General features: G+C 36.2%; 2 protein-coding genes and 5 non-coding genes across 12 annotated transcripts; 4 read left to right on the top strand and 3 right to left on the bottom strand.

Moving 5' to 3' along the window:
- Positions 1-12,365: 12,365 nt before the first annotated feature.
- Positions 12,366-67,686, top strand: rho-7 (rhomboid family intramembrane serine protease rho-7). Its single transcript, XM_081769673.1, has 9 exons — positions 12,366-12,522; positions 24,033-24,270; positions 32,334-32,465; positions 34,900-35,062; positions 41,658-41,753; positions 52,985-53,109; positions 56,764-56,865; positions 62,139-62,236; positions 66,892-67,686. The coding sequence occupies exons 1-9, from the start codon at positions 12,452-12,454 to the stop codon at positions 66,980-66,982; spliced, it is 1,116 nt and encodes a 371-aa protein (XP_081625799.1). The 5' UTR covers positions 12,366-12,451; the 3' UTR covers positions 66,983-67,686.
- Positions 67,687-103,448: 35,762 nt separating this feature from the next.
- Positions 103,449-103,520, top strand: TRNAC-GCA (transfer RNA cysteine (anticodon GCA)). The gene has a single exon. It is a non-coding gene; the product is annotated as a tRNA-Cys (tRNA).
- Positions 103,521-112,284: 8,764 nt separating this feature from the next.
- Positions 112,285-213,759, bottom strand: Mmp1 (Matrix metalloproteinase 1). Of its 6 annotated transcripts, none has more exons than XM_081769667.1 (11): positions 213,063-213,759; positions 158,353-158,482; positions 148,096-148,203; positions 140,812-141,117; positions 139,065-139,213; positions 124,127-124,289; positions 122,774-122,910; positions 121,848-121,989; positions 120,476-120,657; positions 119,138-119,303; positions 112,285-114,923 (listed from the first exon to the last, which is right to left on the bottom strand). In XM_081769667.1, the coding sequence occupies exons 1-11, from the start codon at positions 213,177-213,179 to the stop codon at positions 114,775-114,777; spliced, it is 1,749 nt and encodes a 582-aa protein (XP_081625793.1). In that variant the 5' UTR covers positions 213,180-213,759; the 3' UTR covers positions 112,285-114,774. The 6 variants fall into 6 exon arrangements, with proteins under 6 accessions (XP_081625793.1, XP_081625794.1, XP_081625795.1 ...); XM_081769668.1 differs by having other exon boundaries at positions 119,222-119,303; XM_081769669.1 differs by having other exon boundaries at positions 114,784-115,161.
- On the bottom strand, positions 204,602-204,673 carry TRNAQ-UUG (transfer RNA glutamine (anticodon UUG)). Its single transcript has one exon. It is a non-coding gene; the product is annotated as a tRNA-Gln (tRNA).
- On the top strand, positions 209,582-209,653 carry TRNAQ-CUG (transfer RNA glutamine (anticodon CUG)). Its single transcript has one exon. It is a non-coding gene; the product is annotated as a tRNA-Gln (tRNA).
- Positions 210,642-210,713, top strand: TRNAQ-CUG (transfer RNA glutamine (anticodon CUG)). Its single transcript has one exon. It is a non-coding gene; the product is annotated as a tRNA-Gln (tRNA).
- A 4,584-nt stretch (positions 213,760-218,343) lies between the features above and the next one.
- Positions 218,344-218,415, bottom strand: TRNAQ-UUG (transfer RNA glutamine (anticodon UUG)). Its single transcript has one exon. It is a non-coding gene; the product is annotated as a tRNA-Gln (tRNA).
- Between the last annotated feature and the right edge of the window lie 69,943 nt (positions 218,416-288,358).

Here is a 288,358-nt window from a genome sequence, read left to right as displayed (position 1 = left end):
CCCACGCGGAACCACCAGCTTCGCCCTACTGACTTTAAGGACGCACAGGTTGGTGAGTTTTTTGCACTAGTTTGAATGCCCCAAACCTAACGTAATATAACCTAATGAAATGTAATCTAATCTAACCAAATATAACAGAATGCAGTACATTTTGATATTTTTTTTTTTCGATTTTCGATCCGGCAATACAGCATTAATGCCAATTAGTAGGTTACACATACGTATTTAATATGCACTTATTCATTTTAACCATAGTACAGATCCTGTAATCGTCCCATACTTACAGTATCACACTTGTATACATGAAATATGATTTTCTGCTTGTGTAAAATTCGTCCAACTGTGCAATTTAATATTCTATAACTACATTCCTATTTACATGCATATACTCTCTTTAATCTATAATTACAATTTCTATGACGGACTATTCTTAATCAGTAGCTATATTGTCCGTAACGTATGATAGTAACCTTATTCTTAGTTAACACAAACTAGACAGGTTTCGAAGATACCACAAGTCGATGCCACGAAATATAAACAAATTGCTTCCAGTGAAAGTTAAAAAAATAAGGCCTACGGTTAGCAGAAGGGGTCCAGGTCTTTTTCCTTTAAAAGAAAAAAAAACTTACGATTTTGGTGATTTCTGTTCAAATTAGGTTAGTTTAAGTTATATTATGTTAGCTTAGGGATCCGGCATAACTTTCCAAAAAGTGATAGAATTTCGCTTATCTCTGCTAGTAGATTAGGGTAATTGTTTAGTAATACGGGGCCAATACTAAAGAAGACAGAAGAGAATGTGCCCTGCTCGGGTCTAACCCACCTTCACTCACTGACGCTCGCTCGGCAATACTGTCTGAATTCAATGCTGTTAATCTAAGCCAAACCAATGTGAATAGAATATCGCAAAAAAGTCTGTAAGAAACCTAGCCTAGAGCCCAAAGCTAAACACTAGCCCAGATTAGTTTAGGTTAGCTTACAACAGATTTGTTTACGTAAAAGGTAATAGTATACATGAGAACCCCCTGATCTGCGTGTCTTCTGTGTTCTATTACCACTTCTACATGAAATACCATAAAGTTCCTACGTAATGCAATAGTAAGAAGTATCCATGTGCACAAGTCATGCGATATGCGTTAAATCCCCCCCTACACACACACACATAGTCATAGATAAAATACAAGGGCACTACACATGCATATATAAAGTACAGGTACATTCTTTTTTACTTTCGTATCAGTTGATAAGTAAACAAAAGTCGCTTTGTTACCTCCTTTGTAAGTTCGTACATACTCAATGAATAATCCCTAAAAGTATGAGCGTCCTGCTCCTTCGGGAACTGACGCAGCTTCATGTATACTATATCCAAAAAAAAAAAAAAAAAAAAAAAAAAATCGGTAATAGTATACATGAGAACCTTCTGTCTTCCGTGCGCGAGGATACTTCATATTATATATTTATACGTTACCAAATTGAATCACTGCGTTGTCTTCATTATATGTGCTTAACATTCTATTTTTCTTTCTAGAATAAATTTTGTTGATTTTGATTCGAAAAATGTTAAATATTTTTAAATTTATATCATGATGCAGACCAAAATCCTTGTTGCATATAATGTAATGCGCTATAGCATATAAAGTACAAGGGCAAATAGGTACGTTCTTTTTTATTTTCGTATCAGTGGATAAGTAAATGAAAGTGGGTTTGTTACCCCCTTTCTAAGTTCGTAGATACTCAATGAATAATCCCTAAAAGTATGAGCGTCCAGCTTCTTCTGGAACTCAGACGGTCTTACGTATACTATATCCAAAAAATCTACTACTAAGCGGAACTTCGAATTTTATTTGCTTACCATGAAATTCAACCGACTCATACTCACGCATTTCTTTCCTGCGCTTTCTTTCTACCTTACATTTCAACACATAGCAGACGGTCACTACTTAATCTCCTTACCCAATAAGAAAGCATGTTACAACTTGTTTATGACGTTTTCCCTTTTGACGTCACTAAAACTGATGTACGAGTAGCTATTGGCTAGAAATGCAACAATCTCAACCTAGTTTTCACACTAATATAGTACCTGGGTGTGGATGCAGTCGCTACCTAAAAAATATCCCTTCTTGGAGGAAAAGAAATTAAAAAGCGAACTTCAAGTGTGCTATTCGAGACGCGAACTGAGAACGGTGTCTGGCGCGGTGTCATTCTTAATGTTCATTATAGACGATGAATTGTGCGATACGTTTCAAGAAACAGTTAAACTCTTAAAGTTATTGATAACTATGCCAATGTCAACAGCAGAAGCAGAGAGATGTTTCTCGATGTTGAACAGAATAAAAACTTTCCTAAGAAATACCATGAAAGAGAAAAGATTAACTGCGTCAGGCATGTTGTTATGTGAAAAGACATTCGTTAATGAGATAGATAATTTTAACCAAAAAAAATATCGACGTCTTTTCCAGCAAGAAAAATCGTCGCATGGAGTTTCAGTATCGTGCATCTTAACTAGTCAACCAAACGTGTTCAGTTGAAAGTTCGAAGAGAATAAACAGTGCAAGTGAAGTGTTTGTTTTTAAACAGTGTACTCGTGTTTTATTCGATATCAGTGTGCGTTTTTTATCAACAAGATAAATAATAAACTTAGTTAAATAAGAGCATCTCAAGATTTATTCCCCAAATTTGATTTCTGAATTCACTTCAATATATAACTGACTGGCATGAAGAAGAATAGAACTTCAGTGAAAGGAGCAAGAGAACCAGTACCTACCTGATTACTGATAATGTAAGCACAATCGATTATAATTAAATTGAAATTCTATATATGTTATAATAATAATAATAATAATAATAATAATAATAATAATAATAATAATAATAATAATAATAATAATAATAATAATAATAATAATAATAATAATATAGTTCTGTCACTACCTAATAAATTGTCACCAGCCGCCACTGCTCTGTATGATGAAGATTGCACACACTGTTATTCGGACTCTCGCCAGTGATGGGTTGTAACTTCTCCATCCAATGTTGGTATCAAATGTTTTATGGAAGAAGATAGTACTTGATTGAGATTCGAACCGAGATTTTCCGTTTGCAAGTTTAGACGGTACGAATACCCCCGGTTACCTTACCCGAAACATATTTAACCAAAGGTATAGTGTTTCTTTCTAAGAACAATAACATGAAAAGTGGACACTACAGAGCAATGTAGTGTTTCGAATTGTCCTAGTAGCCCCATAGTTATTATTTGCGCTTTTCTACTCACATATGTAAATGGTCTTTATCATGATACAGGTGTTTGCTTCCAGATTCTTAAAGATTGCTCGCTTAGTATCAGAAGTCACTCTTCGATTCTTCACGATTACTTTGTGAAAAAGACCTTTGTCTTGACCGAGATTCAAACCTATGTTTTGAACGTATACCACTTGATGAGTCCAGGACGTTACCCCTACCCTACTCTGCCACCTGAAATTATAACTCAAATCTTACTAAGTTCAGTTCTGTTCTTTAGAACGAACGGCTACTTTCTGTACGGTTATTTACACCAAAGTCCACGCCTAAATTCATTTATTCGACGACCTGGAAACAAACTAGTGCCCCCTACTAAATGAAGTAACACAATCCAGGAAAAATTAGAGAAATAGTAACATACTATGTAGTAATTACGCCTTGCAAGTTCAAAAGTACGCTTATAATAATAATAATAATAATAATAATAATAATAATAATAATAATAATAATAATAATAATAATAATAATAATAATAAATGTTCAACTTCATTGTTGGGTCAATCCATGCCAAGTGATCGAGAAAAATGAAAAATTGCCACTCGACCTTCTTAAAAAAATTAATTTCTTTATGCATGTTTATAGCATATGACGGTACTTCAAAACCACAATTAATTACTTTTTAAACATCTCGTAGCGACGCAGCTTCTGCCGCCATTTTGCGTTTCCTCGATTTGAGGCGTTTATGTTGTTTCGAATATGTCAGCAGGTATTTGTCCTAGCAAATTGAAAATTGCTGGGCGTGTCCTACTTGTGCAGAGCTAAAACTTTTCCTCTGTACATTTTGGCTAAATCCACTTGAAATGGATGAAACCAGGGTCTACAGTAGCATCATTGTTAGGCATTGAGGACATATTTCGGAATAGGAAGTAACTGACGTAGAGGTCTGACTTTGTGTATGCATGTAGTACATAAAAGTATGAACCAATACTACACATGTTATTGTCGAATAACTCAAACTTGTGTGCAGCGTTATAAAAACGTTTACTTACGTCTTGTTTGGTTCAAGTCCATTGGGAACTGTAGACCACAGTGGACCTTAACATACTTTAACCAAAATGTGTGTTTCATCGTTAAAAGCTCAGCTGTTCGTTTTAGTCTTTCATAGTAACTATTATTGATAATGTTTAGTACCGGTAATTTTTGTCCTTGCATGTTGTTTTTATTCTTCACTTTATTTTAAAATTATATCCAAACAAATGGCACCATCATTGCTGTTATTTTGAATGTAAACGCTTTTTACAATTGATAAAGAACAAACATTTAACGTTCCGACGCAGCTGTAGAAATTCAAGAAACAAAAAGTAAAGTTTTGGGGTTCGAACGCATACTTCAAAATAGGGGCAATACAAAACTTGAATACATTGCGTGTAACTAAGCGTAATCATCATAGTCAAGTGGTTTTCGGCAGCTGGTTGTAATACTTTTGATGTCCATGAGTATGGATTCGAAACTCAATGCTTCCACCTTTGCTATGTCGGAACGTTAAATTTTTGTTCTTTGTCAATTGTAAATGGCGTTTACATTCATAATAACAGTATTTATGGTCGCATTTATTCGGATATATTTTTAAAATAAAGAAAAGAATAACAATACGCAAAGACAAAAGCAATTACCGGTATTAAACATTATCGATAATCATTACAAAGAAAGACTAAAACGAAAAGCTGAGCTTCTAACGACGAGAATTACACTTTTGGCTAATGTATGTTAAGAACTACTGTGTTCTATAATCCCAAACAGATTTGAATTATGTCCACGCGCACAAGATGTAAGAAAATATTTTTATAACGCAGCACACAAGCTTGAGTTATTCGACGATAACATGTGTATTACGAGTACCGATTTCTTATGTATACGTAAAATCGATCCTATCTAATGTCATATGGACTTTACGGTGGATAAACACCACGTGCGTGGATTTTCTGAAAACGGAAGAGTAAATGGAACAACTGCCTAATATCCAAAGAACGTTCATTAGATTGACTCCGCATATTGATATTATTATTTGTTGAAACGACAACTACACACTGAAGCTGAACATTTATTATTATTATTATTATTATTATTATTATTATTATTATTATTATTATTATTATTATTATTATTATTATTATTAATAATAATAATAATAATAATAATAATAATAATAATAATAATAATAATAATAATAATAATAATAATATAAGTGTATTTTTGAACTTGCATGGCGTAATTACTGCATAGTATGTTATTATTTCTCTAATTTTTCCTGGATTGAATGTTATTTCGTTTAGTAGTGGGCACTAATTTGTCTCCAGGTCGTCGAATAAATGAATTTAGCGTGCACTTTGGTGTAAATAACGTTACAAAAAGAAGCCGGTTCGTTCTAAAGAACAGAACTGAACTTAGTAAGATTTGAGTTATAGTTTCAGGTGGCAGGGTAGGGTAGGGGTAACATCCTGGACTCACAGGTAGTATACGTTCAAAACGTAGGTTCGAATCCCGGTCAAGACAAAGGTCTTTTTCACAAAGTAATCGTGAAGAATCGAAGAGTGACTTCCGATACTAAACGAGCAATCCGTAAGAAAGTGGAAGCAAACACCTGTATCTTGATAAAGACCATTTACAGATGTTGAGTAGAAAAGCGCAAATAATAACTATGGGGCTACTAGGACAATTCGAAACACTACATTGCTCTGTAGTGTCCAATTTTCATGTTATTGTTCTTAGAAAGAAACACTATACCTTTGGTTAAATATGTTTCGGGTAAAGTAACCGTGGGGTATTCGTACCGTCTAAACTTGCAAACGGAAAATCTCGGTTCGAATCTTCATCAGGTACTATCTTTTTTCATAAAACATTTGTTACCAACATTGGATGGAGAAGTTGCAACGCATCACTGGCGAGAGTTCCAATAAACAGTGTGTGCAATCTTCATCATACAGAGTAATGATAAGTAATTTTCATATTTATATTCGTCTCTCTTTCTCCCTCTCTATCTATCTTTCTTGACGTTTCTTTATCATGTCTTGCATCCTTCTCTTCTCTCACACACACATACACAAACACACTCCCTATGTCAAGGAAATAAGTGAAGTATTTTTCTTTTCCTGTGGGTTACCGAGTCTCAATCGAATCACCGTGTCACTGCGATGACCCGTTTCAGCTCTAGCGTGTTCATTTCATCATTGCGAATCCAACGTTATATCTGTAATATGTGGAATCGAGAGTGGATGTTCGGAACTGACAACTGTTCACAAATAACTAGAAAATAGTCTCCTTTTGGGTTATTTCAAGATAGATTTTATTTATTTTAGATTTTATTTATTTATTTATAATACAGTATGTTTAATAAAAACTACCGGATTTGCAACCTAACCACGCGGAAAGATAGGATATATGTTAAACTTTTAGCATGATCGTAGATGTGTCTCGGAACTTTTCAGTTTCACTGGAAATCGAGTACTTAATTTGATCACCAAGTTTGGTATTCATTTTGAAACTGACAATAAATTTTTCAAGCATCCACTACGTATTTATTTGAATAGTTCAGACAAAAATTTAAAAAAAATGTTATTTCTATAGTACTGTTCGATTTCTGGAAACGGAACTTTATAATGTTAGGTTCTCTTCCAACTATGTTTAAATCCAATATTTTTATCTATGCTCCCATTTCTCTTTTTTCTTCTATCTCCTTTTCTCTCTGTCTCACTTTCGTACGTCTAACAAATATATGTTAGTTTCAATTTTTCATTGAAATATATTCAAGTTTCTCTCTATATCAACTTACGAATCTCGTTTCGTCCCATTTGTACTCTTTTACTTTATTGACACTAATATATGTATATTTTAAAATTAGAATTGTGTTCATTTTGCTGCTGATTTTAATATGGGAGAGAGGAAAGGAGGGGAGAGAGGGAGGTCTGTCTTCCTGACACGATTGTTGATAAAAAGGTATATATTGGATGGCTATCTGCAATGTGTTAGCTGTCCTTTTTTATGCGGAGTGTATAAGTACAGTAATTCGTCACGAATCTAGTCAATAAGAACCTTTTTTGTAACAAAGAAATAACAACATGAATTGTGAAATCTCTTTTAACAAATTGTCGACATCTGAGAGTCTACAAACTTTACATTCCCAGTACTGTTTAGCTCGAAACCCCGGTATCCAGAATTAGGCCAGGATAGGTTACTTATATATTTTTTAAAAAATGGCAGACGTCTTTTAGTGTGGGAGAAAAAAGGAATTAAATCTCTCATTTCTAGTTCTACTAGCAGCGTTCACCCCGCTTCGCTGCGGTCACCCCGGAACGCAATAAACTTTGTTACTTAGATAATTTTTACTTTTTCGCTTTCAAGTGATATGATAAAAACCATAGAAGATTGCAGTAAATGTTAACATTATATCGCCTGTCATTTATGTTAACCCGCCCCGCTTCGCTGCGGTCACCCCCGAACGCAATAAACTTTGGTAGATAATTTTTACTTTTTCGCTTTCAAGTGATATGATAAAAACCATTATAACGCCTGTCATTTATGTTAACCCGCCGAGTGACACGGTCATGCGGGTTGCATATACATACGTTTATTTTTACCTATGATGAACTAATAACAAAGGATTTGTACGTATGGACACTTGAATGGTCAATTATCTCAAGACACTGGTAATTAAAAATTAAAGTGATATGATAAAAACCATCTAGGGTCCAAATCCTAATAACCCCCCAAAAATGAAAGAAATTGGTTCAGCCGTATTAGCGTGATGAGCGGACAAAGGATTTTGTACGTTCTCTTTTATATATATAGATTAATCTTGCAGTTCTGAGTGAGTGTCAAAATTACTAACAGATATAAGGACAATGAATTATAATTATTTTGTAGAACATTAAACTTTATTATCACAAGAATTTCATATTCCGATTTGCTTAGTTGTAAAAAATTATAGAGTATATTGTTATAAGTATGTGTACTGTCGCTGATTTCTGATGACAATCAGAAACAGAATTAAAAGATAAATCGTAACAGTTTTTTTATTAAGGGGGAAGTATAACTACTTTCATTTTAGCAATTTTTTCTTAAAAATGCTTGTTTGAATTCACCGCTTTCCCCTCAACTTTGGATACGGAATGCAAGAACATATTTACGTAGCTTTTGATTATTGATCGCAGTATCTTTCAAGCATCATTTCTCGGATCAAGGCCTATGTGATATGTCGATATATCGATATCGATATTGACATATATCAACATTCAATATCGCAAAAATGTCAACACCGTTATATTCATCGTCAGGATTGTTATTACAGAACATATTATGAAAGGGAGGGATATATTTTCCTCCCTTTCACAATATTTGTATCAGATGTATTATGAAACACAGTGACACTGCTCACAATCACTTCACACATTCAGCAGAAACAATTAGTCAATAAATTCTTTTTCCTATTTCAATTACACGGTGTATCCACTTTCACATATCTGTGACAGCAATCCTGAAACAATGGAATGAAAATAACATGAATCAATGTAGCCAATATTAATTTAGGAACATGCATACTGACTAACAAGAATAATGACTTGTATTGAGTGCTGTTCGGAAACGTAATACCTCTCTAAATAACTCTAAAGGTGGATAATTGTGTAAATTCAAATGAATACATCAAGAAAAAAATGAAATTGAATGTAAATTCCTTTGATGCTGCAGGTAAATAACTCCAGGCAAATGGTTATCGATCTGAACCCAGATATTCACATGGTCAATATCGTGCAATGCTTGGTTTATGTTGAATTTTGAATCGGATTCCATTGAGTGTCCAAAATGCAACTTTGTGGTGTTTTAGTACACATATGAGTCTACAATCTGAACAATTTTGAACAAATCAGATTGACATTTCTATGCGAAATTCAAAATTCAAATCTTAATTTGAATTTTTGTAGTGTTATTTTTTATTTTACGGGTTTCTAATATAGTACAACTTGTAGAGAATTCTTTAAGCTTTCCAATGGTGTTTGTTTCACGTCTCTAGTGCACATATTAACCATTTTATAACAATTTTTAATAATCACTGTAACGGAAGAAATGTAATTTTTTGACATGTTTGAACACCCTGTATAGAGACACTTTAAGGGGAGAGGTAATATTTGGGATTTTTTCATCTCCCACTGTAGTAAAGATGTACATCAATTTTTACACAAATCTGAGATGATCAATTCTGATGACTTGTTGATTTGACATGGAATGTCCTACGTATATTTGCGTATATAGGCCTACGTATAGTAGTGTATGTTAGATAAGTATGTATACGACAATATAACTGTGCATTAAGCCTGATGTGTTGTACTTATGAAATAAATAAATAAATAAAGTTTACTTAGCCGTGGCCTGGTCTTATTAAAATATCTGAATTAACAGCATTTTTGCAAAACAAAATAATTCATTTATAAACACAACCTGAATTCCTTGAAAGTTGTTGATTTGTCGTCCGGACGTCTTAATCATGCATTGTAGACACATTTCACCTCCGCCATTCCGCAATGTCTCTGTTATTGATCGGTTTGTATTCGTTTTCATGTTTGTATTTGTATGTTTTTTCCATTCTTCACTTCTAGTATTTGAGTGTTTTGTTAAAAGAACAACTTTTTTCTTTTCTTAAATTCAACTTAATATATACCTGTATTTTTTATTGTATATCACTGTATTTTTTGTACTCAATTGTATTTTTTTTTTTTTTTTTTTTTTTTTTTGTAGGCTATAACTGAATGTATTTCCTTGGCAAGGATTAGGTGGTAGAGTAGCAATATGCTGAACCTCACCCGCTTGAATAAAGCCTTTTTCAATTTCAATTACCGCTTCTTCCTTTAGTCATAATCGAAAAGAGGCTTCTCAAAAATTGGAATTTGTTTACATTTAACGAGCACGACAGTACGAATCTGCCAGTCATTCCAAACCAGATGGAATAGGGATGACCTCTTTTTTTCTTTTTCTTTCTTTTCTTTTCTTCTTCTTTTTTTTTTACAAAAAACAAATGTTTTATTTATCAGTATTCGACTTGAAAAGTCGGATTTTACGTAATACACAATCTACTTGGTCTTTTGCATCCAGGATACTTGCTATATCTAGAAAGATAAACAGACACTGTTTATCTAATTTTACTTCTACATATTGCTGGCATATGGTCCTAGGCCGCGCTGTAGTTCTAAAGTTTTCAGAGTATACGCTGCTTTGTGATCATCTATGACTGTCATAAAAGACATAGAACGCATTTTTTAATGAACAATGTAAAACTATGTATTCAATTGAAATATAAAGGATACTTTACTGCTTTATTATCTTAAAGCATTTCTTGATGACACTTCCTAAATCACAACTTCTCAAGACTCCCACCAACTATTCACGGCACCATTCCATCCATACCTGCTGCATGCGCATGCCCTTCACTCCACTGTTCAATGGATCCGGTTCAATGCGTCTTAAAACCACAAATCAATTTTCCGTAAATAGATCATAGCATAGTTGGCATTAAAAAAAGAAAAACAGTCCACATACGAGGCTTATCTTTCTACTGTGCTCGATCGTAAGTTTAAATACCGGATGATCGGACCGGCATAACTCCCAGTTTAGAGGACCAGTGGTTGCCTGCAGTTCTGAATAACTGGGCAATGGAGACGCCACATCCCGACACCGGGTTATCAAGGGAGTCATGGACACAAATAAATAAATATAAACAAAACAAAAGTAGAAAGTACTATACGCTTTGAAACAGAAGGTACACTGTAATGACTAAGATTAAACAGAGGGTATACGGCGTGTACCGCCGTGTACCCTCCACTACAGCCCTGCTCCTAGGTATGTGGCATAATTGATTTTTGAATGTTTTGAGTTAGTTTATGTTCCCCATTTTCTCGATTTTTAGTACGGAATGAGACCCTAGTTAAAGGGGAATTACGAGAGGAATAGTGGCGAATCCAGGGATGGGCTAATCTATAGTTTGCCGCTTTATCCAGTGTAAATCAGGATTGATGCTCATTTTATCCACTGTATTCCTGACAGTCAAGGGGTTATAGCCCCCTTTCATCCGCGCATATATATATATAGTATACAGATTGGACATATCAACACAATCAAAGTTTTCATTTTAGCTTGCAATAATCGACGTATCTGAAATGATTGGTTAGTAGTTATTTTCTTTGAGTTGCGCACAGTTAAATTTGCGAATGCGTTACGTAATAAATTACTCATTTTACCTATCTGTTTGGGTAAACGAAACTCAATATCTGTATTTCAGTTTGCTATAGCATTTTCTTCGTTACTTACAATCCACAAAGAGTTCAATGTGTTGTGTTTACGCAACTCAATTGGGTTGAACCTCGAAGATCATTTCTGTAGACATTACTTTACTCTTTCGTGAAGAGCAAGGCAAATAATAATCCTTAATCCCTTTCAGGTCCGTATCCATGGGGGGCAAGGGGGCCGGGCCCCCCTAAACTTTGGCTGGCTCCCACAAAATTTCACGGTAAGTTTGCAAATGAACTATAAGATGGTGATGAAGTATAATATGATTGGGTCGGGCCCACAATAACTTCTACCGGGCCCCCCTTAATTTTTGGGCTGGCTACGGGCCTGATCCCTTTACCGTAAGATAAGTGATCTGTGATATGTAATGTCGGAGTTCGACAGTGGCCGTTACGGCTAGTGCCTCGTGTTGTGGTGCTCTGTGAGGAAGAGAGTTAAGTGGGAATTCTTATATACCCACACTACACTTACACTTTCAGTTACATTTACACGTACATACATCCCCTTTTTTTAAAATTCTTCCTTTTTTCATTTTACACTTCCCACTTCCTCTAGCTTTCTTGCCCTGTTCAACTTGGCTTTCAGCCCTCTTTTACTGTTTGAACTTCTTTTCCGATTTTGAACTTTTCCCGACTTTGATGTTTTTCGCGATTGTGTCCTTTCTTCCCAATTGTGTTCTGTATTTTATCAAATTTTGTTTTTGAATTTAAATCCTCCGTGTGAAGTACACATTTGACAATTTTGCATTTTTAGCTCACATGGCTAGTGAGCTGGTGCATTTGCCTATTTGACCGGTAATGTTCTACGACTAGACAAGATATGTGATCTGTGATGTGATGTCGTCTGATTCAGGTTATGTGATCTGTGTGTTATCCGTATGTAAGCAATGGCCACAGTATTAGTTAGTGGAACTTCGATTATGAATCTTCCATTGAGAAAGGGGCTTCCAAATTTTTGGTAAGAACGTATTATAAAACATATTATTTTAATTTTCAGTTTGTACAGTAATTTCAATGTTTTGAGAAATGCATGTTATTTTCGGTATCTCTAATTCTATAGTTTACGCCACTCTTTGTAGAGTAAGAAGATATAAAGTTAATGTTTACATAGAATAAATTAGTTTTGCAGTGCGCAAGAGTTGATGTACATTACCATTGCCTGTATTGCATAAGGAGTTTACCATATTGTGCAATAAGCCAATAGAAAATAAAGACACCTACCGTGTATAAGAAAATTAATTCCTTTCATAATGCAGAAATGAACCTACTAATTGGTGCAAATTAAGAAAAGTTAATCAAATTAAAAAAAAAAAAAAAAAACATCTTTCACTAGGTTAAATGATTTCCTAAGTCGGGCTGGACAATTATTAGGCAAGATTTTCCTATAGGAATTTTATTCAATTGAATTGTTCAGTGAACCGATTCACCGGTTCCTGTCCTTGTCTATGAAATGTAATGATTCTACTATTATTTCTAGCATTTCATAGTTCAAAGACATGAACCGATTCTTTATGAATCGCTTCATTGAACGATTCAATTGAATGAAATACCTATAGGAAACTCTTATTCAATTATTATTTTGGCGTATCCCCAAATAATTCGTAATGTGCATGCACACAGATCTGCCCTGAAAAGAATTTTGTGCTATCATATTGCCCGCTATCCTATTGTATGCAATTCAACAAATTCGATGTTTGTGCTGCAGAGTAGGCCCAGTATTTTCAAGCCGAGAAACATAAACTTTTTTTTTGTCATTTGTGAGGAAGTTCATCGTCGTTATCGTAGAAAGTGATTCTTAAGAATTCCTCGGTGCGCATTCAGTTTAAGAGGACTTCACAGTTTTATGTGTAAAGTTGCGTCCGGAAATATACCATAAAACTAGTGTAAAGACGACAAACCACCTTGTGTTAGTTAGTTTGGTTATTAAAGATCACGAATGCTATTCGACCGAATGAGGGCAGTGGCGCAAAACGGGATCCCAAGCGGTAGCGACGGTGTACGTCCATAGGGAGCAAGTGTTTCACCGACGTTTGGTATGAGCGTCAGCCAGAATGTCACAAAAATAAATAAATAAATGTGTACCAGAAAGAGTCCAGAAGTACGTAAAAAGTACAAAATTTACGGAAGGAATGGAAGATGCAAGTACTTAGACCTAACCTAAACTATCCAGAACTAACATAAACTAATCTAACATTAATAGAAATAAGCGAAATTCTATTACTTTTTCAAAAATTATGCTGCACCCCTTCACTAATATAATCTAACCTAACGTAACTGAAACTAACCTGAACTACCCTAAACTAACCTAATGTGAACAGAAACTACTGAAATTGTAACTTTAAAAATAAGGATAGCTGGTCCCTTCTGCTAAACATTGTCCAAAAAAAGATTTATCTTTTCTAATGTTGCACCTGTATACTGTAAATAACAGTGAGGATTTATTTTTGTGCACCACATTTTGGAAGATTTACAGGTAAAATTCAATACTGTTCATGAAACAACATATTTATAAAGCGAAAATTTCTGAAAGGAATACAAGTAAATAGAAGATAATATACCTGTGTCTTATGTTTACAAGTGCTTTGTTGCGGATAAAATAAGAGTACATAGAAAAGATGACTGTATTAGAAACTATTTTCGGCCGCGATATATTTTGCACAGTGTACAGAAGATTTTATGTTTACAAAGGGAGCGATACTATTATGAAACCATAAAAGTGCTGTTGAAACTCATATCATTGCCATTAAAACCCACTCATTTTCATACCCTCACGCGTATACCCATCTTTGCTGACGCTCCTGATCCATTCGGATGCGCTTCCTCGCTAACGTCCGGGCCCCTAGCTTCGCCCGGCTGTGACTCGGTTAGATAGCGTTCGTTCTTTTTAGAGGACACCTAGCACAGGTTGTTTTATGTTTTTTGCATTGTAGTTTTTATGCATACATCCGGACGCCGTATTTGTAGGCAAATCGTAAAAGAATTTTCATTTTTCAACAATTGCTTATGATGGCTCCCTTGAAATTTATCTATGCCTTGTGATATATTTTCATGTCGCCCAGCGCAAATCATTTAGAAAAAGTAAGAAGGAAATTAGTGAAAGGATTGTAATTTTTTAACAATTCAAGTGGTGCGCCAAAAGTACATCTGCACGAACATAACAACAGTATCGAAAGCTTTGTACCCTTGAAAAGAAGTGCCTTTCACTGGCTAGTTTTGCCAATGAAGTTTCACACCATCAGTTCGTTTTTTTAATTTTCAGTGCCGTCCTACATCTGCCATATTTTCTGTTCAGTTTCAATAATCCATGCCTCTCCGTAAAAGGTAGAAACTTTTTCTTCACCTACGTACGTTGTTATTAAACTCAGAAGCGAAATGTCACATGCAACTACCATCTTAGAATACTGAGAATTAATTTCCTCATTACACTCTAATGTCTGACGTCAGCATGCCTACACTCACAATAATACAAGACGCAACTTCTGACACTTGAAAATATCACAATATTACACTTCTTCTGTTGCATGAATTTCTTGAAAAATAACAAATTCGCCTTTTCTGTCCTGTAAGTTTTACGTATTTTTTTTCCATTTCACGTAATTTCTTAAGGTAGGAGCTGCATTGATGGGTGCAGATTCACTTAACGAGACATCCTGTTACGGGTATAAATGTGTGTCCGGACGTATGCCATAAGAACGACTGTGCAAATAACACAATTCAACTAGCGCCTGGTGGCTACATAAATTAAAAATGCCATCTAACCATGTGCCAAATGTTGTCATTAGCATTAGCGAACGAGGGCCCGCAGGGAGCAAGTGCGTCAGTGATGTAGATATGCGCATAGACTAGGATAATGCAGAAAACACTTGATACAGCATAAATTCACATAGGTTAGAACACTTGTAACCCTGTACTTGTAAACATAAAATACAGATTTCCTACATAATGCAGAAATACTCCGCGGCGGAAATTAGTATGTTACAGAGTCGTCTTTCATAAAATAGAAGACAGATGGTATGGTATTCCGACTTAACTCTCACCCAGTTCTGTTGTTACGTATCATAAGCTAACACAATGACTTCATTTGCAATCCATGTATAATGGTTTCATTATGAAGGATTAGTGGCTGACGCCTTCCATGTCCTATCTTTGTTTCTCCACAACTACAGCCATTTTCAAATGATAAGTTACATGGCTTTGAGCGGGCTTTCCGGAGCTTCCATGTAAATTTACGTGGCGTTGTCAATAACAGACGAGCTACCTTGAAACAGAGTATTAGCACATTAATTGCTCATTTTGACAATTACAAAAATAAATAAATAAAATAAAAAGATAATTATGAATAGATATGTGCAGTGTTGGCAAAAACCATGTTTTTTATTGAAAAAAAAAACTTTTTTTTGTTTAAATAATTTGTTCTATGTATTTATATTACACATGGACAGAAATAAGTTTCTTTCACTTTGGTGTTATTATGCAACAACAGGGTTATGCTGGAAGGGTCACAGCTGGAAGGGATTAAGCTTAAAGTGGAATCCAAACCGCTTGTTGGCTTACATCCGAGAGAAATTGTCCTCCATTTGGACTCGAAACCGGGACTAATTGGCCACAAATACGATGAGTCCGTCGACTCACTCACGAATGACTTTTGATAAAAATACGTTGTACTGATCTTTACATACTTGTTAACATAATTGTCAAAAGTCTTTCAGAAGGGCAAAGAAATAAAGTTACACAAGTGAAAACACTACAGAATTATAAATAAATCGGGAAACTCCCGCCTTAGCCATTGGGAAAATTCCATTGTTGCTTTGCATGTAAAATTTTAAAGTCAACGTATCATAATCAGTACGCTAAAACTGAGGTATTAAATTACAAATTTAGTATGTAGATATCATTCAAAAAAATTAAAACAAAGTCTAATCCAAGCTAATGTTGGAAGCTATGTAGGCAGTCGATAAATTTTGCTAATTTCTATCAATATATTTAAGCAACCCTGGCTTCTTTTTGAAACAAAATGCATTCAGGCGAGCAGAAATATAAAATTTGGTCTCATTTCGTATGTTTAGGCTTAAAATCCTTACGTAATATAGAAGTTATCAAGGAGAAGAATTTCACTTAAAGTGATATCCGAACCTCTACTTGGTTTACACTTGAAAGAAGGGCTGTGGTTCGACCGAGAATTGAACGTGGTACACCCTGATTAAAAGGTGAAAAGGAGATAGGACTAATGAAGATGGTTTGATATGTGGAAACGTCACCAAGAAGGTCACATTTTTAAAGCATTTTTCTTTCTTTTTTTTTTTTTTTTGTTTTGTTTGTTTAAAGCAGTTGGTTTCTTTGAAAAAAAAAAAGCTGGTTTGAACCAGCCAACTATGGATATGTGCAAACGGTACTTTTTATGTCAACTGGTTGTCATGATTATTATTAAGTAAAATGCCTTTTGGCAGGTCCTGGGACTATTTTTTTTTAATTTCTTCTTAATTGTCAGTGTTTCTTCCATGTTTCTCAATTTTGAGCTTCCTCTTTTAACTCTCAATATTTTTTTCATCGATCAGTTGTGTTCTTCCTATTCTTCGCTTTCCTTCCATCTTCACTTCTATGCGTTATGAATAAGACAATTTCTTCACAAGATGTGTCCAATCCAATTAGCCTTTCTACGAAGGATGGTTGCCACAAGCGTCATCTTCTTTTGTATCCGTTTTAAAACGTCTTCGTTTGTTATTCTCTCTGTCTATTTGATCTTTTCCATCTTCCTCCAATACCACATTTCGAAGCTCTCTAAATATTCTTCTCTAAGTTCCGTAATGTCCAAGTCTTTGAACTACAAAGTCCAATGCTCCATATATAGCACGTGACCATTTTTTTCCTTAGTTCAATATTAAGGTCGCTAGTTAAGAGTTATCTTTTCTTGTTGAATGTTTCTTTGGCTATGGCAATTTTTGACCTGATCTCTTTTGTGCAGTAAGTGTCTTTCGTCAAAATACTTCCCAGATACTTGAAATGATCGACTTCTTCAAGTACCGTAGAAGCGGGCTACTTGGACCCAATTTTGCAACAAATTCGTTCTTTCGGCCTATTTTCATCCACGAAAACTCAAAAGTTATTGTCATAACCCATATTAAGTGGAACTACAGGCTTTATTGCACATATCGAGGACAGTTTTAGTTACATATATTAAAAACAAAGCACAGGCGATTATTGTAAAAAATGGGTCCAAGTAATACTCGCGTTCGGGCTACTTGAACCCACTCCCATATTTTCCTACAGAAAACCATTAAAATCTGTTCTGAGACTAAGTAGGACGTAGGTGTTCCAAGAACAACACTTTTTATTTACTGCAAACCACAAAGAGAACATGTTAAGAGGTACTATCAAATATAATGATTGTAATAGCTGATTACGTTTTCTTCTGCAGCTGCACGAGCCCTATCTATATTAGCAGCGAATCTAGTCGTTGACTGGGGGTGCATTTTCTAAAATAACTTCACTCAATCTCGACTGGGAAGATTGTCTTAGAAAGCAATGACAGTTCTCCCATGCATGGCTAAATAGGAATTCACAATAAATCTGAAATCAAGTTAATTAATGAGGAATCCGAAATCACAAACTTTATCAAGATGACTAGCGAAGGCTAATTCTTCTTCTTCAGTGAACACTTTCAGATGGCCCGGATTCTGCCTTGACCTATTCTTTAATCTTCTTTCTATGGTGGAACGACTTATCTTGAAGTGAGCTTCTGTTTCTTTTCGCGACATTTTCCCAACTGAATTGCTGGTAAACATTCTTCAAACTGTTATGAAAAATCAGCATATTTTCGACCTGCAGGCAATCTTTTATATTGATGTACCATTTTGTACCGGTATCCTTAAGGAAACAATGAAAAGTTTTTACTTGTGTGACACGTGACAACAGACCTTTAGTTTTCATTGATAAATATAACAAAGGATGGGGTAGGATAAAGATAACAAAAGATGTGGGACAAAATATCCATGTTTTCCAGGTTATATGTACACACTTCATATACTGTATAATGCAATTACGCACACATCTTATTGTATATGAGAAAGTTTACCATGTCAGTTTCATTAACCTACATGTAACTACTTATGTGTTTACTTAGCATTGGTTCCACTTCCTTGCAAATAGTGTCCACACATAAAAGTTTGGCGGTCACTAAATATACTGTTTTCGTCAACGACCTTTCTCACCAATGCTGCTCAATCGTAGCCTACCACAGAATTAGTTTCAATGTGTGTACGCCTGCATTATGATCCCATCTAACGGATCTAACTCTGAACTCACTCATTATTGCATTGGATATGGGACTTTAAACGAGTTTTTGGTATGGGTCCAAGTAGCCCCTTAAGGGTCCAAGTAGCCCGCAATTACGGTACTCTTTGTTTCGTATCTGACCCGTAAGGGCGCATCTCCACGGAATATTCTCATGACTTTCGCTTTTTCGATGTTGATTTCCATACCATATAGTTTCCCAATATCAGCTATTTTGTCAATCATCTCCTGCAGTCCTTCGGTTCTAGCTATAATAGCCATATCATCTGCATACCTGATCTTGTTAATTATCAACCCTCCAATCTTGAAGTCTCCAATTCCCTTAATGCTTCCCTCATTAAGCATTCACTGTAAATGTTAAATAATTGGGGCCACATACTACATCCTGTCTGACGCCTCTTTCAATCTCCACACTATTGGTTTTTCCTTCATTCAAGCGCGACTTGACTTGTTGTCCTATGTATAGGTTGCGAATGAGTCGTCAGTCTTTCCAGTTGACCCCAATTTCTTTGAGCTTGCAGAAGTTTCGTCCAATTGACCCCGTCGAAAGCTTTTTGCCAGTCGATGAAACACAAACATAGCTCTTCCTTCACATCAGGAACTCGTTCTGAGATAATTATCATCAATCCAGTGGCATATCTGGTGGCTTTTCCTTTCCGCAATCCAAATTGATCTTCTTCTAACCTCTTATGTATCTTACTTTCCAGCCGCCTGTTGAATATGCGTGTAATTCTCTTTCCAGTGTGGGAAATAAGAGTAATGGTGCTGTGATCGCTGCACTTCTTTGCTTCCTTTTTCTTGGGCAATGTAATTATTGTAACATCAAGAAAATCCTTTGGCCATTTTCCACTTAGGTGGCCCTTGTTAATAAGTAAATTCAGTAATTTCATTGCATTGTCTTCTAATCCCTTGAGCAAATCTGTTGACCTGTCGTCGTCTCCAATGGAAGTTAGGTCTCGCGTTAAACTTAAAATAGATTTTGATTATATAAATGAAATCGAATTCCGCTTGTTTTCACATCCCCAAAAGTAATTTTCGGTTCGTAATAATCTTTTTCAATTATTGCTGCCTTTCACTTCCAGTTGTATTTTGTATGAAGCTTTTCGTCAGTTTCATTGCTTTTTTATTCCGACTGTTTTTTTTTTAAACTATTCTTAATTTGTTTACAACTTTGTTTAACTACCACTTTGGGATTTTAAAGGTAAATTTTAGACTTTCAGTCAAGCAGGTGCTGTATCATTATTATCCTAGGATTTTGGTTCGTACCTCATTCTCTTCAAAATAAAGCAACTTTCCAAATAGTACCATTCGCATGTCCATATTATTTACTTGAAAAGTGTAACTCGATGAAAATGGGGAATATTTTCTGAAAGAAAAAAAAATCACTTGAAAAATATTAAGGAGGAAAGAAACCATAACATGTGTATTCTGATGGACATGTTGAAGACATATATATGTGTTCTTTCATCCCATAAAACCATTTAAGTAGTATTTGCTGGTGAACAAAATAAGTCTTTTGCATTGTAGTCTTCAAGGGCAAATAGATGACGTCATGACCCTCACCCACTTGATGAGCTTCTCAAAATACACGTGACCTGTTTCGCAATGCATGTACGAGTGAACAAAAAAATCCAGCGATAATAGATGTTACATGAGCGGTTTAAAACAGTACACGCGTATGATATATATATATGGACGATCAACTGAAACCCGTTCAGTGGTCATAATTCATTAAATAAATTTTATTTCGAGCGGAAACTTGTACACTATCTAGAGGCGTCTATGGTTAGCGTGCAGTAAAAATATTGTTTAGAAGAAGTCACCATGAGCGTTGAGACACTTGTCCCATTGTGTCACTAACTTACAAATGCTGTCCATGTAAAATTTGGACGGCTGACTATCAAACCAATCACAAACAGCGTCCTGAACCTCAGCGTCAGATTGAAATATCTGACTTTTCAATGCCTTCTTTAGAGGCCCAAAGATGTGAAAGTCACAAACTATGGATTGAATACTAATGCGTTCATTCGCAGCTATAGCCGCATTCACCTTTTCACGCCTGTTTTCTGTGGCAACAACATGGACTTGACGAGGACGGGAATAATCAGTGGTTTGTTCACGTCCCTTCCGAAACACTCTAGTCGAGTCCGCCACTGTTGTTTTGGAGACGCATGCATCACTATACACGTCTTTCATAGGCCGGAACACTTCAGCTGGTTGACACCTTCGGCACTCAGAAACTGGATGACGGCACGCTGGTCCTGTTTGGATGGATTGGGAATCTTGAACGCCATCTTTCACTCGTTATACCTGCAAAACGGAAACACGTATCAACAACATTCCTACACCCAACGCACAGGGACATTAGCCATTACACACAAAAGAAAACAATATCCTCCTACACACTACACCAATAATGCATGGAACGAATGGTTTCAGTTGATCGCCCCATATATCCCTAAATCTCTAAAGGGATAATCTTTGCTGTATTTGACAGTAAGAAGGGTGGAAATAAAAATATGTCTATCAAAATAAGAAATTCAGAAAAATATGTAAACAACTATTCTCGGTACTATGTTTATTCTTTTCACCCCATAGTGAGCCCGACCTACAGATTCGGAAACTCGAAAGTAACCAAATATAAAGTCTGTATGCAGTCAAATGTACACGTAATATATGTGTATATTTTAGTGAAATGATTATATATCCTACTACAGTAAGAATAAAGACCATGGGAATTTGTAAGATTGTATTGCAATTCATTTTAAAACAGATTCTTTGTTATTTGATATAAGAAACGCTTTTATTTATTTTTTTACGTTTCACTAGCTTCCTTTTGTTTCTCCTGTACCTACGTCTAGAAATATCCAGACATGTGTGAATGGTCAGTGGTATCTCTCGTAAATTCTACCGTAAACAAATGATGGTTTGTAATACGTAGGAGAGAGAAGGGATGTTTTTGAGACCTGAGTGGGAGTGTTACATTTTATTAAAACTGATACGGAAAGAAAGAAGCTAACAATGCAAGAACGTTCCCTCTTTGTTTCTGTAAACAATATTCATCAGTTTTGGCTTGATTTGATGCCAGATCGTGTGGTCTTTCGAAATTGTATTTGAGAAATGCTAAAAATTCTAAAAAGAAGTTCTACGAAGCTAAACTAGAAGAATATTTTTTAAGATAACTTTTTTAACTTCGAAAGTGTCAAAGCCTCACAGTAGAGACTTGCAGGATTAATCATGCCACAGTGCGTTGAGTTGAAAAGGTTTCCCCCAGTAGTAATCCAGTGTTTCTGCCCTCTAGCAAACACAAAGGACCTCCCAGATGACTCAAAAACCTTAACAACTTTGAGAAGGATGTGGAACGCAAGACTGTTTTTGACTTTGACAAAACTATTTTCCGACTTTGAAAAAGATTCCACTACCTTGAAAAGCAAAATTTCCTTTGCAGGTTCTAATTCATCCATTCACAGATTTCTCCACACTAGATTTCACGTAGCCTATAACTAAACATCTGATGGAACAAGTTTTTTATGGAGAGGACTGATACCGCGGCGGCAAGAGTAAAATTCCTTGGAAAAATGTATCAGATTCGGACTTCTGACGACATAAGACCAATATTTTACTTGGACGAGGGTTGGGTAAACCTAAACCATTTCCCTAAGTCAGATTGGCAAAACTCCTCTAAAGACGGTGAATTAAAAGTACTTCTGCCAAAAGGAAGCAGATTTATTGTCTGTCACGTGGGATCTGCAAAAACTGGATATAATAGAAAAAGAAAAGGAGGTGTATGTGGTATTTATTGACGTAGAAAGGGCTTTTGACAGTGTGAATTGGAAATTGTTGGAAATTCTGCAGAAAGCTGGATTGGATTGGAAAGATCGAAGACTCACAAGAGACCAACAAGTAAGTGTTAGAGTGGGGGAGTAGGTGACAGATGAAAGTGCAATTGGAAGGGGAGTTCGATAGAAATGCTGTCTCTCGCAAACATTTTTTAATATTTACCTAGAAGAGATAGTGGAAAAGAGCCTATAAAATGAAGACGGCATCTCAGTAGGAGGTAGAATGATTAGGTGTATACTGTTTGCAGATGATATGGCGCTTGTTGCAGAATCGGGAAAGAAAATCAATAAGATGTTAGAAAACTTGAAAACTTGGAGGGCTGCGAAGGAAATGAGATGAAAATAAATGTTAGGAAGACAAAAACCATGTTGATTTGAAAGAAGCGGTTTATGTCAACTAGAAGTAGGAGTGGAGAAAATAGATCAAGTGACTAGTTTTCGGTTTTTGGGTAGTATTATTAGTGATATGAAGTGCGAAGGTGAAATAAAAAGGATAGAAATGGCGAAAGAAGCCTTTAGAAGGAAGAAAAGAATATTTAGTGGGACCGTGGAGAAAGAGTTGTGGAAAAGAGTCATAAAATGCTTTGTGTGGAGTATTGTACTGTATAGGGCAAAAACGTGGACATTACGCAAAACTGATGAAAAACTATTGGAAGCTTTCGAAATGCGAGTGTAAAGAAGAAAGGAGAGAATTAGCTGGGTCGGGCTAAAAAAACGAATGAGAGGGTGTTAGAAGTGGTGGGAGAGAAAGTAACGATTTTAGATATTATTAAGAAGAGGAAGAGAGAGTGGTTGGAATACTGACTAAAAAGAACTGTATCAGGGACGTGCTAGTGGATATTGTGGCAGGAAAGAGGGAGAGGGCGAAGAAGACTACAATTAATGGACGACATCAAAACAGAAAAATCGTACGTGAAGACGAAGAAGTTAGCGGAACATGGAAGCTTCTCAGTTGCGGCAAGTGCCCTGCCAATAATGGCAGAATACCTGTGATGAAGATGATCTCAACCTCTTGTATTTTGTTGTTTCGTTTTTTTCCTAAACCATTACGTATTTCCTTTGTAAGTATCGTCATTAACATGGAGAAGCGTGAGCAGGTATGTAGTGATGCTTCTGGTGATCATTTTTAACAGTTGTCATAAAATAATCGAGCTTGTTAAATATCATCATATAGCTGTGTCAAATGTCACTGCATTATTTGTATTGGTGGGAAGGTTACAATATAAGGGATAATCAGGAACCAAGTAAGTGGTAGTACCCTGTGTCTCTTAAACTTAAATAATAAGTAAGGAAGAAAAATATATAAGTAACTTTGTTAATCTTTCTTTTCTTTTTGCAGTAACCATTCGAAATTGAAGCAAAATTGTTACATAAATGTGATATCTCCTTCTTATAAGTTACCACTGAAACCAAATCACCATGTCAGATGGTACAAAACGTCAGAGATTAAGTATTCACGTGTTGCGAGAAAAAGTAAATCTCCGGAAGGAAGTCACAGCTTAGCTCCATTTGAAGGCATCGACAGTGGCCCTATTGGGGTATCAAGACTTTGGAAACCGTTAGGATTTACGATTGCCGTAAGTATACGTATTATCATCGATACTGTTCCAAAGCCATAGAAAATTAGTGACATTACAGAATGTTCATCGTTCCAAACAAATAAATATACAAAATTTTAATTCATTGTACTTCGAATACAAATGTGTGTATTTTTTTTCATTAGAATAAAGAAAGTTATTAACATGTAGGATGGAATATTTTTTTTTTTTAAAAAAAGATAGAAATCCACATATTATTGAAATTGTCAATGGATAATACTAGGATAAAGAGTTGTTAGTTACAAAATGTCCAAACTGAAATAAGTCAAATATTTAGTGTGTGTTTTGCATTCCCATTCATCCATAACGAGTTGAGTTGATTTTGAGTTTAACGTCCCTTTCAGCAGCGAGGCTATGTGAGACAGGACCTACTGATTAACGGAATCCGAACCACATGAGCTCCCACCCGGAATCGAACCCGGATCTGCCACGCCAAAGGCGTGTACGCTAACTGTTTAGCCACGAAGGATCTCTCATGCATAACGAATTGCATTACCGAGTAACGGATTGTATAAAGTAAATTGGGAGTACGTACGGGGATACCAGGCAGTGTCCGAAGTGGAAAAAAAGCAGAGGCGGTATGTTTTATTATAATTTTGACTTAACATTCCGGCTATTTAAATATTGTCGATCACTGAAAAACCAGAGACGGTATGTCCTCATTACTGAAAAATCAGAGGCGGTATGGCATACCACCGCATACCATCTCATTTCGACCAGTCATACGAAGTTTTCCAATGCTTCTATATTTTCTATATATTTGCGTCTCTTTCTATATTTTAACGAAACCTATATTTTTGTGGCATTGCTACTTCCACTTGTGAAAATAACATAAGGAAATAGTGTGGGTGGTTGGAGGGCCATTTGTTTGCACAGTATGGTGGTTAAATGGAGACTCCTCTGTGTTTCGTCCTTTCTTGTTTATTGTCTAAAGATACAGTTAGCGCAAAAAATATTCATACACCTACAAAATGAAACACAAGATTAATTAGTATCGTCATATTCATTAAAAAGTTCTATGGAGTGATTTACAAATAATGGTGTATCAATACTGCAAATTTTCTGATGCAGATCCTTTTTACACTTTCCTTATAGTCGTTGCTTAATAGTGGTGAGCTACGTACGAAAACACTAAGAAACTCGTATAAAATTTTGCAGCGAGATATTACCTATTTAGTTACATTTAGAGTAGAATGTATGTTTATGTAACAATTGCTGTAATTTGTACGTGATTTTTTTTCTACTATTGGATAATTGAAATGTTCCTTCCAATAGGTAGTAATATTGTTATATGAGTTTCTTTGTTCTTTCAAAATATTCCAAATGCCCAAATGTTCCAGGAAGCAATTGAAATGATCCTTTTCCACAGCTTCACTAAGTCTCCTATATTTTATCGTCGTGATTTCATATATATATATATATATATAGGAAATATATACATAATTTATTTATTTATTTCATAGTATTGGAAAGCCTGGGATACAATTTTAGTACGCGCTTTGTGGGTACCAGAGGATTGTGAAGCATAGTTGTATAGATAGAGGACATACTACTTCGTGTGTAAATCCTTGAAGCGCTGGCGAGAGATACCATAATTTTCAAGCCAGAGCATTTTAAAACGAACGTGATGTTTGGTATTTTCTGCGGTTTTTAGTTCTGAAAGGAGGCGCTTTCCGACCTGTGTTTCTTAGAACTTTTTTTTTTTTTTTTTTCATTTGATAAAAGGAACTACCTCTTAAATTTATGACACAGAGTTCATTAACAATTTATGACACAGAGTTCAGAACAGAGTATTTGATTGATTGATTTATATGGAATAAGTGTAATAATTTAAGAACAAGGCATCGTATATCTCAATTAATATTCCTTCAGTATAAAGTATTCCAACTTTCCCTAGTGTCAAAGACCCGGAACTTCACAGAGAGTAATAAAATCAAAACAATGCACAGCCATTTTGTAAACTAGTGCTTAGGAAAGTAAAAGCAGTATTTTTTTACATTTCTCTTTCATCTACATGTGAAACCATAAAAATCTACCAATCTTTTTGAATTCCTAGTAGCACAAATAATTTCCGATATCTAGGACACTTTAGCTAGTATCCATTTTCAAGGATCAATGAGGTTTAGACTATATTGTGGTATAACTTTGATTTATTTCCAAAATTATTAAATTGCACTTTGACTGTAGAATGCAAAGAAAGGACATTCAACTGAGAATCACTAAAAGTAGGTAACAAAGAAACAGTGAAAGTTGTTAAAATATGCAAGAAGAAAGAAAATGCAAACTAATACGCAGATGCAACACGCAGAAATGTTTTAAGAGTGTAAACTTTGTAAGTCTGTGTTCATGGAATCCCGACTAGAATTCACGAGTTGTGTCGAAATTTAACTGAGTAATGCATATTGAGCAAAGAAGAAGGTGAAAAACCTCAGCTTCAGAAACAAGCTGAATGAAAAGAAACTACGAGTGAGGTAGGACAATGAAACACAAGACTGGGAGCGTCAGATTGAGGAGTAAGATCGAGACGACCTATGGAGCAGTCTTCGCTTCACCTCCACGACTTACGCCAAGGCGACTCCGGTTGGAGACAAGTCTGGAAACAGAGTCTACAGGTCCGATCCGAGACAGCATCACTACTAGTCCAGGATTCCAAGTGGATCTAGACCAGAAGACAGAGAATTGAACTCATTGGTAGAAAAGGATCATCGCCACCGAAACATCATAAAGCATTTTGAAAGAAGACAACTAATTGAAGGTGAGTCTTGACTCATTATGTGTTAATTCAGTAAAGGCATTCTATGGATTCTCTCGGACATAATTTGATACACTTACACATGAATCAACAAGACATAATTAAACATCTTTCAGACACACAACACGCTCAGAAGACTTAATTTAAGAATCTCGGTTTTTGCCGCTGTCGCAGCTCCAGTACGCGAGCGGAACGTACTTTAAAATTTCAGCTTCAGGATTAACAGTATGCGAGCGGTCACACGTGAATAAACAACAACATGTTAAGTTTCTCTTGATCTTTAGCTGCAGACAGATCCGGGGGTGCAAGTACACTTTAATTAATAGAGACGAATTTAATATCTCAGTTTATTTGTAGAAGGTAAAGTTACAGTTGAAGTCCGTCGGTTAATTTGGAGTTACAAATACCGAAAAAGAGATTGACCGACGGACTCCCGAGTTACACAGTATGACGTGCGTCTACGAAGTTACAACAGTTTTTTGGAGACACATTACATTTATAATAAATGCTAAAAACGTGACAAGTTTCTGCAACTTACGTCAGATCTTATGACTATTTTGTACTTTGGTCACCAATGTTAACTTTCCATATACACCCTTTTGTGCACCCAACACTATAGCTGCGTGCGCACATAGACTCTAATAAGTATTTTCCCTTTTCGTACACATTTTTTGTTGTATTAAAAAAAATTGACACATTGATATTCAGTGCTTAAGTCCTCATCACGTGTAAGGCCTGGTGACCATTTTCTAACAAACATCTCCAAAAATCTTCCATATCCTCTTCTGAATTACCCCTTTGACTTTGCCTCACCCTTGAAGTCTCTCCTACGATATCCAATGTTAATAGGAATTTTCTATTGAGAACATTCTATCATTGGGATTTAAGAATACACAAAACACACATATTGAACAGATGAAATAAACGAAACATACATATATACAATATAAACAATTGGTAACTTCTCAGTTAAGAAGGGGTGATCGGCCGTCCTTTTAACATCCCATAGCATAATTAAATATGATTAACCAACAACAACAATCACATAATATTCAATTAAAGAAGAAAAAATACAATAATAAGATGTACGGCTGTGACACCGCTCACAGCGGAGTGTGAGGGGAAGTCACTTTCCCTTATTGGTTCCAATTTCGAATTCTTATTGTTTCCTACGCCACCCATGTGTGCGTACTAGTAAAGGGAAGTGAAAATATGCAGTAAGATCTTCACATACTTTTAGCTTTAACATCAATAGAAATTTTTAATTTATGTATGAAGTATATATATATATATATATATATAAGTAACGTATTTTGAAGTATGTTCTAAGACTCGGTGGTCCTTGAAAATGGATATTCACTAAAGTATCGGAAATTATTTCTGCTACTAGGAATACAGAAAGGCTAGTACGAGAGCTGCTGGAAGAGTTTCTGCAAACTAGTACGTAATAGTAGCGCTAGTGTTGCACTATTATAACATTCGGGAGGATAGATCTTTGTATGTTTAAATTATCTTTGATTGCAGGTTCGTTTATTTTGCACAGCAGCTTGAAGTAGTAGTTTGTGTGAAAAAATGGAATTTTGTCGTGAACATTTTCGGACAATGATTTCAAATGTAGTTTAACACTGAAGCATTGCATCAAGCGACCTAATTTGGGGTTTAAGGATGGAACACCATCCAATAGAACTGTTTACTATTGGTTTCCAGAAGAGTTTCATGAAGGTTATCAGTCTACGTCTGTTGTTGCCAGTAATATTCATGCTATACATCAAATGATTGAATGAAATGGGCATGTGACATATCGTGAGATTCAAGTTTTCCTGCACATTGGCATGAAAGCAGTATATATTATTTTGGTTGATCACGCCATACGGAAACTTTCAAAGCGTTGGATTCACATAGCTTGACCGAAGCTCATTTCAATTGATGTAAAGAAATGCTCAAGGAATTTAACCGAGGTCAGTTAAATTTGGCGTGCCACATCGTTACAGATGTAACTTCTGTGTATTTATACGAACTCGAAAATTAAATAGCAATTCAGTGTTTGGGTTTTCCAAAGGAATCCGAAACAAACAAATTTGTTCGTTCGAGGAGTGCTGTCAAAGAAATAATTGTTTCTTCGGTTACACCGGACATGTAGCAATCATAGGTTAGAAAATCGAAGAACTGTAAATGCTTGAGAGCCGTCCCCGCTAGTCTAGTGACTAGCGCGTGTAGCTTTGATGCACATGGTCCCAGGTTCGATCCCCTCTGGGAGAGGAAAAAAATTAACTCCACAATCATTTACTTTCATTAATTGTCCGTCTCCTCTAGCCTAGAGGGATAACTGTGGGACATGAAACTTTAAAAAAAAAAAAAAAAATGTAAATGCTGAGTGATAGATAACAATTTGTTTGGCAGAGGTCATCAATGTATTGCGTAAAACAAACTCAAAGTTGCGATGGGCATTAATCATTCTTCACCACCTCAATGGCAGTTCCCACTCAGCACAACAAACTGTTGGTTTTTTGTTCAGTAAAAATATCGAACTAATTACTTATTGTCGATACTCACCTGATTTAACACTTTTGTCCCGACGGATGAGAAATAAGATTTGTGTCGCTTGAAACAGCTGTTGACGCATTCCAAACAGCGATTTCTGAGACACTTCAAACTATTGTGAAAAATAAACGAATAGGCTTGAACAATCTATTTATTAAAATGCTACAATAGCAATTAAAAGCGCCCGAGCTCCAACGTATAACTATGGCTTTCAAATCTTTCATTTACGGTTATGTCAGATTTCACGTTTAACAGAGACAAACATTTTAAGTACGAGTACTTTAAATAAATCAGTTAACTAGATCTTTTTCATAAAGTTTATGATATAAAATTGTTGTTCAAAGCCTTTGTATTTTAATAAGCCTTCTCCAAAATCAATGCACATGAATTGTGCTTCCATCTTCCGAGTTCTTTTAAACTATATGTTGTGGAAATTTATATGTTTGTGGCCAATCCTTTCGACAATGAGATCTCGGAAACTACAGGCTTTAGAAAGATGACGTTTTCACTGATCGATTGGAAATTTTGCGTAGATTGTCCAGTTCTAATTGAATATTTTAAAAACATGGCCGTTATTTCTTTATTACATTTTTTAGGGTACGCATGGAAGCGTTGAAATTAAAAAAAAAAAGTAAAGCATCATATCCTATGCGTTATACATTCCAACACCACGCTGTTGTATATAGGGGTTGCATATGTCTCAGGCGTTTATTTTATGGCCAAATAATAATGAAAAAGGAACGATTTTAACCAGTAAGATGAATCTTTATTTTTGGAGTGATTTGCCCAATGAACACCATATATAACTGCGATTATAATTAATTGCGTATGTAATGTATTTGCTTATTACATACTGCATGCAAGAAGAAAGAAAACACTGGTCATGCATGAATTAGAAACTCCAACCGGAAGTAGGCTCAAATCTTGCAAACGGTGCTTAATATTGAGGTCCCCTTTATGATACGCCTTCCCGATTTTTTTTTAAGTCAAGACTTTTTCACTTGTGTCTGTAAAGGGACATGTACAGATGTGAGGAATGAGAAGGAGATTTATGCTTATATGCGAATGATGCGCTGTGTAGAGAGCGCAGGTTCAGCTAGTCAAAAATAATTTAAACATAGTAAGATCTATTTTTAGGTGTAGAAAGCTCTTGCTACGCCTGTTAGTGACCACGTGTTCGTCGCTAGACTGTGTAATGATAATTGTGCAGTTTATTGAAGAGGAAAAAAAAAACGAATTTTTAAAATCTAGGTACAACTTTCAAAATGTAGGATATGTTTACCTGTTGAGATGTGTCTAAAATGTTTATTTAAGAATAACAGGACAATTTGCAATTCCAAAATAGTTTTACGTTAAGGAAAGAAAGCAAAACTAAAAACAGAAAGAGAAACAGGTACTGTCTTACAAATGAAAAGGATGTAAAAGTGAAAAGAAGGGCCTATATATGTTTTCAAGAGAGGTATTGAAGGGGTCTTTTTGGAAGGGAGTGTTAGGCAGATTCACATTGACTATACGCTAGGCTGCTCTTGGTGATAGTCTAATCACTGGATTCAGAAGGGACAGGATGGCGAAGATATTCCTTTTGTAAGTTTACCTTTTTAACAGCAATATCTATTCTATCAAAAAAGAAGTTCACATAGGAACAGAATGGCAGTTCTCGTGCTAACCAAGATTTTAAAATGATAAAATAGCTTTTATTGTAAATAATTTTGTGGTAAAGGTCATGTAAAAGTTGATATTCAATAGCCTAATAAAATTTCATTTTTGGTGATGGAAGTCATACTTTTCACAAACGGCTCCTCTGAATTTGTAAGAATTGAAAAAAGAAAAACTAGTTAAATTAAAAATACAGTTTGACATTTTGGGACACTATGCTACCTTGGAACTCGTCTCCTCTTTACTGTAACTTTATTCTTTCCAACTAAAGAAATAGTTACCATATAAAAATTAAAAAAAAAAACGAAAAACAAGATTAAGGAGGGACGAAACAGCTGGACGTAGTTCAGCCGGTCAGTAACAGATGGTGTTGGAGCAGCTCAGGCCCATAAAGGGCTGTTACGCCATTTTTTTCTTTTTTAAAGATATATTCTTTCGAATTCTATAATATCGGAATATTAGCTACCGTTAGTAATAGTTTACAAAACTTTTCCAGAAGCTCTCGTAAATTTTTATCTTGTAAAATGTATTCCGTATGTGCCATTAATCAATACGTGAAGTCGTAGTTTATTTAAACACTTTTTCTTAGGTGAGGAACATCTTGAAGAATAGATTATTTTAATGACTAGCTCCTAGGTGGCTAAGTGGTTGGCGTCCGTTTGGCATGGGAGACCCGGGTTTGATTCCCGGCGGAAGCTCGTGTAGTTCGGATTCCACGTTAATCAGTAGGTCCCGTCTCATATAGCCTCGCTGCTGAAAGGGATGTTAAACTCTAAATCGTTTCAATTATTTTAATGAGATTATTTTGTTAAAATCACTGGTAAATTACATTGCAAAAATTTCATTCATTTTTGAAATAATAATAATAAGACACGTAAAATTTGATGATACATTAATAAATCCTAATGGCTTTGTACGTGTAATTAAATCCTTAACTATGAAGAGTACATTTTTGCTCTAGATATTTCCGGTGTAGTAGCTTTTAAGTGTCCAAAAATGTATGTATATATATATATATATAAGGAGCAGTTTTATAAGAGTGATAGTTGCTGTAAAAGTGTTTAAATATTATCGTCTTGTTTTGTGATTACAGTTCAGTGCGTGTAGCTTGGCGGGATGTGCTATTTGGCAGTATGAAAACATGCGAGTGAAGGCAGTATCATTAATGAAACAACCAATAGGGTGGATTCAGAGTGAATTCCGTCGAAGCAATGGAAGGAAGGTGGTATGTCTTTTTTTTTTTTTTTCTTTCTTTTATTTTATGTATGTATGTATGTATGTACAGAGCGTTCCGCTTTGTAGGATCATGTTCGGGGCACGATTTTGGTCTCATTGTTCTCTTCTAGTAACCAGTTATCTCATCAAACTGAATCTACTGTATTTCAGATATGTTAGTAATCAATACTGGTTTTCCCCTGACGAAATTTTTTAATGAGAAACTAAGTAGTTTATTTCTATCCAAACATACTGAACATAAGATTCATTTCTAATAGGGCTTCAGCTTAGTGTGTAAATCTTAGTAAAAGTATGCTTACTGTACATGGAGCTTAGCGTCTCTTTTTAGCGCTGGAGTTATAGTATAACGCTGACTTACAGTTAAACGAGCAATCCGAAGTACATAGAGAGAAGCACCTGGACCTAGTGCACAAAAGGCACGAAGACAGATTTGAGTGCTCGACCCGAAGGCAGATTCTTAGTCCATTTAGTACCATAACTAGGAAGTGGATTACAGTATAAATCTGAAATGCCCGGACAGTACCAGAGGACGTCTCTTGTTTAATAAGGTAACTTCGAATGTGATAATATAGTAGTGCTGCGAGAGGTCAGATGGTCGTCCACAGAATTGTCGTTCGCGTTTATTGTGACATGTCAATATTCTAGAAGCAAGGTTCCCACAGCAAATGTGCCTTCATGACACACCGAAGAGCAGCTGGATTGAAAAATTATCCCAAACCACCCTATCAGGACGGCAGCCGTTAGTATAATCACAGTTATCGTGGCCTTGCACGAACACTAAACACTCTGTTTTAGAAGAGAGATCTGTGTTCTGCGCTTCTCGCAGATTACCCCTGACATCTGTTTATTACATCTTTGAAGGTATCGTGAAAGAGTGCAGTGGCAAGATAAATAAAAACGGGATGGCGTTCAGAGATGAGAGTCGTTTCTGTCTCGAAGACAATGAATGCCATATGTGCTTCCGAAGTCGTGCTGTTGAGCGGAAAACCGCAGTGAGAGTTCGCACTGCCATACAGGTCTCGCATCTGGCATTCTGGTACAGGCAACAATAAGCTGCACATCTCGCTCGCCTGTAGTCTGTATTCAGGAAAGTATTATTAGCCTATAGTCTATTCTGTCCTCTGATCTTATTAGGACTCCATCTTCCAGGAGGATGATGCTCGTCCCCATACTGCCAGGACATACCATGTACTCTATTCTGTATCGCCTTTTTCCCTGGTCTGCTAGGTCTCCGAATCTAATATCTGTTGAGCGCATGTGGGATGACTGGTGCCTGACCGCCATGGCAATGACCATCATTCACGTATGCCAAGTTTATAGTGGTCGTGATAAGCCATATCCGAGACATTTAGCATTTATGCGAGCGGTTACTTGCCTGAAGAGGTGGTTGTGTGGCTGTTCGAGCTGATTACTCGTGCTATTATGGTGAGGTACTATATGTTTTTGAACACCCTCATGTGTGTCATGTTGAGATCAGTACCACCTGCTATCACCTTCTTCATGGGTTCCAATTTTAGTCCAGAGCCGTGAATTCTTACTGGGTGGTCTTAAATGCTTTCCCACCGGTGTATAAACTTGTCACCACTCATGCTTATCTCTATTTTTGCGTCATCTTGGTTGTATTCCTACAATTCCTTTTTGATTGCTGCACGGTTTGTAGGTAATTCTTATCCCGCTGAAAATTCATAAGTTCTTCATTACCCTTTACACCGAGATATTTATCGGGTAGTTACCTGCGATGTTTCCGGATGACCTTACTTTATTATATTATATAGGTAATTAATACATCCAGCTATTTGATTTAATAGAATGCATATTCAATATTCACTGAAGAAGACTTACCCGAAAAGCACCCAAAATTAACTAATTGTGAACGTTTCGGCATAAAGTTTTATCTTCCTCAGCACACATCTTTTCAGAAAACTAATGTTCTTGTTAATGGAGCGAAATAAAAACACTGGTGGAACAAGTGAGACTGAGAAGCAGTGTGTGTTTAATTTGAACATGTCCTCACGAAGGGGAGTGCTTAGGTACAAGATTACTGGAAGTATCAAAAGTAGTGCTATTTGCAAGAAGATAATCAAGGAGAGAGAGTTCCACAAACGGGGTTAGCTTTCCAAAAGGATATCTGCTGAAGAAGGCAACAACTTGCTGCCGAAACATTCACAATTAGATAAATTTGGATGCTTCTTTTTGCGATAAATACTTTTTGAATTAATAAATGGTTATTTTTCAAATATTCTTTTTTCGATATTGTGGGAGTGTATAAAGAAAATTTAAAAAAAAATAAATAAAATAAACAGTTATTTGAACCGGAACCTATCTTTTTACCCTTACAAGATTTCTAAACATATCAGTAAGAGAGAATACACGTCATAAACATAATAAGTTATAGGAAAATGTATTTTTCTATTTCTTTTAAGGGTAGCTGGAGACAGGATCTGAATCACTGGTGGAATAGCTTAACAGAAGGCCAAAAGTTATTCTATCCAATATGTTTCGCTAATTCCCTTGTATTCCTGGCGTGGAGAGTACCAGCATTTCAAGGCACGATGATTCGATACTTCTGTTCAAATCCAGCATCAAGTAAGTAAAGATTAGAATGTGCAATTCTATCCATCACGACTCTGGATTTCACTAAAGAAATAATAAACACTTCTGACCAGAGTGTACACTTATTTATTAAAACTAAAATCAATGTAACAGTTTCGACAACTTAACGTTATCTTCATCAAACACTAACTGAAAGCTATATCTTCAGAGCATAGAAATTTATACTAAAATGAAAGTACTAAAATTCATTGTTTGCATGGAAAGACACATAAAAATAAAATATGTGGTTTATATATAGCTTTATATATTTTTACATTTTATTTTTGTCTATATATTTTTATTTTGTTATATTTATAATCAGTTGTATTTAGTTGATGACTTTTAAATTATAGCTGATAGTCATCAAAGGAAGATTAAGAGAAAGTTTCTAAGGCAATTGGTCAAGTATAAACAACAGGTGTGTTACAACTGTTTGGGAAAGATAAACACAGGTGGAAGGATAATTAAGTCAGTGCAAGTGGCCGACAGATGACGCCCGGGGAAGTACGACTCAGGTAGCTTCCCGTGCAAACAATGAATTTTAGTACTTTCACTTTTAATGTAAACTTCTATGATCTCAAGATATCTCTATGCTCTGAAGATATCTCTTTCAGTTAGTGTCTGATGAAGATAACGTTAAGTTGTCGAAACCGTTACACTGTGTTTTACTTTTTAATAAATAAGTGTATACTCTAGTCAGAAGTGTTTATTATTTCTTTAGATAAGAATGATAGAAAACTAAGTGTATAAACACAATCAAATCAGTGTGGACACGAGAAAAACAACAAAGTATATTTTTTACTGATGGATGCTACAAGATGCATATTTAATGTTTAAGAAACAAAAAGCGTCTTACCTTGTATTCTTGTGATAAGGTATAGCATACTGTTTCATTGCATCTCCGATCTCCTCCATAGTGTGAGTACTTCAGCTACGCTGCTAAATTTTTGACATGTTGATGTTTTTCGCCTGGATTTAAAAGATATATTATTCGAGTAATGTAAGGAAGGAGGGTTTCCGGAAGGGAAAATACCATCAATATCTGAATTTAAAAGACGTTTTATTCTAATAATGAGATTTTCCAGAAGAAAAAATTCAATCAACATGTCATACATTTAGCAGCATAGCCAAAGACGTTATACTGAGGACAAGATCAGAGATGGAGGGGGAAAAAAAGTATGTTATAATTTATAATAATTTATCATAAGCAAAATTTCAGTATATTGCTATAATTCGACCCTCTATTTTGAAGATGCTTTTTGAGAATTTTGTTATTTTTAATGAATTTTGAATAATCAAAATTATATATATTTTTTTTACTGATATATCTAAAGATACACGAAAAAAGTTAACCTTACCTAGTGTAAACTTATGCCAATTATTAGTTGCCTAAATTATGGTAATAAAGGAACAAATACCGGTAAAATACAGTACCATAAATAAAAAGAAATACGGTAATTTACCCTACATGTATTTTTACTTTTACATCCATTTTTACACTATTTAAAATCAACGATGAAGGTGTATTTCAACGTTCTGTTTAAACTATTACACAACGTAAAAACTTTGACTTCAACTACCAAAGCTTAATCTGCGAATGCAAGATGATCCGTCCACTACAAATTTATTTTTCAAATGACGAATTTGAAAAAAAAAAATAAATAAAATAAATAAATAAATAAAAAACGTATTATAGTCGAGTAAATACGGTAATATCGGTATATATGTCGGTATTACTGTCAAGTAGTTCCTTCAGAGATTATAATTCCCTAACCATAAAACTGGGATATCAAACGAGCATAGGTAGATATTAAGTAGAACCTCAAACTTTGTCATCCATTAAAATAATAGGACACAAAATTTCATTAAAGTCTACAAAAGAATTAAGGAAAGAATCACTGTCAAGATAATTGCAATTCTCATGTTGAAAACACTATAATTGTTTTGTTAATTATAATTGCAAAATGATAAGACGCTTCTTTCTTTGTTTTTTAGAATGAAATTAGACTAAGCATTTTGCTATTACTAATCTTTGTTACACTTTCGGTAATATGTCATTACCTTCATCAGACACGTTATGAAAATACAATCTAAGGCTGCAGCTTATATAGTTCAGGAAATGAGAGGTGACTTCTAACAATCAATAAAATCTGTTTTTTTACAGTTCTAAATTTTAATTAGGTACTGACCTTAACTTTTAATTAGGCACACATGCGTTACCTAGTCCTTACGTCTTATATTACATTGGGTGATATCAATAAAAATAAGTAACTACTCCTGAGAAGTCCTGCTCGAGAATCGGAGTAACTACAGCTGGAGTAATCTCCTCCCTCAATTTCGTATCAATAAAACAAGCCACTACTCAGGTCTAGTCTGCTCCAGATTTATGAACGTTTACTCGCGCTTCCTCTGCACGTAGCACTGAGTCGTATCAATAAAAGAAGTGATTACTCATTTCTCCCATTCATCGCGCAGTCATTTCGTTGTTTTTAATCTATGGCGTAGTATCTTAAAAGCCATGGAAGGGGCAAGTAGCAACGATAGCTTCAATCAAAGTGCATTTGTGGATATTGTAAAAGAGTTTCCAGTGGTACTTTCAAAGTCACAGCTACCAGAAAGTAAACGAAGGAAAGCCGAAACTTTGAAGGTAATTAGTTACAGTGAAATGCACCGAAATATCAAATACATCTACGACTGAGACACAAATTCAAAAGAGAATCTTTAATATTCGAGCGAGAATAAAACAAAAATAAAAAAGAAGAAAAAAATTTAAAAAAAAAAAACGGGAAAGAAGAAAGTAATACTGAAACCATGGGAATGAACCTATTTGAGCTGATGGATGTTGATTGGAATCCAGCAATATCAACGACAAGCGCATATCACGTGTTGTCTTTGTAGATTGTTTGGCTTTAAGAACGAAATCAGACACTTGGCTCCTTTGTTTTCTTTTTTAAAAAGTCCAGCCACCCACGTCATAAATCACGTCCATCTGATTGCGTTTTCCACACCATACGTGTCCCCTTTCGCCTTGACATAAACAAAATACATTCTCATGTATACACCCTTTCTATCAACGTTGAGTTGAGTTGATTATTAGTTTAACGTCCTTTTCAGTAGCGTGCCTATATGAGACAGAACCCACTGATTAACGTAGAATCCAAACCACATGAGCTCCTGCCGGGAATCGAACGCGGGTCTCCTATGCCAAAGGCATGTACGCTAACCGCTTAGCCACGAAATAGCTCTTCCTATTAACGTATTACTCTCCAAAATACTAGGTTTCTTTAATGCCACTTGTGTATAGTCAAGTGCTCCGATAGCACCCGGAAATGTATATTGTTCTTGCCACTCTGCCTTTGCTGTTTGTATATTACGCACACTTCCGGAAACAATCCATTTTCAGGTAGTCATAGACAGTACTTTGAGCCACACCAGAATCCCCTGACATTCCGACCTGGAATCCCGGATCACTCACGTAACACAAGAAAACCAAGGGCACCGATTTCTCTGTAAATTTGGGGGGGGGGGGGAGCATTCAGATGCAGAAGGTATATGTATCAGGATTTTAAGACAAATTGCACTCTAATTATGTCAAATATTGTATATTCATAAATACAATAGGGAGCCCACATGAGTTTTGGGGAGCCCGGGCCCCCACAGGATCGGCGCCCTTGAAGAAAACCCGCATCTTTTCATCATTACGTAGTCCATCACCCCGAATTTCGGTTGATTCTCCTTTAAAAATGTTGTGCTAATCACTACATTTTCTTTCATAAACTTATAATGCTTTTTGTAATCTCCATTTCCAACATTTCTATGCAGTTTATAAGTTTTTCTACGTAGTAAAACAATCATATACTCTGCCATATTTCGCACGGAGTCACCTATTTAGCTTGCTCCACAAATTTGGAGAAGTTACTAGCATCACAGAGGAGTCTTTGATTTTTATTGATATCAAACGCGGAGTAGTTACTCGGCTCGAGAATAGAGGTGTGGTTACTTCAAAAGGGCGGGGCTTCTCCGAGGTCAGCCGAGGCGACTAGTGCTCAGTTCTCTTTTTATTGATACCAATGCGAGTAACTACTTCAAAATTGGGCGTAATGAGTAACTTCTCCGTTTTATTGATATCACCCATTGTATATTGTGTTTTCTCATTCTTTCCAATCTTACCATCAAACCATGTATACTTAGTTCACTTAGGTAAACAAGTCTAGTTCATTAATCTTCCTCTTCTATTATCCACTATGCTTCTTTCCACCTTTTTATAATACAAGGTAACCAAAGAAATTCTGGCCGTTTGTTATCGTCAGAAACAGATTGACATATAGCACATGGTACTTAGCTTTAGATTTCGAATTAACTCCATCAACATCGAACACCCTTTGCCAACGTTACTGCAGCAGACTCTCAATGCCCTGACGACAAAACCTGGGGTGTCTTGGACGCAAAAATGTCACATCATCCAAATCGCTGATGGTATCTCTGGTTGTCCGTGCCATGTATGGTCTCACATTGTTGTGGAGACCTCACAGCTTACCCTTGGAATTAACCAAAGCTGGCTCCTTCTGCTGCAGTGCATGTTGCACCCGTCCGAAGATCCGCAGTCATAGTGTGGTCTGGTGGTAGGAGCTCGTAATGCACTACTTGGCGTCTAGTCCACCAGACACAGAGCATGATAGTGCGTAAGTGCAGAGGTGTGAGACACAGGGTCATGTGCTGACAACCAATGTTTGGTACGCGTAGGAATGCCATACTGGACGCATTTTATGTCACTCGTGAGCGCTTGACCAAATATGGGTGTGTTGCGGTGCGAAACAGCAACGACAAATAGTCATTCGCTGTTCGTTGTTAACTGCTGACAATGTGTGCGATATCCACTTGCTCAACTTGTACATATTTATCATTCAGTGCAGGGAAAGTTTGACTGTTTCCTCGACAACTTGGAAGCGTTCAGTAAATTTACCACACATCTATGGTCACCCACTATGAGGTTCATCGCAAAGGCTCAGATCTCCCGACCTGAACTTCTGGAATCAATGGCTGGAAGTGCGTTTGTTTGCGGCATCCTCTCCAAGTGCCTGACATTTTCTGAGACTTGACGCGGCTGCTGACAGGCCCACCCTAAAGTTATACAGCAGTAATAATGTTCAAGGAATACAAGTACTCGTTTCTCGTATAATGCGTACATTTTATTTCTTAGTACATGAGGGAGAGAGAAATCACAATTCCTCAATAATTCCAGCAATCTTTATAAAAGCTCGCGGCGTGAAAACCCTGTTCATGGTCTCTAATACTGTGCATTATTCGGTAAACAATAGTCAGCAGACCCAGGTGTTGTGATTAAAACAAAACGAAACAAAATAAATAAATAAATAAATAAAAAATAAAATAAAATAAAAATAAAAAACAAAAACACAAGTGAATCAATTATGGATTTTTTTTACGTTTAATGATAAACCATAACATATATTCAGAAAACTTTGGCCACTCACCTGTCTGTAGAAAGCCCTTTAATGTTATATATAAACAAAACTATATTTGCAGGCACGGATCTTGCAATACTCTTTCTGTGCACTTTTCAACACGACTTATTTTCGGGGCTGCGGTGGCTCAGTAGAGCGTTCACCTTTGATGCATGGGGTCCTTGGTTCGATTCCAGCTCGCGCCAAGTGAGATTTGTGGCAGACAAACAGTGTGCGTGGGTTTACTCGGGGTTCTTCCGTTTCCTCCCTTTCGTCATTCCACCATTTCATTCATTTCTCATCATCACCGTCTCCTTTACCCTAACCGGCTAACCGTGGGACATAAAAGATTTTATGTCATTTCATGATTTGTTTTCAAGTTTCTGTTATATATATTCATTACAAACTGCACAGCAACCAAAAGAGCTATTGTAGGAAATCAAAAACAAGGCACCACAAAGATAGAGACAGGTACGAAATAAGGGTGTGTATTTTTTTATTATTATTATTTATTTAACAATATTTCTTCCTTATTCTAATAGACTAGGAATAATTCTTAGTTTTCCACGATTCAGAAAAAATATAGCTTAGATTTTTTCATTACTACTTCTGTGCATTTAGATTTTATGTTTTATGTTATTTAATTTCAGCTGAAGTTCAAGATACTTAAAATGCTCATTCTTGTAATTTAGTTTACTCAGTTTTAAAAACATTATTTATCACCTTTTTTTTAGTGCATTTCGATTTTGATTTCTATTGGAAGTAAATTTATCACATTCTTTAGAGTAGTGGCTTTTAACCGCCATTTTTCGGAACGGCAGCGGTCCACGATTTTTTTTTTCTATTGTCTGCTAGAGTGTAGTGCTATCTATTTTGCCGGTCTCCAACATATCATCTTCTTTTACCGTCCGCGAGTATCGAAAGGCTGGAAACTACTGCTTAAGAGTACAATTCTAAACTAGTGACTTACTAACATTTGCAGGTTGTTTCCCAGCATATGAGATTCCAAATAATGATTAAATGTATCAGTATACATGGAAGAATGTCATTAATACTAATTAGATTTCAGTCCAAAAATTTTAGAAATAGCCTTTCTATGTAGTAATGAATATGCATGTGTTTTTCAGAAGCGTTATGTTGGCCGATGGTACTGTCAACGTTCAGTCATTATTCTGCTCTTCATCTAATGGCCAATATGTATGTCCTGCATAGTTTCTCTTCAGGTAAGTGTTTTTAAATAGGTTTTATTCTGTACTTGCTATTTGTTTGACACAAACTTTGCAATCAATTTCGCTTGATTCTTTTACCCAATGATCAGAACCCTTCTCTTGGCTATATGGTTAATATACTTGCTTTCGGTTCTGCAAACCTGCGTTTAATTCTCAGTTCGGTCTCATATGGTTCAGATGCTGCAGGAATTTGTTGGTCCATTTCTCATGTGTGCTCAGTGCAGAAGGGGACATTGAACATCAGACAAACAACCGAATTTTCTTCAGTTGATAAATGTTAATACAGTCCGTACACCCGTACAATAGCAGGCCAGAATTTAAGAACTTCCCTAAGTAGAAACTTAGCTCTGCATGCTAATATTTAAATGTACTTTTACTTTATTTACAACGTTATATCTTAAATATATGAACAATGATGTAGAAACAAAATTTTAAGACGACATCTTTAAGTTTTATTGGTTACAGCATATTTACTTTGTTTTAATTTATCTATTTAAGGAAATAAAATTTTAAGTTAATATAACATGTTTAGTGCAGGAAATAACTGCAGATGCTCCGTTGTTAAAAAATAAACGGATTATAAAGTTGAAAAGGGTGTATAGAGGAATAGTACAGTGCCTACCTTATGAAGTACGTAATACGTTATTTCGAAATAGCTAATTTTCGACAGTCAACTGCTTCCTTTCACTAACTAGATTCTTCGGAGGGAGATTGATTTAGGAATAAATTAGACATTGAAAATATAAGAGACTCTAACATTATTTTACTTCCTATATAGTTTTAAAAAGTTATATATATATATATATATATATATATATATATATATAGGGGTTGGACAAAAAAAAAAATCTAAAACGTTTGCAGAAGTGTGAAAATGATACCTAGTATGGTGTAGGGCCTCCTTTTGCATCCAAAACAGCTTGGATCTGACGTGGAATGGAGGTATACAACTCTTGAATCATGGTGTGTGGAATTTGTACCATTATTCCTCCAAAACATGCTCCAGTTCCTTAAGGGATGCTGTGAAGGATAATGAGACCGAACACGCCTTTCTAACTCAGACCACAATGGCTCAATGATGTTCAGACCTGGTGATTGTGGGACCCATGGGAGGTGTGATAGCTCCTGGTCATGCTCCTCAAACCATGATTTCACCGTTTTTGCAGCGTGACAGAGTGCCAAATCATCTTGGTAGATGCCATCACCATCAGGGAGCAATATTTGGGCCATGGGTAGAACCTGGTCCCCCAAAATGTCCTCGTACGCCTTAGCATTCATCATTCCATGCAGGGCTATGAAGGGACCTGCGGAAAACCACAATATCACTGCCCATACTGAAACAGAACCACCCCATGCTTTACAGTTGGGAGCAGACAGTCTGTATCGTAGGCCTGCGACGGTGTTCTCCATACGTAAACACGACCGGTTGTTGGAAACAAGGTGAAGGTCGATTCATCAGACCACATTACGTGTTTCCACTGCTCATGAGCCTGGTGGTCCTTGCACCACTGGATACGCCTCTTCGCATTTACTGCTATGACCAGGGGTTTGGTGATAGCGGCCCTGCTATGAATTTTCATTTTATGAAGTTCCCGTCGCACTGTTTTCGATGAAACCGGGTTCTGTAGGCCGGAATTGAGTTCAGACATAATTTTCATTGCAGTGTTCTTCTTTTTAGCAGCTACATTCCGTAGCAATGCCCTCCGGTCCCTATCTGACAGGATTGTCTTTCGACCACTGTTGTGCTTTGCAGACGTCGTTTGCCCATGAATTCTGTATGCCCTCATGACTTTGGACACTGCCTTTCGATACACCCACAATGTTCGCCACTGTTACCACTGAAGCTCCAACCAGACGGGCACCAACGATCATGCCTCTTTGGAAGTTTGTCAGGTCGCCCGTTTTACCGCACCACTTTCACACCACGACACTCACCGGTGAACTGGTTACTGCTGACGGAAGAGGAAGGTTTACATGACACATTGAAAACAAAAAAGCGACCGGCAACCGCAACACGCGTTGTACAGTGGAGGGCCAAACTTACGTGTCCTGTATGAAGTGTTTTTAATTTTTTTTTTTTTTTTTTTTTTTTGTCTATCCTCTGTATATATATATATTTTAGAGGGGATGCTGAGAAATCTTTTTGAACTTTGCCTCCTTCCCATTGTCCGATTTTAGTAAATTTTGTTTTATTTGAAAGCTAAATGTTTCTATATGTCTGTGACCCAGAATTAAAGCATTGGAACTAGAGATACTATTTTTGTGACAGAGAGGAGTGAAGATGTCGGATCAGCAAATGGAGTTCAATGATATTGAAATTAGAGCAGTTATCAAGTTCCTCTTCCTCCAGGGGAAGTCTGCAAAGACCATTCGTGATCAGATGGTGCAAACAATGGGGGTCCATGCCCCGCTTTGCTATTTAAGAACTTGGATGTCAAATTTTGGGACAGGATATTTGGAACAGATTTGAGACTGAAGATGAATCCATAGTAATTATGTCCGAAACAGTTGAAAAGGTCCATGAAATGATTTTCTCAGACCGACGCATTTCTGGTAAAAAGATAGCATAGGATCTAGGCATCTCTCACGTCACTATTCGTGATAATTTTTGACATGAGAAGACAGCATCAGGTGGGTGTCCAAATGTTTGAATGCAGACCATAAGTATTTCTCTCAGAAGAGCAATGTTACAATGAACAAGTTGGGTTCATTAGAGTTTGAAAACTTGAAACCAACACCCTATTCACCTGACTAGCCCATCTGACAACCACCTATTACCAAATAAATAAATATAAAAAAGACCTTAAAGGACAAAAATTCAGCAACATTTCTGAAGCGATTGCAGCTGCAAATGAATTGTTTGACATCCAACCGATTTTTTTAATGGGTTAAACTTGAGGACCAAAGAAAATAAAAATGCATTGAATCCAAGGAGGAGAATACGTTGATTAAATCCATCATAACACTTTGACTTACTTTTCTTAGGAAAACTAAAGACTTCTCAGCATTCTCTCGTAATAAAGTAGTCATTTGAAAATTTAAATTTCTTTTCTACTGCATTACAATAATAATAATAATAATAATAATAATAATAATAATAATAATAATAATAATAATAATAATAATAAACTACTTTCTGAAGATGAAAATCGCCATTTTGCACCACTTAATTCCACTAATATATTGTGATGTCTGGTTTGATAGCATGGAATCTATGTTGCATGTAACCTTTTGATCTTTATATAGTTACATTCTGTACCTTTTCTCTCGAGTCTGCAAGTAGTTATTTTTTAGTTTTGCTAATGACGAAAGAAGTTTATAGCGCGCGATTGGTTGAGCGTGCCCCACTCATGTTAAATTACATACAAATCTAGAGATCTTCATGACCATGAAAGCAGAGGTGCATATTGTGAGAAAATGACTGAAGGCTCTTTTGATTCGTGACGCGGCTCATTGCCTTGTGGTTATATAAGACTTATACCGCCCCAGCAGTTCCTCCCTTTTGGTATCTGCTGCAGACAATGTGGGGATTTCGTTGTAAATATCCGTGAGAATTTGTTCCTGATATTACACGGCATTAATTTTTCACATTGTGGCAACGCGATGTAACTTTAATTTTCCCCAGTAACCAAATCCAGCCACAACCATAAAATCTGTGGATAACTCATGGTGCATTGGCAAACGAACTTTTGTATCGACACTTCTGTACGTCATTGGTCGAACCTTTCCATAATCGGTAAGATATGTTCATGCCTCGTATGTGGTGACTACGAATTTATATTGATTTCCTGGTAGGTGGTACGCGTACAGCTGTCTGCTGTTGGTTTTCTGTTTCACGACAGGGCATCTTATGGACTACTTTGAGATGTACCTTTTCGTGAATGGCGTGGAAGATGATCCAATTTCAGCGCCGATGTTACATGAAAAATGGACCTATAGTTCAAGGTGGAATCCAAACCACTAATGCGTTCAGTGCATCGGGAATCGAACTATTGTCCTCGTGCACCAAGGGCATACGCACGAGACCAGCGAGGAGAGCTATATAAATGGATTTGGAGTAGGTGTTGAATGTAAAAGTATTTAAGAAAGAATGAGGGAAAATGTTAAAAGTGGGAAGTACTGCGAAGATACAGAAGAGAATGTAAATAAAACTGGTAATGTTCGTGAAGAATCTCCATGGGTATAACAAATAAATAGATCAGTGGTGCTATTCTAAACTTTTAACAACCGGTTCTCTCTCTCTCTATTATATATATATATACGAGGGCTATCCAGAAAGTAGATTACGTTTTCGTCTGTGTCCGCTAGGGGCGGGGCTAGCGCGGCCATCTTGGGGTCAGAGCGTTGCGCAGCTCAGTCGGCATCTAGCCGTGCTAGTGAGAGGTTCGTGCTGTGCTCCGTTAAGATACTGTGACAGTTTGAAATGTCTGCGTTAATTGAAAATCCCGCGAGGTGCGTGCAGTAATAAGGTTTCTGACAGCAAAAAACTGTAAACCGATAGAAATCTATCGGCAGCTGTGTGAAGTGTATGGGGACAACATTATCACTGAAGGTGGAGTGCGACAGTGGGTCATAAGATTTAAAAATGGCCGAACCAATGTTCACGACGAAGATCGAAGTGGGAGACCCAGCAAAGTGACTGCCGAACTTGTCGAAAAAGTCGATGTTAAAGTCCGTGAAAATCGAAAGTTCACAATAACGGAACTTTCTTTGAGTTTTCCACAAATTTCGCGAAGTTTGTTGCACGAAATCATCAGCGAAAAGCTTGGTTACCACAAGTTTTGTGCAAGATGGATTCCAAAAATCTTGACGGAGGACCACAAAAATCAGCGAATGGCTGCAGCGTTGCACTTTTTGGACGCCTACAATAAGGATGGTGACTCTTTACTCGATCGCATCGTTACTGGTGACGAAACATGGGTGAAACACGTGAACTGTGAAACGAAATTGCAATCAATGCAGTGGGGGCACACAGGTTCTCCCCAAAAACCCAAGAAATGCATGCAAACAATGTCGGCAAGGAAGATGATGGCGACTGTTTTTTGGGACAGAAAAGGTGTGATTTTGGTGGACTTCCTGGAAAGAGGCACTACAATAAACGCTCAAAGGTATTGCCAAACTCTGCAAAACCTCAGAAGAGCAATTCAAAACAAGCGCAGAGGAATGTTGAGCTCTAAGATCTTGTTGATTCACGACAACGCCCGGCCCCACACGGCAAATGTCACGCGTGAAGTTCTTGAATCTTTTCAGTGGGAGTTGTTTCCTCATCCGCCGTACAGTCCCGACCTGGCACCGAGCGACTTCCACCTATTCCCAGCAATGAAGAAGTGGCTGGCTATGCAGCGTTTTGATGACGACGAACAGCTGCAAGAAGAGGTAACGAAGTGGTTGAAGTCGCAGGCGGCCGAATTTTTCGACGAAGGAATTTCCAAGCTCGTACATCGCTACGATAAATGCCTTAATTTGAATGGTGACTATGTCGAAAAGTAGTATTTGTGTGTGGCTTTCATCTGTATATAATAAAATTTGTTTCCTATACTTTGTTGATTTTTTATTCCAAAACGTAATCTACTTTCTGGATAGCCCTCGTATATATATATATATATATATATATAGGGTGTCCCACCAGGATAGTGAGGAATGATAGTATTGCTTATGATAAGCTATCGATCGACATATCGACGAAAATAAACTTTATTTTGTGCACATTGATTCGAAGGTATACCCATGTCCAGAATGATTGTCGCATATCTATAACTGTCTTCTTGTAAGAATATAATTTGATAATGACTTTGCTGGGTACTTTTAATAGTGATACTATGTGTATAATCGGGAAATGTACACTACCCCCGAAAAGTTTCCGTACAAAGTAGGTTTATGTATACTTTACGTGTATTCGAGAAAAAACAAAGACATATCAATGGAATTTATTTTTATCTCGAACCTACAATATGTACTTGAGAGGAAAATACAGAAATTTAACAGAAATGGACCATTGTTTTGTCAAAAATTTAAATCTTTGATTCATCAAAGAGGGCCTCCACGTGCTGTGATAACAGTTTTACAGACTCTGGGCATTCGCCGTATTAGTTTCTGTAGAGTTTCGGGCTTGATTCCTATCCACGCTTTGCGAAGACACTCAAATAAGTGTTTCTCGCTAGAGGGATGCATCTTTCGAACTGCCCTATCAAGCTTATCCCACAGTAACTCAATTGGATTACAATCCAGTGATTGTGGGGGCCACACCATATTCTTGAGATCTCCCTGTTGCTCTTTTGCTGACAAATACCTTCTACAAAGTGGGGATGTGTGTTTTGGGTCATTGTCTTGCTGCATGATGAAACTATGACCAATGAGCCTCTTCCCAGATGGCACTGCGTGTCTGATCAAAATCTGATGGTACTGTTCTTTATGCATTGCACCATGTATTAGCACTAAATCCCCCACTTGATTGTTGCCAAAGCAACCCCACACCATCTCAGAACCACCCCCGTGCTTTACCGTTGGCAAAATACACGACGGAAGCAGTCTTTCGCCCTTGAAGCGACGCACGAAAACCCTGCGTCTATGACTGAAGAGCTCAAACTTTGATTCGTCAGTAAATAAGCACTTGTTCCACTGCTCTGGCCCCCACCTTGCAAATTTTCTTGCCCACAGCAATCTCTTCTTTTTGTTTTGAGGGCGCAAGAGCGGTTTCCTAGTTGCCACACGACCGTTTAGTCCCGCATTAACTAACCGCGTCCGGACAGTTTCATAGCTGATCGGCTTTTCACGAGTTTCGTTCACTTCAGCTTGTATTTGGGGCACTGTTTTCAACCTGTCGCGTTTGCTTGTCACTATAATGTACTTGTCCTTCCTTGCAGTAGTAGCTCTAGGCCTTCCAGATCTTGCTCGAGAGCGATTTTCCCCTGTTTCAGCAAATCGTTTTAAGGTATCATACACTGTAGTATGGGGTATTTTCACTTTTGCGGCTATTTCCCGTATTGTATAGCCTTCTCCTCGTAAAGTAACTATTTTTGCTCTCGTTTCAATGCCCAATTCCCTTTTCGTACGGGGCATCATGCTGACTAATAGGGAACACTTTACACCTCACTTCAACACACTCACACACAACTAGCGTGCAGTAGACAACTCCCAACAGTGAGATCTGCGAGAGAAGTAGACAGAGCAGCTTGAGAGACACCTATGAGGCATTTATTGTGTGTTCGACCTTCAATTTGCAATGTAATGGCCGTTTTGTATCGCACGCGTACGTAATGCACGATCATAACGGCGCCATATTTAAGTTTTTTTCTTAATTCATCCACAATAGGCCAAAACCTTTTCTCCCGACGGATTCTAAAATGTTTCACCTTTCATTTGTGAGCAAATTGTAAGGCATTTTTTTGTTACATTTTGAAAATTTCTTTATTTCGTGTTTATCCGGAAACTTTTCGGGGGTAGTGTATATTTGTGGTAAATTTCATAGAAAAAGGATTATAAATACGAAAATCAGAATGAGTAAAACAAAATGTTGCTGAATAGACAAGAAAGTTTTATTTTCGTTTTATTGTTCTTATTTACTGCTCTTCTGACATGAAATTTGCCACATACATGTCTGCTGATTATACACATTCTAACATTATAAGAAATACTGGGTTTACCAAATTATATTCCTACAACAACATATTTATAGACATGGGACAATAATTTTGGACATGAGTGTACATATCTCAGAACTAATGAAGACATTGAGTCATTCAAAAACGTGTTGCAGATAGGTAGCACACTTAATAGGCATTAGGGACAGTTCACATATTACGTAACGCTATTTTTGATCAATTTTACCCCTCCCTCTCCCGTCACACTTCGTAATGCAAAGCTAAATCCCTCCCCCTTTACGTAACGCTTTTTGATTTTTTTTTCACCAATTTTACCAAATTACCAAAATAAAAAAAAATAAAAAATAATAATTTTAATGGCAGAACTTTTCATTACAAAATGCTTGTATTTTGAATAGGCGTATATTTATAGCGTTTTTTTCGCCAACAAATCAAAGTATTAAAAATGATAATACCGTAATAATATTTTAACCCCATAAGATTGTTTAATTAACCAGTCTTAATTATTCGAAATTTCATACTGTCGTTTTCCCAAGAAGATCGCACCCAACCTCTTAGGTCACCGATGATGGGCAAGGAGAAAGTGCTGCATGAAGATACAGGTAAAACAGAATCTAGAGAATTGACATTGACCTTTTTTTATGGGAATCCAGGATGAGTCCTGTATTTGAAGTTTCCCAGTGAGATACAAAGAAGTTCTCTTCCCTGTAGATCACAGATTCGATGTGACTGCACACGTGAAGGAGCAGGGACATCTCGTTTGTGAACAAGCTTTCGGTCATCTTGTTTGGACTTCAGTTTACTCCCTTTCAAATTATTCTTGTCCTAAATCAGTGCCAGAATGCGAATAAACTCGATTTCTCTTGGGAAATTCAAATCTAAAGATAAAAAATTCAGTATGAGATGAATATCGGACGAATTCGGGTTTTAAGATCTTATTTTGCTTGGATCGTTCTGTTGCGAAAAATATTATTTCACGAGAAAAGAGTTTCTTCTGCCTCACATGTGAAACCCCTTGGAAGAATAGAGTGGGTAACGGTTCAAATCGAAAGTTTTAAATCTATTCTCAGAAATAGCGATACGAGTGAGAACGTAAGGGCATTTTCAAGCGGTAGTTACGATCGTTAACAACTAACTCCAGAAAAGTGTGTATCGTAAATTCATTGTGGCGATAGCCACAAAACAGAGCTTTATTGTGTTGTAATACACGCAGGGTTCGTCACCAGTCATGCTGGTGTCTAGTAGCGTCTTCAGATCCCTTCAATTTATACAGGCTGTATGTTCTCAATTTTCCAGAACAATATAAATATTTATTTATAAAAATGAAAAGAACTGAATAAAATTATTTGTTTAAAACATTGCATATAAACCTGAGATTAAAAATAAAGATTACAGAAAAAACACGTTATGTAACGAAGACGTTAACCCCCTCCTCCGTCATACTTCGTAACGCAAGGCCGAACCACCTCACCCCCTTTGCCGCATTATGTAATATGTGGACGACCCCTTAGATACGTATCACACCCGGACAAAATCCCGGAATTCATATTCAAATTCAAATTTCTGTCTACCCATTGAATTGAAACAATTGAAAGTTGTTTTCCACAACAATACAAGCGAGCGGGAAAAGTGCAGAGGTGTTTTCACTAATTTGTTTGGCTTCTTTCTTTCACTCTTGGTTAGATCATGCGTGTGTTTATGTCTGATTATAACAAACGTCAGGACCAAATATCAAGGACATATCATCACACTTATCAGCGATGCCAGAATCAATATTCAATTTTTGCTTGTTTGTTTTGATTAAGGTCATCTCAGATACTATTATTCCAGTTTTATTTTAAATTTGATAATTTTAACGCGTTCACTACCAGCAGTTACACAAGATATTTCAACCTATGCAAGTCATCGCTAAATGCTAATTAAAAGCACCTTCAACTGAAAACGGTTTTACAAATCAGGAAATTGTGTTGTACACTCATGTCCAAAATGATTGTCGCATATCTATAACTATCTTCTTGTAAAAATATAATTTGATAATGATTTTGCAGGGTATATTTGTGGTCAATTTCATAGAGAAAAAATTATAAATACGAAAATTAGAAGAAGTAAAACGAAATGTTGCTAAATGGACCACAAAGTTTTATTTTCGTTTTATTGTTCTTATTTACTGCTCTTTTGACATGAAATTTGCCACATACATGTCTGCCGATTATACACATACTAACATTATAAGAAATACCGGGCGAATTCGTTATCAAATTATATTCCTAGAACAACATATTTATAGACATGCGACAATAATTTTGGACATGAGTGTACATACTGTCAGATGATGATCTAGAAGATTTGAGTTTAGTCGGGTATGGCAGGCTGTACATTTCAATTCAAATCCGACCAAGATCGGATATGGGAGCTAACGTGTGAAACACACTTATCGTCTGCTGTATTTATTTGTTTGTGTAAGTTTAGCGTCCCTTTTCAGCACCGACGTTGTATGAGACATGGACCTAAGAATTTAAGGTGAAATCCGAACCACAATAATGTATTTAATTTTTGAATGCTCTTCCACCGGGAATCGAATCTGGAACTATATTCACCAAAGGCGCACGCACTAGCTACTAGACCAGCGGGAAGGGTTCTCATCAGCCATGTACGAGGGGTGATTCTAGTAAGGTTACAAAGCCTACCGTAAAATGTGTATATATTATTTAATACAATCAACAGATAGCACATATATTAGGTTATTTTTCGACATAATCTCCATATTGATTGAGGCATTTGTCACATCGTGGGATGAGTTTGAGTTGAGTTGATTTTGAGTTTAGCGTCCCGTTCAGCAGCGAGGCTATATGAGACGTGGACCTACTGATTAACGTGGACTCCGAACCACTTGAGCTCCCGCCGGGAAGGGTTGAGTTTGAAGATTCCCTCCTGGTAAAAATCCTGTCCTTGCGTGTTCAGCCACGTTGTCACGAAGTGTTTCACCTCCTTGACCTCCTAGGTGCTCCTTTGAAGTGCAGGAACAGGTGAACTTCGCTTGGAGCAAGATTCGGGTTGTAGGAAGGGTGGTCCCAGCGAAACGGCTTCAACAGCATGGTGGTTTTCTGAGCTGTATGCTGGCGTGCGCTGTCGTGAAGGAAAGTGACGCCTTCGATGAGAAGTCATGGCCGTTTCCTCCTGATTGCTTTCTACCAGCTGCCGGTGGATTTCAGCCGCGGTTACATGTTTCGCCCACAGAAATCGAATAACTGAGCGGATTTCTTGGCGAAACTAGTTTTCCAAACGACTCGCTTTGTATTTACCTATAACTAGCGCTGTAGGTGGCAGGTGGATGAAACTCTGCACAATTGCCAACTCCATGTATTAAAATTACCACACATCCCTCATTCCTCTATCACAGACGAAACTCCAGAAATATCGGCCTTGTAATCTTAGTTTCTGATCCTTCCTTGTATTTTATCAAATTCATGTAATTGTTTTATTTGACGTGAATATGATTCCTACATGGAATCAAAACTAACTGACTGGAAAAGAATATTGGAAGGTCAGAGTATTGTGAATGTGGGTCTAATATATTGATGCCGATAGAATAGATAGATGCTGATGTTGGTTTCCTCTTCTTAGGTGCTGTTGCGTCATTGGGGAAAGAGCAATTTTTAGGAATGTACCTCAGCGCGGGAGTAATTTCCTCTATGGCCAGCTACTTGCACAAAGCAGTCATTTCTCAGGGTGGATTGTCCCTAGGGGCGGTAAGTATAATGATATCTCCATTGTAAATTTAATATATTTTTTTGGAGAGAAGAAACTTAAATATGCTCCTGCGTAATTATTAAATAAACTGATAGAATATATACTATATTTAATAATGAAATGTTAATCTTGAATCCCACTTAAGCACCCGTTTAAGGTAAGGTAAAGGTTCGACTATCAGCAACAGATTGCACCATATATCGGCTGTCTTTCGAATGTATTTCGCTAGGAACGGCAATTTTCAGAATATTTGAATCAGGCTTCAAAAGGTGAATATTTAAATTTTATTCAAGAACAAATTGAGTTAGAGAATAATCCATTCATTTTTTAAATGTATTTTGTTTTAAATACTTTTACATACTTAAATACTTTTAAATACTTAAATATTCTGTTTGAAGAGTAAAATTAAGTCCTATGTTAAAAGTCTGTGTTATAAGTCTCTCAACAATTAAAGTAACAAAAATATCCCAAAATTAAACGGTTTATTCTCTAACTATTGATTCAGTTTGTCTGTAAACAAAGTTTGAATATTTATCTCTTGAATTCCTTGAATTATTTTGAATATTCTCGCTCCCTATAAAATACATTGAAAAGATAGAGAAACGTGCTACAGTCTATTAATGGTCCTTTAAACTAACTTTAAGAGACATGGAAGAAAGGGGGATCCAGCTTATGGACGCCTACATCAAGACAGTTAATGTGCGGCATACGACATGTTAAAAAATAGGTTTCTAACTTTGAGGGATTTTTTTCTTCCGCCGACCAGTCTCACACTGGCTGTTTTTACGTTACCACTGCAGTGGAATCCGTAATTCAGAGAAAGGAAAAAGCAAGTAGCTTTGAACAATATGATCTAGTTCACTGTTCTTAGATCCACTACATTCACAACCATGATGTCTCCACTAGCTTGGTTTCTCCTTGTAAATAGTTAGCGTTTTTTGGAAAACCCGAATTCAGTTTACATTGAAATTATATGAAGGGTAAGCGGAAAAAACAAGGAATGTCCATTTATGTGCTTTTTCGGATGCTTTGTCCTATCTGTTGGTGACTATTGGTAGTATTTGACTGTATATGCCATGCATGCGTAGATGTAGAAATGTCCATGTAAAAGGGGCAAAAATATTTAATAACCCTATTCTTTTTACGCGGTTTTCAATATTAAAACGCCGTTTTCTCGAAAATGCAGTTTTGTGACATTCCTTCTTTTTTCCCCTTACCCTTCATATATGATTCTGATTCCATGTTAAACTATGGATCTACAAATGCTAAATGAGACATTGACTTACAACTTCACGTAGGACATAAACCACATACACTAACTTTCAATCCTGTTTTTTCATATTCTGTTACTACTACTACTACTACTACTACTACTACTACTACTACTACTACTACTACTACTACTACTACTACTACTACTACTACTACTACTACTACTACTACTACTACTACTACTACTACTACTACTACTACTACTACTACTACTACTACTACTACTACTACTACTACTACTACTACTACTACTACTACTACTACTACTACTACTACTACTACTACTACTACTACTACTACTACTACTACTACTACTACTACTACTACTACTACTACTACTACTACTACTACTACTACTACTACTACTACTACTACTACTACTACTACTACTAATAATAATAATAATAATAATAAATTAATTAGAAGTGCTTTGTGTAGAACACAAAATACAGTGAAAACACTGAGCACAAGAGTTATTTTGAAGCTTCTCGATGTAGTGTAGAGCCGAGAGGAAGAAAGAAAAGTGTCAAAAAGAAAAATCCCAATCGTTACGAAAAGACAGGAACACTATCAGTCAGTTTGAATATTTTGATTATAAACATAGACGCGATTATCGTTTAATTTTCCTTGTACTAACACTAATAGTGGTTAAATGTCGAAAGCTGGAAGCATGTACCGCTAGATGCTTCTCTCAGTGGGTACTATTTAGTGTTTCAGCAGAAATAACTATGTTGAAATTAAATGGAAATCTAAAAATAAGTCACAAAGAATCTTTATTTCGAAGAAAAGTAGTCCATTATTTCTGTTCAATAACATTATTTGAGAATTTTAGTGATACCTGAAATCCGTTATTATTTATTTATTTATTTATTTATTTTATAAGAGTATAAGGAAAAAAATAGCTTTCACTTTTTCGAGAGATTGTATCACATGCAAAGCACATCTCTTTAGAGAGTATAAAAACTGAGCATAATACGAGAATGGATTGGAAAGTTCGTGGCCTGACTAGGAAGGAAGCAAATTATTTCATGTTTGTATACATCAGCTGCGTAGCTATATCCGTTGGTAGTCACTGTGTAAAATTTCATTTCTATGTTGTTTCAGGTAAGAGATGTATAAGGCCTAAATCAGTGAAAGTGACGGAAATTTGTAACATAGAGAAAATCGCGATCGAGCTGTCATTAAGTACCTGCATAAAAAAGGCTTAACACCACAGGAAATCCATATGGACATGATAGAGACAGTAGGAGACTCCACGCTTTCGTATTCATGGTGAAAAAGTGGGTAGCTAAATTTAAGCGTGGCAGAAACAGCATTGAAGATGAACCCCGCAGTGACAGGCCTTCTACAGTATAGAAAATGTCAATAAAATATGGGTCGATTTTGAATGACCGTAGAACCAAAATCCGAGAGAGAGCTGAGACTGTTGGCATTTCTTATGAGCGAGTACGAAACATTATCATGAACGAATTAGGTTTTTCTAATGTGTCCGCGAGATGAGTACCCAAGTTACTTTCAGTCGAACACAAACGCAATCGACTCTTCCTTTCCCATGATTGTTTGGAAGTGTTTGAAAGTGATCTGGAGAAGTTTATTGGTATATTTGTGACTATGGACACACACCGGAATCAAAACAACAATCGAAGCAATGGAAACGACCTGGATCTCTTGTCCCAAAGAAAGCCAAACAAGTTATGTTGGCAAACAAGGTTATAGCATCATTTTTTTGGGATGCTAGGGGCATTATCCTGATCGATTTCTTGAAAAAAGGAAATATTGTCAATTCTGAATACTACTGCACCCTTCTGTGACGTTTGCGTATCCGTAAATCCGGGTAAAATGACCAGGAGTGCTGCGAAGAAAAGTGTTTCACCAGGACAGTGCGCGCGTTCCCAGTCTCTTGCATCCATGTCAGTAATTCATTCCTGTGAGTTCGAATTGTTGCCGCACCCGCCCTATTCGCCTGATCTGGCCCCTCGGTCTTTCACTTGTTTAGAAACCTGAAAACTATTTTGGGGCGTCAACGATTTTCTTCGGATGCAGGGGTGAGAAGTGATGTGATGGAATATTTTGCAGGGCTCGAGGAATCATTTTTTAAAAGTGGTAACAGAAGCGTTATCGGCGATATGGCGTAAATGTATTTCGGTCGAGGGGGATTACGTGGAAAAATAAAACATAACTTATCCGGATAGTTTCTAATTTTGAAGGTCAAGCCACGAGCTTTCCAATCCACTTTCGTATAATTTACACATTTTCTAGATCTTAAATTGAATAGTTGGCAAGGAAGAGCACTAGCAGGAAAGTATATTCAATTAATCGTAAGACATTCAAAACAGTATAATAATAAATGATTTGTATTAATACATATATTTTATTTACAGTCCGGTGCTATAATGGCCGTCCTAGGTTATGTTTGTACACAGTATCCAGACACAACGCTGAGTATTATATTCCTGCCGTTCTTCACGTTCAGTGCTGGTGTGGTAAGTTAACAGCTTTCTTATTTTCGTGTATGAAGGTTGACATTTATTATATGCACTACGCGAACTTTTTTTTTTATCAGTATTATTGATTTTCTTAAAAGTGTACAAGCAGAAATATTGTTGTCCATTTCTATTTAAATTTCTTTCTTTAAAAGAACATCAACTTATGTATTTTAAGTAATCACCGTTCATAGCAACTTATTCAGATTCAATTTAATACCAGTTTCTTTAGAGAGGAAGTATTACAGAAGATAGTCCAAAGAAAGGTTGATACTAGAGAATATTATACTATAATATTATTGGTAACATAGCGGATGGGTGAAGGTGGTACATTTACAGCTGTTGCACCTGGTCTTGAAGAAACGGAGTTGGCGCAGATTCAAATAGGACGCCTCCGAAATAACGTATGTAACTAATTGGTATCGAAATCCGGACGCTGACATGCATGCATTCACCTATACGTAGCTCATAAAATAATAAACTTATGTAGTATGAGGGGCTAATATCTATACGTATAACAACCTCAATCATTAAGTTTAGATTAATGTAGACAAATGACTTAGTTGGAAATGACTTAATTTATTAAAATAAAACTTGAGACATCAGATTTTGTTAATTATCCAAAATTGGTGCTGTGGCCTTTTTCTACTTAATGGATGACTAATCAGATTGAAATTAAGAAATGAGTTTTGACGGAAGAAAGGATTCGCAATTTTGAGTCGAATATAAGCAATGTGTTATTTGGTCATAATCCAGCTCTGTACTCACCACAATTTCTCTCGGTTAGGATGATGGGGTAGATTTTGCCTCCTCTATGGACACATGTACCAAAACAGTCCACCTACCTTCTCTTCCTAGTTTTGGTGGTGTCATCTTTTTCTTCCACTTACTTTAACATTGCAAGAATTTCCTGATTGATCGAAGTAGGAAGTGTTTACGATTTAAACCAACATATTACTACATAAGTTTTGTTTCTTATAGAAGAAATGATCTGCCTGCACATCATTTTAAAGTTGCTACATGACTTCCTTAATTGTTCTGAAGATGTAAACGACCGACAGCACCATCTGGGAATTGAATTTTATTTCCATTGAAACAGTATTGAAACAATAGTTAAATATATTTTCCCTTTTACCAATTGATTTCTGTCATGTTACAGGGTTCCTACTGGTCAGGGAAGTTAGGGAAAAAGACTGGAAATCAGGGAAAGTCAGGGAAATTTTATAAAATATATTTTTTTCTAATATTAATTGTACCCAATATCAGCTTAGCCAACCATTAATGATCACAATATGGAACGTTGCTCAGATTTTTATGGGTGCTAAGTGGAATGTACGTTTGAGTAATTGATTGTTATTTGTCCCTATAGAATAAATGTTCTCATATATAAATATTCTATTCACCGTTATTTATTCCTTAATTATATGTCAACATCATCCAACACCTATTATAAAAGTCAGGAAATTTCTTGCCAAAGGTCGGGGAAGGTCAGGGAGAAGTCTGGGAAATAGATTTCTCCAGATCAGTAGGAACCCTGTATTACAGTATGGCTCTTATTGCGGACTTTAAATCCGAAATTAACGGAAGATTGAAGAATATGGGATGTTGATAAATACTAGAAAGAGGAAAGCAGTGGTGATTGGAGGGCAAAACAACTTTAAAAAATTATAAAAGTTATAGGAACGAAAGTGAAATAGTAACTGATTGTTGATATCAATTACGCATGAAATGTTCACCCTAGGTGTTTGATTTACGAAGACCAAAGATATTAGAACCACAGTACGTCGTTAATCAAACTAACCGCTGTCTGCCATCGTTCAGCCAACGATTGGATTCCGTAACGAAAGAAGTCTGGAGCCAGCCATGTGAAGAAGTCTTCAACCGTATGTTGTATATCCTAATTATCAGGGAAAGTCTTCCCTCCCAAGAAGTGCTGGGAATACCAAAAAAGATGGTAGTTTGTGGGATAGACACTAGGAGAATGCGGTATATGAAGAAGAGTTTCATACTGCAATTAATGAAGTGTCTGCAACGTTTTTTAAGCGATATTTGTCTATGCGTTGTTGTGCAACATAAGGACATCACGTCTTTTAAACGTTTCTGAATGCTTGCGGGCAAAGTTGCCATGTACGAGAGAGAAACAGAAACAGATTACAAGGCCGATATTTCTGGATTTTCGTCTGTTATAGAGAAATGAGAAGTGTGCGGTAGTTTTAATACATGGAGTTGGCAACTCTGCAGAGTTTCAGCCACCCGACACGTATGGCGCTAGTTGTAGGTAAACACAAATGGCGACTCGTTTGGAAAACTGGTGTCGCGAAGAAGTCTGCTCACTTATTCGATATCTATGGGCGAAACATGTAACCGCGGCTGAAATTCATCGGCAGCTGGTAGAGGTTTACGGAGAGAATGTAATGTCTGGTCAGCGTGTTGCAGAATGGTATTGAAAGTTTGCGTCTGGTAAAGAGAACGTCATCGACAAGGAGCGCAGTTTGTGAGTGTTGAAGCAGTTACGCTGGGATATTATCGACCACCCTCCCTACAGGCGACTTCTACCTGTTCCCGCACTTGAAGGGAAACCTAGGAGGCCGTCGCTTCGTTTCAGACGAGGTGAAACACTTCGTGACAACGTGGCTGAATACGCATTGTCAGGACGGATTTTTACCAGGAGGGAATCTTCAAACTCATCCCACGATGCACGTGCCTCAACCGATGTGGAAACCATGTCGAAAAATAGCGTAATGAATGTACTATCTGTTGGCTGTATTGGTTGTATGAAATTGCAGTATTGTAGCCTTACTTTCGGATCACCCTCGTATTTCTTGGAGTTCAGCACTGTAACGATCCGCAGTAATGGTTTCACTTCGATGGAGGAAAACATGAAGATCAGTCCCACCGTAGAGATAACCATACCAGCAACAAGAAACAACTTGTAGGGCTTTCGAAAGCGGTCCTCTACTTTGATTAAGATCTAACCACTGTCCTGATTGTATACGATTGTCATAGCAGTTCCATTTTTCATTAAAAGTGACAATCCAACGTAGGAAACTTGCCCAGTTATTTCTTACACTAAAAGAATTGCATACCGCCAGACGCCAAATATTGTTAGCCGGCGTTAACTCATGTTGCACCTATGGATTCAACTTTTGCACACTATCGATTGCTTGAAGCCGTCAAATGCCAGTGGTGTGGTGTTGTTTCCCTAATTCGTCTGCAATGGTTCGAACACTTAACCGACAGTCTGCTTCCACGGTATTCCTGAGTTCATCTGAATATCATGTTGGTCGGTGCCCATAGGACTGACTCATTTTGCAATACTGTCACCGAAACTAAATTTTACACAACAACTATGAATGGTTCTTATATTCACCATTTCTGGCCCAAATGTATTGTTCAAGTTCTTTTTGCGGCTTGGTGTTCAGAATGTTCTAATTTGAATTCGTAAAGAAAAACCATTTGAATTGTATGCCCTCCATTGTGTACTTTCGTAGGACTCTGATCAACAACGCACTACCTCTTGACTGTCTGGGTCATAGTTTGTGACGTTATATACGTGGTATTAGTCCATTCCAGTGTTGTGTTCGTGAGGTGTACCAAGCATCAAAACTGATATTTCATTCGCATCAACGTAATAGTAGTATTTTTAGTAAAGATATGAAATGTGAACAGGAAATACGGGGGAAAAATCTTTAGGAGCAAGAAAATTAGATTTCGTAGCAGGGTTGGCTGGCTTAAACCAAAAAGCGAAAAATGTTCGTAAAATCTTGATCGACACACATTTTTGGGTTATCACGTTTCACTCCCGTATATTATTCGTATTATATTCAGACCTAAATCCCCCATTCATTACTCAAAAAGATTATACTACAAAAGCAGCTTTATGTATATATAAAGTTTATGAATGTTTGTTTTGTGATTTTTTTATAGTTTGTTAGTATTGTTATGTAACTGCAAAGAAAAATTCTAAATATTTTTTCGTTCTAATAATGTTTACTATTGATAAAATACATCGAAATGCCGTACTTTAGGGGGAAGGGGGTGTCATACAAACCACACGAGAGGCATTTATTGAAATCAGAAGTATCTTTGGTATTTATTTATGTATAAATGGGTCAAAGTGGACTCAAATAATTCGTATCTTTATTCACTTTTCGTACTGATACGCCAATTAAGTCGTTGGTATTTCTTTAACTTGGACTAATAAAAGTCGTAGTGAACTAACTTGGACTAAATTAGTTCTTCTGTACTCTGCAGTATTTTAAAATTGTCCGTATGTAAATCTGTATAATGGTTTCACTTGTTTAACTATTTATCTTTTTGTCCTTCTGAAATGACTCTTGACAATTACATTAACCAGTATGTAAAGATCAGTACCACGTATTTTTTATCAGGAGTCCTTCGTGAGTGAGTCGGCAGACGTATCGCAGTTGTGGCCAATTAGTCCCGGTTTCGAGTCTAAATGAAGGACAATTTCCCTCGAATGTAAGCTGAGAAGCGGTTGGATTCCGCTTTAAGCGTTATGTAACCCCTTCCAACATAACCCTGTTGTTGCATAATACCAAGGCGAAACAAACTTATTTCTGTCCATATGTGATATAAATACATAGAGCAAATTATTAAAAAAAAAAAAAAAAAAAAAAAAACTGGTTTAAACCAAATACACCGGGTTTAAACCAAAAAAACTGTTTTTTTTTTCAATAAAAAACATAGTTTTTGCCAACCCTGTTTCGTAGTCGCTGAATGAAAATAGATTCATTATTTGTTTTCGTATATGATATTGTGTCAGAGACCTAGCCGCACTGGAATATCACTTCTTGTGAAATAAGCGAAATCAGGCAGTGTCGGGTTTGGTCTGGGGAAAGATGGGTGAACGTTTGTACTACCCAAATGGTGTTGGCATTGCAGCGTCCACCCATGGACACTGGATTGTCCAAGCACAGGAGCCAGGCTGTCGTACAAACAATATGGTCTGAGTGGAGGGCACCGACTTGAGGAGTGAGAGAGTGTGTGGCTGTTCTGGAAAACAAAGTGGCGTAGTAGTTAACGCATCGGCATGGTATGCCCGAGATTCCGGTTTGAGTCCTGGTCCAGTCATTCATTTTTTCATTCATTGTGTTATTGAATTCTCACCGACAGAGGATCTGCCGTGTAATAATAAGTTTAATTCGGTTGTATTCTCCTTTCATTAATATATATTTAATATTGTTTATTTATGATGAGAATATTACTTGTTTTTAAGTGTATGTTCGCTGACTCATTTGAATTCGTTTCAGGCAATTAAAGTAATCATGGCTATTGACGCCGCAGGAGTTGTTTTTGGTTGGAAGCTCTTTGACCACGCGGCTCACTTGGGAGGAGCAGCATTTGGAATGTACGTATCTTCTTTTTTATTTTGTCAAACGTAAATTTCTAAATTCCACATTAATTTCAGTATGCTTTCGGTTTCAAACTTTTCTTTCGTTCTTTTAGTGGAAAAGTAGTAGTTTCATTATTTCTTCCCAGACTGAATATTAATTGCCTTGATATTTTATTATTTTCTTAGATTACATCTTTCTTTGGATTAAATGATAATATTAAAGAAATAAGTATGTTTCCTGATCATACTTTTTGCAGTATTTCTGTTGCATTTTATGCTCATAAGGGATGGTTGGGAAGAGGCAAACTGTTTCGTGTAAAGACTTCCAACATTTTATACATTTTTGGACTCTGAATTCCGTTTTCATCGACCTTGAAGGTGATTTTGGTGTTATCCATTTATCGATACAGTAAGTCTTCAGTGTAAACTATATTGTAAGGATCCACCTTTTAGTGCGAGCACGTGTGATATCCATACAGCACGTATTATTGTTTACAATCATCAATACAAGCAGAGGATACATATAAGGTAAACTGGAAGACACGAAACCAGCATGACGAAACCCGAGGAAGAGCGAACCACCTAGAAATCACTATAAAAATGGACCTGAAGAGAAACAAAGTGTCAATTGACCACTGATCGGTTAACCTACATCTGCTCCTGAGGTCGTCCTGGGCGAAAGAGTATTACTTTCCCCAAATCCCTGGATGCTGTCATGAGCTAAGGTAGTCACTAAAACTCCGTATCCTGAAGTCATTACAGACGCTCAGGAGGCTTTTGCGGGTTCCCGTGCAAAAGCATTTCTGTCCTTCACCTTACTTGTGATAAGGAAAACTCTGATATATTCTCTTTGTACATACAAAGAAAGTTTTGTAATATTTTATAAAATAAATTTGGTGAAGGGATAAATCCAGGAGTATTATTGCCTCTGCCGAATAGATATTACATTATAAAAAGAGAAGGAAAAAGAAATGAAGTTTTTAATTTATCGTCCTATGGTTATGACCTGTAGGCTACAGGAGATGAATAATTAGTAAAAGTGATGATCATCAAAGAATTGGAGAATTGATAATATGAAAGGAAACAGAAGGACCTCGAAATAATCCATGAACACGATATTGTGTACCACAAACTCACATGGCCTGGAATCGAAGTAGGGATACCTTGCACTACAAGTGAGCGCTGAACCACTGTCTTAACTGAAGTATCTACCATTGGGTTGGTGAAGGAATGGTAAGTAGATTTACTTAGGTTGGTGGATAGTGCTATGGAAAATACTGCTGAATCCTGTTGTAAATCAATATTGTTTTGGTAATATGTTGTTAGGTTCGGTTGGTTAATGAAGGCTATATAATGTGTAGTTAGTTTCACATTTATAATTAGTGGGTTATCTGCCTTTTATAAGATTCGATATTTATTATATATAGCAACCGATGTGCACTGCATAATTTATCATTGTTTATTTGAATATATGTCTGTATATTAAAATGCTACGAATATATGTTTGTAGCCAACTCCTTTTGATGGTGAGATCTCTGAAATGTGTCGTTTTCGCTAATCGAGTCCAAATTTCGGGTAAAATGGCAGTTCTTGTCAAATTTATATATATATGTATAGCATGGCGCTAAATTCGTTGTACAAAAGCAGAGGGGTGATTCCTGAGAGCAAAACAAACAAAAATGTTCTAATAAGCATAGGGCGAAAATCGCGTCGTTTACGTGTTATAAGCTGCCGAAAGTATGAAAAACAAACTTTAGAGTTAAATATTGCACACAATACTGATCGTAGACGTAATGTGGCACGATATCGTCAAAGGATCCTAACCTGCTCTATCCAAATTTGCAGTTTTCAGACTTGTGCAATGGCGGCGCAAGGGATTCCCGGACATTTTATGAAGTAAATTAAGTTGACAAAAGTATGTAGATATCTCACTACCTGAAAATAATACCGCGTGGCAGGTCAATACACATACACACAAATAAAAGATGGTGGATATGGTAATGGTCACTGTGTGTGGTTGCAGACCTCCTCAAAAAGTACTAGTAAAGACCAGAGGTGACCACTTTGACCTAACCTCACTTTACCACCTCACGCTCACAAACTCATTTCGATCTCACGCTCACCTCACCAGTCTGACCTCACGCTCACTTCGTGAGGTTGAGGTCGAGTGAGCGTAATTCCGAACTCGTGAGCGCTGACCTCATAAGTTTGGACACTTTTGGTAAAGACTTTGTACAAGATTTGACTGGAAACGTCACGTCGCTACAATGTAAAAATACGTTTCTTTTCTCGGCCGTACTTATGATGAAGTCTAGATGTTTTAAATGAAACTTACGTTAATAATTAAAACCCTTCAGGGAAGTAATATTGTGAGGACATGATATCGTATACAATAAACTTCTTCAAACATCACCCAAAATTTCAACTAAAATTAGTGTTGTAAAGGACAGTTACGCATTCTGTCAGTCTTTTTTTCCAGAAAAAAATTATATTACAAGTTCTGTAATGGAAATATGTTGTGATAGAACGGATGCAGAGAAGATTGTGCCATTCAGGTGTTGATCATGAAAAATGCCCGCGAGTTATGCTCTTAACTTTGAGTCAAATGTTTGTGTGTCTATTTCACTATTTAAGAGACTTTTTAGGGAGGCAAAGAACTAATCAGGTTATACGTGCAAATAACGTGTTGTTGTTTAAAACTATCAACATAACTCTGTCACTGCGTGTTGGTGTTCTTCCCCTTACGTCCGACTAGCTTTATAACTAGAGCAGACCTGAAATCAAGAAAGGAACGTAAGTCCTTTAACGTATACCCATACAAAGAATCCACCGATTATTTGTTTTAGTACAGCAGTCGGTATGTCTTTAAGAATTCCTGCAGTTTCATGTTTGCGTGAGGGTGCACTTAGGAACCAAAGAACTTATAATTATGGTCATCTTGAGATACTCCTAGGTGTACCAGAAGCTATTTAAGAAAGAATAAAGAAAAGAGTGATGGAATCGAAGGATTTTTCACACTCCTGTTCAGTGATAAAAATATGTTACAAAGTTACCTGCTTCGTAAGACAGGCGCGCATCAGAGAACAGTCGATTTCTGGTTCTAATCAATTACAATTTTATTTGTATTCATTCATATTCACTGATTTCCTTTTCCCGTATCTATCTACAACTATGATAATACTTCGTCAATAATACCTATGTATTTAAAACGTTTGTTTAATCTAACTGTTGCGTCAACGAGTACAACAAATTTTGATTATCATTTATCTTTCGGTATTCACAACCACGTGCTCCGGTCAACTCAGCTAGTATTATGGACTTCCTCACAACCTTGGTATATAAGTCAAAAGATATATTGGATATATATTGGAAATGGGTCATAGAATGAGTTAAATTAAAGCTCACTGTATTAGCAATGTACTGATTACAATGAAACTATCAATACTCAGACTGGACTGTCTGTTCTGGATCATACCCATTGACGGTAAACAATTGCGCTTCTACGTGTGACGCTTCGAGTGTCTCACCTGCCAAAACATAGCAACTTGATCAAAAGGTTTTGTGGTGTGCAAACATAATAAATCACTAACCTGAACTTAACAGAGCTCTTCTAGTTTTCAGCGGTGGCTCCGTGGTAGAGTGCACATCTGTGGTGCGTGGGGTTGTTGGTTCGATTCCAACTCGCGCGAAATGAGTTTTATGATGGACAAATACCATGTATGTAATTTTTCTCGGGTCTCTCCCGTTTTCTTCCGCTTTTTTTTTTCTTTATGCAACCATTTCGGTCATCATCATTACAGTCTTTCTTAGCCTCGGTGCAAAATCGAGGGGTTAAAAAAATAAGATATTCTGTGTGTATTATCTAACGTTATGCCCGATACTGATCGGGAAGTGCCTCTATATCATCTAATGCATTTCTTTTGCAGGAACACAAATTCCGTTCTAGTACATATTAGTCGAGATGAGGTGTCATGCAAAGTTTTTTAACGTAACAGTCAGTAGTGCTGTATATCTGATGATCTAAAAATGGCGCCCACGGACCACAAAGCACTATTCTACAGGTCAAAATAAAGTGAAAATGTTATATGGTGGAATGCCCTCCTGGGCCTCCTTCAGCCGCTATGGGGTATTAAAATTTCACTATGTGGCAACACCGCATATTAACTTGGAGCCATTAGCATTGCTCTGCAAATCCATCGAATAGTTACATCGATTCTTAAGGTTATAAGTGGTGCTAGTGTCAACGTCTATTGACTTTAACTGTCATCTGGCAAGAATCGATGTAATTATTTGATGGATTGATAGATCTAATCTATGATTCTTTATCTGCGACGTTGCCACATAGTACAATTTGCGTCTCCAGACGAGGACCCGAAAGGTATACAAATATATATATTTTTTTGGTTTGACTTGTAGAATAGTGCTCTGTGGTCCGTGGGCGCCATTTTTAGACCACTCGATATATATTGTACTACTTACTGATTGTTGTATAAAGTAGTTTTAAAATTGAAGAGTGAAAATAAGTATTCGTAAAGAAGTCTTCTGAATTATCTTCTTGTTCAAGAGTGAAGACCTTTATATTGCGTTATAGATCTTGATTAAGGATGTTTTAACATTTGGTAGTAATATTTGTATATAACAAAAGTCTTTTTTTATTTCTTTCTTTCCAGAGCATGGTGTTATTGGGGAAATAAGTATATTTGGCAAAACCGTGAACCTGTGTTGCATGCGTGGCATAAATTGCGAGGCCCACCATCATAGTGAAGACTGTTGAACTCTTTTATTTTATTATTATTATTATTTTATATATTTAATAATCATGTGCTGACAAGAAGTGGAGAAAGGAAAGCGTTTGTATGAATGTATTCGCAGTACGAGGTGAATCACAGTGGTAACTGGTGACGCAACAATTATCATAATGGTTGTTTCTAGTCGGGAACACACAGATTTGTAAAGTGATGAAAGCACAATAAGTAAACATAAGATAATGTTTTCCATTGTTAAAACGAATAAAGCGATGGAAACATTACGAGTTTTGAGACGAATAAATATAATGAATTATTCAAGCGGAAATTAATTTAATTAACGGCTTTTTGTATAAGCATTATTTTGGTTTATACGTAAAAAACATATAATTACCTGTGTTATTATTTGGTAGAATATTTTGCTGTCATTTAAGAAAACAGAGTGAAAAAAATTTGAAGGCATCTGCGGAAGTGGCGCAAATTATTTGAAACATTTTCATAATTACGTTTCTTGTGAATTGTAGGCTTTTAAAAATCTGTATTGTAAACATTTTTTTTTCGGAAATAACTTTAGCAAGGACAATATATGTGGTTAGTTTTGTTATTGTGTTGTTTGTTCTCTTCTACTTGAATATTTTGTACGCCAGCACAAATATTACTAGTTGATTCATTCTGTAAATAGATACTGTTTTAAGTAAATTATTTTTATAACAAAGCTCAGGATTTCTGTTATTTTTTTAAACTCAAAATGAGGTACACTCATGTCCAAAATGATTGCCGCATATCTATAACTGTCTTCTTGTAAGAATATAATTTGCTAATGATTTTGCAGGGTACTTTTAATACTGATACTATGTATATAATCGGGAAATGTATATTTGTGATAAATTTCATTATAAATACTAAAGTTAGAATGAGTAAAACAAAATATTGCTAAATGGGCAAAGAAGTTTTGACATGAAATTTGCCACATACATGTCTTTGCCGATTATACACACACTAACATTATTATAAGAAATGCCGGGAGAATTCGTTATCAAATTATATTCCTACAACAACATATTTATAGACATGCGACAATAATTTTGGACATGAGTGTACATGGCCGGCCATAGATTTCATGGTTTTCCAACTGTTTCCAGCTCCTACTTCCTATAATAGACCAAACTTTATTCTTGTTATCAAAGGTGTTTAAAAATTAGCTAAATCCACTTTTTTAAATCTAATTTTATTTCTAGAAAAGTTATTATTTTGTCGCTGTTGGGAATTTTAAACTTTGAAAGATCGCCATTAAATGAAAACTTAAAAACATTTTTGACGTCCTTCTCCAGATTCACATCTCCCCTCATTATTTTGGGGATTTGTCCCTCTTATTTGCTGCCCTGAAGAAAAATGATGGCTCAAAGTACGTCATTGAAATTTTAGGGAATTTCAGGATAAAAATTGTTGAGTAATGAACAACTAACTCACTCTATGGCCTACGAAACCTTGAAGTTCAGTGCTACGTTAGCAAAAGCTCTGCGTTGTCCGTAACAACCTGGGTCCAGTTTCTGTTTCGTATTCCTATTGCTGCAAGATCCATCTTAATATTGTCCTTCCATTTGCGCCTAGGTCTTCCTAATGGTTTCTTCTGGTGACTTTCCAGTTAAAATTATAAAAGCGTTCTTACTTTCTTCCATTCTGGTCATATGACCTGACCACCTAAGCCGCCTATACTTTATAATCCCAACAATATTAGATAAGCGGTATAAATTGTGCAGTTCCTCATTATCAAGTTTTCACCTTCCCCATTCTCGTCCCTCTTGGTTTGAACATTAGCCTCAGGATTTTATTTAATCCCAGAAATGGTAAAATACCTAGTTCTGCCATAAATTCCGGCACAGAAGGAAAATGTCCCCGGAACCGCTACACAGGAAAATACAGGTGCCGTGATTATGTGTATGACGTAAGGAGCCCTCTGGCAGGTGAACACAAGCCAGTTAGAAAAGAAATCTTAATGTGTAAAAATGGAATGGAGCGACGAGGAGAACAAGATTGCTGTAATTGCCTTGCACAAGTGTGTTGAAAAAAAACGAGGGGCATATTCAACCTCCTGCAACCACTAAACTTAATATTGCGATTTGTTTATCGTGCCATCGCAAGATTCCGTGATGCTCTGTCAATGATCGGCCAAGATCCAGACGTCCAAGGCTAGCATGGACACCAGGGGTAGTGAAAGCAGTGCGAGAACGCATACGCCGGAATCCATTTCGGAAAAGAACATTATGGCTACAGATTTTGACATGAACAATGTTGTGAGTCATCAGGGGTTATCTCCATATGAGGCCCTATCGCCAAACCACCAGGCTTCAGAAAGCAAAACGGGTGCTCCAGTGGCATGCAAACAATGGACATGAAAATATCCTTTTCACAGATGAAAAGATTTTCACCGTTGAGGAAAAATTTATCAAACAGCGTGACAAAAAGACCACAGATCCAGGGAGGTCATCATCCAGCATCGGTGATGTGGTGGCGTGTATCCAATCAAGGGATGACACTACTTCATTTCTGTTCACAAAAAGTGGAAACCGGGACCAGGCCCGTATTTACATATTGTGCGCCCCTGTGTTCTAAATAATTTGTCGCCCCCCGCACCAGTATCACCGATGACTCATAAGAAAAATAACTGTTTACATCATTCACCGTCAGTAGTGGTTTAATAGTATCTATATTAGTAATACAATAAACTGTCTGTAGCGCTTTTCAACTCGAGAACCATAATAGATAGAAATATGGAATTTTAATATGTTTTAAAGTTCTCAGAGAAATGATCCAAATGGCCTGTTCCAGGTTCCTAGGTCATACGTAAGCAAAGTTCTCATAAGAATAACATGTGGCATTTAAAAAAAAAAATCGAAAACTACCATTATTAGAGTTGAATTCATAGTTTTTGGGGTCACTGAGATAGTGACAGTTTTAATCCAATTCAACTTCAAGGTCATACTCCACTCCCAGGGAGAGGGTGAGATTTTAAAAGTAATCGAAAACGACAGATATTAGTAATGAATTCGTAGTTTTCGAGATGGTTGAGTTGGTGTGTATCAGTTTTTATTAAGCTCAAGTTCATCCTCACCCCTTGGGGTGGAGGTGGGAGAGGATGACTTTTTAAAAATAATCAGATAAGCTAGCTAATTAGTAATTACTGTAATTAGAGCGAATTAAACGCATTAATCTATTTTCTCGCGCTTGCGCCGGACTGTGGGTTTCTAGTTTTAAATATTGCTTTATTGTGAATCTTTTTTAAAAAAAATCAAAATTTTGCCGCCCCCTAAATTCTGCTGCCCTGTGCTCGAGCACCGAATAGCACTTACCTAAATACGGATCTGACCGGGACACAAAACTACCAACAGACTATCATGGAGAAGACGTACGTTGACGAACCATATTTTACCTGCAAACCTAAATAATATTCCTGTTCATCTTGATAGAATTCAAGGAATTAAAAAAAAAAAAAATCTGGCATCTTTTCTTCTTTCGAAGAAGTAGTAGGCTGCGAAACCTCTCCTTTGGGAAGGTCTATATAACCTGTTTCTAAGTTGAATAAGCCAATGAAAAGTAACACCCAAGGAGCGTTCCTTCATACGGGCTTGAGTATCTCATTTAGTCTTGCAAAAATTGTTTTAGCTAGCTGACAGTTTATGTACATCAAACGACTAACAGTGGTACGTAAGTGTTTACGGGATTGAACTTCCTGTTGGGAGACCCGAGCGCGAATCCTGGCAGGTCGGAGCTTTTTAACGTGCTTCAATTTCAATCCATGCTCACTGTCCGTGTGGTAAGCAAGATAAAGGGTATTGGAGTAGGCCAATGAAATGAGACAAAGAATTACGAACTCATTTCCTTCAGGTGTTCCAGAATTATTATTATCAGTTTATTTCAATCATGTTCTAACTCGTATGTAGTGAAATAATACACATTATACACCAGGGGCAAAAGTGGATCTGAAAAGGTGGGGGACGGTAGTTAGCGGCATGACGTCACACCGTCCCCCTACCTATCTTTGCCCATTGTAATTTTTTAGGAACTGGGGGACGCCAAATATATTTTTTGGAGGTGAGGGAACGGTGTTCTCCCGCACTTTACCCCTGTTATACACATAAATTATAATGTCATTTATATATGATGCTCATTGGACTACACATTCCAAACAACAGAGATTCATCTTAGAATGGAGAAATGTCTCGTGTATCATCCACTGTACAGCATAAGACTTCAGTACTATCAAGCTTTTGTATGGAGAAAACGTTTCGTGTAGGTTGGGTTGCATCTGCCCAGGCGTTTGTCACCAGCAAAAATGCCGGACACAAACTAATTGAATCATTGCAGTCAGGATTCCAACAATTCTTTTGCTGGTGACTGTACAGCATTTACCAGGCACTTTAAGTTGAATTCAAGAAGACCTATTTAGTGAATTAAGTTGTATTGACCGTTTGATTTGGTCACAATAACTATTTCTTAATCTGTAAAATATTCAATAGAAAGTATTTATTTTACAGTAAATTCGGAAAAAAAATTGATACAGAAACTCACTGAAGGGTTCTTATAACCATTATAACCAGGGCGTTGCTGTAACATATTAGGGTATAAGCAGCTACGACACACAAGGCAGGTTAACATCACATCAAGAGTGAGAGGACAAAATGACGATCAAGAAACAAATGCAATAGAAAATGGAAAACTATCGTTTAATAGTCAGTTCAACACCGCATTAGTCAGGAATGTAAACATAGAAAGGATAGATTCTATAATTAAAAAAAAAAAAAAAAAAAAAAAGGAAAAGAGAAAAAAGTGGGAAAAGGCGATGATTGTTCATATATTACCAGATATTATTAACAGTTACACTTACAAAAGTGGCAAATCCCTACACCAGTTGCGTACATAGATCTTTGTCAAGGCAGGGTTTAAGTATTCAATTTAATTTTGTTTTAGGAGAAGCATGATTTACCGTATGTATCGTAATGTATTAAATTTTTCTCATCTTGCTCAAGGTAGGTTTACACTCCGATACCTCCACGCGTATGCCACTACGCCACATAAGATCCATATTTCAATATTTTTCATAAAATATAAATCTTATACTAAAAAGATCAGAGATGTTTACTCTTGCGAGGGTGGCCCTCTCGAGGGCACCCTCACCCTCAAATTCCCTCGCCCACAATGACGCGAGGGCGAAGGTGCGCGAGGACGAGCTTCGACAGCGAGGGCGAGGACCAGCGCGAGTGTGTCCGAAGACGAGGGTGCGTTAGGGCGACGAGCAATTTCCTTCGCAAGAACGAGGGCACGCGAGGGAGGGAGGAGGACAAGCAGTGATGCCAATTTCTTCAGAGCCGTTTTCCCTTCACAAACTTCAGAATTTCCCTTTTCCGGACAAAATTTCCCTTCATCCAAACCGTTCAAGTAATGTATTTAGTAAACGTATTTTTAATCGTTTTCGCTTCCACCCCAATCTTATAACCACATACAAGCAGATACCTGACAGCCTTCCTTTTAGCTTACGCAGAATTTGAACTTGATTTGTTGTTTAGGTATCTAAGGCGTAGCGATAGAGGAGGGGAAAGGATATGGAAAGGTGTAGGCTAGGACCTATGTTAAAGGTGCAATCTCTGCATTTGCCTGGTATGACTGAGGAAAAATCCTATAAATACCTCGGTCAGGACAACGACCTTAATAAATAATAAAAAAATAAATATTATGTAAATTTAATTTTTATCCTAGATATCTTGATAGATTTTAATATTAATGTAACCTAAGGTACAAAGAAAATATTAAGTATATACTTGATATGTACTTACTTAAGAACAGAACTCCCATATTTACTGAAACGAATACGAACAGTTACAAAGAAAACTCTAGTTGCTACTGTCTTTGGCTGTACACGAGGAATGTTCGTAAGCACAATAAAAACTAAATCAAAGTTTAGAGATGCGGAATTCTTAAGAATTTATAATTCTGTGCGCACAGTCACCAGAAAATGTGTAAACTTACACAAACACACATACACTAATGACCCAGTATTCGCCCTGTACATATTTACATTCACGACACACAGATTGTGCTTCTCTTACATCGATTAATCCTTTTCACAATCAATTTTCTGGTTGGGAAAACATCTGATTGGGAAAACCAAACTGTTATAATAGTTGGAGTGATAATTTAATTGAGAAAGATTTCATCTTATTGCATTGCATGTAATGCAACAATGGGAAGACTAATTTTGATAAAAGATTTTAAATAAGCATTGTTGTAATGTTTCGAATTTAACTGAATATGCTGATCGATGTGTAATGTTGATAAATATTAACGAATGCAAAGCAAGATAACTTGTGAGAATTTATGTGAAATATGTGCAATGGATTATGTTTTGGAACAAATAGGGTGTTGAATTTATACTGCATTTTAATGAGATTAATCAGATACGTAAATACATTAAATCTATAAATGATTGAAGAGAGGTCCAAATTTCCCTGCAATATTGAGAGATTACAAACAATTTCCCTTTTTCCCTTTTCTCCAAAATTTACTCAAAATTTCCCTGCGCCAAGGGAAATTTCCCTTCAATTGGCATCACTGAGGACAAGCTTCCTTAACAACAACTATTTTGAATTTGGTGTTTGATCATTTTTTGGAGGAATCTATCTATTAAAATGCTACAGTACCAATTAAGAGCGACCGAACTCTAACCTATAACCTTGGCTTTCAAACCTTTGATTTACGGTTATTTGTAATTTCACGTTTATAATAAAGACAAATATTTTTAAAAGAGTGTACTTTAAATAAATTACTTAAAGAAATATTTTTCACAAAGTTTATCCTTTTGAATTATTGCTCAAATGCCTTTACTTTTAATAAGCCTTCTCCGAAATAAATACAAATGAATTGTGTTGCCATCTTTGGAGCTCTTTTAAACTACGTTTATATGTTTCTGTCCAATCCTTTCGACAATGAGATCTCGCAAACTACAGGCTCTAGAAAGATGACGTTTTCACTGATCGATTGCAAATTTTATGTAGATTGTCCAGTTCTAATTGAATATTTAAAAAACATGGGCACTATTTCTTTATTACATTTTTATGGGTACATTGGAAGTGTTGAAATTAAAAAAAAACTAAAGCGTCACATCCTAAGCATTATACATTCCAACACCACACTGTTGTATATAGGGGTTGTATATGTCTCAGGCGTTTGTTTCATGGCCAAATAATGGAAAAGGAAGGATAACCATTTCTCCAGTCTAAATTTTTTTTTGGGGGGGGGAGTGTTTTGCCCAATGAACACCATATATAACTGACATTATAATTAATTGTGTATGTAATGTATTTGCTTATTACATACTGCATGCAAGAAGAACGAAAACACTGGTCATACATGAATTAGAAACTCCAACCGAAAGCAGGCTCAAATCTTGCAAACGGTGCGAGACATTGAGAAAAAATAATCGAAAAAAGTCTCCCCTTTATGATACCCCTTGGCTTTCTTTTAATCAATACGTCTTTCACTTGTGTCTGTAAAGGGGCATGTACAGATGTTGTAAGGAATGATAAGGAGATTTATGCTCATATGCGAATGATGCGCTGTGTAGAGAGCGCAGGTTCAGCTAGTATAGGCCTAATATTTAAAATAACATCTGCCATGTCCCTTAGATGAAAAGTTGATGTCATAGCAAGATTATAGATTGGTCATATTCTTCCTTTCATTTAATTGCAGTAGACAATTTCTCTTGTGTACTCTTACATAATTATTAAAAATAATAATGCAAATGAATATAAAATTTGCATGTTTCTCATGAATATTTCCGGATAGAAATAGCACTACTTTTAGAAGCAAGTGTACCTCATTGTTGCCCTGCCTATGCTAGAGACTTTTTAGATAAAAAGGGCCTTATGCAGAGTCGTTTTGAAGAGCGATTCGTGCCATACTAAAGAGTTCGACTAACATAAGTTTCCTGCAGCAGTCAGTAGTTTAGTATGACGCTAATGATACGTCGAAACGACTCTGCATAAGGCGGAAAGTGTCTACACTGTCATGTTTAAAGAGTCAGATGGAAAAAGACTTGATGGAATGACTTTTGTTCATAGATGGCCATTTTGCACTGGGTTCGCCCTCACTTCTCTCAACTGGGCTCGCGTTCACTCGGGCTAAGGCTAATTTCTTTCAACTGGGCTCGCTCTCGGGCTCAATTCGGGTCGCGCTTAATTATTAAATGAATAGTTTGTATTAACTTTCTGGAAACAAGCAATATGTTCTGAAGTTGATTGATATGATTGAAGTTTATTTCTTTACGTTTCCAACTTCTGTTGTAAAAATAGATATTAAGTGATATGATACGTCTATGAACACCCGGATGGTATAGCCTTGGTGTGATTTCTTTGTGTTTTTTTTCTCCTCCCACCCGAAACCAAGTTTTATATGCTCAAAGACACACACACACACACACACACACACACACACACATATATATATATATATATATATAGATGTGTGTGTGTCTTGAGGTAATATAGTATATGCAATATATAGTATATGCAAGTTAGTTGGGAACCTGGGGTCCCGCAATAATGTTCCCAATCGAGCCCTGCACCTTCTAAATCCATTAGATTACCTATTTTCCCCTTACTTGAGGCAAGAAAGCTTTAAATGTTTAACTATATGACTTCCCTCAGGAACAGCCTCTACTTTTAATTATGTGTTTGAAGACATATTGTTCTGCTAAAATACATTAAATATGATAATTTCTTAGTTCTTTTGCAGTAGTAATGAAGTTCGGTCGGACACATTTTCTTATCTTTTTTATTATTATTATTAGACAATAGACAATATTACTTACTCGCCCAACAATACCGGTACGCATTTCTTGGAAAAGTCGTCAGAATGAATCTTCAATTTACGGTACCCAAAGAAAAGTTTTTATCTGTAGTTATAACGCTTATAGGTAATCTAGGCCTGGAATCCTGGGCTGGATTCGCGACGGTCTCCCCTGGGGGAGGGGGCAGTGAAGGGTTTCTCCGATGATCTGAAGCTTGCCGCAATATGGTGTCGCTAGGGAAAGGGGCAAATGACACTTTGTCCTGTGCTGACGCAGAGATTTCTTTGAATTTGGTAGAGGTATCTTCCTTATCACCTTAGTAAAAATAGAAACTAACTTCTACACACAAAAGTATCATTAAAAATTGGGTCAATGATTTTTGCACATAAAGAATATATATCTACATAGAGTGTTATTGCTGGAATTGTAAACGACCGAAACTAATTTCGCGCAAATAACTAACTCAATTTTTTACGTAAATCTTATATATATCTCCTTATATGTTAATAATTATAAGAAACAATGGGCCTTATGCAGAGTCGTTTTGAAGTGCGATTAGTGTCATACTAAATAGTTCGGCTAACTTAAGTCTCCTGCAGTAGTCAGTGTTTTAGTATGATGCTAATCATACATCGAAACGACTCTGCATAAGGCGGAATATGTTGAAAACAACACTTTTTAAACCTCATCACCGTTATCACTCTTATAATTTGCACTACGAGACAAGACGAGATTTTTTTTTTTTTTTCGAATCTCGTGAGCAACACTAGTTCACCCAAGTCTTAGGTCTCAAGCACTATTTTAGTTCTAAATGATCCGTATGTAAAATCTATAAATTGATAAAAGTAATTGTACGATAAGAATGAAGAGCATTTATGAGCCTTTAAAGATACTTAAACCATTACACAATATATTCCAATGGTTTGAATGTTGTTAGATACACCCTTCTTACAACTCTCGTGACGCAGAAGGATTCTGAAAACTTCTAGAGAAAGGAATACATTTTGTACGTAAATTTACTGAACAAGACGAACAGTGAGTCGTCGAGAATCGAGATAATAAAGAAGTTTCCGAGAATTGAGACGAGACGAGACCTATAAAATTTATGAAACGACATGATAAACCTTATTTCTCGTCTCGTCTCGTCTCACATATAAATGGTAATAATAAGCGTGGAGTAGTCAATGATTGGTTCCACTTTGGGTGATCCGGAGTAAGTTATACGATGGTATGTTTAGTTTTCTTTGTTTAGAACTTATGTTAAGGAAATAATTTAGCAAATAGGCTGGAAAATTGAGGATCTGATCCTCACGAGGGCTTCCTCACCCTCAAATAACCGACCTCAATGATATGAGGGCGAGGGTGAACTGCCACTGCCAGGTCGAGGAGAAGTTTCCAGGACGAGAGCCAGGGCGACCGAGCGCGATGGAGAACCATCCTCGCGAGGGCGAGGGCGAGGGTGGACGAGGGCGAGAGCCAATTTTCACTGCGAAGGCGAGGGTGCGCAAGGGCGAGAGCTAACTTTCACTGAGAAGGCGAAGGTGGTGGACAACTCCCATCGCGAAGGCGAAGGTGAACGAGGTTGAGGGCCAACTTTCACTGCGAGGGCGAGGGTGCGCGAGGGCGAGGACAAGTTTCCAGCACGAGGGTGAGGGTGAACGAGGGCGAGGGCTAACTTCACTGTGAGAGCGAGGGTGAACGAGGGCGGGGGGCCAACTGCCACTGCGAGGGCGAGGGTGAGTGAGGTCGGAGTAAAATGAACATCTATGAAAAGATGTGTCTGTTCGGATTGACAGTTCTCCCTCTGAAAATTTATTCTGTACTAAAACAGAGTAGATCACTCGAACGTGTATCTTTTCTTCTTTTGCATTCTAACGTATTCTTCTATAACTCAAACATTGTACTATACGTTTTGTTCACAGAAATATTGTACTTTGTTATTTTTCTCATTGAATTTTGGTAAAATATCCCAGGAATTCTCCAGTCACTCATTATTTTGGAGATCTTCATTGCACCAACTTGCAGCACATCCGATTATACATTAATAAAATTTATGACTAAAAATAATGAACATTCTTTTTCACCCGAATATAATCCGACATTTTGTTCTCAAGTTATGGCTGTTTTTGTATTTTTTCGATAGATTTTCGGCCTGTTGTAGTGCCGAAAGCAAGCATTTCTACACCTAACGTAAGTTGATCTTTTCCCTTTTTTTCTTGTCTTGATGTTAGGAATCACCTCCCGAACGTTGGTGTTATTTAGAAACATCCTGTATATCTTAATGTAATAAATGTTTATTTTCCTGTAATATCTTGATCAAGGGGGTTTACATCTCGAAGCCCTTGCGTACGCAAATGACTTTAGGAAATAATTTGTGACAGTGAAAGAATGGTGCTAGGTTGTTAACAGCAGTCTTTCCATCTACAGAGATCTATACATTGATTTTATGATTAGACAGTCCCTTAATTTTGTTTTTACCAAATTTCCTAATTTACAAAATTATTACATTGTGCCTCTGATATGAAGAAGACTCAATATGTACCAAATAACCATTGATAGCAGTAGAAATATCCAACACTTTGAATTTCGGTACGTGTTTCCCTGTCTTCCTTCAAGTAATGTCTATCAGCATCACATTGAAAAAATTCGTAATTCATGGCAATTTCCATCGTTCGAAAACCGACAAATTACACCAGATATTAAATATTTATTAAATGGTGTTATCTTAAAAGAAAAAAAAATAGATTTTCACTTTCTTCTTAGAGTAGAGCTGGAAATAAAAATACATGGTCATTGAATCTCTGTCTTTTAGATTATAGAAACAATTAATAATTTATCTATTAAATTGATTACTCCCACAGATAATACGAATAAGCTAATAACGATAAAAATACATTAACTTGGATTTTTGTCTGCTGTAATATTTCAGGATAGGCATAGTTATCATTACACCACTGTCCATAGTGTATAGCAGACCGTAGGTTTAGGTGCAACAGCTAGTATACAGAGTGGCCCGAAAGTAGGTATACAGTCCCGTACTGATAGGTCATGACATTTTATATCATTTACTTATTGTTATCCATATTGACTTATTGTTAGTTTCTTCCCTATCTGTTCTTAATTTATTTTCACTTATAGGCCTACCTTAAGCTCAGAACAAACAAAAGCAAATAAATTCATTACCTTAATAAATCAAAATATCATACTTGTTCGATGCTGGTCTGTATACCTACTTTTGGGCCACTCTGTATATGGACAAACGAAAATTATTGTTATAGAAAATACATTATTTAATAAAAAAAAAAGAAAGAAAGAAAGAAAGACAGGGCGTCATTCCGTACCAGTCTTCGCAAACACTACAGAGCGTAACGTAAACATTGACTCAAAAGTTGTAATTTAGTTTACAATAATCGCTATAGCATTTATGACTTTTTTGTTGCATTTTTTCTTTACGTTGCTGTACACAGAATTTTGCGAAGACCGATATGGAATGGGACCCTCAGATTTAGATAAGTCTATCTATTACCATAAAACCTAAGACAGAGCTTCACTCAAGTACCAAAAGATGGCAGTGGAAGTTCTAGTGATAATGGAAACACTTGTTTTGTTTACGAATTTATTACAGTACCTTTTGCGTTAAGGTATGGAAATCAAAGAAAATGTAACTTGCACCGCTGTAACTTCAACCTTCCATGTAATGTGAATTATTTTTTAAAAACAAGGGACAATGAATTAGAGTTGAAAAGGAAATTAGTAAAATCACATCATTCCAATTCTAGTCCATTTCAAAGAAAACAGAAATAGTTCCCCGTATAAGCCAATGGGCTAGAAACCCAAAAATAGCTCAGGTGTTCAACACCGCTTGGGGATGAAATTTTGAATCTAGTGTTATCAAGGACTATATATATATAGGGTGTTAATAAACTGTACCCACAAACTTTAAGAGGTGATTCCTCACATCAAAATAAGAGAAAAAGTGCATATGGACCTATGGCGAAAAGTGCATAGTTTCAGAGCTAGGACTGTCCAAAATCTCGAAAAAGTCAAATTTCAAGAGACCCTATTTCGAATTCGAGAGACTGTGGATGGTGGTATTTATCAGCATAAGGGAAGTCACACATACGCAATCCAAAAGTGCCGCGCCGTGTGGACTTTGTGGTGGACAAACACCGTGCTCGTGGGTTTTCTCGGGGTTCTCCCGTTTCCTCCCACTATATCCATTCCACCATTTCACTCATTTTTCTCATTATCACCGTCTCCTTTAGCCTAACCGGCATAATCGTGGGACGTTAAACTTAAAGATTTCATTTTATTTTTTTGCAATCCAAAAGTGCATGCTTCATTAATGTTCAATGGGTGTACAGATTATTCCCTGCAGGGTGAAATTCCCAGGCATACTATCAACCGAATTTTGAGATATGCTCTTACTTTATGTTTGGTCCAAAGTAGGCAAACGATAAGCCTTGATAGCAGTGACCACGGAATGTTTCGGTGCGATGTCGGAAGTATTAAGAATCGTCAGCACCACGGTTTCTTGTACTCGGGAAAACGCATGATGAGATGTTTTCTTTCACGCTTACAAATGAAGAAATCGTGAAATATACCGTGACGAAATACATATCATCATACGTTATACCTAACACAAAGAAACATGGAGCTGCCGGTTCCTAACACTTCCGACTTCCCTCCGAAGCATTGGATATCCATTGTTGTCAAGGTTTACCTGCTGTGCAGCCCCCTCTTAGGGAGCTGCTATTTATATTTGTATTTATTACCTTGTTTAATTATTCTTGTGTATTGTATTATTAGTTAATATAGTTTTAGAGAGAAATCCCGGCCGGGTAAATTATTATTACATTTCATATAATCTATATTTTTATTTTTGACTTTGTGTGATTTTGTTTCTATGGCTTGTTAACTAACATGCAGTTTCCTTCTTTCCCAACAGGATTTCTTTTCTTTTCTTTTTTTTTTTTTTTTAACAGCTCACTTAGGGGAGAGCCAGAAACGAACGCTTTCTTGCCCGTTGATATTTTTTGTTCGTTAATTTTAAAATATTTAAACCAAGCGTCTGTCTGGTGACCGTTGGTCGTATCTTCTATATAAGAGCAGGAGAATTATAGGTGGGGGAGGATTCCACCTCGACCGTCTAAAGAGGTAGATGGTTAGGGGTTCTGTCCAAAGAGGAGACGGGATCTCTTTTCTGGAATTCTCAGATTCTTAGCCGAAGAGGCGGCTAGAGATTGACATGGTACAGCAAGAGGGCTGTATCGCCGCGATGCGAAAAGTTTAGTTTTTGACATAATTTCAGACCACAACTCTCTTAAGAGGAAGAGAGTCTGGGGGGCTACGGAAATTGTTGGTCTTAAACTGTACCACACAGCAAGAGGGTTGTGTGAAGGGGGAAGCGAATTAAGTCGCTGAACCGTTTTTTTTTTTTTTTAGCTGGCTTCGGGGCCACGCCACTCCTTTAGTGGGAGGAGAGGCTAGGGGTTCAAGTCCCGTTTGACACCTCACATAGGAGGTGAAATTAGACTTGCCAATTTTTTTTTCGTTAAAATAGTTTGTTTAGCATCCTTCGGCCAATTTTGGGGAGATATGCGCGTTAAATGGTTCTCTTCTATAAAGGGCTGGATTCTTTTCTTCGAAATGAACGATGCGAGATTTTTTTTTATTTATTAGTATGAATAAAGATTTATTATAAGTTAATCCTTGGGCGTAATCCTTTCATATTATTAACTTCCTCATTAAGGTTTTTAGGATCTACCTATTTGATTGCTGTGTTTGGTGTATTGAAATTTTTGTTTGAATCTGGTGCATCTAAACCGGATTCGGTACATTGTTTGGAGAGAGATTTTTGGAGGCTCGTTTTTATTTGATTTTTCTGTTTAATTCAATTATGCTATTCCTCCTGGGTGCACCCAGATGTTAATGAGCCGCTTTAATCTGTGGACACAAGTTCGATTCTCGGGGTGATTCCTTTAAATGAGGAATGGTGAATTAGTAATTGGGGGACGAACAGTTGGAGGTTGCAGCTGCCTCCTTTGGACCCTTCATGAAATCAGGGTATATCTGAAAACTCTGTTGAAAACATATCTGAGAATTACACCCTGTAGTTAATACCCTCTACACCTATTCACAATTGATTTAATATGCAGTTTTGGATTATACATGCGTGGCTTCCTTTACGCTGATGAGAACCACCACTCACAGTCTCTCGAATTCGAAATAGGACCTCTTGAAATTTGGCTTTTTCGCGATTTTGGACAGCCCTAGCTCTGAAACTATGCACTTTTCGCCATAGGTCCATATGAAATTTTTCTCTTATTTTGATGTGAGGAATCACTACTTACGGTTTATCGGTATAGTTCATTAACACCCTGTATATATATATATATAAACAAAATGTCATTGATCGTGAAATATGGCGGTTGATGACCTATAAATTACACAATACAGTCATATAACAGTAAAAATAGTGATCAAATTTTCCTTTCAATTATATTTGTTTACATCAGTAATTTCGCCTATTTACTTTCACATCCCGTGAATTAGAAAGTTTTAGAATAATATAATATTATACAATATACCGGTAGTATATATGAAAACAGTACGAATTGTAGTAACAGCAAAAAACCAAGTGTTTTGTCGTCAGCGCCCTACACTCTTTTCATGTTCAAAACAGTGATTTGTTTGCAAATGTATATTTCCCCTTTGTGAATACACACACAACGTGGTAAAAAGACTAGTGGTTACTATTACGTGTAAATATCATAATCATAACCTTACGTGTGAATTGAATGTGAAATTTGTATACATAATATTCGAGAATAAAATAACATATTACGAGATGAAATAATATAGATATTATTATTACATTCACACACATGTATTATATGCCTAACAAAATATACTGATAAAATTTTGATAATTTTTGAAGAGTGGAAATAGGGCATCAGATTTTTCATTAAAAGAATTAAGATGAACATTTTAAAGCCGTAAATGTTATTATCATTGGTTTATTGAATGACTGAATAAGATTTATCAATTTAAATATAGAAAAGTAAACGTGACTCAACCAACAACGCCCAGGCTATAGTATTATAACGAACAACGTTTCCTGACAATCTCCTTTCGTCACGAAACAAAGGGATACGAAAGACGTTTTTGAAATATGCATCATAGAAGGAGATTATTATTATTATTAAGTATTTTGCCTTTCGGCAGGTCCTGGGACTAAAGAGTTTTTTTTTTTTTTTTCAATTTTAGATTTAGACCTGGAAATGTTTCTTTCACGTTTTTCGATCTTCTTTTAACTCCCAATATTTTCTTCTGTTTCTCAAATCATCGATCAATTATGTTCTTCTTCCTATTCCTCGCTTTCCTTCCATCTTTCTTCCTATGGCAGTATGAAGAAGTCAATTTCTTTGCAAGATGTGTCCAATCCAATTGGCCTTCATACGAAGGGTGCTGGCTTGAAGTATCCTCTTCTCTCCTATCCGTTTTAGAACATCGTTTGTTGTTTTCTCTGTCCATTTTATCTTCTCCATCTTCCTCCAACACCACATTTCGAAGCTCTCTGAATATTACTTCTCTAACTTTCTTAATGTCCAAGTCTATGAACCATACAGTCCAATGCTCCAGTTATAGCACTTGACCAACTTCTTCCTAAGTCAATATTGAGTCTGCTAGTTAAGAGTGATCTTTTCTTGTTGAATGCTTCTTTGGCTACGGCAATTCTTGACCTGATCTCCTTGGTGAAATAAACGTCTCTTGTGAAAATACTTCCCAGATACTTGAAAGTCTCGACCTCTTCAACTTCTCTTTCTTCTACTCTGACCCATAAGAGCGCGTTTCTTCGGGATATTCTCATGACTTCCGACTTTTCGATGTTGATTTCCATTGCATATAGTTTTCCGGTGTCAACTATTTTGTCAATCATCTCCTTTAGTCCTTCTTCGATTTTAGCTATAATAACCGTATCATCTGCATACCTGATCTTGATAATGATCTGCCCTCCAATCTTGAAATCTCCAATTCCCATTAATGCGTCCTTCGTTAAGCATTCACTGTAAATATTGAATAATTGTGGCGACATACTACACCCTTGTCTGACTCCTCTTCCACTCTCCACACTACTGGTTTCTCTTTCATTCAAGCGCAACTTCACTAGTTGTCCTATGTACTGTACAAGTTTCGAATGAGTCGTCGGTCTCTCCAGTTGACTCCGATTTCTTTAAGTATATTCAAAAGTTTCGTCCAATTGACTCGGTCGAAAGCTTTTTGCCAGTCGATGAAGCACAAACATAGCTCTTCTTTCCCATCAAGAATTCTTTCTCATATAATTCTCATCAATCCAATAGCATCTCTGGTGGCTTTTCCTTTCCGGAATCCAAACTGATCTTCTTCTAACATCTCTTCTATCTTACTTTCTAGCCGCCTGTTCAGTATGCGTGCAATAATATTTCCAGTGTGGGAAATCAGGCTAATGGTTCTGTGATCGCTGCACTTCTTTGTTTGTTTTTTCTTGGGCAATGCAATCATTGTAACAGCAAGAAAATCTTTTGGCCATTTTCCACTCAGGTAGATCTTGTTAATAAGTAAGTCAGTACTTTCATTGCGTTGTCTCCTAATCCCTTGACAAATCTACTTGTATGTCGTCGTCTCCAATGGCCTTCCCTCTTCGCATGTCTTTGATTGCTTGTACTACTTCACTTTTCAATATACTGGGTTCCTTTTCATCATCATCCACCTCTTCCTCTGCTTCGATCGCAATATCCTTGAGGCGGTTCTTCTGATCATACAGATCTTTTATGCATTCCTCCCAAATTCTAAGGATTCTTTGATGGTCAGTGGTTACATTACCTTCTTGATCTTCGATGCCGAACGTTCGTATACTTTTGTTAGCTTTTCCTCCTAACTCTCATGCTTTCTGGTACATCAGATCATATCTGCCGCTCCGTTGAAGTTCCATTATTTCTTCACATATCTATTCCATCTACTTTTCTTTGGCTTTGTCTATTTCTCTTCTCAATTCATTATTCAGCCTTCTGTATTCATTTATGTCCGTGTTTTTTGCCCTTCTGCGTTTTTCCATCTTCTTAAGCATTGCTTCAGTTATCCAGGGTTTTCTCGGTGCTCTTTCCATCCCGCCAGTGTTATTGTGGAGTGTTCAAGTAGAGTCTGTTTAACTTTTTCCCCACTATTCTCTATATTATCAACCACATCTTATGGGAAAACGTAGGTTCCATAGAAAAGAGATCAGCATAGGTGGCCAATTTACAGAATAATAAGTAATGTACTATATGTCTTATGGCCAAGTACATGTTTCATAGAAAGAAATCAACATAGACAGGTGGCCAACTCACAGAGTAAGAAGTACAGCCCGGATTTATGTGCAAAATGCATGTTTATAGTAACATGCAGAAACGTATGTAAAGTACTTTTCTTTCCGACTGAGCTGTAAAGATTCGTTTGAAACGCATATGATAGCGCATATAAGAGCATATTTTGAGTGAATTTCGAAGTGTATGAATATTTCGTAAACTTTGCAGGATACAGCATATTTCCGAATTTTATTGCTGCGGAATATATCGTTGTCCCCAGTGGGCTTTCTCCTTCGCATGTCTTTGATTGCTTGTATTACTTCACTTTTCAATATACTGCATCCTTTTTCTTCATCATCCAGTTCTTCCTCTTCTTCGATCGCAATATTTTTGGGGCGATTCTTCTGATGATACAAATCTTTTATGTATTCCTCCCAAATTCTAAATTTTCCTTGATGGTCAGTGACCACGTGACCTTGTTGATCTTCGATTTCAAACCGTATACTTTTGTTAACTTTCCCTCCTAATTCTTGTGCTTTCTGATACATGAGATCATATCTGCCGCGCCTTTGAAGTTCCATTATTTCTTCACAGATCTATTCCATGTACTTTTCTTTGGCTTTGTCCGTCTCTCCTTTTAATTCATTATTCAGCCTTTTATATTCATTGATGTCCGTGTTTTTTTTTTTCCCTTCTGCGTAGATCCATCTTCTTAAACGTCGCTTCAGTTATCTCGGTGCTCTTTCCATCTTGCTAATGTTATTGTGGAGTGTGTCAAGTAGAATCTGTTTAACTTTTCCCCAACTATTTTGTACATTGCCTACTATATCGCCCATTGCACAGAATTTTTCATCAATCTCTTCCACATCGCTGTCGATATTAGTCGCTCTAAGTTCCATTTTCGATTTCTCCTCTCATTTTTCTTGATTAACTTTAACCAGGTTTGCTCTTCCGCCCCTAGGAGATTGTGGTCCGAATCGATGTCTACTCCTGGTAGTGTCTTCACGTCTTGTACACTATTCCTGAAACGTTGCTTCACAAGAATGTAATCTATTTGGTAGCGTTTCTTATCTTTTGGACTTTTCCAAGTGCACACCTTGGATTTTTCTTTTCTTAAACCACGTGTTCACCACTACCAGATCATGTTGCCTGCAGAAATCAATAAGCATTTGACTCCGTTCGTTTCTTCTACCTAGTCCAAATGGTCCCACTGTCTTATTCGTAGCTCCTTCTCCTATTACGCTGTTGAAGCCTCCATTACTGAGCTTATCTCTTCCTTCCTGATGCAAAATGTTTCATCATACATTACTTCTACTTCATTGTAGTCATGGTCGGTTGTTGGCATATACTGACACTTGTATTATCACAATATCCGCTGGTTTTGCACTTAGTTTCACAAGCATCAATTGGCCACTGCAGCATTCCACTTTGGTCACACTTCTAACTATTTCGTTCTTCATTGTTATCGCGACACCACTCTCGGCATTAACGCCAACCAAATAGAATATTCTGTAATTTCCCGATACTGTCTCACTTTTTCCTGATAATCTCACTTCACTCAAGCCGACTATGTCCATTTCTATAAAATAATAAAATATCTCAAGAATTCCTAAAGTTAAGGAGATGAAACTTGGCATATGAACTTCTCATTTTAAAAAAAGAAGAAAACGAAGAGCTGAACACGTATTTCAGCGTTTTCGAAAATTCCTCTAAAGAGAGGAAAGACATTTCTATAATATTCAAATTTCAAATTTCTTCGTGAAATTAGGTAGGCCTATATAAACTCTTCACTCAAAGAAATATAGAAGAAATGAGTGAACACTTGTAGCAGTGTTCCCGAAAATTCCGTTTCTAAAGGATTACTTCGTAGCTGTATACAAGAGATTCGGCTCTACAGTATAGGCGCCAGCTGGTATGTTACGATCAATCAAGTGAAAATATCGAAAACGAAAGTACCTTTTATAGTTATTAGGAGAGGCTTGGTTAGACCGCAACGTCATACCAGAAATATTTGTCAGACAATGTTGAAACCTACAACGGGTCTGTATAGAAACTGCTAACTTTGTAAGATGAATTCCAGTAATTGTTTCTTGCAATTAAATACTGTAACTGGTTATTAGGGCATTATAAGTAATTAACCTGTACACCTACTTCAATAAAATGGTATCGAGCTCTTTCGTGGCTAGTTAACGCACGTGTCTTCGGCGCGGGAGATCCGGGCTCGACTCCCGGCGGGATGTCACGTTTCGGATCCCACATTAAGATGTAGATTCACATCTAATATAGCCTTGGGGCTGAAAGGAATGTTAAACTCAAAATTGAACCAACCACTAATAAAATAGGATAATCGAGAACTAGTGTTCCTGACAAGACAAAAGAAGGTCTTCTCACCTTGTTTTGTAAGTTTTGTAAAAAGTTTCGATTCTCGAAAAAGTTTTTCTGCTCGTCAGGAACCTTTTCCCCTCTCATTTTGTAAATTTATTTATAAAATTTAGCTATGCTTTGATTTATTTTCTTAATTTCATCTTGAAGTTATCAAAATTCTTCCGCATCATGAAAGGTCGACGTAGAGTGTGATGTAACAACATTTAAATCATATTTATTGAGTTGATATTGAGTGTAGCGTCCCTTTCAACAGCGACACTATATGAGACGTGAACCTACTCATTAACGCGAAATCCGAACCACAAGAGCTGTCGCCAGGAATCAAACCCGGTCTCCTACACCAAAGGCACGTGCGTTAACCGCTTAGCCACGAAGGAGCTCAAAAAGCTTATTTATAATTGGACTATATTGTGTAATGATTTGCGACTCTTTAAACATAAGTAAATGTTCTTCATTGTGTTCGTACAATTAATTTATCAATTTATACTTTTTATACTATGAATTGTTCAACAATAAAGCACTGTATGAGATCTAAGACTTGGGTGAACTAGAATTGGCCACGAGACTAATGAAATTTTTCGTTCTCACGTTTATCGAATTTCGAAACAAGAATACGGGCAAGACAAGAAATTTTCCCATCTTACGGGCAACACTATCGGCAACAAACGTTTAATTCCCATTTAGCTACAAAGGGTATAATCATGGGACGTTAAACTTTTTACACTCTCCCACTTTACAACGAGAAAAAACTACTGTTATTTCTCATAGATGATATCCAAACCACAAACGTGCAAACTCATAGGACGAACGAGCTCAGTAATTGAGATCGAGCCCTATAAGTTAATAGCAAGGTAAAACCCAAGACCCAAAATTATTTCTGAGCTCAACCACGACCGAGCGCAAACCGAATTGAGGATATCGAGCCTGAGCCCTTAGTGAGTGAAACCGTAACGAAATTAATGAGATTGAGCCACAGACAAACAACTTCCTGTACGGGCTATTGAAATCTATTTTGGTCGTCTGCACATCGAAAGAACCAATCAACGTCCACTTTCGTCGCTAGGAGTTGGCGCTGCCTCCGGTTTTTGCATGTGAAGTCATGAGCTATCGCAGTTAGTGCAGTAAACGAAGCTCAAATTTTAATTAAGAAAGGAACAAATTAGTAACAAGCTGAAAATTGGTACAGATGTTGGGATTGATGTTCTAAATAACATATTAAAAGTCTCCTGAAATCCCAGGTGACCTTCCCCGCCATATTGGAAAATGGCGGCTGGAAGTATAAAATGAACAGTACACAGATAAAAATAGCAATATCTTCGCTATGGTTAAACATAAAGAGATAAACTTTGTATCGTTTTATAGAACATAGATAACACAATATTTTTAAAAGAGAAACAATTTTTCATAAAACGCATACATTTACAAATATTTAGGTCTAAATTCTAAAATTCCGAAAACTACCGTCAAACTGATTCACAATTTTATTGAACTCAGAAATTAATTATTAACAAGTTAAAATTTTGCATAGATGTTGGTAAATATTATTTAAATGACATACTAAAATCCCACAACTTCTTCGTTCGTCATATCGGAAAATGTCCAAATGTCCGACTTCATTGAAAAATATTTTGTTAAGAGAAACATAAAATCTGGACTGGGCTTAATATTTGAGAAACTGTAAATGCAGTCTATCCGAAGTCAATTGGTATCAATGGTAGTGCAAGGAGGGGAACATTATAACGTGTTTAAGGTTGTCCTCCGCCATCTTGGTGGCGCCATCTTGGAATCAACTTGTTTATTTTAAATGGCAACATGGTCATGTGACATATTAAACAACATCCTCTTTCGAAGAGAAATCCAATGGTAAGGTTATATTTCCAAAACCTGCATCAGTTTTGAAGTTGCGAGTAAAATTAGGATATGTTATATGTGAAATAATGTGAAATGTGCTGTGCGAAGTTTCGAATTGAAAGATAAAGTAAAAAAAAAAAAAAAAAAAAAAAACAAGCTTTGTAACATCTCACATTACGTATTCTTCAATAACCTGGAAAAGAGAGAGCTAACACACATGAGACAATTACAATCACATGGCATGTTCAGCATGCCCACCGTTCTGTTCTATACATATCCTTAATCGTGAGACCCAGTGCTTGTGCACTCTGCGAAGCATAGTTGGTGGTGTTTATTCACAAGAAGTAATGATTCTCCTTTTCAGGTAGCCAATGTCAATAATTTTACACTTTTGGACAATAGCTTTAAAGTGTCCCTAAAGATAGAAATCTAAATAAGATAGGTCGAGGGACCTTGCTGGCCACTGATCTGCTCCATGCCGACCTATCCAACAATCGGGAAAGTGTTCATTGAACCATCGATTACATTACTACCATAATGCGACGTTGCCCCATCTTGTTACCAATATTGTGACTGCTGTATAAGCGAGCGATTGGTAAAATGGAAAAGTATGTTTTTATGTGTATATGTGTGTGTGTGAGAGAGAGAGAGAGAAGACTAAATTTTAGTTGCAAGATGACATACTTCAATTGCCGATTTCGGTTTATATAGCAAAAAGAATGCCGCCACCAGAGAACAAAGACAAGTGTAGTTTGTTCTGTTCTCTTCCGCCATCTCAGCCAGAACTTTCAACTACAGTCTGTAATGAGTGTAGACCTTACCCAGTTTTTAAATTGAATAGATACGTGTGGTGGTAGTTCGGTTTCTTGACCTTGTAAAAATCTTCCCTGTCTTTGATTTTGTTTGTCATCATTCCAGCCAGAAATAAAAAAATGAGAATTCCTCAGTTTACAGCAAGGGAATTGGGGACAAGACATTAAGGATGATATTCCTGGAAGCTCATGTATCACGATTGTTTCATTCAATAGACAGAGGACACTTTTCTATGAAGGCTTTTCAACATGTTTTCTCACAAAGGGGATTTTCCTTTTGCAATCTATATGACCACTGGCAATTTCAATCTTGACCATTTCCGCCAGCGTTTTCATTTTCGAGACACGAGACGAGACGAGACTTCACGAGACGTCCCGTCTCGTCTCGTGTCTCGTCTAAAAGGGAACTGTCTCGTGTCTCGTCTCGTTTACGAGACGAGACGAGACACGAGAAAAGTCTCATCTCGTGGCAACACTACAGATAGATGAGTTGTGATAACGGTATCACACGCAAAATCGTATTGTTTAGTTAACTACTTTTCTGGTTTTCGGATATTTTTATTTGTTTTGAGGATATTACAGAAAGACTCTAAAATTAGCGGTACTTTAATTTTCGCAATAGTGAAGACCCTTAACGAAGTCTGCGTACGCAACTGGTGCTGCTCACTTCTTTTTCGTATTGAAGCCATTAGTAACTTAAAAGCAACTAACTACATATTTGTTTTATTTTCCGTAGTCTCTTGGACTACTACGAGGGCTGTCTAAAAAGTATCCGACCTTTGGCCAGAAAAATAGTTGCGAATACCTGACAGATTTGGGACCCTAATCCCTTTCAAAGTAGGCCCCTTGTGCTTCCACACACTTAGCCCACCGATCCTTCCACTGCTGGAAACACCGCTGGAAGTCTTCTTTTGGAATGTTGTTCAGCTCCGTCGTCGTGTTCCGCATTATGTCTTCTCTACTCTCAAAACAGGATCCCTTCAGAGGCGTCTTCAATTTTGGAAACAACCAGAAGTCACAAGGAGCCAGGTCTGGAGAGTAGGGAGGTTGGCGAACGGTTGTAATTCCATGTTTGGCTAAGAACGTGTGGATCAATTGGGATGAATGTGCTGGGGCGTTGTCATGATGGACGTGACAATTCTTCGCTGTCCACATGTCTGGTCTTTTGCGCCGGACTGCGTCACGGAGTCGCCTGAGAACATCTTGATAGTACTCCTTTGTCACTGTTTGTCCTTCCGGTGCGTACTCGTGATGCACAATTCCACGGGCATCGAAGAAAACAGTCAGCAACACCTTGATTTTGCTTCGCACCTGCCACGCTTTCTTCGGCCTTGGAGAATCGGGATGCTTCCATTGAGACGATTGTTGTTTTGTTTCTGGGTCGTACCCGTACACCCATGACTCATCTCCAGTTATCACGGAATTCAGATACCCAGGATCAGTGTTGGTGGTGCCCAAAAGGTCCTGTGCAACGTCAAAACGGGTGTCTTTTTGTTCCTGAGACAACAACTTGGGTACAAATTTAGCAGCCACTCGTTTCATGTTCAAATCGTCACGCAAAATTGCATGTGCAGAATCTTTACTCACTCCAACATCTTCTGCAATCTCCCGCACTGTCAAACGGCGATCTGCCATCACCAAATTTCGCACCCGCTCAACAACAGCTGCATTCCGAGCAGTTTGGGGCCTGCCGCTACGCTGCTCACTCTCAACTGATGTGCGGCCATCTTTGAATCGGTTGAACCATTGTTTAATTTGTGTTACACCCATCGCATCTTCTCCAAACACCTGCTGAATCTTACGAATTGTTTGGCTTTGAGAATCACCCAGCCTTTGACAGAATTTGATGCAGTATCTTTGCTCAATTCGTTCAGTCATCTTGCGAGAAACACTAAATCCGACGAACACTACCAACAGCACCTCACTTCGCGACCACCAGCTCACGACTGGCACACACGAACGCGGTGAAAAAATTCAAGCATGCGCATTAAGGTTCCTCCTTCCACCGTGCACGGTGGCGCCGCCCGAGAATCACTACTTTGCGTGGAAAAAATTAAGGTCGGATACTTTTTAGACAGGCCTCGTATATCTAAGTTTGAACATTAATTTTTCTGCTTTGGCACGTTTACTTGTTTACTTCTTTGGGCACGTCACGAATTCACGACTCCTCCTCACACGCCAGTCGTAGGTTCAAAATTTCCATTCAGATGACGTTAAGATCAAAGTTAGTTCCTTCGTCGCAAGTAAGAGGAGCTACTCTGTACTGATTACATCAGATTTTAAGTCTTTTCGCCGCGTTTATTGTCTGTATGAGTTCTTTTATCTGTGGATCGAACTCGAGTGAGCCCCAGTTGCAAGACAGACATCTCTGACCGAAATAATCTTCCCTTTTGTGTTTTGAAACCCGATACATGGAAATCTGAGAAAGAACCCTCAGATCGAGAAGCGAAGATCGACACAATATTCACCAATAAGAATCCTATTATATATGCCCTACAAAAGTAAGCATTTGCAATTAGTATGCGCGTAAAGAAGTGTGTTTCACGATTAGCAAAAAATAATAAATAAATACAATCTGTTGGTTAATAACATATCTTGCTACACATACGGTACAGTACATAAATAAATAACTTTTTTCAGTAAAAACAAAACCTGTCAACTATAATGACAAATTTTTCAGCACCACAAAAATTCGTTTAATTTTCTCAAAAACTGTGCTTGAAAATTTACTCTTAAGAAGATTTAGATTCTATCTCATTAACCATACTATGTACTATTATTAGGGATGGGCAAAATAGTTTTTTTTATATAAAAATCGGAAACCGGTTTCTAGAAAAGCCGAAATCCGAAAAACCGGCATTCCGGTTTTCTCCAAAACCTATTCTGTTTTCTCCAAAACCGATTTCGCTTTTCTTCAAAACCGGTTCGGTTTTCACCGAGACTGGTTTTGTTGAAAACTTTTGGAAAACATCAAACTATTTCTGTGGAAACGGAATTGGTTTTCGGAGAGCAACGAAACACTATTTTTTGAAAATTTTCAAAATCCGGTTTCGGTTTTCCTAAAAATCGGAAACCGAAAAAGCTGTTTTTGTGCCCACCACTAACTATATGATCTATAAAATGCCCTAAAACGTAGAAAAGTGACCTAAATATTGTGAAAATAATGATTAAATTTTTAACTTCAAAAGAGTACAACAAATATAGGAAGTGATAGGCACCGTGCCCGTGATACCATACTGAGAAGAATCAGTTATCCGGACAGCGGTATGATATGCAAATATATGGAATCCATGTGTTTACTACGGAAATCTGTACGGAGGATATGTCGTCCATATGCTACATAGTACTACTTTTTTCCCGCTTAGATGTTACATCATCACGGTGCAGAGTGTCTGACATCTAACAGTCTTTCGTATATTTCGTACGTATAAGTATGCTACACACGTCAGGTATGTGTTATATACGTCCATCTGTAGTGAGATCCATTCCACCTATATATAGATCTTTCTTTTGTACGGAAAGTAAGCATATTCGGAACACTTATACGGGAAGTATTATAAAACATAAGTTTTCAGTTATAGGTTTGCAGCATATATCAGATATAGTCATACGTTAAGTCCAAAAAATACAGGATTTACGCATGTAGCGTACATTTTTACGTACGCCACACACACTTTTTTTCTCTGTGCAGAAAAAATAAAGTAGTTTCTTCAGTTGAAATATGTAAGTTTGATTTTAAATTAAAATAACCAAATAAAATATAAATTTACACAATTTAATGATTAAGACGAATCCATATACACAAAGAAATAATGCTTCGACGTAAATCGTACAATTATTGTTTAGAATTAACAAACTATATGTGAAAAATCGGAAAGTAAAAAATCGGGGACGCATTCGGGGCAAGAGGGACTTCCTAGAAATGCTGCCTCTTTCATTCGAAATACAGAATGTCGAAAAAGTAAATAAATAAATAAATAACTTCAGAAATGATTTTTTTTAAAATTGCACACATGCAAATTAATTTTGGAAGTATTTAATGAAAATTTAAACTCCAAGTTTTCCCACTTACCTTACATATGGTTGTAGTATACCATCGTTGTCTTGAAAAGATAGGAACAAAGATTAATATCTGTAGTTCAGATCCACGTTCTTTTACTTGTAAATTATTATCTTATGAGAAAATGCGTTGATCTCTGTGCAGTTCTTTAGTATATTGCCAAAATTTTAAAAATGGCAAAAAAAAAATAAATAAAAAATACCGAAACATACCAAAAATAACGAAAAAAAAATCACCGAAATTTAGGACAATTTGCAAGAATAAATAAATAAATAAATAGAAAATAAAATAAAATAAATAAGAATAATCTAAAATCGGAAAAATGTTACCTAAAATTTGGAAATTGTCAAAATATGCACAAAAATGCACTTTAATAATACTTTTGTTGTTGTTGTTGTTGTTTCAGAACGAAGTGTCCCCAGTTCGTCATTTCAGGTGTTTGTATTTCTACACAATTTATAAAGCAGCAAATGTTAATTTTTGCATAATAGCTTCCTCAATGCGAGGTTAACACAACGAAAATCTCTTTTTATACACCACTGCTGCTAAAAAAATTTGCCGTTTGATCCGACTGATAAACTACTTTTTCCTAATTTCTCAAGTGCTATTATGTTCGCTTCCGTAGAACACTACTCTCGATATTGATTCAACTTTGATCGGTAATTGGGAAGTTACTGTATTTATTAAGAGCTAATTAAGACGAACCAAGAAAGCTAGGTATTATATAAATACAGTGAAACCTCTCTAAAGCGGACAGCCGTAGGGAATCAAAAATTGTCCGTTATAGAGAGGTGTTCGCCTTAGAGAGGTTTCAATATTTTCTTACGTAAAATATTTTTTATTTTACATATTTTTGCATGAATCACGTATTTATGAATATTACCAAAATGTTACTGTACCTGCATTATCTTGTGCCATCCAATTCGAGGCACAACATGGGAATAAAATGTTATAGTTCTCTGCACTTTACACTTATGGCTACTTAGTACTTTTCGGTGTGTTACTTTAATTTGTGAGTTAATTGCAGTCCAGCAATGACTTAAAAAAAAAAAAGACACTATGCATACCCGTGGTCAAAAATACCAAACTTGTCTTCTGTTTGGTTAGAGATTCCAGCTGGACAGTAGAATGATGTGTCATTCCAAACAGTGAGCAACTGTCAATCACTTTTGTTTCTGAAGCAGGTTGGGTGGGAGTGGAATGCTAGCAAAGGATATAAGGGTGTTGTGAAACAGAGACCCTTCCTCTGGGTTGCTGAACAGACAGTTAAGGAGGCAAAATGTTGTCACACCCACATGTTCTTCCTTGGTGACATACGTATGAATTACTAAAAGTGTATTTTTACTGCACTTTCCAACTTGTTTCTAGAGAAAGTGTCCGTAGTACGGAGGTAAATAATACCTATAAAAGACAAGAAAGACTGTCCGTGTCCGTACTAGAGAGTGTTCGCTTTAGAGAGGTTTGCCAATATGTTTTTTTTCCTATTACAGTGTTTGGGGATTACAAAATACGTCCGTTAGTAGAGGTTTTACTGTATATATATATATATATATATATATATATATATATATATATATATATATATATATATACGATCAAAGATAGCAACCAGGGCCTAGAGTTGAACGGTATTCACCAGGTTATGGCATATCCTGATTATGTAAATTTAATAGGGGATGATAGGAGAACAATAGAAAGAAATGCAGAGATCTTATTAAACTCTTGCAGGGACAAGGGTTTAGAAGTAAATTCAGAGAAAACTAAATACATGGAAGTGCGTCGGGACCGGAATACAGCAAATTATAGATGCGTTAAAATATTAAATAATACTTTTGATAAAGTGGATAGTTTCAAATATCTAGGATCAATATTAACAGAGGAAAATCATATCCACGAAGAAATTAAATGTCGATTAAAAGCAGGGAATTCGTGTTACTATTCGGTTCAAAATCTATTGTCGTCGCGAATTCTGTCGAGGAATTTGAAGATTAAAATATACAAAACGATAATCATGCCTGTTGTTTTGTATGGCTGCGAAACATGGTCACTTACTCTGCGGGAAGAACATAGACTGAAAGTATTTGAGAACAAGATCCTTAGACGAATATTCGGACCCAAGAGGAACGGGAATGGGGAATGGCGGAAACTTCATAACGAGGCACTACATAATTTATACGTTTACCCAACATTGTTAGAGTCGTCAAGTCTAGGAGGCTTAGGTGGGCAGGTCATGTAGCTAGAATGGAAGAAAGTAGAAACGCTTTCGAAGTCCTGACTGGAAGACCAATCGGAAAACGACCGTTAGGAAGACCTAGGCGCAGATGGGAGGACAATATTAAGATGGATCTCGCAGAGATTGGAATCCAAAGTAGAAACTGGATGCAGTTAGCTAAGGATAGAAGTCAGTGGAGAGCTTTTGTGAACGCGGCATTGAACCTCCGGGTTCCATAGGCCATAGAGTTAGTTAGTTAGTTATATACGTATATACACGAAATGTTGACCAAGCATCTCTCAATGGAATGTGTGCCACTTGGCCGGTCACAGTAGTCTTTTATGGATTGTAGCATCAGATATTTATTTATTGATTTTACACATCTAAATAGCCTAGTTAATCTTTAAAAAGTAAAAAATGTTTTTTTTCAATGCATGAACAAATTTTATTTTTCTTTTTGTTCTTCTTCTTCTTTCTTCCTTTCTGGTCAGGTCATTGTCCTTGAACAAATCTGAAACAGTTAAACCACTAAATATCATACTGCTATCATTTAGCCTACCGGTAATGAATTGAACAAACATTCAAGCATGATTCATTCTATGAATGAATAATAGTGACTCTAAACACAAAAAGAACTCTTGACAAGTTGACAGCTGTACTTTATTATCAGAACGCCTCATTCTCAAGTTTTCTTTTCTTTTTTCTTTCTTTTTTTTTTTTAACCTTAGTCAAAAGGCAACATTTCTCAAGTGTGAGTCACAACGAGAACCTACACGCTCAATCGCTCAGCAAACTATGAAGACAAACTGGTTAATAAAATTGCTAATAGATGTCTCATGTGTAAGTATAAAATGCAAGCAAGACACACGCGATTAAGAACATAGCATTGTAATTAGTCTGAAATTCTTTCCTTTTTCCTGTAATTGTTCGGGACTGTAATTTATAGTTATTAATTAGGCCTAGCTAGATATGTCTACCTTTTATCCAAAAATGAGTTAAAATCAGTGTTGAACAAATAGGAGGATTATCTCCCCTTTTTTTCTTTTAATATTTGAGGATAACTTTCGTACAAAATTCACGATTTTAATAACACTTATTTTCTTTGAAGCTTTCGTACAATCCCCAGTGGTTTGCATTAAAGTCCGCTAGCAAGATTGACCCCATACGCAGATGAAATTATTGGAGATTATCAGTGCGGATTTAGACGAAATCGATCAACTATCGACCAAATATTTACCATTCGCCAAATACTCGAAAAGAAGTGGGAATACAATACCCCAGTACATCAACTATTTATTGATTTTAGAAAGGCTTACGACTCGGTTAGGAGAGAAACATTATACAACGTTCGTACAGAAATTGGAATACCGAGAAAGCTAATTAGATTAATTAAGATATGTTTAAGTGAATCCCAAAGTAAAGTCCGGGTAGGAAAATTGTTGTCCACGAGCTTCCACGTCGAAAATGGCCTGAAACAAGGAGATGCGTTGTCGCCATTATTATTTAACTTTGTGCTGGAATACGCCATAAGGAAAATCAAAGATAGCAACCAGGGCCTAGAGTTGAACGGCATTCACCAGGTTATGGCATATGCTGATGATGTAAATTTAATAGGGGAGGATAGGAGAACAGTAGAAATAAATGCAGAGATCTTATTAAACGCTTGCAGGGACATGGGTTTAGAAGTAAATGCAGAGAAAACTAAATACATGGAAGTGCGTCGGGACCGTAATACGGCAAATTGTGGAGGCGTTAAAATATTAAATAATGCTTTTGATAAAGTGGATACTTTCAAATATTTAGGATCAATATTAACAGACGAAAATCATATTCACGAAGAAATTAAATGTCGACTAAAAGCAGGGAATTCGTGTTACTACTCGGTTCAAAATCTATTGTCGTCGCGAATTCTGTCGAGGAATTTGAAGCTTAAAATATATAAAACGATAATCAGGCCTGTTGTTCTGTATGGTTGCGAAACATGGTCGCTTACTCTGAGGGAAGAACATAGACTGAAAGTATTTGAGAACAGGATCCTGAGAAGAATATTCGGACCCAAGAGGAACGAGAATGGGGAATGGAGAAGCTTCATAACGAGGAACTACATAGTTTATACGGTTTACCCAACATTGTTAGGGTCGTCAAGTCTAGGAGGCTTAGGTGGGCAGGTCATGTAGCTAGAATGGAAGAAAGTAGAAACGCTTTCAAAGTCTTGACTGGTAGACCCATAGGAAAACGACCATTAGGAAGACCTAGGCGCAGATGGGAGGATAATATTAAGATGGATCTCGCAGAGATAGGAATACAAAGTAGAAACTGGATGCAATTAGCTAAGGATAGAAGTCAGTGGAGAGCTTTTGTGAACGCGGCACTGAACCTCCGGGTTCCATAGGCCATAGAGTTAGTTAGTTAGTTAGAGTTATAGCTCTCGTTAACAAAAAGAAAAAGAAATAAAAAATAACCCATAAATTTTCGGTTTTTACAATATAAGAGCATGCTTATTGTGGGTTTCACACAATTTCTCTACTGCTTGGCGTTAAAGCAGTTTTTTTTTTTTTTTTCAAGGGGCTGATAGGGGAGTTTCGTTGAGTTTTATGTAATTTTAGTAACTTTTTTGTTTGAGTTAGTTGTATTTCAACATAGCACCTGGTAAAGTTGAAAAGAAAGAAAACGTATGTGAAAGCTTGATGTGCAAAACCATAGCCGCGGTGGCACTGAGTTGTTTTTATGTATAATCGAATCAATAGTGCAACTCTATTTAAAGTAATTACAGTCCATATTTTATATAATGATATGTGTCGTTAATAACCAAAAACCAAAATGAAACAAATATTACGCCGCAGACTTCGAGATTTACTTCCCCTCACAGAAAATCGTTTAATCTATAATTAGTGTAACGAAAGAACAATTGTAGAAGAAAAATATTTGGTAATACTTTTTAAATAAAGCAATACAGTAATAGGTGATAGAGACACAGTACGTTTAATATGGTTGTGTTTCTTGTTCGAAATTTTGATCGTATTCAGCTGATAACAAAAAGTCAGATGTTAGAAATTTTTGTCAGTTTTCATGAATAGATGAAGGTCACATACATGCAGATGTAAAATCCTTCAAATTCTTGGGAAAAAGTATGAATGTCAGGGTATCAACATTAAAATATCTTCTGAACAAGAGAGGTTATTATTATTATTATTATTATTATTATTATTATTATTATTATTATTATTATTATTATTATTATTATTATTATTATTATTATTATTATTATTATTATTATTATTCTAGGTTATGGTGAACCTATGTACAGTACCTGTGTCAACGGCTACCATTGAAAGGTCTTTCAGCACAATTAATAGAATAATGACACCAGTAAGAAATCAACTTGGAGACGACTCATTGGACCACTGCGCGCAGTGCCGAATTTAAGGTTGATGGGGTCCTAAGCTATTGAAGATGGAGCCCCTATTGCAAGCGGAGCTGGTATAACAGGGCCCCGTTACAAACAGGGCTGGGAAACGGCTCGATTACATGCGGGGCTAGGTTACTGGGGCCCCATCCCATCACAAGCAGGGCTGAGAACTAGGGATGGCCACAAAGTTCCGGTTCCGCAAGGAACCGGTTCTTGGAGATTCGGTTTTCAGAACCGGTTCTGGAACCGGTTCCGGACCTGGATCCGAAAACCCGGTTCCAGAACCGGATTTTAGGAACCGGTTCCAGACCTGGATCCGAAAACCCGGTTCCAGAACCGGATCTTAGGAACCGGTTCCAGATCTGGATCTGAAAACCCGGTTCCAGAACCGGATCTTAGGAACCGGTTCCAGACCTGGATCCGAAAGCCCCCAAAGACCCGTAAAGGAGGCATAAAGTTCACCTTCAAAAATAATGCAAAGAGGACTATGCGCTTGTGCCTTCCTCGCACAGACCCGCTTGTGCCCCCAGAAAAAAATTTTGGTCCACCAGTGGGTATTTAGCCAAATGAGTTGGCCAGTTTGTCTGTTTAACCAATGAGTTTGCCAGTTACCCAGTTTATTTAGCCAAATGAGACAAGCTGCCGCCGCCTGGGCGCCTGCCTGTCGCTTCCACCATTTCATCTAGCTTACTGTTCACAGCTTGCCAGCAGCTCGGGTTTAGCGTAGGGATGGTCACAAAGTTTCGGTTCCAGCGGAACCGGTTCTGCGAGGAACCGGTTCTGTTTCAGAACCGGTTCCAGACCTGGATCCGAAGAACCGGTTTTAGACCTGTATCCGAAAAACCGGTTCCAGACCTGGATCCGAAGAACCGGTTCCAGACCTGGATCCGAAAAACCGGTTCCAGACCTGGATCCGAAAAACCGGATCTTCTAGAACCGGATCCGTTCAGACCCGAAAACCGGTTCCACTAGGAACCGGTTCTGGCCATCCCTACTGAGAACACGCTCCAATTACAAGCCAAGGTGGAAAATAGGGTTCCCATTCATAACAAACTAGTACATAATACAAAACATGTTGTTGTATGTGCATTTTATCGTATTTGCTTCTTTTTTTTTTTAATTTTGAAATTACATTACCGTCAGTTTCTTTCTTGAATTCTTTTGCCCCTTCCCTTTTTTGCAAAGGAGTGAGGCCCTAAGCTATAGCTTGTTTAGCTTATACGTAAATTCGACAGTGACTGCGTGAGTATTTCTATTGGAGAAGAGTTTCAAGTGAATATTTATATTCAGGTTCTTGAGCAGTGTGTATCCAAAAGATCTCGCTGAGTTTAAATAAGGAATGTCTTTGCAAGAACTATTACATGATTTCATAATGTATTGTGAATAATGAGTAATTTTTGCTATATTTGATTCTCTGTTATGTAAATAGTTTGGTGTTAAATTTAATAGATTAGCCATTTGGAATAAAATGTAGATAAATCATTTACGTTCTATATGTAATAAGTTGTAAATACGTAATTTTCTGACTGAATACTCAAGTTTAAATTACTGAAGGAAGCTTTAGATATTAGACTAGTTTATTAACATTTTTTGTCTGGTATTCATTTAGAGAAATCTCGAGTGACTTTTCTAAAAAGTACACTTTTAAAACCATGGTAAATGTATATGCTTAGCTAAATGTTTTTGCATCATATTAATAATCGTTTTAACACATGCACATGGTCTCTTTTTTTAATAAAGAGAAATGCAACAGTGAAATGTATAACATTTTTTTATGCTGTATTATTTTATGGAGTATCCGAAGAATAAAATTCTATTGTCAACTTTATTATTTTAAAACAATAACACCAGTATTGTATTTAGGATTTTGTCTAGGAGATGTTAGCTAAATCCAAAGTAACAATAAGTCTGTTTTATTACAAGACTAGCTGAATATGCCCATTCTTCGCATGGGGGCTGTATTTGGAAATCAACGCCTGTGGGAGTGTCATCATTCATTTCAGCGGCCGCGAAAAATATGGATTTGACACTAATATCGGTCATTTTCTACTACAGCTCACAGATGACGAGAAGAACCCTAGCAGAAGTAGTGTGACGTAGGTATGGGCTCACCCATTTTTTGCACGGGGGTTTCAAATGACACCACGGAATAGCACACATATAACTTTACCCGGAGTAGCAGACGACATCTAAGTATAGACCACACCTCAAAAACCGAAAATGGACTTGACCGTGTCGTTGACCTTTCCCCGCTTCCCCTGTTTTAGGGTTCTTCTCGTCATCTGTGAGCTTTACTTTTACATGTCCCGGTAAACGCCCCCCTGAAAGCCCCGACCGGCAGCCGAATAGGGTGATTTGGAAGTTAATGCGATCGGAGTTTCACCATTGATCTCAGCAACCGCGCAAACTATGAATTCGACACTAATATAGGTCATTTTCTACTACTTTTACATGTCCTGGTAAACGCCCTCTGAACTCCCTTGGTTCGAATTTTCACGGGGCCTGGACCAAGGTATCCGTGACCAAGATTTGGTAACTCTCGGTAAACTTGTCTGGTCCCCAGGCCGGCCCCGGTAAACGTCCCTCCTGAGACCCCCTGGTTCGAAATTTAAAAAAATGCGCTTCGTCATTGATCTGGGGCCTGGACCAAGGTACCCGTGACCAAATTTTGGTATCTCTCGGTCCACTCGTCTGGTCCCCAGGCCGCATACAGACAAACACACAAACGAACTCGTTATTTTATTTATATTAGAGTAGAAAATTATGTTATATATAAAATGAAAAAAAAATGTAGCTTAAGCTTTTAGGGGGGAAACAACTTGAAATGTAAAGTAAACACGAAGTTTTTCCATTAATTATATAGGAATAAAATAGGATCAAACCTAAGAATGCGAAGCCTAGTTATTATTATTTTGACTTTTAATATTTTGGGGTGATAATAAGCTTACATATTTTTTCCATTCTTGCTGTAAGACAATTGTTGCATTGGGTTTCTTGTTCTATACACATGTATTCCTACTGTCATTGCTTTTATCCATCTATCTTCTGTAGTACTTCGTTTCCCTCTTCTATCTGCCTGTCTATTTTTTTTCTTTTCTTTTCTTTTTTTTATCGTACAGAACGTAATTCATCGTCACATAAAACAAAATGTCTTAATAAACAAGGACGGGTATGCTTCTTGAAAAACTATAAGGCGAGAGTTAAAAAAAAAAAAAAAAAAAAAAAAAAAAAAAAAAAAAAGCTTTTGAAACGCCTTTTTTAGACTATGAAGTATACTTCAAGCCTTCCGTATTGGAAGTTCATCTAAGCAGGCTGCAACCAGCCTCAGAGGTTTCGAGGGGCCATGAATATGTTAGGGGGAGGGCAAATCATTAAAAATTCTCCTACAAATTGTTTTTGAATTAATAGCATTTTGTATTGAGGTCTCGAGGGGTCACGAAAAGTTTAGGGGGCAGGACCCCCTAGCCCCCTCTGGTTGCGGGTCTGCATCTAAGTTGTCATGCAATAGCTACGAATACACAATGCAAGTAAGACTTAAGCACCAGAGAGCTTTCGGAAGCTCAACGTATAGAGTGAAAGGGATGTGGGGGTATAGCTCAGTGGTAGAGCATTCGACTGCAGATCGAGAGGTCCCCGGTTCAAACCCGGGTGCCCCCTTTTTAAAGAGGCTCTAATAATTTTTCCCATTCGAATAAGACAGTAAGTTTGACGAATAAAATAAATGGGTATTGAAGTAACTAGGGTTCCTTTCACAAAACTTAACAATACCCAAATTGTAAATTAGCATATCACGAAGGAGAAATACGAGATTAATAAATATTAATATCCCTACTTCAGGGTGTACCCAGCAAGTTTTTCTTAGGGAGCCGGACTTTTACATATTTTTTAAATACTAAAAGCAAACCGAAAGTCTTATTTCAAAATGTGAAAGCATTAATAATTTATCTTGCATAGACTACACATAGGTTATAATGCACATGTTTATTATTATTATTATTATTATTATTATTATTATTATTATTATTATTATTATTTGCAGTTAAATCATGTTTTTTTTTTTTTTTTTTTTTGACACTGAGCAGAATTAGAATCACAGATTATAGGAAAAGAAAAATATTTCAGGAATTCCATTTTTTGACTTCACCTTTATGTGTGTAAATAAAAGGTACAGAGCACCGCACTGAATTTTCTCCAAAGATGTTATAAATTTGAGGATCTGCCCATATGTATCGTCATCCTCTCAAATCAATGAAGTCCCCTCCCAAAAAAAAACGAACATCGGCACGTGTGATTGGCTACTCTCGTTTCCGCCATGATTGTTGGCTCAAAACATTGCAGTCCTATTGGGCGGAGTGGGCAGAGTAGGCGTGGCGAAACTGTGACGTATGGCTTCAAGATTTTGTTGTAACATTATCTATTTTATAAGATCCTTGATTTTGTCGCTCTAATTTCTTAAACTAAATCATGTTATATTACAGTTATTACTGAAATATTTATTTATTAAAAACGAACAAAATTATGTTTTCGGAAAACTTCGTTCAAAGAAAACTCAGCCTCAATAGTAAACTACCGTTTATGGACTTTTAAATGACAAATGTCTATCATGTGTTAGGATTATTAATGAAACATTTGTTTATGAGATATGAACAAACTTGCATGAGTTGTAGGGCCGGAATAAAGGGGGGGGGCTGTAGCCCCGGGCTTCCAAGTGGACAGGGGCCTCTACTCTGATCAAAATTTCAACTAGTTATATAAAAAGAACCATAAAGATACAATTATCATCATAAAATAAAATATAACGAAAATATGAAACATATACCCTTAACTTTTCTACTGTACTTTCACAGAAAAGTATTAGGCGAAGTCAGAAGGGGCCACATATTTTTCCTAGCTCCGGGCCTCCAGATGGGTTAATCCGGTCCTGAGTTGTCTCGTGGCCAACTCTAGCTTCATGGTGTGAGCCCGGTACGGTGGCTTAGTAGTAGAGCGATTACCTCTGATGCTTAGTGCCCCTCCCTGGTCTGATCCCGACCAAGTAAGTTTGTGCTGGACAACATCGTGTCCGTGGCTTTTCTCGGAGTATTCCTGTTTCCTCTAACTTTCTCATTCCACCAATTCTTCCATCATCATTCATTTGCTTCAATCATTGTCTCTCTCAGCCTACAGGAGATAATCATGAGACGTTTCATTTCATTTTCTAGGTGGATCGCTGTGCGCTAGGCGAACGCTCTAGCTGTGGTGTTCAAAAGGGCGGAACATACTCTTTCAAATATAATGTGGTTCATTCATATATGATATATAGTTATTTCAAAACTGTAGATGTACGAAATTGAGTACGTCTATTTGAATCATGCTGTTTATATACTGGATGTGTTCTACATTCTTATACACCGAGTTCACAAATTGTAGGAGTTACTATCAACGTATGCTTCTAACCACGACTCCAAATTTAAATCCGGCGCAGTTGCGGGTGCGCAGACCATCATGCAAGATAAATCCATACAGTATTACCATTTCCCACCACACTGTCTAGCCTCCAAAAGCTGAATCACAGGACCATACAAGGTGGCCCAAAAGTAGGTATACATCCCTGTGTTGATAAAATATACTATTCTTGTTTATGTGTTTATTTGCTTCGGCAGTTCCGAGCTTAAGGTATAAGTAAAAAAGACAATAAGAACAAACAATAAAGAAACTAAGTCTACCTGACGGATAGCAATAAAAGTGATATAAAATGCAATGCTCTAATCAGTACGGTACTGTACCTAGTTTTGGGTCACCCTGTGTAGTGGACAAAGAGACCATAAACTAAATCTACCTCAAATTATAATTTCCTGCTTATAATAGAAGTTCGTTAATATCAGGATGTTCAATATATTATTCTATCACGCAATATGCTTACGTGAAAGAGTTTCACTAGACATTTCCCATGAACGTGGACATGAATATTGGAAGGACAATGAGAATCATGAATAGAAATAAAGTACATGCTCTTGCAATAGTATACTGACGGGATGTTAGACCTTCGGATCCACAACTATATAGCATCAGTGAACACATTCGCTATTAATATAATATTTCCATATGTTGTTATTCTGGGTGCTACGAGAGAACTTTATTATTTAATTCAATTGAATTAAATATTGTCATTTATTGTTATCATTTAACTGTCATGAAGATTCATGCAGCCATCTTTAAAGACTCTAAACCATTTCCAGACAATTTTATCGCTAATAATGTTTTCTCCATACACTTCACTAATTTGACGATGAATTTCAACCGCTTTCAGAACGCCTTTAGCACTAAGAAAACGAATCTCAACGCGTATTCACAGTTCGCGGGATTTTCAATCGGCAGAGGGATTTTAACTATTCACAGATAAACGAAAACAAATGTGTGCCAAATGTGTCAAATGTGTCCGCCAAAAAAAAAAAAAAAAAAAAAAAAGGAAGTCTCTACATTTTGCTTGTTTGAGAAAAACAGCAAAAAAGGTAATTTTTGATTTAACAGTAACGTTATCCCCCCAAAAAAAATCACCTTTTTCGCTGTTTTTCTCAAAACAAGAAAAATATAGAGACTTCCTTTTATCTTTGGGCAGCCGAATAGTGTATATAGCTTGCCAATAAGTGTAGGTACACATTTTTTTGTTTTCTCAAATATGTCACATGAGATTTTGCTGATATTTGATAAACAAACATTTCCTTAATTACCCTATCAAATGGCATAGATAACATCTTACGGAAAATCCAAAAATGGTACTTTAATTTTGAGGGTAAGTTCTTTTTTTGCACAGTTTTGCGAAAATGTCTTATAATTTCTTATATTATAAGGAAACCATTCGTTAAAAACTGCAGCATAACATGATTTAGTGTAAGGAATAGGAAAGGAAAAATTTAGTGTGCTGGCTCGTAAATTTTCTTTTCTTTTCTTGAAGTAGTATAAAGATTCAAGTTATTTTCACTTCGTTTCTCACTTCTTTTGTGGGAAGTTGAAAAGCTACAATCCATTTATTCCGTATTGAACATAGTTTTCATTTCAAACGATACTATGCATGACAAGAATGAGGGTATGAATGTATATACCCTCCACATTCAGTAATTATCAACTGGATGCTCAAAAATTCACGGTTTACTCTTCCTATTCACAATAAACCATACGTAAGAGAGCAAACCTAGCGTTTATGGAAGACAGTGTTTATTAACATACAAATCATTGTCATGGCTTTTTACATTTACTGCCCTAGTCTTCATAAGTCACGATACCCTAACAAGTTTTATTCCATTACACCTATCTCGTTCCCCCCCCCCCTTTTTTTTTTTTTTTTTTTTTTTTTTTTTTTTTGCACAACCAGTTCGCTCTGTCCTGGTTATAATCGTCATACATCAGTCAATTCGAAACGCCTTTTAGACTTTGCAATTCATATAGTCAACATCTTCTTCCTTCACCTTTACTTCACTTAATTTTCAAAGGTTTTCATTATAAAAGAGACTGGGGTGGATATCAGATCCGCAATGGAACGAAAACATAACAAAAACTTTCAGCCCATAACTGGGATTGACCTAGGTTGGTAGGCAGACGTCTTACTGGCTACGTTACTGCGTCTCCTTTCATGACGTAAAGCGTGTGTTTTCTTAGAATATAAAAATTACTACTGTTCGTGGGAATGACAATTGGTAATTGAAAGACGATGTTAGTTTAATAAAAACACACTGTTGAGTCAGTAGTCCTCTTCGATTTCCACTTCAGCCTCGCCATAAGAAAAGAGAGAGTTTAACGATTTACATGGGGTTAAAAACTGAAATTAAGGTATTATTAAATGTTTTGGAACGTTTCTTACTGCTCGTCTGGACTTCTAAGTCATTCTTTTCTGTATCATATGTAAATTCTCCAGCTTCTGTTTTCTTGCTATTCTTACAATGATCTGCCTTGAATTTTGGTACATTGTTCTTCAGAGAAGAAACATGTGTCAGTCTACCTGTGTTCTGCGAATAGTCGGGTTAAAAAAAAAAAAAAAAAAAACTATGTGTGAAGTATTGATGAAAATGGTAAGTGACGATAGTATCATCACACACAGCTTTAAACAACACGTACAGTTTGAACACAGAAAGCGAATTTGAAAGATAACCTATTCGACCATATCGGAGAAGCAATGTGCTTTTTTTTTTTTTTTAACAGAAGAATAACTGTTATGAAGATGAAATTTCCGAAGGTTTCTTTTCGATTTCTTTAAAGACATGGTTGCTTTCTATGTTGGTCTTGGGGAACGTAACCTGCTGCAGATGCTTTACAACTGTGTGCAAAGCGATAATCGATCGTCCTGAATAAAGTGACATATGAAGGTAAAATTCAGTGCATAGTTTTCGAGAAAATAGTTAAAAACTAATTTTTGTGACGTTAAAAGACTATATCGTCCATTGCCATTAATAATTGGCAGCTTTTATTCTACTGGAATAATTATTCATTTGTGTATTGTATAGGCCTTAAGGAACGCTAAACATAAATATATAAATTAAATATAGGCCTTATGTGAAAAGACACGGTTAACTACGTATAAGGTTGTATCTATTGTTTGTTCTTTTAACAATGACACACTTAATCCTAACAATGACATAGATATTCCTAACAGACAAACATTGCTCGAAATCATTGAAGAATCAGGCAGGAAGAGAGAGTAAGATAAAAATTAATCAAATGAACTTTTTTTGCATGTTCTTGGCGTGGTCTAATGATTAGCATACCGACTAACATTGGAGAGCAGTAGAATACTCACTGTCAGACATGCAAGATATCGTGAAATGCTAATACCAAACAAGTAATGCTAAATTAAAGTAATAACTTTGCTACTTTATGTAAGTAAATACATAAAATATGTTTAAGTTTTAAACATAGCATACAAAATACGTTCTCCCAGAAAAGTGTAGAAGTGATGAAATAAACAATATCCAGAAACCCTACTAGATATCAAATAGTGAAGCTGCTTACTATTCTTGATTTATACGGATGTGAATCTTATATTAAGTCTAGATTCATAAGGACAACAGACTGAAAGCAGGAGAAGACTCTATGTAAAACAAGGTAACAACTTTAACTTGATACACTTTATATGGTATTTCTTTCATGGCAACGTAATAGGTAGTACACTTTAATACACCCATACTATAGAGTTCTAGTTTTTATATATTGAAGTACAAGTAGGATATATTCACTATTTTTTTCTTTTCATTCTATTATTCAGTACATGAATCAAAACGGAGACACTTTTCTGTTTTCCAATGACACAGGAATTTGTGAAATCATGCCGTAATTCAAACATCAATCAATGCATTAGTTACTTTTTCGGGTGTGATACGAGTAAGCTTTATGTTTTGAAATTAACCCTCTAGTTCAGCGTTTCCCAACCTTTTTCAACTTGCGGCACACTACGGGTGTTACTTGGATTCTCGTGGTACACTTATAGATATTATTATTTGTAAATATGAAACAGTGGTATTTTTTCTGTGATTATTGATCTCCTCACAGAGAAGAAAGCTCTATCACTGGTTTTTCCGTGATAAATCATTATGCTTATTTTTCATTCTAATTTAAAAGTAGAAAACAACTGCAATAAAATATTGGACTCAGGTGTTTAAAATTACGCTTTCTTTTTAAAAACTGTATCCAACCTTTTACTAAGTAGGAAGATCACTAAATAACGAACGAACAAACAAATCTCTTTTACTTTTAAAACACAAATGTAGGTAACTTGTCGAAAGGATTGACTGATATTTTAAATTTTCGAGTTACGAAATAGTCTTCAACAATAAAGAAGCAATAATGGTCATAACAATGACAACAAATACTTTTTCCAACATTAGAAATGTACAGAACAGTAACCCGGTATGAAACTTAAAATTGCAATTCATAGTAGAGTTCATAGTAATGTGAAATACAAATATACATCTTCCCTATGTTTTGCAATTTGATTGCTATAAAATTAATAATTTTGTTTCAATTCCTCGCGGCACACCAGCGGCTCATTCACGGCACACCGGTTGGGAAACGCTGCTCTAGTTACTTAATTTTCCTTGTTACAATGTCGCCGAAATTCCAGTTAGTTACTTTAGATACATAACAATGAACAATAATATGTATAACAAACATGTAGCAGTGTTGTAAACTGTAAGAGTAATTTGAAGAGACACGTTGCTTCAGTTCCGATCCTTGATCGAAATGATCGGATCGGAATTATTTACAAACTTACTAGATATAATTTTATATTCTGACATCACTGTTTTGTCAGTCTACATATGTTTGCACTTGAAGTTAGGAAAATCCTCTACAGAAATACTTCAGTCGGAAACCGCCATTTTTCTAATACTACCCTATAGGAATCAAAGCTACCAGCAGAACCATTACTTATATAACAAGGCACAAAGCCATTATTTTGACATTGATGTTAGCATTCAATGATAGGGACCTGGAAACTAGATTTAGGTATTTGCCAAAGACTGGGTATTGTGAGATTTATGGGGCAGTGAACAATTACATATATCTGTTTGTTTCAGGGTGCACACGGAAATAAAATAAGAGAACTGTAACCTGGAGTTTTTGTTTAGAGTAGCTCTGGAAAAGATAAAATGGACAGAAAGATAAACAAACGAAGATGTTTTAAAACAGATAGGAGAGAAGAGGACGCTTTTAGTCAGCATCCTTTGCAGGAAGGCCAATTGGATTGGACGATCTTGCGAAGAAATTGTCTTCTTCATACCGCGATAGAATGAGAAAGGTGAAAGGAAAGCGAGGAATAGGAAGAAGAACACAAGTGATTGATGATTTGAAAAACAGACGAAAATATTGGGAGTTGAAGGAGGAAACTGAAGATAGAGAAACGTAGAAGGAATATTTTCAGTCCCAAAACTTAAAAAAAAAAAAAAAAAAAAACTCATTTGTCAAAGGACTTGCCAAAAGACAAAATAAATAAATAATAGTCCTAAGTTACAGAAACTTTAAGTACATGAAATGACCATTCCTGATTTTAGCTATGTTGCCAATCAAAGTTCTGTTATTAGTCAGAGTTGAAAGGGACTAAATCTTTTACAAACTACACTAAATCGGATTTTACAGATTAAGACAAACCATATAATGCCTTATAGTACTTCTGATCTGTACGGAAATATGTAGACCCTACATTTTCTTAAAGTTTTCCATATGGATGCATATATACTTAGGTTGTACTCATTCGGAGTATTTGCGTAAAAATAAATACGTGGGGTAAAATAATTTCGCATGTAAAATAATGTTAATACATACATCCATTGAACTAGGTTAAATTATAATACTGATTTCAATGTCACATTCGACATCCATTGTCGTTTTAGAACTGACAACTCAAAAATACTCCTCGTAGAGTATCTTTCTCCCGTTGTCTGCCTTTGGTCGTGCTCGCATCTTATTTATCATATTTTGACTTGCTCTCGCAGCGTTGAAAAGTTATCAACATTTCAACTTATTATTTCTACTGAGTACAGCAAACAATACAAAGTAATGAAAGAAATAGTGCACGGTAGTCCTGATGTTAAATTGCGAATTTTAAATAAACCATAGCTTCACCCTTTTACAATCACCCATTTTACCTTAGAAAGCACGAGCTATAACTTCGCAATCGTTCACCGTGTTTCCTTTTTATCATATATATATATATTTCTAAATGTTCCCAGTAGTGCATATTTCAATCTACTGATACATTTTAGTTGTGTATTAAGTTTTGCGTTTATTATTTTGATTAGCGTGTTCACAAATTTCAGATAGATTACCTCTTTATTTTCTAGTTTCTTTTGTGTTTAATTTTGCGAATAATAAAGGAAGAGAACTGATCATTTTTACTTTATTAACTGATTAGCCTTACCTACCTCCATCAGGTAAACTGCTTTCAGGAAGATTACTCAGACAAGACATTTTAAGGATGGGTAATAAGAAGTTTTTCATTAGTATATTCCTTGGCGTATTTAAGGGGGGTTTTCCGAGCTCAAACCTTCCCCTGAAATTTTATTTATTTTAAAGTTAATGAAATATCTTGCAAAATTTTCACATTTTCAGGAATAAAGTTAGCGAAGTCCCCTCGAAACAAAATCGTAAATACGCCACTGTGTATATTATACTATTGATTAATATATAAACTGCTCCTGCTCCTTAAATGATGTCTCTGTTTAAGGATGATGTTGATTTCATTTATATTAGTATATTTGCATGAAAAATAGCAGTAAAAAGACATACATTTTATACAATAGTAATAATATGAGGTATCGGTACTTCTCATCTTCACTGTATGCAGTTTTTATATGGTATTTTGATATAATGATGGAACACATTATCACATGAAAAATATATGGAAATTTTATTCTATATATAGTGTGAAAGTATTTATAAAAACGACACAAATTAGTTTTATTGGAAATATATTTTATTTCATGTCTTAATAATATTCTGGCATAGAATGACAGAACTCACAATTAAGTACAAGTATAATTATTTGTTTCTACAATCAATTTATGACAATAAATAGATTGCAAAACAACAACGTATAAGCACAAGCATACGGTACAAAAATACATAAGGTTCTAAACATTTAACTCGAGTTGATCTTCAAACAATCTCTCATAACAATCATTCATTCTAAATATTCACTCAAGATTTACACATTTATTTTATATTTTACTCTCGCATCATTATTTTTTATTTACGTATTTACATTTGGAATAAAAATAAGGAAAATACTTCACCGAAATTGTGAAGTATTGTTATGAACTTATACCGTACACTACATACGTACAATACAGATAATGTAAAGCACAGCTTTAAAATGTTAATAAGGCACAAACTGGTGTATCAATAATAAAATACTTTTACAAATTCCGTATGACGAAGTTAGTGTCAATATGAAAATATTTTTCGTGATCCAACACAATTATAAATTGTTCTAAAATGTCCTTATATATACAATAAAAAATTGACATAATTATCCGCAAAAGGATTTTCTAAAAAAAAAAAAAATGACTAAATGGCAAAGCATGTTCTTTTATGCTTGGACACTTTGTATACATTAACAAAGTATCATTTAGAATGTGATGTTTTTTCCCCATGTAGCAGTTATACTAAATTAATCACGGATATACAGTTGTATATGTACAATAATGTTTATTATACATTTTGGGTAAAGAATGAACAAGAACAAGATTTTGATATCTTGTTCAAGTGATGAACGGAAGTTGTAGGAGAACGTATTGAGTAATAACAAAGGCTTTTCAAGCTTTAATTATCTAAACTTAGATAAATCATAGTTCAACATCATCATTTAGTATTGTGCAAACTTACATTGCATTAGGTTGTGGATTGCAGATTTTACACGTTTTAGCAACTTTCTCACTTGCTTCAAAAATTATATCAACCTATTATTATGTTAATTTCGCACTATATATATATTTTTGAATATTGTAGCCCTTGACATCAACATATCAATATATTAATCTAGCTCGTACTCTATTCTTGTATAGTCAACACAAGGTACCTCATTCTTGTATAGTCAATACAATGATAAATACACACACACACATAAATGTTCCCTCTGGAATGAGTAAAAGCTAAATTAGAAGCGACTGTACCGTCGTCAGATTCCGGATATGTTCTAAATATAAATATCCATTTTGTTGTAATTTCTAACACACGTACTTCAATGTGTTTCTTATTGTCACTGAAATTTTTTGTATTATTTTTTTTTATCAGATTCTTATATTATGGTATAACAAATAAATGTCACGTTATAAATTAAAATATTTTCAATTAATTATTCAGGATATACAGTTTTCATATAATTGCATTTGTAAATAAATTAAGATTTACACTACATTGTGTAAAATTACAAGTTGGTGCTATGTAAACTGACGCTAAACAAAAGAACTGATTATATTAATTAACCTTTTCACTTTAAATGTACTGAAACTTCAGCAACACGACTAAAATATTAATTTACGTGGAATGTGTATGCTCAAGATGACATACTATATGTAAAATTCATTTTCCACTTCATAGTCAGACTTCAAAATTAGATAAGATGCCAAATAACAAATTATGAAATGCTAATAACTTTAAGGTTTCTAAAAAGCGAATAAAAAAATGTACCTAATCAAGCTGATATTTACGGTCAACTTTTGCTACATGGGAGATCAAGTGTACGTCAAATACTACAAAACAGAACGTGAAATTTTCCATATTAGTAGGTATCCTGAATTCTCTTCAGTGATGGATATCCAAAGAATTATATGTCTCTTATTATTTATTCAATACGAATTATCACCATTGCACTATATATATATATCACTAATATATATTTTCCCGATCATACAACAGTACTATTGTCTAAGCATAGGATTTTCAGCACATTCCATCTTCTGGCGTCCCCTTGACTTTACATGACATGTTGATATGGCAATTGAAACGAGCAACGTATATATTATACAAATCTTCAAGTGTCTTGAGTTATCACAGATTTTTTCCCCTTACAAGGAATTTGTCGAGTACCTTTCAGGTAATAGTCTGTACAGGTTCATGTCAGTACTCCTGTTATTAACGCTGGATTGCCACTGGGTTCATAGTTAAAAACCTGGATATCCTGAAATTTGTCATAGTACAAAATTCACCACAATTGTTCCTACAAACAAACTTTCGAATAGCATACACACTGATTCACTTGACATTCTTGGCACACAACATAATGTACACACTAAACAATGCCTCTTCTACATGAAAAACGCCACGGATTCTCTTTCCAACTGCATCAGAAATCCCAAGTTGCACTGGAGAAAAGTATCACCAAAATGTTTGTTGCTAGGATAACTTTTCTCTTCGTTTTAACTCAAGTTTATACTCATATATTAAGTCACCACAGCCTTAAATAGTGACATATAATAGTTAATATTGTTATGAACGCAGATGGTTTCATGTATACTCCTGAGTTTGATGGACTTCTTGTATTAATGCCTCGTGACGGATGTTGATCATCTTTTGTAGGATCAGATTGGTGTGATCCTATTTATCATTGGAAGAAGAAAAATAAGGAACATAAAATAGTTTCTTCTTGTGTTTCTTTTTTTACATTAGAGGAAAAAATTGTTCTAGGAATAACAAACTAGGAACACTGCATCTTTGTTATTACCAAAAATATAACAGCAAAATTCACTCGTCTTGAGAAGGCGTTGTAGACTTCAGCACCTTGTTTAGCGGCCGAGAAGAATGGTGAATATTCCATTCCTGGGAATTCTTAATCCTAAAAATGATCATTTCAGCTCAATAACATCCAGAATAGAAGTAGAACAAACACTACTAAGAGGAACACACTACTTCGAGTCACTTGTCTCAATCGTCGATTCTTTCTGCAAACATACGCATACACCTCTTTAGATCAAAATGTGTCTCATATATGCATCATTAGCAGATTTTTCAATTAATGTGCAAATGTTAGTTTTGCTTTCTTTGCTCATAGATTTTTTGCATGATTATTTACAGCTTCATTGAAATAATTTTTATTGCAATTTAAGTAAAGAAAGGCTACTATTGAAGAAAAAAGTAGCAATAGCTTCAGCATATACTTGAATTTTCACTTAAATACAAAATTCAAATGATGGCTAATAGCTATTGAATTTATGTCTTAAAAAGAGCAAAAAAGAAGTGCTGTGTATGCTACATAATAAAATCAAACAATTCTGAACATAATGAAGAAAATTGAAATAATTATCAAGCAACTAGTCAGTCTACGATACTACTATGGCAACTCTAGGATAAACTACAGCTCAAAATTTGAAAGCAATGACTAGCTACTTCTACTATATTTTCTAGGAAGCTTGTGCAGTTGTGCGTTTTTCTTTTTTCAGTGAATCTTCGAAAACCATTTTATTAGTCATACGATACTCAAATACTACAATACAGTTCAAAAATACTACAGTACATACTGTTTGACTTTTCAATATACTACGTTACTTGCACACTACCTATCTAAAACTAAGGAATAGCTAGTTCTATTAGTTAGAGTGCAGTTCAGCGTCCCTTGCAACAGCAAGGCTGTATGAGACGTGGCCTGGCATCATGGCATCCGAACTACATAAGCTCCCACTGGGAAACGAATTAGGGTCTCCCGCGCAATACACAAGTACGCCAACCACATATCTACGAGGAATGTTGTAGTTAATCCTATTGTACGTGAAACAATGATTATACACAAGGGATCAATCTCATCCTTATAACAGAACTAAGAAGTTTAATGTGGATTTTAAATTTAAATCTGTCTTGTGTTCTCCAAATTTAATTAAATGGCACATAATCTGACTAGAGAATTTAATATTGTTAAATTTATAGAAGATTCTGGTTGTCTAGTATTGAAATGCAAAATTGTGTATTTTCAAAAGGAAATCAGTTAATGATGCATATCTTGTCTTCTTTATTAATATGCAAATATGTTCTTTGTCATTGACGGTATATTCATTTCATTTTAAAGATTGAAATGAAAAATGTGAATGATTGTAACTCATGTGAAAATATGAATGATAAAAAATCATAAAAAAGCTTGCAACACGCAAACTATTTTCATCAAATGCAAGCAATATTAGTGATATAGAGGTGCGTATAGCTTGGTGAACCTTGAAAGCTCTCTAAAACCGAATGTCACGTGAAAAACAAAATATATTTGTTGTAGATTAAAAAAAAAGAAAAGAAAGAAAGTTAACTGGCTTTCTTATCGGGTTAAACATTCGATAAAATTTCAGTTCTTCAAGTACCCTTGATATAGGAAAATAGAATATGGCAGTCTTTTTTCCTTTCTTTGAAATGATGAAAATTTGAAAACATATATTAAGGGTGATCCAATTGAAGGCAATGAACACAAAGGTTATTTGAATTGTTCGTTTACAATTCGTGATAACTTAACTGCATTTTCATTATTTTTGATGCCTGATTTTATTGATATCTTACAGTCTAGATAAGTTTAATGTAATGTAATGTAAGTGTTATGATTAATTTTGTGAAAAGAAACTTTAGAAATATGCTTACTATTGACTTGGAAATTTCGTTAGGAGTAAATTGAAAAAGCTTCATTACTTATATTCATGCAGTATTTTTTGAAAGATACAATATAATAAAGACACGTATGAAGATATTTAGTTCAATGACTTCTATTAACTTAAGAAATGTTAATGTGGAAGTAAGCATACATAATATCTAATAATATATATATGTGTAGAATTAAAAGAAAGAATATATGAAGAGAATATATGAATCTAAACTACGAGAAGTATGAAAAGAAATATATATCGAAGCTAGAAGAACTGAAATTTGAATTTAATGCAACTTGTAACAATTCTCTATTTGGGATTTTGTCACTGAATTTTCTGACTAAAATACTTTTAATTTGCTTATATTAAAAAAAAAAAAAAAAAAAAAAAACATGCTAGAATTTTGCAGATTGAGACAATAGTGAAGTAGTGAATAAGTGTCAGACCTACCAAACGCTTTCTCAAGACAAAGTTGTTTTTAACTAATTTAAAATTTAATTGATTGCAATTAAAAGACAGTGCTCAAATGTGAATAATTCATGCATATTATATAAATAGTTTTGATTACATGCAGTACCCAAGTATATTTTATCTTGCTGAGTCCCAAACGACAAGTAAATTCTCAGTGAAATTAAGCTTTGTTTTAATATTTTTTAAAAAAAAATTTAAACTGCACAAGCAAGATGATGATAAGCATGCAGCAAAAAAATCTACATTTGTAAGCTACAAGCACCAACCAAACTATCAAAAAATAGACATTCAAAACTAAGTCAATCGTTAAGCAGTTTCAAGTCAAATACGAATAACAAAGTTAAGTAGTCTCCTTTCTTTAGTCAATACTTTTGTCTCAAAGTCTTTTCGTCATAATTGTCCATTGTATTTCCCTTCACACTCAGATATGCACCTTCCCGACAATCATACATAGCCAAACGTCGTCACAAACAAATCCAGGTAGTAACGCAAAGGCTTGGGGATATTATTATACATTAGCTCAGGCTATAACAAAATAACATTTTTATTTACAAGTTATATTAACAATATTTACATGATATTTTCAGTTTTATTTCTGTATTTACATACTTCAGAAATTAGTAAGTCGTAAAGTCTGTAAATGTAGGAATTTCTGTACAAAGTAAGCTCCTAATTGTGTTGCTAATAAAGATGTTGTCTGTACCGTTAATTAATATCTTCGATTTTTTGAGAAATTACGCTTTTAGTGACAAATGTTATGAAAAATTTTATTTTACAGAAATAAATTTCGTTCCAATTCCATATTTATCTCCTTTCCCATGTATCGGGGATTCGGGACTAGTAAGTATAAATACTCTTTCAGTCCTAAGATTAGTGAGTATGTCATTCCACTTCTTAGAAATATCAGGAACGAATTCACACACACAGAACGAATTCACACAAACATTACGTGACGGAGAAAGTAGATGTAGTTATTATGAATTAGACATGTAAGTAAATGTAAATGAACGTGTTATTACTAGTAAGATGGTTAACTGTTTCCTACAATAGTCTACTGTGAATTGTGCTATCGTTCAGAAGTTAAAATAGTTAAAAACAAATAGTCTTATTTTAGTGACGAAATGAGAGATTAATTAGTGCATTAGATTACACTTGTAATAAATATAATTATAGTAATAAATACATGTTATTTTGTTATACTAATTGTTAATGGTTTTAATATTAAATGGTATTCACAACAATCATATAAATTACTAATTAGTATTTCAGAAAATTAGTTACAATTCAGTTGGCAAGAAGCTATTATTAAAACATAAGATAGTTTTACATTATATGGAATTTAGTATATAATTTTAAATACTTAAGTATTAAGACTTCTCTTATTGATACAATATGCATATAAAGAGGTCATGATATGAGAACACTGAAAACGAGTACACGGATGAATAACAGAGGTAAAACAACATCGAGGTAACGTGGTAGTATAGTATAAAAATATGCACAGTACAATGTTTATAGAAACATGTATGCTAAAGCAAGACGAAGCACGTAAACATTCTCACGTTCTTAAGTACATGCTTAAGTTGTATTTAACACAGATAAATTTACATCACAGCGGGTCTTGTTAGTATTGTTAGTTTTTTTAATTAATTTATTTCTTTAATTTAGCTTAAAGCCTTTCATCATCTTCCCTTGCTGACCCCGTCCATTCCCAGTCCTCTGTCTCACCTGCGTCCAATATTTTGTCGTCCACGTCAGAGTTCTGAGCTTGAAGGTCCAAGTCGTGTTGTTTAGGATCCCTAAGATTATTACCAAAATTTCCTTTGGACGCTGATCGGCAGCCAAACCACCAGTAGCCTGCCTGTCGAGGAAATGGCGGATCTGCTGTATCGACCTGAAATAATAGATTGTGATAGATGAAAACTCAATCCTCTTGTTACTATTCAGAAAAATATGGTGTTTTGCAGATTCAGAACTCAAAGCCCCAGTTTACCGTAAAGATCAATATCTATATATATTATAGATAAAATCTATTCAATATATATAAAAAACATTCTTGCAGTATCGGAGCAAAATACTTTAACTTATTCGCTAATTGTCTGGTTAGCTCCATTGCAATATTCTCGTAAATTTTGAGAAATACAATTTTCAATATTTGAAGTGTCACTCCTTTTGTTTTATTATAAATGTTCAATTTATATTATTTGAAATGTATATATTATACTACAGCTCTCAGAGAAGTAATGCAGTATTTTTTTGACATCTCTGTTCAATATATAAAATGAAAAATTATTTATATTCATACACTTCTAATTTGTGAAATATACGTTAGTAATTAACAATGGTATCAGTGGTTTGAAAACATTACATGATTAAACACATAGTATTATTCTTCCTTGCCACCCGCCTATATGTTAAAAAAGCCTTACATTTCTACCCATAAGAGGAAGTTACAGAGCAAGTGTAACTCTTTAGATTGAGACGTACATTTCGAGCCACAATACTAAAATCTGCTACGTATTGTGGTAAGAATATGAATTGTTAATGGATTTGGATTGCCAAAATTTTATTAACAAGATTGTACAAGCCTAGGTATTATATACATATTGAAGTCTGTATCTAAGAACAATCGTATGTAATAATTGAAGGACATACTTTTATATTGAAAGATTAACTTGAGATACTGAATGTTGATAAAAATTAACCATAAAATGAGTGAGGAAACGCCGAAAATGAAAACAATTACATTGAAAATAAATCTCATCACTGAACATTAGCGTCCCAGGACCCGTCCAAAAGTAGGTATACACCTCTGCATTGATCAAGTATAACATTCTAGGTTATAAGTTTATTTGCTTCGGTTGTTCCGAGCTTAAGATATAAGTAAAAAGACATTAAGAACAAATAATAAAGAAACTAAGTCTACCTGTTGGATAACAATAAGAAATTATATGGAAAACAATGAGTTGATCAGTACGGGACTGTATACCTACTTTTAGGCCACACTGTATACTGTAAGTTTTACAAAGTGTCCAATATACGTCAAATGTTAATTACTTGACTTACCGAGAATGTTCTATCGTTAAATCTCCAGTATTGACCATCTTTAAAGAAATAAGTGTAACCATTAGTATACTGCAATGCCGCGTTGATATTGTTTGGAATTCCTTCCCAATTTGAAATAGGCTTTGGGTACGTGCTCTTCACAGGTGGCCGTTGAGTTGGGTCAAATCTCCAGAACTGGGATCCTAGAAACACAAGGAGAAAAATAATTGAAGTCACCAGTAAAATTCCGTATAACGAGGATATATTGAGGGGGATAAACCTCTCTCAAAATTCTTAAGATTGTATAATCAAGAGATCAAATCAAAGAGAACATTTAAGTAACTTTCAAGTACTTCTAATAAAGGTCTGTTTTTCATGCATATTTCCTGTTTTTCCTGGATATGGCCTTGCCATATGCCTGTAATAGTAATTAACTGTAAAGATACTATAAATTTAAACAGCACCAATAGGTCGATATGTACAGGTAAATGCAGCAGTTAAGAGCCCTAATCACTGTGAAATTAAAATACCGCTAATTTTACAGTAATTACATGATATCTTCAAATAGATAATCGAAATGTGGAACAAGAGCACGCTAGAGAATATTATTTTGTATGAGGTACCGTTATCACGAGTCATCTAGTAGCTTTCCGTTTGTAGCCATTTATAAACGCAAAAATAAATGCCTATTTTCTAAATGGCTGGAAATCGAAAGCAGAAAAGTGAGTCATGATAACGGTATCTCATGTAAAATAATATTGTCTAGCGAGCTCTTGTTCCACTTTTCGATTATCTTTTATCTATTTGAAAATATCACATAATTACTGTAAAATTAGCGGTATTTTAATTTCGTCGTGATTGGACCTCTTAAATGAAATTACCATATTTACTATTGATAAAGGCATTTTTATGCAATGTTTGCGTAAATTAATATTTATAGTAGTCACTTGGATGAAGATATAGTATTCGCTTTCGATTACGGAACTGTTACTGCTGTCTTTAGACGTGAAACTCCTCTAAAAAGATCAATGTTCAGATTTGTCTAAAACAAGCTAAACACGAGATTAGCCCCTAATGACAATGAAAATTGCTTTACAGTGAATATCAATTCTCAGTAATAACATTATTTGTTTCTTAATTTCTTGCATTAATAAGAAACGAAGTAAGTCAGGTAAATAGTGTTCTTGCATTTTTCGTGTATAACAGATCACGCTATTTACTTGACTTACAGACAAATATAAGCTTTCACTTAATGAAACTTAGTTACACTTGCGTGATAGGTAGGAAGTTAACTTATAAACTAAATCATATACACATATCTGTTAGATATGTATTAGGTAAAGAAATATATTATGTAATTGTATGTCTATGGAAAACTGTTTTAAATTCTTACCTTTAAAGAAATATATTTTTCCGTTTCCGCTCCATACCAACACAGCATCAATATTATTCGGAATTCCTTCGAAACCTTCCGAGATCTTCTTTGGATAGCCTTCATCTTTGGTTTTTCCAGTATACCTATAATAATCGCTTCCCTGTTGAAAAAATAAAAAAATATTTATTTATAGAATACGAATTCTAAAGCGGTTTATATATAAAACTACATGAACTGACTGACATAAAATAAAGGGATACTTCCGGTTGACGTGGGAAGTTGAAATTTGGCATGATTGCAGCTGTTCGGGACTTACCACACAGAAAAATTGCCAAAAGTTAATATTTTTAATTTTTAGGGGGTCTAAAGAAATTCCCCATGTTGGGCTTTCTTTGGACTTATAATCTCATATTTTAGGTACTTGGAATTGGAATAAAAACTTGAAAGTCGGTATGCTTGTACATTTTCGTTATCATTATCTAAGTAAATCAGTAGTAATAAAAACTTCTCACTTTTGAGTGGTTTTATGAGCAATTGAAAAATCTTCCCTATTATTTATATGGGGCATCTTCTATACCCCAAAATTGTTGGGTACTTCCTGTACGGCTACAATGATTAAATTTGGTATGATTGTAGCTTTTCGGGACTAACCCACAAAAAAATTTGCTAAGTACTTTTAATTTTTTGGGGGTCTAAAGGGGGATGAAAAATTTCCATCTTATTTAAATGAGCGTTTTCTTGGAATACAAAATTTTATCTTTCAGATAATTGATATAGGAAAAGAAACTTCTGTAGAATTGTGGGTTTAAGAGGTACAAGGCCATAGGCCGAGCAAACATGGGGGGCTGGGAGAGGAGCCCTAAGCTAGCCAACTTTATTACAACTTCCTTTGAATGTTTGTTACGAAGACCCCACATATCTATAATAATCAGTATGGTACCCACCTTAAAGAAATATGTTTTTCCATTCTTGTACGTGAAAGCTCCATCAATGTTTCCAGGCAAACCTGGCCAGCTTCGTGATATGAGCCTTGGATATCCAGCAGCAATGCCATCGTCAGTCAATTTCCAGTAATGATCACCTGAAAATTATAAACACTATGATATGCAATCTGTATTAACATTCATCTTTAAAAATCAGATTGTAAAGGTTTAGTTTTTTAACTACTCGTCACGACACTGATCCATTTAAGTATAGTCTATATAAAGATTATAGATTTTGAACTTAATTATATCATACGAGTATAGTGTAATCATTTATAATATGAAACAATAACACATTACTGTTTGTCTTCTAAAGTTATTTAAACGACAAATAAAACTGGGATATTACAGCAGTGTGTTCTCTCTTTTTTTTTTTTTTGCGCCAATTTATGTTATTATTTTGTTTACATTTGTCTTCAGAATAAAAAGAGCGAAAATACAGGATGATTCAAAGAAACGGGGAATTTTGAAAATTGTATTGGCAACAGTGGGAGCTTGGTAACACTGAATATCGTACGCCAGCCTGTCAAGATACCCTGCTATTTAGTTATCATGAACGCTTGGAGTGGTGCGCAACATGCTTTCGCGATCAAAACATTTTACAAGAACAATGACAGTGTGGAACGGATATGTAGAGAATTCCGCCGTCATTTTAATTTAGGACGCCACGGGCACAAGACAATCATATGGAGCTACACCAGCATCCATTGCACAGCAACAAAGTTACTGTGTGGTGTTCTATGTCATCATACGGTGTGATGGGCCCTTATTGTTTTGAGGACGAGAATGGCCATGCGATTACAGTTACATCGAATCGTTACGTCGCCATGCTTGAAATCTTTGTTGCGCAACATCTACAGAGATTTCCACAAATTATTGACAAGATGGATCAACGAACGTCTCACACAGCGTGAATATCGATGGCTGCTGTAGGCCAATTGTTTTGGGAACGTGTAATTTCGAAAAATGGTGACATTCAATGGCCTCCCAGATCTTCTGATTTGTCAATTTGTGATTTCATTTTGAGTATTCTAAAATACCATTATTTTTACTATTAAATGAATACAATTTTTTAAAAATGTTTTCATGAAATTATTTAATTTTCAAAATTTTCCGTTTTTTGAATCACCTTGTATATAGGCCATTCATAATTTTTTTAAAAAGAATTGTGTTCTGAAACTAACGTATTTTAGTGAACATGTCTAAATTTTACTAGCCATTACATTCGTATTGTCTTGTAGAATGTTTGATTTCAAGAAAACCTCAGAGGAATAAGATAAGAGTGGAAGACTGTAGCATTGTATAGATGCATACCTTTAAATGCGTAAGTACGATCATCTGACGTAGAGAAAATTGCATCAATTGAGGCATCCGTACAAAGTTCTGCATCTTCATCAACAGCTGGTTCTTGTGTAGTACTTGTTCCTGATCCTCCTCCTCCTTTCGCAGGTTTTACTGTTTTCTTTCCGTACAGAGTCTGAAAATGAGGAAAATATGAAAATGAAATATTAAAGTCCTAACTATACAAGTTGTTACTTGCTGGTGTTCAATATCAATGAAAAGTATTTTTGAGGCCAACATCGGTCGACTGTGCTAATGATTATTACGTTTATGCCACTGAGTAAATTATAATGTAATGAATATTCTTCGATACCTATAATCACAACAAAATTTTAGCTTAGTTTTACCTTAAACAGTGCAGTGATATGAATTTCATTTGAACATACATTTAAATCAAATATATCTTAATAGGACAAAGTGACGTTTAGCCTCGCAACATTAAGTTGAAAAAACTGCATAAATTTGCTAAATTGCACAAATATTATTACAACACTGAATGAACAATCATACATTTATGAAAGATAAAATTTTGAAACAATAGACTATACTGCCCAATGCAAAAATTTCTCAACCTTGATTCGTTGAACTTCAGAAAATGTTTTATTATTATTATTATTATTATTATTATTATTATTATTATTATTATTATTATTATTATTATTATTATTATTATTATTATTATTATTATTATTATTGTATAAGAAAATGCGGTCAAGTAAAATGTTAACCTTTCAGAGATGGCATGGGTCAATGAAAACTTGACACATGACTCATTGATCCACCATGACCCACTCTGACTCACCACCTATCAAAACCCACCGTCATCAACTCTGACCCATGACCCACGCCCTCCCCTCAACTGAATAAAGAGTTTACACTTGTAATAAAACAAGACTGTGAAATTATTACTAATCGGAGTTTGAATTTCTACGGTCAATCGCTCAAGCACCGCTCTGTTACAATAACGGTGGATATGATGTTTACGATATGAAATGGTAGTGTTTGGCATGGGAAATATTACGATTAATTTCAATTTAATTATTATCATATATATTTATTTCCTTGTTGGAGTACAGATACTTTTGAATGGCAAATAGGATGAAATTTGAAAGTCTCAAATTAAGTTAAAGTAGGAAGTAGTGTAAAATTCGACTGTGTCTCGAAAGCCAAGTAGTAAGTCCTATTGCTATTATTACAATTACAAATATAAATATCCAAAAGTGCCTGAAATTCCTTTTTACTTAGGTAAGTAAATAGAAATAAATGAAAAGGAAGAAAAATGGAGGCGTTGAAAGTAAAACGTAGACAAAATCACCAGTGTTCAGAAGGTGCTGTTTACAATGCACTGAGCAGAGTAAGTCGGTGGGTGGTGGGTCGCAGTAGGTTACGTCCTGTTAACCCACGACCCATTAACCCACTCACAAATCTTGATCCACTTGACGCACGACTCACTGACCCACTCCATCATCTCTGTAACCTTTTAGTATTGTAAGTCAGATATGCTCCAAAAAATGTAATTTAAAATCTTCAATTTGTGTTGAACATAGAATAAAGAATTATATCAAAGTTATTTTGAAAGCTAGTTAGGTCTGCTTATTACGAAGTTCACTACGAAAAAAAAAAAAAAAAACAAATACTGATTTTTTGTTTAGCCGCATTCCTTACCTAATGCGAAGAAATAAAGTTAGAAAAAGGAATGTTAAACAGCAAAGAATGGCCAGTTATTTTAAGCAAAGACGGTATTCAATTAAAGAACTACAAACAAAGATATTTAAAAAATTATAAATAAAGTAAATATAAATAATCTGTCTTCAAACGTTTGGAAAATCATGTTTGTTTAGTAAGCTGACTTAACAAGTTTGAAAAAAAAAATTCCCAACATTTCGCTAACTATGAACCGAAATCATAAAAGTAAACAATGGAAAAATGGCAATGTTTAGCTAATGAACTAATAGGTATTTCTCGTTTACTAATACTACGGTCGATGGTAAAGGTATCCAAATTAGCTTCAAATTAGACCGGAAAATTCTTAAGAAATATACAATAGCTGTTAAGAAGGAGAACAAACACGCTTATTATATTAGTTATGTCATCAGTTCAATTGAGATGACGGATTCACTTGCCGTGGGTACATAGTTAAGTTTCTGCCTTTGTTGGCGAAATCAGCTTAACTCAATTATTTAACGTTAGTAAATTTTCCGTTCAAACATAAAGTAAGAAGAGGATAGATTTTGAAGTTAGTCCGTACATATGACTGATCTAACATACAGGGCTAGCATAAATAATTAATTCGTTTTGAAAAGGCCATATTTTCAAAAGTATTACACGTACGCATATGTACCGTGTCCTGCGAAAACGAACTAAGCGCCATTTTCATACTTTTAAGAAAATTACGTATAAAGGGTGATGTCCAACATTAATGTAGCCATAATCAAAAGTGAAATTATGTTTCTTTGTTTGGAAAGGTGTTGGATTTCCTCTCTTTTCGATTGTGCAAAACGTTCTAATGCTTATTAGGAACCAATCGTCGCATTTACGTGGATTTTCAAAGTTTGGCGCTTAGTTCATTTTTGCAACACGGTACATATGAAACAATATAAAAAGAACCACAAACTCACTAGGTTTGTACTGTGTGGCAGCACAAGTCAATTCTTTCTGCTTTTGTGTGGCAGTACGAGGTTAGTAACTGCGAAAATGGAGAGAAAGCAAGAAAAAAAGTTTGTGTGCTTGAATATGCCAGATGTTCGTCTGTCATAGCTATATGCAACACGCTTTCAGAAGAGAGTGTGGAAAAGAACCGCTATATAAATAAAACATTTTGCAGTGGTATCGACAATTCAAGTGCACTGCTTCCGTGTGTAAAGGGAAAAGCACTTGGCCTCCCAGATCTCCTGATTTAACACCCTGTGACTTCTTCATGTGAGGATACGTTAAGGACCTTGTTTACATTACCATCACTACAGTAATCCTTACTCGAGCTCAAAGAACGCATTAGTGCTGCAGTACAGAGAATTGACAGGACTATGCTACAAAATGTATGGAATGAGCTCGAGTATCGTCTGGACGTATGTCGTGTCACCAAAGGGGCACATATTGAACTTTTTTAGAGGGTGTATAAACTTGGTGAGTTTATGTTATATATATATATCATGTATGTACCTGTAATACTTTGAAAATGAAAAAAAAAAATCAATGAATCATTTATGCTAGCCCTGTATAATAAGGCCAGAAAGAACGAACTTCAGATGTCTTATAGAAGAAGTTATAATATCTTTCCCCAAAATACACTTTTCTTATAATAAGTGCTGCAGAAATTGCCCATCAGATTTAGGTCCTAAAGCAGTTTAGTGATAATGTTTCCTACTTTCTAATTATCATCCACATTCGGTATGAAACAAATAAACATATTTTAAAGAACTTACTAGTTTCTACTATTTATAAGTTTAATTTTCAACACCGATCATTGCTATTGGATTCTTCTACCATGTAAATGTTGAGCTATCTTGAAAGCCATATTTTTTTCTCTTGGGCTTTTATTTGTTTATTTTATTGAACGTGAGTGTTTCTTTCCAGTAGCGAGGCTATACGAGATGTGGACTCACAGTTTAAGAACCTAACATACTAAAAATAATACAAAATTTACCATTTTTCTTTTGCTTGTTTTTCATACGTGAAAGGAGGTAATGAAGTGCAACTCACCACAATCATATATAATGCTATTCTACAACAGAAAATATGAACCTGAATATTTTTCAGTGCTGTCATCCATAGAAATTACAGTGTTCGCCAGAATAACATTTTCGCCAAAATCTAAGTTAAGGCAACGTCTAGAGGAACGAATTCAACTGCATTTGATTACGTATCATGTTGCCTTGGAACCCTGTGAAATACTTTTAAATAATAGTTGTATTTAGTTTGTAATGAACAAAATAGTTTTAACATACAGTTATTAAAATTGAATAATAATGTTATCTTAAAAGTAGTTCAAAGGATTCCAAAACATGGTATGTAATCCAATGCAGTTGAGTTCGTTCCTCTAGTCGCTGCCTTAACTTAGATTTTGGGAAAAATGTTATTCTGGCGAACACTGTAATTTCTATTGATGGCAGCACTGAAAATTCTTCAGGTTCATATTTTCTGTTGTAGAATAACATTATATATGATTGTGGCAAGAATGGTAAAGTTTGTAGAGTGTCAGGCTCTAAAGGTGGAATCCATACAATAGTAGCGTTTAATCGAACCTGGAACTAAGTGAAATAAAGGCGCGCGCGCTCTAGCCACTAAACCATCTGGAAAGATACCTTTCGTAGGAAACCATTGATGTGCCGGTACCTCAAATGTGAGTGCATAATTAGGACGGCAAAGTATCTATGAAAGCAAAAGTTACTCAGGTTACGTAGATAATACTCTTAAAAGAAGTCTAATGCTTGATTTAGAAATCTAATGTTAAATTGTTCTAATGTTCTTGTAGTTACCACTAACTTATTTAAATGTTAGGTATCACTTGAAATTTTAGCGAGAATCACATCAAAAATAGCTGATGACCTTGGTCATAAAGGAAACGATAAAAAAAAAAGGAACCACGCGTGCATCGATCTTGACCAGCATGCACCACCTGATTCTTGATTCTCTTACTCCTAACACACACACACACACACACAAAATAAAATAAAATAAATAAAAAAATCAAATTATTCAGAAAGGAACGCTTGGTCTTTAAAAATAATCATAAGAAAGCTAATTCCGTTATAATTTGAAATAATATATTTTGTTGTTACAAAGCGTCCTGAATAGTAACATAACGGGGAAAAATGTAGTAAAAAAATCGCCTTTTTAAAAGGTAATAGTGATAAAAAAACCCGTATTTTTTTTCACACCCTATAAATGACCTTGTCAAAAAGTCTGCTGAAAAACCTAGTGATGAAAACAAAAGTAATGTTAAAGTTCACTCAACCGTTGAACGAGCTTGTATTTAAATGATGACCTTGAAATACCTATCTTTATGAAATAGTGAATCTTTTACATACTAATAGACAACACAATCGTTATGGCTAACTGACTGTACGTATACACGTGCAAAAAAGATCTGAAGTTTAAACTTTTATTACTGCCTCACACCCTACTGTTTTTTGTTATACACACGCACTAAGTTAGTCTTTTGTTTGTGATCGTGGACCAAATTCCATGAAATGGCGGAACATTTTTCTCCCCTTTCTCGTCTCTTGTCAATTTAATGATGTGCCAAACACGTACAAATGTGTGTACTGCACGTGTGAAGAATACCAGAGCAGTAGGATTTATCTTTTATTATTTCAAGAAAAGGAAAAAAAGAATTTCTGAAAGATTTTTAGGTCTGGTGCCAACAGGACAACGGCATAACTTCTTCTTCTTCTTCTTTTTGTAATATGAAGACAATAATAACAACAAAGACGTGAAATAGTCTTTTTCAGGAAGTGAGTGTTGTTATACGCATTAGGTTCTATGTATGCCATGCAAGCATTCATGGCCTTCACAACCATTTGTGATCAAATATAACTTTAAAGGAATCCGTTTGAGACGTGCACAAAACGACAGTGTTGCAGTTCCATGTCGAGTTCTTCAACTAAACTTTAGGCTCATTTAATTGTTCGTGTGTTGCATCAGAAAAGAAGTAATTATTAATTATTATTTTTTTTAATAAAAGAGGAGGAGGTTTACAAGGGGAACGGACAGAATGGCAGGAGGACAAAATGGCAGGGGACATAATGGCAGGAAATAATGGCAGGAGGACAAAATGGCAGAGGACGAAATGGCAGGCGGACGAAATGGCAGGGGACAAAATGGCAGGCGGACGAAATGGCAGAGGACGAAATGGCAGGAGGACAGAATGGCAGGAAGTTAATTTGAATTGTCGGGTTTTAAACTATTTTGTTTCTTACTTGATAAATGAAGATTTCAACATAACTTTTCGATTTATTCATTATGCTCCAAAATTCGAACTGCTAATAATATTTCAATTCTAATTGACAGTCATCTACAAACACCTTAATATTGCAAGATTACTATTCATACCAGCAGTGTCTTAATGAAAGAAATTAGTTTTAGTCGTTTTCTTTTTTATATATATTATTTAAGATCTTTTCGGGTATTACTAGAAGAAAGCAGCTTTTACCTTTATTTCTCACTGTGATCTGTATATGCTCAAGTGAAGACAAACAGTTTCAAAAGTTATTGAAGTTATGTGCAAAAAAAAAAAAAAAAAAAAAAAAATTAAGTAACAAGCAAAAAAAAAAGAAAGAAAATGCATAATCCTCCATATTAACTTGCGAATAAACTAACCTCGGTATTGTACAAAGGATCAGATAGCTTCTGTGGCAAAGAAAGCGAATTAAAATTGATCGATTCGACTCATTCCGAAGTTTTTGACGAGAGGATATGTAGGATGTGTACTCATTATTTTCTGATGACTGTCTCTTGTATTTTTAAGTCTATAAAATATGCATAGGGGCAAATTCAAGGGAAGCTCGGGGCAAAAATCATCGGAGGAAACAAATTGTAGAGTACTCACAAGAAACACTAGAACTTTCGGTAGACATAGGATCTCCCGTTTTCAAAATATAGGATATGATTAATTGGGGAGCAGGAAAATTCGGTGTAGGAAAATTCGGTGTACGGAAAACTCAGTGTGGGAAATGTTAGGTGTAAAGAAAGATTCGTTGTAGTAGGCCGTAGGATTTATTAAAAACTCAACTTTGAGGATAAATGAGCGTATTAGTTTTAAGTTCAAACTGAAGTAGACCGTAGGATTTATTAAAAACTCAACTTTGAGAATAAATGAGCGTATTTGTTTGAAGTTCAAATTTTGTGTAGAAGTACTTTTACTGTCTACTATCATTTTTACTGTTTACTGTCTACTTTATATTGCTTTATATTGAATTGTGTTCCTGAAATTATTTGAATTCTAGATTTCGACGGATTTTAACATTTTATGGCCCTTACATGACGAAAAATTTGTTTTTCGAAGTCCGTTCGTGTGATTTAGCGAAGCGACCATCGCTACCAATCGACATTTAATTTAAAACTTAAGTTCTTATGCTGTTTTGGAGGATGTCTCCTAGAATTTTCTACTTCCAAAAAAATGTAGGTTACTGGATGGGTAAAGTTGAAAATTGTAGATTTTTCAAAAATATTCTGACGATTTTATGTATTTTATAAATAAATATTTAAATATAAATTCTCCAAAAATGACATTGTTTGTTTATGTTACTCAAAGGTGTAAAAAGAAATGCCTCAACTTAAGTATCTACGACTGATTGGAGGAGAAGTCACGGATTCCATTTGGCTCTAGAATTTCTAACTGAAGTCCGATTTTCATGCGGTTTACTGCAAATCATCAAGGAAGGACGGGAGATTTATGGGACTATGTTTACTGGTTTAAATTCATCTCGCGTAATATAGAGCAGGCCGCAAGAAAAACAGCAAATATTCGCCATTGTACGTTACAGTTCGAATGAGATATTGGATATTTGAAGCGAAATTGAAGAATACAAATTAAGTGTTAGTGGTAACACACATAAAACACATGTTGAATAGAGATTTCTTGGGTGACTTAGAGTCGGTAACTGACATCTTCCACAACATCCGCCAGCCAGGTCCGATCCTTCCCTGTCTTCCTCAGAAGCGATCCTGTTTCCTGCAATTTATTCACTAACAACTATATTATGTTTCTGTCTGGGGCAGAACGTGAGGTAAAGTGGTGCTATTAGTTGTTCCTATAACTATTCTCTGAACTTATAGTTGTAATTGTTTTATTTCTGACAAAAAGTGTCAGATTCATTGTGTGATGAAAAGTAGTTCATAGTAATACCCCGCAAAAGACATGAAACAGATATTGGACTCAAGGCAAAAATAATAATAATAATATTAATATTAATAATAATAATAATAATAATAATAATAATAATAATAATAATAATAATAATAATAATAATAATAATAATAATAATTTGCTTTTCTTGAAATAGGTAATAACATTTTATTCGTTACATTTTATGGTTTTCGTTTTCACAATATGAAGTGTCGTAAATTAACGTAAGTGGTAATATTCAATATGTATTACACCGAATCTACCTTACACCTGAATTTCCCCACACCGAGTTTTCCGTACACCGTATTTTCTGTACACCGAATTTTCCTAGACCCGATTAATTGTATACATGTCATATGCAATTTGATAAGGTAATAGTATCAACGTTTAAAGATACGCAAGTCATTACTCAATTTACTTCATTGAGCTGAGCGAAGCGAAGCTCTTATACTCGGGTTAGCCGTTTGGTTGTCCGCGAACTCCTCCTAGACCGTTTGGCCGATCTCAACCAAACTTAGCACGCTGATAGAGTATGTCGTGCTGAGTGAGAACATAGGTCGAAATCAAAAATCCGATGTACCATCGAGGAATAATGACCGAAAAACGCTTCCTCCTAGACCGTTTGGCCGATCTCAACCAAACTTAGCACGCTGATAGAGTATGTCGTGCTGAGTGACAACATAGGTCGAAATCAAAAATCCGATGCACCATCGAGGAATAATGACCGAAAAACGCTTGCATAGACTTAACATGGGGAAAAAGTTTTCACGCGATTTTTTTGTCAACAATTAAAAATGACATTTATTATTGCATAATGGCCAGGAATGATTACGTAGTTTAAGCTCGCTCAGCTCATTTCATTGCAATCGGGTACATCCATTGCATTCCTAGTTAATAAATATGATTTAAGTGTCGTTATATCAATCTTTCTTGAACTCTTCGTAACCTGGAAGAATTCTGATAAATTCTACATGAAACTAAGTCGGAAATCAGGACATATTTTGTACATAAATTTACAAAAAGAGACGAGACTTTTACAAACATTTACGACACGAGACGACAAAACCTGAATTCTCATCTCGTCTCGAGGGCAACGCTATGAGGAAGCAAGTTAGAAATTAAATATGCACGATTATGGTTCCTTTAAGCTGCACTAAGCTGTAAATATACACAATATCGCATTGGGGATGAAAGGGGAGCGATTAAAGTGCAATGCATGATAATTTAAGGTTCCTCATAACTCCAGTGAAATTCAGGAAAAAATCTCTGAATTACGAAAAAAAGAAAAACAGGTAACTCTTACAGCCATTACGTTATTATAAGATTAATGCTACTTTTGAAACTGATTTGATTGAATATGTATTTGGATAACGAAACTACTTTCATAAGTTTTTCAAAGTATCAAGTTTGAGAAGAACGAAGTTTGTCTTCCACTGTTGTTATCTCGTTGCTCATAGATACCAGTGATGAAATAATTGGTCGAAAATCACGCGGCCGCTTCTTACATCAATTCATGAAGAAAATCCAATATTAGGTACCTAAGTTCAGTATTAACAAAGAAAAAAAAAGCCTCTTGCAACCATGCGTAGCACATTTTAATACTTACACTTGAAATAAAAATATCACTGGATAAAGACGATTGCCTTTGTCTTTGAATTTCATATGTGAATAACAATATAGGGCTTTTTAGATAGAGGAGGGGAGGGGCAGGTTTTATTAAACAAGATCGTACATCTGATATGTTTTAACTATAGGCAACTTGTACTTGCAGGCTACTCAGTCTTCTGAAGTCAAACGACAAATACCATTAAGATGTTCAAGAGAATAACGTATCAGCATTATTACATACTACAGACACAAAGATACCACTAGGCTCCCAAGTTTCAAAATTATATTGTGTGTGAAAGCAGTTAGTAGATTTAATTCTTTGTCACATGGTAGCTAGACCCTGAGAGAAATTCAGAGGGAGTCCACGGGAAAATTCTTTCGTCATAAATAAAGTTGTACTACTTAGAATTATTATAAAACCAAGATATCAATTGGAAGATGGTTAAAAAGAAATACATTTAAGAAAAAAGTTAAAAGACATGGATAACTGATATTTACCCTCTTTTACGCTCTTGGTTCAATTTAGCTGTATTTATATGCTTTGGACATTTGAGGTAGAAATGAATAAATCGAGAACCGTTACCTACTAACAAACACAATAGGTAAAATCAAAAAATACGAGCCCTAGGAGCTATAATTTTTCACAAATTAACTTCCTGCCATTCTGTCCTTCTGCCATTTCGTCCGCTGCCATTTAGCCCTCCTGCCATTTTGTCCGCTGCCATTTCGTCCTCCTGCCATTTCGTCCGCTGCCATTTTGTCCTCCTGCCTTTATTTCCTGCCATTATGTCCCCCTGCCATTTTGTCCTCCTGCCATTCTGTCCTAAATTCGGTTTACAATTATTACTCTTTTATTAAATATATTATTTATTTATTTTGTTATTCATACTAAAACCCTGGTAAAAAATCTTTTTTTGAGACCTCTCGCCGTATCTTTTTATTTGAGACTTCACACACTGACTCTTTATTTTTGCGTTCGGAGTGGGAAATCTGTGTTCAATTCCAGGTGGAAGCTCATATGGTTCGGATCTGATATTAAGCGTTACGTCCACGTCTCATACAGCCTTGATGCTGAATGGGACGCTAAACTTCGAATCAATCAACCGACTAGCTTTATTTTTGCGTTTAATATAGCCGCTTTCAAAAATAAAAGCTCACATTTCTTGAGATAGAAGGGGAGGTAGGGGGGGGAGAATAAAAGAAAAAAGTAGTATTTTTGGAGATTGCCCAATGACAAAATATTTTGTAATTGGCTGTTAAACTAAAATGGTAATTTCGCGAAGTAATTAAATTTCTCTTCAATTTACGATAATCACAGATGGTTTTTATAGTCCGGCTCAAGCCTCCTGACATATAAGACGTGTCCTCCTTTTCACAATATCCAATGCAAGTTGGGCGACGTTGTCTAATTGCTTTGTTCCTCGATTAGAAGAAAGCAATTTCAAAGGTACACTCATGCCCAAAATGACTGTCACATATCTAGAACTTTCTTATAAGAATATTTGATAATGATTTTGCGGGGTACTTTTAATACTGATACTATGGGTATAATCGGGAATGTATATATGTGGTAAATTTCATAGGAAAAGAATTATAAATACGAAAATTAGAATGAATAAAAAAAAAATGTTGCTAAATGGACAAGAAAGTTTTATTTTCGTTTTATTGTTCTCATTTACTGCTCTTTTGACATGAAATTTGCCACATACATGTGTTTGCCGATTATACACATACTAACATTATAAGAAATACAGAGCGAATTCGTTATCAAATTATATTCCTACAAAGACATATTTATAGACATGCGACAATAATTTTGGACGTTTACGTCTATATGATAGATATGTCACTATAGCGCTAATAAACTTGTGAGAATGAATTTATTTGTCAATATATTTAATTTCTTGCGTTAATGTTTCACATCATGCCTGTACACGATAGGAAGCAAAAGTCCGACAACGTCGCACTTGCACACCATTGGCTTTCGACAGACGTCAACAGGTTTGAGCCAGATTTTAGTCTCTTAGAGCACGACCACTAGTAAATTCACATGAGATGAACAATCTAGCTGGAAGATCCTTTATATTTCTTTCTTCAATACACTTAAATTGAAATTACATTTCAGAACGCATGGAAAAGAATTTCGAAGTAATTTGCTATTGCTAAATGGTTGGGGGGAACAGGTTCAATCTCTGATGGAAAAAATCAGATAGTTCAAAGTGATGTTAAAACTATTTGAATATTCCTTATTCGAACAAATTTTCGAAGAATTATTCGCTATCCGAATAATTGTTTGAAGAATTATTCGTTATCCGAATAACTGTTTGAAGAATTATTCCTTATCCGAATAACTGTTCGAATACTGGAATGACGAATAATGAATTATTATAATTTTAACAGCAGCAGTTCAAACCCCATCTTATCCTGTAAGTCTCAGTCTGAGGGTGTTAAATTCTAAACAAGCTAATTAATTGTGTGTTATGTTTAATATCATGGTCAAATATGATGTATTACAGGAAATTCTACAATGTATTTTCCACTCTTTTATCTGTTTACTAGCAGCGTTCACCCCGCTTCGCTGCGGTCACCCCGGAACGCAATAAACTTTGTTACTTAGATAATTTTTACTTTTTCGCTTTCAAGTGATATGATAAAAACCATAGAAGATTGCAGTAAATGTTAACATTATATCGCCTGTCATTTATGTTAACCCGCCCCGCTTCGCTGCGGTCACCCCCGAACGCAATAAACTTTGTTACTTAGATAATTTTTACTTTTTCGCTTTCAAGTGATATGATAAAAACCATTATAACGCCTGTCATTTATGTTAACCCGCCGAGTGACACGGTCATGCGGGTTGCATATACATACGTTTATTTTTATACCTATGATTGAACTAATAAAGGATTTGTACGTAATGGACACCTGAATGGTCAATTATCTCAAGACACTGGTAATTGAAAATTAAAGTGATATGATAAAAACCATCTAGGGTCCAAATCCTAATAACCCCCCAAAAATAAAAGAAATTGGTTCAGCCGTATTAGCGTGATGAGCGGACAAAGGATTTGTACGTTCTCTTTTATATATATAGATTGTATTTTTAAAAGTAAATTGTTTCATGTAGATCGTTTCTGCTAGCAACTTTGGCCTTTCCAGAGAATGACGATCGTAAAAAGGCAGATTTAGTCCGATGCAGGGGTGGAGAGTGATTTGAAAGAAAGAAAAAAAACTAATTACATTCAACAGCTACTCAAAACATTTATTTGATTCTGTTCCATCGTTACGCCGGATACACAGGCTTCCTCTTGTTTCAAGCTTTGTGTAAACGGCAAATCTCACTGCTATGTAATTCTTGTAGGTGTTTCAATACAAACTAACGCATCCAAAGGCAAGTTGGAATTCATTTTTTTTAAAAGTTCAATTTATTTTTCGTTTTAAATACAAATAAAAAATTATATTTTTCAACCCCAATTTATATTTTTCACTGTTTTCTGAAGCTGTTTAACAATCCACTTTTGTATCTTGTAGGATAAAAAAGATTTCTAAGAAAATGATAAAATTAACGAAAGTGTGGTGGCAAAGTGAGGGGAGGATCAAACGCAAACATCTTGAGGGAGTCTATTATGTTTGCTCACTATAAAACTCACATCACTTCGGACCCATCCTTGTGTTCATTATTCTGAGCTATGCTTAACTTCCATACATTTATTTCGAGATGACAAAATCATCTTGTATGAGTGTTCTAGAAAATAAAATAACGGAATAAACGCGTTAGAATATTTTACCATTGTTCCCAGTTGGCTTGATTTTATGAAGTAACTTAATTACTTCTGCGTTATTATTATTAGGAGCGTTGTCCAGAAAAAAAAGGTAACGTTTTACTGTGAAACACAAAACTATAAACGATGTGCGCAAAATTTGTTATGGTACAGAACCTACATGCCTTACTTTATTTTTCAACATATAAACCACATATTCAAGCACTGACCATAGCGTGATACCAGTTTTTCTATACTATCATTGTAATCTGTTACCTCCAATGTGTTCAAAGCATCTTTGAAATGAAATGAAATGAAATGAAATTTTTGAGTTTTACATCCCATGGTTATGCCGGCTAGGCTAAAGGAGACGGTGATGATGAGAAATGAATGAAATGGTGGAATGGGAAGGGTGGAAGGAAACAGGAGAACCCCAAGGAAATCTACGCCCACGGTGCTTGTCCACCACAAAGTTCACTTGGCGCGATCTGGGATCGAACCAGGGACCCCATGCACCAGAGGTGAACGCTCTACCACTGAGCCACCGCGGCCCTCAAAGCATCTTCGAGTTCACCAGCAGGAGGAAACTGCTTTTCGGATTTTCAGCTTCCAGAACAAGTGGAAATCGAAAGCCCTTATCATATTTCGCCAGGCCCGTATCCAGGGGGGTCTAGGGGGGCAGCCCCCTAAAGTTTTGTTGCCCTCCCTAAAATTTTCACGGTAGGCTTGCAAATGAACTATAATATGGTGATGAAATATCATATGGATGGATCGCCCCCCCTAACTTCAGCCGGGCCCCCCTACATTTTTGGGCTGGCTACGGGCCTGCATTCCGCACCTTACAATCGATGACAGGATTCCTAATTTTGTCGCGCATGTTCAGGGCACACAACTTGATATCATTCATATTCACATCAGCACAATCTCTCTGCTTGGCTTAAACAAAGGGTATGTAGGAGAAAACATTTTGGTGTGAAACAAACATCAAATGATGCGTGTAAAAGATTTATGGTACAGAAACGACAAAGCTTACATTCCTTTTCAACTTATTCGCCACATAGATTCAAGCATTTATCATAGCGTGATGCAAGTTTTCTACACCATCATTTCGCACTGTAACCGCCAGTGTATTCAACCATGTATTACAGCATCTTTGAGTTTATTACCAATGGAAAAGTGATTTCCGATAGAAGGCCCCTGCCCTCCCTTCGGGCGCCCATATATTGTAGAGTACCTAGTACAGCTCACAGATAACGAGAAGAACCCTAGCAGAAATACTGTGACGTAGGTATGGGCTCGCCCACTTTTCGTACGGGGGTTTCAAATGACACCACGGAATAGCACACAGATAACTACCCGGAATAGCAGACATCTAAGTATAGACCACACCTCAAAAATCGAAAATGGACTTGTCCGTGTCGTTGACCTTTCCCCGCTTCCCCTGTTTTAGGGTTCTTCTCGTCATCTGTGAGCTGTACAACGTATCCCTCCTAAGACTCAATTAAGAACGCAGGAACTTAAAAATATAATAAAGAAGTAAAAATACTACTATTAATAAAAGAACACCTCAGGACTTACAACAGTTAAACGTTAAATCAACCTGAAGTCGGTTATCGCTATCATCGGCCCAGAAATGTGTTTATAGAGATGGAGGGGGGAAAATCATAAGTGTAAATACACTGCAGAGAGTGTTTACCTGAATTCCTCGTATATCGTCGATATCCAGCTTAAAGTCCGTCTGGTATCCTCGATAAAATGGAGCCATCAAAGCTGACTTTACATCGGAATGTGACAAGCCTAAAGAATGTCCAAATTCGTGGGCAGCGACTTGGAATAAGTTGGTTCCTGAAATACAAAGAGTAAAACTCATAAAATACATAGAACTTTATGGCAACTAGTAATATACACGATTATATACCTATATAATGTTAGAGTGATTATGTATTTTACTTTTCAATGGTTAAAGTGTTGAACATAGCTCTTTTCTTTTAAGTTCTTTCAAGCCTGATCTCATATTTATCAATTTATTTATTTATTTATTTATTTATTTATTTATTTATCATTTACCGGTACAACTCATATATCGGTTACGTTATTGAGCCATGGTCCTCAAACTGGTACGATTAGAGATACCTTAAGTAAGTATAGAAATGAAGTAAAATGTTGCCATAAAGAAAATTGTTGAAGGAATGAAGAAGCAATGAGGTACTGGAAAAAGTGAGAGGAAAAGAAAAAGTAATTTTAAAGAAATTTAGAAATAATTTTAAAAAGAAAAAGGCACAGATTAGAACATCACAAAAGAAGAAATTGTATTCTGAAGCAATAAATTAATTTATATAAGAAGGTAAACTAGTACAAATTATAGCTAATATCTTAATAAATAAAAAGAGTAAAAATATCTAGTTATGTATTAATAACATACATGGAGAGCAAAGGATCACTGTTACTACGAGCTACATAAAACTAAAAACCTAAACTTCTGGCGTAACAGTCCTTAGAAATGCACGCCTATCCAGCGAACTTGTGGCATTCATGCCTTTTTTTATTGTGATATTCCATATTCTCCTGCCTTATCTAGGCTTTAAGTTGCAAACTACATGAGAATATATGCTAAAATACACTGAATATAAGAATATGAAGGAATATTACTGAATATAACTATATATTCACTTTTGTCATAACTAGATGGTATCCATAAATATATGTACACACCAAAATTATATATACAGTGAAACTTCTCCTAACGGATCCTTTACATAACGGCCACTTTTCAATTCCCTAGCAGAATATCATTCGGTATAACGGAAAAGTTAGTTCTGTATAGCGGACATTGTTAATAACGACCGTGGACACGGAAAATTATTGCCCCAAACAATAACGAGCAGGATTTCTAACACTATCGTTAATTGTTCCTTTTGTATTTAGTTTAGTTTTTTTTTAGTACATATTGTTTAATAGCAATTTTCCGCATAGTTTGAACAATGGAATGACGTCTCGTGCATTTTATCTTCGTCCGGCTACAAGTGATTCATTTGCAAGACGCAGACAAATTTGTGTGTACTTTGTGTGTGTGTGTCATCTTAAGCTTTTTACGAATAGCGGACACTTCCGAATAACAGACAATTTTACGTTCGCCGTTACTGTCCACTATATAGAAGTATCACTGTATAATACACTATGTACCTTAATGTATGGAGTTACAAAATCTTTTATTTAATATCTAAATATTCCATGTATGGCAACCAGAAATTAATAAAAAAGACACTGATTTGATCTTAGTTTCTCTGTTTTAAAGTTAATAATAATAATAATAATAATAATAATAATAATAATAATAATAATAATAATAATAATAATAATAATAATAATAATAATAATAATAATAATAATAATAATACTCGCACAAGGTGGACGCCCTCTTAAGCTCAGTATTGTTAACTTACCTCTGTAGCCTTTGATACTCCAATTTTCGGCATCGTCAAAGTGAGCATCTCCACCATACACTGGGAAATAGGCGTGTGCAAGAGTTCCTCCAACACCATCGAAAGGGTCTCCATCCCCGTGTTCTCCCTTCTCGAAACGGATCTCAATATGCACTTGGCCGGACGTCTTCCTGGTAAAAGTGAGGTCCGTGTAATCAGACCATACTTTGAAAGAACGTTCCACTTCTCTATCTACGTCTTCATTTTTCAGTTTGTTGGGATATTTGGAGATTTTATATGTCAGGTCTTTCACCCTCCATCTGCTGCCTGAAATAGCATTGATTATTGTTATTTACATAAAGATTTTATTTAAATAATAAACATTCTTAAAACATTACTTTGAAAAATAACTATAAATGGAACTTCAATTACCCGAACTTATGAGTTCTGGACACAATCCAGATATGCAGAAGTCTTGCTTGTATAACTGGGTCAATCATCAAGAAAAGGTTATGTTATGAACATGAAGTAAACCATTTTCTAAATTCATTTTTGTTTAATCAAAAGGAAGGCATAATGTATGTTGAAATTCATATAACTTTTACTACAAACATGTAATATATATAGTACCACTATAGTAAGGTACGGAAACCGAATACCCCGAATACCAAACGATAAAATGAAAACAAGTAAGAGTAAAAAATAACCCATGGACATTTTGCTCTCGCAGGCAACTAGGGGCGTTATGTTCGTGGAAGCGCCGCTTCCTCTAAGTAAGTAGAATAATACTAAACTAGCTGAGAATGCTCCAAAAGCATTGCCAGAACGACTGCCGTTGTTCCCACATGTAAAAGTAAATCTTTTTATCCGCACCTTCTGTTTCTCGCAAAAATTCGCAAAATATCATCTCTCTATGACTTACGGTTCCTAAGATATGGTTCCTTAAATCTCCCGAAATTCGAACTTTTTTTTAGTTAATATGGGAAACGGTGGTCTGTTGGCCAGTGGCCACCGCTTACTATCTGATACCAAAATGTTCATCATACTCTTAGGTATTGATCAACACCAATATCATCTCTCTATTACTTACAGTTCTCGAGATATGGCTGCTTAAATATCTAGAAATTCGAACTTTTTTGGCCAATACATGGGGAACGGTGGCTAGTTGGCCAGTAGACAGTTAATCAGTGGCCACCGGTTACTATTTGGTACTAAGATGTTCATTATTTCTCTTAGGTATTGATCAACACCAATATCATCATTCTATAACTTCCGGTTCCCGAGATATGGCTCCTTAAATCTCCGGAAATCGGACATTTTTTGGCCGATATCTCGGGAACGGTAAGAGTGACGTGAAAAATTTTGAATTAAGTTTTTGATGCTCTATCGAATGGATTACTCAAAATTAAAAAAAATCGAAAATAACAGACAGACAGACACACACACACACATAGGGAATTCAGTAACGAACTTTTTAAGTTCGTTGAAAATTCGAACTTGGATTTAAAACAAAGAACGATCTGAGTTAAATCGGGATACCACCTGGCTCTTAACACTTACTACTATCGAAGCAATAAAAAGAACAGCATTGTTGTTGGTGATTGAAAAACTCATTTCACGCGTGAAGATGATTCACAAAGTGTTTTACGAGTTTCCATGTATCGGCCTGTTACCAACGTTATTTTCTATTTCGTTCCGATACATTAATTTTACACCTCATTTCAACAAGTACTTCGTAACGACAAGTAATAACTTAGGTCATTAAAAATAAGTAATTATAGTAATATCATAACCTTCCGTTTATGCAGCAGTGGCGGAGTGTGATTGTAAGTTTTGCATTACTACCTGCGTCTCGTTATAAAAGTGAAGAAACCCAACACAAGGGTCAAATGATGTGAATAACCTAAAACCCAGAATAACAATAAACCCTTTTGATTTTTTCTTGATATTCTACTCGCAAATCTCCTGACGAGAACTATAGCCTATATTACAACTAATAAATAAGCATGGCTTTGGAATTTATATTCAGACTTTCTTCTAGAAAAGGCCTGAGAAGCAAAAACAAAATGTAATGGGTAGCACTGGAGTATTATTTGCTAAAGGACGTGCTCACACAAGGGTGACATGCATGGGCGCCCGAAGAAAATTTTCTAGGGGAGGCACCTTCCTGGTTGCTATATTACATTTGGTAATTTTTTATTTGTATTAAGAAAATCTTAAGAAATTTTACACATTTTCGTGAGCCAGGGGGCCCGGGCCCCACTCTGCCACCCTTCGGGTGCCCATGATGACATGTAAGTTGCACCGTCAAAGTGAAATAATAAACACTCCCAGGCTCGAACTTTATCTCTGTTGGTGGGGCCGCCTTTGCTCAGTGGTAGAGCGTTCACCTCTGGTGTTTGGGGTCCCGGGTTCAAACCCTTCTCCCGCTAAATGAACTTTGTGGTGGACAAACACCGTGTGCGTGGGTTTCCTCGGGGTTCTCCCGTTTCCTCCCACTTTCTTCATTCCACCATTTCATTCATCGCTCATCATCACCGTCTCCTTTAGCCTAATCGGCATGTAAAACTCAAAAAGTGAGTTCAGCTTATCTCTGTTGAAAATTTGATCGAGATTGGTCGGATAGTTCAAGAGTTATTAAAAAAGTGAAATGAAATCTTTAAGTTTTACGTCCCAAGGTTATGCCGGTTAGGCTAAAGGAGGCGGTGATGATGAGAGATGAATGAAATGGTGGAATAAAGAAAGTGGGAGAACCCCGAGAAAACCCACGAGCATGGTGTTTGTCCACCACAAAGTCCACACGGCGCAAGCTGGAATCGAACCAGGGACCCAAAGCACCGTAGGTGAACGCTCTACCACTGAGCCACCGCGCCCCTCAAGAATTATTGTCTTGAACAAACATAGTGACTTTCATTTTTATATATATAGATAAGGGCAGAAACTTCTACAACAACAGAGCGGTTAAGTTAACATGACCTGATCACAGTACAAGCACATTTATCCAGTTTTAGTGATGGAACAAAACTTTCATTATAAAGCTACTTGAATTACGAAGTATCGAAATCCGGCCTAAAGACCCTAAAAACGTGCCTGCCAATGAGATGACCACGCATCCCTTAACTGCACATGGGTGATCAGCCCTTTATGATGCAATAATACTAGAAATTTCTAACATCTCTTATAATTGTTGATAATTGCGGACTATCGTATATGCTCTATGCAGTTACAATACATTATACAACATATAGTTTAAATATACAAACTCAGAGAAGCTAAACACACTTTTTCCCCCCGTCTCTGTGTAAACGTATTTACGTCATTTGGTGTTTGTTGTATAAGCGAATAATGAGATACCGGAAATGGCTATTATCCTCACCGCGAATTCCTGTTTACCTCTCCCATCAATTTCCTTTCTATCCGTCGACACATTTCACAGGTTTTCCTGTCTTTTTAAAATACATATTCACGTGGATCCACACGCATGTGGATATCCACTTACGTATGTAAAAATGTGTGTCTAATACGGGAAATTTTTTGAGAAACACATTTTACGTAATTTGTGAAAACGGAACATATGCTATGATTGTTTTTAGAATAAATATATTAGTAATAATGTAAATAACTTAGTGATTAAGCTCAGAAATACTGCTTAGTCAAATGTACTTTGGTTTTCAAACATTTAATGTATCCAGTGGCGTATTTACGATTTTGTTTCGGGGAGGACTTTACTAACTTTGGGGGGGGGGCTTTGCCTAAAAATGTGAAAATTCTGCAAGATATTTCATATACTTTACTATAGGAAGTAAGATTTCGAGGGGGGGTTTAAGTCCGGAAGCCCCCCCTAAATACGCCACTGAATGTATCCCACTAGAAATGTTGTCGAATTTAACTTTGAATCATTCTATAAATACCCTTCACGTCCATACAGCTGGGTCCACATAATTTCGAGACTTTATACTGGAGGCAGCTGGATATTTGAATCCATAAATTATTTCTTACCTATTTTGTATTACACAGTATTTGTGCCACAAACATGAAAATGTGGATCATTTCCTGTTAGTCTGATGATGTATTTCTACGCTAATGATGCTAATTGATGTGATTCAAAATTTGACGTTTCTGTTCATTTGTACTGCACATGGAAAATGTATCCGTCTGATACAAAAAGCATTAGGCCCTACATGCATTATTTATCAATAAATGGTAATAGGCGTTAATAACAAGACAATTTCAAGGTCTGTATGTTTTGTTCTAGACCCAGAATCAAATTTTTATGTATTCTCCAAAATTTGAATGATTGGACATTGTTACTCAAGTGAGAACCTCAATTTTGATGCTGACTCAAAACAACTCGTTAGGGCGATTCTCAACGTTACGCACGAAACATTTATACACAAAAACTGCTTTTTTTTAAACAAAAATGTATTTTCAAATAAAATAAAAAGTATGTCAAAATTAGGGGAGAAATTATTAGTGCATAGTTAAATAAAATGAAATACTCAAAACAATTGCAAATTTGAGTTATAAGCCAAAATTAAGCGTTACGCACGGGACTCAGACAAAAAGCTCATTTCACAACCTCAATTTCATTGGACATTCTCTGAGATTTATGGCAGCATTTTCATTTTATATGCCATTACCAGAGGCGTATTTACGATTTTGTTTCGGGAGGGGCTTTGCTAACTTTCGGGGGGTTTTGCCTGGAAATGTGAAAATTCTGCAAGATATTTCATTTACTTTACTATACTAAGTAAGATTTCGGGAGGGGCTTATGCCCGGAAGCCACCCCCCTAAATACGCCACTGGCCATTACTTATGTTCTACATTCATTCTCCTTACTGTGCATTATATTTTTTAAATTGGAAAATAGAATTTAATTAGCTTCACATTATGTTTTCTTTTTCGACTCACGGAACGTTACGCACGGGACAGAAAAGTAACCATGCAATTGTTTGGTTGTTCTAAGACTGTTATTATGCAATATCCTTACTAAAGAGATTGATATTTTAAGATTAGCATTTGGACCTTAACAATCATAAAAAATTGGCATCCCTAATTTAATTTAAATGAATTAAATTACATTTCAAAGTATCAAAGTCGAACTTTGCTAGGCAACTCGCTTAGTGTTATTACCATGTCTTTGGGATATTTGTCTCAGCGCTGATTGGTGGCATTCAAACCACATAATGTTGTGCAACTGTTGAGCTGCTCGATCCTCTGTGCTACCATTGAGAAACGTTGAGTCTTTTGAACGCTGTCATTGTCAGGTGAAATGCGGGAAAGTGAATTGAAGGGAAACAGTTGTTTTTTGGTTATTGTTGATTGTTAATTCACAGTGAAGATTTGCATTAGTGTGTTTTTAAAGTTAAGTAATATGGATTCACAGGCAAGTAACTCTGTTCCAATAATATTGTCAGTGATGAACTGAATCGATCAACAAAAGCAATGAGTGGCGCTGAAAGGGCTAGAAAATATAGACTTAAACACAGGAACAAGGTGAGACTGAAAAATAAAGTGAGGATGCAGCGTTATAGACAAGTTAAAAAATTAACTCTTTTCCTCTCACGTTTCTTTTGCGAAACTCATTCCGCATAGTTTCGTTGTTGACCATTTAGAAGAGGAAAACACTCTAAAATGTGAAGAAGAACAAGGTAATTCAAGTTAGATTGGTTCAAGGAAAACGAAAAGAGTGATAGTGTACTAATGATGTATTCATCAAGTGATGAGAGTGACATTTATTCAGAATACAACTTTGAAGATGTTCATAATGATATTCCAACCCTCGAGCTCAGAGTGGACAATATTAGAGCAGGTGTATTTCTCCTAGTGAAATTTGGTTGGGGTTCTTCCAGAAATATGGATTAAATAACGGTATGTATGTGTGTCTGAGAGTGATGTAGAAGAAGATGGGACATTATAGAGTAACAAATCTGAAATGCATGGACAACAGTTGTACAAAATTTTGTTTTGATGAAAAGAACAGATCTTATGTCTCATTCGATCAAGTTTTAAATATACTTCAAGCACCTAATTTGCTGATAAAAGATGAAAGAATATACTATAGAGTTCCAGAACCAATAGCCATTTTTGTAAAGAACTAAAGAGCTCTGAAGCGAATCCATTTGCCCCCTACAAGACTGTCAAACCAACTTAGATACCTACCTTTCTAATGAAAAGAAAAAAGGGTGATTTATCATGATAATTTGTTTTTAAGCCTCGTGGTAAATGTTTCTATGTAACTTAACGTAGACGTTTTTGGTAGTTATGTTTGGTTTAGTTTCTCTCGGCAAATGCATGTTTCTTTGAGTTAATATAAAAGTTTTTTGTTCATTGTTTAACTCCAATAACAATAAACGGGTATTTAAATCTTAATAACTTAATTTTATTCACTTCCTTGCATAAATCTGTACATGTCCCGTGCGTAACGTTACGCACGGGACAACATTTCTATACCTCATGAAATAAATGAGGAGGATAATAAACAAATTTAATAAGTACCACTAACAGACTAATAATAATTCTATTTTGGAGCAAAAGTTTCAATACTTTATCTCCTACAATTACAAAGGAAACACGAAAAATATATGTTTTCCGTTACGCACGGGACAGCAAAACATGACATGAGAAAACTACGGTTTTTGCCTACCAGAATAAAACATTAATTAAAACAAAATTGTTAAATTTTTGCCAAAGGGTCACTTCATATTTTTTGCTATTGTTCATATAATTACAGATTTAGAATTTAGTTTTAAAATTATTTGAAAATTGGGAGATGTGAACAGCATTGAGCATGGTGTAGAACAGTCAAAACCTAGTAAATATATTTTACAAAAAGATTTTAAATGTCTCAGTATAAAGTTACACTATCTCTTAATAGAAAAATATAAACACCATAGTTTCAAATTAATCTTAAAAAATTACTGACAATGGACCACTTGTCAGAGAATCGTCCTGTAGCTAATTAAATGCATGTTTGTTTCAAATACTATGATAGAGTAAAGCAGAAAAATGTACGTATGTAGCAACAAATTAAAAGTTTTCCCAAACAAACGAAGGACGTTTCCGTATATATTATGATGTCATGAACTGTAAAAAGATGGTGCAGGACAAAGACCTAAAATTCCCATCAAGAACACAAACAATTTATAAACTACGTTTTATTTTCGTTTCCTACTTGGCTTCTGCCTTGAATAAATTAAGCAGGGTGAGTCAGATCGTTACAAATACAGCGTGTGAAGAACAAGCAACAATTTTCTCCCAGACACAATTTCTGTTCAAAAATATACATGCTGGGTACTTGCTTACCTTGCAAAGCGTATCGTTTCTTCCTGGCTTCCGATCCATGGCCTATCTTATCCTTCACTCCACATCGGGGAGTATTCATCAGCTCAACCGTTTCTGAATCCAATTCGCCTGTGGGAAAAGGAAAAGACAAATAATTAAGATGTAATTACAAATTAAGATATTGACGTCACTTGGGTAATACCTCTTTCACAATTCAATTAAGTTTTACATGTTTTCGTATATTAGTCATAGTTCTTTTTATACCCACCGGTAGCTTCTCTTTTTGAACTTGTCACCAAAGTTCAACAGCATCGTTTGCGTATAACGTCATTCTGTTTCTGTTAACGTAAATGTTACTAGAAATCCAAAGTTGCAAAGCCAGTATTCACTTTTCTTCTTCTTCTTCTTCTTCTTCTTCTTCTTCTTCTTTTAACAGAAAGAGAGGGTCAAGGTAACAGAAACCTGTTTGTGAACATACGTAATGCTCCTCGTAGAATTTCTATATGTTTCGATGGAATTCATTAAAATGATATTGCCGTTAGAGTTGATAAAATCAAGTAGACTCTATCATTTTCTTAGTGGCATTAAGTATCTCCAAGAATCAAACATAAATTTCTCGAGAAATATCTAAAAGAAACTCAAATACGACTTCCGAGTGCACACAATACAAAATAGTCTGATTTATTTTTCCACTTTGTCATTACTCAATGAATTAATTCAATATTACTCTCTAGAGTTTACGTCTTAATAAGTCTATAACGTGGAACACTAATTGAAACCTCGATTCCCAGTTATTTTTATTTATTTATTTATTTATTGTCCAGCTTTCACGTTTTGAAACTAAATCGATTCGATTTTAAGTTTAGCGTCCCTATCAGCAACGAGATTATGTGAGACGTGGACTTACATCTTAACGTGACATCCGAACCACATAAGCTCCTGCTGGGAATCGCATTGGGTCTTCCACACCAAAAGGCGCATATGCTAACTGCTTAGCCACGAGGGAGTTCTAAATCGATTAGAAAATATGAACGAATATCACATTTGTGTTAGGATTAAGATGCTTGTGTATAAGTATAATTGATGTGTTTGATTCCTGTAACTTCAGATCCTAGACTAAGTTCAGAACAGATTTCGCATTTTTTCTTAATTTCAAGACAAATGATTCTATAATGGGACAGGATGGAGATTTTTTCTCTTATTTCTTTTTTCTTTGTTCAGAAAGCGGTTCACGTTGGGATCATATTGAAAGTAAAGTAGATAGTTTCTAGATATATGAAAAATATTTATTAAAAGCTTTGTACAGAGTATTAGTCTGTATGGATAAGAAATGTGGATACCAAAAAACAAAGGTAATAAAATTTGACGGGTTAAAGATCTGATAAAGGTGAATAATGCTGCGAAGAGATGTGTGAAAAGATGTAAAAAGAAGGAAATAAAAAACTGAAACCAAGCGTTGATCCATTTTGAGCATGGTGGGAACAAGAGAAGCTGGATCGTTATCTATTTAATTCTTCATGAAGAATGAACTTGATGGTGGGAGTTGCCAGATTGAAATCCGATAGTCGTCAATCCTGACTGAGGTTTTCCCAGGCGAATAGTGACAAGATACCTGGGAGGCATTACGGCTACGTGGTATAACACTCAGCTCTAATTCAAGAGATCCCTGGTTTGATCTCAGGCCATGTAAGTTTGTAGTAAACAACATTGTGTTCGTGGGTTTTCTCGGAGTTCTCCTCTTTCCTCCCACATTCTCTTCCTTCCAATTATTTTATAATCATTTATTTTGTTTATCATCCATCCCCATTAGCCTACAGAGTATATCTGAAGAACGTAAAACTGAAAGATCTCATTTTTCAGTTTGTCTCGGTACTAGAGATGCAAGGGCTCGGAAAAAAACCGGCTTTTTTGGAAAAAAACACGGTTTTTTCTGCTTCGCTTTTTTGCTTGGGAAATTTTGGGCTTTTTTGAAAATTTTGCTTTAAACTGATAATGCAGACTTTGTTTAGCTTCTCTACAACAAAACAACTCATTTAATTAGTGGTTGATGCAGATAATAATATGAAACCTCGAAAATAAACCATGAATTTCAAAAAGATTTTTTTAAAAATCCTTAACATTTTTACATTATGAATTTCAAAGGATTAACCAATATATGTAATAATACTTTAGCCTCTTATATACAATAAGAACTTTAAAAATGATACATAAATAACTAGCAAAATTGTATGTAGTATTTTTACTTCAAAATATCACACATCCTCTTTTTGAAGCAAAATAAAGAAAAAACATGAGAGAAATATGCACATCAAGAGCTTCGTTTCGGGTAGCTCTGTACATTCTTGAAATTTTTCAGTTAAGTTTTAACTTTCATATACATTGTATGAATATTTCGAACAAATTTTTCACTGATTGATCACAAACTTAATAATCTGTTACCACCTATCAGGTGCTTCGGATCTGCAAAATCGGTAAAGCTCCAAATTCTCTAATGCACTGACTGTTCCTTAAGCTTGTGCAGAATCGGGAAAGTATCGAATTTTCTCTTCATGGATCATATACGTAATAGACGGTTCATCTGAGCGTATGGTTTCCTAGGCTGTAGAATATATAACCACCATCACGGTTTACCCAGTCCTGAAGGTTTCTGAATTTTTAACAAGAAAATTCAACATATCGTTACCAAACTTTTTTTTTATCAAAAAGAAAAAATATGGAATACATTTAAAAAGAGTGGAAGAATCAATCACTGTTCCAATTCACAAGAAAGGAGACAAAATTGATTGTAATAATTATCGAGGCATTTCTCAACATTATATTAATAAGATTGACCCCACACGCAGACGAAATTATTGGAGATTATCAGTATGTATTTAGTCGAAATCGATCAGATATTTACCATTCGACAAATACTCGAAAAGAAATGGGAATATATTACCCAGTACATCGACTGTTTATTGATTTTAGAAAGGCTTACAACTCGGTTAGGAGAGAAACATTGTACAACAATCTTACAGAATTTGGAATACCGAAAAAGCTAGATTTACTAACTGTTTAAATGAATCCCAGAGTATAGTCCAAGTAGAAAAATACGAGCTTCCACGTCAAGATTGGCCTGAAAAAAGGATATGCGTTATTGCCGTTATTATTCAGCTGTGTTCTGGAGTACGCTATAAGAAAAATCAAAGATAGGAACCAGGGCCTAGAGTTGAATGGTGTTTACCAGGTTATGGTATATACTGATGATGTAAATCTAACAGAACAATAGAAAGAAATGCAGAGGCTTTATTAAACGCTTGCAAGGATATGAGTAATGGCAAATTATGAGTGCGTTAAAATATCAATTAATACTTTCGACATAGTGGATATTTTCAAAAATCTTGAATCAGTATTACCAGACCAAAATCATACCCACAAAGAAATTAAATGTCGACTGAAATCAGGAAATTGTTGTTATTATTCAGTTCAAAATATTTTGTCGTCGCGAATTCTGTCAAGGAATTTAAAATAAAGAAAATGATAATCATGTCTGTTATGACTTATGGTTGTGAAACATGGTCGTTTACGCTGAGGGGAGAACGTAGACTGAAATTATTTGAGAATAAAATTCTGAGACGAATATTTGGACCCAAGAGGAACGGGAATGGGGAATGGCGGAAACTTCATAACGAGGAACTACGTACATAATTTATACGGTTTACCAAACATCGTTAGTCATCAAGTCTAGGAGGATCAAGTGGGTAGGTCATGTAGCCATAATGGAAGAAAGTAGGAACGCTTTCAAAGTTTCAACTGGAAATCCAATCGGGAAACGTCCATTAGGAAAACCTAGGCCCAGATGGGAGGACAATATTAAGATGGATATAGCAGAAATAGGAATACAGAGTAGAAACTGGATTGAATTGGATAAGGACAGAAGTCAATGGAGAGCTTTTGTGGCCATAGAGAAAGAGAAAGAGAGAATACATTCAAGTTAAGCACAACAAACGAGTGAGTGGTTAGCTTTCGCGCTTCTATCGTGAAGTCCGGGATTCAACCCCGCACTCGACCATTTTGACGAAAGTTTTCTTAATCCCATCTGTGAATGTAGAGATACTGCGTTACTGTGTGTCCTGGCCGACTTCCTTTCTAATCGTTTTTAAACCTTTGTTATTACTAATTACCAGCAGTGATGGATTTGCAAAGAGGGTTAGGGGTGGGGATGTCTTTCGGATTGAAGCCTCTACCCCGAAATTACGGAATTTCTAAAACAAACTAAATATTAGTTTTGCCTTTACTCATAAACTTCAAGCTGTCCTTAAATAAAAAAAGTAGGAATTTTTAGAAAAACTAAGCATTAATATAAAAAAGCCCCTCCCAAAATACTTTTCTAAATCCGCCGCCACTAATTATCAGTATAAAATGGTCTTCAAGGTTGTATCTGAAAGATTATAGCTGAACATACAAACGAAACTAAATATTTATTATGCCTGTACTCATAAACTTAAGCTCCTCTTAAATAAAAATTAGGAATTTTTAGAAAAACCAAACATTATACAGAAAAACTCCTCCCAAATATTTTTCTAAATCTGATACTGATTATTTCTATCAAATGGTATTCAAAGTTGTGTCCCGAAGATTATTGTTAAATCATTGCACAGCTACAGTATAACGGAAATGTGGAAGTACACTCTGATGTATATATTGAAAAACATAAGTTTAATTATGTGCTAGAAGCTAGGGTTCTAAGCTCCAAGATATGAAACAGGGATGACTAAAAAAAATTATCTGGAGAAGAAAAAATGTCGATGATTCAGAAGTTAAAATAAGGTTAAACAGCTTCTAAAATTGCCCTCAAATACTACATAATTTATGTTTACTTTAATTCATAAACCATGTGCTCCATTCATCATGATGGTGAATTCCAGAGCGAAATATGGCATTCAGGTCATGAAATCTTATTTAACTTTAGAGTATACTATAAGAAAGCTATTTACACAGAAAAATCATGAAAATGAAAAAAGCCAAAATTTCCAAAATTCTCGTTTTTTTCCCCCAAAAAAGCCGGCTTTTTATGTGCAAAAAACCATCGATTCAAAAAAGCCGGCTTTTTTGCATCTCTACTCGGTACTTTCAAATAAGGTCCTAACCGAATTCCTTTCGCATTGTAATTATATATTGTTAACAATTTCTGAGCAAACTGACTCTTCCAGTTTGTATCTGTAAATTTGTTGAAATAAACCAACTGTAGCTCTGTAGCTGGAAGATATTTGAAAGAAGACATGATGTGAAAGTCATATGTATATATATATATATACAGTAACGTATCTATGATATGATCTAGGGAGGGGCTAAACCATAGTTTGCAGCTTTATCCAGTGTAAAGCAGGATTGAAGCCCATTTTATCCAGTTTATACCTGAGCCTCAAGGGTGAGGGCTATAACTCCTCTAGCGACCCTTGGATCCGCGCTTAATATATATATATATATATATATATATATATATATATATATATATATATAGAGAGAGAGAGAGAGAGAGAGAGAGAGAGAGAGAGAGAGAGAGAGAGAAATATGCCAGGAAAAATTATCCATATCTTTTGTTTAAAAAAAACTCTAAATAGACAGATGATGTAATCGTTGCATGTTGCTCATTAATCTTTCACAGAGAGTAGAATAATGTCATAAACACGATATTTTCATCTACAGTATGCTTACTTTTGATTAATTTAAGAATGTAAAATTTAATGCAAAAATAACATGTTATTTAACATGTTATTTTTTAAAAACCATTTGAATAATGTGTAAATTAATCGAGTGAGATGTATGGACTGTATTATTGACTCACTGACGTTTGTAAGCATATCATCGACAACGAATAATAAAAATAAGAATATATTGAGCTATCTGAAGGTTGATCAAGCGATTATGTGAGATTTTTTTATAATTTGACCACGAGGAAATAACATTACGGTATTTTTATATCTTTGTCGGTTGATGTGTCTTTGCTACAGTTAGACATCGGTAACCCAAACCTTGAGAACTCATATACCTTGATACCTTGAGTTTTTTTCACATTCCTTTGAACTCTCCATAATACTTAATGTTAAAATAACCTCTGTAAGTCGAATGTTTAAAAATTACAACCTCGATACGTCGAATTTTAAGTTTCATAATCATATTTAAAATCCCCGCTAACTCGAACTTGCGTATCTGTGAACCTCTGTAAGTCGAATTTCTCTTGATGTGGCCTCGATAACTCGGAGCTATAGCTGTATGCTTCTACGTAATTGTCATTGTTACTAGTCCTGTCACTGTTGCTAATGTGTACTGTAATTGTGGCTATAGCTTCTACGTAATTGTCATTGTTGCTAGTCCTGTCACTGTTGCTAATGTGTACTGTAATTGTGGCTATAGCTTAAACGTAATTGTCATTGTTGCTAGTCCTGTCACTGTTGCTAATGTGTACTGTAATTGTGGCTATAACTTCTACGAAATTGTCATTGTTGCTAGTCCTGTCACTGTTGCTAATGTGTACTGTAATTGTGGCTATAGCTTAAACGTAATTGTCATTGTTGCTAGTCCTGTCACTGTTGCTAATGTGTACTGTAATTGTGGCTATACCTTCTACGTAATTGTCATTGTTGCTAGTCCTGTCACTGTTGCTAATGTGTACTGGAATTGTGGCTATAGCTTAAATGTAATTGTCATTGTTGATAGTCCTGTCACTGTTGCTAATGTGTACTGTAATTGTGGCTATAGCTTAAACGTAATTGTCATTGTTGATAGTCCTGTCACTGTTGCTAATGTGTACTGTAATTGTTTTACTACACATGAAATGTCTCCTGCAGCTGTTTCTAGGTCAGTAACTTTTCTTCTCCCTTCCGCAAATCAGTCCAAGCTTGTCTATTGTGCAAGCCAAGGTCATACAGGTGGCCCAAAAGTAAATATACATCCCTGCATTGATCAAGTATAACATTCTAGCTTATCAGTTTATTTGCTTCGGCTGATCCGGGCTTAAGGTATAAGTAAAAAGACATTAAGAACAAATAATAAAGAAGCTAGGTGTACCTGTTTGATAACAATTAGAAGTGATATGAAATACAGGAGCTGATCAGTACGGGGCTGTATACCTACTTTTGAGCCACCCTGTATAGTCACTTTTAATGAGGAACGTGGAACCTTGGTATCTCGAAATTTGTTGTGGCCACGTTGATAACTCGAACCCTGATTGCTCGAAAAACTCGATAACTCGAATTTGAATATATTCCCTTGAGCTTCGAATGATCGAGCTCCCACTGTATTACTATTATTTATAACGTTCCTCTTCAACAATGAAGTTACATGAGATGGTATTTAGTCTTCAAGTGAGATTCGAACCACAACTTAATTCCAATGCATTATAAAATGCACGTAGCAAGTGCAAATGTAGCCATTACAGTTCCTTCCTGTTGTTTTGTTAATCCATAATCGCACATCATTATTATTAAGTAGACCTATTCTGACTTTCGGCAGGTCACGGAACTAATGTTTTTTTTTTTTTTTAATTTTAAATGTTTCCTCCAAGTTTTTCGATCCTCAGTTTACTCCTCAACATCCTCAACTTCCAACAATTTCTTCTATTTTCAAATTGAGGGCCGCGGTGGCTCAGTGGTAGAGCGTTCACTTCTGGTGCTTGGGGTCCCGGGTTCGATCCCAGCCCCCGCCAAGTGAACTTTGTGGTGGACAAACATCGTGTGCGTGAGTTTCCTCCCACTTTCTTCATTCCATCATTTCATTCATTACTCATCATTACCGTCTCCTTTACCCTAACCGGCATAACCGTGGGACGTAAAACTTAAAGATTTCATTCCTATTTTCAAATCATAGATCACTTGTGTTCTTCTTCTTCCTATTACTCGTTTTCCTTCCATCTTTCCTTTTATTGCGGTATGAAGAAGACAGTTTCTTTTGCAAGATGCGTCTAATCCAATTGGCCTTCCTATGAAGGATGCTGGCTAGATGTGCCCTCTTCTCTCCTATCCGTTTTAAAACATCTTCGTTTGTTGCTTTCTTTGTCCATTCTATCTTCTCCATTTTCCTCCAAAATGCCACATTTCGAGCAAGCGAAAATATACCAATTACCACTACTTCTTGTGTTCTTGTTCATCTACACCGGGCTACTTAAGTAGTAAAAAAGTGTATTATTTGATCAATAAAATACAGACACTTTTGGCACATTTCAGCATGTTATTCCTTTGTTTCACTTACATCTGTTTTGGTAAATTTATTTTTAGCCAGCAAAATGTATCACACGATGCACATGAAATTTTGTGTAGGATTTATTCTTACAGCGGTAATGTTGCAACTAACTGTCTGGACCGAAGCGTACGATCAAGGACAATGCCTTACTCATTACCTCAGCTATGAATCAATAACTAGTTTTTTCTCTCATGCACGAAAGTGAAAGTATGATTTATCATAGTGATAAAAAAAAGTATTGTAGTATCATTATTAGCTTCTTTTGTAGCCATTTTTTTAAGGAGTCATTTTTTGTGTAGAATTATAGCATATCGAATTTTTTAGAAATAATAGTATCGCAAAAACAAATTTTACAATTTGGAAAACATAGCTTTGCCTCTACAATGTAGAAAGTACCATGAAATAGACAGGACCGGTCCTAGGCAATTTGCCGCCCCCCTGCAATTACATCATTTGCCACTCCCCTTTCTTCAGAAAAAACATGTCTTAAATGCCACCATTTTAAGTATGCTAAATGCTATCCCATCATGAACAACGAGGAGGAGGGAAAGAGCACTCGCACTTAGAAAGACCTAAACACTATAAATACCAAGGATGTTATAAACAGAGGATCTGCCCATATGTATCTTCATCCTATTAAATCGATGAAGCCAAAAAACAACCGAGCATCGGCACGTCTGATTGGCTACTCTCGTTTCTGCCATCGTCTGATTAGCTACTTTCGTTTCCGCCATGATTGTTGGCTCAAAGCATTGCGATCCTATTGGGCGGAGTGGGCAGAGTAGGTGGGGCGAAACTGTGACGTATGCCTTAAAGATTTTGTTGTAAGGGCAGATCCTCTATTTTATAAGATCCTTGATAAATACAGTCTCGTAGTGTGTGTTTTTTCTTTGAATAATAATCTATTATGTTAGTGAAAGATAAAAGAAACACACCTGCAGAAAAAATATGGTAATCCTTTTTATAGAATTCAATATCGAGCTTCAATCTCAATATTATCAGTTTGCAATTCCAGTGCAACTAGCTCTTTTATCTTTATTCCTTAATTTTCCTTCTACATCTGTGTTTTTGTTTTTTTTTTTTTAACCTTGTTTCCATCTTCAATGACAAGGGACTTGTTTGTGATAAAGACAAGACTAGCTTTCATATTGAAACTGTGATAACTAACTAAATGAAACAGGTGTTAGCTACTGTTCGAGAATTGAGTTCTTGTATTGGACAACCATCAAGCAATTCACGCTGGGATTTGTTTGTCCATTTGCCTTAGCATTATGCGACCTTTAAAATAAACATGATTTATGAATGTTGTATTCAAATAGAAGGTCAGTTTAGTAAATTTAACTAGCATCATCATGAAGTCTGCTTTCAATAAGAAATATTAATTTTAAATAATATAATTATGACAGATTTTGCCGCTCCTCAAAACCTATCGCCCCGTGCAAATGCACGTTTTGCATATAGTAGAGCCACCCTGGGAATAGAAATAATACAAAGTTGATACAGTGGATGAACGTAATTTAAAGTTGTGTTGGCCAACCAACAATTTGACGTCATTTCTCCAACTGTTTCAAATAGCAATTTTACTTCTTTCATAGGAATCACATTGACAATTGAGTTGGCTGGCAAATGCTGAGCGAAGTGGACAAAACGTCTGACCAACTTGGCAATTAAGTTAATTGATAAATACTCTGCAAAGCGGCCAATTACAACGTATGACCAATGGTCGTAATTCAGTTGGTTGGTAAATACTCGGCAAAGCTGCCAATTACAGCTTATGACCAACGTTGGCAATTCAGTTGGTTGGTAAATACTCGGCAAAGCGGCCAATTAAAACTTATGACCAACGTTATCAATTGAGTTAGTTGGCAAATACTTGGCAAAGCGGCCAATTACAACGTAAGACCAACTTTATCAATTGTGTTGGTTGGTAAATGCTCAGCAAAGCAGATAAGTTACAACGTAGGGCCCATGTTGGGACTTATTTAGCCTATCCTTTCCAACTGCTCGGTCTACTATCTATGCCCCTGAGGTTGCTACTAATATATGTGTAGAACTCACCTGTTTGATTAAGACCAGCAAAAGCTTGGAACTCCAACACGGCATTTTTGAATGCTTCTTCAGACATCAATGTCCCCGAGTTAGGGTTTTGAATTGAAGGATCCATGTATCCGAATTGAGCCAAGTACATCTGCAAAAAAATAGAACAAATATTATTTACTCTTTGTTGAGGAAACTTGTTACTTACAGGAATATAATTAAAAAAGAATTAAGTTAATTACTCTATAGTTGTGCGTGAAATGTCCCCATCGGCATGGTGGTGAGAAGGGGTGAGAAATAAAATAACCAATTAGTGTAGAATCTATAGTTTTTCGGGGTTGCTGAGCTAATTGTGCTAGTTTCAATGACATTTAAGTCCTGTGACCACGTGCTCCATGCATCGTTTCCGAAAATTTCAGCTCTAGGCGAGAGAAGAAGGGGTAATTTCTAAAATGACTTACTTTTCCACTTTGTGTCTATAAAATGACCAAAACGAGGAAATATTTTCAGTGTTTGAAATGAACTTCTGAGTACAGTTAGCACTTGGGTCGGCCTGGATTACTGATTAAAATTGATTTTGATTAAAATGCGTAATAGGGGGGGAAGGGGTTCAAATTTTTCGCAAGTAATAATACCATAAACATATTTTTCCTGTGCAAAAGAAGGAGCATTTAAACTAGTTCTGATATATTTAAGGAGAACTTTCTATAAAAGAAAAGGAGTTACTAACTTCTTTTATTTTTTAAAAAACAGTGACGTTATGGTTCTCCCTAATTTCCAAAACAAGGAAACAAACAATATTAGTCATGCATTTATTAGGTGCAACTTCTAATCTTTGTGAATATCTAAGGATGTTAAGGGAAATGTACTTTCCTCTTAGAGAGAGAGAGAGAGAGAGAGAGAGAAATAGTGCAATCACGTGTTTTGAAATTCGCGTGAATCTTCTGCTTATACCCAACATTTATTTATTTTAATGATTTCATAATATATCTATAATATAAAATTTTGAGGGCAAACTTGTAACCAAACTGAAAAAAAATTCATATTAATAGTTCTATTATTACTAGATACATAGTCAAGCTATTTCTACTTTTGTCAATAAAAAGACTGCATATCTTACGTTGACTTCTTACACATAGGGTTCTCTACAACGCAATATATTTTGGAAAGAAAGTCTTTACATGATTGCGAGGTCCACCTAAATCTTGGTTGAGAGATACAATATCTGATTTCAGAGTAAGACTGTCGCGGTCGTAGGAAAATTCCTACCGATAATAAATAAATAAATAAATAAACATTGAACTAACGTCTTAATTGTGGACTACCTACATAGTCAAACATGAATACGAGAAAATCTTCGATCCCACTCATTTCTTCAAGAAATAAAGCATTGAATATAGTAAGTAACTGTAACATAGATGCAAAATAAATCGAACTATATGCGACAAGTTATGTATTATAGTCTTTTACTTTTTCATCAGGAAATATTTATTAAAGCCACATCCTGGAAAAAAGATATTGTATGTACATGACCTTGGACGTAGACATGACGTACGCATACGCACATATCCTATACATCATACTGTAGTTATTTCCAATTCTTGAGTTACTTCCTATCTATTTTTTTTTAAAATATTTGTTATAGATATACAATATTTGTCAATATTTTGAGTCATACCGGTATGTTTAAGTTAAAAGTAAATATTAAAAGATAGTTTAATCTTTCAATTATGAAGTTAATCTAGTAAACGAAAAACAGTTTTTATAATAAGATCTTGCGAAATAATCAGATGATAGGTAAAAGTTGTACTTTTAATCGCAACCGGATGCTTGTGGCATTCTGGTATACTTCCGGGTAAGATATCTGATTCATATAGAGGATAGCTCTTTATCAATTCCAATGTAAGTTAAATAGATAAATTCCTTTAGTTGTTTTACTTATGTTAAAGGAAAATACGTAACGCTGGAGGAGGAGAGATATGATGTAATGTAAAAGATTGGTAAAAAGCAATGAAAGATCATAATCCCTCTCAATTTATAATTTCCATGCATTGAGTATCATAATATTTAATTCAATTTCACAGAGTTAACAGCAATTTCTATAAGCCATTTTTTAAATTTTTTTGAAGTTAGGTCGCTTTTCTAAAACTGTCGCTGACTGCAACGTACTAAATGCCAGGGTCACTGGTATGGTCCTCTAATCTACCCTTCTTGGAGGCGAGATAGTGTTATGGGGAACCGTCTATATACTATGAGAGTTAATCTCCAATGATTGTCTGTGTATCCACTAACTGCATCATGCCCCAGTCGTGGTTCGGAAGTCCACATTAATAGTACACTCCCATCCTTCATAACTTCGGTATATTGAAAACTACCTTCCAAACTTTAGTACTATCTTATATTAAAGCTTTTAGAAGATAGGATATAGAACACCCTCTTATTATATATACACAGCTAAACAGGTATAGGGTGGAGCAGTTTTAGGGTGACCAGATTTATTTCTCGCATATCAGGCAGGTTCTAGCATATTCACCTGTAGAAGGTAGATAGAAGGGGCATAGTGTCCAGGGAAGCTATGGAAGCGCGATTCCTCTGAGTAAATACAATAATGCATTAAAATAAATAACACAATAATGATTTAACAATAATGCGGAAGTTACAAATAATGCATTAAAAATAACAGCTTGCCCTAAGTAGAAAATGGCGTTGTGCTACTGCAACACAGGGTCATTATGCCAGTAGAGGAGAAATAGAGTTTCTTGCTCTCCCCTTAAAGACAGGTTTTAAGCTATTTTACCTAGCAGAACTAGGCCGGGCTATTCGGTTAAGAACAGATACAAAGAATTTTTTTCTTTATACCAATATGAAACACTGGAAATTCATTAACATAAATGCAGACATAGGTTAGGATCAGGATTAGGAGCATTAATTTACTTTCAATAAGTTAAAGTAAAGAACTCAGCAAAATATTCCTCTGCCTGTTTCTCAAGAACATGTCCGTCAGTTATAAGATTTTCAAGAACTGGATTATATCTAATAGCTACTTTAGTTACTTGAGAACATTAATATTCTTTTGAAGGAGGCTCATTGGTATCTTATAATCAGAAAGCCGGTCCTGAGCAGAGTGACTGTAAGATTAGTAGATATTAAGAAGTAGCAGTGTCATGGTACACCACATGAAGAAGTTTGGTTTGTATGACGTGATTTTTTTTTCAAGTATTATAGAAACCGGCAGCGCTAGTATATTTCTACCACTTCCTGTTTTAGCAGAGAAAGATTCGAGTGGACATAGAATATATTCTTTGGATGATTATTGATTCCATACAACTCTTTCTCGCTATATATTTCCGTTTTCACTATATAGTGATGAATGGTAAAACCGGAAGTGCTTGATTTCTGTCACTTCCGGATTGAGTAGAGGGTTAGGAGACGAAATGGTGCCTATTCTAAGAGCACTAAATTAATTATCAAAAATGGTTCTTAGTATCTCTTATCGTTTTTGCTCTATGTAGGTTAATTTAGAAACCAGAAGTTGTGGTGAATTTATATCAGTTCCGGTTCTGGTAGAGCGTTAAGGATGGAAAATGAAACGTATTCTTGGGAAGCTTAAACGATTGCAGGAAACCGCTTCTCGCTATCTATTACCGTCTTTCCTCTATAGTGATCAACGATAAAACCGGAAGTGATTGATTCCTACCATTTCCGGTTTGAATATCACCTCTATTAACGAACTAGCTCCCTAACTTTGACGATCCTTCAATTTTGTGCCTCCCGGATGGATACATGTGGGACGCCCTGTATACTGACATTATCACAAAGAAAGTAATGCTTCGTCATTTCCTCCGACGGAGAAGAAACGTAAAACCATCATCAGTGTTTGTGATTTACAACCACAAAATTAAGATGAAATTATTTCGTGGAATTATTCTTAGTAATTTTCATTTTGTTTTCCGTCTACAACTTTCTTTTTTCTTTCTTTCTTTCTTTTTTTTAGTTCTTAGTCTTGGTCACTGGAAGGATAAATGGAAACTTTAATGTCACCCACGCCTATGATCTAATAGGATAATTCGCTTCAGACACCTTAAAAAAAATGTGTATTTGGCAACTAGTAATATCAACAGGATAGCGTGGTTTTCTATTAAGGGAAGCTCTTATTTATAATGCGTTATGCTGAATATTTAATGTATTACTCTGTTTACTAAGAGGAAATGACATTCTTCAACTTCCACGGGACTACACTCTGTGTAATATCTCACTTCACATATGTATATACTAGGTGAAATACCCGTTCTTCACACGGAGAGAAGAAGTGTGTGGAAAGCAGTTGCGGATCTATAAGGTAAAAACTGGGGGGGGGGCAGCCAGAATTATGATAGATATATCATAAATTTACTATAAACTTTAATATATATATATATATATATATATATATATATATATATATATATATATATATATATATATATATATATATATATATATATATATATAATTTTTGTCACTCAAAACACTGGGGAGGGGGGCTAGACCCCCCGGCCGTGGGCTAGATCCGCCACTGGTGGAAAATTGTTTAACCCTTTCTCACTTCCTTAGGATACGCATTTCAACGAACATATAAAGATAAAAACCCATAAAGTACACTATTTTAGGCATAAATTTTTAACTCTCTCCTTAGGAATCCTATCCCTTTAATCAAAATGATACGATAAACTCCAACTTGAAGTAGGTATTAACTTAGTCTCAAAATTCATTTCAAATGAGTTAGATGTTTACCCATGAACCTGAAAATCACGTATTCGACACTAATCTCCATTTTATTTTTCACCCCTTCTCACTGATAGGGGGGCCTGAGCTTGGTTATCTAAGCGACCCCGAAAACTATGGATTCAACATTTTATATCCGTCGTTTTCAATTATTTTTGCATGTCACATTTTCCCTGGAGATGCTAGGGGTACCTTGCCCCTACAATATTACTTTTTAAATTGTAAGTCATATGTGTATCAAGTTTGGTTGAAATTGCTTTAGACATTCCAGAGAAACATGCATACTGTACATACATTTTTATATTTCGAGACTAAAGTTCATATATAGAGTATTCTAGTTTTACAGAGCCTAATTGTAGATCCAAACGAAGTAGGAATTTTGTCATCTATAATAACAGGATGCTTTCAACAATATTGTTAGCTTATTATTATTATCTTTCGTCATTTTGCTCTATAGAGCTTGGAAAACCCCATTCTTAATTAAAAATAATTAAGATTCTACTTTTTTGTGTGAATAATTACGTACAGTGCAATTAAACTAGTACATTAAGCGAAACTTCTGCAACAAGGAAACGAAAAGCCTTTTTGACTCGCATAACAGAAAATTTTGTATCTTCAATACAGAAGGGGTTCAATTTAATATATATATATACAGTGGCGGATCCAGGATATGATCAAGGGAGGGGCTAAGCCATCGTTTGCCATTTTATCCAGTGTAAAGCAGGATTGAAGTCCATTTTATCCAGTGTAAACCTGAGCGTCAAGGGAGGGCGCTATAGCGCCTTAGCCCCCCCTTGGATCCGCCCTTGTATATATATATATGTAATAGCCATAGACTAAGAACAACATAACACATCAAGAAGGGCGACAATATCAACATATAAAACGACTGGTACTGACAATGAGTACGAAGAAAAATTGATTGACATGTTGATGTTACTTATGACCCTCTGATTCAAGAAGAAAAGGGGGAAAAGATGGGATAAGAAACAATAAAATTATGTTTAAACCAGGTTTTACATTTCATTGTATATGCAAAAGACTAGTGAAATCACTAAACTGTCAGAAAACTTTTATCCGGGTGCTATTTTCCCCTTCTGTGAGTATTACAGTTGTCTGTTCGTCAATTTTTATTTATTTTTTAAAACATGAAATATCTGTCAAATTCGTCTCACAGACAATACAAAATTTACCAAAATAGTACTAATAGTTTTCGAATAGATGCTAAATCATAAACGTCAATGGAAAGAGGAAATGATATTCAATGATATACAACTCAAAAAAGTCGGAAGAAATTCAAACAAATCAAAAAAATGACGGAAATTTTTGTACATACACAAAAAGAGGAAGGATTGGCTTGAACATCTAGCAACTATCTACTTAAAACCTTTACCAATCATAGACAAACAATAAACACAGGACCTTGTCAATATGAGTTGTTCTTTAAAAAAAAAAAAAAAAAAAAAGTGAAGGTAAAATGGCGGCTTGTTTTTCTTTATCTCCTTCTACTAACTACCGCCTGTATTTAGGATTCAAAATGCTGTATCACTTCCTGCTGTTAACTTCATGTGAAATTCATGGCAAATCGAAAAATGTCAATGTCATTTTGTTGTCGACACACTGAGAAGTGAAAATCCGTTGGCAAAAGTGGCGGATGAGCAAAGTGACATTGAAACAAAAATATAAAAGCTGGATTTATTCTGGCAACACTGTTTAGGAGTCTATACTCTCTTTCTGAAGGCCATTTTGATTTACTCGTTAAAAGAACGTTAACAATTAGAACATCCATGACCATGAACGCTGTTAGGTTACATCTGTATTACGAAACAAAGTCACGTTATTTAATATTTTGTGTTAAATTTCCTTGAACTTTACGAATTTAAATGTATTTTGTTCTCAATAATGACTCTGAAGCAGATAATTCCAACGATCGTTATAAGATGGCAAATAATATTGAGGTACCCACAGGGGTTCGTTCTAGCAAGCACACAAAGCCAGATGAACAAATGTTTATGTATTTTTCGACAAAAAAGGCTGTAGGTAATTTTTATAATTTTACTTTGTTGCATGACAACCAAACTAAATGAATTATGACCACTGGAAACAATCATTTAGCAAAGTGTCCATCGTTTGTTTATTTATCGAACTCTAGCATCCTTTTTCAGCATAGAGACTATATGTGATGTGGATTTGCAGTTTTAAGGTTGGAAACCAAACCAACGTAATACGTTCAAACATTTTCCCATTGTCGGGTTACCATATGTCAGCAATTATGCTGACAAGTTTGCATTTTGAGGGTAAAAATTTTCCGTCTACATGCATTTTTCGAAAATCCCTGATTTGTTCGCAGTTTCAAAGATGAAGTGTATTGTCAATTCAATTTCAGATAGAGACCCGGGTTCGATTCTCGGCGGGAGCTCATGTGGTTCGGATTCCACGTTAATCAGTAGGTCCACGTCTCATATAGCCTCGCTGCTGAACGGGACGCTAAACTAAAATCAATTCAACTCAACTCAATTTCAGATATTTCTATGTATAAGTACATGAAGTATGTTTAGTTATTTGTATTCAAAGAAGTTTTTTTTTAATATTAGATCTACTAAAAAATATGAATAGGCACAGTCAACATGGTGCTGTGTAAATACTCTTGTTTAAAATTATTTTCCTCATATTTCAACCAGGCGCGCACCCAGAAATTTTTGTTGGAAGGGGTTCCACTTTAGTTTAAAATTGTTAACTAATATTTTAAATGTTTGAACACCGGTTTTCTTGCCCATCTAAAATTTTAGTGAGAGACTCTCCATTACGATACCCCTTGTAGGCACCACTGCTAAATATATATAGGGTGTTATAAGAACGTATAATATTTTGGGAACAGGTTCGTCACATCAAAATAAGAAAAAAAAAAGTTCATATGGACTTGTGCTCAAAAGTAGATAGTTTCAAAGTTATAGGGTGTCGAAAGCGTGAAATAAGTGGACTTTAAAAAGTTTATAGCTTCACTACTATGGGACCTATCGTAGTCGAATCAAGACATCACTGAGGAACTGGTATGTGAACTATCCAAATATCAATATTTACGAATGCTCCGTCACTCGCATATCAATTTTGAGAGGTAGATGGAGAGTGATCAAGTACTCCCAAATAGCCTTTCTAAAAATGATTGTGCAAGTACTGGAGTTTCTGAAAGATGGATAATTGGACAGTTCAAATACTAATTCCTCAATGGTGTCTTGACCTACGATTGGTCCTGTAGTAATAGAACTATGAACCTTTAAAGTTCATTTTTTTCACGTTTTCGGGACCCTATAACTACAAAACTTCCAACACCGGTCCATATGAACTTTTTTCTTATTTTAATGTGAGAAATCTATACTCAAAATGTTGTGAGAAATTTTTGTAACACCTTGTATAAGTTATCATTTCGGTTTTACGGTTACTACAATAAATACATACAGATATAGACACGAAACACATACGTACATAAACATTAGTCCATGTTCTTAATAAATAGTAAATGTTTATCTCGTACATGGTTATGACGTATTATTACGTTTCGTGCGATGGAGGCGAATCTGTTACGTCTCGTGCAAATTTTTGACAACCGTCAATTCTGAACTACAATACGTATTTAAAAAAAAAAAAAAAAAAGTCTCTTACGGAAGAAACATAATAACGAAGGATGAATTGTAGCATATTACGCATGAGTGGAACACGCGAACCAGGTTAGAGTTACAATCATTGATCAGTAATCGTCCTTGTCTTGTCACTCCAGGGACTGGCAGTGACCCCAAACATAACCTTTGCTATATTCAGGTCAGAAAAAGTCCTTTTTAAAACTCAAGAGGTATACATATCTGAACGTATAAAGTTAACTATGTCCACCACTCTTTCCGTATGGGAGATCCCGGTTCCATTCCTAGCAGGACTATAATTTTTATTCCGATCTCATGTTGAATTGTAGATCCACTTTTCATATAGCTTTGGTGCTAATATATATATATATAAAGAGTACAATACAGTTCTAACAAACGAAACGATACAAGTTACGAAGTATTAACTAGTATCAGTTCCAGTTGGAAAGTTCTGTGTTCAACTTTCAATTTCTGCCTTCCTAACTTTTTACTAGCTTCATTTTAACCATTTCAGATAGCTAAAGCACATAATACGTATATTACGAAACAGAACCAGCATATCCTCTTTCCTATTCATGAGTAAACTGAATCAAATGTTAAGCATGGGCCGAATTTCAACTTCTGTTTCCGAATTTGCATTTTTAAAAAAACTATTAAATATAATGAATACAATAAGTTCTTCGTGGCATTACAACTGGCCGGCCAGAAGTGCTTCCATGCAACTGAAAAATATCGGGATTGTGCTTTGGTGTACAATGTTCTGATTTTGATTCCCAACGCACTAACTTTGACGCAGCATAGTGAGGGAATTTCTGATTTAAGAGGTAGAGAATTTTGTCTGCTAAAGCCACAAACAGTGAGGGGATTGATGACTACACACCACGTAACTGAAAAAAGCTATCTACAACAAAATAAATTTGTGATCGAAAACACCGTGTCCAAGAGTTTTCTCGAAGTTTTCAGTTTTTCCTCCCACATTTCAATTTTACCAATTATACTTCATAATCATTAATGACCTATAACTACTAATCTAAAAGGCACAATCGTGGAACGTAAAACTAGAATTTTCATTTCATTTCTCTATAAAAGTCGTCTATTCAGGTTCGGTGACGTGGTCCTATAATGAAACTTTCTTGAAGGTTGAGACAACGTGATGAGGAAGGATCTAGTAATGAGGGTTAATGTTGTATGATAGTCTGTGAGTTGCACAGGATTTAATCCCCCCTTCCTTGAAGCCCCCCCCACGCACGTCAATAGTACGTCGCCGTCCTTCATGACTTCGGTGTTGCATACGGATGCAAGAGAGAAACTCAAACTTATAAGCCATTCAGCAGGTTTAAGGGAGCACTCAGAAATTTTTATTGGGAGTGGTCCGAAATTTCGCTGGTCCAATAGCACAACAGTACTTCTATATAGTATCGCGTTGTTGTTATTCTACACCCGAAACCAGAATAAGTAATTTTTAAATTTGTGATCTACATTCAGAAAATATAGAACTAGATTGTTTTTATAAGAAAACAAAGGAGTATGATCAAAGATTTAGGGTATATCAATCGTTTCTCTGTTAAACAGAGGGCTATATTCAGTAACGCTTTTATGTGTGATTAGCGTCGTACTAAGGATTTTACTAACGTGTGGTTATAATTTCTGTATCGAGAAACATTTTGATTACGTTATCGACAACTGATTACCTTATCCACAGATGCAGCGCACAATTTTTCTACTGTTCAAACACATTGTTGGAAAAATTAGTAAGAGAGACCTTTTTGTCCTATTTTTTCCCCCTCATAATGTATTTGGCTAACCCTAGGGAAAAGTCGTGGTTAGCATCTTCCGATAATAGTAGTGTTAGCCAAATCACACGTAAAATTGTTTCTGAGTATGGCCCGTCTAGTTTTCTTAAGAAAGCCTACAAATGTATGTCGAATTTCTGACTCTTTTTTTTTTTTTTTTTTTTTTTTACGGGGTGGTCCAGACCCCATGGTAGGTGCGCCCCTGAGCAGGCTTTAAGTAGGCTGCTAGACTCCTCTCAAAGAAAGGATGCTCAGCTTTGAACAGCGTTGTTCCCCAGAAGTGCAATAAACTTATGAAGTGGATACTTTATCCAATTGCTTTTACACAGTAATGAAATTCAACGTTTCTTTTAGTCCTTTGTAGTTACTTCTTCATTACTAATTGACACTCAAAAATGATGAAACAAGAGATGTGGGGTGGGGGAAGTAAAGGGTGTAATTGTACGACATAAAACCCTATAATAGTACTTTTATGCATTCTTAACAGATTACCAGCTGCGACCTCTTTTCATAACTACTTAAAACACTCGAATCAGATGACGTCACGACCTTTCAAGGCAGTTATGTTGCTGCAGGCGTCTCTGGCTTTCTTTCTTTTTTTTTTTTCGACTTTTGCTTTGTATGTCTATGATGTGTCACCTGCAGAAACCATCTTGTTAATTCAGGACATTTGGTACTTTTTTTTATTTTTTCTCTCCATTGTTCATGTTTTCGTTGCCACGTCATTCATCATGAAGAATCATTTTGAAAAAAAAAAAAAAGTGAAGTTCAGAATTCTGAGAAAAATACCTGTGCTTCGAGTCAATGGTGTTAGTCATCTGCGGAGGAAGAACCACCTAATGTTATTGCGGTACACATGCTGAATCTGTTCTCTGTGAAATACTTAAACATGAAAACTACTAACAATTTTTCCTTTGTACACGTTTTATTATTTTTATTGTTTACATAGAACGAAGCAATCAGTATTTTAATTATATTTTGTCCTGTAGGCTAATGGGAATTATTAGAAATGCAAATTAGTCATTTAAAACTAAAGTAGAACGACGAGGTTAGAGTACATGGAAGTATCCGGCAAAAACCCACGTATGATATTGGTTCATCACTATGTTCACATACGACCCAACCTTTCCCCTAGGCGGGCCGCGGTGGCTCAGTGATAGAGCAAGCACCCTCTCATGCGTGGGGTCCCTGGTTGGATCCCCGCTCAAGCCAATTGAACTTTGTGGTGGACAAACACCTTTTGCGTGGGTTTTCTCGGGGTTCTCCTGTTTCCTCCCACTTTCTTCATTCCACCATTTCACTCATTTCTCATAACCACCGTCTCCTTTACCATAACCGTGGGACGTAAAGCTCAAAGATTTCATTTCCTTCCGTGGGTGAGGGCACGGTGGCTCAGTGGTAGAGCACGTACCTCTGGTGCGTGGAGTCACTGATTCGATCCCCGGCTAAGTTAGTTTGTGGTGAGTTTGTTTTCCCGGAGTACTCCAGTTTCCTCACACATTCTCATTCCACCAATTCTTCTATCATCGTTCACTTGCCTTAATCATCTATCTCCCTTAGCCTAACGGACATAATTATGATACATTAAACTAGAAGATTTCAAAGATTTTCTCCCTATTGGTCTACTGGCAAGTGCGCGTAAATTTATTATACGGGGTCACGGGTGCGATTCCCGATGTGACAGCTTTGGTCTTTTATCGCCTATGATAGTCATAAAAAGTAAGTGTTCATAAAAGCTAATATATTGTATGAAGTTCAATGTGTTCACAAAAGCTAGTATATCGTATGAAGTTCAAGCACTAGCCTTCCGTTACTCCTTTATATATAAAACGATAATCATGCCTGTATGGCTGCGAAACATGGTCGCTTACTCTGAGGGAAGAACACAGACTGAAAATATTTGAGAACAAGATCCTGAGACAAATATTCGGACCCAAGAGGAATGGGAATGGGGAATGGCGGAAACTTCATAACGAGGAACTACATAATTTATACGATTTACCAAGCGTTGTTAGGGTCATCAAGTTTAGGAGGCTCAGGTGGGCAAGTCATGTAGCCAGGATGGAAGAAAGTAGAAACGCTTTCAAAGTCTTGACTGGAAGACCAATCGGAAAATGACCATTAAGAAGACCTAGGCGCAGATGGGAGGACAATATTAAGATGGATCTCGCAGAGATAAAAATACTCTGGAAAGTAGAAACTGGATCCAGCTGGCTAAGGATAGAAGTCAGTGGAAAGCTTTTGTGAACGCGGCATTGAACCTTCGGGTTCCATAGGCCATAAAGTTAGACTTCTTGCTTCGTAGTAGCAAGGTTCCGCTTTCGCATTTACTATTACGCAATTTCACTCAATGCTATATAGTTAATACTCCCAATTCAATTACTTCAGGTTTTCTAGATTAAAGTTCGCTACCTCTTAATTCGAAATTTTCCAATTACCACAGAATATCGACTCAACACTTTGACACACAGGGGAAAATTCTTTGCTATACTGGAAAGCGAATATGATACTACTCGTGTTAAAGATACAATATTTTAAGATTAAGATTAGGAATTAGGCTTCTGGGCTTTCGGTATCTAGGGCCATGTTAGCCCGTCACATATGGGGGATGGCGTTCCTCGGCGATTACACTATCTAAGGAAAGGGAAAGAACAAAGGATTGGGGAAGGAAGGAACCGGGCTGTACAACGGTATTTGTATTCTTTATTATATACTTGTATTTCTTTATTGTACACTTGTATTTTCTTCGAGCAATAGTTGGTTTACAATAACAAACTCACTCACTGGTTCATAGATAAATAATAAAATTGACCGATTTTAAATTACTTTGTTAAATCTTTTATTACCTTTTGAAGCTTCGTAAGAAGTTAACTACTTTACAATGTAACAGCGAAACTATCATTACATAACATTATAATCTTGTTTTGTTACTATGACAACCATCTATTCTTCGTTCTTGGTTACATATTCACCTTCAATTATTTATTTTAAATACCTATATTAATCTTATATTATTTTCTTCTTTTTCTTCCTCTATAAAAATAAACTGGCTTGTAGTTATTTGTAAACCAACTATTGCTCGAAGAAAATACAAGTATACAATAAAGAAATACAAGTATACAATCAAGAATACAACATATCGTTGTAGCTGGGACCTGTATGTTAGGCACGTACCATCCTAGCATTTGTCTGGTGTGAATGAAGAAAACCTTACCCAGGATGGTTGACCTGAAAAAAGCTTTTTACACTTTTTCAATTAAGTGTGCCCATCGAGAATCGAACCCGGGACCGCTAGCACCAAAGATGAGAGCGTTAGCGACTACGCTACTCAGGGCCACGACACAACATTTTATTCACAAAATGCCTTCATCAGGAACTGAATCCGGAACACCAATAACAAAGTTTTAACCTGTAGGCACGAAATGGGTGGAAAGATTGTATTTTAATCGCTGGGAAAATTGAGATAATGAAAAGGCTATTTCAAAAACCTAAAGTAACTTTATATTATCCAAAAGTTTTCCGAAGTCATATCGGAATCAGAGACAAATTTGTGAAGGATCTTCATTCAGCTTCTCTAACACTTTTAAGCGTCCATGATACCAATTTGCTTTAGTTACATAACCGTCAGAAAACACACACCTAATGGTTGTTACTTATCTGTGCTTCAAGAGCAAAGCAAGCACACAAGATCTAGTGATACAACATTCCTGATGGTCTGTCATAATCATTTTGCATTTCGCAACGAAGTGCGTCATACGAAGTAGAAGGAAGTAACTATAGCCTTCTCATTGAAGACATCATTTTGATTTTTTTTTTCTTTTCTGGGACACACTGAGAAACAATGAAATTGTGAGTGAGTCAGACTACAAATATCGTCTTAAACTACATTGAACTATTGACCTCATAAAGGTGATGATTTCGTCGATAGTAAAACAACTCACTGCCTACTTACTTCCTATTCCAATTATAATGTACTGAAAGTTTGGTTTTAGTCATGAAGATGAGTGTCAACAAGAACGAGGTCGAACGGATGATCAGTTGAGCTTCTAAAAATCAAATTACTTTTGACTTCAAAATGAAAAATAATAACTAAAAAAAAAAAAAAACTTTCAGTTTTATGCACATGTTTATGCCCTATAGGCTAAGGGAGACGGACAGTCAACAATAGTGAGTTTTAATGAAGGAATTAATGGAATGCGAATGTAGGAGGATACAAGAGAATACCGAGAAAACTGGGATACAATGTTGTCCTCCACCATCTCATATGATCTGATATTGAACTACAGACCCCTCGCACCACAGGTGAGCGATCTACCACTCAGTCACCGTGCACTCAAATTCAAAATGAAAATAAATAGAAAAAAAATAGAATACTGAACTTAGACAACAAATTTTTATGTAGATATACATATTTTACATGTTAGATACATTAGAGTAATACAAAATTGAACCATTTTTTCATATACTTTCCAATGTTATATATTTATTGACACCCGTAGTCTAGTGGTTTGAGCGCTGGACTCATGTCCGCGTGGTACTGGGTTCGATTTCCGGCCGGTACTTCTGAATTTTCGTGGTACTTCCACCCAGCGTCGTGAGGTAAACTGGGGAGCTATGTGAATAAAAAACATGATGACCATTAGGTCTAGAAAGAGGTCTAGGCCACTAGGTCTAGGTGCTAGAGACAGGGCGACGCAGCGCGCTGATTACGTGTTCATCTCTAGACTAGACATAGTTCAACCAGTCGCTAACAGATGGCGTTGGAGTGACTCAGGCCCACAAGGGTTGTCATGCCAAGTGGTTCCTAACATGTTATTATATTTTCAATTTTATGTGACATTAACTTTAGTCATATAAGCATGTTTGTTGGATGCAGCATTTCTCCACAGTTTGGAAAATGTGGAAGCATGTGGGAGGGGGGGGGGGAGATTTATGAGTCTTAGATTAAGGGAAGGTGTAACATCTTACAGAACATTAGCTAACCCTGCGCTATCAATACAGCATATCATTCTAATATCAGCGTGAATCTTCTTCCTACTTCCTCTCTTAATGTAATTCCATACTCGGAACGCTGCATTACGACTCTACAGGCCTCTGAAGTTGTCAGCATGCAACATATTTTGCAACCAAGGTTAAAGCAAAGCGCCTGCAATATCCGCCAACCCGCTATACATAGCGCTTGTACTGGTTGCCTAACACAAGGATATCATCAACCTTACGTTAACAACGCCCTAGCGACAATGTTAATCTTAGCGGCCCCTAAAACATAGAAAAATAAACTAATTTTTTTTATTTTAACGTCCCACGATTATGCCTGTTAGGCTGAGGAGAGACGATGATTAAAGTAAGTGAATGATGAAGGAATTGATGGAATGAGAATGTGAGAGGAAACGGCAAGTACCCGAGAAAACCCACACGGAGATGATATTGTTCACCACAAACTTACTTAGTAGGGAATTGAACTAGAGACCTCACACGCCAGAGCTAAGCGCTCTACCATTGAGCTACCGCGCCCCCAAAAAGAACATAGAATAGAAAAATAACGGCACTTTTGTTTATGAAAATTTGAATGAGAACTAGGAAATGTACACAAAATTTGGAATGAAAACAGCACATTTCTAGAGCTTGTAGTTTTCGAGTTCTCAATTTCGAACGAAACTGGCCCAAACATACAGTTTATAAACGTAGCATTTTTGATATTATTACAGGATATATAGTTTACTTTTCATAATAATTTCCACGCACCGCTATTTGTACAGTGTCCCAACGAAAATCGGTAAATACATCTTGCATATCTCATTTAGTGTCTTATGTTTGTCTTTGGAGTGTATCGATATAAATTCGATTTCCGATGGGCTAAAGTTATGAGGAAATTTAGGAGTTTTTTGAACGAAGCTCAAGCCATTTGGCTGGCATAGTCCAACGTGAAATTTAAATTTGTGTTTTCTTTTTCGCTGAAATAGGCCATATCACACATGCTCTGTCCTTGAAAAACGTAACTATCTGATTTATGGTAACCTTGCTTTAATGATTTCACATAGAAAAACACAATCTCTAAGGAAAGCACAAACTTTTTAATTAAAATACTGATGAGTAACAGTTTCGTCAATTAACTAAACATTTAGCTTCATAGTTGGCAAAACTGTTACACATCAGCATTTTAATTAAAAACTTTGTGCTTTGCTCAGAGATTGTGTTTTTCTATCTGAAAAATCATGTATGAAATGAAGGAGTTAGAAGATAGAGTATGTAACAACTTGTTCATTTCGAGAAACGTTTTTCTGTGTGGTTAGAAGCTTTTTTTCTGTGTAACATACGCCCTTCCTCTTTTTGAATCTCATCTTTCAGACGAGAAATCACTTCCATGAAATATTATGAAGCAAGAATAACAACATGTAACACATTCACCCACCGTTAGGGCTCACCCTTTCGAAAAATGTAGATGACAACGTAACTTGAGTTGCGGAAGAAATTAACTACAGGAATGATGAGATCAAAACCAACAAATATTAAAACAGTAAATAAATGATATACTATTTACATTATGCAATAAAAAAAGACAATACTCCACACTACAAGGTTTCACAAGATGTAGAATTACAAGGAAGGACATTGCACTCCATTGACCAAGTTCGTTATTCATTTTAAATGGAATCAGAATTGACTCCAAAGTATCACGAAAGAGTCAAGTATGAGAAAAAAAAAACTTACTTTTCAGAATTAAACGACTGAATAGTGACCAAGTAGCAGGAACAACTATTTTCGAAATTCTTAATTAAATATGCTATAAAAAACCTAAGTCTCTTTGAAACAAAATCTAAGCATTAGAACAGCAAAAAAATGAAATAGAATAGATATACATTAGAATTTACAATTGAAAAAGTAAAGATTTAGAAACCAACAAGAATTTTAGGAACAATCAAAAATATGGATCAAAAGATTGCGATCTTGGCCAATAGTTAGTTTCTGGATCAGGGCCCACAAAATTTTTGAAGGCTCCTAAATCGAGTTTTTTTTTTTTTTTTTTTTTAACGGAATAAGCACATCATACTGAGTTATGATAGTTTTGGTTTGGCTACACTATATGTAGTCCTCCATATATATATATATATATGAGGCCTATAAGAAAATTTTTGCCTGATATCTGGATCTTTTAATAATAATAATTTTTAAAAAATCAAAATATTCTTCTGGCTAGCGTACCCTCTAATAGGTCAAGACGATCAGGTTACTGCATTGATTGGATTGAAAGGGAAGCAACCTCCCAATCAAGAGGGAAGCATGGCAGAATCACTATTTGTGTCTTACTATAGTGACTTACAATCGGGAAATTCTGATGGGTCAACATCCGATTTTCCTGACGGGAAATACACCAAGATCATTCCACATAGACTACTACTTCAATATTTGTAACACACATCACTAAGATGAAACAGGGTGGAGACACAAACTTGGGAACACCCGCAGTAATGCTATACATTTCCTTTATAGAAGGTGACGTTTGGTACATACTCACACACACGCTGTTACATATAGTTTGCTTCTATATGAATGAAAAGCATCACAGCATGGGAAAATCCAAACCGCAGTTTGTGCATTGGAAGTTTCATTAATAAAGTGGTATTAATTAGTTTAATGCGGGTGGTGACAGATATTAATAGTAACATTTCCTCTATAGCCTTTTTTTTTTTTCGTTTCTACATATTGATATTGGTTTTCCCTATCTCTTCTTCTTCTGGAACATTTTTCCATTACGCAATAACTGTTGGTCACTATTTCTTTTTGGTTTATTCTTGTTCTGTCAGGGCAGTGATACCTCTGGAAAATGCAAGGTATCAGAATCAATTTGGTTCGTAAGCACAACCAGTTTTTGTACTCGTACTTACGTCAGAAGCAGTTTAATAATGTCTCTCATGGATATTCCATTGAAGAACTGGATTTTCCCTCTTACCATATGTATGCTTATCTTTGGAGCATTGTAGTTCTTTTATGCTAATAAGTTCCATTTTACATAAATAAATTCTAACAAATGTGATTTTTTTTTTTTAAAAAAAATCAGCATTGCCGTTATTATTAATTAAACTGTCATTATACATTTAGGAATAAATCTAAAAGTTGCCGTGATATATCTTGAGGGTATAGTTCGATCTTGAATAAATTATTCCTTCCAGCAAGGTTTTGGCTACTCTCTTTATTAAAATCTTATAATTATCATTAAGTTCCTCGATATTAGAATTATTCAAGTAGATCACAAATTGTCTCACGCTGCTTGTTGAATACCGCTTACTTACTATGTTCACCAAAAACCAAATTCAGGAGTAGTTCAAATTTATCTTCCGGTTTAACATTCCACGATTATGCCCTTTGTACTAAGGGGGAAGGATGATTAAGCAGGCCTGCAACCAGAGGGGGCTAGGGGGGCCTGGCCTCCCAAAACTTTTCGTGGTCCCTCCAGACCTCAATACAGAATTCTATTAATAATTCAAAACCACAATTTAGATATTTATAAAAGAATTTTTGGTGACTTGCCCCCTCCCCTAAACCTCTGTGTAGGGATGCGCACGAGACGAGTCGAGACATGATTTTCCTGACAAAATTCGAGTCGAGACACGGCTCTTCCAATAGAGAAATATACATTTTTCGAGTCGATACATCACTTTTACGGCACATTTTCGAGACGAGACAGCCACAAATCTTGTCTCGTGCGCATCCCTACCTCTGTGGCTGGTTGCGGGCCTGTGATTAAGGCCAGTTGATTTGATCTGATTTGACTTTCAGTTTAAAGCCCCTTTTGAGCAGCGAGGCCATGTGAGACGTGGACCTACAGCTTCACGTAGGATCAGAACCACATAAGCTCCCGCCGGGAATCGAACCCAGATCTCCCATATCAAAGGTATTTGCTAACAGCTTAACCTCGATAGAGCTCCATTAAGGCAAATGAATGAGGATAAAATAATGGTAGAATGAGAATGTGGGAGGAAATGGAAGAACCCTGAGAAAACCCACGGACGTTATGTTGTCCACCTCAAACTTACTTGGCATGGGATCGAACTATGGATCTCATGCACCAGTGGTAAGGCTCTATCACTGAGCCACGTTGCCCCCTAGTTCATATTTACATTACGAGGAAACTACAGTGCATAGAGCTAATATGAGTTAAGAACTTAATGAATTAAAGTTATACTAAATACCAAATACACAAAATAGTCTTAAATAATGGTAATTTCATCGTTAAGAAGCCCATGAGTTCATAACCCAAACTTTAAGGCAAGTTAAGACCGTTTTGGAAAGAGGGATCTACCTGGGAGATCTTTCAAATAAGCTACAAAAAAGTTCTTGTAAATATCCACTTCACATGGTTATCGAGAAAAAACAACTTTAAAAAAAAATCGTCACTAACAGCTTTTTCTGGAAAACGAATATCAATTAAATATTAACTCCTGTAAAATATAATTGGTTCAACTGAAAATTTAAAAAAAAATCAACAGGGTTAACCTTTTAACGTCCTACGATTATGCTCTTTAGGCTAATGGAGGCGGATATTTAAGGCAAATGAATGATGATGGAAGAAGCGGTAGAATCAGAAAACCCACGCACATCATGTTGTCCATCAAAACCTTACTTGGTCGGGGACAAGGGCGCCGATTTCTCTGTAAATTGGAAGGGGGGCATTCAGATGCAGAAAGCATATATGAGGATTTTAAAACAAATTGCATTCAAATTATGCCGAATATTGTAAATTTACAAATACAGTAAGGGGGCCCACATGAGCTTTGGGGGGAGACCCGAGCCCCTCGGCCCTCCCGGGATCGGCGCCCTTGGTCGGGGATCGAACAAGGAACTCCATGCACCAGAGGTAAGCGCTCTACCGCTGAGCCATTGTGCTGCCATACAGATTCATTAGAGTCTGCTAATAATTGGTAGTGTTAATTGAATTATGTTTCACATGGTAAATTACAACTTTAGTACATCCATGAGCAGGCACCTACGCAATATTTTATATCGGGAGGGGTCCAAATCTTTAGGGGATCTAAATTATATTAAAATTTATAATATCATCCTCTAAAATTAGAACAAATTTACAGCAAATTTGGGATTTCGGGTCATGATCCCCAGGACCCATCCCCTGAGTCCATGACCATGATACTTTTAACAATACAGTTGCGTTGTGTGCCATTTACATTGAACAATTGTGCCATTTCCCCGAAATATTTCACATACCCGAGATATACATATAATGAAAAGTGTTTATGGCCCACGTTAAATCGAAGTTCTAAATCCACATTAGCCGTATCCTGTTCCCTGCTAAGGCAGTACTGGAATTAATTTGTTGTTTTGTGTAACATGCGTGAATGACATCCAAAATGTCGTGTATTTTTGGAAGGACGTAAGAAACAGACAAACGCTTTCAAGGCCTATTTTGAAACTAGTCACAAATTTTACGATTATAAAGGGTGAAAGGGCGAAAACCAATCACCTGAAGGTACAAAAGAAAATTTCTAATAAATTTACGGTGAAGGTGGGTGAACTGAAGGAGTTTTCTTTCGTTAAAAAAAAAAAAAAAAAAAAAGTATCTAAAGGCCATTGTATACAGATGACAAATTAATTTATTGGTTTCAAATTTATTGTGAAATATGTTATTTCTATATATATATATAAAAGATCAATTAATTCATTAAACATTTTAAGAATATTAATATCGTTAAGTTTCACCACATTGTTTGCATACAGGCTGATAAATCTTCTTGTGAATACAACGACGGCAAATTAGCTTGGCCCGAAGGATTCCAATCATGCAGAAATGTACAGAGTCATGCTTTCGAGTTCACCAAACAACTCATTTATACAATTTATCACTTTCATGAAAAAAAAAAAAAAAAAAAAAACAATGCATTCACTTTTTAGTGCATATATTTGTATAAAATGTGGCACATTGAAGGGAAATGGGGAACAAGTTAACGATAGCAAATGGAAAGAAAATTGACCGACTCCATAACTAAACCAGATTTAGGCATTAGGACTAAGGAAACTTCTTAGCAAAAACTTTAATAACAGCGGCAGGATCTTCCGATTTTGAAATAGGAATATTAATAATGCTGCATCAATAATTCTCATATTATTATCATCAATATATACTATAGTCAACAACTGTCAATCCACTGCTGAATGAATGTCTCCCCAACTCTTCTCCACTGCCATTTGTCTTGCGCAATTCTCTTCCACGTTATTCCGAAGTATTCTTGATTTCGTCGCATCACCTTCTACAGAACATTTCCTAGCTTCCTTGGTATCAGACAAGAAAGGCAAATTATCCAACGATCATGATTTCTTCTTGCCCACTGCCATTTTAACTTCTTTATTTTCATAATAATGTCTGTCACACTTGTCATCATTATGATCCAAGTGATTCATTTCCTACCTTTGCAGGTAATTCCTAGCAACTATTTCTTCTTTTTTTCTTTCTTTCTCTTTTAATCTGTAGGCGATGAATGCTAATTTTGTTGGCCTTTACATCTCCGATTCATATGTCAAAACAGACAAAACACACTCACTAAAAACTTTACAATACACATTCACATTTTCCTTTTCAATACACTCCAGCTCAACTTAACACGGCTATTGACTTCCTGTCTAATATTGCCATCCACGAATATCTTCTGCCTCAGATAGACGCAGGCAGTAGCGTAGCCAGGATGTGTGTTTGGGGGGGGGGCCAAGTGCTGTTATAGGTACATATAGAAAAATTACAAACAAAAGAATATATAAACAAAAATATATAAAAAAATTACAAACATCACAGTACCAAAGTACATTGTCGGACCTCTTTGGGGGGGGCCGGCCCCTCTGGGCCCCCCCCCTTCCCTACGCCACTGGACGCAGGTGTTCACTTTTTCAAATGTTTGACATTCTTGCGAACTTGTTGAACATTACTTTCGTTTTTCCATTATTCATTTCCAAACCGACTTCCTTTCTATCATATCTTGTAGTTCTGAAATGTTGTTTGCGTAGAGTACGATGTCATCAGCAAAGTGAAGATAGGTCAGGTCAGATGTTCCCCATATTTTATAAAGAGGTTGATTCAGTTATATTGAGCCGAATTTGAATGTGTCTCTTACCTAGTAAATGCCGTGTTTCCACCATCGGTTGTGTTCGATTTGCAGGAAACACATTTACTGACTATTGCCTGGCATCGAAGTTTCCATTGCTGGAGACTGCATTGCAGCTGAACCGTGGGTATTTTATTCTACTCCTCTTTAGAGGTTTTTCACAGGACGGAGAAGATGCGGACTAGACCATGGGACAGATGGCGTTTGAGAAGTCCGAAAAGAAAATTACCGTAATTGCAGTTTCTTGTTCTATACCGCGAAATATCTTCAGTGATGTTTTCACCGTGTAGCTGGATATATTGTCTTGATGCAGTTCAACCTGATTCTCGTCTTGTCCGTACAATGCTGGGATTTCACGCTGGTACATTTCAGTTAGAACATGAGTCTCGTAGTACGCAGCATTGATTTTGACGTTTCGCTTCACCTTTCGGAGACGCCCCTGTACGAGAAATTGTTTTTTGGGAAACTCTCTCTGTATGTAATAGCACGAACTTCACAACAGTTTGCGAGCGAAATCCACGCTTCATCAAGAGTAACAATAACCTCCACCATCACCCGTGAGATGACATTCACACAGCCTCCTGTAGTTCCTTTTTCGCTCAGTCACATGACACGGTTTCAGGGCGTGCACACTGCTCTTGGCGAACGACCATGAGGCGTAAATCTCTGTGAATGGCGTGGTTAATCGTTGCCTGTAATGTGCAGCATTTGGTGGTCATCGCACGCTGTGTGTGTGAGGGGGGGGGGGAATTTTCGGAGGTCGCCATGCGCCGAACCACACGCAATAGCGACTGGATCCTTATTACGGAAGGCGCTTTCTAACTGTTCGCGTCGGTGTGGTGATGCCAGGACTTTGTGCTGCATATATCCGTATAATATGATTCACAGTGGCACGACCTACACGAATATTACAAATTTGACAGATTTCTACGATGCGTGATGCCATAGGTTCACAATGAACCCCTCCCAGAATCTGTACAATTTCGGCGGACATGAGGCTACGCTCGATCAGATTCCCCTACAACCTGACTAACGAGATAATGTTGCTTGCCTCATGGCAATCTCACAAGGATGGGTTACGTATGGGTGGTGCAGCTGCACATTGAATTCGCCTCAATATAATTGATTCAACCCCTGTACACTTCGTGATGATCCACTTCAGTCATGTTCTAATACTGTTTGTATATGATCAAAGGAAGTTTGAAAAAACATGTTTACTGGATGGGAAAAAGTGTAAGCAAAAGCTTTATTTTACTCTTGAACGTAACTGTATTCAATAGTTTATTCCAAGAAACTCATTTCATTCTCTTCTACTGGAAATTTCAATCACCAATCAGCGTCAATCAATAGCCAAAAATCGCAGTGTAGTGAATTGATAGGAGATTATTTAAGCTATTTCATATGAAGCATTGCTTTTTATATGAAGTTTACACAATTGCAATTTCAACTGTACAAGTTAAACTGGAAATATTTCTAGATGAACGTCACTAATATAACTGACCAGTAGCACACGGAAGGGGGTTTCGGGCCTTAAACCCTCTTTGAGCAAGATATGGAATAATAACCATTTACGATCTATTTTTTAAAAATATATTTATACAAAAATTACACTTGTCCTAAAAGAAAAGATAATTGAGTGTTGGAGCTCCCCTTGACGAAATTCTATGTATGCCAGTTAACTGAGTGTTAATTTCAAGCGTAATATTAAGGAGGCGGAATGTCGATAAAACTTATCAGGCTAATAAACGTACGATTAAATGTAAAAGACCTAAAATGATAGATGTATCTTGATTATGAATTATCTTATCATTAAAAGATACTTTCAGCAAACTCAAAAATTCTTTGAATCTGTTTGACTGATAATGCAGAACAATAAAACAACTGATTTTAAAAATTAAAGCACAAATATAATTCTTTTGGTATATAAAGTTCAAATTCTTTAAAGTGACATCACTCGTGCATGACAAATGTTAATTTTCTTCCTAAAATTCGAAAGGTACTTGTACTTGAAGAAACTTTAGTCTACCATGATGTGCGTGGTTTTTCGGTTCGGCACCTTGAAGCACACTTGATTTTTAGTGTTGGCTCAGCTTCGAGAGGCAACTGAGGGCTTTTTTGAATTAAGACATAGCCATCTTCGGTCTAGTAACTCATAAATAACGGTGAAGTGAAATGATGTACTGGCGAAAAAAAAAAAAACCCTCTGGTTGGCCATAACTCAACGAAAGAATTTAGCTTACATAGTCTACATATCTGCTAGTTGCCAAAATACAAAAATGCCTTACTGTAAATTAATCTAAACAATCAAGCATACAACTAAGAATTTTACTCTGAAACCTAATGACAGTTAAAACATAAACTACCTATAATCTTCAAATTTTAAGCTTATTATCCCTGAATAAAGGAAACCTATTATGCAATACGAGTGGTACGTTGCAGCTACTTTATAGCGACTCTAAGGTGTAAGTCTCTTTGTTTACGACTACTAAACAACAATCTATATTAAAATGCTGTGTTTACATGTTTGTATAGCCAATTCTTTTCGGACAATGAAATTTCGGAAACCACAAGCTTTAGAAACGTGCCATTTTCGTTGATCGATTCTAAATTTTAGTAGATTTGCCCATTCTCATTGAAATTAAAAAATGATGTTACTCTTAAGGATGGCCAAAATTTTCCGAAATGCTTGGGAAATTTCACTTTCCAAATTTCGGAAAAATTCCGGACTTTTCTGATTTTACTTTCCGGATTCCGGAAAGTAAAAGTTCCGGAATTGGCCATCCGTAATCTTTCTATCCTATGTTTTAGGGGTCGTCTTAAGCCCATGAGCTTCACATTGTCGCTATGGAGTTGATAAACTTCTTATCCTTATTAGGCAACCAGTAGAAGAGTTACGCATAGCGGGTTGATGGACATTGCAGGCGCTTTGCTTTACCCTGAAAGGCAAAACTCATTGTATGCTGGCAACATAAAAGCCTGTAGAGTAGGGTGGGTCGAAAAAAACGCAAACACTGTTTTCTCAGGTTGTAATACTGAGAAAAAGTTGCGAATTGGGGAGACTAAAAAGGAGTAATAAATAAATAAAAAATCGTTTTATATCTTCCGGTCGCGCATGTGATCTAAAGTTTGCCGAATTTGCAAAAAATCACATTTGTACGATACTTTTGTGCATTAAACAAACGCCTGAGAGATATACTACTCCTGTATATAATTATGTGGTGTTGGAATGTATAACTCGTAGGATATGATGTTTTTTAAAACTTTCAACACTTTCAGTGTAGGATCTACCCCTAAAATTGTAATAAAGAAATAACGGCCATTTAAAAAAAAATCAATTAGAACTGGACAATCTACACAAAATTTGAAATCGACCAGCGGAAACAGCACGTTTCTAGCATTTGTAGTTTTCGAAATCTCATTGTCGAAAGGATTGCGGACAAACATATAAACGTTTCTTTGGAGACGAACATATGAACTTTTCTTTGGGAACAAACATATAAATCTAACATTTTAATACATAGATAGGTATATAAACTAGCCGATGCCCTAATCGTTCTGGAACATCGTTTCTGGTGCAACTAACAAAAACAAGCAATCCCAGGTTTGTTCAGAGGATAGATGGGTGACCGTCTGTACTCACCACATGATTTTGGCATTGCAGCTTCCACCCACCGTAGTGAGGACAACTGGGGAGCTATTTGAAGGAAAGAAGTAACAAACTCCGATCTAGAAAGCCAGCATGAACGGCGAAAAGGGCAGATACTCCGACCACACATCACCCCAAAAGCACGAATGGCACAAGTCGACTGGCAGGACCTGGACTCCTAAGGGATGTTGAGTCAGGAATTTAATGTAAGTATGTAAACTAATTAACATGTTCACACTATGAGCACTGGTACTTGATCGGCCCGTGAAGTCTTCGTGTACCCCTTGCTGTTATTACTTGTGCAGTTCATGCAAGTTTAACTACCACGAACTGTAGATTGTGTTCGAACATAATTTTTATGACACTCTTTGTCTTCTTTGTTTTACACTCTTACAATAGAAGAGAATATCGTTTATCAGTTAACATACATCCGTTCTTCCTGTGCGTACGCTGCCCCTGCCAAGCATAAACATGCAATTTGTGAACATTCGCTAAGTGAATATTAAACAGCACATTCGTAAATGTAAACGTATTCGGTTGGTACACTTTTAAAGGTTGCAATATTGCCAACTACAATTATACAAATTATTATTATTATTATTATTATTATTATTATTATTATTATTATTATTATTATTATTATTATTATTATTATTATTATTATTTCCATAGACCTTTCCAGTGGCGTACACAAAGGGTTTTTGGGAATTAACTATCCCTTGAGCAAGGTATTATGCAAAATTAAACATAAGATATGTATATAAAGAGTTGAAATTATACCGGAGTTTCAACCTCCCCTTACGAACTTCTGCCTACGCCATTGAAGCCTTTTTAAGGGCCACGATGGCTCAGTAGTAGAATATTCACCTCTGGTGCTTGGGGTCCTGGTTCGATCTCACCTCGCGCCAAGTAGATTTTGTGATGGACAAACACCGTAGGTTTTCCTCCCGCTTCCTCCCACTTTTTACATTCCACCATTTCATTCATTCTCATAATCACCGTCTATTTTAGCCTACCCGGTATAACCGTGGGACATAAAACTGAAAGATTTCATTTCAAATCAATTTGCCACTGGAGCTTTCTGTAATGCATTAGAACACAACCTTTAGTAAAATTTATCTAAAAATGATTTCTAGTATTGATAAGATTAGCTATCAGTACCACAAGAATGTCCGATCTCAGTCAAAGAAGATGTATAAACTAAACACTTTAAAATATCTTATTACTGTATAGTATGACCTCTTGTCTTTGAGCATAATTTTGAACAATTTACACTTTACCAGAGATAATGAATGGTAAACATAAATTATGGGTCTGATGCACACAGACTATCTGGATTTCAAATGATATAGAGCCTAGTGATCTGCATAAGAACTCTAGACATACACATGACGCACAAAATCCTCATTAGATGCACTTCATGTTTATGTAAGGAGCATTATAATATATTCATTGTTACATGGACAATGAAGCATAAAATCATAAAAGAAATTCGTGTGTGATTGTCTATAGGGTGGTTATAAAGTTTACATTCAATGGGTGAACTGATTAAAATTATTGTCTTATCTTAATACAAAAATGCTCCTCTTTCCCGCTACTATTCTGGACACACTTCCTCAAATGTTCCACTAGATTTTATTGAATTCTTTTCCATATATAGGAACCAACAAATGTCAATTTTTACCGGTTATTAGAGACGATTCAGGTTCTGGATCTCATTATGCATATAAGGATACGAAATTTCTTATAGAAATATAGGAAATATTATAGAGTTGTGGTCAGGCAACCATAATGCTAATTCTAACTATAGTTGGTTCGTTTGTTGAAATTTAGCGTCTGTTTTCAACACTTGGGTTATATGAGACGTGGACCAATGTATTGCGTTCAACGCCTTTCCGCCGGAGATCGAATCTATGACTACCTGTATAGTCCACGTGGCCAAATCATTCTCAGGCAGCTTCAAAGGAAGCGGAATACCAAGTTTAACAATAGTAACAGCGCGACCCATCTACATCACACTCATATCGTTTATGGTTTATTTGAAGTGTTATTTATGAATGCGGTTAGGGTAAGTTTTCTGCTGTAGTACAAAGAAAGCCAGTTGGGGATGATTTGAGCGAGGAGAGTTATTCCAAAGGTGAGCGCACTAATCATTAGACCAGCAGGGGAGTAAGGGGGGGCTGTATCGTCGAAACCAGTATCGTACGATACTGAATATTGCTATTGTTCTAAAACTTTAAAAAACAATGGTAATGAACTGTAGAAAGATATATCTTGTATTGGACGTAACTGTAACTGATAAGGTGGTTTGGCACTACAGTGTACCATGTATATATGCGTATCAGCTTGTGGCAGAAAAAAAAATAGCTAAGTCGTGTGTCATCACACTCAACCAGAACCAGAAGACACACCCGGTGTGTGTATGTTTAGTTTCTTGTATTTTTTTTTTCTACTGTGGTGTATGTACCCTTTCCTTCTTTTCAATCTAACAACACGCTACGTTGACTGGATTGTGCGTGTGCTAACAACTCTTTTTTTAAGTGTTATTTTTTCTTTTTTTCTTTGTTTAATTTACCGGATGTGCTATTCCCACACATAACGGGTTTTGCATCTTGGTCAAAAGCCTCGTGGGAGAGCCATGTGTGTGAACCACTTAAGAATTAGTTGTCCTCGTATGAGTCATCCCGAGACATTCAGACAGAGTTAGTACGTTAGTAGATAAATAGTACGACTCTTAGAAATGAGATTTTTTTTTTTTTTTAATGAATTTGACTAGCCAAGTTCCTTAACAGGTCAAATACCTTTAGGTTTATTATTATTTTTTTTTTTCAGTTGATTGAAACTCAAACTTTTTAGAATTCTAAATCGTAGTCTGTCTGCAAAGAAAAGAAACGTGTCTGTGCAAAGAAAATCGAAAGGAAACAGGTGCACAGCAAAACTAGCAGACTCATGGCATCACAGCAGGGTAACATTCATGGTGGGGTGCTGACTGCCACGGGTGCTGACTGCCACAGCCAATTATTGGTGCTGATTGCCACGACTGGCGCTGATTGCCAATATTAAAGTGCTGACTGCCACGACGGCGTGCTGACTGCCACGAGCCTGAGAGAAAGTTGCTAGACATAACATTACCGGACGCCAAGAAGCATGAAAGAAACTAGATGAACCTTAGGATCATGTTGTTCAGACCAGTGTTGGGCAAAATCAATTGAAATCAATTGTAATTGATCAATCAATTGAAAGTAATTGCTCTGAAAATCAATTGCAATTGATTTCAATTGCAATTGATTTCAATTTGTAATTGACAATTAATTCAATTGCAATTGAATTCAATCATAAAATTTGCAATTAAATTTTCGTCAATTGTTAATTGTTAATTGGTCACCAGGCAATTGAAACTTTTAATTGTTAATTGTCAATTGCAAAGGGTGCAATTGAAACATTTAATTGTTAATTGCAATTGACAATTGAAACTTGTAATTGTTAATTGTAATTGTTAATTGCAATTGAAATCAGCAATTAAAACTGAAGATAAGAAGATGTGTGTATATTGTGTTGTCCACTTGTTACTGTTTTACATATTTCAAATAAGGTACTTATAAGAAATGCTGGATACCTACCATCCTTCCCCCCCCCCCATGGGAAGAAAGCCGGGAAACTAAGTTTTTTAAAAATATATTATGTTTATGGTTCTATCCCCCTCGAAAGAACTCTATATGCCCGTCATGCATACAATAGGAATGGGCACCAACGAGTTCGAGCGAGTTTTCTTTAAAACTCGACTCGACTCGAAGCAGACATCTTTGAGCTCGACTTGAGATATCGGCTCGAAAAATTTCCCCCAACTCGACTCGAATTCGGATCGAGTTTCCAGTCGAGTCGAGCCAATTCGAGTTAAATTCTTTGTGTTACTATCTTCAAGTATCATACATAGACAATATAATTATCAATGATACTACTACTACTACTATAATTAATTATCATTATAACACCGTGTACCTGTATAAACATGGAATATAGGCGGTTTGTATCGGAATACTAAAAATTAGTTGACTATCGATCTCGGTCGTCAAGAAATCTTCAGGAGGCAAGGACATCGGTCACGAGGTTCTTGGTTTGAGTTCAGGAGGAGCAAGTATTCGGGCTCGAGCCAAAAATTATTAAAAGTTATGGGACTCCAGCCAAATATGTTCAAAACTGCTCGACCCGGGTTTAGGGTTGTCAACAGCTCAAGCGGCTCGCTCACAGCTTATTCACTTATCGAGCCGAACCGAGAAGTGAGCCGAGCCAACAGCTCATCCAACCGAGCCAGCTCGAGCCGATGCTCACACGAGCCGAGCCGAACCGAGCTGATTGCTTACCCCAACCGAGCCGGTTCGAGCCATCGGCTTAGTTAAGCTGACTCGAACCCAGCCTATGGACTCGTTTCAACGGAGCCGGTTCAAGCCATTGGCTCAATTGAGCCCAGTCGATGGGGAATCCCAACCAAGCCAGTTCAAGCTGTACGCTCAGTTGAACCGATCCGAGTCGGTTGACATCACTATTCCGGTTGGGCTTCTACTTTGGCTAAAAAATTGGACCGTGCAGTTCTCAGCCTTGATGGTAAGAATTACAAAAAATGATATGAAATCTTTAGTTTTACGTTCCACGATTATGCCGGTTAGGCTAAAGGAGACGGTGATGATAGGAAATGAATGAAATGAAGAAAGTGGGAGGAAACGGGAGAACCCCGAGAAAATCCACGAGCACGGTGTTGTCCACCACAAAGTACAAACTGCGCGAGCTGGGATCGAACCAGGGACCTCAAGCACCGGAGGTGAACGCTCTACCACTGACCCCCCGCGCCAACTGGTAAGAACTACAGTATATACTTATATTGGTGCTCACGGCGTCATTAACTTGTTCCGCCACCAACGAATTTCAAGGTACTTTGTTTTGCATCTTTTGTGCGTGTTTTGTGTCGCTTTATGCGCCTATTCCCACATTTTGTGCATCACCGGAAGTGGGTCAAAATGGGCCTACAAATATGGCGGAACAAGTTATTGCTCTTCCGCCACCAATGAATTTCGAGATCGTTTCCTTCACATCGTTTTGTGCCGTTTTGTGCGTCTACTTCCGTTTTGACGTCGTGGGATGTGGGTTAAAATGAGTCCCCAAGGTGCGACGAAAACGATCAAGTTCCGCCACTATTAAATCTCGAGGTCGTTAATTTCACATCGCGTACCCTTTTGTTCGTCTATTTCGACGTTTTGTGCGTCACTGGAAGATGGTCAAAATGGGCCTGGAAGGTGGGACGAAAATGACCCACTGCTCCGCCACTACCGAATTTCGAGGTCCTTCCTTTTGTATCGACTACTGAATTTTCGTGTTGTTTCGTGCCCCCATTTCCACGTTTCATGCGTCACCAGAAGTGGGTCAAAATGGGCTTCCAAGATAGGACGAAAATGACCCACTGTTCCGCCACTATCGAATTTCGAGTTCGTTAATTTCACATCGCGTACCCTTTTGTGCGCCTATTTCGACGTTTTGTGCGTCACTGGAAGACAGTCAAAATGGGTCTCGAAGGTGGGATGAAAATGACCAAGAGTTCCGCCAGTACTGAATTTCGATATCCTTCCTTTTGCATCGACTAGTGGATTTTCGTGCCCTTATTTCCACGTTTTATGCGTCACCTGAAGTGGGTCAAAATGGGCTTCCAAGATGGGACGAAAATGACCAAGAGTTCCGCTACTATCGAATTTCGAGGTCGTTAATTTCACATCGCATACCCTTTTGTGCGCGTATTTCGACGTTTTGTGCGTCACTGGAAGACGGTCAAAATGGGCCTCGAAGGTGGGACGAAAATGACCCACTGCTCCGCCACTGTACCTACCGAATTTCGTGGTCCTTCCTTTCGCGTCGACTAGTGAATGTTTCGTGCCCTTATTTTCACGTTTTGCGCGTTACCAGAAGTGTGTGAAAATGGACCTCCAAAGTGTGACCAAAATGACCCATTGTTCCGACACTGTCGAATTTCTAGGTCGTTTCCTTCGCATCGTTTAGTGATTATTTTTTAAAAAGTTTTCTGTGCCTACTTCCTCGTCTTGTGCGTCACCGGAAGTGAGTTAAACGGGCCTTTTAAAGTGGGAGTTAAATGGCTCACTATTCCGCCACTATCGAATTTCGGGGTTGGTTCTTTCGCATCATTTAGTGTGTATTTTGTACCGTTCTGTTCGCCTACTTCCACGTTTTGAGCATCACCAGAAATGCGTCAAAATGGTCCATCAATGTGTGAGAAAATAGAGCCATTGTTCCGCCACTATCGAATTTGGGGGGTCGTTTCTTTCGCATAGTACAGTGCCTGCTTTGTACCGTTTTGTGCTCCTATTTCCACTTTAGTGCTTCTATTTCCACTTTAGTGCGACAACAAAAATGGGTCAAAATGGCCTACAAGTATAGCGGAATAACTTAATGCTGTTCCGTCACCATCAAATGAGGTCGTTTCCTTCACATTTTTTATACATGATTTGTGTCGCTTTGTGCATCAGTGGGAGAGGGTCAAAATGGACCTTGAAAGTGGAATGAATATGTCTTTCTCTGCCATATTTGTAGGTCGCCTTTGACCCACTTTCGTTGGTCTACAAAACGTGAAAGTATGCGCAGAAACGGTATAAATATGCGCACTAAACAATGTGAAAAAAGCGACCTTGATACTGGTGGGAGAGTGGATCAGTTTTCTTCCCACATTGAATGCCCATTTAGACCCACTACCATTGAATCACAAAACGTGGAAATAGGCTTACAAAACGGTAGCAAACACGCACAAGACGATGTGAAGGAAACGACCTCGAAATCGTTCCTGACGGAACAACATTAACTTGTTCCGCCATATTTGTGTTTTCATTGGGAAGGCCGATGGGGGCTGAATTTGAACGTAAACACTATCGGGGGTGTCACTATAGGTCTGAGCAACCCCGATAAATATGGATTCGACACAAATTCTAGTACTTTTACATGTCCCGGTGAACGCCCCCTCAGACCCCCTTGGTTCGTATTGTGAAAAAATCTCCTCTGGCCCCCACCAACCCCCAACTAATACCGCGAAAACTATGAATGTGACACTAACATCTGCCATTTTCTACTACTTTTTACATATGCCGGTAAAAGTCCCTATAATCCTCTGGTTCCAATTTTGAAAAAAAAAACAATGCCTCTGGCCCGCAGCCGATGGGGGCTGTATTTGGAAGTCAACGCCTGTGGAAGTATCACCTTTCATCTCAGCGACAGCGAAAACTATGGATTTGACACTAATATCGGTCACTTTCCATTATTTTTACATGTCTCGCAATTCCCCACCCCCGGTGACTCCCGGCCCGCATACAATGGTGGCTAAATTTGAAAATCATCGCTAATGAAAGTATCACCATTGATCTCAGCCACCGCGAAAACTACGGATTTTACATCGGTCATTATGGATTATATTTACATGTCTCGTGATTCCCGTTATAATGCCCCCGTTTCTTATCTGATGGGGGCTAAATGTGAAAGTAAACGCGGTCTTGAGTTTCACTAATGAGCTCAGCTATCCCGAAAACTATGAATTTGACATTAATATCGGTCAATTTCGATTATTTTTTTACATGTCTCGGAATTTCCCCCTCTGGTGACCCAAGGCCCGCATACAACGGTGGATCTATTTGAAAGTAATCGCTAGTGGTAGTGTCACCATTGATATCAGCAACCGCGAAAACTATGGATTTGACACTAATATCGGCATTTTGGATTACATGTACGTTTCGGCATCCCCCCCCGTTGACCCACGGCCCGTAGCCGGATACGGTGAATTTGGAAGTTAATGCGATCGGAGTTTCACCATTGATCTCAGCGACCGCGAAAACTATGAAATCGATACTGATATCGGTCATTTTCTACTCGAAAAAGCTTTGCCTTGGTGTGGGACCTGGACCAAGGTATCTTTGACCAAAATTTGGTAACTCTCGGTCGACTTGTCTGGTCCCCAGGCCGGTACCGGTAAACGTCCCCTGGAGACCCCCTAGTAAGGAATTTTAAAAAAAGCTCTTCGTCTTGGTCTGGGGCCTAGACCAAGCTACCCGTGACCAAATTTTGAAAAGTTTCGGTCCACTCGTCTCGTCCACAGGTCGCACAAAGATAGACAGATAGACACACGAACAAACTCTATTTTATTTATATTAGAAAGGTGAGATCCGCCGTTATTGTATTAGTGCGGTGCTTGAGCTATTGATCGTGAAAATTCAAACTCCGATGAGTGATAATTTTATAGGCTTGTTTTATTACAAGTTTAAACTCTTTAGTCAGTAGAGAAAAGGGCGTGAATCATAGGTCAGAGTTGATGACAATGGGTTTTGGTGGGTCTGTGGGTCGCAGTGGGTAAGAGTGGTTTATGGTGGGTGGTGGGTCAGAGTGGGTCACGGTGGGTCGTGGGTCACGACGGGTGGTGAGTCAATTGGTCGTGGCTAAAGTTTCATTGCCCCACGCCCTCTCTGAACTACAGTGTTGAAAATTAATCAGTGAAAATCAATTGCAATTGATCAATCAATTGAAAGTAATTGCTGTGGAAATCAATTGCAATTGAATCAATTGCCAATTAATTTCAATTGCAATTGAATTACAGAATTCAATTGCAATTACTTTCCACTGCAATTACTTTCAATCAATTGATCAATTGCAATTGATTCTCCTTTTTTAATGGCCAACTGCAATTAACAATTAACCATTACTTATTTCAATTGTTAATTGCAATTAACAATTAAATTTACAGATTAATTGTTAATTGTTAATTCAATTGAAATTTGCCCAACACTGGTTCAGACCAACACCTAACAAAGGTAAACAGGTCTCTGTATGTACACTCATGTCCAAAATTATTGTCACATGATTATAAATATGTTGTTCTAGTAATAGAATTTGATAACGAATTCTCCCGGTATTTCTTATAATGTTAGTATGTGTATAATCGGCAAAGACAAGTATGTGGTAAATTTCATGTCGGAAGAGCAGTAAATAAGAACAATAAAACGAAAAAAGATTTCTTGTCCATTGAGTTACATTTTTTTTACTCATTATCATTTTCGTATTTATAATTCTTTTCCTATGAAAATTTACCACAAATATACATTTCCTGACTATACACATAATATAAATATTAAAAGTACCCTGTAAAATTATCAAATTATATTCTTACAAGAATACAGTTATAGATATGCGACAATAATTTTGGACATCAGTGTACTTTCAGTTTTGTCAGGGAGCGGTGCGTACAAAATTGGTACGATTTATGTATTCTTACTTGAACTCCCTATGTCAGCATGAACTGTGTACAGCTGCGCAAATTGTTTCGAGCAGCTCTTGAAAGTTCCATCAAAAAAGCACTGCTGGCTGTCCCTCACAAGGGAAATTCAGGAGAAAGCACTCGCCTGCAGAGAAACTAAGCATGCCATTTGAAGTCCCAATTCATGCTGATTATAACAAACTAATAAAATTCCTGTACGGTTGAGAACGGTACGAGATATTCAACTTCATACAAGTTTATATGAGAAAATGAGGATATACGCATTTATACGCGTTAAGTACAACATAATTAGTAACGAATATTGACATACGAATTGAAAACTATCGGAAGTAACAGAAAAAAGTGTTTTGCAACAACTAACGGGTTTGTTAGATACAATTAGTCATTACATTGTTCACAATAATCATAGGTTAGAGATGAAAATTGATCACTGTTGTTCTTCTGTTTTATGAAGAAATGACGCAGGCAAAATACTCCCTTGCACCATGAACATTTTATATGTGCAATTGTGTTGCATCCGTCAAGAGAACAGTTCGCAGAACCAAAGCAAAAAGCAAATTCGACAAGTGATTCAAAAGTTATAGGCCTATAATTTGTTCGTAACCTGTCTTGCAGAACGCAAACTGAAACAATCCAATGTATCGCGATCGGAAGTGATTCGTATGGACACGAACTTTATTTGATTGTTTTGTTGGTACATTATAACGTCCAGATGAAGAAGATTCATACTATGTACAAATCTCCTGCCATAATCTTTGATTTATCGGAATCAAAACACATCAAATGGTTGCACAAATCGTGTGCAATTCTTTGGTATCTTCTCAACCATTAGGTTTTTGCCATCCGTCATGCAACTTGTAATGGACAATTTGTCAGTGAATGGACCCAGTGATCAAGCAATAGCAAGTTCAAACCATCAGGCTTCGTCATGGGTGAGAATACTTAACGCATTGAAACGTGCATCCACACATTTTCTCATATAAACTTCCAAGCTGAATATCTCGAACAGTTCTCAACGTACAGGAGTTTTATTACCTGTTGTAATCAGCATGAATTGGTCCCTCAAATGACATGCTTATTTCTCTGCAGGCGAGTGCTTCTCCCAAACTTCCCTTGTCAGCTGGCTTTAGACCATCATATCCAATAAATAATGCAATAAAGCAATTAATAAAAACAATGAAATGTGCAAATTGTACATATAACAGAAAAGACAATCCCTTTATAAATATCCAAATGTATGTCGTTCCACTTAGTGAGCAACTTTGTAACTTATAGGATGGCACATAGATTTGCTGTAATGATTACTAAATTAATTAATAATCATAAATTTAGTATGAGGGATTAATTCCTCTCTTTCCAAATACAGTTTCTCCCAGGCTCGTGGCAGTCAGCACGCCGTCGTGGCAGTCAGCACCTTCATATTTGCAATCAGCGACATTCGTGGCAATCAGCACCAATAATTGGCTGTGGCAGTCAGCACCCGTGGCAGTCAGCACCTATCCACATTCATAGGACCTAAACGCCATAAGACCTAAAAATATAGGCACTAGACCTAAATTTTAGATCTTGTGCCGTTTAGGTCTTGTGTCGTGAGATGATTTTTAGATCTTCGGCCGTTTAAGTCTTATGCAGCCACAAAACAGAAACTAAAGTTTCAGCTTAGCATTTTGTTTTCTTGTACGGAGTTACATGAGACATGGACCCATAGTTTATCGTCGGGTCCTGGCTTTTGGGATCCATATTATTTTAGCATTCGTCGGAAATTGATCCCGGGTCCCAACATCAAAGAAGAGAGTGCTAATAACCATTTGCCACGATGCAATGGTAATCATTGTTTCCGTTTGAGATAGATACCATGATTTTGTTCACTGTTGACCACAAACAGTTCGATTTCCGCATCGAACTTTAGGTCCAATTCATAAACCCTATGCCACATCAGACGTTAGATCCCAATCATCAAAGCAAAGAAATAAGTGCGAAGGTATACATTATGCATTTTCTTATTTAAAATGTTTATTTGGTTTCTGCCAAGGATCTTATAAAATAGAGGATCTGCCCTTACAAAAAAAATCCTGAAGCCATACGTCACAGTTTCGCCACCCCTACTCTGCCCACTCCGCCCAATAGGATCGCAATGTTTTGAGCCAACAATCATGGCAGAAACGAAAGTAGCCAATCAGGCGATGGCAGAAACGAGAGTAGCCAATCAGACGTGCCGATGCTCGGTTGCTTTTTTGGCTTCATCGATTTAATAGGATGAAGATACATATGGGCAGATCCTCTATTTATAACATCCTTGGTTTCTGCAAAGCAATGCACAGTGATTACAAACATTTGCTGGCATGTGGAAATACCCTAGCAGTAAGTTTGATAGGCCCCGATACGTAGGCTGATTTTCAAAGGAGTTTCTAATGTGAAAATAAAGTTAAAAGATTAATGTTAGCACAGTAAATTTCTCGTCTCGTTGACGAGACGAGAACTGCCTTTTTCAAATACGAGACGAGACGAAAAATTTCACGAGCAACACTAGTGCACCCAAGTCCTGGATCTCAAACCTGTTTTAGTATTATATAATGCATCGTTTAAAACTACGAACTGATAAAGGGATTGTAGGAACATATTGAGGAGCATTTATCAATGTTTAAAGATATACAAGTCATTCTACAATATACGCCAATAGAGCTCCCAGTGGCTATATCGTTAAGAGTATGCGTCTTGGCGCGGAAACACATGTAGTTCGGATCGCACACTAAGCTATAGGTCCACGTCTCATATAGCCTCGTTATTAAAAGGATCACTAAATAATAACTCAACTAATAAATACCCTTCTAGAACCTCTCGTGACGCAGATTTTGAAAACTTCTAGATTAAGCTCATGGCAGAAATGTTGTACATACATTTAGAAAACAAGACAAGAAACTCTTAACCACATGTTATAAAAGATACATTGACCAAATATAAAGTATATATATTAGCCAATCAGGAATATGCCGTCATTTATCCAATTATTACGATCTCGCATTTCCAATTGCAAGTTTACTCTTTTATAGAGGTTACTTTGGCAATTGAGTTGGTTGGCAAATAGTCGCCAAAGCGGGCCAATTACAACGTAGGGCCAACGTTGACAATTGAGTGAGTCGACAAAGCGGCCAGTTACAACGTAGGGCCAACGTTGTTAATTGAGTTGGTTGGCAAACGCTCATCGAAATGGCCAATTACAACGTTGGGCCAACGGCGGTAATTGAGTTGATTAGCAAAGTGGTCGGCAAAGTGGTCAATTGTAACATAGAGCCAACGTTAGCAATTGGCTGGTCTACTGTTTCCCATCGTAAAGTCAACTATCTGTGGTCCTAAGGTCTTTGGTTGTGCCCCGTTTTTAAAATAACCAACATACAACAGTTAAACTCTTAAAGCGTTTGTTTAATGAAAGTAATACCTTATAGTATTGAAGAATTAAGTCAATTTTGACATACCCTGTACAATAAATCCAATAACTTTTTACGTAAACATTGTACGTAATTCTTTTAACAAATAAAAGCCAAACGATAAGGCTGATTTTTTTCCTATTGGTATAATGTCGTCAAATCAAATATATCAGGTGCAGATAATTTGACGAGATAACGTACTATCTAATCAACCTAGAAACGTTGAAATCTAAGGTAAACACAGATGATAGGAAAACGTATGTAACTTATCAAAAAAATGCTCTTTAAAAATTAAAGCCCAAATGAATTTTTATCATGAAAGAAATTAATTTATAGGCATTTACACCTAGTATATTCATGTTGAATATTATGGAAACAAAATATATGCCCTAATATTCTAATTGATCGAGAAGCATTAGGTGCAAACTTTCGTATTCAGTAAGAATAACCAGAATTAAATTTCTAGATTACCTTACAACTGAAACAACATTTTCTTGGAAATAAAACTTCAGTCACTAAAAATAAATTCCCAAAATAACAAGCTACATGAACTAAATACTAAGCGTGTACTCCAGAGACAATATTGATTTGGACCCCATATTTAATTGTAGATTCATGTCTTACATAATCGTAGTATTACAAAGGGGTTTTAAATATGTTCCTTATTGCACCATATAATACGCAACACTACCAACAATATTTCCTGGTTAGCATATTATTAGACTTAAATTTCAGTTGTGATATTATAACTGAAACTCACATTTTGAGCCCAGTCCATGTGAGGCTGTGGAGGGCCAAATCGTGTTCTAGGGTTTTCTTAGGAATTCGTTTCCTTTGACATTTTCATCCCACCAGTTCTTTCACGATCATTCACTTTTTTATTGTCCATCGTCTCCTTTATCGTACAGGCCATAAAAGTGGGTCGTAAAACTAATTTCATTAAAAATATTTGGATTAATCTACTACTGGAATCAAAATTTTTGATGTTTAATGTAGTACCGATTCGAATTTTAACCACTGGTTCCCTCACGGTGTGTCACAACACGCTGGTATCGCGCAGTCCTATAGGACATAGGGTGCGTCGTGAAATGTTAGAATTTAAATATCATGAAGCATGTAATAATTAGTTAAAATACGTACATTTGAAGACAGACTTTAGAAGTCAAAGTCTCCATGGACAGCAACAATTACAATTGATTCTTCTACTTTATATAAAGTTATGTATTACATTATTGTAATTTATATTATTAGTATTAAAAAATCAAACAAATATGTCGTTATGATGTAGGCGTTGAGCAAAGTGTATCGTCAGTTAAAAAAGGTTGGGAACCGTATCAGGCCGGTAGCCAGCCCAAAAATTTAGGGGGAGGGTGCGGCAGAAGTTAGGGGGGCCCGATTCAACCATAATATATTTCATCACCATATTATAGTTCATTTTCAAGCCTAGCGTCAAAATTTTAGGGGGGGCAGTGAAAATTTAGGGAGGCCCGGCCCCCCTAAACCCCCTAGATACGGGCCTGAACCGTAGACCCCATGCTTTAAATATAAAAGATACTAGAATCAACTTTCAGGATTAGTATGCTATGGACAAGGGCGCCCATGTTGTGGTTTTCAAGAAGGGCAAGTATAAGCGATGTTTCAAAAATAGTTTCAAATTTTGCTGTAACTAATGTAAAAATTCTATTGGATTTTCGATATTCTGAAGTACAATTTCCTCTAGGGGGGAAGTACTCCACCTTGCCCCTCCCTAATGGGCGCCCTTGGCTATGGAAAGTAAATTTGTTGCCTCATGTACTACTCGAATCAAATTTCAGACTCGCACACTATTGGAATCGAATTTATAAATTTTGTCGTGTGAGTTCTATACAATTTATTGTGAAAGATAGAGTCAATTTGGTGTGCAATTGAATCTTCCATTTTTACTTAAATCTATCGAGTACAGATTTATGTTGTAATGAAACTACGTGGAATTAAATACTATCTAAGCTTGTACTATGAGTCATACAACAGTATTCATGATACAGAATAAGAAATATTACATTAAACGGTGGTTTTAACAATTAATTACGGAATATTCTGTACAGTATCATTTCTCAGAATAAAACACAGAACAAACGCAAGAGAAAACGACGGGAAAAGAAAGACGTCCTTGGAGATGGCATTAAAATGCGTTATACGGTGGATACGAATTGCATCTCTTCCTTCTTCAGTTTTTCCCATGATCCCATGTGCCAATTTATCTTGTTATCTCCCTTTCTTTCAGTTCCCTCAAACAGTATTTTTTTTTGTTTGTTTGTTTTGTTCTGTGTGGATGGAATGAGTGAGAAGTGATTGTTTGAAAAGCATCTATTTACAAATCAAGGGCGGGAAACACACAAAGACAAGGTCGAATTAAAACAGCTATTTTTCTCTGTGTACACATAACAGTTAAGTCTAATTGCATTGTTTGTAAACTGTATAACAACGATCTGTCTATACTTACAACGGCCGAAAAAGTACGTTAAATTAACATATTGTTACATTCTATTTAACGTATCGCTGACAAAATTGTATGTGTGATTAATGTCTTTTAAAAGTGATCATTTTAATAACTCGTTTAACATTTCATTTAGTACATACACATATTTCATGTTTTATCTAGATTTGGCCCAACGGGCCCAGATCTTCGATATCTAGATCCAGTGAGATTCGGATCTAGGTATTTTCGGGTCGAGATCTGAATTTCAGATATCCCAATCGCGGATTCCCATTCCTCTAAACTAAGCTTAGATATCAGAATTCTCTGGGATTAGAATCTGTTTCAAGACCTCATTTCAAGTTTCATTTTGCCTGTTTAAATAAACAAATCAACAAAAAAGACTATAACTGTTAACATTGTCGAACCTGTTTAAACTTACACGTATACCTCCTATCCGTGAGTTTCACAAAATACTGATACGTATATAATCGTTAAGAACATTTAAAGGATACTTGTGAAACTGAAGGTAAGTCACTCCTCTTTAGGCCATGAAGTCCCAAGAGCTGTGTGTGGAGGTAAAATCTCCATATTTCGTTGATTTGGGACTCATGGACATGGAGATATAGTCAGGACCATGCTATACCATAAGTTAAGAGCTACAGTAGAGTAGTCAGTAAGACACCAATGTACTAGCCGAACGACCTGGATTAGATCCTGTTTAACTCTCGTTCCAAAGAGGTTCAGAGTTCGTCCAGGCTCTGTAAAATGTGTAACTGGAGAAGCCTCAGAAGTAAGGCTATAATCACTTTTGTAACTGCTGAAGTTCACTCCACATAACTGTCTCGAATGGAGGACATCCTTTGCTTCATCTTTACACTATTAGTTAAGATCGTCAGAAGCAATGGTTGAGAATTGATTCGAATTATTTAAGTTGAAAGTGCATTAGTTTTGCCAGTCAGTTTCCATGAGCTACACAGACCATGGCGATTTATTATGTAAACTAAAGCGTGGGACACAATCCGTGACGTGTGGGCTAGGCGAATGAAATAAAGGTTGTGATGCGGCGTTGCCGTATGGTAAAAGAGTATCGCTAAGCAGATGCGAGTGAACCGGTTCTTTCGTGCACAAACTGGCGTCATTTTGTACAAAGACATGGTAACATTGCAGCCCTCTCATTTGCTAACAGACTTTAAAGATAATTCGGAGCACCGCCTTCTAACGTCATAAACGCTGTCCCTTAGCATAGTATTGCACCCGAGCTTTCTCCCCGCTGTACACTATAAGTTAAAATTGGACTTAATTAAAAGCTCTCATTGCTGATATTTAACAAATTTATAATTTCTTAGTTTGCCAACCAATCACCTCAAACTCCATACCATATTTAGGTAATCATTTAACAGTCCTTCTTCCTGGTCTAGTGGCTAGCGCGTGTAGAACTTACTCTTGAATCTTTACTACAAGGTTGTTAGGAATATGGTAGATGTAGTTATCTGAATATTCCAATCTGGTGCGCACCAATGGGGTGGTCCACCGGGTGAGGACCCCCTCAAAACTTCCTAACACAACATATACATTTGTACATTATCTCAATAAAACTATACTTCTTTAACAAGGAAATGATTGATGTAACATGTAAATTTGTTCTTACACTTGATCTGTACTCTTTCTCTTATAAAAACAATCTAGTCCTATCATTGTTTTCTGAAAATAGAGGTGGAAGTATTTTACAATTTCTTATAATCTTTTCGGGTGCAGAATAATATCCGTTCCATACTACATAGACGTAGTGGTTTGTAGTATTAGACTTCCCTCCAAAGCTTGGACCTCTCCCGACAAAAATTCCTGAGGCCGCACCTGATTACAGTAATCCTAAAAGCAATGTTGGAAGTATAATAGTTGTGGAAAGTGGGTTAGAATACGTAATTAACAAGGCAACTAATACAACGAAACAAGTTTATCTACATCTTCTTTACATACAATGACCATACGTTGATACATTCAAATATTTACAGTGTGTTAGGTTTACACATAGAAAATGAAAGTAAAACAAGAATTAACTTTGATTATGTATTTATGCTACTGGTGATGATTTCATCACCTACTCCAAGGTTAACAACGAAGAAATAAGAAAAAGCAGTCAGGACAACTATTATTCTATTCCCTCTCTGTTCAAACGAGAAAGAGATTTTTCTGCGAAGAAGAATCCCAAAGGAACATCTGAATAGCTTCTCGTATATTCTTCGCTGTGACGTCAATGTTTCACTATTTACCCATCGGCACTTACAGGCGATGAGAAACTCACGTCTATGCTGATTGGGTTACACAATCTATGAACTCATCTTTCGTTCCTTACGCTAAAACAATATTTTTGTTGTCGTTTTTAATGATCACTTATAATAGATTTGAAAATGCATAGTTGTTTAAGATATTTCAGAATGTTAGTCAGTGAACAGTGAACCGAAGGCCTGGGGGGAGCAACTAGTCATAACTAAAATAAAATTCCTTGCCCTGCCCGGACAAGTGACTTTCAATTTGGTGTCGTGTGCTTACTGCATTAGTTAGTGTAGTTAATGTGGCTCCTGATGGAACTATAGCATTTGTAAGGTTTTAGAACGAAGTTTGATGCCTCTTAATTCAAATATCTTCTCCCATTATCTCACGAGGCCGGGTCAACCTAAAATTGTGGCTTCCCTCCAAGAATCGAACCAAATACCACATGCGTAAAAAAAGAGTTTGTCAATTAATTTGTTATACATGGGAAAACAGCAAATATATACACATGACATTGGTCTATTACAAAATTAATTTGGTACAATTCACGAACTAGAACTCATGAAGGGGTGGAACGGTGGTTCAGTGCTAGAACGCTTACCTCTGGTGCTTAGGGTCCCCGGCCAAGTAAGTTTGTGGTGGACAACATCGTGCCCATGGGTTTTTCCCGGATAATCCCGTTTCCTCCCACTTTACTCATTCCAGCAATTCTTCCAGCATCGTTCTTCCCCCCCTTTAGCCTAAAGGAGATAATCAAGGACTTTAAACAGAAATATTTAATTTTCGTTTTCGAACTCATGAACCTGTGCGCTCTATGTGAAAATTAACAACGCTTGAATACTATGGAAATTTTTGGCCTTATGCACTGCATCACACCAATCCAGACAATGAACGACCATAATCCAAACCAGTGTACCCCCAAGCCCGTATCCAGGGGGGTCTAGGGCCACCCCTAAATTTTGGCTGGCCCTCCTAAAATTTTCACGTTAGACTGGCAAATGAACTATATAATATGGTGATGAACTATAACATGGTTGCATTGGCCCCCTAACTTCAGCTGCTTCCCCCTACATTTTTGGGCTGGCTACAGGCCTGTATATCCCACCCAGCTTGATACAACATAGAGTGAAGTGACTTACGAAGGCAAAGACTCTCTAAGGAAGCACCTTTTTACTGTTATCCTTCTCTGAATTTTCCGAGGTCATTATTATTATTATTATTATTATTATTATTATCAGTTACTCTGCTTTTTGTGCCAAAGATAGTTACATAACTAGAGAAAAGAGGTAAGGAAATGACAGAAAAAAATAAATAAGGATTTTTTTTTAAAAAAGTAACATTACAAACATATGCAACAACAGAATTTCGTCTAAACGACATCATTACTTCTGACACTGCTTCTACAATTAGCACCGAATAATCTACAGCAAAGATAATAATTACAGCCGTGCGTTTGGGATGGACCATTTTCATGTGCGTGTTTAGGGAGTGGGTTTTCCATCCTAGTCTAACAAAGCTCAAGGACACAAATACACCGTAACGTCACGATGTTCACTCAAATGCATCCACTACCTTAGTTTTTTTGCTGTTTCCTCCCTTTATCTTGATTCTTCGTGTTTCAACATTTGGCTCTTCCACTGACAGTCATTTTTGCCAATTGTCAACTATTTAACAAAAAAAAAAAAAAAAACACCGGGAATTTTAAAAAATAAATGTATGGAATTTCCCAAAGTTTTTGATATCGCAGGACAAAGACATGTTAAATGCAACACGATACTTTTATCTGGTTTTCCCACCCTTTTCGCAAAACTTTTAACTTAAATACAAGGCGTCAACAGGGCGCACGGATGAATACCACAACTTACTGCATCCAGTGATGATTCCAGAACATTCTCTCCGGAGAGAAGAGGGGTGGAAAGCAGTTTTACGGAAATACTGAAATTTTACACTGAGCACACGATAGGATACATGATCCGGGGGAAATTTCCCTCCAGGCCACTTCCTGAAATTGTTACTCATTGCAACACAATTGCTATTTTTGCACTGTAATAAGGTTTAGTATTTTCCCATTATCCACGAATATTTAGCTGAGACTAGAACATATGGATATTTCTATCATAATATATTAATCAAATCCTTTTTTTTCCTTTTTTTCATTGCAGTAATCAAATGAAATATAGACGTTATCATCTCACATTTTGCCATTTGAATAACCGGATACCGAGTTCAAAATAGTAACGGACCATGAGGCCTGTTTAGTAACTAAACGAAAGGTGATCTTGAAGAGCTTTTGTATTTAGGTTACTTTGAAATGAAATGAAATGAAATCTTTGAGTTTTACGTCCCACGATTATGCCGGTAAGGCTAAAGGGGATAGTGATAAATGGGTGAAATGATGGGATGAAGAAAGTGGGAGGAAACGGGAGAACCCCGAGGAAATCTACGCGAACGCTCTACCACTGAGCCACCGCGGCCTCTAAAGCTACTTAAATGTGAATATTTAATTATATTAATTTCAATGGTAAACTAATTGTTTGTTTTAAATTTCGTAGACTTTCAGATCTTCTTCTGGCAGTAATTAATGAGTAGTTTGTCAATACGAAATCGTTATAACTAGGGTATTGGATAAAATGAAACACCCCAACAGGATTTCCGACATTGGTTATAACGAAGATAAAGCAAAACAACGCCTATAAATTTCTTTCCAGAACGGCCCAGTTTTGTTTTAAAACATCAAAGTTTAGATACGAAATCCTGCCTAGATTAAGCGAGCAAGTTTCTCTATCATCATTTTTACAATAGAATCAATTTTCTAGTATATCAATCAGATTTATGTAGCTATATAAAAAAAAAGGAAACGAAGGTCCCACCGAGATTTGAACTCGGATCGCTGGATTCAAAGTCCAGAGTGCTAACCATTACAGCATGGGACCACGTTGTTACAGTTGATGAAGCGTCACAATGTTTAAAGTGTCAAGTCTGTGGTGCCAAAATATTTCTTTGCCAAGTCTGGAATTTTAAGATTCTCTGCTTTAAGCAAAAATAAAATTACACTACTTACCTTCTTTTAATATTCATTTCAGTTTATTAACTAAACTTTAGCTTTTGAAGAGCAAGTGAAGTTTAATTCAAGCCCATTGCTGGAATATTGAAAATAAACGAACTTAAGTATGATTTCATAAAACTATTCCTTTTTATCGCTTCAGTGGCTCAGTAGCGCAGCACTTACATTCGAAGTGGGGGTTTCGTGAGTTCGAATTCCGCTCGCGCTCTCACAGAGCATGCAGTTGGAAATGTTCCACACAGGAAAAAGTACGGTTAAGGAACGATAATTTTTCTCTTGTTATTTTGAAAATGCGAAAGGGAATTCCATCAAGTTAAATAATAATAATAATAATAATAATAATAAATCGCAAACATGCTAAATTATCTTCCGTTTCAATTTCAAGCACAGTACGGAGTACAAATGAGTAGGTCAGACATGTCAAACTTAATACTTCAAATGGACCAAATTCTTATCATTATAGAATAGTGCGGGCAGCAACAACAACAACAACAAAAAAAAAGCTATTTTAAGAGTAAATTATGTATTCAAAAAGTGAGTAATACATAAAATTTATCTCATACTAGTTTTTTTTTTTTTTTTTTTTTTTTTTTTTTTTTTTTTTTAAAGAAGGAAATCCGGATAGTAGATTGACACCCATTGCTTCTTTTCCGACACTTGGTATATTTTTCTTGGTCTATTGTTTGTTTCTGAACACATGCTCCTCATATTGGCAATTTTTGGAACAGATGTAAGTAAGATCAGTGTCTGTTAAACTGGATCTTGCTGGGAACTTGTTCCTTTTTATAAGTGAGAAAGGTTATCTATACTTTAGGATGTATTTATTTTATGCTATTTTCTTGAGGTGAACTGAGGGTCGCAGAAAAATAAGCCAAGCGCCGCATGTAGTCCGCAAGTTTGATATGCAAGTCTAGGTAAATACTCAGTAAAATATATTCACCACTAACATTGTAAATTTCATCTGTTTGTTCAACGTTGACTTTAATTTATTCCACTGAATTATATCGGATAACTTCGTTGTTGTACGCTTGTCCAAACACCACAAAAACCAAAGAAAACAAATGATTCTAAGAAACATTCCAACACACACAAGGGTGACTATAAACATTAAGACGTCATTTTCAAACGTCATTAACGAGTCAACCTTTTGTTTTGTTTGAATGTATGAACAACAAAACGACAGCTATGTATGTGTGTATATACATATACATATACAAAGTCCGGTTTAGCTCATCACGAAATCTTATCCCGTATCGCTAGCCAAGGACTAATGGATATACTAGTCTGTTGTTGAATCAAGATAGTGCTTGCTGCTCTTCCGTATATGATACTCCGCCAAGACCAGTGTATTATCGTTGTAATTTTAAACAACTTGAGTCCACTGGCGCAAATCCCGGGGGAATGAGGGGGACATGACTCCCAATCTTGGAACTGGGGATTTTGTCCCCCAAAATCCGATTTGATTTTTTTTTCTAAACAAATGTGATGATATGTCCGATTGCCACAAAGGAAAGATAAAACCGATGTTCCTTGACTTTTTTTCAATTAAAAAAAAAGGAATCGTATTCTTTAATATTTTAAATTGAACTTCGTGTCTTTGGCGCATTTAGGTCACATGTCTGTATTAATTTATCTCCTGCTACTTAGACACAAATTGCAACAAGTGGTAGAGGAAAATATATCCCTCTGCTTATGCTACAAAATTGTCTCAGCTGTAGATGTGAGCACAAATCTCGGGGAAATGGGAGACATGTCCCTCAAATATTGGAACCGGACCGACTCCCCCAATAATCCGATTTCAAAAGTGCTTTTTGGAGGATAAGTGTGATAATTTGTGGAAGACTGTCACAAAAGAAAGTGAGAAGAAATTGATTTTTCTTGTTTTTTTTTTCATTTAAAAAAATCGTATTTTGTACTATTTCAAACTGAACTTCGTGCTCTGATGCGTTTAGTAGTCTTATCAATTAGGGATGGCCTTTTTCGAAAAATCTGTTTTTCGATTTTCGGAAATTTCATTTTTCGTTTTTTCGCTTTTTCGAAAAAAAATTTGTTTTTCGTTTTTTCGAAAAAAATTCATTTTCGCTTTTCGTTTTTCGAAAAATTTTTCGTTTTTCGTTTTCGAAAAAGTCATTTTTCGAAAAAAAAATGTGGCCATCCCTATTATCAATTTGTATCACCTCGCCTGATAGGCTATATAATATACAAAGGTTCACATCAGAAATCAGATTTATCTACCGTAATGTGAGTCTCATCTCTTCCCTCCCCATCCCCAAGAATAACGCTCAAATCTGCCCGTTATCTCCCAATGTAGAACACAACTCGTCTCTCCTGATCCTTCACAGGATTGTTTTTCAACTTCGTAAATATTTTGAACATCGCTTAAAAATAAATAAATAAAAAGATTATGGAAACGATCTTACCCGTTCGCCCAAGTTGAAGACAGATTTGCGCCGCTGCTTCATTCCATAGATGTAACCTGGTACTAGTTTTACAAATGTGTTCAGTGAAAAATAAGTTTCTTGCACTTGTAGTCAAGTAATGCTGGGTCTAACAGATTTTATTCACCACAAGCTATAAAACAACGTATCTTCAATGTTTGTACCCATACACACACACACACACACACAATGAAAAATGAGGCATATTTAATGGACAAATTTGTTCATAGTGTTTAATCTATATATAAACAAAATCTTAAGAAATTTATCAGCTTTCTATCTGTGTTTCTGTCCGTTCAGGAGACCAAAAAAAATATATATATATACTTGATGGATCATTATCAGGACATAAAGAGTCAAAACTTAGGAACTGAGCTCGTTAATGGAAGCGATCCACCCACCTGAAAGGCTAGAAATAAACCATTTCCGGTTTTAGAGTGTTGAGAGAACTAAAACGATAGTCCTAATAGATAGAGAGAAGGGGTTTCCTGAAATTGATTAACCGTCCCGAGGACACATTTCATCTCCATCAGTAACACTTCCGGTTTCAATATCGTTAACTCTCTCCTCAAACCGGAAGTGATAGAAATCTACTACAACAACTTCTGGTTTCAAAATTCATTTATATAAAGCAAAAATGATAAGAGCGAGAAGTAGATTTTTGGAATCAATTTAGTGTTCTAAAAATAGATACCATCCTCTCTCTCTTAACCCAGCTATTGAAACCGGACGTAGAAGAAATTAACCACTTCCGGTTTCAACTTTGATCGCTATAGAGTAAAAACGAAAATAAATGGGAAGAAGCTGTTTTCTGTCATCAATTACGCGTCCCGAGAATATACTTTATCCCCACTGTAATTTCTCTACTAAAACCGGATGTGGTAGAAATCTAGTTCCACTTGCGGTTTCAATATCAGTTAAGTAAATATCACGGCATACAAACCAAACTTCTTCACGTGGTGTACACGTAACATTGCTACTTTTTTTCTAAATAAGTTTCAAGAGAAGAAAGAACAGTAATACTAATAAGGAGGGACAAATTATCCTGAAAAGATTATCTTTATCGAATATAGCGCAGTCACTTCTTCCCTTACAATTTCAATATCTGTGAGCATCCTGCCCGAAGGAAGGTTCTATATAGCCAATATGCTCAACGTAGGTAGTCGAGGTCATTAAACCAGTAGTGCAGGAGTTGGGTTACCAGTTCTTTTCCCGTTCTAAAAGGGTTTCAGAAAAACTAGAAATTAAGAAATAATAGATAAATAGGTTGAAAATTAGGATTAGATATAAAAATCCTTCTGCAATCCGCACTTATTTTGTATATGAAGGGCTGCTCATAAATTTCATGGGTTTTCAGCCAAGCGTAGCTAACGATCTGCAACACTGTTGCCAACTCCCTTATTATAGAAACACCCAAGGAAGAATTCAAAATCGCCAAATGTCTATATTATCAATGGACTAAAATTTAGTTATTTTGTTAATTGATATAAGTATAGTGTCCCGTTCAGCGGCAAAGCTATTTGAGACATGGACTTACAGCCATAGATTAGCTTAACGTAGGATCCGAATCAGATTAATTCCCACGGGGAACTGAACCAGGATCTCCCGCATTAAAGACGCGTAGCCTAGGTCAATCAAATAGCTATGAAGGAATTCCCTCTAAACCTGTTACTAAAGAGTATCACTACTAAGTCACTAAATTCATATGTTTAAAAATCTAATTTAATTTAATTTAATCTCTAGAAAAGCCGTGATTACTTCCTGACTGTCGGGAATTGGGAATTTCAAATTTGAAAGATCACAGTAGAAAAAAAAATCAAAGATCCCGACAGTTGTCGAAGTTACCTCCTTGGGGGAGGGTTTAGTAGAACAAATCTGGTTGATTGTGTGATTGCTCTCTATGTTACACATAGATCTGCAGCTTAAAATGGAATCCGAACCACCGTAATACGGATAAATTTCAACAATAATCGGAATCACAGTAATGTGACAACTTTGCCACCCAAAATAAACATACACATCCTCAGGACCCACAAGTTGAAAATCCTTGCTATAGACCACCATGTCTTCCACTTTTTAAAATATTGCATTTGTTTTACTATTATTATTTTTTTAAAGCAAATTTCATTGCAAATACATTTTTACGCAAAGAATAACTTCACAGAGAAAGTATACATTCAATTAAGAACAGAGAATAGGCAAAATGAAAGAACTATTCAATTTACTTCGAAATTAGACCCACTATGTGGTCTCCTATTTAATACTTGCATCAACGTATATAGCTTAAGACGATGAAGGACTACTACGCCTACTACTCACATCGGACTCTGCAACAAATAGGTCCCATGGTGTAATGGTTAGCACTCTGGACTCTGAATCCAGAGATCCGAGTTCAAATCTCGGTGGGACCTACTACTCCTTTTCCTATGTTGCACCTATTATACGTTTGCAAACTCGAACCATTTGCTTCCAGTAGAAAGATTTTAAATAATTGTCTTTTCAATGAACTTAAAAAGTTCGTTTCTGAATTCTTTATGTCTCTGTGTGTTATTTGCGAATTTTTCAATTTTGAGCCCTCCATTTGATAGAGCATCAAAAACTACCTGAAAGAAATGGTGGCATTTTTCGTGTCACTCTTGTCGCTCGCGAGACATTGACCAAAACGTTCTGATTTTGGGAAATTTAAGGAGTGATATCTCGTAAATCATAATTCGTAGAGAGATCATAATGGTGTTGATCAAAACCTAAGAGGATGGTGAACATTTTGGCACTAAATAGTGATCGGTGGCCACTGTTCCCCAGATATTGACCATAAAGTTCGGATTTCGGGAGATTTAAGGACTCATATCTCTCACCCGTAAGTCATAGAGAGATGACATTTTGCGAATTTTTCACTTTTGAGTCCTTCATTTTGAGCATGTGTCTTCGTAAAACTATATATCGTAGAACGTTTTAACAGAACTCTTAAAACATATGGGAAAAATTTAGTTTTCACAGAAATTATAAATGAAATTACAAGAATTATTTAATGAGTATAATAATAAAGCACATAAAACAATTGGTTCAATGCCTGTAGAAGTTAATAAGAAAAAATAATTCTTTTTAAGTTCGATCTGGTAATATTCTTGGAGCATTCTGAATTGGTTAAAATATTGCATTTATTTTACTATTATTTAAAAAAAGAAAAACATAAAGAAAAAAGTGAAAATTTCATTCCTAATAGCTCCAAGGAGAAAGCAATGGTTTCCAATAAGACCAGAGATTAAGCAAAATGTGATAAAGGACTGTTCACTTCACTTCGAAGTTAAGCACACAATGTGCTTCATACTCGATACTTGCGTCAACGTGTATAGCTTCATACGGTCAAGGTCTACTACTATTCACATCCGAGATCAAGAAGGTCCCATGGTGTAATGGTTAGCACTCTGGACTCTGAATCCAGCGATCCGAGTTCAAATCTCGGTGGGACCTAGCACAGTTTTTTTCTACGTTGCACCTATTATAGGTTTGCAAATCAAGCCATTTAGTTCTAGTAAATGTAAATAATTCTCATTTTATTTTTGAAATATGTATAAGTTCACTAATTGTCTTAAAATCTTAATATTACAAGAAATAATTAATTCATCGTCACACATACCAAAAAAAAAAAAAAAAATCGTCGTACGGAAGAACCCTAAAATATACCAATTCCTAAAATAAATGTAGGTTTAATATAACAGATTAAAGGAATAAGGTGTACCACTAATATCACATTATAATGGGAACACTCATTAAGAATCTTATAGAACTAAGAAATATTTTTTTTTTTTTAAATGTTAGTTTATATAACGAAAGTTGGTAGAAACATCTGTGACTCTTAAAGATAAACATTTAAATTTCAGCTTTTGCGATCACAAGGTCTCTGTTTCTTTCTTTCTCTCTCTCTCTCTCTTTTTTTTTTTTTTTTAATTCCTTGAAATACAATTAAGTCATTACAATGAACCGTACCTCGTAAGCTGCACTTGAAAGAGAACCTGGAAGTGCTAATGCTGCACAAATCTTATTGTTCAGGGAGATTAAATTCGATGTCAGGAAAGCAGCATGCCTAAATGTGCATCAAATTGAGTGATTAATTATGATCAATTAATAGTAACTCAGAAATAAATTGTGCTCTTTTTTTCTCCATACCCTACATAACAAAATATTATCATTTTTTTTTCTATTTTCTGCTTTCTTTAATGATTCAAGAAATTTTAGGAAAAAATACTGTTTTCCTACTGACCTATAAAGCCCATATTTCTGAAATATTGTTGTTATTCCTAGGACTATTTAAGTTATACAAAATCTTAAATGTATAATACAAATAGCGTCATTGTAGGTTATATCGAAAGGATTGGAGGGGGAGGAGAGAAGACTTTCCACCGACATAAGAGTCTGTAGCGACACAAGAACTCACATTAGCGCTCCCGTAACCAACCAAATCAAAACACTCCCCCAAATATTTGCTTAATTTTTCGCCCCACCAATCCGGTACCCGGGGCACAAGCCTCGTTTGTCTCCTCTAGTTATGTCACTGGAAGTCTGACGTTTTTATTAAGTGTTTTCGTATACAAGTTATTAAAAAGCACGTGTTTCTCAAACTCAGGAGGAGGGGGATTGCCCCTGTCCTGCTCAAATGACGCACCTGATAATGTAGTCTTTCTCAAGTGATTAGCTATATTTTTCGTTTGAAATTCGTTAGTTTGAGACTTTCTATGCATTTTGGGTCGTTATAGAACACTAAAGGAAGGGCAGGATCTACTGTTAAAACTGCTCTGGTGCGTGGGGTCCCTCGTTCGATCTCTGTTCAAGTTAAGTTTGTTCGTGGACAACATCGTGTCCGTGGGTTTTCTCGGGATACTTCCGTTTCCTCCCACATTCTCGACCGACAGATTCTTCCATCATTATTCATCTGCCTCAATTATCCGTCTCCCTTGCCCTATAGGGCATAAACATGGGACGTTAAACTGGGAGATTTCATTTAACTTTAAAACTGCTCTGAACAAGGATCGGGTCTTCATCCGGGACAGATTGCTGATCTAGAGCAGGGGCGTCATTTCAGACTTCGCTTGGGGGGGGGGGCGGCAAGAGCACCACCGACATAAGACTTTCATGTTTTGTACTAGTATATTAGTATACAATTGATTAAAGTATATGTGTTCCTCAAACTCTTGGGGGGGGGGCAATTGCCCCCTCCTGCCCCCTAAATGACACCCCTGATCCAGAGATTATCATGCAATAACAACTGCCACAGTACAGTCCTTCCCCACCACACTATCTCGCCTGTAAGAGATTACAGGACCACACACACACACACCGGACTAAACCAATCAAGGTGCATTAAATACATGAAATTCATTTATATTATGCCCTCATAGTGAAACTACGAAACTTAAGATTACTAATCAGCATGCAATTCCAATCATTCAAACCAACCTTACTGGATTATCTATATGAGCTTACGTCTTCTACTGTTATCCAGGTAATCCCTTACCCTGCCCACTGGTCTATGTTTCGCATGTGTACCTTTGGTCCACATGGTCCCGGGTTCGGTTCCCGGTGGGAGAGTACAAAATATTTTAATGTAATGCATCCATGGACATGGACATGGGACGGTAAAACTAAATTTTTATTTCCAAGTTATCTCCTATTCTCTGACTTGTCTTACATCTGTTGAATATTTTGATAAATTTTATGCAGTTGGAGCATTATTATAATAAGTCATGCTACTAAATATTATACAGTTTATCTAAAAATTAAAGATCAAATTTTGGAAATACAATAAGTTAAAAACCTACTTACCAGAGCTGATCGTTCTGATTTAACCGGTGCTTGTTGAGATGTACAGAATAACATAACGATCACAACAATAAAGTTCAACATTTTTAGTGTATCATGTGTTATCACAGCCATGTTCATATTGTTGTTATATACGTATACAAAGAGTCTTTCGTTTTAATTATTATAATAATACTGAGCAGGAACTTGTTTCAGAAACTATATACACTACAGTCAAACACTGATTTGATTAACCGTTTCTGTTAAAAATTTATTTTTTATCCTGTTATCTTGATTTGTCTCTTGTTTAATTGTTTGCCAATAAACTAATGGCAATCAATGGAACTTAAACTTGTGATAAAGATTAATATTTCGGCACAGAACAATATCGGTACTTCTGCTGTCTTGTTATGTGTGAACACTCCGTTTGTAAAAGTAACTTCTGAGTGGCACTAAATGTCTCTTAGCACGATATCCAAAAATACGATTATAACTAAAGAAGAAGAAAAGTGACAAAACACGCTCGCACACCACACGCAAGTACGCACGAATCTATTACTACAACATGTCGACCCTATTGCTAATAGAAAACTGATAAAAACCGAAAGAGATAAGTCCGGTTTTTATAGTTTCGGATTAACTTAGTAGCGCGCTGCAGGAATTCTTGCTATATGGTAGATTACCGAGAAAAAAATCCACTGATGATTCAATGCGCCTTGTTCACCCGTAAAAGGGAGTTGGATTAGTGTGGGCTGCAAGCGCCTTCTCTGATTGGTCTCCGAGTCGGAGTGAACTTTCAGAGTTGCCAGAGATACTGTAATTATTGAGTTATGACAATAATAATCTGCTTTCAGCTCGAGCGATATTTTTTCCTCTTTTTTTTTAATGGTGTTAAAGAAAGTATAGTATAGTATAGTGATGTATAATATCTTCTGCATGTTGCTTTGTTAACATTATGAAAAAAGAAGAAAGAATATTGTTCCCAGTATTATCAAATTAATACTTTGTTGGCTGGCTCATTTAGAGTTAACGTGGATTTTCTGTTTTTTAAAGTTTTTTCCCCCTCCAACCACATCTAGCAATTGCTGCGCTATATTTTTATCTTCTATAATAGTTTCTAGCATCAGATTCTGGCTTCGGATCTGTATCAGGAGCAAGGGATCCGATTTCTCTGTAACTCTGCGGGGGCCCACATGAGCAATGGGGGGCCGGCCCCCCACGATCGGCGTCCTTGATCAGGAGCCATATTATGTTCCATGCAGTCATGCAGCTGTTTCTTTAGGATATCAGAAGGAAACCTGTGCACAAGACATTATGCCAGTGGTGCAGGCAAGAAGATTGAAGTGCTTCAAGTATTTTAACCCTTAGTCCACTGAAATTGAAAAACAAAATTCTGTTTACTAGTATTGCCTACGGGAAAAAAATGAGACGAGAAACAAGTTTTCTCATCTCGTCTCGTATTCTTTTGTCAAATTCTCGACTCCTTTTGTAAATTTATGTACAAACATTTTTTGCCCTCATTTTCTTCATAATTTCATCTAGAAATTACAAAGAATCCTTCCGCCTTACGAGAGGTCTACGAACGATGTGATAATACGTCTAACAATATTTAAACCATATTTATTATTCAAGTATATTCTGTAATGACTTACATAGCCAAACGTTGATAAATGTTCTTCATTGTGTTCGTACAATCATTTTATACATTGAGGAATGTAACACTAAAACATTATTTCAGATCTAAGACTTGGATGAGCCAGTGTCCACGAAAATCGAAAAATTTCTTGTCACGAAAACGAACTGAAATCTTTGAGTTTTACGTCCCACTATTATGCCCGCTAGGCTAAAGGAGATGGTGATGATGACTAATGAATTAAATGATAGAATGAAGAAAGTGGGAGGAAACGGGAGAACCCCGAGGAAACCCACGCACACGGTGTTTGTCCACCACAAAGTTCACTTGGCGGAAGCTGGGATCGAACCAAGGACCCTATGCACCAGAGGTGAACGCTGTGCCACTGAGCCACCGCGGTCCTCAACTTTCATCGACTGTAGCACCAGAGAGTTGAAATACTTCTTTCAGGTTCGAACCCAGAAATTTTTGTTGGGAGGAGAAAAAGATTTGGGGGGGGGATCAATACTACAATCCACTGCATCAATGTAATATTGAATGTTTATTATTTCGCACCCTAAAAAAACGATAAGTAATTGTAAAATACTTACATCTATACTTTCAGAAAGAAAAAAAATGATAGAACTGTTTTCATGCTACATCAGTCATTTTTCTGTTAAACAAGTATAATTTTATTGAGAAAGTGTGAGAATGTATGTTAAGAAGTTTTTATGCGGAGGGGGGGGGGGGTTCGGTCTCGGTGGAATCCCGTGGGTGCACCCCTGATTTCTTTCCAACTCTAGTTAATTTGATCAGTGTTTCGATAGCGTGTAACTAAAGAAAACTAGTCCTCGCATCTAGTGCGAAGAGTCTCTGGTTCGAGCACAGACTACACAAGTATGTGATAGACAATATCGTGGTTTTCTCGGGATTATCTCTTCTTCTCCTACATTACATTCCGCCAATCCTTTCTACAATCATTCACTTTCGTTATATTAGTTTTTTGTCTGTTTTAGCCCATAGGATATAATTGTGGGGCGTAAGGGTGAAAGATTTATTTTTTCTTTTTAATTTAACTAAATAGCAAATGCAGTAATCAAACCATAACACTATAGAAGTGTACTAAAGAATAACATGGAATGAACTTAACATCCTACTGTGTAGCTATTGCTGCAGATAATATTCATTTTATGAATCCGAAATTTTGAGTGTTAGCTCCTGGCAACACCGTGTCATTCAAGTCATGATGAGAAAGTACAGTACTTGCAGTTCGCAGTCAGTATGTCGCGAAACACGAGTCATAGCCTGGAACGAAAGCGAGTGGGATATTTGTACGTGCTTACTTGCTTTACGTTTGTTCTTGGCTTTTCCGTCTTGAATGAATTTCAACAGTCGTTCATTCAATGTATCGCTATCTTCTCTTTTTGATCTTGTTTTCAGAAAACTTCAGGAAAGAAGAACATCTCTCTTCATACTCCTTTTAGATTTTCAATGTTTTAACCTTTCAAATGCCACGTCTCTCCTGAAAACATTGAGTGTTCAATAGTTTACGGGAAATCACTTCAGAAACGTCGTGCAAACATTCCACATCATTTTGTTTAACCAAGACATTTTGTGAAATTCTGCAAATGATCTACCAAGGAAAATTTGTTTTTTCTTTCTTTTTGCTTATTAGTAGGATGTATTGCATAACCTACTAAACCAATTATGAATAAACCATTTTAGGAAAGGGCAAAAATAAAATAAAATAAAATTAAATTAAGGCAGCCCAACATAATTTATTAAAAACAACAGGAGTACATTTTACAAAATTCTTGTAATACTCAGTTTTATTGAAGACCAAAGTTTATCATAATCTGGAATGTACTGATTCTCAAAGCTGGAATTAAATGCTCATTTGACTCTTTCTAACAGTACTATTTCGAAATAACTCTTGTTCTTCTTTTATTCATCAGATTAGAAACCATGTAGGGGGGCGAGTAGAACCTTCCAGGAGCCGCATCTGGCCAGCGAGCCGTAGTTTGCGCATCATTGTACTAAACTAATAAGATTTTCGTAGACGTATCGGTCCTTATGCAGAGACGTTTTGACGTCTGTTTAACGCCATACTACGTGGTTGACTAAGGGGTGGTTATCAAAATTGTATTCAGAGTCCCTGATTAGGACGTAGTATTTTGACGAAGTTAATCACATGTGACTAATTAATCTAGTGCAAAGGCTAATCTTTTACCTACGGTTTAGCGTGCGACACAACATTTCGTATTTCATATATTTTCATTTTTACAGACTACGCATGCGCTCATCTACTTTTCCGTAGTTGCCACATTTATTTTTCTCACCCGATGCATTAGGGTTATATAAGTTAATCATACCCAAATCATAATTTTAGTTGTACTAAAAGTTGACTCTGAATACCAAAAAGTGCACCTTCCTTAGTAAAGAGTTAGTAATATTCTTACTAACTAGTCTGTGACTAACCCTAGATTAACGAATCCTCTCTGAATACCACCCATCATGTTTTTCTTGCGTTATGATGAACGTATGCTCTTTTAGTGCAAGTGGTTTTGGGTGCGTATCTTGCCGAGAAGGATGCAATTATCTGTGTTGGCTCTTGAGAGGTAGAGAAATACCGGTATGCTTATATGGGGAGAGTAGGAGAGGGACAAAATTGGCCTTTTTTTTTTTGACGTAAATTACATTTATTTTGTGAACGGTTTCATATAAGACATCTTTTCACTGAATTAGTCTAGAAGCATAATTCTTGTTTCTGCATTTTCAACGAACAATGATGAAAAATGGTGTGCATACAACGTAGTACTATGGTAGGTAGGAGGGCGAATGTCCAATTCAATGAATTATTCTTCTATACATAAATGTTTATACAGGGCATTTTTATAGGAATTTGTTTTGATTTTTTTTATCTCGCTTTGTATTGCAGCAATAGCTACCATTGTTTTGAAATATTATCACAAGTATATTATCTACATATTAGCTTTATTTGGTCAGCTTTGAGTGACTGTAAGGGACTCCCACTTACCAAGGACTCCCAAATTCTATTTTTTTTTTTCATATATTTTAGGATCATTTTCTTCTACGAATAGCGCGGGAATAGCACAAGTATTACCTCGTTGGAATCAATGTTCCATAAGCTTCTCAACGAAACATCAATCATCCCCCTGTTATAACTAAGAGGATCACCGGGGCCCACAACGAAAGAGTCTATGATTTTGTTCAAATCCCTACACGGTGTATAAAGGTTAAAACTTGAAACAGATCTATGAAAACTTTACCATAAAAGGTGTTGTGGATATGTTTTCTGTTGACTTTTACGTTTGTTTGAGTATGAACGTTGATTAAGAAGCCTGGGTAATCTGTAGCTTTTTTTTTTTTAAGTTATTCAATAATTATTCCTATATGACGTAGGAATATCCTATTATCATTCTAGAATTAAAAATCTACGAAGACTACTTCCACACGTCACGTAACACAAGTTTACAAAATGAGAGGAGAAAAACTTTTCGAAATGCGAGACGAGAAAGAAGTTTTCGAGAATGAACAAGAGGAGAGACTTCTACAAAATTTTCGAGAATCGACAAGAAAACATCAAATTTTCGTCTCATGCGCAGCACTAGTTAATTTTAGTATTCGTCTCTTGCTGTAATGGTGGATGTAAATAAATAAACAAATATGTAGAGGTCCCACCGAGATTCGAACTCGGATCGCTGGATTCAAAGTCCAGAGTGCTAACCATTACACCATGGGACCTCACAACTGCACTTATTACCAAACGCAAATTTCTTATTATAATGTATAATTTAAATAAATAAATAAATAAATAAATAAATAAATAAATAAATAAATAAATAAATAAATAAATGCATACTCTTGCGCAGAAAAAAGTGCGTAATTCTGATTTTTCGTAATAATTACACTTTTTCTTCCGCCTTTCGTTAAAGTTGGGTAATTAGCAACTGGTAACAGTAGAAATCATGACATGAATGAAAATGTCCCCCCAAAATAATACAAAATAACAAAAACGAAAGCAAAAGACAAAATTAAGCTCGATTAAGGTGGATCACTAGGTGTTCTCGGTACTATGCTAAACGCTGCTTGAATAGTGCGGCATTGCCAGATAGTGTTGAGTGTTTACTGATACCAGATAATAAAGGGAGTAATAATGGAATTCTGCTTAGATACTTACTGGAGAAATTATTTTTTGACCCTTACCACGATTCCTCTTCTCGAACTGTAACGCTAGAATCCAGGAATTTTCTTATTTTGACTACTACAGTAAACGTACAAATTTGGCAACAACGCATTATGGCGTTCTGCGCAAGTTTCATCTCAAAATCTATTTCCTTAAATGTAAATTAATATTTAAATAAAATATGAAACATAACACGAAAAACGGTCAAACAATATATCTATTTCGTGATAAGATTGTTACTTTAAAATACTTTACACATACAAATAAACATTTCATAAAATTGATCACTTCTAGTAAGATCTAACAGCAATGGCTATCTTGTGTGCTCATTGTAAAACGAATCAAATATTTTCTTTTATTTGTTACATTTTTCGATATCAGGAGGCACAACAAAATGAATCTGTAATGCGCCGCTATTCTAGACTTGCACCATAGCGCATTACACGATATGTAAATTGGCAATAAGGATTTTGGTACGCATCTAAAGATATAAACTTTTTAAAATATATAAACTTTTTCGAATCGATAAATAAAAAATAAGTAGAAAAATGGTGTTATAGTGAATATATTAGATAGTGAGTTTGAAGATAATAATATGCAGCGATAAATAAAAGCAGATTCGGGGAGACTTTCTCTCCCTCAATATCAATCACCATGTAAATAATGAGGTAAACAATATTACAAAATTTAAAAACAAATTTAGTTGATTGGACATGTATATACATTGTGATTTATATATGAAAAACATGTATACTGATAACAATGAGAAATCTTTTCGGAAAATAAGCAATTTACACATAAAGAACACTTTTAGAACAGATACATATTCAATATTTACTACAGATAATGTTCAAAACACCACACCCTACTTGCATAGCACGTCGTCCAGTTGTACAAATGTTCAGTATTGTCCTCTGTGTTAGAGAAGAAATATCTCATCTAGTTCTTTTCCATGTGGTATTATTCTAAATTTTAAGTATAAATAAAATTCAGTGGCTATTTCGAAATTCTTATACATAGATTTCATGACAAGTGCTAACCTATGGATATATATATATATATATGTATAATGATTAATAATTTAAGTTAAACTATGGACATGGAACATCAATTAACAATTTATTTTGGGAATTATCTCCAATTGAATAATGTAGGTACGGTATATATATGCATCTCTTGTTCATGGTCGGAATATAAATATGCCAAGGTGGAAGCTATGGATCTGAAAGAAAGAAAATATATATTAGATTAATCAACGAGTGGGAAAAGAAATATATATAGATAATGGTAATAATAATGATAATAACAATAGTATAGATATAAAGTAAAAAAGTAAGAATGAATATGAATGAATGAATAAATAAATAAATAAATAAATAAATAAAGTAAAATATATAAATACTATAAAGAAGAAAGAGAGAAATGAAATTATATACTTACCACCTCATATTGTATTAGATCCGATGGGAAGAGATGTAGACAGACATACCTAAATAAAGAAGAGAGATTCATTAATATATATATATATATATATATATATATATATATATATATATATATATATATATATATATATATATATATATATATATATATATATATATATATATATATATATCAATATTTTCAATAATCTATGTATTCATCAGCTATAATAATGTGCTGAATGTAATAATTTGGAAACAGGCAATAAATAAGGAAAATTGTACTTACCTGGTAGGCTATGTGTACTTAATCTAAATGATACTTACTTCACATATGCAAAATTTAATTCGTAGATTTCATTTTCTGTTTAATCTTGCATATTACTCTGTTCAAATTTTACTTCTCCAAGAAATAGTTCTTCTCATCACTGTCACCTTTAGGAATTTTCCCGCAAGTGGGAAGGCGACCGTTGCCATGGGCCAAACTTCTGCTCAGTTCATGCTAGGAAACGTTCAACGTGATCCATTCTAGAACCGAGCCCACAACTAGAATAACTGAACCAAAACTATAAGATCTAACAACTGTGTTGTGTGTTGTACTGTAAAGAAACTGGATCCAACATAACATCAGTAGACGTCTATTTGTAAAATGCATACGACAGCAGAACAGTTTCAAAGAGGTTTGTATAATAACGTCTTTATATAAATTACCATACTGTGTAGTCCGGTACGACAAAGGGCATTACAAATCGGTGTCTTGTGTTGTAGCTGAAACAATACTCTATCTTATAGTACAATATTTATAATATATAACGTTTCATTGAGCAGTAGTTAAGGAAATGAGCTAAAATATGTATTGAGTTCCGGGTGGTGATCCTCCTTAAGAACATCCCACCAATGATGCTTTTGAGAAATTTTTGTAGCCGATTGCGTGGAAGATTTGCGTAGTTCCCTATAAATAAATTGGACCAAGGAATATAGTGAAGGCATAGGCGGAGCTAGCAATTGTCTGCTGGGGGGGGGCAGACCTTTTTGTCGGTCTGGGAGGTCTTGGTAGATGGCCATCTTATAGGTGGCATTTTTATCTTTTGTCAAAAAGTTGGGGCAATGCCCCCCATAACTCCGCCCATGAGTGGAGGGGAAGTGAACCTTAATTTGGTATTTCTTGGTTTAAACTTAATGTTTATATTTTCTGTCAAGTATGAAGACTTCATATGCAAATGACGATTAGATTGAAGTTGCAGTTTAAAAAATGCACGTATGAAAGGAGGCTTGTCTTTTGAATGTAGATGTTAGTAAATACATTACAGAGTCGCTGGTGGAAGGGACAAAAGAATAAAACACATACTGTGGTGTTTTGCACGTAACTATCATGCTGAAATTACAACACATAAATCAAAGTACTGAACAGACAAACTAAAATACTGTAGATAAAGTTTGATTTGATTTGGTTTTGAGTTTAACGTCCCGTTCAGCAGCGATTTATTATCATATGTAAGATGTTTAATGAACTTAAAAAGTTCGTTATTGAATTCTCTATGTTTGTATGTTATGTGTGATTTTTTTTTTTTTCAATTTTGAGCCTTCCATTCGATATAGCATCAAAAACTATTTGAGAAAGTGATGGAATTTTTCGCGTCACTCTTACCGTCAATAGTTCCGATTTCGGAAAATTTAAGGAGTCATATCTTGGGAACCATAAGTCATAGAGAGATGATATTTTGTGAATTTTTTAATTTTGAGCCCTCCGTTTTGAGTATGTGTCTTCGTAAAACAACATATCTTAGAACGTTTTAACAGGTTTCGTCCTTCGTATAAACACTTTCTTATTACTCTAGATTACGTGGTTCTAGAAGTCTTGTGATTTGTTGATGTGCGTCCTTCGAGCTTTAAGCGAGCATGTATATGTGCATCTGGTAATTTGACCTGCAAAGCAGAATAAATAATATGAGTACAGTTGTATATGTCTGCACTGCATTTCAGACCTAAAGTTATTTTCAGGTTTGTTGCAGCAGCTAACGGGTTTGCTGCATTAGCTTCAATAATCGAACATTTTCGTCTTCCGTTGTCTACTCAGTTTCGCTTTAATTTGTAATCCCTGTTAATTTTCTGCTTCGAATTGTTCAATTCAATATCTTATTGTTTTAATATCCAGGCTCATGGCTCAAGCAATTTGTTTTTTAGGCATTCCAGCTTCCCATATGCAATTATTCTTCCTCTAGCTATAACAGACAAATTGTCTACCATCTTTGTTTTATATATATAAAGCAATTTGCCGTAGACAACGAACAGTCCTTTTTAAGTTCGTTCTGACAATGCTCTTGGAACTTCTCAACTGGTTTTATATTGCATAAGCAATTTTTAGTACATATTAAACATACAATACGAGCTAACACGTAGGTAGGAAGCAGTCACTGCATTGAAGTGCTTCTGGGAGTATGAGTACAATCTACAATAGCTTTTAGCAACTTTGCCAACTTGCAGAAAATGCATTTATTCCATGCATGTTGGCCACTTTTCAATAGAACAGTGGTTCACAACATATAGGTAGAGGTTTTACTTTGTACTGAGGTACTCCAATACAGAATTTAAATTTGTCTAACAAATATATTACCGAATAATATAGAGAACATGTAAGAAAAGGGAATTTTAGCCGTTTCATAGTTACCAACTGCCACAGTGCTGCCAGGAATTAGAATTTATATTTCTGGGCTTTCGATATCTGTGCCCATGATTTGAGTTGATTTTGAATTTAACGTCCCGTTCATCAGCGAGGGTATATAGGATGGACCTGCTGATTAACGTGGAATCTAAATCAGAGCCCTGCAAACCCAGGCCCGAAGACGGCCCGGATGGATCTGTATTCTGTGCCCGGCTCGACTCGACCCGGTCCGGGCTCTAATCGGGCTGGGCACAAACGGGCCGGGCGTAACCGGCCTGAGAACAACCAAGTCTGATGTAAAGTCAATCCTTCAATATGCAATGGAAAATGAGAAATGTGTCGTCATAATATTGCTATGTCTATTTGTCCTTCTCGAATGGGAAAATCGCGTGAAAGGTTATCCAAGGTTTGCTTTGTATATCCTTATTCTGTCTGTCTATTTGTTATCTGTACTTGCTCTGTCCATCCATATTTATTATAAGACAGCTCATGGACATAAAAGTCTTATACTTCACTCATTAGTGCGTTACAGTAACAGAGAAGATAGGTAAAACAGTTACACCGTATATAGTACTAATATTACAACTACTACTGCTAATATTACTGTTACAATTACGATTACGAATACTAGTTCTAATTCCACTATTGCTGCCAATGACAGCGAATACCACTACTGTTATTACTAGTAATACGAAAACAAAACAATGGAAATGAAATCTTTGAGTTTTACGTCCCACAGATATGCCGGCTAGGCTAAAGGAGACGGTGATGATGAGAAATAAATGAAATGGTGGAATGAATAAAGTGGGAGGAAACGGGAAAACGCCGAGAAACCCCCCACACCGTGTTTGTCCACCACAAAGTTCACGTGGCGCGAGCTGGGATCGAACCAGGGACCCCATGCACCATAGGTGAACGCTTAACCACTAAGCCACCGTTCCAAGAACACCTAACCAACCCTGGCGTCTTGGTGATTTATTTGATCATTATATTTTGTTATATTTGTAGTATCATACTATAAACAATACAGGAACATGTAACGTCATTTGGCATTTGCCTTGCTAATTGAACATTACTACAAATTGCACTGATCTTACGAACACGCCAGTTCACGGTTTCGGTCTCCGTGGTCTAATGGTAGCGTACTAAATTTACTTAGTAGGTCAAGTGCTTGACTTTATCATACGTTCTTTAGGTAGCTACGGTTCAGGCCATGTCGATGATGATGGGATGAATTGGTGAAATGAAAACAGTGGGAGGAAACGGGACCACGCCGAAAACTCCCTCACACACGGTGTTTGTCCACCATAAAGCTCACATAGCGCGAGCAGGGATCGATCCGATGACCTATAGCACCAGATGTGAGTACTTTACCTACTGAGCCACCGTTGTCCCTCGTAGATCATGCATCGGTTCACATTCTACGCAGACCGGCCAAATAACTAGCATTTCTCCATGTTATTCTGTACTTAGAAGGTAAATTCTGTACCACTTACTAGACATGTCAACTCTGACGCGCAATCGTAGCAATTGTAGTAGTATTAGCAGTGGTCGTAGTAGTAATAGTAGAAGTAGTAGTAGTAGTAGAAGTAGTAATAGTCTTAAATAAAGTATGTTGAAGTCTTGAATAAAGAGTCAGTTTCCCAAACACATTAAGATTAACATAGGCTGACAACATTAGTTTCAGATCCATCTTTCAGCACATTCCGGCTCGGCCCGGATATACATGTGCCTGGTTCGGCCTTATAGCATTTGTGTCCGACCCGATTCGGCACGGTTAGGGCTCGGTCCAGTTTGATATTACTTGAAACGGGCAGGGCCGGGCCGGCCGCCCATGCAGAGCTCTGATCTGAACCACATGAGCCCCCACCAGGAATCGAACCCGGGTCTCCCACGCCAAAAGCAAGTATGCTAACCGCTTAGCCACGAAGGAGCTCATCTATGCTCCTGTTAGTCTGCCACGTATAAGGAATGATATCTCTTGGCGGTCACACTGCCCGGGAAATTTGGGAGGAACAGGGGAATGGGGAAGGAAGGAAGCAGCCTATAACCAATATGTTAGGTGCTGTCCTGGCATTTGCCTAGTGTGAATGAGAAAAACCCAGGAAAACCTCACTCAGGGTGGTTGTCCTGAAAAAGCTGTTATAACCTTTCCCATCTAGTATCTTTACTGGAAATCGAACCCGGGACCGCTTGCACCAAATCCGATAAAAAGGACACTTTGAGAGGATTCGAAGTGTGGTACATCAGATTGGTAGTCGACTATTGACCACTACCATTCCTAATAGGTTGCCAGTTCTCACAAGCCCAATGATGCCGACCAATATATGTAGTTCAATTCCACGTCGCATTTGAGTCAACGTGCTTGTTCTTGTCCGAGATATGGATCAAGATCTAGCCCATGCAAACTTAATGGATAGATCGATTGGGCTTGACGCAGAATTCAACTATAGTTAGGTAGTCAGTTCCTTTCTTGTATGAAACAACTGTTGTATTATGCCACACATTGGAAACATTCTTGAATAATAATAATAATAATAATAATGATAATAATAATAATAATAATAATAATAATAATAATAATAATAATAATAATAATAATAATAATAATAATAATAATAATAAAATCTTGATGTAATACACAGTTCTCGGCTCTTCGAAATTATACAGTGGAATCTTATCCTATATTTTTTTTATTAAAAGGTAGAAACTAAAAATTGAGAGATAGAGAAAAAAAATGCGTAACGAGTTAACAGGAAATTTAGTTGGGTCTTTGGCTTTGCTCAAGGTCATCGACTGTATGTAGGCTTTCGTATATTATTGTTCTCAAAGTTGAGTTCTGTTGCTTATGGCCTGAGAAATGCCAGTCAAGCATGCGAGATAACTACTGCACTTCCCATAATAAACAAAATAGGAAACAAGCCACTCTTCGTTCTTTGAACTTTTTTTTTTCAACTTCAGTAGCGTCAGAAGAGTCACTAGGTTGACGCGACATATTTTTACTTATTACTTATTTATCTCTAATCCCCCCTTTTGTTTTTCTAAAGCAGGCCTTTTTGATCTGTGTAGTATAACAACCCCCCTTTTGAAAAATGAAAATGAAATCTTTGAATTTTACGTCCCACGATTATGCCGGTTAGGCTAAAGGAGGCGGTGATGATGAGTAATGAATGAAATGGTGGAATGAAGAAAGTGGGAGGAAACGGGAGTACCCAGAGAAAACTTACGCACACGGTGTTTGTCCACCACAAAGTTCACTTGGCGCGGGTTGGGATCGCCAAGCACCACAGGTGAACGCTCTACCACTGAACCACCACGGCCCCTATGAAATATTTGAGTTTAACTTTCTACGATTATGCCCGTTAGGCTAAGGGAGACACAGATTAAAGCAAGAATGATGATGGAAGAATTGGTGGAACGAAAAGTGAGAGGAAACAGGAGTACCCCAAGAAAACCCAAGAGTACGAAGTTATAAACCACAAACTCACTTGGCCGCAGATTGAGCCAGGGACCCCACGCATTAGAGATAAGCACTCTACCACTGAACCACCGGGCTCCCTTATATCACATCTTGTTGCCAGCGACTTTCGTTCTCAATTTTCGGTTTATAATAAGCTTGTGCTTGATTATGAGAGTTTGTACTAAGGTCTACTTGACAATATGTATGATAACAAAAATAGAGCCTATGTCTGTCAAAATGAAGAGTTTTAAAATAATCTTTAAAATAAATATTTTCCTCCCACTAGATGCTAATTACGTACATCTTTTTCCCGCCTTCATTTGCGATCCCCATGTATTCCTCTCGCGACCCATTAGGGGCCCTGACTTCAGGTTGGGAAATTCCGTTCTAAAGAATAGTTTTTGAATGAAACGAATGTGATACAAATCCTAATATGCGCTAATATATATATATATATATATATATATATATATATATATATATATATATATATATATATATATATATATATATACCCTCCATTCCGAAAGAAACCGAACTTTTGAAAACAAATAGTACAACTAGTGCCATCTGTTGTAATATTTTACCGGTAGATAGCGTAGTCCCTCATTGACAACTGGTATAAATGTCATGACATTTGGATGCACGGCAACAAAGTTATTGCGTTTGAACTGTCAGTGTGTTGTGTACATCGGCCGGAAAATGAGTTTCAAACAACGAGGTGCAATTGAGTTTTGTGTTAAACTGGGTAAAACTTTTAGTGAAACGCACCAAATGCTACAAAATGCATATGGTGATGAGTGTCTATCCCGTACGCAAGTTTACGAGTGGTTCAGGCAATTCAAATCGGGTAGAGAGACGCTGGATGATGACGAAAGATCAGGCCGTACCAGAACCGGATTATCGGAAGAAAACATCGAAAAAGTGCGTGAATTCATCAAACATAACAAAAAATCGTCAGTGAAAGTTATTGAAATGGAATTAGGCATTCCTCAAACAACCGCATACCGCATTTTGAACGAAGTTTTGGGCCTTAAGAAGGTTAATTCGCGGTTTGTACCACATAAACTCACCGAAGACCAAAAAGTTGATCGAATTGCGCATTGCAAAGACATCGTTAAAAGTGCTCGGCAGGATCGAAACTTCTTGAAATCGATTGTAACTGGTGACGAGACGTGGTGTTTTGAATATGAGCCCGAAACAAAGCGGCAAAGTGCTGAATGGAGAGCGCCGGATGAAGGAACACCCAAAAAAAGTCGCTTGGTGAAGTCAAAAGTTAAGGTGATGCTGATTTGTTTTTACGATTCAAAAGGAATTATCCACAAAGAATTTGTTCAGCCCAGCCAGACAGTCACTGGAGAGTTTTACTTGGGCGTCATGAAGCGTTTGCTGGCAAGAATTCGTCGTATTCGGCCCGAATATCGCGAAATCGACAGTTGGACTCTTTTGGACGATAATGCACCATCACATCATTCGCGACTTGTAACTGAATTTTTGGTCAAAAATCACATTATTCGGTTGCATCATCCGCCCTATTGACCAAATCTCGCTCCGTGCGATTTCTATCTGTTCCCGAAACTGCATTTGGCGATGAAAGGAAAGTGGCACGCATGGATTGATGCCATTGAGAAGGCGACGACCGGCGTCCTAAAGACCATTCCAATAAAGGACATGGAGAAGTCGTTTGACAACTTGTTGGAGCGTGCAAATATGTGTATCGATGCAGAAGGGGAATACATTGATTAATAAAAATGATTTGTTCCAAAATGTACATTGCTTTTTTGTTTTTTTAAAACGTTCGGTTTCTTTTGGAATGGAGGGTATATATATATATATATATATATATATATATATATATATATATATATATATATATAATCCCAGTTGATTTAGTGAAATATCGTATCGTATTTTCGTCTTGTAGTACCTTACTGCACAGGATAAATACGCGTCCTGCTAGATAGTTTTGGGTCTTACACAGGCAGGGCTGAATTTACTAGTAGGCTCAGTAGACTAAGGCCTAGGTAGTTCTAGTAGAATGAGAATGTGGGAGGAAACTGGAGTAACCCGAGAAGACTCATGGACACGATGTTGTCCACCACAAGCTTGCTTGGCCGGAGATCGAACTCACAGAGTTGGCGTGGGTCAATGAAAACTTGACCCACGACCCACTGACCCACCACCCACCGTGACCCACGACCCCATTGACCCACCACCACCGTGACCCACGACCCACTGACCCACGACCCACCATGACCCACCACCCACCGTGACCCACCATGACCCACCACCCACCGTGACCCACTCTGACCCACCACCCACCATGAACCACTCTCATCCATTTTGACCTACTCTGACTCACCAAAATCCATCGTCAACAACTCTGAACACGATCCACGGCCTCTTCTGAACTGACTAAAGAGTTTACAGTTGTAATAAAACAAGACTGTGAAATTGTCACTAATCGGAGTTTGAATTTCTAGTCAATCGCTCAAGCACCACTCTGTTAGAATAACGGTGGATCTGACCTTTACGATATAAAATGGTAAAGTGTTTCTCAGTGAGGAAATTGAAACAGTTCGAGGTGAAGGGAGAAATTAGTGTGTGCCTAAAATATACTTGTACTAAGAGAGTATTCTTGCAAGTGTTAATTTCTGAACGCATTCCAAAAGAAACTTTTATTCGCAGGAAAATATTCCTGTAGAATATGGAAAAGGTTATGATTTCTTAGTTCACAGTATTTTTCTCACAAAATACTTGAAAAATCAGTTGTCCATAGGGTATAAAGGTGCTCGGGTACCCTCTGTGAGAGCGTCTCCATAAAGTATGCTCATAATTGTAATTTGTGTAATCACTAAAACACCACGTTAAATTCAAGTTACAAATATGCATAATTGCAATTATTATGAATATTTATTCAAAGTAGTTTACCTAAAGCAAAGAAGAGATTTACTAAAAATTAGGTATAAAGTTGAATAACACAAATAAGCCATTAGTAATACAAGTAAACATTTTCCGTAACTCGTAATTTTCCACCTTAAAACAAATCTGAAATCGGATTTATTTCCTGTTGGTAACTTTTTGGCGGTAAATCATCCGCAGTGGAATGATGTCCATCCTTCAGCCAAGAAATAACTAGCTCGTCTACTTTGAGCTTGTCTAGCGGTGGGCCATTAACATTGATGAGCAACAAGTTAGACAATGTTTGAGCACTTAGTGTATTTCTAATATCAGTCATCTGTAAATTCATAAGGGGAAATCCTCGTTCGCACTCTGTCGTGGAAATTTATAATACTTCTACCCGATTTCTGCAACTCCTCATCGACAATCTGCTTGTTAGACTTAAGTCTGATAACGATTTTTCTTGGTCAGGTTTGAAATACTCAGCAAGAAGTATCATCTCTCTATCACCATACAACATATTTTCCATATCGACCATGTCAGTTGGCAATGTCGACCCATGTAGAACAGAAACTTCATCTACCACGCCTTTGATTGGGAATCTTGTGAATAAATTATCAATTAAAGCCTGATTAACTGATGATTTCTTATTTGTTCATAAATTTAATTTTTGTAATTACACATGAAGGTTTGATATCATTACCAAGTTCCCTCCCCCGTCTAGAAAGCGAAAGGGAACGAGGTTCCTGGAAAGTGTTCAGAGGTGAATGGGAATTTCCCTCCTTCTTCAACTTCAATTATCACACTGCTGTTTGCCATGTGCCAAATTACGATGAATTTCAATTAAATTATCAAAGTATAATTATTTCCTTGTTGAATTATCAATACTTTTCAGTGGAAAAAAGGATGAAATTTCAAAGTTCCAAATCAAAGTAAGTAGACCAACGTAAAGGGAGAAAAAGTGAAAAATTTTCCATACAATTATGCGTACAATCCAAACTTCAAATGTCAGTGTAATTAAGCTTACAGTACAAAGGAGGTGGGCGGATAAGGGCCATTTTTCGCCCATCAGACAACTGAAAAATGAAGTGTCCGATTCCGACAAGTTTGCAATGTATTTGTATACTAGAAGATATGTTGCATATGTAAACATAATAGATACGTGATAAAGAAAATAGTAAGTCATAGAAATGAGTGCCCAAAAAGAGTTCGTTTCAGCGTTTTGCGACATTTTGGTAATGTTTGCTGTCTTTGATGGAGGCTTTTAGGAAGAAGGAGTCGATGAACCAAAATAAATCTGACTCGTCGTAATATAACGCTGTGTAACCTTTGATATGAGTACTAATTGATTTTGGTTCAGTGTGTCCTTCTACCTATTAGAGAACAAAATGTATTGCGCGAGAGTATAGAGCGATGACTACCGTTTATACGCTGTAATGTACGAGTTCAACTGGAGACTCCAGCTCTGATGTTATTTACCGATTGTGACTGAAAATACATGCTCAGCATGGCAATAAAATATATAAAGAAAATGTATTGTTTGCGCGGATGTGTGTGTAGGGCAGCAAAAATAGAGACAGCACGTTATGGAGTATTGAGAAAGCGTGTCATTTCTGGAAGTGGTATGAGTAAAAGTGCGAGCAGGAAAACTAGTCGCAGAATGGCATGAATTTCTGCAATATATATTTTAGAATCATACATACCACGCGTCAATGAAGTACCTATGGGAATTCATTGATACGCTATATTGCAATACTAAGGGAAAGATAAAAAACAACGACCAACAATAACTACCTGATGTGTCCGGTCCAAGTTAATACATATCCATACCCACAAACACCCCCACCCCCATATATATATATATAGCCAATCTTACACTCACGAACACTTAAGTGACGAAGGTATGTACTCTCTGTACATACATCATGACGATGCTTCTGTTCTCCGAGTTCAGTTACGACCACGACACATAAGATTTAAAACCTATAATATTTGGATCAAAACAGAGCAAAGCAACATCGCACACATACAGTGGTACTGTCAATGTAAAGTAGGCGCACGGCTCGTCAGATGTTGTGCGCATGTTGCTTCCGTACTATGGTTTCTGGCTTACTGGCGCCACAATTCCACCGCAGTTAAGAAACCAAGTCTAGAATATACTCATACACTACAAGATGGCGCCTGCAGGATGGTCCAGTGGCGATTCGGATGACGACAGCAAGCACGATGCCTAATCTGCAAACTAGCTACAAGTGTCTCCAGCTATCTGATTATTATCTATGCTTGATTATTTCCGATGTAATATATTGATCTCATAGTCGTAGTAGACTTCATTTTTCTTATTCTTGCCGTTAGTGTTCTATTTACTATTGCTTTCTCGGATTACAACTCATGACATTAATGTTTACGTTCCTTCATTAACACACGACTTACCTCTTTGTTTATTTTATTTTATTTTATTTATTTATTATTATTTTTTTTTTTACCTCTCACTTATAGCGCTTTCCGTTAAAATATATTTGTTTTCTTATTTTTATGAGGTATACTATTGAAAACCATGCATTTCACATCTCGGGTCTGATGGGCGAAAAATGGCCCTTATCAGCCCACCTCCTTTTATGCCTATTTTTCTCACAACTTTATGGGTTGATTGCCCTGTGCTGTAAGCGCTCCATATAATAAACATAAGCTTCAGCAATTATTATAGTAGAAAGCAATGGGTATATGAAGCCAAGCACTGTATTTTTTGTTTCTAATTGTTTTCTTAAATAACATCGATCGTTTTCGATCATTTTTACAAACCAACTCACTACCAATTTTCCATATATAGAAAGTGCCCCCTCCCCCCACATAAAGGAGAATTTTAAAAATGCTAGGACACACACTGTTTATTTTCAATAAGGAGTTAATACACTGAATTTCAACTCCGTAAGTTTAACGGTTTGCGAGATACTCATTTTTTTCCCGCAAAAATTCGGAAACTCACTACCTCCTTAGGATATTATACATTATAATAAAAGCAATATAACATCCCAATTTGGATTAAGGCCTAACTATATACCAAAAGTAATTTCATTTCACTTTGCAATTTGACCGTGATGATCAGGCACACATAGTTACATTCAATTTTTTTATATAATAATTTATATATTACAGTGATTCAAAAATGTATTTTTTCCAGTAGTTAGCTCTAAAAACTTACAGGTCTCGAAAGCCAAGTAGTAGTATAAGTCCTATTGCTATTATTACTATTAAAAATATCAATATCCAAAAGTGCCTGAAGTTCTTTTTTCACTTGGTTAGATTTATTCACCTCAGGTAAGTAGACAGAAACAAGTGGAAAAGAAAGGGAAATGAAGGTCTTGAAAGTAAAACGGAGACAAATTTACCAGTCCTCAGAAGATACTGTCTACAATGCAGTGAGCAGAGAGGATCGGTAGATCATGCTGAGTCGGTGGGTCGCAGTGGGTCATGGTGGGTGGTGGGTCGCAGTGGGTCACGGTGGGTGGTGGGTCACAGTGGGTCATGGTGGGTGGTGGGTCGCAGTGGGTCACGGTGGGTGGTGGGTCACAGTGGGTCATGGTGGGTGGTGGGTCGCAGTGGATCACGGTGGGTGGTGGGTCACAGTGGGTCACATGCTGTTGACCCACGACCTACTGACCCACCCAGAAAACTTGACCCACTTGACCCACTGACCCACTCCATCTCTGCTCAGGACCTCACGCATCAGAAGTAAGCGGTTACGATTGAACCCCCGTACTTCCCTTGTAAATAGAAATTGTATGAAAATACGTAGCCAATTGCAATATAAGTAATTATATTAATATTTAAAATTCTTAACTTTCATCATGCTATTGCATGTAAAACTATCTGTTTTGCTCAGAAATGTTTAATTGTTTGATTTGTAATTTAGCTGTTTCGTGCAGCGGCGAGGCTATGTGAGACGTGGGCCTGGAACTTAGCTTGGTGTTCTAACCGCATGGGCTCCTACCAGGACTCGAACCAGATCTTCCACACCGAAATAACAGTATCGTAATTGATGCGCTAGAGGGTATGGTGACAGGAAAATGAGGGAGGGGTGAAGAAGGCTACAATTATTGGACGATATCAAAACAGAGAAATCGTACTTGAAGACGAAGAGCTTAATGGAAGACCGTGGAGCATGGAGGCTTCGTAGTTGAGGCAAGTAACCTGCCGATCATGACAAAATACGTATGATGATGATACTGGAATTATGTCAATTTTAAAACAAATTAATTTTATAATGAAATTGATACAAAATAGCTAAAATATTACGTAATAAAGTATATGGTGATTTTGAAATGGTATCAATATAAATGACTAAATTAATGGATTTTCTGAAATTACACATTTTTACACAAAAACAAAATTTGGACATTTGGAAGTTTTTACATACAGAATTATTGATATTATAGAACATAATTAAAAATTAACAAAACATAGGGTGTCCCAAAATACTGGTACCTTGAAAAATGAGAGGTATCACTATTAACTGTCTATTCAAACAGGTGGTGGCAGAAATAAATTACTTCCAGTCTTAAAGCAGATTGCTATAAAACTATGGTAGATTGCTAGAAACATCCCAAGAATATGTTCTATCTGGACTCTAATCTCTACTAAATCCGAAAGGGGTAGATATCTGGTAGAACTTCCGGTTTCGATATTAAATGAGGAAATGTTACGCCATACCAGTGGAGTATTTAAGGGGAACTTCCGGGTTTAAGCCCCCCGAAATTTTATTTACTATATTTAAAGTAAAGGACATATCTTGCAGAATGTTCACATTTCGAGGAATAAAGTTAGCAAAGGCACCCCCGAAACGCAATCGTAAATACGCCACTGGGCCATAAAAACCAAATTTCCTCATGAAGTGTACAGGTGACATTGCTATTTGAAAAATTAAGTCAAATACTTACAAATGGATGATTTTGTTTATAGACATACGTCTTAATTACATTTTTCAAGAAAACAGAAAAAAAAAGTATTGTAGCCCTTGTTTTAGTTTCCAAAAGGGTAAACTAAAGAATTAAGAGATCAATGATAAGAAAACTCAATACATAAAAATCAATTTGAAGTATATACCTATGCTTTCTTTATCAAACAGCTATATTATTTGAATATGAAACTCAAAATATGCTGTATGACTGTCAGAATCTTTAATTTTCGTTGATACAGGAAATAACAAAATTGGTTGACTCATTAGTCGTGAACTTTTGTTATTCACCAAATTGTTTGTTTTATTTTGCACCGAAAATTCCCTCAAAACAGTATTCGAGAATCTGTGTTCTTTGCCACGTAAAAGCACAAGAGGAAGAATAACTCGAAAATACAGATTTTTGTGAGACTGTGGTAGCATCTTTTGTATCACTTATCAAAGAAGTATAATACATTTATTAAATTATACTTTATATATATTATAATGTTAAATATTTACACAAATATTTATCTGCTGTTCAAATGTCACGAGTTTTATCTTATTTGAACAGATAACAGATTTAAAATACTTATTATATTCTGTCCTGTTGTTTTTCTCGTTTTTTATTATATCTTTCCTTGTGTTAGCATTTTAATGAATTCTTAAATTTGCAACTTAAGAGAGCGTTATCAAATGGATTAAGAAGCTTCACAGCTACACCCAATGGACTATAGAGTGTCATTATTTGATGTAAACCGCCCTACTCCACCAAGAAGCCACGACAGGTATTGTTCTAGGACAACGCAGCAAAAGTCTCTACCAGATTCCCTGCTGAGATTACATTTCTGCTGTCTTTTAAATTTACCAAAACATTACACGTGAATGACAAAGAGTACTGACCTTTTCTAGCTTCAATAGCGTCAGCCGTTGAACTCAGAATTCCAATGAAAAATAAAAATCTCCATGGATTATCTTTCTAATCATTTGTCCACGAAATCAATTAAATTAAACTGAACAATTTTTACAATATTATTAATGTTATTGAAAAAGAAAGTATTCAAACATTAGGCATTAGCAATCGATATATAATTGAGCTGAATGAAATGACAAACGTCGGTATAAAAACGAATTTGTAAACCGAAAAATTGATGACGTAGAACTACGCCACCTATCAAGGTGAAACCAGTGCTAAATTATAACCTGAGCAACTTATGGGTAATGAGATATAGCCTAAAATTTCCAATAAATAAGGTAAATGCACCGGGTTTCGACAGGTTAAGGACTTTTTTAAAAATCAATCGCCTATTGTGGCCATAATATTGGTCGGTGTTGGCCCATTTTTCTCCTTGAACTGTACAGTCCCTACTAATACTAAAAGTCACTTCAAGGCTCAAATGTTAATGTTAGAAATTTTTATGAAACTAGAACTCGCCAATGGAACCCGAATTCGACACACTTCACCTGGGTTCGACAGTTGCGGTACCTGAATTCGACACCTTCAATTATATCCATATAAAACATTAAGTCTGCATTATTAGTAATAGTAATCTCTTCCCAGGTTCAAATATTGTTTTATTATTATGCAGAAATAATCAGACGGACAAAAGAACACAACTTAAATTTTCTGAACTGAGTAGTTACTTCGATGATCCTCAATTCGACATGCTGGAACCTTATTTCAACATCCCATGTCGAACTGAGATTACAAGTATCGGAGAATTATGCAACAAATAGCTTTATGAAAGATTTTGATCATACTTATACGTTTAGATATTCAGTTAAAATTATATTTGCACTACTGAGCATGAATTCGACAACCTTGTCGAAATCCGGTTCACGTTACGAATAAAGGCTCGTGTTTTCGACAACCGCCCGTTCATGTTACATCACAACCACTGCCTTCTACATCCGTGCGGTGATCACATTTGTCCTCACAGAAGAACACAAAATGCACTGATTGAAACTCCTTTACAACATTAAAGTACTACTTTTGCTTGAATCAAACCTAACCTTAATAAAAAAAAATCTTAGGAAAATAACTTGCAGTCTTATGTTTTCCTTAAGATTATGAGTTTTTTCTCGAAGAGTGTGTCACGCACACAACAATGTACTTCTTTTCTTCATGTGTATTACTCATCTACTGTACCCGCGCTTTTGACTCGAAAAAAGACACTCCCATAATGTTGCCACTTCTATGCACGATTGCAGGGATGACATCTTACGCTTATTTCACAACATTTAAGCACAGGTATGTCGAATTCTGGTACCTGTCGAATTCAGGTGCGTTTAAGTCTGATTTGTGTTGAATAAAATGTCCAAAGATGAGATGAATAGAACAAATGGAGCAAAACAAAATGGCATACTTGAAGGTAAATTCTCGTGCATAGGCGTAGAGAGAATCAAGAAAAAAGAATTTTTATGGCGCTAAAAAAAAAGCGTCTCTTTGTGGTTATCAATCTGATGTAGTTGATAAACTTATTTTGCTTTAATAAATTAATATTTATTTCTTTACTTATTATACACGAAAGTTGAGAATTTTCGAGTAATTTCTCTATTGAATAAGGGAGATTTTCCTTTTCATAGGAGCATGGACGAAATATAATTTAAAAAAAAAAAAAGTTATCTTCCGTTAGACGAGCAAGAACTTTGAAAGGGAAAGACGTCGATCTATTTTGAAAGGACTATAACAATAGTTAGAACTGGGATTCTACCACACAAGAAAGACTTGGCTTGGGAACTCATTCTTTATCGGTTTGCGTCAACGCAACATAATATTTAAGCTTTAGCTTTCAATAGTAGTAATAGCAATAATAATTATTTGTTGCGTTTGATGCATTGCATTATGAACCGCAAATTTTGCGAAGACCGCTAAGGAATGTCACCCTAGGAAAATACTGCATGTTCCACTGCATTACTATAAGATAGAGCAGGTAGTGATACATTTCAGTTAAGTATAGCTCTTGATTCCATTGCTACAAAAATTAGTAATAGTATAATAATAATAATAATAATAATAATAATAATAATAATAATAATAATAATAATTATTATTATTATTATTATTATTATTATTATTATTATTTCATTCTCGCTAGGACTTCGAAATAAATTAAAGTTAGATCAATAAAATATCTAGTGCAGCGTTTCCTAACCGGTGTGCCGCGGCACACTGGTGTGCCGTGAATGGGCCGCTGGTGTGCCGCGAGGAATCGAAACAAAATTATTAATTTTATAGTAATCAAATTGCAAAACCTAGGGAAAATGTATGTTTGTATTTCACATTACTATGAACCTCTACTGTGAATCTACAATTTTAAGTTTCATACCGGGTTACTGTTCTGCTCATTTCTAATGTTGAAAAAAATGGTTATCATTGTTATGACCATTATTGCTTCTTTATTGTTGCAGACTATTTCGTAACTTGAAAATTTAAAATATCATCCAATCCTTTTGACAAATTACCTACATTTGTGTTTTAAAAGTAAGAGAGATTTGTTTGTTCGTTCGTTATTTAGTGATCTTCCTTTTTAGTAAAAGGTTGGATACAGTTTTTTTTTTAAGAAGGGTATTTTAAAAAAACCTGAGTCCAACTTTTCATTGCAATTTTTTTCTATTTTTAAATTAGAATGAAAAATAAGCATAATGATTTACCACACGAAAAAAAACAGTGAAAGAGCTTTCTTCTCTGTGAGGAGATCAATAATCACAGAAAAAATACCATTGTGTTTTATATTTACAAATAATAATATCTATAAGTGTGCCGCGAGAATCCAAGTAACACCCGTAGTGTGCCGCAAGTTGAAAAAGGTTGGGAAACGCTGATCTAGTGTATATGTGTATCAATAAAACAAAAATTTATAAGCTCCTACCTTCACCTTTTATAAGCTATTATTCTTTAATTGAGCGAAAAACACGGGATCACTAATATTTCACAACACGTAATAATGACTGTATATTAAGTAGTCGGAAAATCCTGTTACTAAAAAAATCAGTAGGAACCACTGAACCTTGTACGAGTTTTGAACATTGATAATGAAAAATCAAACCAATGTTTCTCCAGTAAGTATTCAAGCAGAATTTCATTATTAGTTCCTTTATTATCTGACATCAGTGAACACTCGACACTATCTGGCAACGCGACACTATTCCTGTAAACGTTTAGCATAGCACTGAGAACACCTAGCGATGGCATTATTTTTGTGTTTTCTTCTATATAAACTGGAATTCTAATGATGTGGTTTTATTGATTCGTTCTTCAAATCTATTATTGTCCGTTGTTCTTTTAAAAATGAATTTGTATTATCCATAAAATTAACACTATTCTAATTCAATTGGATTATTAAAGATTAAAATCATATGTCACGGACTTAAATTTCGGTACACAACATTTAGCATATGAAGAAAATGTTCAGTGTGATTGCAACTCAATAGCATATTTTTTCATATCATGGCTATAACCAATAACTGAAAAATAAAAATATCTACTAATAGATGAAACTTTTAAAAAATCCCATTTATTGTGGAACAAGTGATTATAGATACCTGACAGGGTATGGAAGTTTCTGCCCCCATGAGATTTGTTTGTTTTGTGTTCACGATGATAGAGATACTCCTAACACGTACGCATTTAATCTAATATTTGTAATGTTGTCTATGAATATGATACGGGAAGATTTCGTAAAATACATTTTTTTTTGTTTTTCTATCAGAAGAAAAATAATTTTCATGTTAAAAATATATATATTTACATATTTCCACTGCAACACTCTTCGAAGTACGACTAGCTGTAGCTAGTGGCTATTAACAACTAAGATGAGTGAGTTCTGAGTACCTAATTCGATAATTTTGTCAATTGTGGTTAACAAACCACAGGAAATTAAATCGAAATGGCGCTATTTCCAACTTCGTCTTTGCAAAAGCGTCACAGGTCGACGTATATACTAATTACTTCTTATAATATAAGTAATTGCACAATTTCTATACCCATCACACTTCATATTGCATAACAAATTTTAAATTTACTTTCTCAGAATTATTTGCATTTAAATAGAGTTGGACTTCTATAAAAGCTTAAGGTATAGAAATTATTAGGTATGTCACTATCCCTTCCTTGTTATATTTCACGCAAAGGAAAGAACAAAATTGAAGCTTTCAGGTTGTCGTTTTCCTCATTGGTTAAACAAAAAATGAAACAAAAATATAACTAAACTAGGTAAATTAGGTGGAGGGAATCGGAATCGTATGTAACAATTCATTTCCGGCTCGTTGATGTTGCTAATTTCTTGCACTTATTGCCTTGTTGGAAAACTTCCTTTCAACATACGAAATTAAGGCGAAAAAAAGAAAGATATTACAATGTGCATAAGAACTATTATGTATGGATAGGGCAACCTAAATACGTAGGATTTTCACGACGACAAATACTGGAAGTACAGTTTAAAATAAGCTGTTATTTGTTACGTATCAACACTAATTCGCAGAAGACGTATATTCAACCTGGAAAGCATGACACTCAGAAAACGAATTACGCTATCTGGATGAGTGAAATGCCCAACGCAATATACATATATTTCACTTTTCATTATAAACCACATAAAACGTTTAGGCATTTATAAGAAATAGATTACAACATGGATTTACAAGGGAATGATGAAAAATTCATAGTAAAATTGGCCAGAACAAATTGGGAGAGAGAGTGAGAGAATCCTTTTCCTTGTTTGGTTGAAGTTCCTCTTCAGCACAACATCTGCGTAAAACATAATGGGGAATACAGTTTAAAACAGTTTTCAAATCAGAATGTTCTTCCATCGAGGATCGAATCACAACCAATTCTAGCCACTCCATTCATCCACTTTCAAACGTCAAGTTGGAAATTCAAATCTCTGATCAGTTTAGGTAGCCTATAAAGTCTCGTCCATATCTACAAAATGTAGCTTTTCAGGGAGTTTGGTTTACCAAAACTTCCTTATACACTGTATTTATTTTGCATGTTCGTCAGTCCAATTCTTGATGGAGGTTGTATTTAAACCGGAAGTGGCAGAAATCAAGTACTTCCGCTTTTAACGTTGATCGCTATAGAGTAAAATCTGTAATAGATAGCTAGAAGCGGGTTTCTGCAATCAATTAAACGTCCCACGAATATATTCCAGTTTCCGGTCTAATATTTCTACTAAAACAGGACTACTAACTACATACTAAGAAGTGCTAGAAATTTACTACTACTTTCGGTTTCAATATTAACTGGTCCCTGGGCTGCGGTGGCTCAGTGGTAGAGCGTTCACCTCTGGTGCATGGGGTTGCGGGTTCAAACTCTACTCCCGCCAAGTGAACTTTGTGGTGAACAAACACCGTGCGTGGGTTTTATCGGGGTTTCCCGTTTCGTCCCACTTTCTTCATTCCACCATTTCATTCATTTCTCATATTCACCGTTTCCTTTAGCCTAACCGGCATAACAATGGGGCGTAAAACTTAAAGATTTCATTTTTTTCAATATTAATTGGAACAATTATACGCTATAGGAACGAAACTCATTCACTTGAGGCGTGACAATTTTACTTGTTTCTCATTTTATTCAGTCTGCTGTTACTCCATATCGAGTTCCCTCCCTCCCCAGAAAAAAACCCTACGATGTAAGGGATTGTTATATTGCTTACCAAATCAATGATATAATCATCATATAATTTATTATATGTTGGGCAGGAAAGTGTTTTATTCTCTAAAGCATCCAAGAAGATGAAGAAGAAGGAATTATATAATTGTCTAGGTCGTTGGTAAAACAATAGGGCTGACAACACGGCGTCTCGATTCGATGACCCGTTTCGAACTCCCACTTCGTGCAATTATTTTATTTCTTACAAATAACATTTTAGCTTCATTTTATTTTATACAGGGTGTTTCAAAACGACACCGACAACGTTTGGGAGGTGATTCCTGACCCTAATTCCTATTAGATTTTAAGGGAATGTAAGTTGTAGTGTTAGATTTTATAATATATTTCGAAGTAATTTATTGATACAAAATTTAACCTCTAAATTTGATGAAAATTATTGAATCTATGATTAGTTGTTATATAAATGTTAATTTCGCCTTTCGACATTAAACCGTGATTATGGAGCAATTTCACAAAGGAATCTGTTTGTTAGTTTGTTATATATATGTTGTTCGTTGAATTTTTTATAATAAACTATATATCAGTTGAAACTGATTCCTTCTAATTAAAACAGTTTAATAATCCTTTCACCTAAGTCTGGTTACCGTAACCACTCGGAAATGCAGTGTATACCTACTTGTCGTTCCTTTAAAATGATTGCTGCAACTAGTACCAGTGCGGATCTTAGTGCTGGGAAGGTCGAGACGACCCAAGACAACAGACGGTCTGGGAGGTTGTCGATACAATCATACCCCTATGAATACTTTCTTCTTTTTTATTATTACGATATATATATATATATGGTGTATATGTATATATCAGTTATTAGGCGTGTGGCTCGCTTATTCTTTACTTCTTTACTCGGGAAAATGAAAAATTATGAACACTACACTATCTTACTTCGGTAAATACGTCGCGATAGTATATTCCACTGAATGATTTTGGTAAAAGATTTAGCTCTAGGTTTTCAATGGAATATGCTATATAAAGGCACACAGCTGTGTGCATTTTGGCGCCGCGGTAACACGAAAGACACAGGAAGAACCTGAGAACGTCTTCTTCCGTTAAGTTAGGTCTCATATTTTTGGAGTTATGGACCTTTAAATTTCTTTTTTTTTCTTTCTTTAATGTTTTCGCCAGCTTATAACTCCGAAAGGAAGCATTTGTGCACCCGGTTGGTCTATACTTTTAGTCTTATCTTGGTGTCGGGAATCACCTCCCATACATTTCGTGTTGTTTTGAAATACCCTGTATTCAATTTTATAGTGTGGACATACTGTATCTGCCATCAACGTATTTATTATCTTCAATTTATTTACTTTGTAGCAATCTATCATTTAGTACAGGTGAATTCGAGCTTATGCTCGTGCCATTTTGGTTGCAACTTGTGCCGTGACTTATGAATATTTAGTGCAATAGACTGTAATTTAATACAATTTTTGAATTTTGGAACAATAATAGTGTAATGGTCGACTTAGCGAAAGTGCTGCCACTCTAATTTTTAAAACCACATTTTTTTATTGTATAAATAAATGAAAAAGGTTAATCTGCCATCTTTCATCATCATCATTTTTTTATATATTGAACTGATTATATTACAAAGCAGTTATTGTTAATAACACTTCTTAGTGATAAAAATTATTGGAAAATTGGTCTGCACTTTAAAAATACAAAACCAAGAATGAGGCTGTCAGAAGAAACGGAGTAATGTCGCGCCTCCATTGGTCCCGAATACATTGCGAATGCGAGTGCGAATTTCCGAGTACATGTAAATAAATTGAAGTGTCTCGACCGACCAGCAAATTGCGAAAACCGACGAAAAGATGCGAATGCGAACGATCTCAACCTGCTGGGATTGTTCGAATTCGTGCGAATGGAGAGTCGTCTGCAGAGGAATTGGGCGCAAAATATGAAAAGAAAGTCTGTTTTGCGTGAAAGCAGACGACGTTGCGAGATAAATAAAATAAAATAAAAATAAAAATAAAGATGGAAATATATGTTGATGCTTTAATAAATTGAGTTTTTTATAATCTTCCATTGTGGAACCAAGTTCATCCAGATTACCACAAACGACACGTCGTGAACAAATTATGGGCAGATGTAAGCAAAGAACTTGGAGTGGAAGATATGTATATTTTTCTTTGTTTTGTCTTAAAATATGAAGATTTAATTACCGGTAATACACGAACCGCAACTTTTTATTCCATTTATATTTCTTATTTGTTCATCAAATAATGATTTTAGGAATACATGTAATTATTGGCAAATATGTTTGAAATAGCAAAAACGAGTCTCTTTACTCATGGAGAAAATTCGGAAGTAGGTTGATTCTGTAATCTCCAATTTTATTCCACACATTCTGTAATCCATATTCTTCTTCTTCGTGTTCTCAAGACTTTAAGGTACGAATTTTCAAGCAAATATGTTTCACATTGAATCTTTGAAAGATACATTGCAACTTGATTCGCATTCACAATACTTCGGACCTAGTAGAATAGACATGAATTCGCAGTTCGCATTCGCAATCGCAATCGTATTCGGAAGCAATGGAGAAGCGGTCTAATAGGTTACAAGCAGCGGCGGAATGTTAGGGACTGCAATGCAGATGTCCTGTCGTGACTTGGAACTCGTAGACTCTCTTTTCTGAATGAGAAGTGTCAGATTATGTAACATAGCGGTTTTGAAGGATAATCCTAAATATTCATGATAAAGATTTAAGTGGAACAGATAATCATGAAAATACTCATATCAAATTATTTCATATTTTAGTTTGTATTCTTTCTGAGATCGGTGTAGTTGCGATTCTTACCTTCTAAAATAAACTACCAATTTCGCTGCTAGTATATCGGTTCTCTTAAGCAAGAGTACTGCTTTCATTTTTTCCAGGATTATCATTCATACCATCATGAGATTCCAATATAAAAACGCAGGAGGTGTGTCTATTACCACAGAAACGATTTTAAAAATCAGAAAAATAAATACAGTTAATGGTGCACAAAATAATAATAGTAATAATTAAAATAATAATTATCGCGGTACGTATCTTTTTCCCTTCCTATTACGCGCAAAACAAACATTCCTATATTCAGAGTAATTTCAGCATCAAATTCAGAAAATTTCCAATAATTTTCATTGATTTTCTATTTAACGTAATGGTAAAACAGATAAATAATTGCAAATATTAATATTTATTAATTTATGTTATTTTTAAAAGAAAAGTATTAATGATTTAGCACCTAAATAATTGAATAATTCCCACAGATAACATAACCAAGTAATGCTAAATACCGCATTCTTGTCTATTGCAATATACTATCATTAACTTAACTCATTTAGTTCCTGTGGGACACTGCGGCAGATAGAGCTTAGTTATTGTTACGACACTGGTTACAGGGTATGTAAACAACACACAATCACAATTAACCTGATTTCTATGTTCATATTTATTCTTATATCCTTAGCACGTGCCTGAAGTTGGCCCCCCCACCTCTCCCAAATTATACCAAACGTTGCGCATCCTTAGTGCACGTTAGTGCACTAAGAACAAACGTTAGTGTTATCAGCGTTTACGAGATATTGAAGATTTTGATGGGGGGCTAACTTCATATGAAGTTAGCCCACCACCCATATTTATGCAGACAGATTTTCACAAAACTTAGCGCATCGTTAGTGCATCGTTAGTGCACTTAAACACACTAAGTATTAACGTTAGTGCTGCCATAATTTGGGATTTATTCAAGATTTTCAGTGGGGGGCCAACCTCAGAAATATCAAATTTCATACAAATTGATGTAGAAATATGGGATTAACGACAGTCGTTAGTGCACTTAAACGCACTAAGCACTAACGCTAGTGCTACCATATTTTCGGATTTATTCAAGATTTTTGGTGGGAGGAAAACTTCAGAAATATCAAATTCTATACAAATTGACGTAGAAATATGCATTTAACGGCAATCGTTAGTATATCATTAGTGCACTTAAAACACTAAACACTGACGTTAGTGTTACCACATTTTGGGATTTATTCAAGATTTTCGGTGGGGGGCCAACTTCAGAAATATCAAATTTCATACAAATTGATGTGGAAATATGGGATTAACGGCAGTCGTTAGTGCATCGTTAGTGCACTTAAACGCACTAAGCACTAACGTTAGTGCTACCATATTTTGGGATTTATTTAAGATTTTCGGTGGGGGCCAACTTCAGAAATATCAAATTCTATACAAATTGACGTAGAAACATGGGGTTAACGGCAATTGTTAGTGCATCGTTAGTGCACTTAAAAACACTACACACTGACGTTAGGGCTACCATATTTTGGGATTTATTCAAGATTTTTGGTGGGAGCCCAACTTCAGAAATATCAAATTCTATACAAATAGAGGCAGAAGCATGGGGTTAACGGCAGTCGTTAGTGCATCGTTAGTGCACTTAAATGCACTAAGCGCTAACGTTAGCATTACCATATTTTTGGATTTATTCAAGATTTTTGGTGGGGGACAAATTTCAGAAATATCAAATTCTATACAAATTGACGTAGAAACATGCGTTTAATGGCAATCGTGAGTACATCGTTAGTGCACTTAAAAACACTAAACACTGACGTTAGTGCTACCATATTTTGAGATTTATTCAAGATTTTCGGTGGGGGCCAACTTCAGAAATATCAAATTCCATACAAATTGATGTAGACATATGGAGTTAACGGCAGTCGTTAGTGCATCGTTAGTGCACTTAAGCGCACTAAGCACTAACATTAGTGCTACCATATTTTGGGATTTATTCAAGATTTTCGGTGGGGGACAACTTCAGAAATATCAAATTCTATACAAATTGACGTAGAAACATGGGGATAACGGCAATCGTTTGTGCATCGTTAGTGCACTTAAATGCACTAAGCACTAACGTTAGTGATACCATATTTTTGGATTTATTCAAGATTTTTGAATGAGGCCAACTTCAGAAATATCAAAGTCCATACAAACTGTTAGTGCTCTCTAGAAGCACTAACGATGCACTAACGAATGACACTAATTTTTTGTTACTGCTTGAAATTGGAGCAAGTTCACCTGCCCTCCAAAGATATTTTACTTGTAGCACCTACACTATTGAAGTACTAACGTTAGGAGTTGGTGCACTAAGAAGCACTAACAATGCACTAACAATTGCACTAGAAAAGATCATTAGTGCCTTTGAATTTGGCGGGAATTTGATGTAATTAGAAATTCCCAATAAATTTCTTATGTGAGTTTCGTGACATGTAATTGTCCATAACTACACTAATAGTGAAGTACTAACGAAACTATTAGTGTTTCCAGAAGCACTAAGTATGCACTAACGATTGCACTAGAAGAGATCATTAGTGCTCTTGAATTTGGTGGAAATTTTATGCATTAAAAATTCCCCATAAATTTATTTTGTGAGTTTCGTGACGTAATTGGCCATAACTACACTAATAGTGAAGTACTAATAATACTGTTAGTGTTTTCTAGAAGCACTAACAATGCACTAACGAATGGCACGAAGTTTTCAGTTTGTTCTTTAAGTGGGGGTGCTAAGTTCACTCTGGCCTCGAAAGGTATTTTAATTGTAGCACCTATACTAATGAAGCACTAACGTTAGGTCAAGATGCACTAAGAAGCACTAACAATGCACTAACGATTGGTTTAGAAGAGATCATTAGTGCTTTTGAATTTGGTTGAAATTTGATTCAATGAAAAATTTGCCTTAAATGTCTTATATGAATCTCGTGATGTGTAATTGGCCATAACTACACTATAAGTGAAGCACTAACGAAATTGTTAGTGTTTTATAGAAGCACTAACGAATGGCACTATTTTTTCCGTTAGTGCTTAAAATGTGGGTGCGAAGTTCACGCTGACCCCCCCAAAGGTTTTTTACTTGTAACACCCACATTAGTGAAGCACTAACGCTAGGTGTTTGTGCCCTAAGAAGCACTTACGATGCACTAACAATTGCACTAAGAGAGATAATTAGTGCTTTTGAATGTGATGGGAATTTGATACAATGAATAATTCCCTATGCATTTCTTACAGGAGTTTCGTGACTTATAATTGGCCATGGCCATTGGCCATGGACACTAATGGTGAAGCACTAACAAAAATACTTGCATTAACGAATAACACTAATTTTTTCGTTAGTGCTTGTAGTGGGGGCTAAGTTAAGCTATTTCCGAAAGTTTTCTTTACTTGTAACATTAGTGCTTCCTAGTACACCAACACCTAAGTTGAATGCTTCATTAGTGTAGGTGTTACAAGTAAAAAAAAACCTTTGCGGATCAGCGTGAACTTGGTTCCCACTTGAAGCACTAACGAAAAAAAAAGTCCATTCGTTAATACACTATATCGTTAGCGATTCTACAAAACACTCATAGGTCCGTTAATGCTTAACTACTGATGTAGACATGGCCAATTATATGCTACGAAAATCCCATAAGAAATTCATGGGGAATACTTCATTGCGTCAAATTTCCGCCAAAATCAAAAGCACTAACAACCTCTTCTACTGAAATCGTTAGTGCTTCTTAGTGCACTAACACCTAACGTTAGTGTTTCATTAATGTAGGTGCTACAAGTAAAAAAAAACCTTTGGATGCCTTCATGAACTTGGCACCTCCACTTCAACCAATAACGAAAAAATGAGAGCCGTTCGTTAGCGCATCGTTCGTGCTTCTAGACAACCCATCAGTTTCGTTAGTACTTCACTATTAGTATAGTTATGGCCAGTTACATGTCACGAAACTCACATAAGAAATTTAAGGGGAGTTTTTCACTGTGTCAAATTTCTGCCAAATTAAAAAGCACTAATGAACTCTTCTACTGGAATTGTTAGTGCACGTTAGTGCTTCTTCGTGCACAAACACCTAACGTTAGTGCTTTATTAGTGTAGGTGCTACAAGTAAAATGTCTTTGGTGGTCAGCGTGAATTTTCGCCCATTTCAAGCACTAACAAAGTGATTAGTGCATTTGTTAGTGCGTCTAGAAAATACTGACAGTTTGTATGGAATTTGATATTTTTGAAGTTGGTCCCCACCAAAAAAGTTTGAATAAATCCCAAAATGTGGTAGCACTAACGTTAATGCTTAGTGCATTTAAGTGCACTAACGATGCACAAACGATTGCCGTTATCTCCATGTTTCTGCCTCTATTTGTATAGAATTTGATACTTCTGAAGTTGACCCCCACCAAAAATCTTGAATAAATCCGAAAATATGGTAGCACTAACGTTAGTGCTTAGTGCGTTTAAGTGTACTAACGATGCACTAACAATTGCCGTTAACCCCATATTTCTACCTTTATTTGTATAGAATTTGATATTTCTGAATTTGGCCCCCCACCAAAGATCTTAAATAAATCCCAAAATATGGTAGCACTAACGTTAGTGTTTAGTGCGTTTAAGTGCACTAACGATGCACTAACGACTGCCGTTAACCTCATGTTTCTACGTCAATTTGTATAAAATTTGATATTTTTAAGTTGGACCTATAATAGGGTCTTAGCAATATAATAGGGTATAATAATAATAATAATAATAATAATAATAATAAATAATAATAATAATAATAATAATAATAATAATACATTACATCAAAACTTCTTATATTTTCTTTGGCATTGAAATTATTATGTATCTTGCATATACACTGATATTGTAGTTGTAAGGGAGGCGCGGTGTCTCAGTGGCAGAGCGTTCACCTCTGGTGCTTTTGGTCCCCGGTTCGATCCCAGCTCGCGCCATGTGGACTTTGTGGTGGACAAACAATGTGCTTGTGGGTTTTCTCGGGGTTCTCCCGTTTCCTCCCACTTTCTTCATTCCACCATTTCACTCATCTCTCATTATCACTGTCTCCTTTAGCCTAACCGGCATAACCGTGGGACGTAAAACAAAGATTTCATTTCATTTCATTATAGTTGTAATGACATGCGTCCGAATCCGAACAAAATCGCTCTTCATTTGTTCACCGTTCTGTAACGGATAGCAGAGCCGTAATATAAAATTGAGTAGAAAAAAGATTCTAACTTTACAATCATATCATTAACTATCTCTATCCTTCAAAGAATCCTAAAAGAATAAAATCTGTCAGTTAATGTTCTCCAGTTCTATCTCATCCGTTAACTCCCTATTCAAACCGGAAGTGGTAGAATGTAACCATTTCCGGTTTTAACGTAGATCACTATAAAACAGAAAGGGTAACAGATAGCGATATGTGGCTTTTGGAATTGATTCAGTGTTTCCGGGAAATATACCATCTTGATCCGTATTTATTTACTAAAACCGGAATTGGAAGAAATTACTATTACTTCTGGTTTTAATATTGATCTCTATAGAGCAACACGGTTAAAAGATATCGAGAAGGGGTTTCTCGGAATCGATTTAGCGTTTCAACAATATCTTTCCATGTCTTCCGTTAACACTATATTCAAACCGGAAGTTTTAAAAATTAAGCGTTTCCGGTTGCAGCGATGATCGCCATAGAGCATAAACTGAAAGAGATAGTGAGAAGTGGTCTTTTGGAGTCGATTCACCGTCCCAAAAATATGTCCCATTTTTTTCCATTAACCCTCTAATCAAACCAGAAGTGCCAACGTTGATCATCATAAAACAAAGACAGCAAGAGATACCGATAAGCGATTTTTTTATCGATTCAATGTCTGAAGAAAAGGTACCATCTCCATCTGTAGTTCTCTACTAAAACCGGAAGAGGTATAAATTTACTACAACTTCCGGTTTCAATATTGAATTCATCATAGTTTGGAAGTCTACCGTAGTTCCACAATGTGAAACATTTCTGACTTTTTTTTGGGGTGACTTTTGTTTAAAACGAAACAAAGAACTTTTGAGAGTAAATGAATAAAAAAAGAAAAAAAAATGGAAGTTAAGGAAACGTTTCTGCATTAATATGCGTGATATACCGGCTGGTTAGTAAATGCTCGGGAAATTGGCCAATTTCAATGTTGAACCAACGATTACTGTTAGATAGCCGACTATTCAACATTGTACATACTTGGCAAATACTCGTCAAGTCGACCAATTACAATATTGGACCAACGTTTAGTGTTGGGTTGCCGACTGTTGTTCCTATTCGGCAAATACTCGGCAAATTGACCAATTACAACGTTGGACCAACATTTATTATTGGATAGTAGCCCGTTCAGCACTGTTGTTTCTATTTGACAAATACTCGGCAAATCTACCAGTTATAACGTTGGAAAAACGTTTTTTGTTGGTTAGCCGACTGTTCAGCTCTGTTGTTCTTACTTGGTAAATACTCATGAAATCGACTATTTACAACGTTGGACCAACATTTACTGTTGTATAGCCGACTGTTGAGCACTGTTTTTCATACCTGACAAATACTCGGCAAATCGGACAATTGCAACCTTGGACAAACGTTTACTGTTAGATAGTCGACTGTTCAGCAGTGTTGTTCAAACTTGGCAAATAATCAGCAAATCGACCAATTACAACATTGGACCAACGTTTACTGCTGGAAGCCGGCGGTTCAGCTGTGTTCTTACTGTCTAAGCTGCTAGGGTATAGAGCTGACTGTGAGTAATATAAATCAACATAAAACTTATATTCTAAACAACGAGACCCTTGATTATCTAGACAATGCTACCAAAGAGAAACAATAAATTTTGACACCTAAATATTTGCACTAGTACGCATTACATCGTATCTTGCAATTAATTTAACTCCGTGTTATAGAATTAAATACTTAACATGCAGACAGACTAATATGGATTATGTGAGCATCGAATGCAGTTCATCTAAGAAGACAAAATAATTACCACACGTAAGTTACGGTCTTTGTAATTGACACATGCTGTAATACAAATTATGAGAAATTCCATTTTTTTCCTCCTTCCAGGCGGAAGGCAAAACTTAGTAGTAGCAACACGCGATGTGTCGTGATGGGTATATATTTTTTTCCTGGTTTACAACCAACATACTTCTTTCTTTGACCACATGTCAGCTATGAATCAGAAATAAGAAGAAAAAGAAGATGACAACGTTCATTTAGTTAATGTCCTTGCACATCTAAAACGGAAATAGTAAGATTTCAAAAAGGAAGAAAAATAAACGGAAGATTTCCTAACCACAAAATTCGTTATAATTCAAATGTTGTAGTAAGGATTAATTTATTTTATCAACCATTTAACTGTCATTTAATGGTAAAATGCTGCGGTATTGTATGGTAAAAACTATTTATTTCTTTAACAATTTTATGCCTCTTTCTCACACGTTGACTCAGACAGTAGTGTAGGCAGAATTTCATCAAATGGGGGGAGGGGTTATTTCAAGCTCCCAAATCCATATCGTTTCAAGATTTTTTAAAAATAGATACAGTCATGTAGCCAGGGGGGGCAGGAGGTCCGGGCCCTCCTTCGAAACCAGATTTTTTTTTAAAAAAAGGAATACATGGTGGTGAATGAGCGGGATATCTTGGAAATTCAGGGAATTTGAAATTTCTAGAAAAGTTACGGACTTCTCAGAATTTCTGTTACTAGCCAGGGAAATTTCAAGCTTCCGAAAACACAGTGCCATTCTGCAATAGTGTGAACATTTTTTTATCATAGTTTTTCTTTATCGCTTCTCTGCTATTTCAGAAAACAGTTTTCTACTCTTTCTTTAACTTGTCAATTGGGACAGACAGTAGTTAACGGAATAATAAAAACAAAAGGTTATGTGGAAAGAAAGTTCTGTTAACATTTGATTCAACAGAGAAAGGAACGCAGATATTTGTGACTATGGGTGAGACTTGGATACACCATCATATACCGGAATCAAAATAACCATCGAAGCAATGGAAACGACCTTGATCTCCTGTCCCAAAGAAAGCCAAACAAGTTTTGTCGACAAACAAAATTATGGCATCAATTTTTTGGGGTGCTAGGGACATTATCCTGATTGATTTCTTGGAAGAAGGAAAGACTCTCAATTATGAATACTACTGCACACTTCTGCGACGTTTGAGTGAATAAATCAGAATTAAATGGCAGTAATGCTGAGAAGAAAGATGTTTTACCAGGACAATGCTCGCGTTCATATGTCCCTTGCTTCCATGGCAGAAATTCATTCCTGTATGTTCGAACTATTGCTGCACCTGCCCTATTCACCTGATCTGACCCCGTTGGACTTTCACTTCTTTAGAAACCTGAAAAAGTTTTTGGGACATCAGTGATTTTCTTCGGATGCAGAGATGAAACGTGTTGTACTGCGAAATTTTGCAGGGCTCGAGTAATCTTTTTTTTAAAGTGGCAGGTCTACAGAAGCGTTACCGGAGAGGTGGCGTAAATATATCTCGGTCGAGGGGGATTACGTTGAAAAATAAAACATAAATTTTCCAAATATTTTCTAATTTTGTAGGTCAGGCCACGAACTTTCCTATCCACCCTCGTATTTTTCCTACCTTTTGTTTTTAGAATGATGTGTCCACACAGAAGTTCACCCCTGGCTCCTACGCAAGAAGTCGTGTTAGTTGTGTTGGTTGCAGAAAAGGGTGACATGACAGGAAGGAATGAATTATGGGTCCAATCCAAACAAAAAGTAGTGTATTGAAGTTACTTGTTTAAACTGAAATCGGAAAGTATAGTTATGAGTTTGTCGGGACTTCTTTTGTGCCTACAGGAATTAAGAAATACATAACTGAGTCCGGTATTTACGAGAAAAAAATGGTTTATGCAATCAAAAAGGTTAGTCATTTTACATTTTCATTTTCAAGTTAGTCATTTTTTGTTTCAACGTTTATCGCCATAGAACGAAAACGGTAACATATAACGAGAAGTTGCGTGTTTTTTGTTTCAAACGATTCAGCGTCTCAACTGAATGTGTCATGATTATCTCGAAAACTCTAGAAAACCGGAAGTATTGTAAATTTAATATTCCTTCCGGTTTCAATACTGATTTCAAGACAGTAGGAGCGATAGCAGATGTTGCGATGTAGTTCTCTGCAATCGATTCAGCCTCCCAAGAATAGGTTCCATCTTCTTCTTCATAACCCTTTATTAAAACCGGAATTGGTTCAAATTAATTATTTCCGGTTTCAACCTTTATCGCCAGAGAACAAAACTGGTAATATACAGCAACAAGCTGTTTTCTGCATTCGATTCGGGGTGACAAGAGAACATAATATCACAACCCGCAACACTCAACCAAAACCGGAAACTGTTGAAATTTGTTACTACTTCCGGTTCCAATACTGATTTCTGTAGAGCAAAAACGATAAGAGATATCGAGATGCAGTTGTTTTGCAGTCGATTCAGCTTTTCCCAAGAGAAGGTTCTATCTCCTCTCTTAACTATCTATTCATTCCGGAAGTGGTTCAAATTAACAATTTCCGGTTTCAGTCTTTATCGCCATAGAACAAGAGCAGTAAAGCATAACGAGTAATGGCTTCTGGATAAGGATTGAGTGCCCAAAAAACAGGTTCTATCTTTGATCTTGTTAATTCATTGCAAACAATAATTATAGATGGACTACTTGATGTTTGTGTATTGAATTTCCATAGTTTGGGAATTTACGGTAGTTTTACACTGAGAAACGAAACTCACTTGTTTAGTCTTAGGTTAGTCTCATTTCTTTACTTTACCCTCCACAAAAGAATTCTTTTTTGTGTATTTTTTAATTCTCTTCCTCGGATAGACTATAACGGAAAGATAGCAAATCTCGGCAAGCACGTAAGAAATAGAAACACAGTTCCACAATGATAGAAAATGTATTTAATTATGACTAAAGTGTAGAAAATAAAATAAAAGATTTTTCAAAAAGAATACACTTTCCTTTAAAAAAACAAATAGTAAAGAGTAAAAAAAATAAAACTAATTTTAGTAAAAAATGAAAAATAATTATATTTTCAAGAAAATTAGTTCAAAAAATCTATTTATGCATGAATAAAAAGAAAAGAAAAACATGAATTGCACACTTATATACTTATGCTATAAATTGAGTTTATTCCAGCGTCACTTTCAGCAGCGAGGCTATATGAGACGTGGACCTACTGATTAACGGGAATTCACTCCCGTCGGGAATCGAACCCGGATTTCCCACGCCAAAGGTGCGTAAGCTAACCGATTAACCACGCCGGAGTTCTTATGTTATACATTGATTGTAGACTTATATCAGAGCAAGTCCCTCTCCCAATACTTTCCTTTTTAGTAAGGGATAAATAAAGTTTTTTTAAAAATGTAATTATCTTGAAAAGAGAATTATTTCTTACTTTTTTGCACTAATTTCTTTTATTTTGTTTGTTATTTTTTTAAAGGAAAGTATATTTTTAATTCTTTTATTTTATTTATATACGAGGTACACAGTACACAAATAAACAATATATTCTAGCAGAATAAACATTATGAACTATCATTAGCGACAAACGACATACTTTTTATCATTAATCGTTTTGGAGTCAGTGTTGCAGTGATAGAACACTCACCTTTGGTGCGTGGGGTCCCTGGTTCGATCCCAACTTGTGCACAGTAGGCTTTGGGGTGGACAAACACCATGATCGTGGGTTTTCTCGGGATTTTCCTGTTTCCTCCGACTTTCTTCATTCCACCATTGTCTTCATTTCTCATCAGTGTCTCCTTCAGCCTAGTCGGCATAACTGTGGGACGTAAAACTTAGGGATAGGCACGTGTCGAGCTAAAACTCAACTGGACTCGAAACTCGAAGCGAATTCGAGTAGAGTTTCGAGTCGAATCAAATGTAATTTTGTCGAGTCGAGTTCCAAGCCGAGTCACTGTTTTGAGGTCGAGTTTCGAGTCGAGTCGAGTTTGAAAAATGGCTAGCTCGTTTAGCTCGTTTTAACGCGTTTTGAAATCATTACCTGATTAGAGGAAAGCGAAAGCTATGAGAAATGTAAACAGTAATGTCCAATATTTTTAGTGTTGCTCACGAGGTGAGACACTGCTCGCATCTCGCCTCGTCTCGATTGACAAGACGACAATGGATTTTAAGTTATAACGGGACAGCCTCAAATGTAATGAGCACTAACATAAATATATACTGTAGTTCCCATCACCAAGGCTGAGACCTGCACGGTGAAAGCTTTGAGCCGAAGCAGAAGTCCAACCCGTGTAGGGATGTTAACTGGCTCAGCTCGGTTCAACTGAGCGAATAGCTCGAGCCGTCTTGGTTGAGATGAGGCACCGACTTGGCTCAGGTGAGCCATCGTCTCGAGCCGGCTCGGTTGGGGTGAGCCATCAGCTGGTTTGTTTCGGCTCGTGTCGGTTTGGGTGGGTGAGCTGTTGGCTCGGCTCGATAGGGAATGAGCTGTGAGCCTAGCCGCTCGAGCCGTTGAGAACCCTAAACCCGAATCAAGCAGTTTTGAACATGTGTGGCCGGCATCTTCTAATTTTTAACGACTTTTGGTTCGAGCCCGGATATTTGCTCCTCCGGAACTCAAACCCAGAACCTCGTGTACGATGTCCTTGCTTCCTAGACTTCACGACTACCGAGGTAAGCAGTCAACTAGTTTTTAGTATTCAGATACAAACCACCTATCTTTTATGTTTATACACGGTGTTGTTATACTACTACTACTACTACTACTACTACTACTACTACTACTACTACTACTACTACTACTACAACTACTACCACTACCACCACTACTACTACTACCACTACTACTACTACTACTACTACTACTACTAATAATAATAATAATAATAATAATAATAATAATAATAACTAAACTAACTAACTAATTATATGGTCTATGGAACCCGGAGGTTCAATGCCGCGTTCACAAAAGCTCTCCACCGACTTCTATTCTTAGCTAACTGCATCCAGTTTCTACTTTGTATTCCAATCTCTGCGAGATCCATCTTAATATTGTCCTCCTATCTGCGCCTAGGTCTTCCTAATGGTCGTTTTCCGATTGGTCTTCCAGTCAAGACTTTAAAAGCGTTTCTACTTTCTTCCATCCTGGCTACATGATTTGCCCACCTGAGCCTCCTAGACTTGACGACCCTAACAATGTTGGGTAAACCGTATAAATTATGTAGTTCCTTGTTATGAAGTTTCCGCCATTCCCCATTCTCGTTCCTCTTGGGTCCGAATAATTGTCTCAGGATCTTGTTCTCAAATACTTTCAGTCTATGTTCTTTCTTCAGAGTAAGCGACCATGTTTCGCAACCATACAGAACAACAGGCATGATTATCGTTTTATATATATTTTAAGCTTCAAATTCCTCGACAGAATTCGCGACGACAAGAGATTTTGAACCGAATAGTAACACGAATTCCCTTATTTCAGTCGACATTTAATTTCTTCGTGAATATGATTTTCATATGTTAACATTGATCCTAGATATTTGAAACTATCTACTTTATCAGAAGTATTATTTAATATTTTAACGCATCCATAGTTTGCCGTATTTCGATTCCGACGCACTTCCATGTATTTAGTTTTATCTGCATTTACTTCTAAACCTATGTCCCTGCAAGTGTTTAATAAGATCTCTGCATTTCTTTCTATTGTTCTCCTATCATCCCCTATTAAATTTACATCATCAGCATATGCCATGACCTGGTGAATACCGTTCAACTCTAGGTCCTGGTTGCTATCTTTGATTTTTCTTATAGAGTATTCCAGAACAAAGTTAAATAATAACGCATCTCCTTGGTTCAGGCCATTTTCGACGTGAAAGCTCGTGGACAAAAATTTTCCTACCCGGACTTTACTTTGTGATTCATTTAAACATATCTTAATTAATCTAATTAGCTTTCTCGGTATTCCAAGTTCCGTAAGAACGTTGTATAATGTTTCTCTCCTAACCGAGTGGTACGCCTTTCTAAAATCAATAAATAGTTGATGTACCGGGCTACTGTATTCCCACTTTTTTTCGAGTATTTGGCGAATGGCAAATATTTGGTCGATAGTTGATCGATTTTGTCTAAATCCGCACTGATAATCTCCAATAATTTCATCCGCGTATGGGGTCAATCTTGCTAATGGAATATTTGAAAGTATTTTATAGGATGTTGATAATAATAATAATAATAATAATAATAATAATAATAATAATAATAATAATAATAATAATAATAATATAGTCGTAGAAGCATCATTGATAATAATTATATTGTTTATGTAGGATACTTGAAGAAAGTACTTGAAACTACACACAGCATTTGGCTCGTTTTGGCTCGACTCGACTCGAAGCACGAGTGAAATTGGAGTCGAGTCGAGTTTCAATGAAAACTCGCTCGCACTCGCTCGTGCCCATCCTTAGTAAAACTAAAAGATTTCATTTGTTTTCTTCGATTCCAGGCTAGGAAAGTTTGTGGGGACAATATCGTGTTCAGGGTTCTTTCATCTTTCCCACATCCTCATTTCACCATTTCTTTCATTATCGTTCACTCTCATTAATCATCCCGTCTTCTTTACTCTAAAGGACATAATTGTGGAACATTCAACTAGAGTACGTTTCTTTCATCTTGGCACGCTTCCCGCCTAAAGGTTGGATCTGTCTGCAACGCGCTCTTGCCATGCCACGGTTAAGTTGTGAGTTACAATACGCTAGGGAACAGCAAAACGCCACACCACTCACAAGTCACTGTAACACACTTGTTCATGTGTGGCAACTAAGCATTTTAAATACCCGCCAAATAGCAATGACCTCATTTGATGGGCTGGCTGACAATTAACGTCACCTACACGAGAAAGCCAAAAAGACGTATTTTGGACTAAAACGTTCACGTGAGTGCTAGCAGGAAATCTTTAAAAGCCAACCAAGTGCAAAGGTGGGAAGTGTGCCAAGATAAAACAAACGTACTCTAGAAATTTCATTTTATTTCTGTTCTTCTCCGCATCCATATTTAGAAAGCATCTAGCCATGGAAGATTTTGCTCTGATTGAGAAACAGGTTAACAATGAAAGGACTTCCGAAATCTGGTGAATTAGACGAGTAAGTTCCTTCAATCAGAAGGCAGAAAGTTTCTTAAAAAAAAAAATCCGGAATGTTTTAAGTGTTTTCTGTTTCACAAGTTTTCCTTGTTTGGGATGTTCTGTATAAATATTTTCTATTATCCCGCGGAGGTCGGACACTTCAGCAAGTTACAAAAATGAAACCAAGAGACACCATGTAGTATTTAATTTATTTCATTAACAATAAATTGAAGTGGTTTAACTTTCATCTTAGAGGTTATCAACACATTTCCCTAGCTTTGGAATTTCTAGGTAATCTGGGTGCTCTGAGCTGAGTCATTCACTTGCTCGTTCCTTCTGGAACTCTTAAACACCAAACACGAACGAAACATGTATCTCCGTCAAAATGTGTGTGTGTTAATCTTGTACTGTATGCTTTGTTCTGCAAATGAGTATTACAATTTACAGTAAACTTAGAGCAACTGTGAACAAAATAAAGGAAAATATGTTTTTATAGAACTTGGTTCAGGCGCGTACTCAGAAATTTTTGTTGGGGAGGGAGATTCAATAATACAAGACACTACATTTACATAACATGGAACGGCTGTTATTCTAAGCCGAAAAAGAGATGTGTAGTTTTTACGTATTACCACCTATATTCTCACGAAAAAATAATAAAACTAGATTGTTTTTTTCTTTCTTTTTTAAAAAAAGATCAGGAAAGAAACGCTACAGATGTTGAGTAAGGTCAAATGTTTAGTCTACAATAATAATTTCTCTGCTAAAGAAACAGTTTTATTAAGAAAGTGTACATATGTATGTCGAGTTACGGTATTTGGACGGGGTCCCGGGCCCTGGACCGCCCCTCCCCCACGTGAGTGCGTCTCTGGTCAAATCTTTAGTCTACGTCAATAATTTATCTAGTAAACAATACAGTTTTATTAAGAAAGTATTCATACTGTATGCATCTCAAGTTACGAAGTTTCGGGGAGAGTCCGGATTCGGACCCGGTGAACGCTCCAATTATGGGTGTGCTCCTGCCTTGGTTGATATCATGATCAACAAACTTCAGAAACACATCCACTTAAGATGTCAATGAACTGTACTGTGTTGAAGGAATTCACAACGTCAACTCCCTTAGTCACTTTCGTTAACGGAGACAATAGCAGTCAGAAGTGCATTCGTGAGTTAACATGTTATCTCCATAAGAGCAGTCCATCCTTTTCGCCTTGCAACACCCCCTCTTCAATAGGGACGGACATCAAGGAACGCATTTGATTGTATAGGAGTTGAATGGGAAAAGCCCTTGCGATGCAAAATGACTCACTCTTTCCTCTTCCCCTGATGAATTGACTAATGAACCACAATGTCATGTTTACTAAGAAGTGACACACACAATGTTGCAAACTATTCATAAGAATATTTGTTTATTATATAGAATAATCGACTCATTTTATATTCATGGGTTTTGTTCAACAATGAATTCGTTTTAATTCTTTGTTTTTTAATGAGTTTTTCGTGATGCAAAATCGTGCACTGATTTTTTTCCTGTTCAATAGTAAGATGATTCCCCCCCCCCCCCTTTCTGCTCAAAACTGCTATTACAAGAAAGAAGCCACGCACACTGGAGGCGCTGGGTTTAATGAAGTGCGGTTGCTTCGTAATCGGGAAGTCTTGGGGTTGATTTCAGGATATGATTATCTAAAGTGTTTCTTATCATTTTTACATGGAAATTCTATTTTGGTTTGAATGCCAGAAACAGTGGTTAGCTCAGTAGGACTAATGTTTTTTTTTTTTTTTAAATTCTTGTGAATACGTAGTTTCTACATGGGTACAAATACCGTATTTCTATAAATATTTATTTAATTTCACTCTGTAATTAAATTACAGCAACATTTCCGTTTAAAATTATATTTAAAAGAAAACTTCCACAAGTATTGCATCATCTTCAAAGAACTGTAACATTTTTTTTTTTTCATTTGCTATCCTAGAAAGTATATACTGGTTGTTTTGTCTAAATTTCTAGCCCTCAGTACACTATAAGTTATAATCGTTCTAAATTCTTTATTGTCCTAATAATAAATAGCAATGCACCTTCATGTTCAGTATCATCATGATTAAGTTTCAAATAATTAAATTGAAATATTCTAGTGTTTAAGTTCCAACTAAATCGTTACAATACTTTTAAATCTGTAAATTGCCTGCACACTAGCGGCATCGATTAGCATCAGACAAGCAAGCACCGCTTGTTACGACACCTATTAGCTAGGCTGTGTACTACTAGGAATCAGCTATATACACAGACTAGCCTTTGGCAGCAGGGGGCTCCGCCCCCAAACTCCAGAGTTTTTTCGGCCTACGGCCACGCATTTCTTATCTATCGCCTTTTGCATCAAGAGTGAGTTTCGTGAACTTGCTTTTTATATTTCCTGAATTTTCCCATCCCAGGTCTTCGCCCCCCCCCCCACTCTTTGCTCGGACTACAGCCTCGCACCTCTTAAACCCACAATTCTATCGTTTCTTTTCTTATTTCAGCTATCTAAAAGATAAGATTCTGTAGGCCCTATCCAAAGAAAACGCCCATTTAAATAACACGGGAATTTGTCCATCCCCCTTTATATCCCTAAAAAAATTCAAAATAGTTACTTTTTGTAATTTTTCTGTCGGTTAGTCCTGGAAGGCTACAATAATGCCAAAATTTTATCATTCTAATCATGCCAGAAGTGCCTAAACATTTTGGGGTGTAGAAGACGTCCCATATAAATAACATGGAAAAGATTTTTCAGTACCCCATAAAACCACTCTACGTTTGGAAATTTTTATTTCTTATGATTCACGTAGGTAACGCTAACGAAAACGTGCAAGCATAACGAATTTCAAGTTTTTATTCCAATTCTAAGTACGTAAAACATGAAATTATAGGTAAAAAAAAAAAAAAAGCCCATTTAAATAACATTGGGAAATTCTTCATCCAATCTTTAGACCCCATAAAAATTAAAAATATTCACTTTTGGCAATTTTCCTGTGGGTTTGTACCGAAAAGCTACCATTATCATGCCAAATTTAATTATTGTAGCCCTACAGGAAGTGCTCAATAATTTATGTCACCTCATGTAGTTTTATATATAGCTAGGATTGGCATGTTATTTTAAATGCTAACTTTTGAGTGAATGGTAACATATAAATTTATTGATGAAATTAAATAATTTACATATTACATATTTATATATTTTGCATATAATGCTACCTGTGATTATATATAAAATATCACACAAATCCCCTCCATGACTCTGCAAGCACACTCTCGTTCTTTCGAGGCGTGGGAGACCCGGGTTCGATTCCCGGCGGGAACTCATGTGGTTCGGATTCCACGTTAATCGGTAGGTCCACGTCTCATATAGCCTCGCTGCTGAACGGGACGTAAAACTCAAAAATCAATCAATCAATCAATCTCGTTCTTTCGATGAAATTTTCCGTAACTTTTCGGCATACTTTCACATCTGGCTCTGAAATTACACGCCGAATCTCGACATTGAGCTCCGAAATGATCGTGGTTTGCTAATGTACTGTACATAGAAATCACATGGTATCAAATTACAAGATTGAGTGGCCAATTCACGTCACCATTGTAAGAAAATCACCCGGCCACGGAACCTTTCTCCATTCCTACCCGTACAGAAAACAAATAACGATCATGTGCTATTCTGCACTCCGTGACTATTTACACAAAGACAAAAAAATGAAAATCGTGTAACGTTCAGTGTTGCCAACTTACAAGAACAGAAATGGCGGGTATTTCAAAATGGCGGGCGTTCTTTATGGGACACTCTTTATAAACAGGGTAAAGGTACACCTTGTCTCAAAAAGGTTGAGCGCATTCTTTATTGGTGTTTTGAGGCAAAAATTTTCAAAGTCCAGCTTCGGGTATCTTCGGGAAAAAGTAAGCCAGGTTCGAACCTCCAAGCCAGTCTTTGCAAAAGGGTAAAAGTTTGCAGATGTGTTTTTCTTCTTTTAAATATAATAAGACTTGTTACCAAGTGTTTAAAAAAGCAACATTGATTGAAATACTAAATGATACAATATTTCGAAACGTTTTTATTAATGTGAGCACACGCTTGTTTGTCATTTAGCTCTCTATACGTAATGGAACATTTAAATACGTTAAAGAATCTTTCCATCTGTAAAAGAATGCTCAAAATTAAGAAATAGAACATAATTATCGCCTGAGTACTAAAATAAAACTCAAAGTAGAACAGAAACTGCGTTTGTAATGGATATGAATGTCATAATTATCATGAGATCCGTTATACATCGCTAGAAGCTTAGTTCTAGTAGTCCTTGTGTTAGCTCATTGGTAAGCTGTCGGATTTCAAATCATATGGTTGAGAGTTCAATTCTCGTCTGGGCCAATACTTTTTTTTAAATTATATTTTCCGCAATGCATGAAAAATTATATAAAATAATTACATTAAAATACATAAGTTGTTTATATATAATATAATAATTGCAGAACATAGTAAGTATTATGTTTAAAATATAACATCTGAGATAATTTTCACAGTAGGTCGGTATTATATATGAGAATGTTAAATACAAGTTAGGAAAATCGTTTAATAGCAATAAATAAGTTATGTAGTGTATTTATTTGCAGCTATTTGTCATACAGATTTAACTTCTCAATATTCTCATTACAGTATGTTATTTATATTCGTGAAATACAGTATATTCCTACGGATATTGCAAGTGTATAAACAGAGTATCCAAAGTCGTATCCTGCTTCAAGACACATAACTTTTCCCGATCCCCTTAACGTCACGGGAAGAAACACAAATTCTATTTAGAACGGATTGTCGTTACTTAGAGTCTCATTCGAATACGTTGAATATGCTTTTGTGTATTCATCTCTCTCTCTCTCTCTCTCTCCCTCTCTTTCGCTTTGTTTATGTGTGTGTGTGTGTTGCGGAATATCCCAAGTTGAATACAACATTTGCAAAGTATATGAGCATCATTGTCATCGAATACCAGAAATTGAAAGTCGTGTTTCTTCAGGTTGGGTTTGCGTGTTCATGTTAGTTCACTGGTAGAGTACGGACTTGCCACTGAAGAGGTCTTGAGTTCAAAGCCTACAGCTAATTATCATTCTTTTGTTAGTAGGATTGCACAGAAAACGGATACAAGGAGTGGTTTACTTCTAGAAATATTTTCAGAGGCGTTTAGGTAGCCCTGAAAAGGGCTTTTTTCGGGAGTTAAGGCGGGGACATTAATATTGTGTCCAAGACCCTTCTGAATTTATTACACGCCCCATTCTTCTGGGCATGGAATCTATTACATGGGTGACAAATCTATCTCCTTCCCCTACCTCCAGCCATGCTTCGGAAACAAGATGCCACAGGTCATCCTGAGTTCTTGGTGGATCTGCCTCAGGCCAACTTTCCCTTAGAGTACGCTTCACTTCTGCCCACATATTTTCCATGAGATTGAGGTCTGCTCCACGAGGCGGCCAGTCGATTAAATCAATCTCAGGGTGCCCTGCGAACCATTCATGAACCACACGGGAAGTATGTATTGGCGACTGGTATTGCTGGAACTGAATTACACCATCAGGCTGAAATACTCGTACAGATGGCACCATGATATTACTGATAATATCTAAGTACTGAGCATTGTCCAGATGTCCTTCAATTCTATGAAGCTGTCCTGCTCCGCGACTGGAAATCCAACCCCAACATAAAATAGATACATGGCCACTGCGATTGCAAGCAGCCACATATCCATGGTCATATCGGGTGCCTCTCGGACGATACACAAAACGGCGTCCCTTCTTTGATGTTGTGAATATGGATTCATCTGAGAAAACTACGTTTTCCCAATTGAGACCCACATTCACCTGTGCAAACGCGAGACGGTAAATTTTGTGGTCGTTTGAGAGTTTTTCCTTCACGGCAGCAACACGGCCACGTAACCCAGCATGACGAAGCCTTCGCAGAGCTGTATGCTTACTACCAGGAAAGAGAGAAGCTTCCCTTAGCTGTCCAGACGTCCTTAGTGGGTCTAACCGGGCTTCGTTTACTAATCTCGCATCTTGGGCTTCGGTTGACACATGCGGACGACCAGGAGATCGTAAATTACCAGTCTGACCTGTAGCACCATATTTCCGAATCCATCGCCTTCCTGTAGAGGCCGGGACACCTACTCGCCTGCTAGCTGCAGTTGTAGAATAACCTTCCAACTCCCATAAAGTAATTACTGCTGTACGTCTATCCATAGTTACCAATGTTCTGAGCTGTGAGAAGGAAGCAATAGGTAAAAGCTAGTACCTGGCGTGTGATTGGTTACTTGCACGACACGCCTATTGTGGGGAACAGCGTTGCCAGATCTAGCATAATGATGCTAGATCTAGCATAATTTGCATGTCTCTAGCATCTAGCATCTTGCTTTTAGCATCCTGCCCAAATCTAGCACAATTTCAGCAAGTTATCAAAAAGCCGTAAAACCTGGAGATGAGAAAGAAGTTGGTCGTGGGAAGAAAAAGAACGGCAGAAATGTATCCTCTTCCATTGATTCATACACTCGGTAAACCATACAGGCAGTCTTATTTTCCGAAGTAAGTTCGGAACGGCTTTGGGCTTTTTTTTGTGGCTCCACCCAGGGTTTTCTAATCCTTTAACTCCGAGGCATGGGCGGAGCTATGGGGGCCATTCTGCCCCCAACTTTTTGGCAACTTCACCATCTTTATTTCTGACTTCATGATCATATTTATTCCTGAAATGACAGCTCCGAGACCGACCAAACATCTCCCCCCCCCAGGAGACGATTCCCAACTCCGCTTATGCTGCGAAGTAATTTTCTTTCAAAATATGTAAACAAAAACTTTGCATTCATTTATACGATATATACGCCATTGAGTCTGACAACGACTGCAGTAATTTAGTTGAGTTAAAATTTTGGTGCGTGAAGTATTGAGTTCTATCCATGCATTCTTGCTCTCTGTGTATTTTAAGTTACGTTATCGTATCTCAACTTCCTTTTTTTAAAACTCCTGAATTAGTAATTATGAGGATCTAGCATAATTTGACCGAATCTAGCATAAGTTCGATCAGGTTTTGGAATAATTCCGAGCTGTGAGTCTGGCAACGCTGGTGGCGAACGACTTGATCAACGACTTGCGAAAGAAATCTGAAAATGGTGCGCCGTAATAATAATATTAAAAACAGTTTTTGTAAAGAAATATTAATACATACGAAAAGCTGTTTAAAGAATGAATTGTTATACTGACTTTACACGTATAAAAACATATACCAAACAGATTGAGCGATATGATGATAGCTGTTTTGAGACGAACACTTTCGAAGTCCAACTTCGGGTATCTTCGGAAAACAGTAAACTAAAGCTGCTGGTTCGAACCTCCAAAGCCATCCTTAGTAATCGGGAAAAGATGTACAGATATGTTTTTCCTTCTGTTAAATATAATAAGACATGTTGAAATGGTATTAAGTGTAGAAAAAAGTAACATTGATTGAAATACTTAATGATACAATATTTCGAGACTATGTATTCACACTCTCGTTTCGTCATTGTGATTTCCATACGGAAAAGAGCATTTACGTATGAGCTCAGTTATATTTCAGAAGCAGATTCCGAAAAGCGGTCATGTTAGCTCAGTGGTACACCACCGAGTGTTTAAATCGTGAGTTCGATACCCGTTCAGGTGAGATTCTTTTATGATATTCTACTTTCCTCAATGCATGAAAATTATGTAAAATAGTTACATTACAATTCATCAGTTGTATATATATTTTCATACCATCAGTTGTATATATGAGTTGAATATATATATTCATATCATTTCACGACATAAGTAATTCTTATCTTTAAAATATAACATCTGAGGTATTCACAGAACGTCGGTGTGTTATGTGTGAATATTGAATACAAATTTAAAAAATCGTGTAATAGCAATAAATAAGTTATGTAATGTATTTATTTGCAGCTACTTTCATCGCAGATAACTTCTCAATATTCGTATTACAGCATTTAGGTCGAGCATATCGAAAATCGGATCGTGGTTCAAGACAAAAAAACTAGCTAGCCCCAAACTGTCACGTAAGAAATTCACGAATCGCAAAAGTAAAGTGAAGAGATTGAGAGCGGTAATTCCTTAATCGCTCTCTCAAAACTCTCTCTTATCTGCATTTATACATATAAAAGTGTATGTATGTATGTTCCATCATAACTCATGTGTGCCTAGAGCAGGGTTTCTCAACCTGGGAGTCGCGGCCCCTAGGGGATCGCGAAGATAGGCGGAAGAGATAAATATAGTTAGAATCTAATACCAGAAATTATTTTTAAATATTATTTTTAATTTTGTTCTGATAGCCATACTTTTATTTTTTATACACACTGTAAAGAACAATAAAAAATAAGTCTACTGAACATTTTCAAAGGGTGTAGAATTCGTGTTACTATTCGGTTCAAAGTCTCTTGTCGTCGCGAATTCTGTCGAAGAATTTGAAGCTTAAAATATACAAAACGATAATCATGCCTGTTGTTCTGTATGGTTGCGAAACATGGTCACTTACTCTGAGGGAAGAACATAGACTGAAAGTATTTGAGAACAAGATCCTTAGACGAATATTCGGACCCAAGAGGAACGGGAATGGGGAATGGCGGAAACTTCATAACGAGGAACTACATAATTTATACGGTTACCCAACATTGTTAGGGTCGTCAAGTCTAGGAGGCTTAGGTGGGCAGGTCATGTAGCTAGAATGGAAGAAAGTAGAAACGCTTTCAAAGTCTTGACAGGAAGACCAAACGGAAAACGACCATTAGGAAGACCTAGGCGCAGATGGGAGGACAATATTAAGATGGATCTCGCTGAGATAAGAATACAAATTAGAAACTGGATCCAATTGGCTAAGGATAGAAGTCAGTGTAGAGCTTTTGTGAACGCGGCATTGAACCTCCGGGTTCCATAGGCCATAGAGTTAGTTAGTTAGTAGAGTTGTTTAAAAATGAATTTAAATCAAAGAGGTATGATATAAAACTAATGAGAACTGTATATAGAAATACTAGAAAAATACACATGAAACAAAACCTGCACATTGAAATACAATTAAAATTAAAACCTAATGAGATACCTAAGCATGGTGTAATTTCACTAGTGCAGCAATGCCCGGTTCAATCTTCATGACGAACATTATCAAGCCATTTTCAACTGATAAGCGATTTCTTATCTTTGTTTTAATGTTTACCATAAAAAAAAACACTTTCGCACAAGTACGATATAGCAAATGGAATTATTACTTTTAAAGCAGCAATCACCAGACCAGGATATTCTTCTCTCCTCATCAGGCAGAACTTGTCCAAGTCTTCGTTACAGAAAACCAGTTGCAAAGACTTGTCGCATGATCATTCTATTATTTGGTCAAGAAGTTGTGGGCTTAGATCGGATACGTTAATGGCCTCTTCAATGAAGGAGTTTAACATCCATCTTGAACCAGCACCTTCGTCGTTGGGAATATAGATATTACAGTTACTGTATCCACTGTCAGTGCCGGACGCCTAAAAAAGGGGCCACACATTTCGGAGGAAGTGTGTTACTCATGTTAGGAAAGTGCATGTGCACATGTGTAAAATAGAAGGAAAACGTAACAAAATGTGCTCAAAATTAAGGAAAGGTAGGGTTTATTTTGAAAATGTTATTGAGCTTCGTGCCAACCATGGTGGCGCTTCGTAGCTAGTCTGTCGACGTCACTCATATATACGGTGACATCGTACTATACTCTCGCCCCGGGCAATGATTTTCCATGGCACTGTTCACTATAAACAAAAAAAATGGATTCTACTATTATAGAAATAGGTATGTTAAAAATCCCACACAAGCTTATTATAAAACAAATTATAAAAGGGTCGCTGGCAAGAGCGTGTGATAAAAGGGGATCGTGATAGGAATTAGATTGAGAACCACTGGCCTAGAGTAATTTTAACCACATTTCTTATAGTTTCAAAAAGAGTGCTGTCGGGTTACCTATGGTGAATGGGAGGGGGATACATATAAAAGATTGCTAGAAAATGATCGATATTAGATTCATAGTTTTCGGGGTCGCTTAGATAAATAGTGAGACTTTCAATTTCGCTTAACTCCGATTAATCTCTCATTAGTAGGGATGGGCACGAACGACTTTTCTTTGAAACTCGACTCGACTCGAAACAGACATCTTTGAGGTCTACTCTTGGACTCGGCGCGAAAAATATCTTCCAACTCGACTCGGATTAGAGTCAAGTCGAACCAAAACGAGCCAAATCCTGTGTGTAGTCCTACCTAGACAATACATAGACAATAATTATTCTATCATCAATTATACTACTGTTACTACAAATAATAATAATAATAATAATAATAATAATAATAATAATTATTATTATTATTATTATTATTATTATTATTATTATTATTACAACACCGTGTACAAACATGAACGATAGATGGTTAATAAAGGAATACTAAAAGCTAGTTGACTGCCGACGTCGGTAGTCATGAAGTCTACAAGGCAAGGACATCGTTCATTACCCTAAGCTGTAAGCGTCGGTGGAGTACAGATGGTCAACTATGAACCTCTCGCCAGAAATTGGTGGCCCCGCAGCGACGATCCGTGATGGCCCAAGTTCAATTTTGGAAACTTTACTACCAGCGGCATAGACGCGATGAAACGCCAACGAACCACAAAAATTACTCTCCCAAAATATGTTAAAATGCCTATATGTGTGATTTGTTTATATTTAGGTGAATCAAAAAAACACAAAACGAATACGCCGGGGTGGACGCGAACTATCAATATTACGATTACTAGGCACGTGTTCTTCTGACTTCCCCACGGAAACGATCATAAAAAGCTTGGTTGTTGAAGGATAAATCATTGACGTCTTAATTTAGCCAATCAGACAAACCCCTACATCTCGAGTTCTAGGAGGTGATACCGTGAACCGTTTCAGATTTATTGCTTTCTGGTGGAGTACTATCCATGCGCAAAATTTGAGCATAATAGCCGACATGCATCTTCGGTGCCTCTTATCTTTAGTACAATTTTAACCAGAGATGGTGTGGGTCAATGAAAATTTGATCCACGACCCACCATGACCCACTATCACCCACCACCCAAATGACCCATTGGCCCACTCTGACCCATCAACCATCGTGATCCACTCTGACCCACCACCAACTATGAACCACTCTGAACCATTGCGACCAACTCCGACCCACCAAAACCCATCGACATCAACTCTGACCGATGACCCACGTCCTCCTCTCCATTGACTAAAGAGATTACACTTGTAATAAAACAAGACTGTGAAATTATCACTTATCGGAGTTTGAATTTCTACCGTCATTGGCTCAAGCACCTCTTTGTTACAATACTGGTGGGTCTGACCTTTACGATATATAATGGCAAAGTGTTTCTCATTTTCCGAATTAAAATGAATTTAAATTTATCATATGTAATTATTTCTTTGTTGCCTTACAGACACATTCAGTAGAAAATAGGGTGAAATTTAAAAGTTTCGAATCAAGGAAAAGTAGACCAACGTAAAAAAAAAAAAAAAAAAAAAATTGAAAATGCCCATGTAATTACGTTTAGAATACAAATTTTATGGCCATTTTCTCTAACTTTATGGCTTGATTGCCTTATGCTCGGAACGCTCCATATATTAAACACCAGCTTCAGCAATTATAAATAGAAAGCAGTGGGTATAAAATTCAAAAAGAACTTTAGTTTGCATTACTCAGTTTTTTTCTCAACTAATATCAATCGTTTTCGATTATTTTTACAAATCAACCCACTATTAATTTCCACTATATAGAAAAGGCACCCCCGTCCCCCCGCTCATAAAAGACAATTTTAAAAAATGCCAGGGCATATTCTCTTTATTTTTAATAAAGAGTTGTATGCTGAATTTCAGCTCTCAGTTGAATGGCTTGTGAGATACTAAATTTTTCGCAAAAATTCGGACTTCTACTCCCCCTAAGGATATGTATTATAATGAAAGTGACACGCGTATGATAACTTCCCAGTTGGGATTGGAGCCTGATTATATACCAAACGTCAATTCATTTGACTTTGCAATTTGACCGTGATGATTACGCAGACATAGTTACTTTCAATTTTTTATGATACATATCCTTATTTCATATGTTACAGATGATTCAAAAATATTTTTTCAAGCAGTTAGCTCCTCTAGAATCTCACAGGCTGCATCCCAAAATCCAACTCCTACTATCCTATGACAATCCAAAAGTGACTGAACTTTTTTTATTAGGAACAAATGACAAAAGAAAAATGGAGATCTTGAAAGTAAAATGTAGAAAAGCTCGGTGCCGCCAATAACTACATATTTCTCCGCCCCTTCATTCCGAACTTAAAAATAAAACTTAATTCGAATATGGTTAATTACTGAATTTATTACAGTTAAATTCCACTCACTACATGCTATAGCTACAACTATGTAACAAAAAATAACAACTGTGAAACATGTTCTGAATTACTATTACACTTCTTACGCAATTATTAAACATATTAGAATAGTAAAAGAGGATTGTTCGTGAAATAGTATATTTGCTCATGATTTTTAACTTTTTCATACGGAAAAAATTAAAATATTATTCAAGTTTTAAAATTTGCACTCTGCAAATATGTTGCCCTCTAGGCAATGGGACTAATGTGGACTAATGGGAAATGCTACACTGTTAGCGGCGCTGAAAACTTACGATTCGATTCTAATATCGGTTGATTTCGATATCTTTATGTCGCTACGTAACCACCCTGGGTGCTAATGGGAGCTTAATTGGACTTGAATTGAAAGTAGAGCTATTCACCTAAGCGACCACGAAACTATGGATTCGATACTAATATCGACCCGTTTCTAGCATTTTTGATATGTATCCCGACAGTACTCTTTTTCCAGACTGTAAGAAATATAGTTAAAATTGCTCTAGATATATTAGAATTATGTTGAAACACACACATAAATCCACTTTTATATTCTGTATAAATAGAGAGTGAGCGAGCGAGCGAGCGAGAGAGGGCGACTCAAGGCATCACCACTTCCACATTGCAAAAGCATATATCAGGAATTGAATTGAAAATCTATGTAAAGACTTTCTGCTGTGGCATGCTTCATAAGCACAATTCCAGTCTGCTCACGTGACCATTGGGGTTCATGAATTTTTTTGCGAGCGTTCCGACTTTGGATTCTCTGTTTATACCCTCTGTTTATGCATCGAATAACTTTTCAAGAACATAAATGACATTCTGTATTATGAATGTTGAGAATTACTCTCTATATGACAAATAGCTGCAAATAAATACACTACATGATTTATTTATTGCTATTGAACGAGTTTCTTAACTTGTATTTACATCCTCATATATAATACCGACCTACTGTGAAAATTATCTCAGATGTTATATTTTAAACATAATAATTACTATGTTCTGCAATTATTATGTTATATATAAACAACTTATGTATTTTAATGTAATTATTTTATATAATTTTTCATGCATTGCGGAAAATGTAATTTTAAAAAAAGTATTGGCCCAGACGAGAATCGAACTCTCAACCATATGATTTGAAATCCGACAGCTTACCAATGAGCTAACACAAGGACTTCTAGAACTAAGCTTCTAGCAACGTATAACAGATCTCAAGATGATTATGACATTCATATCCATTACAAACGCAGTTTCTGTTCTACTTTGAGTTTTATTTTAGTACTCAGGCGATAATTATGTTCTATTTCTTAATTTTGAGCATTCTTTTACATATGGAAAGATTCTTTAACGTATTTAAATGTTCCATTACGTATAGAGAGCTAAATGACAAACAAGCATGTGCTCACATTAATAAAAACGTTTCGAAATATTGTATCATTTAGTATTTCAATCAATGTTGCTTTTTTAAACACTTGGCAACAAGTCTAATTACATTTAAAAGAAGAAAAACACATCTGCAAACTTTTTCCCTTTTGCAAAGGCTGGCTTGGAGGTTCGAACCTGGCTTACTTTTTCCCGAAGATACCCGAAGCTGGACTTTGAAAATTTTTGCCTCAAAACACCAATAAAGAATGCGCTCAACCTTTTTGAGACAAGGTGTACATGTTTTAGCCACTGGAACAGAGGTTGTAGTCGCCTTTGAACTTTAAAGGTATTCTGGATAAAGGTGTTTATAGAACATGATTTATTTCAAATCGTATTTAAAAACTATAAATAATAATAATAATAATAATAATAATAATAATAATAATAATAATAATAATAATAATAATAATAATAATAATAATAATAATAATAATAAATGTTTAGGACACTAGTTGACCAAATTTTACATCCTCGCCTGTCATATATCTTCCGAGAGAGCTTTAAAAAGAGGGCTCGGTTGATATATGTATGTTTTATTTTTAGACTACGTTATAGTTAATCAAAAGTTAAGTTTAATGGTTAATCATAATTTTGGGCTAGCTATATCTCCTAACCATACAGTCTGTGTTCTATCATCTTGCTAGTATCATAACTGAAACCTCGATCAGAGTATACTTCGGCTTCAGTTTCACCGATTATTGTGCAGCATCACTTTTTAAATTTACAAACCACGGAGATGCACACATATCCATGACTTGCCGCTCCCTTTCCAGCCCTATAATTGCAGTACTAACATTATTCGAATTGCTAGTGCGCAGTTTAAACAAAAAGTAACAGTAGTTTTTAAAAAGTTCGATCATAATGTGATGATAATTGAATCGCTGATCTGAGAATCGTCATAAGTCAATAATGTCAATACTGCCCAAGGGCGCCCATGTTGTGGTTTCCAAGGGGGGACAAGTATAAGCGACGTTTCAAATATAGTTTCAAATTTTGCTGTAACTAATGTAAAATTCTATTGGGTTTTCAATATTCCCAAGTACAATTTCCTCTTAGGGGGGGCAAGCGCCCCACTTTGCCCCTCCTGATGGGCGCCCTTGATGCTGCAGTAAGTCAATGTTTTGTGACGTTTCTCAGCTCAGGGATATATACTTGCTGCAGCTCGATATTGCACGAACTATTAGCATGACTTCTGGCATATCACAATCCAACGGTGTAGCTACCCTTCAGGAACCAAAGCTATATGTAAACTCATTTTAGGCATATGACAAACTTATGACGTTTCTCAAATCAGCGATTCAATTATCAGCAGCACTAGCACTCTCACGCGGTTTCTCGAAGAGGTACGAACTCCTGTAGACCATTTCTGAGTTCTGACAGCATTCGTGCTGGGGGGCAAAACATTTAAGGCGTAACGCGGGTTGCATATCTTCGAGGCGTGTCCGACTTTGATTTCCCTCATTTTACATCAAGTTGCATCGGGGGTATCAAACCATGGTCAAAATATATTATAGGCAAGTTGGTGCTGCTTCTATGGTGGTCACCAAAACATAAAGCAATAAAATGAAATGAAATCTTTGAGTTTTACGTTCCACACTTATGCCGGTTAGGCTAAAGGAGACGGTGATGATGAGAAATGAAGAAAGTATGAGAAACGGAAGAACCCCGAGAAAACTCCCGAGCACGGTGTTTGTCCACCACAAAGTCCACACGGCGCGAGCTGGGATCGAACTAGGGACCCCAAGCACCGGAGATGAACGCTCTACCACTGAGCCACCGCGCCCCCCTAAACAAAAAAGCAGAAATATTTGAATTCGAATATTTTCGACGCGCTTTCCATTAGAAATGTGAAGAGCGAGATACATCATTTCTTGTTTTCGGTAAGGCTCTTCAAACAAAGTATATTCATATTTTGTTCCAGCCTCGTAACTTAAGTCCTTTCCGAGATAGAAACAATTTTTGATTTTCGAATTTTCAATAATAATTTCTAAATTCGAAGGAATTTGAAGTTGATTTTCTGGCCAAAGTTATCTTGGGATATGAGGTATGTTTAGTATAAATATTACAACAATCCATGTAAGGGAACTTTCACCGTTTTATCTGGCTATACCATTTCTGCACCAAACCTATATAATTTTATTCACTCGATAAACTCTATACATTGGTAAATGTTTCATCTGTGGAGGTTTTATTTAACAATAATAGTATTGTAAAATTTATAAAAAGTAGGAAAAAATAGTAGAGGGAGCAGTTAAAGACTTGTGTATGTGACAATTAGTCTTGGATTGGGGAGTATATGGCCCTGGCAGGAGCCTCACTTGGATGGCCCAATCTTCTCTTCCCATGTAGCATGTAGGAGCCTTACAAAGTGTAATACGTTTCATCTTCTTAATTTGAGCGATGGGGGGAGAGGAGCTTTTCTTCATAAAGCTTTGTTTCATTTACGAGTGATAATGGCGCCCAAGGGTGGTGACCTGTTCTGTTTCTTTATGGTGTTGCAATAACTTGTCAAACGACTAACAGACGGCCCCAGCAGGAATTGATAAAAGTCAACCTCATTTTGACATTCATGGGACCGCAATACACATTTAGACAACATAATTATGGGGGCCTCATTCTTCATATGGTTGAAATATATTCTTACTAGGCCACAAACAAAGGGCCCCAAACAGGACTTTATAATACTGTTAGTTTCATTCCCATAATGGGACCCCATAACTATATTCAATGCTGGGGGCTACCAGACTCTGGAACGAAACAAATTACTACGAACAACAAACTACTACAACATGCTCCAACACAGCAGACATGGATCTGCTTACTTTCCATGTTATTAAATATTCATTACATATATATATTTAGAGAAGGCCCCGGCAGGAATCCCTGCCCTCCTGCCCTGGCCAGTCCGAGCCTGGTGACAATCCAGTTCGCACTATGATCCCTGTGTTAGAAACCCTACCAAAGATTATATCCAGTACTGCAACATTGCAGTTGTTCATGACGAACACATACGTATGTATACTCTATGATATGAGTAAGTTTATCCTTACACACACTGAAAGGGATAAAGGCAGGAAAAGGGGGGAAGAGATGTAATGTTCTTGACCTGGCGCTTCTCAAGTTCACTTTGTGGTGCATAGTTTGGTTTCCGCAGTCTCACGAAAGATGACTCATTCAAAAATAAAAAGTGCGAGTCAGACTTCAGCAATCATTACGATGGAAGCCTTCGCGTAGTAGATCACACTATCATGATTTTTAACAACAGGTGTGGCCAATTCTCCTCGCCCCTTGATAAGAAAAAAGAAGAAGAAGAAAAGAAGAAGAAGAAGAAGAAGAAAAAAGAAAAAGAAGTAAATTGCTCTGGAGGTAGGATATATGGGCATAATTTTCTTTCTTTTTTTCCTTACAAGATTTCAAATTGATGATTAAGACTTCTATTTGCATTCTGCAAACCGCATGGGTTGTTAGTATTACTACACACAATGCAATGATTCACACATAGTTACGGAGTCATTTATAACAGGACTGGCTCCCACAACAACGTCGTTAAAACAACAGAACAAAACAAATCACAAAAGCATGTTCCCGAAACGGTAGCATGAAGATATCAATACATGACAATGAACAATAATAATGATACAACTGGAATACCCCAAGGTGTGATTCTATCTAACTAATCTCAGGATGTTATCCATATTTTCCTTCCTTTTCTTTTGTAAACAAAGGGAAATAAGGACTGAGTTTACCTTTTTCTGACAATCAGGCTATCAAGGTCACTTTTATTGTTAGTATTCGTAGTTTGAGGAAAATTTCACAACTAAATTTAACAAAATGGGAAAAAGGGAAATTCGTGAAACTCCAGGTACTGTAAATTCTCGCGCTGACCATAGGTGACAATTTTACACTGGGCTCGCTCGCGCTTGCGATCACTTCTCTGAACTGGTCTTGCGCTCATTCGGGCTCGCGATCACTTCTCTCAACTGGGCACGCGCTCACTTGAGCTCGCACTCAATTCTCTCGAATGAGCTCGTGGTCACTCGGGCTCGCGCTCACTTCTATCAACTAAGAAGCACTCACTCGGGCTCGCGATCACTTCTCACCACTGGGTTCGCGATCACTTCTTTCATTAAGGTTCGGGCTCACTCAGAGCCCGAGCCCCGTTGAGTGTGATTATCAAGCTCGTGAGCGCCGGGCTCGCGAGTTTGGACACCTATGGCGCTGACTGATTAATATGAATGCTTAAATTTTTCTTTGTTCTTCAGAAATAAACCAATTCAATAGCAATAGCTTGTGTGTATATTCAAAGTAGTATAATTTCCACCCATTGTTGGTTGGATGTATTTGTGTATATCTTTGCTGTGAGAGACCCGAGTTCAATTCCTGGCTGGAGCTTGTGTGGTTCGGATTTCACGTCAATCAGTAGGTCCACGTCTCATATAGCCTCGCTGCTGAGAGGGACGATAAAATCAGAATCAACTCAAAAAAAGCGAAGGAGAAAGTAAAATAAATTAGAAGCAAAAGGCAAATGAATAAAACAATTGTTGTTGGTACTTCCTTTAATATAACTAAATTAATCTAATCACATAACTTGTGTAATAAGAATTGAACATTCAGCAAACTAGGGAAAATTTGATTAGAAAAGGAAAAAAATGTGTCAGTCGAGGGAAAGTTCCTTAACCTACAAACACTGCTCGTAGCACCTATCGGAGAAACTTCAGACAAGAAGAAAATATTTTTCTCTGGCTTTAGACTAATTTGAAACCCATAAACTGTAATAATTTCAGAGAGTGGTCCGCATAGGCGGATCCAGAGGAGTCAGTGGAGGGTCGTTCCCCCCAGCGGGACAGCCACCAGTCCCACAAAAGTTCAGTAAGATAGAAAACTGAAATTCTTTCACCGCCAACTCCTCAAACCGCTTCCCGCAGGAGCCGAAACTATGATTTATCTGTTCCAGGTGCAATATTATACACCTATTGATTCTTATGTAACTATGTATGTACATTTTAGTTTTTTTTAAGTGCATATGTATGACTCATAACAATAACTCAAATGTATTATATACGGATAGGTGCTGATTGCCACGGGTGCTGACTGCCACAACCAATTATTGGTGCTGACTGCCACGACTGTCGCTGATTGCAAATATGAAGGTGCTGACTGCCACGAACCTGGGAGAAACTGTAATTCGAAAGAGAGGAATTAATCCCTCATACTAAATTTATGATTATTAATTAATTTAGTAGGGATTAATTTAGTAACCATAAACAGCAAATCTATGTGGCATCCTATAAGTTACAAAGTTGCTCACTAAGTGGAACGACATATACTTGGATGTTTATAAAGGGGTTGTCTTTTCTGTTATATGTACAATTTGCACATTTCATTGTTTATATTAATTGTTTTATTGTATTATTTAATGGATGTGATGGTCTGAAACCAGCTGACAAGGGAAGTTGCACACGATTTGTGCAACCATTTGATGTGTTTTGATTCCTATCAATCAAAGATTATGGCAGGAGATTTGTACATAGTATGAATCTTCTTCATCTGGACGTTTTAATGTACCAACGAAACAATCAAATAAAGTTCGTGTCCATACGAATCACTTCCGATCACCGCGATACATTGGATTGTTTCATTTTGCGTTCTGCAAGGCAGGTTAGAGGAGACCGGGGCTTGTTGTGACAAGGGCAGGTTGTGACAGTTATGTTTCTATTAAAAGTGCTAAGAATATACACGATCTGGCGACGCTGATTGACGCCTACAGTCACGAATTCACAGTCTATTGTTTCCCATCAGTGTGAGCCGCGCCGAGCCAGAGCAAAGAAGAATGTTGGTTTTGTGGAGGTCTTGATCTATTTTTGAAGGTAAGTTTGATTTCTGTTTTCAATATAAAATAGTTGGAAATATTAATGGTATTTTCTAAAAACTAAAGCAACTATAATACGCATTTAAACGGTTTTGTTTCTTGGTAAAGTAAAACTGAAATACTGAATTGCCAATAAAAGCAAAAAATACCCATTGGGGTTAGTTGTGACAAACTGCTAGGGGTAAATTGTGACAAATGTCACAACTGACCCCGCAGAAAACCAGACAATGGAAGTTTATTGTCTAATTATTTTTATTAATTTTACATAAGGGGTATTATTAATGTTTTGTTAGGAAGTGGATACGTTATTAGTATTGGGAAGAAATTTCCGATTTCTAACGCATAAAATCATGAGCACACTGTTGATTGTATATGCATCAATGTTTGCATATTTATACTGGTTTCTTTTGCATATGTCTCTCGTGGATGAGTGTACTCAAGGGAACCCGGGTTCGATTCCCGGTGGAGACACAAATGGTTCGGATCCCACCTTAGTTGTAGATCCCTCCTTAGGACGTCATCACCATCTCATGGAAAAGAAAGGCAAACCGCCATGGGTTCACCATGCCCAGATACTTTGAATCAAAGACTGGCCTTTGGACAGAACACCACATCATCATTAACAATAACATATTTTTGCATGTAATTTGCAGCAATTTGAATTTGCATTTTAATGTTTGCTTCAATCTTTCTCGTTGCAGATGGTACGAACATATAAGAGAAAGGCCAGATACCAATTGAAGTGCACATAGATACAGCACGAGCATACCAAGAAAACAAGGGATCTTCAATACGAGTGCAGTATAATATGAGGTTAATAGACAGTCACTGTACAGATTCTACAAGAAGCAGTTTGTTGCAAGTAATTAGAACCTAGGACTCAGGTTAATTTGCATGGAAAAGAGATTCGACCGACTTAGATTTCATGGCAAAGGTCCTACTGGAAGTATTGCAGGAAATAATCCATCAGGTTGAATGACAGGAGACCTATTTGTGCAATTCATGGAGCATTTTGTCAAACATACAGGTAGTTCTCTTCAACATCGTGTTTTTTGCTGTTTGATAACCATGAATTTCATATCTCAGTGCAGGTAATCAATTATGCCAAGAAAAATGGTGTAATTCTTCTGTCATTCCCACCTGACACTCCCATAAGCTGCAACCCCTGGACATAGGAGTATATTCTTTATTTAAAAAGTTAGTTGCAAATGGAATGGATGCATGGATGGAAAACAATCCTGGGTGTGCATTTAGTATCTATGACATTCCGACTATTGTGAAAACGGCATTTCCTCTTAGTGTAAATCCGTCTTATATTCCTAATGCATTCAGAATAACTGGTATATATCCCTTTAATAGAGACATTTTTACAGATAATGAATTTTTGGAACCTCAGGCAACTGATCGTTACATTGAAGATGATGACCACATTATAAAGTTAGCACTAGGACGTACTTCGCTAACATCACTTAAGTTCAACATCATCCTCAACGAACTTTTCAGGTCATAATGAAGAACAAGGGCCAACTAACATTACACAAGAAGTGAATTCAGAACTTCCAGATTTGCCTGTGAGGAAACAAACCAGCCTTATCCAGCAACAAACCGTAAAGAATCTGAAACCTTATCGACTGTTGTCAATAGATCTTCTACAGGTAAAGAAAAACCACAACTGTCGTCTATGCAAGTAATGCTTTAATACGAAACGTCCAGAAATGACAGTAACCCTCATCATGTTAGTCCCAGCGTCCTTCGTCCGTTACCAAAAGTTATACCCAGGGAAACTAAACGAGGAAGGAAGAAGCGAGTGTCCTCTGTACTCACTGATACTCCAGTTAAAGAAGTATTAGAAGCAGAAGAAGGAGCAAGACATGAAAAGTCTCTGCAGAAAGGTATAAGCCGTAATATTCTGAATGGCTCTATGAAAAAAGGGGATGAAAATTTCAAAACGTAAAAATGATAGTCACGATGATAGTGAAGATGATTGTTTTTGTCTTGTGAGTCTGGAACCATTTTCTAATTCCAAACCCAGAGGATCGTGGGTTCAATGTGTTGACTGTAATCAGTGGTCACACGAAGCGTGCACACAAGGTAATCCTATTTATGTATGCTACAATTGCAACTCGGACGATGATAAGGGGTCTATGTGGTCTAGGTTTGTATCATAAGTCATTTCTGAAAGAAATTGTGATTCTATTATAAAACAGAGTATTAGGAAGGAAGTATTGTTGGCGCATTTAACTGTGTACGATAACGATAATTTAGAAAGAATATTCACATGAGAAATTGAAAGTAGTTTCTTATGTATGCAAAATATTTTTCTTAGGAAACATTACATTTGAGTTATGTTTAGCACAATTTATATTAAAATTACATTGTCGAAATCGGGCACATTTCTTTCTGTCACAACTTACCCGATCAAAGTCACAACCTGCCCCAGCAAGGGGCATGTTATGACAAAACATTTGTGTTTGTTTTTTCTATTGTATTGTTCTTATAATGAAAAATACAGATGTAGAAAAAAATATGGAAGTGGTCTAATGTCCAAACTTTATTTTAAGACAAAATTTTCTTACATTTAATAAAAATGAAATCCTAGAAAAAATAAAAACCTATTTTTGTCACAACAAGCCCCGGTCTCATCTACGAACAAATTATAGGCCTATAACTATTGAATCACTTGTCGAATTTGCTTTTTGCTTTGATTCTGCGAACTGTTCTCTTGACGTATGCAACACAATTGCACATATAAAATGTTCATGGTGCAAGGGAGTATTTTGCCTGCGTCATTTCTTCATAAAACAGAAGAACAACAGTGATCAATATTCATCTCTAACCTATGATTATTGTGAACAATGTAATGACTAATTGTATCTAACAAACCCGTTAGTTATTGCGAAACACTTTTTTTTTCTGTTACTTCCGATAGCTTTCAATTCGTATGTCAATATTCGTTACAAATTATGTTGTACTTAACACGTATAAATGCGTATATCCTCATTTTCTCATATAAACTTCCAAGTTGAATATCTCGAACCGTTCTCAACCATACAGGAATTTTATTAACTTGTTATATAATCAGCGTGAATTGGGGCTTCAAATGGCATGCTTAGATTCTCTGCAGGCGAGTGCTTTATCCTTAACTTCCCTTGTGAGGTAGCCAGCAGTGCTTTTTTTTTATGGAACTTTCAAGAGCTGCTCGAAATAATTTGCACAGCTGTACACAGTTCGTGCTGACATAGGGAGTTCAAGTGAGAATACATAAATCGTACCAATTTTGTACGCGCCGCTCCCTGACAAAAATGAAAGTACACTCATGTCCAAAATTATTGTAGCATATCTATAACTGTCTTCTTGTAAGAATATAATTTGATAATTTTGCAGAGTACTTTTAATACTTATATTATGTGTATAATTAGGAAATTTATATTTGTGATAAATTTCATAGGAAAGGAATTATAAATACGAAAATCATAATGAGTAAAATAAAATGTAACTAAGTGGACAAGAAAATTTTATTTTCGTTTTATTGTTCTTATTTACTACTCTTTTGACATGAAATTTTCACATACTTGTCTTTGCCGATTATACACATACTAACATTATAAGAAATACCGGGCGAATTTGTTATCAAATTATATTACTAGAACAACATATTTATAATCATGTGACAATAATTTTGGACATGAGTGTACATACAGAGACCTGTTTACCTTTGTTAGGTGTTGGTCTGAAGAACACGATCCTAAGGATCATCTAGTTTTTTTCATGCTTCTTGGCGTTCGGTCATGTTACGTCTAGCAACTTTCTCTCAGGCTCGTGGCAGTCAGCACGCCATCGTGGCAGTCAGCACCTTCATATTTGCAATCAGCGACAGTCGTGGCAGTCAGCACCAATAATTGGCTGTGGCAGTCAGCACCCGTGGCAGTCAGCACCCCACCTTATATACTTATATATTGAAGAAACAACTATTATGTAAATAATCTTAGTGGACGATTCTTAAATATAGCAATTTGTGTGAATATATACTCTTTCCATCCAGACGAAAAAAAAAAAAAAAACAAGAATCATGTTTACAAGTTTTATAGCTCTAAAATTGTCTCTTTTATTCGTTTGTTCTAAACGCCCTTGTAAAACCTCAATTAAAAAAATGTCACAAAGTGTTCACATCGTTTCATTAACACGTTTATTCGGATTGTTTACTTCTTCAAAGACTACATATCATAGGAAGATGCTCCTTGTGAAATCTATGGAAATTGTCAAGCGCGGCATTAGGTTTTGTGTTTGCCAAACAGAACTCTGAAAACTACTGATAGAAATAAATGTTATTCAATGATTAGTTTTATTTTGTTTCCCAGTAATTGCGTCATTTGGGCAGGGCAGGAGGGTGTAGTTCTCCCCTCCCTTGACTGTGATAAGCATATATTGTTTGATCAAATGTATAACAAAATACTGATATAAAGAGTGAAATTCTTATGTCGGTGGAGAATCTCACCTCCCCCCGAACAAAATCTAAATGCTGCTGCTTTTAACAACAAACCTATGGAGTTATGATAGCACATTGCTAGAGAGCTTACATTTGGTTTCAAGATCGAAGGTTTGATCCCTAGCCATGTGTGTTCATAGTGGACGACATTGATATATATATATATATATATATATATATATATATATATATATATATATATATATATATATATATATATATATATATATATTCAAATATGGAGTCAGAGGGGATGATTTACATATGCAAGTTTAGAATTGGAGAAAAAAATATGACCGGACAGCATCCATATTATGACGAAATTTGTGATTTTGTGAAACAGAAGAAGGAAAGTTTCCGAGCTGCAAGGATTACATCAAGCAGTTGTCGAATTACGGTGGAGAACTGTTTTTAGAGCATCAGATGGTTGCGAAGGGAGGGAAAAATTTCAAGATCTGCGGAATTAAAAATTAAAAAAAAAAAAAAACTCGAGTGTCCGAGACGGGTTTCGAATTGTGAACCTCTTAGCATTCGAACCATGGCTTTATCCCTCCCCCCTTCGTTAAAAGAGAATTTATAAAAAATGCTAGAACACATTCTACTTATTTTTAATGAAGAGTTAATATACTGAATTATAGCTCCCTAAGTTAAACGACTCCTGAGATACTAAATTTTTCGCAAAAACTCGAACCCTCACTGCCCCCTTAGGATATGTATTATAATGAAAACGATATGTTAACATCCCAGTTGGAACAGGGGCCTAACTATATACCAATAGTCATTTCATTTGGCTTTGCCATTTGGTCGTCGTGATGATCACGCACACATAGTTACATTCAATTTTTTATATAATAATTCGTATATTACAGGAGATTTTTTTTCTTTTAAGTATTCAGTCCCTCTAAAACGCACAGGTTGAATACTGAAAGCGAAGTAGCCAAGTGGTTTCGGAAGCCAAGTAGTAAGTCCTATTGCTCTTATTAAAGTTACAAATATCAATATCCAAAAATGGCTGAAGTCCTTTTTTCAATTAAATATACTCATCTCAGGTAATAGGTGGAAACACATAAAAAAGGAAGAAAAATGGAGGCCTTGAAAGAAAAACGTACACAAATTCACCAGTGATCAGTAGATACTTTCTAGAATGCACTGAGAAGAATAAGGCGGTGGGTCAGAGTGGCTCGGTGGGTGGTGAGTCACAATGGGTCACGTCTTGTTGACTCACTGACCCACTCTATCTCTGTTGACAGCTACTAAGCGCATATTCAAAGATTGTATTCATTATGTTTCGTCCTGCTATAATACTAATATCTAATAACTTAGTTTATTGTACACATAGTGCAATTATATCTATCTCATAAAGTGATGACATTTTCTGACTCCCCATTTGGAACATTAATTTCATAGATATATTTGACAGGACGGAAAAGCGCTTTCGATTATTATTAGTAATGTCAAATATAGCATCACAAAAGAAAGAAAAATCTAAATTGTTCTCTGACGGCATCATCTAATGTGAATAATGTGAAATTAGGAAAACTGTTCTTGTACGATTAAATCTCAAGAACTATGACAATCATTCGTTTTGCTTTAGGTATTTTATAAAACATTACAGGAGAGTTGATTGTCATTTCTTCATGGATTTACGATCTTATGTTATTCCTGGATGATAGGTTTTGGTTTTCGTTCCTTTAGTTTTGAGTCATACCGTATAGTAATACTGTATCATGAAATGTCTCACGTCAGTATCTTTCAATGAGATCTACTTGAAGGCAGATTAAAGTTGGTTTGCGTAATGTAAGTTGATAGGGCCATGCAGTTCGAGGCAGGGAAGTCGGTTCTTTTCCTCTGAAATTAAAGAACATACAAAGAAAAAAAAAACTAAAAATGAAAGAGTTATCATGAAGGATAGTTATGATCGAGTTCACTATTTGGATACAAGAACAGATATTCATATCAACATGCCAATTACTATTTCTCCGACCTACGTAAGGCATTCTAACTTCTAACAATGTCAAAAGTCAACCTTAAGAGAGGTTATCCAAAATTTATGAATGAACAAAGCACATATATCAGTGGAACGAACGAATGAACAGACAAAATACAGTACTGACAGTTACATAAATATCCCTAATTTTATAACCAAACTAGCAGCGTTCACCCCGCTTCGCTGCGGTCACCCCGGAACGCAATAAACTTTGTTACTTATATAATTTTTACTTTTTCGCTTTCAAGTGATATGATAAAAACCATAGAAGATTGCAGTAAATGTTAACATTATATCGCCTGTCATTTATGTTAACCCGCCCCGCTTCGCTGCGGTCACCCCCGAACGCAATAAACTTTGTTACTTAGATAATTTTTACTTTTTCGCTTTCAAGTGATATGATAAAAACCATAGAAGATTGCAGTAAATGTTAACATTATATCGCCTGTCATTTATGTTAACCCGCCGAGTGACACGGTCATGTGGGTTGCATTTTATTTTTACCTATGATGAACTAACAAAGGATTTGTACGTTATGGACACCTGAATGGTCAATTATCTCAAGACACTGGTAATTGAAAATTAAAGTGATATGATAAAAACCATCTAGGGTCCAAATCCTAATAACCCCCCAAAAATGAAAGAAATTGGTTCAGCCGTATTAGCGTGATGAGGTAACAAAGGATTTGTGCGTTCTCTTTTATATAATAGACTAGCAGCGTTCACCCCGCTTCGCTGCGGTCACCCCGGAACGCAATAAACTTTGTTACTTATATAATTTTTACTTTTTCGCTTTCAAGTGATATGATAAAAACCATAGAAGATTGCAGTAAATGTTAACATTATATCGCCTGTCATTTATGTTAACCCGCCCCGCTTCGCTGCGGTCACCCCCGAACGCAATAAACTTTGTTACTTAGATAATTTTTACTTTTTCGCTTTCAAGTGATATGATAAAAACCATAGAAGATTGCACTAAATGTTAACATTATATCGCCTGTCATTTATGTTAACCCGCCGAGTGACACGGTCATGTGGGTTGCATATAAATACGTTTATTTTTACCTATGATGAACTAACAAAGGATTTGTACGTTATGGACACCTGAATGGTCAATTATCTCAAGACACTGGTAATTGAAAATTAAAGTGATATGATAAAAACCATCTAGGGTCCAAATCCTAATAACCCCCCAAAAATGAAAGAAATTGGTTCAGCCGTATTAGCGTGATGAGGTTACAAAGGATTTGTGCGTTCTCTTTTATATAATAGATAAGGAAGTTTCTCCCAATCTATAAACATGGCCAAATTCCACTATTCATAGTTTACATGCATGTAAGTGATCAGGGAAATTTTTAATAATAATAATAATAATAATAATTTTAAAAATCTCGAAAATTAACGACAAAATGTGAGAATACCCCCAAAGAAATTGCCCTTTGATCTCGACAAAAGGCGAATATGACTACTGCAGTTTTCCGTTGTTAGACACATGATAATACTCTTATTTATTAATTTTTTGTTTGCTTACTCTTATTCATTTTTCAATTAAATTTGATGTTCCACAATTATGCTCCGAGACTAAGAGAGACGGTGATAATGAGCGAAATAGTGGAATTAAAAAGTGGGAGAATCCCGAGAAAATACACATATATAATGTTTGCCTACCATAAAACCCATTTGACAAAAGCTCGGATCGAACCACAAGGAACCCAACTCGTTGGAATTAAGCGATTTACCACTGAGCCTTACTCGCGGAAAACCCTTACATCTCCAGTTTGCCCAAGGGTACTTATATCAATTCTTCGTGCATTAAAAATTAAATTTTGATTGGATGCTTACATAAGAAAGAAAGAAAGAAAGAAAGAAAAATACATTTAAAATGACAATTCGTTTCTTTGTTTTTGCAAATGATGACCTTCATAGAAAATTAGCATAGCAAAACTTCTTGACTTGAGTTGGAAATGAGAAGATGCTTCTTCCATCTTTGCCTGTGGTCATGAAAAGTGAATGTTGTAAAATGGCTCCCAAATAACTGAAATAACCTTGACATTTAATCTGCCTTCTAATCTGTTTTGCATTATTCTTTTGTTTTAAAAAGTTTAATCATGTTTGATTTACATTTTGTGTGAACATCTGCTTTAATTCAATTAAATTTCCGTAAAAAAAAAAAAAAAAAAAAAAGCGTTGTTTGGTTATGTATAGTTCTTCTATCCTTGCCAACGGACCATTTTTGTTTTCAATGATGTGTCCTTGACATTCATTTTGAATTTGTAATGCGCCGCTATTGTATAGCTGAGCGACGCATTACAAACTGTTCCTGAGAATGTTTCAAAAGGACATCGGTCCGTATCAGATGATCTGAAAATCACAAAATCTAAAAGAAATTAAAGTTTTCGAATCGTTTTTTGGATTAAAAAAAAAACTGATATAAATTTTATAGTAAGAAGACATTTTATGAGTTAGTTAACATGCATTGTGTAGAAATGTATCTTTAAAATTTGTAAGCCTCGGATCGAACATCGACGCTATTCCAACTGTAGTTTGTATATGATATTGTGATTTAATTTGAACTATCAGATAGTGCAATAAGTAATTTTAATAACGCGGTTTGGTGGATAATTAGCTGGATGATGATGCCTACTTGTATATGTTGATATGTGATCCTAGTGTGTTATTACTAAATTCGGCCTTCAACAGAATATAATTTGATATATCTATATATAATAATAATATGTGAATAAATATTGAAAATAAATATAATGATAAGTGATAAGTGTATGTTAATAATAATAATAATAATAATAATGTTTAAATTGATGAAGAGGCTGGTAAAGGAGTAGCTGAATTAATATCCAATAAAATATATCTACACATATGTATACCAGTACGTCATTTATTGAATATCATTCAGTAAATATTACAAGGAATAATAGGCTGAATGTACATCTGATATGGAGAGTAGAAATGATAATATCCTTTACTGTGGAAGTCTCCATCAACACCAGAACCTAAAATATGACAAACTACGAAGTGTAATAACCCTTCTGCACTGTGGTGAAAGTAGGGCAGTACAAATTTATTTATATATATTTCTGGGGATTACCGGCTTCTGTGGCGTTGAGCCCATCATGCATGGTGGATGATATTCAAGGGCGCCGAACCTGGGAAGCCGCGGAGCTCGGGCCCCCCAAGCTCATGTGGGCCCCCTATTGTTTTTATGAATATACAATATTTGGCATAATTTGAATGCAATTTGTCTTAAAATCCTCATATATATACTATCTGCATCTGAATGCCCCCCCAAATTTACAGAGAAGTCGGCGCCCTTGATGATATCCTCGGTGAGCACGTTATCAGAGAAAGGAAGCTGAAAGAAATGAATGGGAAGGAAGGAAACAGCCTGGGACCTGTATTGTAGGACTGTCCCGGCATTTGCCTAGTGTGAATAAGGAAAAGCCAAGAAACAATCTCACTTAGGATGGTTGTCCTGCAAAATCTATTGGGCTTGTGTATAGCCCGCTCCTCCCAGTTCTTTGTCACCGGAACTGGAAGAGTCACTACTACTAGTACTGCTACTACTACTACTACTTACATCGAGAACAGAACCCAACCAACCCCTGCGGGGCTTCTAACCCGTTCCTACTACTACTATTGCTACTAACTACCACTACTATTACTACTATTGCTACTACTACTACCGCTACTATTACTACTACTTATACTAAAGCTTCCTTACCGCAAGATTTACATCTTAAATCTTTATAACATGTGATTCCGATTCATTATGAACTAGTATGAATCGTTAGAATCACTATGATTCGTTAAAAATCACTGGGGGGAGCGGGCTATACTCAATCCATCTATTGCACTGTTTCGACCGAATGCCCCCACCGGGAATCGAATCCGCAACCCCTCGCGTTACATATTCATATTGGTATCTGCAAGTATCTATTGCCGTCAGTAGTCCCGATTTCTGTATAATTTTAGGGGGGGAAGACATCTAGATCCTGGGCCGGGAAAAAAAATTGAAGGGTCACGGGCATCTCCGCCTCCTAGGATTAGCACCCATGATTGCTGTATTGAACACGGAGAAAATAACCCTAGCAGATCACTTGTTAGACCTTTCGTAGGCTAATTAATGGTCGACATGGTTGGTAAATAGTAATTGCAGAAATAAAGTTGGAAATTACGTTGGCCCAACCTAGTTTAGAGTGTATGTTGGCTAACCAACAATTTGCCGCCATTTATCCAACAGTTTCGATCTTCCAGTTCAAATTGCAGCTTTACCTTTGTCGTAAAGGGTTACATT

The sequence above is a fragment of the Thermobia domestica genome, chromosome 8, assembly GCF_964235325.1.
Source record: "Thermobia domestica chromosome 8, izTheDome1.hap1.1, whole genome shotgun sequence".
Classification (NCBI taxonomy): domain Eukaryota; kingdom Metazoa; phylum Arthropoda; class Insecta; order Zygentoma; family Lepismatidae; genus Thermobia; species Thermobia domestica.
This window is presented reverse-complemented; position numbering and strand designations above follow the sequence as displayed.

What these genes read in the sequence shown, in the direction of transcription:
- rho-7 (XM_081769673.1), top strand. Translation starts at nt 12,452, where the DNA reads ATGGCCACAGTATTAGTTAGTGGAACTTCGATTATGAATCTTCCATTG. An exon ending in GAAGCAATGGAAGGAAGGTG is followed by an intron (nt 32,466 to 34,899) that starts GTATGTCTTTTT and finishes ATTTCTTTTAAG; the next exon opens with GGTAGCTGGAGACAGGATCT. An exon ending in CCTGCATAGTTTCTCTTCAG is followed by an intron (nt 41,754 to 52,984) that starts GTAAGTGTTTTT and finishes TCCTCTTCTTAG; the next exon opens with GTGCTGTTGCGTCATTGGGG.
- Mmp1 (XM_081769667.1), bottom strand. Translation starts at nt 213,179, where the DNA reads ATGAACATGGCTGTGATAACACATGATACACTAAAAATGTTGAACTTT. An exon ending in AATCAGAACGATCAGCTCTG is followed by an intron (nt 158,483 to 213,062) that starts GTAAGTAGGTTT and finishes ATTTTTTTGCAG; the next exon opens with ATGTACTTGGCTCAATTCGG. An exon ending in GAAAAACATATTTCTTTAAG is followed by an intron (nt 121,990 to 122,773) that starts GTGGGTACCATA and finishes TTTTTTCAACAG; the next exon opens with GGAAGCGATTATTATAGGTA.